Source organism: Equus caballus, chromosome 28 (assembly GCF_041296265.1).
Source record: "Equus caballus isolate H_3958 breed thoroughbred chromosome 28, TB-T2T, whole genome shotgun sequence".
NCBI classification, from domain to species: Eukaryota; Metazoa; Chordata; class Mammalia; order Perissodactyla; family Equidae; genus Equus; species Equus caballus.
Window position 1 is genome coordinate 29,927,871 of NC_091711.1, and position 211,907 is coordinate 30,139,777.

The 211,907-nt window shown below is 38.7% G+C and overlaps 3 protein-coding genes across 9 annotated transcripts; all 3 read left to right on the forward strand.

The window, feature by feature from the left end:
• Positions 1-280: 280 nt before the first annotated feature.
• On the forward strand, positions 281-44,961 carry SLC17A8 (solute carrier family 17 member 8). The gene is made up of 12 exons (XM_001496408.7): positions 281-899; positions 12,475-12,727; positions 19,806-19,924; positions 21,744-21,858; positions 23,485-23,572; positions 27,427-27,513; positions 27,870-28,009; positions 28,142-28,291; positions 29,415-29,547; positions 36,060-36,170; positions 40,889-41,016; positions 42,405-44,961. Exons 1-12 carry the CDS (start codon positions 772-774, stop codon positions 42,747-42,749), a joined length of 1,797 nt encoding a protein of 598 aa, XP_001496458.6. The 5' UTR covers positions 281-771; the 3' UTR covers positions 42,750-44,961.
• Positions 44,962-87,683: 42,722 nt separating this feature from the next.
• NR1H4 (nuclear receptor subfamily 1 group H member 4) lies at positions 87,684-160,280 on the forward strand. 6 transcript variants are annotated; one of them, XM_070254560.1, is made up of 13 exons: positions 87,684-87,796; positions 88,130-88,184; positions 88,928-89,196; positions 104,803-104,945; positions 105,603-105,737; positions 119,967-120,332; positions 134,731-134,883; positions 136,800-136,933; positions 138,330-138,428; positions 138,767-138,866; positions 142,007-142,153; positions 156,166-156,279; positions 159,100-160,280. In XM_070254560.1, exons 5-13 carry the CDS (start codon positions 105,659-105,661, stop codon positions 159,336-159,338), a joined length of 1,431 nt encoding a protein of 476 aa, XP_070110661.1. In that variant the 5' UTR covers positions 87,684-87,796; positions 88,130-88,184; positions 88,928-89,196; positions 104,803-104,945; positions 105,603-105,658; the 3' UTR covers positions 159,339-160,280. The 6 variants fall into 6 exon arrangements, with proteins under 6 accessions (XP_070110661.1, XP_070110660.1, XP_070110662.1 ...); XM_070254559.1 differs by having other exon boundaries at positions 87,699-87,778; XM_070254561.1 differs by having other exon boundaries at positions 87,699-87,796; positions 88,130-89,196; positions 134,731-134,871.
• A 4,552-nt stretch (positions 160,281-164,832) lies between these two features.
• On the forward strand, positions 164,833-201,289 carry GAS2L3 (growth arrest specific 2 like 3). Of its 2 annotated transcripts, none has more exons than XM_023631175.2 (9): positions 164,833-164,979; positions 176,066-176,113; positions 181,804-181,972; positions 183,119-183,234; positions 184,929-185,070; positions 190,042-190,105; positions 190,763-190,901; positions 194,692-194,799; positions 196,975-201,289. In XM_023631175.2, the coding sequence occupies exons 2-9, from the start codon at positions 176,090-176,092 to the stop codon at positions 198,307-198,309; spliced, it is 2,097 nt and encodes a 698-aa protein (XP_023486943.1). In that variant the 5' UTR covers positions 164,833-164,979; positions 176,066-176,089; the 3' UTR covers positions 198,310-201,289. The 2 variants fall into 2 exon arrangements, with proteins under 2 accessions (XP_023486943.1, XP_023486944.1); XM_023631176.2 differs by lacking the exon at positions 164,833-164,979 and adding an exon at positions 174,884-175,139.
• Positions 201,290-211,907: the final 10,618 nt, after the last annotated feature.

Genomic DNA, 211,907 nt, shown 5'->3' on the forward strand with positions numbered 1-211,907 from the left:
AATAAATGCCCTCCTAGAAGTTTGTGGTCTGGGTTTTGCATTTAGCTTTCTCTAGTGCAAGTGTTCTTCCAAGGACCACACCCATGCTAGTGTCTGGCTGAAAAAAATTGTTTCATGGCTCCCACGAGGGGCATAGGAGGCATAATGTGGTGGCTGAGAGCCTGTCTGCAGTGCCAGACCTCAGAAAAGCAGAAGACTTGTAAATGTTTCATACAGTTTACTGTGGGAGCCTGCTCTGGCTGAGAGCCCATTAATAAGCCCCAGCAGCTGAGGGGCAGGTATTGTGCCGGTTACTATAGCACCATCACCTTGGAAAAGATCACTCAGTGAAAGCCATAGCGGAGCAGAATGAGGCAGGAGGGGGATGTGGTCAGAAGCGGCAGGAGGGGCTGGAGATAGGCCGCAGATGCTGTCGCTGGTCTCCGGACACCTCGTGGGCTGGAGCCCACTTCAGCTTCTCCAGCTGCAGCCCCAGGGAGGGAGCGAGGCTGCGCTCAGACTGAGAGTGACTGCCTGAGACAGCACCACAGGCTGCTGCTGAGCTTGTAGCTTTTCAAGGGGCTGAATTCCCAGCCAGATACCTCTTGGCCTCTTTTTTGGCCGGGAGAGGGGAGTGGTCTCATCTTGGAAGATCTGGGCTGGGTTTCATCTCCTTTTTGATTTTAAGTAGTTATCTCCATGAGGACTGACTTTAAGGTGTTCATCAAGGAAAACAGAGTGGTCCCCACGCTGGAAATGAGAAAGGATGACAGTTTCTAAGACTGATTGTTAATGGCTCGGAGGTGGCCCCCATTCAAAATGCCTTTTAAAGCATTTGATACTTTCAAAGAAAAATTTTTGAAACCTGGAAAGGAAGGAGTGAAGAACGCTGTGGGAGATTCGTTGGGAATTTTGCGAAGGTAAAGTTTGAATGCAAACTTTAGGTTTATTTCTGAGTAGCTTCACGTTGCCAATGTTTGAGAGACTTTGCTGTTTTTAAAGCCACATTTTAAAAAGGAGCAGGTAGGTCAGATTAGATGGTTTCTGGAGCCCCTTCCAGCTCCAACAGACTGTGCCTGGAGGGAAAAAAAGATGCATCAGAAGTATAAGGTTGAATTAGGAAAATACCAAGACAAGCATTCTGCTTATACAGCAGGATTAGCGCTTACTGGAGATGGTGGTATTGCATATTGTGTGTTTGGCATTGAATTAGAAGAGATTTAAGGAGATAATATTTCATGTTAATTCAATAGTAGTGACAAAATCAGGAACCACTTTATATGGTAATGCTTTGAGCTAAAATAATTTTTAAGAATTTTTCACTATAGATAAAAATGAGACAGTTGTAAATTGTTTACCTTGTTATATAAACTATATAAAGTGGTTCCTTATTGTGTAGTTTTCAAAGAGAAGGATAGTTACACAACAGTTTGAAGAAGGTAACTGAAAAAATTAGTATTCTTTAAGCAGAAAATCTTACATGGTTACAGTGGGAAAATGGTACATACTATCTTTGAATTGAACGTTTTTGTCCAAACCAAAAGATCTTTTTTTTTAAAAGTAAAATATATTATTATTGGAAGGAGAATTTGCCTAAGTGAATGAATTAATGTGACATTTTAATCTGTGATTTTTTATAGGCATATTATATAGGTGAGTTAATGAGCGGTCCTTATGTGCAAGGTAAAATGAGTCCTTTAATCTCTCTGATGTACATAAATGTGAAAAATACCCTTGATAATATTTTTGTGTGTTTGAATGATTATTTCTAATCCTGATGAATGAAAATACCACCTGGCATCTTCTTTTAACTTTTCTATATTATCTTTTAAATTTAAGAGCTTTAGCTGTTAAAGGACTATTTCTAGGCACACGGAGAGTCATTCTATTTCTTTCTTGTGCTTTATAACACGGGGGCTCCTGTTAGTGTTAAAATTTCCATTGTGTCACTCTTGATGAGCTTTCAAAATAAGAGAACTGGGTTTGGCACCTTATTAATGTAGTAATCAAAAACAAAAAGGTTTCAAACAGACCTACACTGAGTTATCATGTATAGATGAAAACCTAGCTCAGTGACAGTAGGATAAACCAGCCAAACAGGAAATGATTATAATAACCTTTTCTTTTAAGAGTGTTTTATCCTTCTCGTGAGCACTCCCCAGGTAACATCTTATTATGGTGGTGTCATTTGATTAAAAATGCAAAAGGAAGGCACAATGGTTTAATTGGCATATGCAAACGATGACAAAGGAATCTGACAAAGTCAGAAATAAAAACCATGACTTCGGACTATAGTCACCATTATAATCACTTAACTCTGTGCCTTCGTTTTAAAATACTTGACAAAAGCGTACTTAGGAATTTTCTTTTCCAACTTTAAGTTTAACTGCTTTTTTGAAATTTGATTTTTTTCAATAGGAGTCTTATCCTAGGAGTTCTTTCTGCTGTGTGTGATTGGATGATCCACTTGAGGACCCTTTTATTTGTCAGATTGGTTTGCTTAGGGCTACAATAAAATTAATAATTTCCAAGTTGTGTGGCCTCAACCCAAAATTGAGCTATGTGTTTAGGAATCTGAACAGTTTCCTCAGAATTGCATCACGGAACAATAGAAAAACAGCCAGCACAGTGCTGGAGATAGAGAATGCCATAAATACATGCTAGATGTTATCATTGTCATCATAATTGTAGAATGGCTTTAGAAAAAGTAAAGCCAAATTCAAACCCCTTCTTTCAGTGATCCCTAGAGAGAAATTATTGGCAAAGGAAGGAAAAAAGGCATTAATCGACCAGTGTTCCAAGATGATCCTCAGCTCTCGTGGTCTTTGAGCAGAGCTGCAGAATTAGGGCTCCTCCAGTGAGACCAGCTCTACCACACACTTGGTGTGATCCTCAAGTCTGTAAGATAATTATCTATAAAATGCTTTGCTAAAAGCCAGACATATAATGGACATTCCCTCCCCTTGTTTGTTTTTCACATAAAACCAGTTGACAGAATCCAGTGTAAAAAAATATAGTAAAATCACAAAGACCTATTTTCTGTTTTGTAAGGGACAAGAACGCTGGGAAGTTAGAAACCTCGACGTTCTAACAAGCAGTGTAAATCATAGGTATCTAATAACGTTTGGAAACAAAGGCCATCATCTAAATGGAATTCTTGAAGTGTATTTTATTTATGGAGTGTTCCTCATGGTCAGGGGAGTGACAAATGCACAGGGAAGCATTTTAAATTCACACGTGGGGCTGATTACAGTCAGGCATTATGAGCCTTCCTGGAGAACAGTCACTGATAAAAAAAAAAAAAAAAACCTGAACAATTTAATCAGCTAAAGGTGCAATAGTATTTTAGAAGTGTAGGAAGAAAGATGCATTCACTTATAGTCCAACATCGGAACAGATGACATAGAAAGCATTAAATTTGGAAATTAATGTCCAGATTTATTCAACTTAAATGACAATGAGTGTCCTCTAATTGCTTATGTATAATAAAATAATAATGGCAAACAGTATGTTCCAGGCACTGTAAACTCATTTAATTCTATAAACAACCCTGTGGGGTGGAGACTATTATAATCACAATTTTACAGATGAGGAAGCTGAGGCACAGAGAGGTTAAGTAAGTTGCCCAAGGTCACATAGCTATAAGAGGCAGAGCTGGGTTTCAGACCAGATGTTCTATGCCCACCATTCTTAGTCATTACACTGTGCTACCTCTCTAAATGTTTTCCTCTTGAAATTTACCGACTCACGTAAGTGTAGAGAGTTACTTGGGCTGCAGTGTAACCAGCAGCCTCTGGACCTGATGGCAAGTATGGTCTTTTCTCCTAAACAGTTGTAGTATTGAAGACTTCCCCAGGAGAAACTGAGCAGGAGTCTGATCTCCTTATGGGTATTTGTATCTTCCCTTTAAAGAGGTGGAGTCAATCCCTCTGTTGCGTCCATCCTCAGCATTCAGCAGTGGTTTATTGAATGTATGTACCAGATGTGCTCTGTCTGCTCCCTCAACAAAGGCAGGTGTGTAAGAGCCGGCTCTAAGCCTGGTTCCAATTGCCACATCATTTGCTTTCTGCTTGCACAACCTCAGGCAACTTGGCTCCCGCCCTTGCAGCCAGGTGATTCTATTAAAACAAAGTCAGATCACGTCTCTCCCCTGCTCAGAACCTCCCCATGGTTTCCCATTTCACTCAGAGTTAAAGCCAGTGTCCTTTCAATGGCCTTCAAGGCCCTACACAATCTGTAGGACCTTGGAAGGTCTCTCTGACTTCTTTTCTGACGTTCTTTTCCTGCCTCTTCCTGTTCCAGCCACACTCTGCACTCTTACTGGAACTTTCCAGATCCACTCCTATGCCAGCTCTTGTGCCCTGAAAGCTTTCCTCCCAAATCGCCTGATGGCTCATTCCTTCACTTTCTTCAAGTCCCTTCTCAAAGGTGACCTTCCCAGGGAGGACTTTTCTGACCAGGCTATTTAGAGATAAATCTCACCTTTCCTCCTCCTCTCACCTACTGCCTGTCCTTCCCTGATTTATTTTGCTCCACCTCTCTCTTAGGTAGGGTTCCCTAAAGGTAGTGGCTAAGATAGGGATTTGGATAAGCCTAGGATGTGATTTATTGAAGGGGAGCTCTTCCTGAAAAAATTGGAAGGGAGGGAGTAAACCAGGATAGGAAAGGAGAAAATCAAGCAAGGATGTGATCTCAGGTAATGCACAGGGGCCACTTCACAGCGGGGAGGTTTGGGGGTATAAGCAGCACTGAGTTATTCCTTTGAGCAAAGGGGCCAGCCTTCCACGTCTCTGCATCAGTCAGTCATTGACCATGGGCTGCTCCAGCAGGGATGGAGGCTTATAATGGAGGCCACTTAGCAGTGGTCAGTTCTCCTAAGAGGCGAGCAGTTACAAGCTGTGAACAGCTCCAGAAATGTGCTGGCCTGAGAAAAAGGATCTGGGGAGTGCATTATAGTGTCTATAGCAGTCCACTCATTGCACCACTCAAATCTACTTGCTCTCACGTTAAGTTTATTCCATCCAGGTACAGATTCTCCAAGATTCTGGGGTCATAATTCTTTTTTTTTTTTTTTTTTTTTTTAAAGATTTTATTTTTTCCTTTTTCTCCCCAAAGCCCCCCGGTACATAGTTGTATATTCTTCGTTGTGGGTCCTTCTAGTTGTGGCATGTGGGACGCCGCCTCAGCGTGGTTTGATGAGCAGTGCCATGTCCGCGCCCAGGATTCGAACCAACGAAACACTGGGCCGCCTGCAGCGGAGCGCGCGAACTTAACCACTCGGCCACGGGGCCAGCCCCTGGGGTCATAATTCTTGAGGAACCTTCAGGAGAAGAGTTGATGGGATGCACTCTAGCTTCCACTGCTCCAGCGGGTCCCTCCTCTCCCCCTACTCTCAATCCCCCTCACATCTGTTGGGTTGCCTGGACTGATCCAGACCTTCATCCCCTGGTATGTTAACCTTACCCTGTTATGGTTCCTGTATTTGAGTTAAATTAGACAAGGCATTATGAGGAGATGTTCCAGTGGATCACCTGCATGCCAAACATATGTCTTCCTGCTCCCATGATGAAGCAAATGTACTAACCTGTCCTGAGGATCAGGACCAATTGATCTTTCCACTATGGTGACCCCTGGCCTTGCCTTTTGGTCTTGATATGAAGACCCAAAAATTACTGAGCAGCAGTTATAGCTGTATTTTAATAGGATTTCCATTGTATTCCCAAGTAGAAGAATTCTTCCTTGGGAATCAGGACTTCTAGACTGACAGAGCCTAAGTGGAAAAGATGACATGTTCCTCAAATGGGTTACTGGGAATGATGGTGAGTGAGGCCACTCCTGCTTCCACTCCTTGTTTCTCAGACAAGTGGTTAACATCAACCAGCCAAGTCCACCTGCCCACTGGCTGTTTAATGCCTCTTCCAAGTGGAGGCTGTCTGATGTGTGTTCATGTGCAACCTAAAGGTCTTACACTTTGTGTCCGCTTTCGTAGGTTCATCCGCATGTACGTCAGTTCCTGCGAGTCAGGTCCCTCAACTGCCATTCTGACTTTACTGCCCTTGTCTCTGATCTTTAAGTGCTGCCACTGGCCTCTGCTTCTCCAGGATTCTATCATTCCCATTGCTGCTAGGGAGCCTAGTTCTGGAACAGTGCCTCCCACTGTCAGATCTGACCTGCTCAATGGTGCTGGTGGCCCCGTCACCACTGCATTCCTCATTGTCTTCATAAAGGGAGTATCCCGCAGGCCTCCTGAGGAATTATAGTTAGCCTGTGGGTTTGCTGGTCATATATAGTAAACCCATTGTAGCATGTCCACTTCTTTGGACCTTTAATCTCTTTCTCTATAATCTGCCATGATAGTTCTGGCGTCTCTCTTAAAAAACAAAAACAGTTAAAAAGAGACTTACTTATTGAAGAGTACGATCAACATTGAAAATACATCATGAACTTTTATATTCCAAATAACAGAAATGAAAATTCTACCTAAAGGAAAAAAGTCAATCTACTTCTCACTAGTTCATCTATATGGTCCAATAAATTCAGTAGTCATTATAACAGACATTAAAAAATGAAATAAGCTTATAATTTAGGTTTATTGAACATTGAAGGAAAGGGGAGGGAGTGGACCTCTGGACTCAAGGAAGAGTACTCCTGTGGCCTTGGATATTCTCTCTTCAAAATGAATATGAATGGCAAGAGGAATGATGTTGCACACGCTTATTAAACCATGACCTGACTTCACCAGGTCCCCATCTTCGGGTTCTTATTTAAAGGAGAATTCAAACATGGTCAGATGGAAAGGTAGAAGTAACTGATAGTCCAATCCACTTCAAAGATGTGCTCTGCTCAATTACTGAACCACAAGAAACTCTCAAGTTATTAAAAAAAAGTCATAGTGGCCATAATCTCTGACAACTATGCAGTAATAATTAGAAATTAGTATACAATTATTTATTTATTTATTTATTTATTTATTTATTTTTTGAGGAAGATTAGCCCTGAGCTAACTCCTGCCAATCGTCCTCTTTTTGCTGAGGAAGCCTGGCCCTGAGCTAACATCCATGCCCATCTTCCTCTACTTTATACGTGGGATGCCTACCACAGCTTGGCCTGCCAAACGGTGCCATGTCCGCACCCGGGATCTGAACCAGTGAACCCAAGACCGCCAAGAAGCAGAATGTGTGCTCTTAACTGCTGCGCCACCGGGCCAGCCCCCAGTACACAATTATTTTAAAAAGAACCTAAAAGGTCATCAACCTCATCTTGGCATCTCTGCTTTGTCTAAGCCTTTGAAAGCCACTCTAGCAGCCCAATAGAACCATTTTATTGGCCTTTTTCAGGATGTTATATCCTGTGTCATGGGAGAATGCCCCTGTGTTAGTTTCCTAGGGCTGCTGTAACAAGGTACCACAAACTGAGTGGCTTGAATTTATTTATTCTCTCACAATTCTGGAGACCAGAAGTCCAAAAGCAAGGTGTTGGCAGAGCCATGCTCTCTCTGAAGGCTCTGAAGGAGGATTCATCTTCGCCTATTCCTCACTTCTGGTGGTTGCAGGTAACTCTTGGCATTCCTTGGCTTGTAGACACATCACTCTGGTCTCTGCCTCTGTTGCCACTTGGTCTTCTCCCCTGAGTTTCTGTGTCTGTGTTCAATTTCCACTCTTCTTATAGGTACACCAGTCATTGGATTAGAGTCCACTCTAATCCAGTATGACCTCATCTAAACTTGGTTACATCTGCAAAGATCCCATTTCCAAACAAGATCATAGGATTTGAACATTTCTTTTTAGGGGACACAATTCAACCTACAATCTTCATGTTGACAAACTCTTCCTTATTCAACTTTATTACCCCTCCACTTCCCTCAGATCCAGCACATTCGAGATCCATTCCCAGGCATACTTTCCTGCTTCCTGCTGGTAAATATTGGTCAGGTGCTGCTCCTCTGGTTGTAACCTCTCTCTTCCATCGGGAGGCCTAGTGTATGCCCAATCTGGTATTTGGTTCTGATTATTGGTCTGGTGGCCAGAAAGGGAGGTAGGAGCAGATCCTGAAGAGTGCCAGCATTTTCTTGCCAGTCACCTGCTCCATTTGAGGCTTTTGTATTGTTTTCAAGTAAGGGGAGAAGGGGCATCTATCTTCCAACAAGGGGAGTGCCACTTTGCAGGTCCAGAGGGTTCATCCAAGTCTCAGATTTCCTCTCATCCCAAGTTCTCAGGGTCCCATTTCTTATCAGGATCTCAGCTTTGATGTATGAGACCTGCTTAGGCTCAGAATTCCACTTTCTCTGGAGTTCTGCTATTCTTTAATCCAAAGCTTTTGTTTTGGAATAATTTTAGACTTACAGAAAAGTTGCAAAGATAGTACAGAGACTTTCCATATACTCCATACTCAGTTTCCTCTAATGTTAACATCTTACATTACCATGGTACACTTGTCAGAACTAAGATGTCAACATTGGTATATTACTAATTAAACTCCACACTCTATTAAAATTTCATTAGTTTTTCCACTAATGTCATTTTTCCTGTTCCAGGATCCAATCCAGGACACTACATTGCACCTACTCATCAAGACTCTTTAGTCACCTCTGATACATGACAGTTTCTCAGCCTTTTCTTGTTTTTCATGACTTGGACAGTTTTCAGGAATACTGGTTGGGTATTTTGTAGAAGGCCAGCCCTGGTGGTTCAGTGATTAAGATTCAGTGCTCTCACCACCATGGCCTGGGTTCGTTTTCCAGTCATTGAACCACACCACCCATACTGTGGTGACTGCATGTTGCTGTGATGCGGAAAGCTCTGCCACTGGTATTTCAAATACCAGCAGGGTCACTTGTGGTGGACAGGTTTCAGTGAAGCTTACACAATAAGACCGACAAGAAAGAAGGACCTAACCACCCACTTCCAAAAAAATTGGCCATGCAAACCCTATAAGTAGCAGCAGTGCCTTGTGTTATATAGTCCCGGAAGGTGAGAGGATGGTGTGAAAAGACCAGGCAGGGTTCTCCTCTGCTGTACACAGGGTCACTAGGATTGGAATCAACTCAATGGCACTAACACCAACAAATTTTGTAGAATTTTCCTCAGTTTGGGTTTGTCTGATATTTTTCTCATTATTCATTTAGGGTTGTGAGTTTTTAGGACGAATACCACGGAGGCAAACTGCTTTTCTCATCACATCACATCAGGGGGTACAACGCTATCAACGTGACTTATTACTTGTGATGCTAACCTTGACTGCTTGCTTAGGAAGTGTTTGCCAGGTTTCCATAATTTACATATTCTGTTCTTTGGAAGCAAGTCACTAAGTCCAGCCCACACTCCAAGGGGATTCTGCCATTTTTACAGTGACATCTTGTGCTTGATCTTCAGTTCTATCTGCCCTCCAACTGTGGGAGATGAGGATCTCTTTCAGTGGTGACAAGGAAGATGACTCTTGCACTTTTCTTTAAATTGGTAATTGATTACCTGAATCCTATCATTTTCTCTCTTCAGAGCATCAATGGCGTTTAATAACAGCCACTCAACTCCGTGGAGAAATTGCTCTCTCTCCCATACTTCCCAAATACCAGAGATGTTGCATGAACCAGCACATCCCCTTCTACCTGTATCCTGTTCCAGTTCACCACATGGGAAAGTCTTAGCTTTTGCACCGGGTGCCAGGAACTATCAACACTCCACCCACCATCAGTGTTGGAGTCCTCATTGCAAGCTAACTAGTGAGAAATCAAACTCCAAGATCTCCTTCTTAGGCTCTGCTTCCTAGAACTAATATCTTTTAAGGACTCCCCACCTCAGGGGTTCCACCCAAGGAGCAGGGCACAGGACTCCTCAGCTTTTAGACCCTTAGCCTTCTCTCTTCTCACCATCTCTTATCTTTTCCTAGTCTGGCAGTATGTTTTCTTATCCAGGGTTTATTTTGCTCTCTTTCTCCAACTTTCCCCAAATATCTTTACAGTAACCAAATCCTCTATTTACTTCTCAAAACTTATGCCAGAGCCATGAACTCAATACTTACAGAATGAATCAGGCCACATTGTATTTTTTGACAAAGGCACACTTTGTGTGTTAACACACAGAAACAGTCTCTACTTCCACAAAGAAATACACTGTATCATTCAAAGTTCTTAGTTGCAACAACAGAGGCCACTCTAGCTAAAGTGCAACGAAGTTTAGTAAAGCATGTTAGGAAGCCCAGACTGCTTAGGAGGATCAGATCCGGATGCTCTACCTCCAAGAAAAAGGCAGCAGAGAACATATTATATCATACCGCTACATGCATCATATCGTTTAATCATTAATCAATCCTATGAGATAACTATTATTGTTACCGAACCTGAAGTGAGTTCGCTCACCCTTTGCGCAGCAAGCCAATTTCTGACACCGGGTGTGGTGGAAGAAAGTAGGAATTTTATTTTTGCACAGCACTGAGCAAGGAGAGAGGGCAGCTAATGCTGAAATCCCAAACTCCCCGAAAAGCTAAAAGGAAGTGTTTTTATTTGGGGTTTTAGGTAGGGGAGGGGGAGCATATGGCATTGCTGGTCAGAGCTTTCCCACCAGCCTGTCTTTGGCCTTGAGACACTTACAGAGAGGAGGAAGCCTGTGACCTTGCTGGTCAGCAGCTTTCCCACCAGTCTGTATCTCTTTGTGGGGAGGAGATAATCCAGGTGCTTGTCCTTGACGTGTCTGTCTCCATGGAGGATAGTGGATTCTGGAGCCAGGAAGCCAGAGGCTAAGCAGGGAATGAGTGTTTTGGTTTTAAACTCATGTATGCTGGGTTTAATGTGGGGAAACTGATATCAGGGTCGATATCATTATCATTAGCCCCTTTTAGAAATGGCAATTGTTATGGACTGAATTGTGTTCTCTCCAAGTTCACCTGTTCAAGTCATAATCCTCAGTACCTCAGAATATGGCTATTTGGAGACAGGATCTTTAAAGAGGTAATTAAGTTAAAATAAGGTGATTAGGGTGTGCCCGAATCCAAATGACTGGTGTCTTCACAAGGAGAGGAAATTTGCACACTGAGATGCACAGATGGAAGATGCTGTGAAGACACGGGGAGAAGACTATCATCTACAAGCCCAGGAAAGAAGCCTCGGAAGAAACCAACCTTCCCCACACCATTGGACTTCTGGCCTCCAGAACTGTGAGAAAATAAGTTTCTGCTGTTTAAGCCACCCAGTCTGTGTGTTTTGTTATGGCAGCCCTGGCAAACTAGGACCAGGATATTGTGGCTTAGAGTGGTCAAGTAATTTAGCCAAAGTGATGAAGCTAACACATGGGGGAAACAGCATCAGTTTCTCTCGCTCCAGAGCCTATTCTCTGATTCTCCTCTATCGAGTGGTCCCATGGTGGCTGGGCAAGGGCTTCAAAGAAACAGATACAGAAGACAAAGTAACTCAGGACATGTTGAGACAGAACACAGCCTGGCTGCCAGGAAACACACATGAAAGTGAACCGGAAGACCTGGAGAGCCAGGAGAAAGGCTTCACATCTTGGCCCTACCCTCGACTGGCTGTGTGACCTTGGCCAATCCACTCTTGCTTTCTGAACTACAGTTATATTCTGTGTCAAATGGAAGCGTTAGATTTCCTATGTCTCACTGAGCTGTTCTAACCATCGAATAAGATCGTTGTATGCAAATGTGGGGAGAGGGAGGGGCAGAGGGAAGGAACTGAATTTACTTCATACAAATATTGGTGTAGTTGTTATATATCATCCCTGTTTTAGCTAATACTAATAATGCTGTTATAATAATGTGTCAATATTAAAGCATCAGTTTTCCATGGTATTCAAATTATATGTGTTCTGATGTCAGAAATTCATGGAGACTGCTGGGTCTGCACATTTTAAATAGTCCTATGGTCCAAATAACTCTTAGGCATCCATATAAATGGCAATAAATGACATCAATGTTCAGTCTAATGGAGTGGACTCATTAAATGTTTGCAAAGCTTAATGTAATAGAAATAGCTGGCATATATTGAGTTTTTACATGTGTCACATTCTATTCTAAATGAGCTGAATGTAGTAATTCAATATTACAATCCTAAGAACAACCCCAGGAAGAAGAAACTCTTATTATAATTTCTAGGTTACAGATGAAGAAACTGAAGCCCAGAGAGGTTAAGTAACTAGGCCAAAGTCACACAGTTAAGTAAGTGGAAGCCTAAACATTCAAACTAAGGCACCTGTCTTCTGGATTGGACACAGAAAATGGCAAGATAACACTACCTACCTCATGGGGTTGTTATGAGATTGAAATAACTTAATGCCTATAAAAGTATAAAACAATATCCAGAATATCAGTAATTTTAGCCGTTATAATTTATTTTAATAAGGATGTTGATGATAATCACAACTTTAAAAAATCCAGGCTGCATCCTACTTTCCCTCTTTCTTTCTTGCCACACTTTTTCTTTTTGCCTAGTATGCTTTTTTTTCTCTCTCTAATCCTTGCCTTTCTTCTCTGCCCATTCTTTTTCTCCTGTAGAAAAATTGATGGGACCAATGAGGAAGCAGATAATATTGAGCTGAATGAAGAAGGAAGGTCAGTGCAGAGGTCCAGGCAGAGCCCTCCACTCTGTGACTGCCACTGCTGTGGTGTCCCCAAGCGTTACATCATTGCCATCATGAGTGGGCTGGGATTCTGCATTTCCTTTGGGATTCGCTGCAATCTTGGAGTTGCCATCGTGGAAATGGTCAACAACAGCACTGTATATGTTGATGGAAAACCGGAAATTCAGGTCAGTGTCAGTCTAGGGTGGGAAGTCTTTTGGCCATAGCTGTGCAAATACTTTGTTATGTGAAACAAAGCACTGTGCCTCGTTCATTAATGTGACAAAAATGTAGAGTGGCTACCACATGCCAGGCGCTGTGCAAGGTGATGGGAATAGAAGGGTGCACAATACGGGCTGGACCTTTGTTTTCACAGAGATGTACAAGCAAGCAATTACAATTCAGGGTTGCAGGTGCTATGTTGGGGTGCCATGTATGTCAGAATGCTTGGGGCCATAGAGGAGGGGGCCTAGCCTGGACTTTGATATCATGAAAGAATTCCCAGAGAAAGTGATGGCTGGACCTGAAGGATGAGGAGGAATCTGATAAACAAAGAGGGTTTTGGTGGGGTGGAAAGAAGAGTGTTTGAAGAAAAAGGGAGACAGAGAGTGAGAAAGAGGGAGAGAGCATGGTGTGTTTAGAATTGAGTTCTTCATCTTTTCTGTGTCATGGACCCTTTGGCAGCCTGGTGAATTACAAACCTTTTGTCAAAATAATGTTTTAGATTTTTAAAATAAGATACATAGAATTATAAAGGAAATCAATTACATTAAAATACACATATAAAAATATTTAAAAATCAAATTTTTATAGGATTTGATTACATACAGAAACATATGGGCTTCTTTATGAACACATTAGTTGACAAAATCTAGCTATGGGTCTAAAAATTACCGTAATTTTGAAGTTTGAAGTATACACCATAGCTTGAGATAGTAGCAACAACTGTCATATGATATGAACATATTTATCACTTCTGCTAGTGATAGAGTCACAGGTACTGGTAATATTACTGTGGTTTGTTGCCTACATTCAGATTTACGGAAAATGCTAAATTTCAGTTAGCAGTTAGTGAAAATAAAGATGCTGATTTTTTCCAGCAAAGCTCACAGACCCAGAGAATTCCATGGACAGACCCCAGGTTGAGAACCCCTGGTAAGAGGGTAGAGTGCGAGGGTGAGCATTAGAAGGAGGCAGCAGTTGGGGCCGGCCCTGGGGCCGAGTGGTTGAGTTCACGCGCACTGCTTCGGTGGCCCAGGGTTTTGCCAGTTTGGATCCTGGGTGCGGACATGACACCGCTCGTCAAGCCATGCTGAGGCGGCATCCCACATGCCACAACTAGAAGGACCCACAACTAAAAATATACAACTGTGTACGGACGGGCTTTGGGGAGAAAAAGGAAAAACAAAATCTTTGAAAAAAAAAGAAGAAGGAGGCAGCAATGTAAAGGTCAGGTTGGGGAAAGCCTGGTAAACCGTGTGGGGAGTCAAGGATGGGCTTTAAGCAGAGAGGCTGTATGATCAAATCTGTGCTCCAGAACTATCACTGTCCAGCCAGTGATCGCCCAATGGATTGGGATTGAAGTGAGAGGAAGCAGCAGGCCCAGTTCAAGGGCTGTTGTCATCATAAGCAAACAAACTCCCATGTGACTTAAATAATACTATTTCCGTGAATCATTGGAGAGACAAAATCTGGTTTGTTTCTTAAATGGTAAGCCTAGAGAAGTATTGAGGTTATGAGAGAAGAAACAAAAGTGTATCCCCTATGGATAGCCAATAAAAACATGTTTCATTGAATTGAACACATACACTGAGATGACTCTGGAAATCTATCCATTTGTAGAGAGGCGTCTAATAGTTTTCTGGTCCCTACCCATACTGGAAGAAAGATTTAGATCAGAGTTCCCCAAACTGGTGCCTGGCAAGTCGCTGTTCTGTAGGCTGAGCTAAGAAGAAGGTATTGTGTAAAATGGGAGCCTTTCCTGTGCTGGGTCCTATAAGAACCCCAAAGACGGGGCTGTGGTATGCAGTATTTCCTGGACTTGATTGCAGAGCACTTCCTTTCACACCATTACCTGGGACACTTCCTGCCAAGCACTGGTTTGGGAAAATTTGATTTCAATCCATTTAAAAGAAGGTTTTAGTTGGCCTGCAGGCATTTTTTTTTTTTTTAGCTAGAGATGATTCTGCCAAGGAGAAGAGCACCATGGAGATTCTTCTAACTAATCTCTTTTTGATGCCAAGCTGAATCTGCTCTAAAAAGATATTCTGGTTGTTTATTTTTGGGAGGAGGAGGAAGGGCCGGAGAGGTGTGTGGGGGGCATGTCATACATTTTTTAAATAAAGAATGATGTATATTAGCGAGGTTTCAGATGGGTATCACATGCATTCTCCCAGCCTTTTGTGAGCAAGGCCAGCTAATTAAAATTTGTCTGCTGAGGCCCAGAGCAAAATGAGATGCTGGTTTGTATTTGTTTGTTGCCTGAAAAGACAGGCCTAGGTCAATAAAGTCTGCTTTGAGGCATATGGAAAAGACATTTTGATAAACCTAAGGAACAATGCGGTGTGTGCGCTCTAGTTTCTATGGTTTTGCCCTCTGGCATCTTCGAGAAACTGATTAAGATCTAAAATACACTTTACATCATTTTCTCTGGCCTCAAAAGTAGGAGTTTAGTAGCATTTCAGAAGCTCTAGCACAATTCCAATTTACAGCAGGCCATTTCTCATCCAAATAGAACAAATCTGAGATATACACTGGACGTGTTCAACCTGATGACAAAGATTCCACTAATTGTATTAAGAAAGGCTCTGAATGGCTGGTATTTTTGTTTGTTTGATTTTTCGTCTAATGGGATAAAAACTAGATATTTTGCACTGAGATTTTTTGAAGAAGAAGAAGATTAGCCCTGAGCTAACATCCGCCACCAATCCTCATCTTTTTGCTGAGGAAGATTGGCCTTGAGCTAACATCTGTGCCCATGTTCCCCTACTTTATATGTGGGACACCTGCTCCAACACAGCTTGATAAGTGGTGTGTAGGTCTGCCCCCAGGATCTGACCTGGTGAGCGCTTGGCTGCCAAAGCAGAGCCCACAAACTTAACTGCTACACCACCAGGTTGGCCCCATGCACTGCAATATTTTTAAATCCTCATTGTCAAATGAGGGAGAGAAGTAAGCAGTATGCATAGGTAGGTCTTGCAACTATGGGGCATATATTCTTCTAGTAAACTACTATGAAGGGTAGTTTTAGCTGATGTGTAAATAATCATTTTTCTTTTAATAGTTGTGAGTATTAAAACATGTGAAGCACTTAGAACAGTGTCTGGCTATGGTGAGCAATAAATGACTGAAGTTTGAGAAACTTTGTGATTATTTCCCATGACCCTCAGGAAAAGTCCCAACTCCTTCCCATGAATCATGAACCCTGTAGGGCTAGTAGGATGGGATTGGGAATTGGCCAGACCTAGTTTCAAACTCGACTCTGTTGTTTATTAGCTCTGGGACCTTGAGCAAGCTGCCCTTGTGTCCTGGTCAGGGTTTGCTGGCTGCAAAGAATAGAAACGCAGTGAAACCAGCTCCAGTTAAAAAGGGAATTATAGTAGGGCGGTAAGGGATCTCATGATAGTGAAGGGCAGAAAGCAGCTCCGCTGTGTATGTTTGTGCAGCCTGTGCCCCAGACAGGGCGACCCAGCCTGAGGTGGGACTGAGATCCAGGCTGGACTCCACCGTGGGGAGGAAAAGAGTCTCTATGTAATTCTTTCCAAGGCGTGAACAGAGGCCCTGTCAGGAAGCACCGATTGGAGCTGGACCTCAGGGGAACTAGGAAATTCTTAGCGAAGGTCTCCAGCTTGCTTGCTCTGCAGGGTCTCTGACCTGCTTCTCTCTGAGTCTGCTCCATTTTCCCGGGTCTCTCCATGGACTGGTTTCTTTCCTTTTCCATGGCTCCTCACTGCCTTCCAAAGCTGCAGTTCCTGGAGCCTTTGCCTTGCCAGGGAGCTGACTCACTCGGCCTTGACTCCAGTGGGACTTGTTTCACTTCAAGTGCCCAGTACCATCCAACTAGAATCTCTGGGTTCAGATTGCAGAGAGAGAGACAGAGACGGACAGAGACGGACAGAGGCAAAGACAGAGAGACAGAGCGAGCCTATGGCTTGACTCTCCCTATTCAGGTGTCCAGTCAGCCGTGATAGTCACCAGCGGAGAGTCCCATGGCGCTGGGACACGGGTGGGGAAATGCTCTTAGAAGGAAATGTGAGTAGGGAGGCAGGAACTGGCATTCCCAGCGATTCTTTGCTAACCCTTATTGTGAAATGGGACTGAAAGGACTGCTTTGCAGGTCAAATGAGGTAATTTGATACTAATAAAGTAACTATATTAGTTTCTTAGAGTTGCCATAGCAAATTACCACAAATGTGGTAGTTTAAAAAAACAGAAATTTATTCTCACACGGTTGTGGAGACCAGAAGAAGTCTGAAATCAAGGTATTAGCAGGGCCACAGTCCTCGGAGAATCCTTCCTTGCCTGTTCCAGCTTCTGGTGTCTCCAGGCATTGCTTGGCTTGTGGCTGCATAACTCCAACCTCAGCCTCCATCTTTACTTGGTTTTCTCCTCTTCTGTCTCAAATCTCCCTCTGCCTTTCGAAGGACACTTGTCATTGGATTTAGGGCCCAGATGGATAATCCAGGATGACTCGTCTCAAGATCTTTGACTTCATCACATCAGAAAAGACCTTTATCCCAAATAAGGCAGCATTGATAGGCTCCAGGGATTTAGGGTGTATATCTTTTGGGGGGCCATTTTTCAGCCTAACGCAGTACCTGACACAGTGCTTGGCTTATGTTAATGGTTCATTCATGGGGCCACTATGATGCTAATGGGACTCAAGTGATGACGAGAGTCAGTTCTCAGCAGGCCCAAGTGCTCTTCTTCATGGATCATTTCCTTCAGAGAAAGGGCAAAAGCACCATCCCCTCAGAGAGAAAGGCATGAAGAAGGGACCACGTGACTGACAATTAGCCACTGGATGAAGTGGACCCCTCTGCCCTGGATCCTTGATTCTGTGGGTCATTCTGTGACTTAAGGCAAAAAAGTCTAATCTCTGCTTCTTGGTGAGAAAGCCAAGTCTCTATAGGCAGTGGAAAGAATATTGTGTTTTGGGTCAGGCGGATGAGAAGTCTTGATCTCAGCTCTTCTTGCAACTTGTTGTATGACCTTGAGAAAGAAAGTTAATCTCTCTAAGCCTCAATTTCCTCATGTACAAAAAAAAAAGCTAATAATAATTACCTCTAGATGTTGTAAGGATTAAAGGAGGAAATATATGGAAAGGGCCTTAATGAAATCATGTTCCTCTTCTGCTCAAAGCTTCCAATGGTTTCCATCTCTCTTAGAGTAAAAGCCAAGGTCCTTAGGATGACTTAAAGGGCCCTTCACCATTTGAACCACTCACTTTAACTTCTATTCTGCTCTCCCTCACTCATTACCCTCCAGCTATACTGGCATCCTGCTGTTCCTCTAACACGCAAGATACATCCCTACCTCAGGGCCTTTGCACTTACTATTTTTCTGCCTGGAAAGCTCTCCTCTTAGATGATGACATGACTCACTCCCGTCCTTCCTTTAGGGCTTAACTCTAAAATCACCTCCTCAGTGAAGCCTGTCCTGACCATTCTATCTAAAATTGGGCCCCACCTCATCCTACGCAATATTTCCTGTCCCATTCTCTGCTTTCCTTTTTCTCCTCATCACTGACCACCCTCTAACACAGTATATGTTTGTGTATCATCTGTTGTCCCTTCTGGCATCTTCATGAAGACAGGAATTACTGTCGTTGTTCACTGCTGTATCCCCAGTGCCTAGAACAATACATGGCACATAATAGGCACAAAATTAAAATTTGGTGAGCTGATTTGAGTTAATGACTGTTAGCTCCTGTTTACTCATGAGCTTCAGTTTCCTAACCTGCAACATGGGAACTACAGTACAGAGTACAGGCCAACGTTCCCTGGACCATGATCCGCTGGAAGGCCTGAATTCGTATTTACACCACCTAGCACCTGATGTGGCATGCAGGAGGAACCAGGTGAATGTTGAATAAATGAGCAAATAAACATGTAACAGTTTGTGACTGGAAAATAAACCATGTTGACAGTTTATAAGATATAGCATGTTGACAGAGACTTTACTCCATAATAGGAAAGCCTTGCATTTTATATCAATGCTTTACATAGCCATTTCTTGGGCAAATATTTACTTGTCCTTTCCATGTGCTAGGCATTGATTTTAGGTACTGAGTCTATAAAGTCACACGGGTCATGGCTGCTAACTTAGAGTTGCTCGCTGTCCCGGGTTGGAAATGGACACGTGAACGGCTAGTTTGAGAGCAGCACAGTGTGGGTGCCAGGGCTGTAAGAACAGAGGTCTGTGGGACAAGTGCAGGAAAAAGTGTCACTTCAATTTGGGGGAGCTGGGGAGCTTCCTCAGAGGAAGGGACATTTGCCAGGAGTTGTGATTTTCTTTGCCTGGAGAAGAAACTGAGGAAAGGGACTCCAGCCCTAGAGAATCGTATTTTCAATGGCCTGAGTTATGGATCGGTATTTTGTTGCCCTTGTCATCATCTTAACACCACCAATGGCTGCTAACGTTTATCGAGTCTATACTATGTTCCGGGCGCTATCCTAACGTGTTAAACGCAAAATCCCTAAGCGGAGGAATCACCTTCCAGAAATATTCACGCCATTTTTCCCCACACATCCTATGGGTAGGTAGAATAGATTTATTATCCTCATTAAGAAATGAGAGAGTGAAGACTTATTCCCTTTGTGCTCACACTGAGTGGTTTCTGAATAAACTAACATGTTAAATAAGCTAGTAAAGCTATAACTTATTTTCTGTTTTCTTCACAAGTTGTTTTATTTTCTTCTTAGCACTGACCACTACACACACACACATGTATATACCATATATATATATATTCGGTTATATACATATTTTTATATGTATATTTTATTTGTTGTGTATATATATATATATATTTTTTAATTTATGCATAATCTCTTCTTTCTCTCACTAGAAGGCGAGCTCCACGAGAGCAGAGACCTTGTCCTGTTCACTGCTAGATCCCAAGCACACAACAGGCCCTCCTTAAATACTTGTTGAATAAAGGAAGAGACGAAGGACCTCGTGGGGTTATTATGTAGGATCATCAGTGAAAAACGGCAGTCAGGTGTTTTCTTACAAACATGACTGTATCTGATTTCTCATTTCCAGACAGCACAGTTTAACTGGGATCCAGAGACGGTGGGCCTTATCCACGGATCTTTCTTCTGGGGTTATATTGTGACACAAATCCCAGGTGGATTCATTTCAAACAAGTTTGCTGCTAACAGGTAAGATAAACTGATACAGCATGAGTGCTGCCCGGATCATCACATGGCTTTGTACTTTTACCAAATCTGCGTAGTTGGCATCCAATTTAGGAGTGTGGGATGAAAGACAGGAGCCATTCTGACAGATGTGATTCACAGATATTGATCCCAAACGATCCTGTTCTTAAGATTCTCCTTTTATTTACTTTTTTGTCCAATCTAATTTAACTTGTAACTCTTTAAGGGATTGTGTAGTAAAAAGAGCAACTGACTCTGAGTCGGGAGAAACGGTTCCTGGACCCTAAGTAACTCACTGGACGACCTCGACTGAGTCACTTTCCTGCCCTCTCTGGGCCTCAGTTTCCTTATTTGTGAAATGAAGCATTGGGTTAGATTGTGCTGAGTTCCCTTTGGCCGGTGACTTTCTGTGATCCTATGTGTTGTGTTAATATCACCCAGTACCATACAGGTTTTGTCATGTGAGTGGTAGGGACTTCCTTCTAGATTGCAAGATGTCTTTGACGCCCTTGAGATTCTATAGTAGGTGTTTGAGCAATTAAAAGTGTCAAGAACAGAAGGAGCTGCCTCAAGAAGCAGTGAGTTCTCTGTCACTAGAGGTATTCAACCAGAAAAGGATGGCCACGTAGAGGAGATGTAGAGTGTAAATGTACCAGAAAAGGAGTGTCCAAATAGCTCCAGGTCTCTTCCAATTCTATATCCTGTGTTCCTTTGCATATATGGAATTTGTGAAGTGTACATTTTATAAAGCAGTGTTTTTCAAACTCTAAACTACAGCTCATTAGATTCTTGTGAAATCAATATAATGATTTACTAATGAGCATTTTCTAAAGAAAGAGAGAGAGGAATAGAAGAGAATCAAATAGAATAGAAAATATCTTAGTTCATAGCACATTTAAGGGTAAATATTGGTTTGATTACACTTGTGTGTATAAGAATGTATTGGATTGCACTATAAAATATATTGTGTTCTATGGGTCAAGGTCAAAAAAGTTTGAAAGCAATTACCATAAAATCTAAATATGTATAAGCATGACTATATTTACTTATATCCTTGTCTAATTTGTGTCCTTTATTTATTGTTACTTACCTATTGTATTCTTTTTACACAGATGATAAAATATTGGCTCATATGGTCTCCAGGGTACTGCTTACACCTCTGCCCTAAAAAGAAATTACACATAATATGATTTTCTAGCATGTAAAAGGGCTGAAGCATCATCAACATGTATGAGAAAGGAAGAAAATGCTGCCTGCTCTCTTTTCCCAGGACACTCTGGTCCAAGCAGGCAGGAGAAGGCCAGTGGCACTGGGCAGAGAGTTGGGGGCTAAGACAGGTCCACAGCTTGTCTGATGCTTGACTGGTCCCAGGACACAGCGTGCTTCTCAGATAGACAGTATCCCTTTCTGGTAAAGTGAGAGCAGAGTTGGGAAGGAGGAGATACAACCCCAATGTGCAGAAGTCATGAGATAACAGAATTGGTCAGTTGGGTGGAAACAAGCAGAAGGGTGGGTCTCCAGCAAGCTCACCTCATGTTAGTCAATCTCCAGCTTCAGGACCTCATAGGCAGGCAGGACATCCCTGTACTTCCAAAAACCTGCCCACAATTGGTCCAGGGACTGGAGCTCAGGAATCAAAGCATCCCAACGGTCTAGCTTGGGACACACCAGACACTAACATAGCATCTGTTTCTCTGAATTTATTTCTATTAATTTCCACAGTGATCTTCCATGAACTGTTAGGTTCATTTCTGATGAAACGAGCTGAGATATCACATCCGTCAGCATGCCTGCCCAATAACACAGTGTTTTGGTCCCTCAGGGTCTTTGGAGCTGCCATCTTCTTAACATCGACTTTGAACATGTTCATTCCTTCTGCAGCCAGAGTGCATTACGGCTGTGTCATGTGCGTCAGAATTTTGCAAGGTCTAGTGGAGGTAGGAGATACTTTTCTTACGGTTTTCGATATTGCTGGAGACAACACGGTTTTTTAGAAAATTCGACTTCTGAAGAAAACCCCCTTCACTCAGTTTTCCTATCTTCCATCTTGTCCTTCTATCTCAGCTCTGGTTATGCTACAATTATGAATACCTTAATTAAAATGCTTGTGTGATTCCAAATTTACACACAATAAAGGATCATTTCATATAAGCACAGAATTTCAGATGAGCCAAGAATGATCTTAGACATAATCTAATCTGACACCTTTCATTTAAAAAATGATGAAACTGAAGCCCCAAACCTATAGTTCACATAGCAAGGGCTCTTTCTGCTAAAACAATGTAAATGGATGTATTAGTATATCTGTAAATTTCCTAGGTGTATTCTTACACAGAGATTTAACTCATTGAAGGGGGCAGCATGATATAGACTCAGAAGGTAAATATTTTGGACTTTGCTGGCCACATGGCCTCTGTTGCAACTACTCAACTCTGCCGTTGTAGTGGGAAGGCAGTCAGAGACAGTATGTAAACAAATGGATGTGGCTGTGCTCCCGTAAAACATTTTGAACACGGAAATTTGAATTTTATGTGACTTTTACATTCCAAGAAATATTCCTCTTCTTTGAAAATTTTTTCCTCACTTAAAAATATAAAAATCGTTCTTAGCTTAAGGGCTGTACAAAAATAGATGGTGGGCCAAATCAGGCCATAGTTTGCCAACCCCTGGTGTAGAGCCATGTTTCCCAAACTCAGTCATTCACCTCTAACCTTCAGCACTTTTGTCATATCCGGGTACAATTTCTACTATTATTTACCTATGGCTTTTCCCCAGATCAACTCACTTAAAAGCAAAAAACAAAAAAACTTCACCCTAAGCAATATCTTTGAAATCATGGGTTTGATGTGCTAGCTACATTTTTTCTAAAGCATATTAGAATACATATGTAACAATTAAAATTAAAAATCTATGTTGTTGTAGCACCTCAAATCCAACTCTAATCCCACTAAAGGGACATATATCACACTTCGGAAAAATACTGATGTGATAGAAAGAACATGCTATTAGCAGCCATGCGGACTATGGTCTAGTCACTCAATGGCTCTGAGGCTGAGGTTCTGTATCTTGAAATGAGAGGCTAGATCAGCTGATTGTGGAAGTCCCTTTCTACATTGATATTCTACAATAATATGAAATATAAAGACCCTCTTCCCTATTCCCTACCATGCTTACATTGGAACTGATATTTGAATCTCAGCATCTGTGCTGCAAGTCAAAACTGCTGACACATGCTATTTAGTATTATGATTTGAGCTTTTGTATTGTAGCCTGTCTTAAAGAAGCAGGATCTTTTTTTTTTTTTTTTTTGGTGTGGAAGATTTGCCCTGAGCTAACATCTGTGCCAGTCTTCCTCTGTTATGTATGTGCAGTGCCTCCACAGCATGGCTGATGAGTGGAGTAGGTCCACACCCGGGATCCAACCCCATGAACTTGGGCCACCATAGTGGAGCACATGGAACTTTGACAATTTGGCCACAGAACGGGCCCCAGCAGGATCCATGTTTTAAACACAAACAGAAACTAAAATCAAATCAGATCATCTATTTTCAACCCTTTACCAGGGTGTGACCTACCCAGCCTGCCATGGAATGTGGAGTAAGTGGGCACCACCTTTGGAGAGAAGTCGACTGGCCACAACCTCTTTTTGTGGTAAGTGTACTAGAAGCTTCAGTTAGGAATGCTTTTCGATTCAAGTAACTGAAAATCCTACTAAATAGACTCAATTTTTCCCCCGTAACAGAAGTTCAAAGATGAGTGCTTGCTGGAGTTGGTTCTGCTGCTCAATGATCCACCCAGGGTCTACACATGTTCTGACTTCCTACTCTGCTGTCCTTAGAGTGATAGCTTTTTACTCTCTTGCTTTTTCCTCATGTTCACAAGATGGCTGTCATAGCTCCAGTCATCAAGTTCACATTCAAGGCAGAAAGAAGTGGGGATAGGTATCCTACCCACATCTGTTCTTTTCATCAGGAAAGCAAAAGCTTTCCCAAAACCCTCTAGCAGCCTTCCACTTATGTTTCTTTGGCCCTAATTGTGTCATATGCTTTCCTAAGTGCAGAAGAGGTTAGGAAAGCAAGTGCCTAGGGTTTCCAGCATCTTTAGTAGAGAAAGGTAAGAAAGAAAGGATTGGAAGTGCTTGTTGGATCAGCCAACAAATGATATTTGCCAAGGTCAAAAGTGGAAGAGATAGAATCATCAAGTCCCCCACTCTTTTTTACAGATGGGGAAACTGAAACTAAAGTTTAATGTTTAGTTTCACTGAAATGAAACTAAAGTCCAATGACTTGCTCAAGATCAAAACTACTAAGTCATGGGCCTGAAGCTAGACCACCTAATTCTTGATTCAAATTTTCCTCTCTACACACTACCATGTACACATTGTCATAGAGACTTTTAATTAGTTTTTGCCATTATATTCCAGATAAAAACAAGATGGAGACCATCCATCTTAACTGAAAGTGAGCTAGCGGTGCCTAAGTAGTGATGCGACTTTAATTCCTGGGTCTCCAAACGTCACCTTGCTAAGTTTGCCTCACTCCAAGCTATTCTTATGGGACTGCCCCCTCTCTGTATCTCTGGGAGTAATCGGCATTCTGAAGAGTCTACCTAGGTAACAGTCAGCAATAGCATGGGCACGCGTACTGCTGCTGTCAGCACAGTTGTAAAATCTATCTTCAAATATTTTTTTATGGGGGATGGAGCCTAGGAAGACTAAAGTGCCTTAGGCCACAAAAGTCACAGTGGGGCCCAGACAGAGTTAGCATCGGCACTTAGGTCTGTCTGATTTTTCAAGCTGGCACGCCTTTCCTAAGAGAAGGTCACCTGTACTCCTTATTGGCTTCCTCTTTATTTCTGTGAATATTTTTATTTATTTCTTCCTCTCTCTTTCTCTTCACCTTCTTTAAGTACTACTGCTACTACTAGTAACAATAATAATGAAAACGAATCCCTGGGAATTTGGTGTGAAATATTCACCAGTGCGTCTATTTTGTGCCTAGTTTGGAATTGGATGCTCAGCTGAGATGTCTGTACATCTTTAGTTTTTCTTGTCCTCAGAAACCGTTTCTGTCCTCTTGTTTGCAGTTCAAGATCATCTCCACCCCAGTACTGACCTTATACCAACTCTAGAAGAATGTAAGATTCTGCCCCAGCTGACCTTGAGAATTGTCAGATCCTTGACCTTATTTTCTTTGGATGGTTTATTTATAAGCCCTTTCATTTTGATTTGCCAGCAAAACAAGAATGACTAGCAGCCACTCCCCATTCTTAGTATCTTTATAGCCCGAAAAGGGCTGATTTAAGAAATGGTTTGACTCTCAAGGAAAGTTACCTGATCAAGGTCACAGGGTTTATTACATTTCCCTGCTAAGGTGTGGCCTTGGTTTCAAAGATCAGCAAAGAGAAAATGTCATTAGAAGAATTGCCAGGCTTGGGTATTATCAGTGCTCACACTCAAAACGTATTGGAGTCAGAAGAGACTTTAGAAAACATCTAGTCACATCCATTGTTTTATAGTGGTGAAAACGGAGGCTCAGGGAGGAAAAAAAGATATAATTTCTCACAGCTAGTGAGGACAGAACTGGGGACTCTTTGCCACCCCCAATTCAGCTATTCACCCGCTCCAGGCTGTTTAACAAACATTGGAGGGCTTCCTCTGCCCTCATGGTAAGCACACAGGGGTCAGGGCGCAGTCTGTTCCCCGGGGCGACACCCATTGGGGGTGCACTCAGGAGCTGTGAGTGTGATGGGAGATTGTGTTCCAGCCATGTCTGGAAGGATGAGGGAGACTTTGTCTCATAGACAGGGAAGAAGAACGGTTTAGGTCAAGATGTGAAGTTTCCTCGACAAAAGAATGCTTCTTACTGCGAGGAATTATTGGGCACTGCTGAGGGGAGGAGGCAGGACTGAGTTATTAAATATTTAAAGATAAAGGCTTTGGATTCTTACAGACCTGGGTTCGTGTCACTCAAATCTGTGTGGCCTCAGGCAATTTACCTCCCCTACCCCAGCCTTGGTTTCCTCCTTCTGAAATGGGGATGATATTGGTACCGAAGTCATCGGGTTGTAAAGAAAGTTAAATAAGATCACGAGTCCAGAATATTCAGCATGGTATTCGGCGCATGGGAAGCACTCAATGCATCTTGGTTGTTGCTGCTTATTCCCTGACCCTCCCTGTCCTGGGCTTTTTTTTTTATCTCCTAAAGTGGAGCCACCCACACCTCACTCCCAGGGTATTTGGCCCTGGACAAAGACCACCTACTCTACACCGACAGTGGAGTCAGGCCTATAGCTCTTTCTAAAGGATATGCTCCAGAATGCTTGCCTTATAGGTTTGAGGAATTCTGAGGTAAGAAAAAAAATTGTGCTGTCATTCTGCATGTGACAGTAGTGGTAACAGTTGGCATTTGTATGGCACTAATTAGAGCTTACACAGTATCTTCACATGCAGAGTTTATTTGCTCCTCAAAACAACTCTGGGAGATAGAGATTTATTCCCTTCCTCTCTCTGAGGAGGATGATTCAGAGAGATTGAGAGGCTTCCTCAGGTGTCGTGATGTTCAGATTTGGGATTCCAGGTTGGGCCTTTCCTAGCCAGTCAGGCCCAGCTTGAAAAGATGGGGTTAATCTCCTTCTCTGGAAGATCCCCAAGCTCTCATTTCCTGAAGGTCCTCCTCAGCATTGGATTCTGGGATACAGAATTTCCTTTGCTGCTCACTTTTTCTGAAGCAAGGGTTTTTTCATTCACAACCCAGAGGGAATTTCAGATAGTCATGTTTTGATTCGGTTAATATTTGTTGGGAGTTCGCAGGGCTTGTGTTTCTCCAGCAGATTTCATGGAGCTGTAGCAGATAGTGGAGGCCAGGTCACTGCCTCTAGCCCTCATTATCTTGTCTAGACAAGATAAACATCCACAGGTAGGTAAGTATTTACAAGGTTAAGTATTTACAAAGTAAGAAATAAGCTTCAGAATGTACCCATTCAGGAGGTTGGTGGAGACAGAAGCCATCCTGGTCATCCTGCCATCCTGGAATTAAACTATTACCTGATTAAAAGAAAAAATGAAGACTAAAAAAGCATGATCCTTTTACTAGTTTGAAGCCCCTCACTTAAAGACCTGGGTGATACTCCTTCTGAACCATGAGCTCTGAAAGAATTCACTTGCTGTCTTTAGCACCCAATATTGTGCCTGGTTGAATTTTTCAGATTTCTCTTAGATTTTTCTCATGTTTTTATTCTATCCTCTCATGTAATTCCAAATTGCTGTGCCTGAGCGATCTTTATCTAATGCTCCCATGGCACCTGGATGAAGTTAAAGGACATCCTGGTGACCTTTCTCTTCTGGAAGCCCTGTGTTAAGGAATACTGGGTGTTTGCCTGTCCATTCTGCACAGAAGCATTCTGACTCCTGCTCAGTTTGATTCATCCTCGGCTGCATGAACTCTAAATGGGAGGAAAGGCCTTATGACCTTTGGTAAGTTTCCCTCAACCTTGTCTTGTTCTAGGTTCCTATGCGGGAGCAGTGATTGCCATGCCCCTGGCTGGGGTGTTGGTACAGTACATTGGATGGGCCTCTGTCTTCTACATTTATGGTGAGTGATTTGACTTTCTGAGTTCCCATGGTTGACTCGCAGAGATGGTATTTTACTGTATAATGGGGTTGGCTAAGAGTTTACCATATGAAAATAGATATTAATAAGACAAGTTTATCAGATAAATGGAATACTTGTCTACCTAGGATTCATTTAACGTTTATATTAAAGTAGAGTTTCTTAATGAGCAGAACATTAGCTTTCTTTAAATACCGGTTAATAACAACAAGGAAATGAACAAAACACTTTTCTCTTAGCTGAACATAGTGCCGTTTGAGAATATTTTGAAAACTGAAAAATTTAGAGATGGGAGAAAAGGAGACCATATCATCAAGTCTTTTGTTTTTTAACTGCAGGTATGTTTGGGATTATTTGGTACGTGTTTTGGCTGTTGCAGGCCTATGAGTGTCCTGGAGCTCACCCAACAATATCCCACGAGGAGAGGACCTACATAGAGACAAGTATAGGAGAAGGCGCCAACTTTGTTAGTCTGAGTGTAAGTACAGACGGATAGATGAAGACTTGCCTCTTCCTTGCGAGAATTTCTCTCAGTGATTGTGTTGTCCTCTTAAGAAAAATAACATATCAATTTATTCACTAAAAATCTCATGGTATTTTTACTCTCTAGAAATTTAATACACCGTGGAAAAGATTTTTCACATCATTGCCGGTTTATGCAATCATTGTGGCAAATTTTTGCAGAAGCTGGACCTTTTATTTGCTGTTAATAAGTCAGCCTGCTTATTTTGAAGAGGTCTTTGGATTTGCAATAAGTAAGGTAAATACATAGATGCTTCAAATGTTCTTGAACTTTAAATCTCTTGCTTCTACTGAGAAAATCTTTGCATGATACAGTAATTAAATTGCTGATCCTAATTCGTAACAGTTCTGTGACATCTAATACCCTGGAGATCAGACAATTTACACAGTCTGTGCATAGTATACATAGCTATTTAGTTTCTACTTAGAAAAGATCAGAGCTGTATTAAGCTGCTTTTAAAGATTTATGTTCTACCTGATGGCAAAGTGTTTTTGAAGCTAACCCAAGGGCTGCACGTCACGCAAGGATAAAAAGACAACAAGATTTGAGGGTGAGACTTTTTTCCCTCTTATAAATGACATAGTGAGTTTCAGTTAGAACCTTAAAGCTCATTTTACAGATGACCCTTCTCTCCATAATGGTGGTTGTACTAATAACGACCGTTGCTTCGTATGGTCGAGAAAGAACTTTTTTCAGTGTCCCCAGCCATTGTCATTAGGTTGTCTGTGTTTCGGGGAGAAAGGGTGTGGATGGTTCTCATTTTTTTATTCCGTTCTCTTGTGTAATTCCAAATTACTGTGCCTGAGCAAACTTGTCTAATCTCCCCACGGTACCTAGATGAAGTTAAAGGGCATCCTGGTGACATTTCTCTTGTGGAAGCCCTGTTTTAAGGTACACTGGGAGTTTGCCTGTCCAATCATGAAATAGTTAGGCCTCCTTCCTACAAGGGAAAGAACAGCAGCCTAGTAGAGGTAGATGTTTGCACAGGTCCTGTCGGAAGTCACCATGGACGAGCTAGTAGGGGCAAGTAACAGTGGCCGCCATCAATGAACACTCACTCTGTGGCAAGTGTAACCACCACGTGCCAGGCACTGTGTTGGTGCAGGGGCCTCTGTGATGAGTAAAAGTCATCTCTGTCCTCAAGGAGTTTCCAATCTGGTGGAGGAGACAGGTCACTACTTAAAATCATTCACTCATTCATTTTTCACTTATTACAAAATTCAGGCCTACCTGGGTCCTACATAATTAGGTTATTAAATTTGGTGGTGGGGGGGGTGGTAGAGGTGGTGGGGGCAGGGAATTAGGGATGTACCTCTCTCAGAAGTAGCTAAAAATATCCCCTTCTTTCTTTCCATTCTAGGTGGGCCTCTTGTCAGCAGTCCCACACATGGTTATGACCATCGTTGTTCCTATTGGAGGACAATTGGCTGATTATTTAAGAAGCAGAAAAATTCTGACCACAACTGCTGTCAGAAAAATCATGAACTGTGGAGGTACTGTGGACTTCATGGATGGCTAAACGGCTTGTATAAAATGAGATGAAATTGAACTTCAGAGCATAGTTTGGGGGTTATTTCTAATCACTGGAAGGGGTCTTAAAGGCCCCAAAGTCCATCCCCTGGCAGATACTGAGTGTCCATCACACCCCTGCCAAGTGGTCATCCACCTGTGCTTGTGTAACCTGAGATACGACATAGTTCATCAGTCGATACACACCCGCAACTGCAGAAATCCTTCTTTCATTTTCTCTTAAGGCAAAGCACCTGATTGATTTCCTGTTCTGTATATGTTTATTGTCTATCCTTCCCATACCTCCTTCCACACACATAATCTTTTGTTTGTGTAGTTTATTCTCTTATCTCCTTCTTCCCTTTCTACATATACACATGTTTTGGTAAGAAACAGAAAAGTATTTTCTTTGAATAGTTTTCTTTCCTCCCAAGATATGCTTGTGCATGGAGTGAACACACACACACACACCATCTTCTTTTCTGCTTTATTTAGTTCCTGCTTTATATTTTGGTTTTGCAAAGACAAAGCGGAAGTTTGGTAATTTTCCAGAAGAGGTAGATGAAAGTAATTGTGAACCCCCACAGCATTCATGACTGCTCATCTTTTTCAAACCCTTCACTTTCTCCATATTTGTTTTGTTTTACTTTTAAAATTAGCATTTACTGAATGCCTTCTGTGCCAGACACTAAGCTAAGATCTTTACACACATTATCTTATTTAACCCTCATAACCACATTGTGGAGCAAGTTCTATTATTAAACTCACTTTACGGTGAGGAGACTGGGGTATGATAAAGTGACTTGCTCAGAGGCAGATCCTGTGCAAGATCCCAGCTCTGTCTGAGCTCACTGCTAATGCTCGTGGTCACTGCTGCTACCTCTCCAGGGGACTGGGGGTCAGAGTAGGCAAGAGGGAGGCGGAGGACAGTGCCTTCTGTGGGGGAAAGATCGCAACTGGGAAATTAAGTTGAAAAGGCGGGCGTGGGTTGACTGTGACTCTCCATTACATGGGTCAGGGTCACTTAGAGTTGAAGACCATATGAAGGAACACAAGAGCAGGTGTGACCTGATCCCGCAGCATCTCATGAATAAAGTCTGATCAGGGAGATTGGGAATAATCTATCAGCATCTGGTCTCCCAGCGGGTTAACTGCTGGTCCAAATAGGGATGTTTGGGGCTGCCCTTGACTTGAACTTTTCTATAGAAGATGAGAGTTGGTTGGTACCGGGTTGCTCTCTAGAGGGCGAAGGGTGAAGCTCTGGGTCACTACATTCAGGATCCTCCCCAAGATAGATCATGTAGGCAGAAAAACAGCCCCTCAAAGATGTCTATGTTCTAATTCCCAGAACTTGTGAATGTGTTTCCTTACATGGCAAAAGGATCTTTGCAGATGTGATTAAATTAAGGATCTTGAGATGGGGAGATTATTTTGGATTATCTGGTCATATCCAATAAAATTACAAGGGTCCTTATAAGAAGAGGCAGGAGGGTCAGAGTCAGAGAATGAGATGTGATGGTAGAGGCAAGGGTCAGGAGTGATGCAGCCGCAAGCCAAGGAATGCAGGCAGACTCGAGAAGCTGAAAATGGCAGCTTTGCTGACACCCTTATTTTAGCTCTGTAGGACCCGTTTTGGACTTCTGATCTCCAGCACTGTACAATAATAAATTTGTGTTGTTTTAAGCCACTGAGTTTGTAGTAATTTATTACAGTAGCAATAAGAAACTAATACAGTAGCCAAAGTCTCATTCTTCTAATTATTAAATTCTTCTCCAGCTGCATAGCCCTCCACACCAAGCCCTCAATATATCTTTCTGTCTTTGACTTTGCTCACTCCCTTTCCCTTTACTGTGAGTTCTGCTCACTTTCACTTCTCATCCCAGTCCTCTCCACACGTCTCACCAGATTGGCTCAAGTCTTTCCTCTTGTGTTTTGTTAAGGCTACGTCAGCCTCCAGTGATTGCACCTTCCTATCCATACACTTGGTTGGCAACTCATCATGTACTACCTTATTATGGCTCTTGCAGAAGAGTGTTTCAGGCAGAGGGAATAGCATGTGCAATGGCCCTGAGGCAGGCATGCATGTGACATGTTAGAAAACAGTAGGAAGTAAAGTCAGAGTGGTTGGATCTTAGTGAATGAGGTGGGGAGAGGAACATGAGATGGAATCAGAATGCTCTACTGCGCCCAGATCGTGGGAGGCCTTGTAGACATAGGCAGAGCTGGGGTTTTGTTTGAAGTGTTTTAGGAAGCAAGTGGAGGGTTTAAAGCAGGGAAAGGGATGGAATGTAGAACACAAGAGTAAAGGAAGGGAGATGGAGAGAGACTCCAGCTAGGAGGCTACTTCAATTGTTCTGTCAGGAGAAGATAGCAGTTTGAACTAAAGTAGTGTCAACGGAGGTGGGGGGGGGGATGGGTTTCTAAGTTCTCTGAGCCTAACTTTCTTCTTCTTTAAAATCTGAATAAGAACATTTACCTCAGATGATTGTTACGAGGAATAAATGAAACAACATATAAATGCATCTAGCATAGGTCCGACCTGTAAAATCTTCTTAACATATGTTAGTACCTTTCTCTTCTCCTGTGTTCAAGACACTGACAAAACAGAAGTTTTTCAGAGGAGATATTCAATAAATATCTGCTGTTCAATTTTATTTCCCATGGCCAAAAATATGCAACTTCTAAACCTCTTGAAAGAAAATTCTGGATTTAAACTCCACTTGCACAACCTCTTCTAAAGCCAGATGCCTTGAAGACTCTGAACGTGTTTTGTAGGAATGTGTTGTTCATATTTAATTTTGCCCCAATCACCTCTGCCATTGTTTCTTGATAATTGGTAGTGTTGGTGTTTGGGTGGTGGTGGTGGTGGTAAGAACGCTCAAAGATTATTAAGTGCCAGTAAAGTGCCTGTTGAGAGTAAATCTCTTTTTTGGCAGAAAGTAGAATGCATGTATACAACCTCCCCAGCCTCTCTCCCATCTTTATTTTTTTATTTATTTATTTTTTTGAGGAATATTAGCCCTGAGCTAACTGCCGCCAATCCTCCTTTTTATGCTGAGGAAGGCTGGCCCTGAGCTAACATCCATGCCCGTCTTCCTCCACTTTATATGTGAGATGCCTACCTCAGCATGGCATGCCAAACGGTGTGATGTCCACACCCGGGATCAGAACCAGTGAACCCCGGGCTGCCGAAGTGGAACATGCACACCTAACCGCTGCGCCACCGGGCTGGCCCCTCTCCCATCTTTAATAGTAATTTAAAAAACCCTCTTCATATGCCTTTTCATGTCAGTTTATATTTTGACATAGCAGGACCAGTGAGCTCTATGTAGAAAATTAAAAAACAACAACAACACAGCAACATTTTGCTTATATACAGAGACGCTAGGCTAGAGATAAACACGTGAAGACAGGGTTTGGTGCCATCACTGAATAAGTCAGATTGATATGGATATAATGAAGCACTTGCATGATCTTCCAGAGAATTTTAGTTGGGTTCATGTTTTCTAAGAAGAAATATAGAGGACATTTCTCATCTGAGAAAGATCACACATTTCGTGGAGTCTGTCACCTCCTTTTCTTTCCATAGACAAGAGACATTGCTGCTAGAATCATGCAAAGCAAACTGATCGTCTTAAGACGTGATGTTCTATTCTAGTTCATTCTGAATCAGGGCACATTTCCAAGGTCTTCAAAGGCAGATGTCAAATCCTTGTACCTCCTTCTACAATACACATAAAGTGTGACTGAGTGAAAAATTCTAGTTTGGCTGAATTGGTTGCCTATGTGAACTTCAGATTGTTTTAACATGAAATGAAAATTTTTCTCAGGTCTTTAAATGCTAATTCTGTTTCTCTTGTCAGCTCTGAACAGGTTCACTTTCAAGGATCTCTTGATCACCCTGAAGTTCAAATTTTATCCTTCAGTTCTTGAAACATACAGTCATATCTCTTGCATTTTCATTGTGGATAGGAAGCATTTAGGCTCTCAATTGCTTTTTCTTACTTTGGAAATCTACTGAATATTTGGCAAAGATTTTTTTTTTCAGCAGATGAGCTGCTGTATCATTTGTAAGTCTTATTCTTCACCCAATGTCTTCATTCTAATTCTTTGGAGGAATTAATATTCTGGTACAACCTTTGTTGAGTGTGTTACGGTAAAAGAAGTTTCAGCCAGATGCCTTGGTGTTTCAGATAGGCCACTGTGAAACACAGAGTTAGTACATAAAACACTAGCAACTTTGTCCTATGTATAATTTACAATGTTGAAACAAAATTAACAAGTAGCCATGGGAGAAAGCCCACAATTTAAAGGGCACCACTACTTCCATACTTTCATTTGATCCTTTTTAGATAACCATCTAAAAAAGTTATTGATCCTTGCCCTGTTTCTATGATAATTTTGAGGAATTGGACTCAGAAAGGTAAGTAATTTACCATGGTCTACAAAAAGTGCTTTAGTTTGTATTTCAACCTAATTATCTTGATTCTGGGTCCCATTTTCTTTCTTTTGCATTAATTCGTTAAACATTGTTTATTGAGTGCTCACTACATGCGAGCCAGGCTCTGTGCTACTACACGGTACCTTCTTGGATAACACCACAGTTTTGTGGGGGAAGCAGAAACACAAATGAAAAATTATAAGGCAATAGTGAAAAGTTTTATAAAATGAAGAAGAAGCGGGAGGAGATGTCAGCTTCACTCGTAGGTGAGGGGCAGGGTTGTTGCGAAGCTTCCTAGAGGAAGTGACATTTGAACTGGAATTTAAAGGATTTTAAAGGATAGTAAGATTTCTCCAGAAAAGGAGAAATAAGTGGTGGGAGACGAGCATCCCAGGTGAAAGAGCAGCTTGTGAACATACATTAAGGCCACGAAACAGTGTTGTGATTGGGAAATAGCTAATAGATTTGTGTGATCGCAACAGAGGGCTTTCTATGGGCTAAGGGCAGTGAGCAGGGCGGCGAGGGCTGACAGAAGATGAAGGTGGAACAGCAGGAGAGACTTACTAAATAACTATGTACTAGTAATGTGGAACCCTTGACAGAAGATTTAAGCAAAGAAGCAACTGATCAGATTAGTGGTTTAGAAAGATAGTCATGTGAAGAATGGATCAGAGGAAGAAGAGATGGGAAGACCAATAAAGAAGCTATTGAAGTTGCCCAAGTGAGAGGTCATGGGGCCCAGGACCAAGACAGTGGCAGAGGAGGGGAAAGCAGAGGTCGGATTTGACAGGTGTTTCTGAGGTCTAACCCACAGATTCTTATGTGAAAACTGAGGAAGAGGCAGAAGTCCAAGGTGATCCCGAGATTTCTGTGTTGAACTTTGGGTTCCATTTGTTGAGCTGTGTCCATGTGCTGGTGATTGTGCTCAACACCTTATATACCTAATTTCATTTAATCTTGTGGTGCTATGAGGTTATATTATTAGCTCCATTTTTGGGCATGAGGAATCTAAGAGGTGAAGTTACTTGTGCAAGGTCACACAATTAGTGATTTTTGAGGTGGAATCTGGACCCAGGCCTATCTGACTCTAAAGTCTAGGTTCTAAGCACAGGTGAATAGGAGATTCACTTAGAGAAGACGACAGAGCATGGTGGTGGTGATGTGGCAGTTGTTTGCTTTGTTTGTTTAGCAGTAAAAAAAATAGGGAAATAGAGACTTGATCTGGGCGTGTTGTCTTTGAGGTAACTTTAGGACAATCGTGTGGAGATGTCTGAAATCAGCAGACATTTCCAGTATGAAGCATCATTTCATTGTCTTCCGCCTCCCAGGGTACATTATATACCTGGAAATCGTATTTAAATCATCTTTATTTCTGCTGTTGACCAAACTTGTGTGTGTGTGTGTGTGTTTTGATGAGAAAGAACATCTTCATAATTTCCTCATCCTTTTTTATTGTGCTAGATTCATTTGTTATGAACAGAAAGTACTTTTGTCCTGATGTGTTTTCTTTGCAAATATCTCTTGGCTTTTATAAAGAGGCCTGAGAGCTTGGTGAACTGCTGAAAGGAAAGGATTTTGCCTTATGTTTTATAAGCAGTAAGGCTCTGCTTTTTGTTTCAGGTATTCACTACAGCTTTCTGGTCACTTTTGGCAATAAATATTAGAATGCTGTCATTTTATTTTTCTGTGAGAGAGAACTTACGTAATCAAAGGAGAATAATTGACAGTTTTAGTATTTAGAAATGGCAGTGGGAACTACCCATGAAGTAGTGGATAATAGATATCCTTCATCCCAGAGGCATCATTGGGACCTGCTGGGAACATTCAGGCTTCAAGATGCACCAGGATAATGCTGGAAGGCTCACAGAACACCCAGGTAACATTAGCATAGTCATGTAGTCAAGAAACACTCAGGTAATGTAAACACTATACCAGGATGTATGTACTAAAAACTTAGGTCTGTGGAAATAGAAATAGATTCTTATTTGATAAATTCACAAACTTGAGCTGACCGACATGAAAATGACCTTTTTTTCCTGCTGTTTCCATTCACAGGTTTTGGCATGGAGGCAACCTTACTCCTGGTGGTTGGCTTTTCCCATACCAAAGGGGTGGCTATCTCCTTTCTGGTGCTTGCTGTAGGTTTTAGTGGCTTTGCTATTTCAGGTAAAGTGTCCTTTGGTTTTCCAAATCTTTTCAATAGATTCAGCAAGTCTTGGGAGGAAGGAAGGACAGGCTATAGTAGCACCTTCCTTTAGTAGCCAGGCCATTCCCAAGAAGCAGAGCCATTAGCTAGAGACTTTCATTGAGTGGCCATAACTTTGTTAAGATTATTGAGCACTGGGCTTAGGAGCCCAGTGAAGCTGGGATTGTCCCTACTTATCCATCTTGGAAAAGACACAAGGTGCAGGTGACCCCCCACCCCCCACCCCAAGGCATGGGCAGAGATCCAAACCTGTGTCCTGGGTGAAGTGGCACTTTCGTACTTCAGCACCAGGTCACCCTACCTAACAGAGGCTCTTGACATTCTCGATCCTCACCTCCTGTACAGAACTACTAGTATTAGCTCAAAAGTCAAATGATGTGGTCATTTGATAGAAAGTCATAGAATCCAAAGTTTTTAGAGTGGAAAACTTCTTTAGATTTTGTCTACTCCATGGCTTTCATTTTCCAAACAAGGACATGCAGGTCCAGAAAGGGAATGTGGCTTTCTGAATAGGGTAGAGCAAGAAGTAAGAATAATAATGACGATGGTGGGGTCGGCCCGGTGATGCAGCGGTTAAGTGTGCACATTCCGCTTTGGCAGCCCAGGGTCCACCAGTTCGGATCCCAGGTGCGGACATGGCACAGCTCATCAAGCCGTACTGTGGTAAGCATCCCACATATAAAGTAGAGGAAGATGGGCACAGATGTTAGCTCAGGGCCAGTCTTCCTCAGCAAAAAGAGGAGGAGGAGGATTGGTAGCAGATGTTAGCTCAGGGCTGATCATCCTCAAGAAAAAAAAAATGATTATGGTGAGAGCTAATGTTGATGAAGCCCAGACTCTGTGCCAGGGACTATTCAGAGCCCTCTATGTGTATAACCCGGGTAATTCTCACAGCGACCCTCGAGGGAATCAGTGGTATCAGTCTCCCATTTGACAGGAGCAGAAACCAGTCTGCTGTGTGTGAAAGGCCGGAGTGCTACCATATCATGTCTTATAAACTTCAGAAGCTCCTTATGCAAATCTGGATGAAAAAGTAAACTTCTATTGTTTTTCTACTTTTAAAGCATAATGTGATGCTAAAAACGATCACTTACAGAACATTTGACATATATTGCATCTATCTCATGACATTGTGAAGCAAGTAGTAATGCCATTATTTTACTGATTAAGAATCTAAAAACTCAGAAAAATTGGGCACTTTCTTTCTTTTTTTTTTCTAAAGATTGGCACCTGGGCTAACAACTGTTGCCAATCTTTTTTTTTTTCTGCTTTATCTCCCCACCCCCACCTCCCCCGTACATAGTTGTATATCTTAGTTGCAGGTCCTTCCAGTTGTGGGATATGGGACGCCGCCTCAACGTGGCCTGACAAGCGGTGCCATGTCTGCGCCCAGGATCCAAACCCTGGGCTGCCGCAGCGGAGCGTGCAAACTTAACCACTTGGCCACGGAGCCGGCCCCTGGGTGCTTTCTTAATGTCACACAATTGGTGGCAAAGGCAGAACTAAAGTGCAGCTCTGCTGGCTCCAAGCGTGCACTTTTTCCACCGTTCCGGGCTGTCTTAAAGATCAGAGTGGTAACGTCCCAGAGCAGAAAAATGTGGAATCTCTGGTCTAAACTACCAGCAAACAGGGACTTGATCTTATCAAAATCAATCAAACTGATGAATCATTAAATTAGGAAAAATATGTCTACTTTAAAAGTACCTTGGAACTAAGAACTTGCGTTTGGAGGTGCATAAACCTGGCTTTGAGACCCCTCTTTTTACTACCTACTATTCATAAAAGAAAAAATTCGCTTAGTTATAAATCCTCAAGCCTCAGTTTCCTCAACTAGAGATTGGAGAGATGGGACGGTAGCCTTGTAGGATTGTTGGAAGAGCTCAATGAACTGAGATAATTCATACATTCACTCACACTTCCCATGAGCCATGCACTGTTCTTGGCACAAGAGACACTACAGTGAAAAAAATCAAAGATTCTGTCCTTATAAAGTTTACATTCTAGTGGAAATAAAGCATTTGAAGCCCTTAGCCCAGTGCCAGATGCATAACAAAATTAATAAGTATTCACTTTTATTGTTCAATTATTCACTCTGGACCAGTGCTTTTCAAATTTTAATGTGTACACAAATCACCCCAGGATCTTGCAAAATGCTGATACTGATTGAGCAGGTCCAGAGTGGGGCCTGACACTCTGCATTTCCAACAAGCTTCCCAGTGATGCTGCTGCTGCTGCTCAGTTGTCCACATCTTGAGTAGCAAGGATAGAGCAATCACTACCTGCTTCCATTAGGATGTTGAAGAATACCTCCCTTTGATAGCTCTGTGACGCAAAAGAGATTCATATCCTGTCCCCAGAGATATGAAATGTTCAGGTTCATATTGCCTCCAGATTGCCAATTACACTGCAATCAGAAGAGGAGAAACCCAACACCCCAAATCACAGCAGCTGCCATTATTTTTTTAGCTCTTACTCCATGGTAGCCATTTTTAAGACATGATCTCATTTAATCCCTGTAGCAACCCTATGAGAAGGGTATTGTTATGTCCATTTTACCAGTGAGGAAACTGAGGTTTGGAAGGTGACTAAACTTACCCAGGTAAGTTAAGAGGCTGGGGTTGGAATAAAGCTTTGTCTAACCCAACAGTGACACTGTGGGAGGGACTGTGACCATGGGGGTGATAACTCCTCAGGATCTACTATCTGCCAGTTTTGCAAGGAGTTCATAGAGATAACTTCCTATTGTTCCAGGGAAGGCTGGCACGATTTAGGAACTGATTACAGAAAGAGGGCCAAGACAGGTGTGATTAGAAACATACAAGTGATGGGTGATGCCAGTTTTGAGAACTGTCCTGTGGAGAGAAGACAGACTCTCCCAGCTTGTATACAACTTTTTTTTGTGTGTGTCTGCTACCAAAAAAACTATTAATATCTCAGTTTCTCAATGATTTTTCCCCCTGAACATTAAGATTGTGCAGCTAGAAACCTACATGGCTTTTCTCACATTATCTTTAGCTGAACACAGATGCCTAGGTTTTGTATCAGAATATAATACTTGGCAATCATATTAATTGCTTCTTATCTCTGGGTTCTTTTCTAATAAAGTGTTTATCACATTCAAATCATCAGTAAGATTAATTAATCTTCCAGCTGTTTTATATTCTGATTGCCTGCCACTTTGATCTGAAAGAGAAGGTATGCTTATTACAAAACGGTTTTCTCAAAATTCTCTTTGAATGGAGGTAGGAAAAACAACCAGCCAATGTGCCAGGTTAAAAAAAAAATAATTTTTTAATCCTGTTTTTAGGTTCTTTGCACAGAATAGAGAATTAAAAAGCAAGGCAAAGGAAAACAAAAATATCAATAAACAAAGTCTACAACCCCCTGCTGTAATTTCATAGCTCAAATTAGTGATTAACTAAACAATTATTCTTCGGGTGCCTACTATGTGCCGGACACTTTGCCAATTCAGGGAAGGTGGTGGTAAAGAGGACAGATGGCTAACACCAGTAAAGAACATACATGTTAGTTTTCACCTCTATGTGCTGTGTAATTAACATACAGTATTTAACTTAATTCTTCCAACAATTTTATAAGAATGATTATCCCAGTTTCTAGAAGAAAAAAGCAGAGGTTCAGAAAATTTGCATCTTAATTAAGCTGCCAGGGGCAGGCCTGTCTGACTCTAAATTGGGCAATATGGGTAGAGTTGATTCCCAGTGCCTGAAGCCTCCTCTTTCGTAGTCTTGTTCTTTGCCTGACATCACTCCACCCCCTTCATTCCACTTACTCTTTTTTTCCTGATAAACAGATTAATAGTAAGGTGTTGACAACTTATTATTTTTTCACTCCCAGCAGCATTATCTTTTATGGAAGACCTCAAAGAGAGGGACATGCCTAGCCGCAGGGGCAGCAGCAGAAGCATATTCGTGGTGGGAGAAGAGATAGCAGAGTTTAGCTGCTTGCTAAGGGCTCTCGCGTACATTTTTCCCCTGAGTCTCGTCTCACAGCATCTTTATAAGTTGAGTAGTAATATTACCCCCATATTAGAGATGAGAGAACAAAGTCCTAAAAATTACTTAAGTGGTGGAAGTAAGATGTGAATCCAGATTTACAGACTTCAAATGAATCATGTATGTGAAAGTGTTTTGTAAATTACAGAGGATACTGCCAATGTCTGTGCAAATGTTTATTGTCAGAAAATCACCCTTTCCATTATTCCATGTGGCCACTAAATCTGGCTTACCTATGGTGTTTTTTTGGGAGTGAGTCAAGGGCTAGGAAGGAGGGTATTATGAGGCGGGGTTTGGTTCTAATCACACTATATGTGATTGTGTGATTGTTTGCTCTGAATAAAAGTGATCCAAGCTTTCTGCTTTCCAGTATTGCCCAAAACACCATTTATTTTGGAGGTCTGAACCTATAAGGCACAGATGCCATAATTCTCCCCATGGAAAGCCCATCTCAGACATTGCTAATCAATCAAAGCATGTTTTTCTGCTCTGTGCAGGTATAGCCTGACAATTCTCAATCCAGCCCTCATGGTAGAGGTATCCATTAATCAGATGCAAGAAGAAACGGCACAGATGGAGGAGAGTTGGGGGAAGCTAAGTATTTTCCTTAATGTGTTTGGAAGTCTGTTTTTGACTCTGATTTTAAGATTTTGGCTTCACTGTAGGTTTTAACGTCAACCACCTGGACATTGCCCCCCGCTATGCCAGCATTCTCATGGGCATTTCAAACGGAGTAGGAACCCTCTCTGGAATGGTCTGTCCCCTCATTGTTGGTGCAATGACAAAGCACAAGGTAATGGTCTCCTTGGGTCTGTGGGTCATGGTATCAGGGGACTGAAGTCCTGCACACACTTGAGATCTCAAGGCCCTGCCTCAGCCTGTAAACGTGTATGTCCTTAACCTTGGTTGAGTCATTTGAACTTATTTTTTTATTTTCTTTCTTCTTCTTTTAAAAAAAATAATTGTTAATTGATGGCAAGGGGGCTGATTGATGTTTCCTTCCATGTTTATTCAATTGGAAAATAAAAGATTGGTGTGTTGGGGAACCAACACCATAAAGACTGTTTAGAGACACAGAGAAGAAACTGAGGCTATCAACTCAGGATAAATAGATTACCCAAGATTGTTTTATAATTCTAAATAATTAAACTTTATAGTCCTTTTCCATCCATTGCTTAGCATGTTCCAGTATAAAAATATTAGTGCTGTTACACTTCCTTATTATGAAGAAAATAAACAAGACATTAATGACCCTTCCTGAGAACATACAAGGCTGTGGCACTCGGTCGTTACTGAACCTTTGTGTGTTTAGACGAGGCTGGGTGGTGGAGGAGGATCCCAACCATCCAGAGTTCCACCACAGACCACGTGATTTCTTAATCTCTGTCACTGAAAAGTTTTCAGAATGCTTCTTTCTGCAAATAAGAATTTTTTGGTATTACGGATTTTTTACCCAACTATTTTTTTTAGTTGGATTGCCTATTACAAATATGACTTCAGAAATTCTTCCAGCATCTTGGAGAAGAAAGTATAGGGTAATTTTTCTTATTTTTGGATAGAAAAGGAAGGTGGGATTTGGGGATTTTATAGGCAGAAGATCCACATTTTCCCTCTCTGTTCATGAGATGGTAGGATTGGTAACATGAATATTAAATCTCAGGTACTACTTCCCCTAACTTTAAACATAAATCCCCATTATTTTTTATACTGTATTTTGCACAGAAAATGTGATTATAAATAAGCTATTGACAGTCAAGAGTGAGCTTTTTTGTGGTTCAAATTGTTATGTAACCAACACAAGCAAGAAGGAGACCTCTGATATTTAAAATGGGGGGTTCCTAAAGCAGTTTTCATTTAACCTGCTATGTGAATGGACACCCCCTTTGTATATTTAGAAGAGCTGTGAAGTGGCGATGCACATATTTTACATGATGTTTATTTTGTAAGGTATTTTTATAAATTAAAAAATGCATATTCATTGTAGTCTTAACTTTCAGTTTTTAAACACTCAAATTGGATCCCGTTGGATCCTGGGCATGCTTCTGACACATGTCTTTCCAAGAGACACAGCATTGCCTTTGGGGTGACCAGGTGCTTTTGTCCCAGTGGAGGCCTCCGGAACATTCTGTTAATCTTTGTTTTTGGTGAAAATATTAATTGGTACTGTGTTTCTTTGTTCAGACCCGTGAGGAATGGCAGAATGTGTTCCTCATAGCTGCCCTAGTGCACTACAGTGGCGTGATCTTCTACGGGGTCTTTGCTTCTGGGGAGAAACAGGAGTGGGCTGATCCTGAGAACCTCTCTGAGGAGAAGTGTGGAATCATTGACCAAGATGAATTAGCTGAAGAGACAGAACTCAACCACGAGAGTTTTGCAAGTCCCAAAAAGAAGATGTCCTATGGAGCTACTACTCAGAATTGTGAAGTCCAGAAGAAGGAATGGAGGGGACAGAGAGGAGTGACCCTTGATGAGGAAGAGGTGATATCCTACCAGAATGAAGAAGGAAACTTCTCAGATACATCCTAATGTCTGAGGGGCACTTCTTTCTTCTCACCTTGGAACCAGAAAGTATCCATATCTATTGCCTTCCCCATGGCCAAGCTAGCTAGAGAGTCAAATATGGGGACAACTAGAGGTGGGGGAAGGGGAAGAAGAGATTTCATCAGCAAGAGGGAAAAGAGAACTATTTTCTTACAGTGATGCCTATGGGTATGGAGCTTGCTCTAATTTGACAAAATGGGTACAGATATAATTTTGTTTTGATTGGCGGCTGATTCTTCTCTCAAAGAACTGAACTTATTCAAAAAGGAATGACTAGAAGAATAAAAGAGACAATACCCAGCTTTTCAAAGAAAAATGGAAGGGAATGGAGATGTTTGTCCTGGAGGAGAGAAAACAATAGCTGCCATGCAGAGGAGGGTTTCCTTCCTAGTAGAGTCTACTGCTCATGAAGGGCCTGTGTTGTGACAGGTGCTTTATAAACATTCTCATTTAATCTCCACACCCCTGTTACATCCATTTCTTATGCCCATTTTACAACTAAGGAAACTAAAGCAACAAGAGATTGACTTGCCCGAGGTCATCCTGTCAGGGCCAGTGCTAAGACTGGTGGGGTCCAAAATAAGCGGCGGTTTTGGAGAAGAAGGTTTTATTTTACCTCAGGGTAGGGAAGACGTTTTTAATAATGAAAATTGAAAGTAGAGTGGGTTGTCTTGTGGACAATACCGTATTTTGACAGGCATGGGGGATGGGAAACATTTGAGTTGAAGTGGCAGAAAGCATTCAAACATGGTATGAGGGGCTGGATTCAAAGACCCTTAGGGGCCTCTATGATCTGAGAGTCAAATGATTCTGTGAATTCATAGTTTTAAAATAATAAGGGTCACAGGGGCCGGCCTGCTGGTACAGCGGTTAAGTTTGCAGTTCCGCTTCGCCGCCGCCCGGCGTTCGCCAGCTTGGATCTCGGGTGTGGACATGGCACCTCTTGGCAAAAGCCATGCTGTGGTAGGTGTCCCACGTATAAAGTAGAGGAAGATGGGCATGGATGTTAACTCAGGGCCAGTCTTCCTCAGCAAAAAGAGGAGGATTGGCAGTAGTTAGCTCAGGGCTAATCTTCCTCAAGAAAAAAAAAAATAATAATAAGGGTCACAGACTGTATAAGAGATTCAAATAAGTTTAAAAAAGAGAAAGACAGAAAGAGAAAGCTAAGCAAGCTAGCAAATTTCCAGGAATCTGATGGACAAAATAGCTGAGAAGTAAACAAGGGCTTGGCTGTTGAATGTTAATCCTTAATAATGTCAAGAATGTGGTTAAATAATGTCTCAAACTACTTATAAATCTTTAGGACACTTAGTAATTTAAGAAATCAGTTCATGTGTTTTATTAGGGAAAATTCTCCTGAAAGAGCCTTCTGTTAATAAAGAGTATGTATTAGCCATTTCTGCTGGTGACGTTAGGAAATTTGAACAAATCATACAAAATTATGTTTGAAGTATTCCTAATGACTGTATTTGGAACGATATTCAGGGAAACCACAATAATATAGCAGTAGTTATACAGAGAAATACTAGAATGAAAACATCTGGGACAACTAGACCCATAGTTAGTGTTGAAAAATTCATCTTCGATTGCATAAGGCAATAACATGGATACTCTCTAGATACATTTTAAAATTTAATGTTGGCATGTTTAAAATATTGGCATTTTAAAATCTAAGGTTGTTTGAAAGTAAAATTATTTTCCTGGTCATTGTTTTTGAAAATTTTATTTCTACTTTCAGAAGAAAAATATAATATTGCTGAAAGGAATTATAGATTTACTTGTAGTTTATTACTGTAAAGTGTTTTTAAAATAATTTCTCCCATATATACATATATGGTCCCTTATTGTACCAGCATAGCTGTAGTGTATTTTATAAAAAGAATTTTGAGAAAAAAAGAATTGCCTGACTCTCCATTAAATGATATTCTTTATGTCATTGCTATATAACTTATGTTATCATATATCTTTAAATTTCCTTAATGAGTGAATCCATATAAGTCCCTTAGAACAGTTCCTGGCATGTAGAAAGGGCTTAGTAAACATTAGCTATGTTTATTATCTTTCAACCTTTATCATCTTTCAACCTTTTGGAGAACTTTTCAGTTGAAAAGAAAGCATGCTATGTCATTTTCATGCATTAGTCAATTATTGTGAAAGTTGTGCTGTTTTCTAAGTAAAAAAAAAAGTGAGAAATTTATGGGAGCCAGTATTTTATTTTTTCTTGTGTTAATAAGTCAAATAACTATAAAAAATAAACTCATGATAATCCTTAAGGTAATATTGTAGATTGTGGCGCAAAGTTGTATTTACTCCATTGTTTAAAGTCAGAATCATATGCTGAAACTCCACATTTTGATAAATCAAAGCATTTAGGATGTCTGTAAATTGCCATTATAGTATTAAAAAGAAAAAATAGGGGGCCTGGCCTGTGGCTGAATGGTTAAGGTTCTGTGCTCCCCGCTTTGGCAGCCTGGGTTTGGGGGTTCAGATCCTGGTTGCGGACCTACTCCACTCATCATCTATGCTGTGGAGGCATCCCACATACAAAGTAGAGGAAGACTGGCATGAATGTTAGCTCAGGGCTAATCTTCCTCAAGCAAAAAAAAAAGAAAAGAAAAAGAGAGGAAGATTGGCAATGGATGTTACCTCAGAGCGAATCTTCCTTGCAAAAAAAGAAAAGAAAAGAAAAGAAAAGAAAAAAAGTAGAACCCTGGATCATGGTATTAAAAACTAGAAAACACTTTATTTTGTTGTGACAGGTTTTGCTCTGTGAAGGTTCCAGTGAACACATAATTACATTTGAACGCCAGGCAGGTGTATTTTGCAAGTCATTGTACATTTTGCTGCAAATATCCATTTGAAGATCAACTCTTGGAGGCAAACTGTGGATTCTAGCAGAAAGGGAAAGAGGCCTGAGGGTGCTGGATTCTTGAGACAAGAAAGGTTTGACTGGTTCTTTCCAAGGAATGAAAGTTTTGGAGACTCCTGAATATAACAAGAAAAAAAATAATTACTCAAGAAATAATGACACACTTATTATCCCTGCCTGGATGTTAAATTTAACAGGTGAAAATTGGAACCTACTATTTCTATTTCACACTGTCTCCTCCTAACCCCAACAAACCTGTTCTTCCTTCTCTGTTTCTTATTTCTGTTAATTACCACACCCTTTTGCTGGAGCTAGAAATCTTTTTATTTTATTTATTTATTTTTTTAAGTATTTGCCATTGGGTTTTCATTTGGAGCTAGAAATCTTGGAGCCATCTTTTACTTTTAAAAACAGTAGCCCTCTCTCTCTTCCCTGCCAAGTCCATTTAACTTTATTTTCAATCTGTGGCTCAATGTCTTATGTCAGTTTTGGAAAATTCTCAGCCATTATCTCCTACAATATCGCTCTTGCTCCTCCCCTTCTCTATGTTCTTTCTAGGAGTCGAGTTAAGTGGATGTTGGACTAGATCTCGGACCATCTCTTCTGTATTTTCCAGCCTTACCTCTTTCTGTGTCATTCTGGATATCTTCTTCTGATTTATTTTTAAGTTCTTTATTTCTCTCTTCAGCAAGGTCTAATCTGGTGAAAATCCATCCATTGTGTTCTTAATTTCAGTTATTGTATTTTAGAACTTTTGTTTTTTTTTCAATTCTGCTATGTCTTTTAAAAATATTTCCAGTTCTCTGCTGAAATTTTCAGTCTTATACTTTATTTCCTGGAACATAGTAAGCTAATTATTTTAATGTCTGGTCGGTGCCAGTATCTAAGACCATGTAATTCTGTTTCTATTTTCTGTTGGTTTTGCTGATTTTTGTTCATATTATCTTTTCTCAGTCTGTGCTTGGTTTTCTTTGATTGTGTCCCAAATTGCATTTGAGAAATTGTTTGTTGAAATGGTTTTAGGCTTAAAATAATGATTTTTTTCTCTCTCCAGAGAGGATTTTTGTTTGCTTCTTCCAGGACCCTGAAGGCATAAGCAATCTGGGATCTCTTTAACCCAATTGCAAGGTCTGAGATATTCTGGGTCACCCAGGTGATTTGAAGCTGGGCTACAGGCAGTGTGCAGGCTCTTTTGCTTTCAATTCCCCCTTATCCCTATGTACAGCACTTCCTGGTATCAACCCACAGTACCGTGCTTTCACCAGCATCCAACCTTTGTCTCTATACCAGGCCATCAAACTGCTCGGCTATCAAACACTGGCTTTGTTATAATTAACAAGTACTCCCAGGAGAAAAGTGGCCTCAAATGTCAGTCTCACTTCTCTGGATTTTCATCTTTTCCCAGATGGCCAGATGGTAGCCAAGTAATTTGTCACTGCCATGCTGGCTCTCAATGCTTTCGAGCAGACATTTAAAAGAAAAAAATTTGTTTGGCTTTTCTGGCATGAAGGTTGGTCTGAATTACCTAGTCTGCCATTAAAGGATGCTGAAATTCCTTTCAATTTTATCTTCACAAGTTCTCTAAAACTGATTTATTTCTCTAGAAATAGTGTGGTAATAAAGTAACCCCCAAATCTCAGTGGCTTAGTACAACAAATGCTTATTTCTCTCTTATGTTACTGGTCAAGTGTGGACTGAGTTGAGTAGAGTGGAGGCTTGTTCCTGACAGTCACTCAGGTGTCCAGGATTTATTTTTTCTTCACTCACAATTTGAAACATAACCTTTGATATCACCATGGAAGGAGGAGGGAGGAGGCACATTGGCTTTTCACTGCCTCACTTGGAAATGACATTTGTCATTTTTGCTCCTAGTCCATCGACCTACACTAGCCATATAACCCCAACCTAACTGCAGAGGTGGCTGGGGAATAAAGGGGAGCGCGTGGATTACTGAGTGAGCACTAATTACGTCTGCCACTCAGCTCTAGCCTAGGTTGAATGTCTTATGAACTCTTACTTGACATGTTGAAATCCTCTCCTAACTCCACATGCCATAAATGACACGACTGTGCTATGTGGCGTTCTGGGGGATCTGAACTAGGTTACAGGGAGCAAATCTCATATGGGAGGGAGCTTTGAGTCCCCTCCAGGAGATACCACAAAGATATCAATTCATTAGAGTAGCATAGATTCTGGCCTGATTCAGACTTCAGTTGATAACCACACGGACCAATTAGAAGGGCCAGGAGAGCTGAACCTTTCTTTAGATTTCATGTATTACTGCATCCCATACCTAATGCTAAGCCCTTTCCATAGACGATTTCACTTAATTCTCATGGCAACCCAGTGAGCAAGTTTCAACTATTTAGTCTCAAGTATTTATTAATAAATAAATGGTGCTTCAGAGCAGAATTTAAAATCAAGACTCTAATGGCCATATTTTAATTTTAATTCTTAATTAAAGCTTGATCTTATTTCTTAATTTTTAATCTGTTCTCCACTGCTTCTCTTGGCTGCAGTAATTCCAGACAATGGTGATTCTCAGAGTCAAGAGAATGTCCCAGTAATTTCAGTAATGTGTCAGCAGACTGATGGAATGTGCCCTGGTGGTTTAGTCCAGACACCAGCGCAAGGACAGCTGAAAAACCAGATTGGTGAGATCCCTCTTCTCACCAGCTGATGCACTGGAGTGAGAAGAACCAGGGCCCCTGTAGTTTCCCTATTTCCCTTGTTATACAGATAGGAAGATAGGAAGGCTGAACCCAATGCTTACTCTGTGTGTGTGTGTTGGGGAGTGGAGGGGTTTGCCAGAGGACTGAATTTCTCCTTGGTAAATATTTGTTGAATGAATGAATGAATGAATGAATGAACATTACTAAACAGGGAAATTAATTAAAAATTTGCATACTGAACACTAAAACCTTTCAGTCGCCTTCATGGGCTGAGCTTCCAAAATGCTGGCAGTCAGGCTCATGTCCCCTAGGCAAGATATTGGAGGATTCACAGGGTCAGAGGTGGGAACTTACTTACTAATAGAAAGGTTTACAGCCATTGACATTTGGTAGTTTCTCCATCAAAATAAGTGGATCCCTGCTCAGTCACTCCCTGTGGAGGCCACCTACCAAGCCTTGCCTGTGGGAATAGAAGTTCTGTTATTCATTCACTCTACAATTATTTAGTACCTATAATGAGCACCTCAATTATTGAGGACTTATAAAGGTCTAGGCATTAGGATAGAAAATAAGTGAGCAAAATAAGTCTCTGCTCTCATGGGGCTTACATTCCAGAAAGTGACGCAAAAAACAAGCAGGTTGATGAGTAAACCCAGTACATAGTATGTTGGAGGGTGATAAGTGCCGAGAAAACATAAAACGGGGTAAGGGGGATAGGGAGTATGAGGCTGGAGTTTTATGTTGAGTGTTCAGGGATAAAGTGAACTTTGAGCAGAGAACTGAAGGCAGTGACAGAGCAAGTCAGGAGCATATTTAGGTAAAGGATTCCAGGAATAGGAAAAAGCAAATACAAAGGCTGTGCGTGTGAACACCCTTGATATATTTAAAGAACACCAAGTCCCTTAAAGCAGTCAGGTTCTGGACCTATTTCGAAGGAAGATGGAACATTTACTGAGAGGTAGAAGATTGGGAAAGATCAAGATATGTAGGAGAAGGAATTAGAAGTTTTGGACACTTTTAATTTTGGAGTTTTACTTGCCTAATGAAATCTACAATATCAGGTGGGTGTGGAAGTATAGTCTGGGATTCCGGGCAGAGGTCAGAGCTGAAGCTGTACATCGGTGAGTCAGCATCACATCACACAGATGGTAGTTAAAGCCATGGGACTAGATGAGATCATCAAGATTTGAATATGATTGAGCCCCAGGGGGCTTTCTACTATAAAGATATTAGGAAGATGAGAAGAAATCAGCAGAAGAGACATTATCAGTTATGTCAAAGCTGCTTGTAGGTCAAGTAAGATGACAACTGAGAATGGACCATTGGATTTGGCAACATGAAGGTCACTGGTGACCTCGACAAGAACAGTTTCAATGTAGTAGTGATGACAAAACCCTGCATGGAGTGTGTTCAATAAAGAGTGGGCTTATTATTGTCTTCCTCTTACATACGAATAGACAGCCAAGGATTGCTGAGAGCTCAGGAGTTTCCAACACGAAAGACAGAGATCAACACAGACAGGAAGGAAAGTGCTTGGAGGAAACCAGAAAATGCAGAGAATAGAACAAACTTTAATCTAAAAAATAAGAGAAGATACTGCATACATAACTAAAATAGAATTCTATTTTTAGAAAAGGAATGAATATCCAGAGAAGCAGATTGGGCTAGATGGAGAGAATCTTGAGTCTGGGAAGTAAGTTAAGAGTCTATTATAATAATTTGGAAATGAGGGCTGAGGTCAGAATTGGAGCATGGAAATGGGGAAGAGGGGGTAGGTACAGAAAACTTAAACAAAATTTTTTTTTTCTAAAAAATGTAATATATGCTCCTTGTAGAAAAGTTTCAAAATGTAGAAAAACGTATTGAAGGAAATAAAAATTAGCCCAATATTAGAGAAACTTTAATTACTCTTAACATTCGGGCACACATGTCTCCAGTCTTCTCTCTACACATATGTAGTTTTGAACAATTTGGGATCATACTATACATACAGCATTATATCTTGCTTTTTTGCACTTAATCTTATATAATACATTCCCATCTCTTTAATTATTCTTTGAGAACATGATTCTAAAAAAAAATAACTGAGATAATTTACATATAGTAAAATGCACATATCTCAGGTTTACAGATCAATTGATGTTTACCTATGCATACATACACTTCATAACAACTCCCTAGTCGTAACCACTATTCTGATTTCTATTATTGTTGTTTAATTTTGCTTGTCTTGAACTTCATATAAATGGAATCATACAGAATCAACTCTTTTGAATCCTACTTATTTCCCTCAGTATACTATTTTAAAAATTCATCTATGTTATTGTGTTTGTCAGTAGTTCCTTTTTTATTGGTGTATAATGTTACATTGTGTGAACATACCAAAATGTGCTTATCCATTCTCCTATTGATGGCCATTTGGATTGTTTCCAACTTTTTTGGATTAGGGAAGGGGCTATTAAGAATAAAGCTGCAATAAGCATTCCTGTCCTTTTGTGGACGTGTGTTTTTATTTCTCTATAAGTAGAATTGCTGGGGCGTAGGGTAGGTAGATGTGTAACTTTGTAAGAAGCTGCCAAACCCTTTTCCACAGTGGTGTGTCATTTTACCTTCCCACCGTCTAGGAATATGAGTTCCCATTGCTCCACATTCTCACCCATGAGAACATGATTTTTTAAATGACTGAATGCTTTAATTTCATATTACATACCTAGACCAGTTATTAGATGTTTTAGGCAGTTTCTAAATTTTCGCTATTATAAATAATAGTTCTTGATTATGAATCCTTAACTTCATCTGTAAGAGATATTTTCAAGGGAAAATTAACCCAACTTTCCATTTCTGCATTGTTTATCGTTCAATAAGTAACTTGTTATTTAAATTTATTAGCAACAATTACAGACAATGCAAAACTGTGGCTGTCTGAAAAACAATTTCAAGATGGCTTTGAAATGCATTTCTTTAACAGTTACATTTGAAGTGGATAGACGAGTAAAATCCCGGGGCTTGAAAGCACTTCAAACACAGGAATAGCACAAGGTGATAGTATCTCTCTCTTTTCTCTCCCCTCCCCTCTCCTCTTGTCTTTCGCTCGCTCTCTCCTGTCAAACGATAAAACTAAAACAATTTGGTAAAAAGTTTGCTGCCTTTACTCAAGGGAAAACAGTCTACGGATTGGGGGAGTCCTGTGCCTCACCAGCAGAGGAGCTCTCTTCCCGAGGGACTTGGGCAAGAGGGAGTTTTGTAGAACATCAGAAGAGGCAACGTGGAAACAGGGCACGACTGGCTAGAAGGTCGGGGACTTCCTTATCAGTGTAGCCGGTCAGGTGAGTTGGCTAAAGCTGAGTTGGAGCACTGTGATGGGTGTATGTTAGGTTTCCTTGACAAATGTTTCCTCTAAGTGCAGGCTGACTTAGGTTGGGGTGGCCTCCATTTTGTGGGTCCTGATATACGAATTAACTGTATCACTCCACATAGACATATCCACTCATAAAGTCTGGATTCTAAAATAAAGCTTGAGTTAAGTCAAATAACTAAGACATACCACTAAGTTGAGAGACCTTCGACCCTTTCAGCCATTTGTATGGCAGCATTTGCAGAATCGTGGCAGACCGGATTGAGAGTAGCTGCCAGGTGGATCCACTTATTTCCTCTGCGACTTTCTCCAGTGGCGGTAGATGGAATCACCCTTCAGCCAGGGCTTGTGGCAGAGCAGAACTAACCTTCCTTATCAAAACTGGGTGAGGAGGCCGAGATTGTTTGGTGAAGCTCTAACTTTGCCACAAACTTCATACGGAGAGAATATCACAGGGAAGGAGGAGCGATTATAGTGGATCCTGAAGCTGGGTAAAGCCACTGTTGTTCTGGATAATGTTGAGGTGGGAGTAGCTACCCAAGTGCCTTGAGGTGAGACCTTCAGACTTCTCAATTTGGGGTCCATAGAACACCCCCAGAAAATGTGAACTAAATGATAAGTGTATGTGGTCACTTTTGCCTGGACAGAGGCTCTGTCTATACTCTTGTGCTTTGCTTTTGTCATATTCTCAAAGTTGTCCATGATCCAAAAGAGGCTAAGATTTGCCTAGAATGAGCTACAGATTGTGTGCTAAATTGAAGAAAACCGAATAATTATGCAGTAGCTACAGAGTCACTGCCTGAAATGCCCTTTGCGGAAGCCTGATTCTCTGGTTCAAGCATCTGGCCTTCTCATCTCCCCTTCTCCTTGTTTTCTTATCTAACTTCCTTAGTTTATTCTCTATCTTATTTCCTCTGTCTCCTTTCTTCATCTGGATTCTACTCTCTTCTTTCTTGTTCTTTTCCATACCTCCTTTCTTCTTCTTTCTCCGTTGTAATAGACTGACTGAGGGAGCTTGGCTTGGAGTGGTGGGGTAGCTAGATAGGCGAGAACTTCTCCAATTTATTTCTCTACTATCTTTTCCCACTGTTCCTGGTAGTGACTACAAGATCTTAGAATTAAACAGATAAACCCATTTTGAAAGTACTTGCATAGTTTCCTTTCAAGGCATGTAATATCTAACCATAATACGTAATAAAGCATGATAATGAACACCCCAGGAAGATAATGTTAACATCCTTGAGAAAGTAATGGAAAATACTATGAGATACTGTGAATAAATAGCCGCAAAGCCTGGTTAAATATTATCACTGAAAGAACCATTAAAAAAAATGCTATTTATATAACCAAAGTGAATCCCATTTCTCTGCAGATCAAATAATTATACACAGCAAGAGCATGCATCTTGGCTTTTACTAATTACAGAATTTTTTCACAAATTAGCTTTTTATATTTTAAGAGTGCAAATTGTTTTCAAGTTGTTTCCGACACTGCATGTTCAAAGATCATCCCTTCAATCTCTCACATTTTTGAGAATGATGTAAGCTTCTTTGATCATTTCAGCATAATGCAGAATTGAAACTCCACAGTTTAGAGTTCACAGACACTTCCTTTTTAATCTTCTTTTGGAACACATTTCATAATGAGTCCTGGTCTAAAACGTGATCCTGGTTTTCATCAGAATTTTTCTCATTCTATTTTTAGCTGAAATGGGGTAAAGAGTCAAATGACTTTTGGCTCTTTTTGTCTAGTGTTTGCGGTTTCACACGGTTTTAATATGCTAGAGGATAAGATTTCATTTTGAAGAGAAGTGTTTAAAGCCCTAGTGGTCCAACGTAGCCCTGTGAGCTGCACCCTCTGATGAAGGCCATCATATTTTTATCTTTTTTAGAAAGATCGAAGACGATGGTTTTTATGGATGGATTCATCCATGTATTTGGGATGAAATTGGTCTTTAAAAAGTAAAAATGTTATTCCACTCCTTATTTAAAACTCCAAAGATTTCTGTATTACTTGTCTATCACTATACAACAAACTGTCATTAAATTTTTATGTTTTTAAAACATAAAACTATTTATTGGCTCATAATTCTATGGGTCAGCAATTTGGGTTGGGCCCAGCCAGGTGGTTCTTCTGCTGGAGTCACTCTTGTGACTGCAGTCACGTTATGCTTAACTGGGTTTGGATGGTCTACATGGCCTCAGTGGCAGTTGGCACTAGCTGTTGACTGTGGTGGCCTGGTTCTGTTCCATGTGACCTCTCATCCTCCAGTTGGCTAGACTGGGCTTCTATGCATGGCGGACTCAGGGAAGCATTATAAGGAAGGGAGAGTGGAAGCTGCAGGGTCTCTTGAGGCCAAGTCTCAGGTGTCCTCAAATTTCACTTCTTCCACATTCTTTGGTTCCAGGGCCAGCCCCAGTTCAAGGAGAGGGAAAATAGACTTCACATCTTGATGGAGCCTTAAAGTCACACTGCTTAGGGACATCCAGATAGGGATATGAGAATAATAGTGGTCGTCTTTGCAAATAATCTAACATAGCTTCTCATTACAATTACAATAAAAAACAAATTTTTACCATGGGCTACAAGTCCCTACATCATGTGCCTTCCTTTTGAATCTTGTACTGTTACACTCTTCTCTTTGTTCGTTACCCTCTTTCTATCACTCAAACTCCCCCACTCGGTTGTTCTTTCTGTCTGAAGTGTTTCTTCCTCATATCTTGGCTCCTTCTCATCACTCAGGGCTCAGATAAATGTCACTTCCTCAGAATTTTTAAAAAACACTTTCCTGAGGTATTATTGACATGTAAAAAGTTGTACATATTTAATGTATACAACTTGATGAGTTTGGGGACAAGTATACAACCGTGAAACCATCACCATCATCAAGGCTATGGAAATGTCCTTCACCTCCCAACCTTATTATTATTATTATTAGTAGTAATATATGATAAGAACACTTAACATAAGATTTACCCTCTTAGCAAATTTTAAGTATACAACACAATATTGCTAACTCTACACTAGGCACTGTGCTGTATTACTACATCTCCAGAACTTGTTTATCTTGCATGACTGAAACTTTGTCCCTTTGACCATCATCTGCTCATTTCCTCCTTCCTCCCACCCCTTAGTAACCACCATTATACTCTCTGCTTCTATGAGTTTGACTATTTTAGATTCTGCGTATAAGAGAGAACCCTCAGAATGTTTAAAGTTGCCTCTTTGACTTTCTTAGCTGTACTTTATTTTATTACTATATATGCTTTTATCTATTTTATTTATCACTCTCTGAAATTACCTTATTTTTAAAAAAATATGCTTATTATTTATTTTCCAGCTGGAATATAAGTTCCATGAGAGCTAGGATTTGTCTGTCTTGTTTATTTTCATATGCACAGGGAGGAAAATATATTTTCTGTAAGGATTCTCACCCTAGGCTATACTTTAGAATCACCTGGAGGGTGTGGGGTAATGCCCAGGCTGCACTCCAGACAACTGGTCATGCCAAGGGATCCCAAAGAGCAGGTAAAGTTAAGGACCGGTGGCTTAGCCTGAAAACTTCATGGAAGAGCTGGAACAGGGCTGGGTCTTAAAGAGAAGGCGAGATTTAGAGAAGTGGTGGAAAGGAGATCTTCCTGTCAGAGTGGACATAGGAGGGACAAAGGAGAAAAGGAAAGGAAATGGGTGTTGCAGAATGAGCAATGCCAGGAATCAGCTTGTAAACCTGACTCAATAGCAGTTGGTATTTATTTATGGCTTTATTTTTTGAGATATAATTCACATACCATGAAGTTCACTCTTTTGAAGTGTACAATTCAGTGGCTTTTATTATACTCACAAGGTTGTGCAACGAATTTTCCAAGCTAGCTCTGATTTGAAATATTTTATTCTATTTTCCACATAAACAAACAAAGCATCTTTTAAAATTTCGGGATTCAAACTGCATTTCTAAAGCAGAAACAACACAAAAACCATAGTTAAATGGCAGATCTTTTTTTTTTTAAAGATTTTATTTTTCCTTCTTCACCCCAAAGCCCCCCAGTACATAGTTGTATATTTTTTTCAGTTGTGGGTCCTTCTATTTGTGGCATGTGGGACGCTGCCCCAGCATGGCTTGATGAGCAGTGCTAGGTCCATGCCTAGGATCTGAACCCTGGGCCTCCAAAATGGAGTACGCCAACTTAACCACTCCGCCATGGGGCTGGCCCCTGGCAGATCTTTTTATTTCTTCAAAAAATATATTCTCTGATATGGCAAATGCCTTGAGCACGCCACTTTAGATTCTTAAGTGGAGCACAGGAGTGATGAAAGTGGTATCTTATGATCGTTCTGTTAGAACAGATTGGAGATTAGAGACAAGAAAGAGAAAGTTGTAGGTACCCAGCCAGGCTTGTGCATTTATCCATGAGAAGTGAATAAGGGTCATGGTGATGGGGGCATAAAGCTAAGATGTGAGAGGCATTTGGAGGGAAGATGCAAGTCACAACCCATGATGATGAGTCAGCAGTCTCAGAGCTAGAAGAGAAGGGTGGCCTTACTCTCCTGGGTTAAATTATTCTGGGTAAGTGTTTATATTTATCAATTTCAGAAAATTAACAGTCACTTAGTGCTGTGTATTACCTGGGAGGAGGAGAGTGACAAGGCGGAGAGCAGAGAGAAAAACCCATTTTCCTGGCACCAGTTTCCAAAAGGCTAAATGCTTTATTTTTTGAGATATAATTCACATACCATGAAGTTCACTCTTTTGAAGTGTACAATTCAGTGGCTTTTATTATACTCACAAGGTTGTGCAACAAACATCACTGTCTAATCCAGAATATTTTTATCACCCCATAAAGAACCGTGTACTCACTAGTAGTCACTCCTTCTTCCCCCTCTCCCCATCTCTTGGCAACTAATCTACTTCCTGCCTCTATGGATTTGCCTGTTGTGAACATTTCATATAAATGGGATCATACAATATATGGCCTTTTGTGATTGGCTTTTTTCATTTAACATCATGTTTTCAATGTTTGTCTATGTTATAGCATGTGTCAGTACTTCATCTGTTTTATGGCTGAATAATATTCCATTATATGGATATACCACATTTTGTTTATCTATTCATCAGTTGATAGACATTTGGTTTGTTTCTACTTTTTGGCTATTATAGACAGTGCTTAACCCCCACACTTTTGGGATAACCTTTACTACTTTCATGAGCTTTTCTCAGTATGTCAAGGACACTACTAGAAACATCCCACTGGCTCACATGACTACCAGAATGATGCCATTAAAATGGAAGACCATCACATTCCTTTCCTCAGACCTTCCAATGGCTCCCTTCTCACTCACAGTAAAAATCCTGGGCACAAACTCTTAGGATTTTCTTTGATCTGTTCCCCCAACTGTGTCTCCTAGTTCTGTCCTTTGTCTCGGCTCCCCTGATCCTCAAATATACTGGGCCTGCTTCCTCCTCAGGACCTGTTCCCCTTGCTTACTTCCTTTTCTCCCAGGGATCTCAGTGGACCACTCTGTCACCTCCACCAGGTCTTTCCTCAAATATCACCTTCTCAGTGAGACCGTTACTGACCTCACTATTGAAAAGAACATCCCTGCATCTCCACTGTGCTTTGTATATCCCATCTCTCTTTCTGTTTTATGTTTTCCTTAGAACTTATTCTATCTCTATATTATATTTATCTTGCTTATTGTCTATCTTCATTAGAAGGCAGACTCCATGAGGGTAGGAATTTTTGAGTGTTTTTTCACTGCTGTATCCACAGCACCTAGAGTGGTGTCTGGCAGATAATAGGTGTTCATTAAATATACGTTGAATGAATGAATGACTATTTTTCAGATTGGGCTGCTCAGGCTATCTAAAACATCAGATTTCTTTGTCTTTGGCTGGAGGGGTAGCCATGCAGTATGAAAGTATGTCTAACTCATGCTAATTGGGAGTTCTATTGAGCATAAGTCTTTGACTATACTCATTAGTTTGGCTAATGTAAAAAATACAGAAATTATCACTTGATGCAACAATTTATTTGGTAGAAAATACTTCAGAAAGCTGGGTTTATGTGGGGGAGGTTGTGGGGAAATGGGGGTGCCTAGTGGTAAGAAGTTTGGGAACAACTACTCTAAACAGCTGTCTGAAAGGGTCTTGGTTAATGCAGTTGGTTAATTACTGAGAAATTCCGGGAAAAAAAAAGTTGCGTTCTAAACAAACGTTTATCAGCACATACCATTTGACTGGTCTTCTGTTCAAAGGTTCCTGTTGCAACTCATTTTGGCAGCACTTGTATAAAACTGAGGCAGCAGTAAGTGACAAAGGTTTTATTTATCTCCTGTTGTTATCTGTTGACTTTTAAAGGGCTCAGTAACGAACAGCAGCAGATTAGCTAACCATACATCAGACAAGCTGAAGCAACGTCTTGTGGGGCCCCTGGTTCCCACCAGCCCTCTTGGAACTCTCCAAGCTGGTGGGGGTCATAGGCCCCTACTGAGAGAGAACATCTCAAGGAACGCTTTCATTATGTGGCAGTGTGAACTGAGGCTCCAAAAGAGGAAGTAACATGTTCAAAGTCACGCTGTTAAATAAGAATCTGGCCAAAGTAAAATGAAAAGCCTAATCTGAGAAAGTTAACATTAATTATACTGATTGCACCAGACACTGTCTATTCGTTGCATCACTTCATCAGTCCTGCCACCTTGTGAGATAAGTATTATTTTTCCCATTTTTACGTTCAAGAGACTTGAGACTCACAAAGGCTGAGTAACTTGCCCAAGGTCCCAAGTAAACGGCAAAACTAGGATTCAAACCTAGTTATCTTTGACTATGAAAATCTTCGATCTCTTTCTCTGAAGTCTGATGTCTCCAAGTGGGAAAATTTCCTTCCCTAAAGGCTCATAATTCCCACCTCTTGACATTCACAAATAATAATGATGAGGAGCCTTCGAGTATATACCAGGCATTATTCTAGTTTCTGGGAATACATAAGTAAATAAAAGGAAGAGAAATTTCTTCCCTAATAGAAGAAGAAAGACAATGAGTATATTATAGAAACAATTCATATAGTTTTTAAAGAAGTGATAAGTGTGATGAGTAAAATAAGAGGGTATTTGCAGGGTAGGTGGATTGGAAGTATCTAAGAGTTTGGCAAGTTCAAATAGAGTGGTCAGGACAGCCTTCACTAAGATGGTAATACTTGAGCAAAGACTTGAAGGACATGAAGATGCAGATATCGGGGATGAAACATTTGAGGCAGAGAGATGAGCCAGTGCAAAAACCCATGCCATGTAGATTAGAAGAACAGTAAGAAGGTCAAGGTGACGAGAATGGTGAGAGTGAATGAAGAAAGAAGACAGTGGAGGAGATGCAGTCAGGTGAAATTGGAGCCAGACTGGCCTTTACTCTCAGTGAAATGGGGGAGTCTTTGTAAGGTTTTGGGCAGAAGAATGACAAGATCTGACTTACATACTAAAAAAGATCCCTCTGGCTGTTGTGTTGAGGAAAGCGAAGGGTGAGATCAGACGGAAGTCTACTTCAGTAATCTAAACAGAGATGATGACGGCCTAGACCAGAGTAGTAGCAACGGAGGTAGAGGGAAGCGGTTGGGCTCTGGATAAGATTTGCTGAGGGATTTGAGAGAAAGAGAGGAATCAAGGACGCCAGCAGCTTTCTTACTAGAGTCCCCACCAAATCCTCTGCCACAGGGGAATGGAGGGTTCAAGAACCTTCACAATGTGTGTCTGACACATGGCAAAATATTTTACAGTCTGACGAGAAACCAAGATACTGTAAACACATTCATCAAAATAATCACTCTATACAAGTTACAGTGTTTTGAATTCTCAGTAGCGAGAATTTAGAATGTACAGCCATTATCTCTCTGTTTTATCATGATCAGAGTCACTTAAGCTCTCTGAGCCTCAACTTCTTTTCCTATAAAATGGGGATTACTATTCTGCTGTCTCAATTGTGAGGCAATATGAACCCCTTGGAGTAGTGACTTTGTTTGGATTACTGCTGTACCCAGGCCTTTAGAATGGTGCCTGGCACATAGTAGGTGCTCAATAAATACTTTTTGGATAACTAAATGAAAGAGAATGTACTCAAAGACCTTTGGGAAAAATATATAAATCTACATTAGCTTTATAATTAGTGAACTAAGACAACTGCCAAGACAAGCAGCTTTTGGGGAGGCCTGAATTAACAAAATAATTACTTTGCTTTGACTCAGCCTGTCATTTCTAGTTGTTCGTATAATGGAATAATGAGGACATCCCCTCAGAGTTTCTAGCTTCTGGTGTTCATACACATTTTCATAAGCCAATAGCACCTGGACAACTTATGTAAGAACAGCTTTAATGAGCATCCTCTTTTTAATTAAGGACATCTGCTCTTTTTTATCAGTCTCATTAGAGTGTTTCTTTGCACCATGAATCTGATCACTGGTGAAGCTCATAATGAAAATAGAAAGCCAGAGGGAATTAAATTCTAATCTCAAGTCACTGAGTTAATACGTGAAAGCACTTAGAACAGTACCTGGTATAGTAAATGCTCCAGAAGCACTAGCCATTTTTATTGTTATCTGTAAATTCATCCATTTATTCCTTTGTCCTGCTTTCTCCCTCTCTTCCTTCCTTCCCATCCTCCTTTCTTCTTCCTTCTGTACTCTCTTCCTCCCTCCCTCCTTCCTTCCTTAGTCACTAATCTATTCATTCTATGACTGTTTCCTGACACCTGTTTTGTGGCAGATGCTGTGGTAGGTGTCGGGCATACGAAAAGGAATGAGACATTGCTTATGCTCATGAGATAGTCACATGAAGTCAATTAGAAAGCAATATGGAAATAGCATCTGTCCAACCCATCTTTTCCTGACATTATGTCAATGTAAGATAAGCGCCTGAGTGGATGTCCTTAAGTTCTCCGGACTTTTGAGGTTACCTTTTCTCTTCATGTGGGAATAAAACGGCTCAAGCCTCTGTCACATGTACTGTGGGAAATTCAGGGCCCTATCCTAAGCTTTCTGAGCATTCACGTTGGGCACTTCTTACTCCAGTTTCTTCCCAGCTCCTCATTTGTCATCTTGTCTACTACTTTCTCTGTGCTGGATCTGAATGAATTTACCACAAGCAACCCAAAGCACTATTAACTCAAGGTTGCTATGGATAAGAGATTTTCACTGGATGTTGTGTGTGGATAATGGGACATGAGGTGTGTAATTTAAGCACAGAGTAGGAACATATCTTTATGTACAACGTCAGACTTTAGTATTCCTTGAAATGTATCAGCCATTTCCTGCAATTCTCCCATTAGAAATGCTTCTCTTTAGACTTCGGCTTGTTGCTCTCTAAATGGGACTGTTTTACTCCCCATAATTTTCTGTTATAACCCCTCCTTCTGGACCTTCTAGACACTGGGGTTGCGGTAGTGGGTAAGTATGGAAACAGGAAGACCAGGAAGAAGGCTGTGGCAGAAATCCAGGCACCGATGACGGTGATTTGGACCATCACGAGGGGAAGTGGTGAGAACTGGGCAAATAGATTCAGTACTTTTTTGAAGGTAGAGTTGACAAGTTTGCTGATGGATTAGATACAGGGTTTTAGAGAAAGAAAGAAGATGAAGGTGGCTTCAAGATTTTTGGCTTGTGCAAGGAAGAATAGAATTAGTAAAAGTAACTCATGCTAAATGCAGAACAACTGGAAAATAAGAATGAAAAATATAATTACCCATAGTTCCTATTACCTAAAGATAATTATTGTTAATATTTTGGTGTGTTTTCATGTAGTCATTTTTTTTCTTGTTTGTTGATTGTTCTAGGCTTTTCCTGTGTGTGTGTATATATACTTAGGTATAAAAATATATATAAATACATATATGGAGTAATATATGCATATGCAAATGCAAATATATATACATATATGTTGCTTTAACTGTAAAGAATGCATTTATCCTTTAAAAAACGTAACGTAATGAAAATACTTCTGAGCTATTGATATCCAACATTTTTCTGTTCACAGCCAGCTTAATGCAGGCAAACTTCTCTGTAGCATTATTTTTTAATATTTTGAGTATTTCCTCATGTCATTAAATGGTTTTGGAAAACACTTTTAATAGATGCATAATATACCACAGTATAGCCGTAATATAATGTCTTTAGCCATTTCTCTATTGTGGACATTTAGCTACTCTCTATTTTTGTGCTATGAAAAATAATGCTGCAATCTTTGTACATAAATATTTGTATGTCTCTGTTGATTTCCTCCTGAGAAGCTGCTAAACATGAAATCAGCAGGTCAATATTTTTAAAGGCAAAAAAATGACTTCTTGATTATTGATCATTTCTCAGCATCATACCTAACACATCATGATGATAAGCTGAGAGTTTCAGGTCCCCAACAGCGAGTCATTTAAGCACTCACTTATTCAGTTTCTCACCAGGCTTTTAAAACCAGTGCCTACTTCTCTTCCAACTTTGATTAAACTGAAAAGGCTAACTATAATTAGTCTGTGTTAATGAGCATGAAAAGCACTTGAAAGTCATGTAGAAACTGGTGATTATGAAATCTTCTCATCCAACATAGCATGCTTTATTTCATAAGAGAAGAATTTCCTTTTCCACCAACCTTACGCCAGTCTGTTTCATTCGCTGCCTCCTGTTGGACAGAGCCTTGTCCTGGGCCCAATAGCATGTATTTCAAAAACTAAGAACCAAATCTAAAAATAATGAATGTTTTCCTAAACTTATGGCTTCTCCAACTGCCAACTAAGGATGTCACTTAGGATGATGGCAAATCACTGAATCCCAGTAAAACATTTGGAGGGCTCCAGGTGCACAGGCATGGAAAAGCATGAGAGCAGAGTTAGATGTCTGGCTATAAGGCAATCTTAGGCTTGCACAGTGACTCCTTGCTGTATGGCTTAGACTCTGATTTGGCTTTGCAGGGGTGTAGCAAGTGTGGCTCTGTTATTCACCTGTAATACAGTTAGGTTCATCTGTTACTGTTTGTATTCCATTTTGGGTCCCCCCTCTTTCCTGTCCCATGTATACACTCATCTTAGTTGACATTAACTGATTATTTATTTTTTGGCATATGAGACATTACCATGATTCCAAGAGTCAAGGCTATCCAAAATGTCTATTCAGAGAAGCGTCACTACCCACCTCATCCCTACTACCTCATCCTCCTTCCCCTATTCCTTCCATTTCATTCCCACTCGTTCCTTGCAGGTAACAATCTCATTAGTCTCTGGCTTATCCTTCTTGTATTTCTTTTGCACAAATGAGCAGAAAAACATATATTCTTTTATATACCCTTCTTTCTTACAGAAATGATAGCATACTATATACACTCTTTTGCACTTTACTTTTTTTTTTCAGCTGGCAATATATCCTGGAGATTACTCCCTATCAGCTCACAGAAATCTTCCTCATTCTTTTTTATAGCAGCATAATACTCTGTAGTGTAGGTATATCATAATCTAACCACCTGATCTCCTACATATGGGCATTTAGGTTGTTCAATATTTTGCCGTTTTAAACAATGATGCAATGAATGGATATGTATAGATAGCTGCTGAAGGTATATCTTCAAGGTAGATTTCAGAAGTGAGATTGCTGGTTCAAAAGGTAACTGCATATGTGGTTTTGTAACGTATTGCCAAATTTACTTCCAGAACAGTTCTACCAGTTTACATTCCCACAAGCATGTGTGAGGGTGCTTGTTTCCCCACAGTCTTGTCAACAGAAAATGTGGTCATAATTTTTAATTTTTATTAATCTGACATTTGAGCAATAGTACCTCACCAAGATTTGACAACTATCTCCTCAGCTCAGCAAGATTGCAAAGTGAGTTCTCTTTAGCTGCATCCTCCTCGCACTATGGCTTGGAAACTGCCTCCTGACAGTAATCTGGGCCAATCATAAATCTCACCTCATTTGTTTCATTTTTCTCAAGGATGATAATCCTAAATTCTGTTATACAATGTCTAGCAACCATCATTTCATATATTGCCCTGTTTCCTAATTTAAGGCAAGAACATAAATTCAGTTCCTATTCCTATTACTCCATCATGGGTGGAAATGGAAGCTGGTCCAACATTCATCTGATTAGATTTCCAGACAAGGGGAATAATCAAAGGTTATCAAAGCAATAGAAAAAAATTTCTAGAACCGAATAGACACATGTTCTTACATTGAAAGGTCCTGGAGAGTTACAAATAGAGTGAATGCAACAAAATCCACCTGGTGAAAATTCTTAACTGTAAAAAATAAATTAAAAAACTAGAAAAATTCTACAAAAGGAGGAAAAAGAAAAGGGAAGGGAAGCTTTCTCTACAAAGAAAGAGAAGCTGAGTATAACAGACTTCCAGCCTCGGCAGAATGCTACAAGACAGTGGACCAAATTTTCAGATGCCTGAAAGAATTTTATTTTTGAATCTAAAATTCTGTAACCAAGCAAATTAGATTATGAGTGATAATAAAATTTTAAGAGAATACTGCAAACAGCTTAATAGGAACAAATTTAAAAACAAAGTTGAAATGGATGATTGTTTTGGAAAATATAAATTACCAAAATTGCCTCAAGAAGATAGAGAAAAATTGAACAGACCAATATTCATAGAAGAAATTGAAAATTAACTTCAATATGTACCTATTAAAAGGCATCAGGCCCAGAAGTGTCTATAGGAGAGTTTTGTTGCATTTCAAAGAACAGATGAAAAAATATGGAAAGCTTTCTAACTCATTCAAAGAGGCTACTAGACCTTGTTACCAAAGCCAGACAAGGATAGTGGACCAGTGAAGGTCCAGTCAGGAGAGAGTAATCTTGCCAGTGATTGAAAAATGATAAAGCAATGGAAAGAACTGATAACTAGATGTAAATTTGTTACCCAGGAAACTGAAAGTATAGAAAGAGAATTCTAAGGTGTCACAAGTGTAGCAGCTGCAGAAAGCAGCTTCCACCCTAGGGCATGAAGGAATAGAGGTAACAAATGAGATTTATTAAAATAAAGAAGTTTGGAGGAGGGTCTCCATGAACTGAAACTCAGATCTCTGAAGAGAGGCTGCTGCCCTCCCTGTGCTGGTGTCTCTGAGTGGAGGATGTGGAGCATCCTGAGGCTGGTTCTGCAAGTGTTGTAAAAATGACAAACTGGGTTCAGCTGTTGCTATGGGAAGGCACTGCTGCTGCCTGGGTGAAGAAGCGTTGCCAGGATACTGCACACAGGAAGAGGAAGCAGAAAGGAAGATCATAGCAAGCTGTCAGGAAGGAGCAAATCTCTTCTTCCTCTTCTAGCCCTGCTGTCTCCTTGGTTAGTCAGAGACTAATGAGAAGCCAACTGGCAAAGCAGAAATGTGATTTGCAGGGTTCCAGCCCCAGTATCACAAATCAAAGTATAGAAAAATGGGCTTGGAGCTTAGAGACAATAACCTAACAACTGGCACAGAGACCTCACTCAAAAGAAAATTGATGCCCACTCCAATTATAAATGGATGAAAAAAAATCTAAATAAAGCATCAATATATTAAATCTAGCAATGTAGAACAAATACATCACAACTAAGTAGGGTTTATTCCAGGAATACAAGGACGCATCAACATTCAGAAAGTTATTTATTAACAGATGGAAGTAGATAGATACTGAAAAAGCATTTGATGAAATCCAATGCCTGTTTCTGATAAAAATCTCTTCGCAAAACTAGAGTTATAAAAAGAGTCATTATACTTAATGGTGAAAGATCAGAAAACTTTCCAGTAATGTCAGAAAACAAGACAAGCAGGCCTGTTATTACCGCTACTATGTGATATCATACTGGAGAGCTTAAAAATACAATTTAATGAGAAAGAGAAGGAAGTATAAATATTTGAGTGGAAGAGATAAAATTATCATTTTTAATAAAAATCTGATGTCCTATTTTTAAAAATCTAAGGAAAACAATGGAAAAACTAGTAAGACTAATATGAAAGTTTGGAAGATCATGACAGGATCATACAAGAAGTTAGAAACTAGAGCTTTTCTATATATCAATGGTGACCAATTAGAAAATATAAAATAAAACTTCTTCTTCATGTTGTCCTTGTCTGGTTTTGGTATCAGGGTAATGTTGGCCTCATAGAATGTGTTAGGAAGTGTTCCATCTTCTTCAGTTTTTCAGAATAGTTTGAGAAGGATAGGAACTAACTCTTCTTTGACCGTTCAGTAGAATTCACCAGAGCAGCCATCTGGTCCTGGCTTTTGTTTCTTGGGAGGTTTTTGATTACTGTTTCAGTCTCTGTACTTGTGATAGGCCTATTCAGATTCTCTATTTCTTCTTCATTCAGTTTTGGGAGGTTGTATGAGTCTAGAAATTCACCCATTTCTTCTAGGTTATCAAATTTGTGGGCATATAGGTTTTCATAGTATTCTCTCATAATCCTTTTAATTTCTGCAGTATCTGTTGTAATTTCTCCTCTTTCATTTCTAAGTTTATTTATTTGAGCCTTCTCTCTTTTTTTTCTTAGTGAGTCTAGCTAAGGGTTTGTCAATTTGGTTTATCTTCTCAAAGAACCAGCTCTTTCTTAGTTTCATTAATCCTCTCTACTGCTTTTTTAGTCTCTATTTCATTTATTTCTGCCCTGATTTTTATTATTTCCCTCCTTCTGATGACTTTGGACTTTGTCTGTTCTTCTTTTTCTAGCTCTGTTAGGTGCATTTTACGATTACTTATTTGAGATTTTTCTTGTTTGTTGAGGTGGTCCTGTATTGCTATGAATTTCCCTCTTATGACTGCTTTTGCTGCATTCCATAAGATCCCAATGACATTCTTCACAGAAATAGAACAAAAAGCCCAAAAATTCATATGGAACAACAAAAGACCCTGAATAGCCAAAGAAATCCTGAGAGAGAGAAAAAAAAAAAAAACAAAGCTGGAGGTATCACAATCCCTGACTTTAAAACATATGGCAAAGCTATAGTAATCAAAACAGTATGGGACTGGCACAAAAACAGACAAACAGTTGAATGGATCAGAATTGAAAGCCCAGAAATACAACCACACATCAATGGACAGTTAATCTTTGACAAAGAAGCCAAGAACATACAATGGAGAAAGGAAAGTGTCTTCAATAAATGGTGTTGGGAAAATTGGGCAGCCACATGCAAAAGAATGAAAGTAGACCATTATCTTTCACCATACACAAAAATTAACTCTAAATAGATTAATTTGAATGTAAGAACCAAAACTATAAAAACCCTAGAAGAAAATTTAGGCAGTACACTCTTTGACGTTGGTCTTAGCCACATCTTTTCGAATACCATGTCTACTAGGGTAAGGGAAACAAAAGAAAAAGTTAACAAATGGGACTACATCAGACTAAAACCTTCTGCAAAGCAAAGGAAACTACGAACAAAATGGAAAGACAACCCACTAACTGGGAAAAAATATTTGCAAGTCATTTAACAGACAAGAGGTTGATCTCCAAAGTATACAAAGAACTCACACAACTTAACAATACAAGAACAAAAAAACCCAATCAAAAAATGGGCAGAGGATATGAACAGACATTTTTCCAAGGAACATATATGGATGGCCAATAGACACATGAAAAGGTGCTCAATATCACTAATTATTAGGGAAATGCAAATCAAAACTACAATGAGATATTGTCTTACACCAGTCAGAATGGCTATAAATATCAAGACAAAAAGCAACAAATGTTGGAGAGGATACGGCAAAAAGGGAACACTTGTACACTGCTGGTGGGAATGCAAACTGGTGCAGCCACTGTGGAAAACACTATGGAGATTCCTCAACAAACTAAAAATGGAAATACCGTATGACCCAGCTATCCCACTATTGTGTATCTACCCAAACAACTTGATATTAACAATCCAAAGTAACATACGTACCCCTATGTTCACTGCAGCACTATTCACAATAGCCAAGACATGGAAACAATCCAAGTGCCCATTGTCCGACAATTGGATAAAGAAGATGTGGTATATAAATACAATGGAATACTACTCAGCCGTAAAAAAAGACAAAATCATCCCATTTGCAACAACATGGATGGATCTGGAGGATATTATTCTAAGCGAAGTAAGCCAGACTGAGAAAGACAAACACCATATGGTTTCACTCATATGTGGAATATAAACAAACACATGGACAAAGAAAACAGTTCAGTGATTACCAGGGAGACGGTCGTGGGGGGTGGGCACAGAGGGTGAAGGGGAGCACTTGTGTGGTGACAGACAAGAAATATAACTGAAATTTCACAATGATTTAAACTATTATGAACAATAAAAAACTCTTCTATTTATTTTAGCAATAAAACTAAAATGTGTATCAAAAAATCTAACAAGAATCATATAGAGCAATAAAAACCATAAAATCTGTAAGAATAAACCTAGAAATATCCAGGAAGAAATGTATGGAAAGTCCTTTTAAAGAACACAAAAGAAGTTTTGAACAAGCAGATCTGAATGGGAAGACTGACTTCCACAAAAATATCAATTCAATCCAATCTCCATAATGATACAGCTAGATTTTTTTGAAAGGCAACCTAATAAATTGATTCTAAAGTTCATCTGATTGAAAAAATTGGGATAGAATAAAAAAACATTTTAAGAAAGAAGAATATTGAGAGTCTTGCCTTAACAGATATCAGAACATTTTATAAGGCCATATTAATTAAAATAATGTGATACTCACGGAAATAGGTAAATTGATCAATGAAACAGAGGATAAGGTTTAGAAACAGAGGCATGCTTTTATGGAATTTAGTTTAGGGTAAAGTTGTCATTCCAATAGAATGTTGGAAAAGAGAGATTATTGGATATTAGTTTGAAAAAAATAAAGTTAGGTCATAATCTAATTCTGTCTCAGATTAATTCCATATATTTAACTAAGAAAGTATTAGGAAAAAATACAAGACAGCATATCTAAATCTTGAAAATGAGAATGACTTTCCTGAGTGTGACATAAACACAGAAGCCACAAAGAGAAAAAACAGACCTGACTGCATAAAAATGGAAATTCTTTGCCCAAAGAAAGACACCAGATATGAAGTTAAGAAATGTATGACTGCTTTGGAGACTGATTTTGCAACATAGTTAACAGATATTTAGCCTCAATAACCTTTTCCAATATTAAAAGGAATCTATAAATATATTTATTTAGAACTTTTAGTTATTTATCAAAAATATGCTATAAACCAGGCACCGCGTTGGCTCATTGCAGACATGATTAAGTCCTCACGACAAGAGGACTAATTGGAGTTGATATTATTATCCCCATCTGGCAGAAAAGAAACTGAGATTCGGAAAGTATGAGCAACTTGCTTAGTTTCTCAGTTTCTAAGTGGTGGGGCCAAAATTCAATACGAACTCTGTCTAACTTCAAAACTCTTTCCCATGGCCTTTCCTCTTCCTAGTGCTAAATTAGTTTACCTTGAACATTTGTAAAATTGCACTATCATCTCACACGAGTATTCCCTGACCTCATCTCTTATGCTATGGTCCAACAGAGCATTAGTCCCTTAAATCACCAACAGCACAATAAAAGAATAAATGCATTACATGGACAGTGAAATGTCAGTGAGTCTACAAATATTTATTCTAAGTAAAGGCAGACGGATAACCTTATCATGTTCATTCACAATTAAGAACTTGGCAAAAACAGTAGCTAGTAGAGAAATTTGAAGTTGGCCAGTTCACTAATTTGGTGTGTGATGTTGTCAAAATTATTCATCAGCCTAGCTTCATGCTGACAAGCAATTATTTCTCCAGGGCCAAGTGAATTTCATGACCCAAATCCATAGGAAACTCTTAAGCATGGGATTTGAAGATATTCCCCTTTACCTACCAATGAATGACTCTGAACTAATTCTTTATCAGGATAATGGGACAAAAAAAGGGAATGAAGTTCCTAGAATCTTAAAAAATCTTTCTTTAGACAGAAACCTGTGATTCCTCCTCTCCATCTTATCTTTGGCCAAATGTTTAACAGATTTGCAATTAAACAGCTAAATCGACAGTTTTCAGTTACATTGCTTTTAATGTATTTCGTGGTGGTGCTGCTAGATTATCACTACTGTTGCCTTTGTTATATGGGATTATTAACATCTCTTGGGCTAGTCCTTCTCACACCCTTTGGCAGATTCCTCCCTCCTCTGTCCTTTTAACACTGACATTTTCAGAACTCTGCTCAAGGCCTTCTCTGTTGGTCTCATCCATCCTTATGGCTCCAACATCTGGGGTTCTGCAGATGATATCTGTATTATTTAGCAAGACTTTGTCTGCAACTAGCCACTAATGGCCTAACAATTATGATACTTAGCTATCTCACAAAACAGGAAGTCTGGAGATAATCTGTCCCAGGGTTGGCTCAGGGGCTCAGAGATGTCCAGGCACCTAGGCTCTTTCTACCTTTCAGCTCTTGCATCTGCAGAGCCATCTCACCAGTTTCAGGATGGCAACTGAAGCTCCAAATCTCAGGTTCTCATGTAACACATTTAAAGTGGGAAGGAAGGGGGTTTTGAAGGCAGAAGAGAGCTTCTTGTGCTGCTCTGTTTTATTAGGGAGGCAAATCTTTCCTAGAAGTTCCCCCGTAGACTTCCCTTGCCTCAGAAATGAGTCATATATGCAACTTCAACCAGTGACAAAGAGAAATGGGGCTTCCACGGCTGACTTAACCAGTTTTCATTTGTCTCTTAAACTGGATACATCACTGCCTGGACAAAACTGGAGTTCTGTTAGCAAGGAAAATGGGACGAATGGTTGTTGGATGGTCAACCAGCAGTGTTAATCATAGCACTCAAAAATCAACATCTCCAACCCAGGTCTACTTTATGAAGTATTTGTGCAAACACCTACCAAATTTCTCAGACTCCTCAGATTCCATGCACTTATCATCTTCCCTGAGAGAACTCTGCCTAAACCGCTGGACTCTGCCCCACCACACACACAGACCTCCTCCTTCAGCTTTAATGAAGTGAATGGCATTGCTGTTCATTCAGCTGCCGAAATAGAAACCTAGGTGTATTCCTTAACATCAGGCAACCCTTAACCCTCGCGTTTAGTCAACAATAAATCCCTATCCAATGTATCTTCTAAATATGTCTCAAATCTTTGTACTTCTCTTTATCTCCCCTTCCACAGAAGCAAGGCAAATCACCAAGTGATTGATGTGCCAATGAATCAACTCATCATACAATATTTACAAAACTTACTGATTACAGTTTTAACATTTTTCATAGAGCTGTTTACAAGTTTTAATAAAAATTTTGAATTTTAGTCACTGATCGATGAGATGTTTTTTGGTTTTAAATGAACTCTCTTAGCCTAGGATTCCTAGAAAAGAGAGTATAAAGCAACATGTACATGCCAGTGATTATTGGAGAAGAGGATGCAATCCTGAAGATGCAAGAAAGAAGGAAAAAAGGAGCAAAGGAAGAGAAGGAGAGAAAGCAATACAAGTTGGTGTGTTGCCATGCTCAGGCACATGTCAAAAAAACATTGCTAGCTAACAAGGGACATCTCTTGAGTGGTCATGTGTTTTCACTGCTTCTCAGGACAACCCACTGTGGAAGAAGAATAAGGGTATGCGGTTTATCTGCAAACATGTTTCCATCTTCTGGCTCCTTGGTAAAAGCCTACCCTACAGGGCATTGAGTCTCCCTCACTTGGCAGTTGTATCACTCAGCCCTTTTGACCAAACACTGGCTGGGAAAACCAGAGGTTCCATGGGGTTCAGTCAGATTGGATCTGTGCACTGGATCTACTGCAGCTCCCACGTAGCTGGCACAGAAGAGACCATTCCTAAGCCCAGTCCTCACCCCAGGGGAAGCAGAGAAAATTGGGCATGTTAGGATATGAGGCGATGATGGCAGCAGCTGGGATGTGAGCCATCTCTGGGATTGCTCTAGCCTGGGAAGAAAGGAAAGTGGCCAAGGCTGGAGAGTATATGAGGATGAGCTGATCTGGCGTGGTACATAAACTAAGGCTCTTATGCTACATGAGAAATGGTTGAAAGGATCCTAGAAGTACTTAAAAAGTGATAAAAAAGAAAAAAGTACATAAGACAGAATTTTTTCAGCTACCGCTGATATTTTTTTGGATACTTTTGAGCGTCATTTCTACTTTTTCAAAATGTGATCACATTTTTTTCTTTCACAAACCTCTCAAATGTCATAAAAGCCATAATTTGGTATTCCCAGAATTAAAAAGTTTAAATTTAAATTTACCTCTCCATGTATTAAAGACTTATATTTGAAAAGCAAAACTTTAAATTATTGGAATAAAATATTGAAGAATATTTTTATGATTTCAGGTAGGAAAGAATTTCTTTCTTTCTTTTTTTTTAAGGCCCCCAGTACATAGTTGTATATTCCAATTGTGAATGTCTCTGGTTGTGCTGTGTGGGATGCCGCCACAGCATGGCTTGATGAGCAGTGCCATGTCCACATCTGGGATCCGAACCTGCAAAACCCTGGGTCACTGAAGCAGAGCACGCGAACTTAACCGCTTGGCCATGGGGCCAGCCCCAGAATTTCTTAATCAGAAGAGAAAAACACAATTCATAGAGAATAAGAATTGACATTAAAATGTTCAAATTCTGTACATTAAAATTAAGACAGCCCATAGACTGGGAGAAGGTATTTCTAATACATATAACCAGAAAGATTTAAGATCTTAAATATATAAAGAACAGCTACAAATCAACAAAAAATCCAGACAACTCAGTAGTAAAATGGGCAAAGAATATAAAGAGGCAAGTCATAGAATAGGAAAACTAAATGGCAAATAAACCTAGCCAGTAAGCCTAGAAATGCAAATTAAAATGAATTACCATTGCATACCCATCATATTGCCAAAAAAGTAAAAAACATGTTAATACATATGCTAGTGAAGCCCTAGAGAAATGAGAGTATAAATTGGCAGGGCAAGTTTGGAGAGCAATTCAGCAAAGTCTATTGACGTTGAAAGTGTGCATACACTACTGTTTCATTTCTAGGCACATATCCCGGAAAACATTTGAACTGTGCCTCTGGAGTTAGAAGTGAGAATGCTCATTACAGCATTGATTGAAATAGTGAAAAATTGAAAACCACCTTAATGTTCATTAATGGGAGAATGGATACACTGCTGAATAATTGCAAAATAGAATTAAAACAAATGAACCAGAGCCTAATGTTGAATGAAAAACGGTTGCTTAATAATATGCATAAATTTTAAGTGAACAAATACAACAAAATCTTAAGATTTCTTGAATATGATTGGTTAATGATTTCTTGGGGTTTAAAAAAAGATATTCTGTTTTTCTGTGTGGTTGAAAACTTCATATTAAAAACATTTATAAAAGAAAAAGAATCTGAAGGAAATCAAAATTGTAGGCTTAATGAAATTTAAATAGAAAATTTAAATTTAGCTTAGATGTAAACTAAAGTTAAATTCAGAGGCATGCAGTATTAATTGGAAATGGTTGAAAAAATCCCATTGCATATAAAATTCTAAAATTTTTATTCATAACCCAAAACAGCACAGATCTGTCGACTTGATAAGTCTGCAGAAGGATTCTACATGAAAAAGGAAAACAAAAAAGCAATAAAAAGGAAATGAGCAGGGCTTACTCTAATGGGTAATCTGATTAGAATGCCTGTCACAGTATTTATTGATCCTGCTGATGTTTGCCAATATCTGTGTAAAGAGGTATATTAGGCAGGATACGATTTTAATGGCTGTCACAAAGAACCATAATAAAAGTAGCTTAAACAAGTAAAAAGTCTATTTCTCTCTCACATTGTAGTCTGAGTGTAAGGACTGAAATAGCAACTCCACAGCAGCAGGGACCCGGACTTCCATCATGTTGCTCTGTCATTCTCAACATACACCCTTCCGTTATGGTCCAAGATGGCTGTTCCAGCTTTCACCATCATGTCCATATTTCATGCAATTGGAAGGAGGAACAAAGAAAGTAGAGGGCATGCTCTTCCTTGTAAGGACATGACTAGAAGTTGCTTACATCAATTCTGCTCATATTCCATGGCCATGCCTGGCAGCAAGGAGGCTGAGAAAGATAATCTTTATTCTGAGGGTCCATGTACCCAGCTAATACTCAGGAGTTCTAATTCTTAGCACATAAAGGGAGAATGGATATTAGGAAACAATTAGGAATTTCAGCTCAAGTGGCAAAAATCATTCTTTAATAACTGGTATGAAATTCTTCTTAAGGAGGGAAGTGCCTTCTTTAGGGAAGTATCTTTATGAGTCATTTGAGTGTGAAAATATAAGCTAGGCAAAGACTAAAAAGAAAAGGTAAAATAAGCAGAGTTTGGATGTCTGTCTGCATAGGTAAATGAAGGGATTTTGGGTTTTTTTTCCTACAAAGAAGAGAGAGGAAGGGGTACCAAGTTACTTGACAGAAGTCTGGACTCCTCAAACTTCTATCAAGTTTCCCACTCAAAGAAAGGCTCTGTGAGGCTGGGTTTTATGTGTGGGTGTGTGTAGAAATCCAGGAAGGGGATGAGTTTCGTGTGTGACAGGGAGACCGATTAAAAAAGCGAACAGTTCACGAATAGAATACGAGAATCACCCCTCAGCTTCCGCTGGCTTGTTGCCCTTGAACCCAATTTTGGAAGAGTCATTTCCCAAGAGTCTCCTGGGTGTTCATAGCAAATGAATCCCTGGCAGGCCTCTCTCGTGTCTTCCAGAATTCTAGGAACAACACAACCCAGGTGCTAGCTGCAGGCCTTGCTAAACTCAGTCTGATCTTGGGGGAGTCCACTCACCCCTCTCTGCTCAAGTCTCCCCCATCATTAAGAGAGAAAGTGCAATACCAAGACCCCACACTAGAATACTGTGGGAACTTAATAAGATTTGTTTGAGAATTTTGTGAGAATTTCGCAAAGAAGTCCAAACTCTTAAATGCTGGGCATGGCATTGAAAGTTCTCTAAAAATTGACTGCAGGATTCTAAAAAGTTATTATTTTGTGGCTTAAGCTAGAAAATTATGTTTAAATTATTACTAAAAAAATTCTTTGAATCTAAAATGGACTCAGCTAAATGATATTCATTCATTCCCTCATTCACTATGATAGGGGCTATGGAAGAATGCATAAAGCATTAGACATGGTTCTTGCCCTCATGTAGCTTTTCATTAATTGATTGGTTCATTCAGTGATTCAACATACATTTATTGAGACCTACTATCTGTCTGCCACTGGGGTAGGAACAGGGTATGAATGGGGAATGAGATATAGTGCTAGCCATCAAGGAATTTACTATGGGTGAGGCAGACGTGGAAATGAACAAGTACAAGACAGTGTGATGCCTGCTGTCGAAGAGGAAAGCTTAAGGTGCTGTGCCTTTTGATAGCAAATACACCACCTTTAAAGCCAGAGTCATTTGTGGGGTCTTTAAGATTAAAAAATTGCAGACTGGGAGAGCCCTCCCAGTGTTCAAAGCATCTGTGATTTCTCTGGTATTGTTTACAGAACAGAGCCTGAGAAAATCTTTCCTGCTAACAAGCCAGAATTTAGTTTATAATTAGACAAGAGGGCTCAACAACCAAGGGTGATGGAACACTGCCGAGAATCTGGGAGAGGACCAAGGGAAACAGTTTAAGATTAATTTAAATTTTGAGGTTTAAAAATGTCCATTTATTTTCCATGGAAACCAACCTCAACTGACATCAGTTACTGGGTAGTTATAGGTAGAATTATTTCTTGTATATTTGCCTGCTTTAACCCCAAGTAATGACTATTAAACACTTACTATGTGCCAGGTAGTGCTAGATACTTTGTATACATTATCTTATTTCATGTTTATAAACATCTTGTGTGGGAATTCTTAATCCCATTTTACAGATGGGGAAACTGAGGCTCAGAAAGCATAATTTGCCTCAGTTTATACTTCAAGTGAGGCAGAACTGACATTTAAACCCAGAGTGTGACATTCCAAGCCCTGTGCTCTTACTCCCTATGACGCAATATATCCCAGATTCTACCATTTTTACAATAATACTATTTTAGTGTCTATTTATCACCTACACTTTATACTGTCTTGACTACTTCCAGAAAACACATTTAATAAAATACATTGTAATAAACATATAATAGAAAAGCAGTTACAATAAAGATGAAAAGGAAATCAAAAGCCCTATGAGGCAAGGACAAGATAATCCCAGTAAACTCATCATTTTCCATAAGTGTTGTTGAATGAACAAATGAATGAATTAAACTAAAATCAGAGATTTTAAGGTTGGAAGTTTCCAGAAGGTAGAGTAAAAAGAGAAACATGATGAATTCTATGTCTAACATAAAAAAACGTAGAAACTTAGTGAAACAAGTTGTGTGGACTTGCATAACGGGTAACATGGGTAACATGGGTAACATGAATGATGGTATCATCTACTGCAGTATTTCAGAAGAAACAGAAGTGATCTTTATACAAAAGGCAGTCTTCTAATGGCCTTTAAAAAAAAGATGATAAATCCTTGTGACACATTTCTAGGAGGAGCTAAGCAAATATGCTCTAGGAAGGTCTCTTTCCATTTGCTAATAAGATGATTCTGGTTCTTAGTTGGGGAAAGCCCTCTGCCCAGAGAAGGGGTCCCTGTACAGGGAAGGAATGTGGTGTCAGAAGGCTGATGAGTCTGATTCAAATCCCACTACTTGGGCTTTCTAGCCCTTGGCCTTAGGCAGTCCCTTAGCTTCCTCAACTGTAAAGAAGGGAACAGGATCTACTTTGGGAAGTTTTTGTAAGTATTAGAGTAATTATATGCAAAACTGCAGGTCAGGACATAAGAAACGTGATGATCATTATCCAGTTTTCTTTGGTTCATCTATTTGCAGCCATGGAGGTCTAAATTAAGATTTACTTCAATTCTCTTCAGTTGTTTTTTGCTTTTATATGTATTTTTTCATTTTGTTCTGTTCGTGTGAAGTAGGTTTGGAGTTTACTAGATAACATGCTTCATGAAGACAGGAAATGCATCAGTCTTGTGCACTGTTGTACACCCAGAGACTGGCCCAGAGCAGAGGTTCAATTAATATGTATTAAATGAATGATTGAATGAATGCATGAGTGAATGAATGAATTAGGTGAAGTAGGGAGGGCTTGTGCATTCTTGTACCTTCTTCCTCATCACAGCATGCATCAAGGTTTCTGATTTGGAAATGTTAGAAGGGTGACTTACACCTGAGGATACAATGTAATATTACATTGTAATATATTCTTCTAACATCACATTGTACCTGAGGATGAGGTCTTCTGTTTTTGACGAAGCCCAGGGGTCTGAACCCTCCCCACACGCTCACTCGTCTGATTGATATTCGCAGGCTCTTTTTTCTGCTAATGCTGAAGATGTGTTTGATTTTCATTAATTCCCTCCTCCATCTTACTTCCTTTTACATTTCAGGAGGGAGAAGATGAACGCGGGGCATGATTATAACTTTAGACTTCAGGTGTGGCCGCTCTAGACACATTTCGCTCATTTTACCTTGTAGATAGTAGCTTTGCTTTTTCAATATACTGCACTAAGCAGTTAACCCCAGGGAAGTCCACATTTGCAGGTAGATGGTTTAGTATTATGCTAAAGAGGAATACTTTAACAAACCACCCATTAATAAAAAAACCCACAATTAGTTGTATTTGGTCATTGGTGATGGATTCACAAAGAAGATATTACCAAAGTAATCTATAGAGACTGGTGTTTACAACTGAATTTTTAAAATCGATTAAAAAATGTTAATAAACCAAGCATTTAGTACTCATAGATAGGGAATAATAAAATCAGAAAGGATGGGAGAAATTTCCAAGAATTTTTTTCAGAGGAAGACAATGAAAGGAGGTGGCACAGACAAAATTAAAGCCAGTAATTAAAACCCAGTGAGTAATGATCTTGCTTTCTTTATAAAATAATGCTGGGCCTTGCTCTGATGATAATCTGATTCTCTTTGATAAATACAGTAGCAGGGAGGGGCCACGTTTTGAAAATGGACTTTGTTAAAATAACAAAGCATTCATTCTTTTCAGCTCCATCCATGATATCTGATCCCTAGATCTGATACGGACATACTCCCTTCCTTTGCTTAGAGACAGGAAAGAGGGGGCTGGGCTGGCAATATCTTATGTCTGAAATAATTCATCATTCTACAGTGAGCCTTGTCTCCCCAAAGTGTCACCTTGTCTTGTATCCTCCCCAAATAATGGATGATGATGAATCTTTGTAGTAGGAGCATGAATTTATTTCTGAAACGTACGTTGGTATGGCTGTTCAGCCCACCTTTTGCCTATTGCCCCAGTCCTGCTTGTAAGACACTAAGCTGAAGGCTTGTACCCAAGGGCTAAAGTCTCATTGGCTGAGCTTGACGAGGGGAGAAAATTGCCTGATGTGGTAGAAGCAATGCTCTCAAAGGCCATCGGCGGCATGGTCCAGGGAGGAAGATTTCAGCCACAACGGCAAAGGTGCCGCCGAGGCATCGGGTGCAGGAGTGAGCAGGTTTAAATCTCAGGCCAGAAACTCAAGTGTATAAAAAATAATCCTATTTTCCACCCTGCCAAGCTGGCAAGAAAGTAAATCTTGGTCATTACTGAGACTCTGCTCTAGTGTTGTGTCAAGCTCTTACACATAGGCAAAGCTTCGCCAACCGTGGGACACCACTACAGTGCTCACCATCAGGCTGCCCACTGCCCCAGCCTGCAGGGGCCCTCCCTGCTGCTCAGTGGTTTCTGTACCTAAATCTTTGGCAAAGTTTGGAACCCCTAGGCCTAGAGCCCAAACTTTCGAGAAACCCCTTGGAGCCATTCCCTCAGAAATCCTCCCCACTACCCAAGGCAGAGTGGGGCGTGCCTGTGGTGGAGGTTCTCACCGCCTTCTTCCACTTTCCACTCTTGGGAATATCTTCCCTCTCAAGCACTAAATGCTACATGAACCCAAAGGCAAAATAAATAGTCAACTAGGACGCTAGCAATGCAGAGGCTCAGGCACACACACGCACACACACACACACACACACACACACACACACAGACTTTTAAAAGAACTTTTATTACAAAATAATTTTATTGATGAAAAGGAGAAATCTAAATTTAATTGGATTTCTTTTTACTGATGCTTTGGATTAGATTTCTGTTTTGATCTGTGTTCGGAGGACAGTGTGTTGGCACAAAATTTCTCTCCGTCAGGGTCTTTAAAATTCTTAATCTCACCCAGAAGGCATTTCTGTTCTCCTACTTGCAGGTTGCCAGTAAAATTTCTTTGAAGAGGGCTATCTTCCAGTAGCTTCTGCTTTCTTCTCAGTTGGATGTCTGTGAGTGTGTGGTGTTGGGGGGGGCGGGGGGAAGGAGGGGGCGGGGTCAAAGAAAAGGAAATACACAGGATCTATCTACCCGTATAGAGTGGTGGCTTTTTCAGAGGGAGACTGGAGGGCAGAGGACAGCACACACAAATGATCATTCCGTTAATATCCGGCTTCACTGGTTATGGCAAGAAGTTATAAACATGATAAACAGAAGCAAAAATTTGAAAACCGTTTGTATTTAGTCCTTTCTGGACCAAGGCAAGGAATTATAACTGCCAAGTTAAAGAGGGGTCTGTGGGATGCATGTTTATGGATGAAATGCCCATCTGTTTTTCTGCCAATTAATTTCAAACAACAGTGATATTTATTTCATTTATCTTAGTTGGAGAAAGAGCTCTTTCACATTAATTTTTAAACACACATCTTGGGTATGTAACAAAATGTTTAGTTATATTTTGTATTTTTCCTACTTAGAACAGAATGTTTTTCCTAAAATATGTCATTCTACTCTGCCATTTTTTTTTTTCTGGTGACGAAGATTGGCCCTGAGCTAACATCTGTTGCTGATCTTCCTCTTTTTACTTGAAGAAGATTGTCCCTGAGCTAACATCTGTGCTGATCCTGCTCTATTTTTTGTATGTGGGACACCACTTCAGCATGGCTTGATGAGCGGTGTAGGTCCATGCCAGGATTGGAACCACAAACCCTGGGAGCCAAAGTGGATCACTGGAACTTAACCACTATGCCACGGGCCGGCCCCTACCCTGCCTTTTAAATGGAGGATCAGGACATAATTTACCTCTTTCAGCAGCTCTTGAACACTCCTTCTCATCCAGGCTTTAATATTAACTATGATGTTGGGGGAAGTGCTTTGGTCTGTTGCGTTGCTACCACCCCTCACACTGCTCTTAAGGTTCTTTTCTGGTTTGCTGATGAGTGGGGAAACCAAGCACGACAACTACAGAGGATAGCTATGAAATAACAGCAAATAAAGCTCTGGACTGGGACCTACGCCCAGCTTTAGCGCAGGGCTTTGTGGCAGCCATTTTAGTCACATGATCAACTTTTATTGAGGAGGGGCCACTAAATAAATATTAGGTACAGTGTACTTGGCATCCTAAATTAAACTTTGCAAGACACTAAGATATAGATAATTTAATCCGCTTTTTACAGATGAGGAAGTAGACCCCAGAGCAGTTAAGGAACTTGCCCAATGCTGCCCAGTGTAGTCAGAAGTTTGAAGTTATGTAAGTTTTTCAAACTATGGGTCGCAATCTATTGGTGGGTAATGAAATCAATCCAGTGGACCAAGACCAGTGTTTTAAAAAAAATTAGAGTAAAATAAAATAGAAAATACCAGAATAGATGACACATAGAAAGCCTAAGCATTTTTTGGCAAACTTTTATTTCAGTTACACATATATGAAATGTAATATCGTTACACATACACGAATACCTGTACTGTGCTGGGGTGACATGAAATCCACTTATCACTGTGGATCACAGTCCAAAATATTTGAAAACCTGTGCTCTGCACAGCACTACTCCAGAGGGTGAGGTTGTTAGAAATGTGACTTCTGGGAATACGGCTGATACCAGAACTCCTTACAACCAAAACAGATGAGTTGAATGGTCTAATATTTATTCCAGAAATGTTAGAATTGATTATAAAATGGTGGACATAAAACTGCTGATGAAGTACTTTGGAAATTTACTTGAATCAAAGAGACCTTCAGGGATCATCCCAAGTAACCATCTGAATCACTTAAGACCTTTGTGGTTAATTAACACTGCCTATTTTACCCTAAAGGAGAATAGCTGCTATTTATTCAGAATTTTCTGTATGTTAGGTTCTGTTTTAAATGCTTTACACACAGGATCTCTTTTAATTTTTATAACACTTTATAGGGTTGCTATTATTATCCACAGCTTAAGATGAAGACACGGGGATACAGAAAAGATGACTGATTCGACCCCAGGTTGATTTCTGCATCCTCAGATCTGATTTAGAGAGAGGGATAGTGATACACTATCTTCTTCCCTCAGAATCTGTTCCCTCAGTGTTTAACAACTTCATTTTTTTCTGATGGAAAGATTTTCTCCGAATCTAATTTAAATTGTTCATGCTGCAGTTGAAGCCTTCCCCTCTTTGTCTCCTTTGTGGCAGCAGAGAACAGCTGGTCACCATCCCACTGACAATGATGCGTTGTCAAGTCGGGGACAGTAATTGTCCTCCTTCAGAAGCAACAATCTCAGCTCCTGAACCATTTTTCCTTGGCCTTATTTTCCCCCAACCCTTCAATTACTTCTTTGTTTCTTGTCTGGTCCTTTGAGGATGGCTCCACAGCTTAACTCCTTATCAGCCCAGGATGTGGGACAGGATGAGGATCAGCCACTTCTGGTTTCTGTTCCTCTGAATTTCCCTAAGATGGGCACCAATGGGCAGACTTCTAATCTGCATTTGGTCTCAGGGGGTCCTTACAGCCTCGCCTGGATTCCTCCTCCAGATCATAGCTTCCTGTGCGTCTACTCAAAACTGTAGAGGGCACACAGACCTCCAGTGACCTTCACCTCATTTTGTGTTAAAATTTGTCATGATCTCCTTACCTCTGCCCCGCTCCTTGGAATGCCCTTCCCCCACTCTCCAAATATCCTCACAACCTCCCCATCTTTAAAGGCTCTGCTCAAAGGCTCAGCTATTCCTGATGACCAGGAGGATGGAATCTCACTCACCTCTGACCAGCTGCATACCTTTCTGTTTCTCTCTAAGCTCTTTTGACTTTCTGCCTCAGAGTCTTTGTGCACATATCATATCATTCTTTTTAAAAAATTAATTTGCAGTTTAATTTTTAAAATAGGCAGTACATGCACATTGTATACAATCCAAAAGTCACACAAGGCACATACAGCAAACGTTTTTCCTAACACCTTGTCCCCCAGGGCAGGTAACCAGTGTTACCAGTTTCTTATATATCGTTCCAGACTTATCCTACATATCCAATTTGTGATTTTATGTATATGTATATATACATATATACATGTGTGTGTGCATATCCACAAATTGGATAACTACTATGCACATTTTCTGTACTTTCTTTTCGGTTAGTAGTTCAGCTTGGACACTATTCCATTACGAGTTCATAAAGAGCTTCCTCATCTTCTTTAAGGCTGTATAATATTACATTCCATGGATATACTCTAATTGATTTCACCAATCCCTACTGTTTTAAGAGTTTAGTTTTAAGAGCACAGGCTTTGGAACCAGGCTAACTTCATAGAATTCTGGCCCATCAGTTATTAGCTATATGACCTTGGGCAACTTGCTTAACTTTTCTTTGTCTCAGTTTTCTCATCTGTAAAATGAGAATTGCAATAGTATCTCCTTCCTAGGGATGTTGTGAGGATTAAATATGTTAATCAATGTAAAGTACTTAGAACAGTGCATGGCACAGAGTAAGCTCTCAATAAATGTTAGTTTTTGATTATGTTGTTTCCCAAGTTTTGCTATTGAATTCTATGTTGCACTGAATAACCTTGAACATAGGAGTGATATCCAAATATTTAACAACCCTTAACAACACAAGCACTGGCCAATTGGAATGAGGCTGGCCATAGCGTTGAGGCATGGTTCTGGAGTGCTGGAGGCCCCTGCAGGACCAGGCATTACCTCTTGAGTTGCCAGGTTGCAACAAAGTCTGGGGATTTGGGGAAGGGGGTTGGATGACAGAGTAGCCATAGGGTACTGGTTGAGCTCAGAGCAGCAGTATTTACCAATCAATAACCAAGAATTTCAATACTTTAACAATCAGTATAGCAGTTCTGGAGCACACCAGATGAATTTAGCTCTGTGTCAAACATTTCACACATCTGTGCATATATCCTTTAGCATAAATTCCTGGAAGTGGAGTTGCTGGGTAAAAGGTTATGCACACTTGCAATTTGTCCTCTTTAGAGGTTTTACCAAATTACATCCCCACCAGCAATACATGAAAGTGCTTGTTTCTTCACCCTTACTGGCACAATATATTAGTGAACTTCTTTTTATCTTTGCCTATCTGATAAGGTGAAAAATGATACCTCACCATGGTTTTAATTTGTATTTCTCTTATAATGATTGAGTTTGAATATCTTTTTTTATGTGTTTAACAGCCATTTTTACTTTTTCTGTCTTTTACTATGGTTCTTTTTATGATTGAGCTTGAACAGCGTCTTTTTGTCTGTTTAATGGTCATTTGTACTTACTTTTCTGTGTGCTAGCTTTTCATATGCTTTACCCATTTTTCTTTGTGTTTTTGATCCTTTTCTTATCGATTTGTAGGAGATCCTTATATATCATATGCCACTCAATCTTTTACTTACCTGTGGAGATTTATTGAGTACTTAGAGCAGGCATGGTGCTGTGCTTGGACTAGGGATGCAGAGGTTAAAACACCAACACCACACTACTTGCCTTCAAGGAGCTCACACACTAGTGAAGGAGACAGAGAAGGAAATAAGCATTGCAACAAAGAATAAAAAAATGCTTTGAGAGGTGTGAGCATGGGGTGCTTTGAGGGCCCAGAGGAGAGATAACATGCATGTGGATCATGTCTGATTAGGGAATTCTGCAAAGGGTGTACAAAACATTTGAGTAGTGGCTTAAAGTATGCTTGTTTTATGTGTAAAGACTGATGTTTCAAGTATCTGATTGACTCCTCTAATTCAGACTTATTTCTAAGGAGACCAGCATCATGATTTTTATCATATCTGATTCTGCTCCGTGGTCACGACCTATATGCAGCCCCTGAAACAAACAAAAGGGATAGTGTAGATACATCATCACCACCGCTGGAAAGCTCTTAAAATATACTTTCTTGATGATAAGTAGCTTTGTCTTCATTGAAGAGGGATGGCTCACCATTGAGCTATCAGTTAAATTTCCCAAACAGATCGGGGCCTTTCCAAATATGAAATGGTCCCTAAATGTGGTCTTTTGTTCCACCTATTAATAATCTTTTTAGCAACCTTTGGGTTTTAAATGCAGGTTGGACATAATATAGCACTCACACCCAGCACAGACCTTCATCTTTCTATTGTATCTTTTATTGAGAACCTGCTGTGAATATTTCACATCCAATTAACCCATATAGCAGCACATGGTATTAAATGGGTCGTCGTATTTTCAGACTATTTTTCACCAGAGTTGAATGCAGTTTGGACAATCCATTCCAGCTGGGGCTGGAACAATTGAACACAAGCCTTGGGCAGAACAAAAGTTCTAAACAGCTTTCCTTACGTGTTGTTCTAGTGCACAGCAGACTCTTGAAATGCTGTATGTCATAAACCCTCGAAGCAGCTCGTATTTTATCCACCAAGGTTGAGAGCCACTGCTTCAGCTCTCAGCAATGCCAAAGAAAAGAATTCCACTTTCCTGTCCGGAAGACTTTATGGTGTCTGAATTAACGACTGGACCAGCTACATAATTTATGGGGTTCAACGGAAAATGAAAATATAAGGATCTTTGTTGAAAAATTGAGAATTTCAAAAGAATGATATCAGAGCGTTAAATCCAACGTAGGGCCTTCTAAGTGAGGGACCCTGTGTGATTGAACAGATTAATGCTCATGAAGCAGCCCTGTTACTGGATTGCTGGAAACTACAATGGATCAGCACAACAAGGCTGATCTCTGCATCAGACTCCTGGGACCACAGCATGGAAGGAACCGTGGCTATCATCTGATTGAAATTCTCAGTTTACAGGTGGGGAAACTGAGGCTTACCGAGAATAAGTGAGTTGATTAAGTTCCAAAACATGGCTGGAGAGAGGCAGAGCTGGATCTATAACCACAGACATAATGTGACTAAAATATGTGAAGAGAGGTACAGATTCCTTGCCACATCCTGAAATTTATAGTTCCCCCTATTATGAAACTATGACTTATGTTACACTTTTTTTAGTAGCTAATTTTTCCCCCTGAGAATTCTATCACATTTCCATCAACATTTTTCCAGGTAAACAGGATGTATATTCTTCCTCTTTTTCCTTGGCTTCCTTCTTCACCAAGTTATGCCCAGAATCCAAGTCTCATGGTCCCCAGTTCAATGATCTTCTGACTGGCCAGTGGTTTTCAAATTTTCTAAACTGTGACCTTATAAGTTGTTATGTTGAAATCTACATCTCATTAACACACAAATATATAAGTGAAACAAAATCTCCATTAATGGGTACTTATCTTTCTACTTGCAATGCAAATATTTGCTATGCCATTTTTTCGAAATACTATTTCATTGAAAACAAACAAATGCTGGCCATGACCCACTCAATTGATTTTATGAGCCACTAATGAGTCATATCACACAGGTCAAAAAACACTGCTTGAATGCCCATGTTACTTCTCTACTGGGAGGGGTAGGTGAGGACTGCAAATATTCCACAGGAAAGTTCCTCTGGAAAAAAGAAGAACCATCAAGGCCCCCGTGTGCTGGCAAAGTGGCAAGAAATAGACAGATTTGGATCCTATGGGGGAACATAAGTTGGCACAGTATTTCTGAAAGCAGTTTGCTCAGATCACTGTAGAGTCTTAAAAATGTGTTCACTCTGACCCGGTGATTCAACCTCTAGAAAATCAGCCAAGGAATTACAATAGTTATAGCCAAAGATTTAGCTACAAAGGATGAGCACTGCAAGACCATTTATAATAGAGGAAAACTGGACACAAGTCAAAGGTTTAACAGTAGTGGATTGGTCAAATGAGGGCATATGTCTATGAATTGGAATAGTATACTGCCATTAAATTATGTTATATACGTGATTAAATATTAAGTAATATTGAAATATTTCTGGTACATTAAATGAGAAAAGCATCTTCAGAAAAGTATATATCATATGATACCTTTTTTTATGAAAAGAGAAGATATGGATGTATCAATTTTGCAGATATGGCCACAAAGCCTAAAATATTTACTTTTTAGCCCTTTAGAGAAAAAGTTTGCTGACTTCTGGTTTAAGCAGTGGAGAAAATGTTAATAATACAGGTTAAATTTAAGAGTGTGTCATGTTTGGAGCGTCACCTGTGAAGAGCACACACAAAAAAATTGAAGAAATGTTCTTCCAGTATACGAAAACTGTGCAGCCACGTCTTGCTTATGACGGGGACATGTTCTGAGAAATGCATTGTCAGGTGGTTTTCTCATTGTGCAAACATCATAGAGTGCACTTACACAAACCTAGATGGTATAGCGACTATACACCTACGCTATAAGGAGATAATCCTACAGGACCACTATCTTATATGTAGTCCATCATTGACTGAAATGTTATATGGTGCCTGACTATTTGATTCAGCAAAGAAACCGTTCATGTCACTGATGAATAAGTGGATTTCCAATGTATCCAGTTCCAATGTTGGAACTGAAAGAGGGTTCCATTTAAGGAAGATAACTTGTATGAGAGTATAACAGTATATCATATGTGTGATTTCTTGACAATAAACATATTGAGAAAAGAATTAGTGGACTGGAATGTAGTTCCATTTGTCAAATCATGATTGAACTGCAACCGTACATTGGGTACCAATATAAGAGTTCAGCAAAATTCAATGAAAGTATTTTGTGAGGATCAATTGGTTACCTGGAATTTACAACACACAAAAATTATATGGTTTATCATTATTTATAAAACGTGTATTACACATCTGTTATATCAGAAAAATTTTAAATAAGCATGTGAGTGTATGTGTGTGTGTGTATGTACCCCCTTCTCCAAGAGCTGGTTGTTGAACATTTCCCAGCATACCATTGCCCCAGATATCCTATCCCTATTTCTTTGTGCCTCCTCCATACTCTTAGTTGAAAAATGCTGGGCTTCTCTTTATTTCACAGGATTCTCCAAGCTACCTCCTGTCTCAGAGCCTTTGCTGCTGCCTTTCCTTATCCTGAAATGCTCCCTTTTTTCCTCCTCAATACCTTTAACTCCCGACACACCTGAGATCCTTCAGATCTAGTCTAGTTGGGGAAATATGATAGTTAGTGTGAAATGTCCAGAGAAAACAATAACAGCTAATTCTTATATAGCATTTCTGTGTATCAGACACTCTATATGTATCAGCCCTTTGCATATATTAATTCATTTAATCCTTACAATACCCCATGAAATAGGTAGTGGTTATATTTCCATTTCACAGATGAGGAAACTGAGACATAGAGATGTTAAGTGAAAGACTAAGGTCTAAGGTCACACAGCTCATAGGTAGTAGAGCTGGGATTCGAACCCAGATGATAGGCTCCAGAGTCCATGTCTTCAACCATCCCCTTCCACTGCTGCTGGAAAGAATGAAATCACAACATAGACTCTTGCCACCCAAGAAGAATTGGTCTGGAGGTCATGCAGGAGTCCCTTGGCCAGCCCAGAGCTGCAGATCATGGTGAGTTTCATCACAAAAACTCTTCAAATGGGCAAGGGAGAATTTACAAGTCTGGGCTCCCCCTCTTCCTAGTGATAAAGTGCGTGGGTGTGCCTTAGTATATTGGGAACCTACAGGGGTAGGGAGTGTGAGCCTGTAGGACCTACAGATGCTGTTTAATAAGAGAAGTATATGCATTCCTAACAGATTTGAGTGTTGGCCTTCCCCTAACTACAATGGGAAACATTGGCCTGTGTGCATAAGTGCACATAAGTGCAAACACACACACGCTTGTGTGTACCTAGGCATGCTACTTTCTCAGCTTACTCATTGATTCAGTTAACAAATAGTTATGCAATATCTTTTCTTTGAGAGGCACTAAGCCAAGACCAGTGATGGATACAAGGCAAGGCTGCTACCGTGCTTGTCCTCCAGAAATTTTGTTCCTGTAGAAGAGATAACTAGGTAACTATAATATACAAGGTGAGAGAAATTAAGGGACAATGAGAGAAATAAAGGATGAGATAACTTTGATGGGCAGAGTGGAGACAGATGAGGAATAGAATTGGCTTCAGGGATAACTCAGCATTTGTGATGGGCCTTGAAACCAGGTGGCTTAAAGGAAGGTGATTCAGGTAAAAGGAATAGCTTGCGCAAAGGCATGGAGGCTGGAGAGCTTGTCACAGGCGGGCAAAAAGTTGGGGCCTCTGAAGATTCAGAATGTGAGAAAATGCTAGAAAGATAGATTAGGGCTAGATTGTTGGGGGATCAAAGAGATTCTAAATGTCAGGCCATAGCATTTTGTTTATTTTTTAGGCACTAGGGACCCACTGGGGATTTTCGATTAATAGAGCATCTAGCAAGGTGCTGGGTATGTATTGTGGAGACAATCAATCAATATTTGCTCAATTGATAAAGGAAAGAAATAATAATGGCTAAAATTTATTGGGTGCTTGCTATATGCCAGACACTTTTCTAACCCCTTACACATTTTTAACTACTCATGTGATTCTCATCACAGCACATAAGATAGTTACTCTATCTTCATCTTACAGATGAGGAGACTAACTCGGAGAGGGTAAGTGTCTCGCCAAGGTTGTGACAAATGAGTAGGTGTCTGAAAAGAGCCCACGCTTCACAGTGCTATGCAATTTGGAAAATAGAAAAAGAAAAGGGGAGAAGAGAAAAGAGTTATGAGGTCAGTGTTGTTCTTCAAAAAGGAAGGTGTGGTAGGCCCAAATTAGCAGAGGAACAGGGTGAGTTGGAAATAAGAAACATTCTGAGGATAGAATCCATACGAATCTGTTATTATTGATATAGGAGGCATGGGGGACAGTAGGGTCGAGAAGGCTCAGAGGTTCTAACTTCAGTCCCTGGAAGGTGGTGGAACTATTAAAGGAGATTGGAGAAAGGGAGGGAAGATGACAGTTCAGTTTTAGACCATGTGAACAGAAATCTGGGTACTCAGAACCCTAAAAAGCAGCCTGAGAAGTGTTTTAAAAGGCGAGATTCAGGGGTCCTTGGCTTGTCACATTCCCTTCTCTGGGGCTCTGTGAGTTGTCCTGGGAATTTCGAGGCTCTCCCAAGGTTTCTTTCTATGTTTATATCATTTAGCAGGGAAAGGATTGTTAATGACTAATCTGTGTCCATGAGGCACGGAGCCAAGGAGGAGATGCTGCTGCTGGGCCAGAAGGCCGCCAGTGATTACCCACGGCTTTTGCTAGAACTCCCTCCTCCTCCTGGCCTCACTGTCTCCTGGACTCACCCCAATGCAAAATTGGATTCTGAGCATTTGTAGCAAATCGCTGTGATTTGGAGAGGAAGACTGGGCTCAGAATCCTCCCAGGGCCTTCAAAGTTCATCTCTGCCCTAAGACAATACAGGTGAGTACCTAAATCCCCTGGGAGTGCGGTATCTCTAGGTAATAGAGGGGAGATTGTCATTTAAAGTTTCTCTTTAGTATCAGAAAGTTTGGTGGATGAATGAATTCTAAGTTAGTAGAGTTTGAGGTAAAATCCTGAAAACTAAAAAGAAAAGAAAGAAACTTAAAAACAAACAGAAGCAGAAGTTAACGGGTCTAACCTTGCCTTACTGAAAACCAAGTTGCTTACCTTATTGAAAAATTATTTAGAACTATCTTTTTAACATTGTGGTTGCCCAGGAGAATCACAGGAGACAGTGAGTTTCAGAAATGTCTCTGTTCTGATTCCACAGAAATTTTGACTTGTATAATGTGCTATATTTTGGTGATTTTTCATATCTTGATGTGAGTTTGGGAATATTGCTAACGTCAGATGTCTTGGGATCTAGCAATAGGACAATTCTACACTTACTTGAAATGTAAGTGTTTCCTAGGAAAAGAGCAGGTTTAAAATTTTAGCTTTCTCTTCTGACTTTGGCTGCAAACTCTTCTATTGGTTTCCATTTCTCATATGAATATCAGATAGAAACATCTTAAAAAGATGGAAAATGTTGGGAAAAACTTTATTATCAAAATTGTCCAAGGTCCGAATCTACAGATAAGGCATCTCCTTGTCTGCTTACTGCCATAGTGAATTAGGCATCTATGAGGGGAGCCGGATCATTTTTCTTAATTGAGTTTTTATTTAGAAGGGAGGTGGGGTGCAAGTAACTCACGTAGGTTCTTTGAGAAACTCAGCTGAGCTTTAAAGAAATCTGATGTTGCCGCTGGTGCTGGCTTAGACTACCTCAGCAGTATCGACAAGAGGGATAGAGAAAGATGTTGGAGGAGGCATCACTGGTTTCTAGCTACAATTTTATAAAACGATAGACACCTTCATCTTGGAGTCCCCCCACCGCCACCCAAATTATGGACCTGTGCCATCTGCACCATGGACTTTTCTGTTTTGCTGAGCATGTTGCAATACGGCTGATGCAACTCAGAGTTAGTTGATAAAGTCCTGGCCGAGGATGACGCTCTCTTGTCCTGAGACACTTCCTCAGGATTTGCAGCATTGTCTTCCCTCACTCACCTTTGCTCTCTCCCCACAGTTAGACAGAGAAAGTCATGTAATCCTCGTCCTTCCTCTTATTTCCATCCCTCCAGAATCTGGCTAAATTATAATGGAACACCCAATAGTTGTGAGGTCCCGAGTACTTCATAAGGAAAAGAAGCGTGTGTGCGCTTGAGTGTGTGATGGAGCTAACTTTGATTGAATGTCTCCTAACATGTCACAGCTGTTACCTAAATTGCCTGCTTCCTTCTCACAATAACCCTGCTTAGAAGTTTTTCTTGTACTCATTTTACAGAGAAGGAAAATGAGGCTCAAAGAGAACAAGAAACCTGTCCACAGTTATATGGTTAGGAAGTACAGGACCTGAATATAAGGGCAGATATCTTTCTGACTCCAAAGTCCTTTCCTGCTACCCTGATATTGTTGGATGCTGGGAAAACTTGAAATCTAGAACGATAGGAGGGCTGGCAGACCAGCCGGCAAACATTTCGGCTTGATGGGGTGATTTGTTAAACCCCAGCACAATTGTGAATATTCCTAAAACCTCATGGGGCATTTTCTAATGATTGCACCTTGAGCAGGGGAAGTGCAAAATTTTCAGCGCCATTTGCTTTAATGCAGAGGTCAGCCTAGAAGAGTTGATTGAAGACTTTGGTTATCAGCATCTTAGTTAAAGGCACCATGAAACATCATAGTGCTATGATGAAGGATATCCCAGAGAAGCTCAGAACTGCTGTGGTTCACAGAGGCTGTAGGTTACGAATGCCATGAGAATGCATATCGCCATGTGGTGTATTTTCAAATGCTCACATTGTCATGTTGTCATTGTACATTTGTCATCAGGTGGGGGACTAAAGGAAAGAATGAAGGTGTGTGTTCTTTTCTTGATAGGGAGTGTTCTCCCTTCATTGTGCTCACGGTCTCATTTTCCTCAAATCTTAGCAACATAGATCATGAAAGGGCTAAAAGAAATAGGAACAATTTTCTTCTTTCCAGGTGTTTCTTTTTGCTCCTATATTTTCTACCAGTGGAGATGTAACTACAAGGTATCACTCTATGAGTGTCTTGATCATCCAGCTACACGGGGAGGAAAAAGTTGTCATTATACAAACATATCCACCCTCCTCTCTTCTCTCTCACCTTCCTCTAGACTCTGAATCTCAGGCCATGTTTGGCTTCAAGAGGCTGGGAATCTTTTGAGACTGTATTAAAAAATATGTGCATTTTACAAAGGATTTTTAGAGCAGTGAAACTAATCTGTATGATATTACAATGGCGGATACATGTCATTATGCATTTGAGAAAACCCATAGAATGCAAAACACCAACAGTGAACCCTGATGTAAACTATAGATTTTGAGTGATGATGTGTCAATGTGGGTTCATCAATTGTCACCGATGTACCACTCTAATGGATGTGGATACTGGGGGAGGAAGTGCATTTATAAGGACAGGGGTAAACTCTCTGTACTTTCCATTCAATTTGGCTGTGAACCTAAAACTGTTCTAAAAAGATAAAGTTTATGAACTAAAAAAAAAAACTGTGCATTTTATATGTTTTTTCTAGAGAGAGGTTGTAATTTGTCATCGAAACTAAAAAATGCTGCACAATTCTAAAAATGTTAAAACAACAACCCTATCTCCCAGAGAATCTAAATGTACCTGTTTACAGCATCCAACTCTGTAATTGGCAAAATGGAGGATGGGGAACGTTATCCTAGGGAATTGACATACCTCAATGCTTTCATCTCAAGAAAAGTTACAACATTATTACTAAGTCTCTTTATAACTAAAATGTCTTTTGACTTCCCCCAAACCTATTCTCCTCTACTTCCCTCTTTCCATATTAATACTTATAAAACCATCTCAATCTTTTCAACCACTGCCTAATATTTGATACTGTAGATTGAGCATAGTGTATTTAGCCATTCCACTCTTGGTGGTCATTTAGATGGTTTCTACCTTTTCACCATTGGAAGTAATGCTACAATGAACATCCTTGTGCACATCTACAATGATCTTCCAGGGAAGATACCTAAGAATTAGAATTGCATTTTATTTTAACATACACTGCTGAAGAGACCTCCAAAATGGCTCAAAGCTATGCCCTCACTCGCAGTGTATGAGAATACACACTTCCATACACTTATTCCAACTTTTAATATTATCAAACAAAAATTTTTGCACTCTGATAGGTGGAAATGGTATCTTGTTATATTAATTTGCATTTTTCTACTTATTAATTTGTTTCAGATGTTTTGTGTGTTTATTGGCCGCTTGTATTTCCCTCTTGGTGTATTTCCTCTTTATATCCTTTGCCAATTTCTCCCTTGGATTGTTTATCCTTTCTGTTTTTATTTATAGGAATTATTTATATATTGTTTGTACTAATTTTTTGGCTGCTATAAACAGTTTCTCCCAGTTTGTTTCATATATTTAGCTTTGTTTATGGTGTCTTGATTTCTGTCTTCTTGATTTAAATGTAGTCAAATTTATTCTTTTCCTATTTATTTCTTGTTTAATAAGTCTTTCTCAATCCCTAAATTCATAAAGATCATAAATGTATTTTCCTATATTTTCTCTTCATAATTTCATAATTTTTAGTCTTTAATCCACCTGAGACTTATTTTCAAGAATGATGCAAGATAGGAATCTTTGTTTTTTTCCTCCCAAAGGATTAGCCAATTTTCCTGACTCTATTTCTTGAATAGGCCATCCTTCTTCCACTGATTTGAGCTAAATCCACTAGCTATAGCATAGAGAACTATTTACATCTGCTCAGAACACAACGTGCTATTTTCCCTTCCTATAGCCATCCCCACTGCATGCCACTTGTCTAGTCTAATGCCTGTTCCTTCAAGATCAAATTCAAGAATCAGCCCTCCACCTTAAGGAAGATTCCCCTCATTTTCCTCCTCACTTCTCTGCTTAAAACCACCAATGACTTCCATTTAGAATAAAATCCAAACTCTTACCGTAGTCAACAGGCCATCTGAGAGCTGCCTACTCTCAGACCTCCCCTACAATCCTCCTGTCCTTACTCATCTCCAGCCTCACTGGCCTTTTGCTGTTCTTCCAGCACTCCAAACCCAGGCCCTTAGTGCTTGTTGGCCACTCTACCTGGACTTATTTCCCCTTTGCATGTCTTACTCCTTATCTTTCACATCTCAGCTTAAATGCCCACTCTTCAGAGAGCTCACCCTCTTCAAAATAGTGTCCAACCACATCACTCTGTCCCTTGTTTCCTTTATTTATTTATTTATTTATTTATTTGAGGAAGATTAGCCCTGAGCTAACTGCTGCCAATCCTCCTCCTTTTTTTCGCTGAGGAAAGCTGGTCCTGAGCTAACATCCGTGCCCATCTTCCTCTACTTTATATGTGGGATGCCTGCCACCACATGGCTTGCCAAGCGGTGCCATGTCTGCACCTGGGATCCAAACCCACGAACCCCGGGCTGCTGAAGCGGAACGTGCGCACTTAACTGCTGCGCCACCGGGCCGGCCCCTCCTTTATTTTCTTATTATCACCATTGGAAATTTCATTATTTGTTTATTTGCATATTATCCATCTTTCCCACTAGACTGTAAGCTCCATTGAGACAGGGATTTTTTTCCCCCTTGTCTCACCTATCACTCTATTTCCAAGACCTAGATCAAAGCCTGATACATAGTGGAGAACTAATGAATGTTGAGTGAATGAATGTCCTTGCTTGTGCTTACTGCTGTCATAGCAATCCCCACACTATTTTAATTGGGTTTTCTTTGCTGAACTTTTCCACTAAACTTCTTGAAGGAGCATGATTTTTTTTTCTTTATATGTCCAGTGCCTGACACAGAGTCAATAAACATACATTGACCAAATAAATGAGTGAATGAATTCGTTTGGCGTTGACATTGGAAGTTGAAATTAAGGCATCATTTTTAAAGAGTAAATATAATACTTTAAGAAAATGTTCACTTTCTTTAGACACCAGTAAGATGATAGCCAACATGCCATATTGATTATTTGGGGGATTGTATCAGTTATCTAACACTATGTAACAAGCCACCCCAAAACTTAATGCCTTAAAAAGATAATGATTTATTATTTCTTATAATCCATGGGTTGGCTAGTGGGTTCTTCTGCTGGTTTTACGTGGGCTCAGTTATGCAATTGATTTGAACTGGATCATCAACTAGGTCTCATTTCTCTGCCTGAGGCCTTGATGCTGGCTGTTGGCTGGGATATTTGGAATGCCCAAATCTCTTTCTCCAATGCTATTTCAGTCCTGCCTCTTCATCGCATGGTGGTCTCAAGACAGCATTCTAACAGAGAAAAGACAAATACTGCATGAATTCACTCATATGTGGAAAATAACAAATACATGGATAAAGAGAACAGATTAGTGGTTACAAGAGGGGAAGCTGGTTGGAGTGTGGGCGAAAGGGGTAAAGGGACGCAAATGTATAGTAATGGGCACAAATTAGACTACTGATGGTGAGCATGATGAAGTCTTTATTCAGAAATTGATAAATAATAATATAAACTCCAAATTACACAATGTTGTAAACCATTATGATCTCACTAAAATTACTGGGAGGGGAGGAGAGAGCATTCTAAATGGTGAAAACAGAAGTCATAAGATCACTTGAGACCTAACCTCAGAAGAAGAACAATTCTATTGGTCAAAGCAAATCATAATAACAGCTCATTCAAGGGATGAAGAAATAGACTTCACTTATCAATGGGATTGAAATGGCAAAGTCAGTTTTTGATTCAAAAACTCTCACTAAAGCAATTGCTTAAACACATCGTGGATTTCTAATAAGTATTTTTGGGACTCACTCCATGCCTGAAAACCTACATCCATGATTTTTTGCGACAGACATTTCTACTTTGGACATGTCAAGCTACCGTGGAATAATGCTGTGGGAAAAGGCCCTTGACATTCTTAGATGCTCTTTTACCTAGATGCTTGTGTCTACTAGGTACCTCCTTAAGTTTCTTGAGCCCTTAGCAAAGGATCTTACAGCCACATTCATGATTTGATATTTACTCTGGGGCCATTTCTTCCTTTGAGAGTCTTCTGCCAGATGGAGGGGCCCAAAATGCAAAACAGTCTTGTTTTTCAACCCAATGCATTCTGGATCCTTCATATTTACTCTAAATTCTGATTGCAAAATGAACAGCTCCTTCCTTAACTCATCTCTCTCTTCATGTACCTTTTTATGCACAGCTAAAACTAAAAACACCGACTGACACATTCACCATAGTACCTGGAAATCTCCTTAATTAGATCCATAAGTTTGTTAGGAAACTTTTTATCTTACTAGTTACCACAGGTGACAGTTTTGCCAATTCAAAACATGACCCATTCCTTTTCCAGCTTCCTATAGTAATTTCCTCACTGCTCTTCCAATTTCCACTAACAGTCTCCTCACGGCCCTTCCAGCCCCTCCCCACTTCCCAGTCCCAAAGCTAAGGCAGTATGTTTTAGCCTTTTTTTTTTTTTTTAACAGCATCCTCCTTTTAGGTACCAGTTTCTATATCAGTTATTTATTTCTTTGTAGCCAACTACCATGAAGCTTACTGACTTAAAAGAGTAATGATCCATTAATTTTTATATTTCTATGAGCCAGCTGAGTAGTTCCTCTGCTGGTTTTTCCTGGGCTCACTCACGTGGCTCATTCAGATGGAAGACCAATTGGAATGAAAGGTCCAAGATGGCCTTATTCATATGTCTGGAGTCTCAGTGTGGCTGGAAGATGGGACAATTGGGACACCTGGACTTCTCTCTCCATGAGGTTTTATATCTGGGGCATCTAAAAATAGTGTGGCATTTCAGGGCAGCATTCCTAGAGGGGGAAAAACAGAAGCTGCAAGGTCTCTTAAGGCCTGGCTCAGAAACCCCACAACATAACTTCTATCACATTCTATTAGTCAAGGAAGTCACCAGACCAGCTCAAAAAAAAAAAAAAAAAAAATTCAAGGGCTGGGGAAATAGACTTCGTCTATTGATGGGTAGTGGCAAACTCACATTGCAAAAGGTAGAATGGAAGATGTTATGGTGGTCATTTTTGCTAATAACAAATAATTTACATAAATAATAGTCATAAAATTTCAGAGGATCCAATGAACTATTTGAAAAAAAGATGACAGATCAGTCATGAAGAAAGCATAAACAAACAAATTCTTGATCATTTTGACTAAAGCATACAGTGGATAAAAAGATAAAACTTTCCTGACTATGAATAACGAACACTGAGAAGACTAAAAACTATTTCTAGTGGTTCTAAAGTAAGAGAAATTAGCAAAGAGAGATCTGGGAGGATTCTTGAAATTATTTCCTGAGGTGATCAATTCATGTATGAAATGGTTCCCATGGGGAGACATGCTTAAGAGATTTCCAGCAAGAAAGGATACAGTTTACTAATTAGGACTACATTGTGAGGAAGCAGCCTTAGCTGTCAGGTTTTGTATGTGATTAAAAAAAAATATTCTTCTTCAGCTCTTATGTGTATTGTTCTTGTGCATCTCTATTTATTAATGATCCTATGGCCCAAAAAGACAGATCCTAAAGTTGGTTATCTAATAAGATATATTATTCATTCATTCACTTATGTATTTAGTTAGTTTATTCATCCCCCCATTTATTCATTCAATCAATAGGTATTTATTGTATATGTAATATGTGCCCAGCAGTGTGCTAGGCCCTGTAGATCCAGTATAAGCTCTCCTGGAGCTGATGGTCCAATGGAGAACACAGACAACCAAATCATCACAAAAACAAAGGTAGAATTACAACTGTGATAAGCGCTACAAAGAAGAGGTACCCAGTACTATGAAAGTCCACTGGAGATTAGTGCTAGTCAAGGAGGTTGAGAAGCAGGGTTGGGACTACACTGAGACAAGTGAGACACTTAGGGTGCAAAATTTAGGGAGTACTCACTCTGAGTTCACAGCCCTAGAAGCCTCGACTCCAAGCGTTTCTTTTATATCTAGTTGGAAATAAAGGTCAGCTCCTGTTTGGGACCCATTGTGCAGCCTCCAGAGCACAGAAGCACAAAAAGCTGTAGAGCTCTGGTTAGCTGAAGTGTTTTTGGTGCATCACACCTGAAGGAAGTACCTTTAAATGGAGACTTTAGAAACAGCAAAAGAAGTCTGAGAAGAAACAAAATGATGCAACGGCAAACCCTGTACAGGCTTATTTCATTAATTTGTGCATATGAAATGGCTAATGTTGAATTCAAGCCTTAGGCAGAAGTGACCTTGCAGAACTTCCAACTCACCCTCAGTCTCAGCGGGAGAGCTGCATGAGAGAGAGTGCATGTAGAGTTAGATGTTTTTACATCCCCACTCTGCTTCTTACTAGTGGCGTGAGCTTGGAAATGTTGCTTAATCTCTTTGAGCCTCAGTTTTCTCATCTATACAGCGTGTATATTAATACCTACTTGGCCTATCATAGATTAAGTGATGTAACATAGCAAGGAGGCTGCCACATATAGGCATTCATAAAATAATAGTTATTATTTTAATCTCCCAAGAAAAGTAATAGTTACTATGATAATAACAAAGATGGTTCGGTTCTTATAGGGCACCGCAGTCAGAATAATGTGGTCATAATGGCCATATTGGTTTGAGGCCATGTTGCCTGGCCTGTGGTCAGTACTGGCCATGCATGGCCCTTCAAATCTCTCTGGACTTTGGGAAGGATCTATTTAAGTTAAATATGTATTTTTGCCTTGGAAATAATCACTTCAGTTTGAGTGCTTCTCGGAAGACCAAATGTCTGGAAAGACAAAACATTTTTTTCTCTGGAGTTCCTTTCTCTTTTCCTTAAGAATATTCTTCCAGCTTTTGGCTGAATTCAGGGCTTCCATTGGGCATGAAATGATTATGGCTAGAACAAGTTCACTTTTTTCCTGCCCTTTAAGAATGGATTACACAGATATCCAACAAAATGGATGCTTTACCATCAACAGCTGGGTTCATCTGAGAAAAACATCACCAAGGATGGTGTTTTTGGGCGTGAAGAGTTCATAAGGAACCAGCACGTGTAACCATTTTTGCCTTCATCTTCTGAGAGCTGAGATTCTTCTAAATCAGAGTCAAAGCTATTTAATTGGATCAGGGTCTTTCCAAGGTCTCCATTTGCAAATGGTTTACGTTAAATCAGAGAAGCTCCATACACCATGAACTTCCTGTGACACAGTATCTAAACAAGTAAAAAGTGATAACCAGAAAGTAGCAGTCTAAACGACCAGTCACTGTGTGTCTTATCACATTAAAAACAAACAGCGCATACCATTTCTGGAATTATTTCTGGGTCCTTAAATTAAGACTTAGGTTACAATATCATACAAATAAACATAAAGTAAAATAAACATTTTGTCTCTGCTTCCACCAATACCCAAGGTTTAAACTTGCTATCATCAGGCTTCTTCCTCTCCTTCTTTCTCCTTTATGTATGCTGTTCTCAAGCCCCTTCCTTTCCATCTCTACACATACAGTTACAGATACAGATATCTGAACAGCTCACTTCAGCAACAAATTTCCGGAATTTTTCTCCTTTTACTGCTTACCCTCCCCGTCCCACCTTCTCATTAAAGTAATCTTCTTGAGCACAGATTTCATTGTGCCACTCAAAATTTCTAATAGCATCTCATTGACAGTTACAATTCCCAGACATTTTATGGGAAGGAATTACTTTTTCTTCAAAGCCTTAAAAATGTTTATATGTGTGAGTTTAAGAGTGTGTAAGAAGGAAAGAATGCCTATATGAACTGGCTTATCTTTAAAGATGAGGAAGCTTTTCACATACGTATATAATTTCATTCAATCTTTTTCATTATGAAATATTTCCAACATGCAAAAAATTAAGTAATATAATCAACTCCCTTGTATTTACCTCCAGCTTAAGAAGGAGAGCATTACAGATGCTGTGAAAATTCCCTATGTACCCACTCAGTCACTCTGCACCACTATTCTGAACATGGGTTCCACACTTCCATTCATGTCTCTATAGGTCAGAGCAGGAGTCACAAGCTTTTATTTCTATAAAGGCCAAATAGTGAACATTTTAGGCTTTGCTGACCGTGTGGGCTGTGTCCCAACTACTTAACTCTGCCATTGTTGAGTGAAAATAGCCATAGACAATATGTAAACAAAAGGGCAAATACAGCCCTTGGCAGGCTGAATTTGGCCCCTGAGTCATAGTTTCCTGGAGGAGGAAAGAGAGGAAGATAAGGAGGAAGATAAATGACAGAAGAAGCCTCCATGGAGAGGTTGAGACCCACATGGGAAAAAAATCTATAAAACTGAGACATAAGAGCACATTTGAATAAATGGAGACATACCTTGTCCCTGAAAGGCAAAATTGAATATTACAAAGATGTAGATCTTCCGTAAATATATAGGTTTGCGGCCATCTCAACTCCCAAAGAAACTTTTTTTAAAGAATATGATACAAGATGTGATAGTTTATCATAGAGAACAAGTAAGTGAGAATATTTTAAGAAATTTTGAAAAAGAATGAACAATAATAGGAAAGGATGATATTGGTACAAGATGTAACTGTATTATCAATGGAAAGCTAAAGTGAGTCTGAAGCATAGAAACTTCATAGATCAACGTGGAAGGGAAAAAGTGTTCAATGAGCAATTCTGAGAAAAATTCACCCTGCACCATAAACTGAAAATAAAAGGCAATAAGAGGAAGCTTTAAAAGATCAAATATATTCAACTACATACAGTGCAAAATTTTCTGGGTAAAGATAATTAAGAGGCAAATGAAAATGTTTGCAGCAAATATAACAGAATGCTAATACATTCAAGATACAAAGAACTAAGTCAATGAAAAAGATGAACACTTCCATAGAAAAAAAGGTAAAGGCCATAAACAGGAAATGGAAAGAAACTATCACAGATAGACAATAAAAATGTGAAAAAATTTTTTCAATTTCACTAGTAATCAGAGAAATGCAATTTAATACAGCGAGATAGGATTTGTCACCTGGCAAATTAGAAAAGATTGTTTAAAGTAAGAGTAGGTAGTGCGAAAGAAGGTGGGGTGAGCAAGGCACTCTTATCCACTGCTGGTGGTAGTGTAAATTGAAAAAACAAAGGTAGGAAACGCAACTTGACATTTTTTAAATGCTTTTCTGTATTGTCTGAGTTTTCTGCAATGACCCTTTTATTTTAAAAGTACTTTTATTTAAAAAATGAATTCTGACAACTTTTCAGGGAAACAGTGCATGAAAGCAGGGAAATTTGTATGCAAATTCAGCTATTTTTCTTTATCTGCTCCAACGAATCCTTTGTGTACTCACACATACGTCAATTCATCCGAATAGAAATGAGGGCTTCCTCTTATCTGCGCTTTCATTACTAACTTCAGAGAATTCTTAGAATTCTGTCTGCGGTTTCTCAAAGTTCATTATTTAAACAGAGCCTTTAACTGTGTTTCTAAGGAGGTACTCTTCCTTTAGTGCATGTGGCAGTTGCTGCCAATGCTGGCTGCCAATCTGGCTGTGTCTGTTCCCCGACGATGCTTTCCTGCTTTCTCATCTGAAGGTTCTCTTGCACAATAGACCATTTTCTCTACTTGTGCTCTTTGGCACAGAGGAGAATGATCCACCCTATTTGTAGAGGAAGTCTCACTGGCAAGGTGTAGTTTTGATCAAATGGACACTAATAATAACTAATAAACTCAATCCAGGAAATTTTTTATTTAAACATTTAAAATCTTAAAGTCACTGGAAATTTTTTTAAAAATTCAAATTCGTATGCATATTTTAGTTGCAGAAAAGTATGATAGGACGATCAATAATAGACATTCAAGCATAAAAATATGCCTCATTAGGATAAAACTTTGCACTGAAGTGGAATGAAATACAAACTCAAAGAAGAACAGGAATGATAAAAAATATTTCCAAATGTTAAAGAACGTCTTCTTGTATTTCTTAGAAGGATGAAGGAGGATGTTAAGTTGCTGTGATATTTAAATTTAATTGAGTGTATTTAAAAGCAATGTAACAACATATAAAAATGTCAATTTTTACAATATGTCAGAAATTGCATTTTTTGAGACTATTTCATTTTTTAGTGAAAATATTTGGATGTGAACCCAAAAATCTGTTGAGGGAGCATATTGTTTTTTGAACTTTTTGTAGAGAGTAAATGAGCAAAACTATGCAAAGGTCACTAGTGTAGAGAATACCCATTGCTTATTCTCAACCTATAAATTGACTCTTTATAAAGAAGGGAGGATTTGAAGGGGAAAAAAAAAGTCTCCAGAGCTAACATCTGGGGTCTTCTGGGAGTTAGGCTTCCTATTGCAATCCTTTCCCCAACAAGGGAGTAAAGAGTATTAGAGAAAGGAATACACAGAAGTATCCTTAATTAAAAAAACAATGTATGTGGAAACACTTGCCAAATGCTTGGGATATAGTAGATGCTCATTAAATGACAAGTCAAGTAAGACGTTGTCAATCCCAGGGAGGAGCTGTTAAGAGGTAAAGAGGATCCTGCTGTTATGAGATGTTTATAATTAAGTGGATTTACACCCCCAAGGTAATCATTACATTTATTCATACTTTACCTATAATTTGCCTTGATTTTTTTGTGTCTTTTGTTATCTGTTTGCAGAGGGCTAGATAGTAAATGTTTTTGGCTTTGTGGCCCATGTAGTGTGTGTTGCAACTATTCAACTCTGCCAGTGTAGGGAGAAAGAAGCCATAGCTGTTCCATAAGCAAGTGGGTACGGCTGTGTGCCGACAAAACTTTATATGTGACCATTTAAATTTGAATTTCATATACTTTTCACATGTTATGAACTGCCCTTCTTTTGATTTTTTTCACACATTTGAAAATGTAAAACCGTTCTTAGCTTCAAGCCTGTACAAAAACAGGCAGTGGGCCAGCTTTGTCTGGCAGACGATAGTTTTCCAAACCCCAGTTTAAGGTATAGTGTTTACGGGCTCTCTTTGCTAAGAATAGGCATAGTATCTGGAAGGATACACAAGGAACCAGCCATTGTAATTGCATTTTGGTGAGAGAAATTGGTGACAGAGCAGGAAGGAAGACTTATTTTTCAGTGTATTGTTTGAATTGCTTACCATGAGCTTATGTTACGATTTTAAATATTAAAGAGTTTTTTTTTTCTTTAAGCCCCTTCAGGAATCATAAACCCAACAAACCTGATTTGAGCAGATTCTGCTACCTGTCTCCATTCTGGAGGGCTCTGTTGTTAGCTAATCAAGGACACCCACATAGTGGGTCTCCAGCTAAGGGTAACCCAAATAATATAGAATTAGGGGAATTGGATTTTCATTTGCGTGAGAGAGCGATAAATTATCCTTTGTGCCAACGGGAGAATGAAGTCCTTATCCTGTGCCATTTCTCCAAGAAGAGCATGTCAAAATGTCAGGGAATTTGGCCAAACTAAGCAGGAAAAACAATTAATAGAGATCATTTAACCGAGCCAACATTTCTTGAGGGCCTATTGTGTGCCAGGCACTTGAATTGAAGATGCCAAATTTATATGAACATATAGAGGAAAACACACTATCAGAATCCAAAATGAAGATGAATGTACCTGGAAAATATTAGAGAGCCATAATGTGCTACAGAAATATGAGGGAGCTTGATGACCGTGATTGAGGGTTAAAAAAGACAAGTATAAGAAAAAGTTAACACAGAGGGAAGCCTGAAGTAGGGGCCACAGAGCTGAAATCTGTTTTTTTAAGACCAGAGCAAATGGGTCTTAAATTACAGAGTATAAGTTTGGATTGAATATTAGGAAAAACTCCTGACTCTGCACATTGTGGGTTCCTGAAAATTATTATTATGGGAAACTGTGGAATTTCCTATTCCAAAGATAGGAGAAACTCTATCTAGAACCATAGGTGCCTGAATTTTAGAGGCCTTTTCAACTCATTTATGATATGATATACAGAAACAAATACAGAATTATTACACATAATTCATATACATTAATATGTACACATTGAATATTTACATATGCAATTCATATATACATATTGAAAGTTGAATTTCCCCTAGTCCTCAATTAGCTTGTGAATATGAATGAGGTCACATTAATAGCGACAACTCAACTTTTACTGGCGTATTCCTCAGGACCTCCAGCTTCCCTTAACAGCCTGTCCCCCACCCTAGTGTTTCAGGAGTGCCTTGGGGCTCTTCATATTTGTTCATAATAAAGTCTGTTCCTGCCACTTCTTTCACTACTTTTTGTGTCCATGGGCGAGAGCAGTGCCCAACCAGTGGTCACAGTTCCTCTGCTGGGCACTTCTCCAGGGTTATGGTGATACCTGGGGTGCTGCTGCTGTTTCACAATTGCCCCAGAAAGGCCCTGAGTCCTCTTAGGATCAAAGTTCCACTGTGATATGCGCAGTTGTTTGAAGGTGAGGGTGGAGTTGAAATAAGCTTTCTCCTACTCGTTGTCTTCTGTTGGAAGGGTCTACCTTATACTTCAATGTTTCCAGACATCATTTTTATTTCTAACCCTTTCCCTTCTCACTTCAGGGTATCAGAAAGGCCTCTTGGATCTGGTACAGGTTGGTCAAACACTGTACCACATTGAGAATGACACATTCCTCTAATGACTGAGGCTTTGCTTTGGGGTGAAGGTCATGGTTCTTCGCTCTCTCTGACTTTAGAGTGGGTTTTCTCCCAGCAAGCCCCTTGGCTTACTGGACAGTAGTCTTTGGTAGGGTCATGCTGTTGTTTTCCCACACAGACCCAGATATGTCTGCATTCCCACAGGGCACACAGTTTATATCCTTTCACAGGAGACTCTCTTTCTTGCTTCTTTGACCGCTCCCTCTCTGATGTCTTCTCATCAATTCAGATGAGGCCTGGTAATATGTCCATCTTTAAATATTGCCCTTGAAATTACATCCTCTTTCAGCTACTTTCCTATCTCTTGACAACTTTTCAAACCCAAACCATTTATTAGAGTATCCTGATCTTTGCCTTTATCAACAGCTTTCATGACAATATGTAATCATCTGTAGTTTTGTGTGATTATATTTTAGCATCTCTCTTCCTAATTAAGCTTGATATCATGGATCATGGATGCTTTTTTTTCTTTCATCATTTTATCTCCAGACCAGGTACAGAGCTTAGTGCAGAAGAAGTTCTCACTAAATGTTTGTTGAAAGCATGAACACATGAATGAATGCAGCAGACGTAGTCTAGCGGACTACTTTACCAGCAGGCAAATGTATGTGAAACTCACTTCTTCCTGAGCTAGAGCATTTTGCTAAGTGAAAAAGGAAGAAATACAGATGGAAATAGTAGAGAAGTTCTAATGAAATAAATATTTGTTCAGCAAAAACTGTATATTCTCCTCCTGAGTAGCAAATATAAGTAGTTATTTATTTGTAAACAAAATGATTTCTTGGTGGAAACAGGATAAAAAGGTTTGAAAATCATCTTTAGAAAACAGCCTTGGAGAAGAGGTTCTGATAGCACATCTTTTGATTACTTGACCTTTCAAATTACTTCTTCAAGGAGGAGAAGACATCCCAGAAGACAGGAAAGAGAGGAGGAAGGAAGAGAAGACGACCTAGAGATATAGCTAACGTGAACATTGCTTCTCCGGATTCTTGGATTCATTCTGGACATCTCCTCAGGATGAAACTTCAGGCATTTTGGTGAGATTTACTAACATTTTTCTTTTTTTACCAGAGCTTCTTTTTATCCCAGATAAATACATGACCATGGTAGACCATGAGAGTGAAAATGCAAGCCTCTGAAATTTTTCCCTAAAAGATAAAAATAAAGATCTTGGGGGAAAACTTCCTGAGTTTTTGATCTACTGACATCATGCCTATTCAACTCAAGAAAATTCCAGCAGGAAGTGGTCTTAAATCACTTTTGTGTCTTTGCAAAGACCTGTTCAACTTTAAATTAAAGTTTAAGATAATAAATCATGGATTCATCCTATTTTTAATCGAGGCCTTTATATTTGTTTATGTTTTTTCTATATGAAAAAGGAATGAAGACATAACCAAAATGTCACCATGTCTTGCTCAAATCTCCTAAGTGCTGAAATTTAAATGAAAAAAAGTGGTGTTTTCTTAGATAAATTAGAGAGTATCTCTTCTGAAAGCATGTATCTTGGACATTTGTAGTACAAAGGAGGGTAAAACTGATAAATATTGAAAACAGATACATACAGACAGGCTATGGCAAAATGTCTACAAAGGGAGCCATTTAAACTTATGTAAATTAGCTTTCTCTCTCCCACCCTCTCTCTCTCAACCATCCCCCACGCCCCCCAACTCTCTATTTATTTATTTCTCTTTCAGGGTTTTTTTTTGAAGACCACTATCACGAAGGCACGTTCTCAAATAGAAAAGTTTGGATGGGATCAAAAATGAATCTCATTGAACACTCCCACTTACCTGCTACAGATGAATTTTCTCTTTCTGACAACTTATTTGGTAAGTTGTCAAGTTCATTTGAATATAGGTAAAAAGAAACTGTAATTTGGAAATACGTGAGAAAAAAATCCTAGATCATGAGTCTAGGAGAGAGTCCATAAAATGTTCTGGTTCCTTCTAAGTACTCAGTAAACGTTAGCCACTATGCAAGGTTAGAGGTAGGTCAGACCTTGGATTCATTGAACCTAATGGTCTTCTTTTTTATAGATGAGGACTGCAAGACTCAGAGAGCTTTGTGACTTGTCCAAGGCCATGAGGCTAGATAATTAACAGAGCTGAGAGTAGAAATGGGTTCCTGCTGTAGGGCTAATTCTAATATTATTATAGCATGCACTAAAGTATGAAATGATGATTCTTGTGGTTTAATATTACACCTATTAAAGGCTGAAGTTACTTAGGTTACAGCTGTGCAGTAGGTCTCCTTTTTACCATCCTTCCAGTGCTGGGGGACATATGGCACTGCGTCAGGATTAGTCACTTAAGCTTGATTGAGGACAAATTGTACTACATTGTTTTCAGTAGATCTGTAACTAGATGATACCATAAAATGATATATTGCTCCACTTTATGCATTTATAAAAAAAACCTCACTATAATTTAGAGCATCAGCAAAGAGTCATCAGGGGCAATATTTTGGGTGGGGTAGGGAGGCTTTCTGCCACTCTTAAAATAATTCCCTTCTCCCTAATGGCCCTGCTGGGAGGCTTGGGTGCTCCCAGTTTTTCACTGTACATTAACATACAGCCCACGGTAGACTACGATAGTGAAAATACAAACACTTGAAATTCCACAAAATTCAATGTGTTAAGACATGATCCCCTATTTGGTTTCAGACATCCCTGGAGATATTAATTAGTAGCTTAGGCTATTCTCAACCAGTCCTTAGCACCTTAGTGAGTATGGTTTATCAGGTCATTTTTTGTATTACATGCCTATTTGCATGTCTACCTGACCTCATACAGTATAAGAGCATTTAAGGAAAGGAAACATATTTTATTAATGCTAGTATGCACTTGATAAGTAAGAATCAAGTAACAAATAATAGATGGGAAAGAGAAAATAGGTTTAGAGGAAAAAAGAGATGTTTATCAGTAACTCTCAGAGAGACCAAAGGCAGCAGTAATTATTTACGAAATGCCAGTTCTTGGACATACTTGCTGCATCTTTTCTTCCAGTTGGCTTTTCTTCATCCTGTGGATGCAGTCAAGGGCAGTAGGATGTCTACCTCCATGTCCAGACACTTGACCATTTACTTCTGGCCTACCCTGCTATGGGTCCTTAATATAATCTGTGTATAGATATTTTTCTAATTTTTTCTCTATGAATCAGCACTCACAGGATAATTCGGACTGTAGGTACATATCACAGACTAAGGAAAATTCCACTTAAGCTTATTTTTTCACATAAAAACTCCATTTTCTGCTCTGAAATTTTACGATTGTGTGTTAAGATCTCCAAGCAAGCACATCAGGTTGAAGGTTGATCTCAGCAGCCATGAGGTGAAAAAGATGTGAGTAATAGAGAAAAAGTTGTGAAGGTACTGTTAAGTTAGAGACATCTGAAAATGATTCCTAAGGATGCCCTGTAACTCCTGTTTTCAGTGTTGCTTTTCCCTCATCTCTCCTTTGCTGGATCACATTCTTATCCAATGTCTTAACACTTCATTTAAGGTTTCTTGAGTGAGGCATCTTAGTTTCTTCTAGAGAGGGCTGTGGACCCCTCACTCTTAAAAGCTTTGCTTAAGGTGAAGGGGAAGAATCTCCACCCTTATAAATGGTTGCCTTGAAAGGCAGAGTGTGAAGCAAGGACTTGTGCGCAGGCAGTTTATGCTAGAAGTGATCTCAGGGAGCAGAAGTGAAGGGTTGGGGTGGTGAGAGAGGGAAGGAGGGAAAATCAACATGAGATGAGTTACGAAGAACTCTGCTATGGGCAAAGAGAGCTTGATCCCAGTGGGAGTAGCATAGAGAATTGTCCGTTGAGGCACCAGGGACTAGGGCAGTTATCAACTGGCCTCTGACTCCCATTAGTTGAGGGTCGCCTCTGGGGGCACTAAGTCTCCTGCGCTTCTGGGCTGTGCTTTTGCTACTCCCAATGGAATCAGGCCAAGTGGCCTCCTATGGTACTGCAGAAGTCCTGGGCAGAAAGCAAAAAGATGTGAGGCATGCTCTTGAAATGAAAGGCTGTCAACATGAGGTGAGTCGGAGCTTGCTTATGATCATTTGCAACAGCTACAGCTGAAATGAGAGGTGGGCCCAAGGATGTGACTGTCACCAGAGGGATCTGCCACATGCTATAAATGTGATTTCTCCCCAACATCAATCAGAATATTCAAAGGAAGGCTAAGATTTGTTGGGGGGATGGTGCACATTTGTTCTATAGCTGTTTTCCTAAGCTGATCCTTGTAGAAAAGAAGGAAAGAAGCTTGGACAGAATGGAATTATAGAGACAGGGCTGGCGTCACCTCTATGAGGTCCTTTAATTTATTCTGGTGCCACACACGTCTGACAAATCCAGATGAGAATCTAGCTCATCGGAAACTCAGTCCACAAGCAGCACACAGAATGGAAGGACACGGTGACCTAACAGAGATAAATCTCCTTTCCTTTGGGAGATCCTGCAAGCCAGGAGACTTGGTCAAAGATTAATTTAGTGGCTTAAGAAAGGCTTTTCTGATGAATGAAGAAGGCAGGGTCTTTGTGCAATTAGTGCATAATAAAAGGTAATAATGACAAAGTCCACAGCTTCCCACTGTTTGACGTAGTGAATAGGGTAGGAGGTGGCATGTTAATGAAAATCTATGTATTCTTGTAGCAAACTGTGGTTTAAGAACTCAAAAAAAATCACAGAATTTAAAAAACTAAGTAAATAGAAAAGCATTCTTATAATAGCACAGAATAAGCATCAAAAGGTACAGTCTTATGCTCCCGTATTGAATATTCCCACTGGGTCCTGGTTCACTTAGCTCCACGATACTGGGAAAAGGCACTGAATGTGAGTGGAAATAAGCAATGAAATTGAAAGAAAGGAAGTCTCTGGGGCAATTGAGACTCTCTGAACTTCAGTTTTCTTCCCTATAAAATGGGGATAATAATAACACTCACTCCACAACTTGTAGGGAGGATTGAATGACTGTGTGGGAAAGTGTTCTGTAAACTTCAAGGCTTCATAAAACAGTATAATTAATCCAGGGTTTGAAATGTAGTTGTTATTACTTAAATTGTTAGCATGGTAAACATCACTCTACTCATTAGAGGGAGGAAGTTCTTTTTATCTTAACATTGTTGAGTGCAAAGAATTTTCAAGAAGCCAACAAAAACCCAACAGTATGGAAATAAATTTCTGGGTACCCTAAAGAAGGAAACACATATTCTATCTTATCTTGGCATTACAGCATTGCTAACAACAGCTATGGAATCCACATTTTTATATTACTTTTATTATTGTATCTAACAGGCTTTCCAAAGCCCCATTCTGAATGAGGCCCAGCAAGTGGCAGGAGGCATATCCCATATAATCCTACTCACTTTTATTCCATTTCCTTTAGCTATTTCTCATTACTTTATGCTTCTCTCAGCTATTTATGCCCGTTTTCTCTGGGTAGCTTTATTTTTATGAGAAGATACTCACTTTGGAGTCTGGTTCTTACTTACGTCTTTTTCTTAAATTAAAAGAGCCTTTCGTACATTACAGAATCAGCCAGATGTTTAAAAATACAATCAAAGGTTTGAAATGCAGTTTTGTGGACTATTTCTGACATTGGATTTCAGGTATTTTTCCATCTCGCTGAGTTTAACTCAAGTGAATGTAGTCCTGACTTGATGGGTGACTCAAAGCTGAAAGTTTCCAGTAGATAGAAAGATACCGTTGGCTCAGACAAAATGAAGCTTTGTTTTAGCATAATTTAAATATTTTCTCACTACTGTTTCTTACTCATATCTCTTCTGCAGATTTAAGCAGTCTCCAAGATTTTATTCTTTCATTATGACTTTGGTTTTTGCTCTCCCAGGAATCTCAGATCTGGTACTCTTGTTAATGGAGTTAAGAAATGGGAGATGGAAAAGAAATATTAAAAGATATTTAACTTTTAATTTAACAACAATTTAACTTTTAACAACCAACAAATTGGCCAGCTGGTGCGTGAATCCATTGCCGACCAGGCCTGGCTCTCAACTTTGCAGGCTAAGAAACAGCTGTCAGGGGTGCTGAGAATAACCAAGCTGAGAAAGTTTGACTATAACAATCAGATTGCAAATTTATATATTTACAACAATAAAAAGAATTGTGATAATAATACCAGCTACCATTTCTTGAGCGTTTTCTATATGTCAGTCATCATACTAAGTATATTTTGGATTTGTTAGCAGACTTCCTGTTTTCAGTCCCATCTCTGCCATTTACTGATATGTGGTCTTAGGCAAATTCCTTAACTTTTTGCAAGTTACTTGCCTTATTTAGTAAAGTTTTCAGAAGAATGCCTGGCACATCATAAATACTCTGTAACTATTTATCACTAATATTAATTCTCATAACATCCCTATATGGTAGATGCCATTACTATTCCCCTTTTACTGGTGAGAAAATGGAGATTTAAAGATGTTAAATAGTCTGCTTAAAGTTCCATAGATAGTAGTAAGGAGGCAACCAAAATATAATTGGGACAAGGAAACAGAATTGGCTGATTAAGGATCCAGGCTAAGAGAACATTCCTGTTCATCTTCTCAGTGGAGAAAGTCTTTCCAATGAGGTTGTATCACTGAGTCTGTTGGTCAAGTTTCGTCTCAAGGATAATTATCAGAAAAGCACTGTGAGTATTTGCTCTGGGACTTCCCTCTCTTCATGGCTTCATAGCTGATGCCCCCACTTGCCATGATTGGAGTATCATTCACATTACTCCCAAGTACCATCTACAACAGTGCTGTCCAATAGGATTTTCCGTGATGATGAAAATGTTCTACATCTACTTTGCCCAACACAGTAGCCACTATCCACATGTGGCTATTGAACACTTAAATTGTAACTAGTGTAACTGAGGAACTAATTCTATTTAATTTAAATTAATTTAAGCTTAAATAGCCATATATGGCTGGTTGCTACTGTTTCAGATAGTACAGGCCTGCAAGGAAAAAATGTATTTTTAGAAAAACAATAACATGAGGTAGTTGGTCATCACTGAGAGAGAAGCAAAGGGATTCAGTTAATCTTATTATGAGAATATTCTGTGTGAGTTTCACTCAGCAACAAAGTTTTCTTGGATCAGCTAAATTATCGTGCTCATTTCCTTTTTAGTATAGAAGTTTCAGAGGACAACAGAGAGGCCCATTTGTTTGACCAGTGAAAAACTCAGTGGAGAATTCTTGAAATATAAAATTCAGAGATAGTTTGTCCCGGTTCACATACTTTGGGTATCTCTTCCCCCTAAGATTCTCTTAAGGCAAGGATAGCTCTTGGGTTGTGAGGAGAGGAAAATGAGGTCAGAAGTAAACTGAGGATTGAAAACAGCTTTGCAAATGGTAACCCTTGAGTGAGCAATCCAAACTGAAATACACTCATGGGCCATCACCCTTTACCTCTTCCTGGCAATTAGGGCAGGTGTACTTAGCTTTTCAACCAGAGTTTTGAGTCAGAAGACCTTGGGTAGAGTCCTAGCTTTATCCCTTAATAACTGACCGACTTTAGACAAATCACTTAACTTCACTGAGTTGCACTTCTGACTCTGTAAAACAGGGTAGAAGGTAGTGGGAATCATAAATAATGCCTTCCTCAAAGGGTGCAAGTAAGGATCAAATGAGATGATGCATGTGGAAACACTAATAAAATTGTAAAGGCTGTAGCAACGTCTTAGCAATGATTATTATGTTTATATAGATCACTTTTGCCTTTTAAAACTGCTTTCATAGTTATTGTGTCATTTTATCTCCACCACAGGTCTATGAGGGAAGTAGGGCAGGAATTATTATCTACGTTTTACCATCTGTTGATGTAGACAAATGAGGCCCAGGGAAGCTGAGAGATGGCCTAAGGTTGTATAGTGCACCTGGATGCATTATGCCTGAGCTCAACTCTGGACACACTGATTCCTATTCTAAAGCCCTCTATTCCAAAAAATAACCACCAGTCACAAGCTTGGTATCCAAATTATGCTGTAGAAATTATTCATACTCAATAAGCAAGCTGCCCTACAATGTGAATCCAAAGCTGAATAATCATAACATCAACATAATGATGGTGGGTAGCCACCCACTTTGCTAAGCATTATTATAAATTTTATTCTGTTTAACCCTCATAATAACTCTGTGAGGCTGTGTGTTTATCAGCCCCATTTTACAGGTGAGGGAATTGAGGCAGAAAATGGTTCAGGAATTTGTCTGTGACCCACAGAGCTAGTGAGTGCCAAGGGAGCCTGGATGTATTCGTTTGCTAAGGTTGCTGTAATGAAGCACCACAGTCTGTGTGGCTTAAACAACAGAAATGTATTACCTCACCGTTCTGGAGGCTAGAAGTCCAAAATCAAAGTGTTAGCGGGGTTGGTTTCTTCTGAAGGCTGTGAGGGAAGGATCTCTTCCTGGCCTCTCTCCTTGGCATATAGATGACTGTCTTTTCCCTGTGTCTTTTCATATCTTCTTCTCTCTATGCATATCTGCCTCTGTATCCAAATTTCCCATTTGTATAAGGACACCAGTCAGATGGGATTAGGAACCAACCTAATGACCTCAGTTTAACTTGATTACCTCTGTAAAGACCTTGTCTCCAAATAATGTCACATGCTGGGGTACTTGGGGTTATAAATTCAACATACTAATTTGGGGGGACACGATTCCACGCATATCATTGGATATAAACCCAGATCAATTGGCCTCACACTGTTAAGCATTATGCTTTAATGCTTCCTGACATTAGCAAATTATACCATTCTGAAGCCTTTTGATAGGAAGAAATGTCAAGACTCACAGTGTGGCCCTTGACCCCCAAATCCACTTTTAGAGACACTGAACAGAAATCTACCCTCTAAAAGTTCTTCAATTGGAAAGTGCTCCCCAAAAATGTTTATCTAAGAGACTGGTTTCCAGCTTACTAGGCAATTTGGCATCAGGGACATTTCTCATAAACATTTACAAATATTCTTCTCCGTAATGAAGTTAATCAGTAAACCACACAACCTCTGGCCTCTGTCACTCCTTACCTAGTCTCCTTTTCAGTCGCTGTGAATAAGCTAAGAATGGTAACGCAGTTTCAGGAGTTCGAAAATCCAGTTCAAATTAGTCCTCGCCACAGCTGCACATCGTCAGGATTTGTCATGGAAATGATGAGCAGGAAGCCCGCTAAAGGTAGGACACTGTCACAGATGCTCTTGGTCAAGCTTCTGCAACTGGACTGAGGAAATGTGGGGGACTTTTGTTCGAGATTAGAGCAACAGATCTCGGTCAAAGATGGCTCAGTCAGAGCCAGAAGACTTGGGTGGGGTGATTTTCATAGGGTTCTAGGCAGGAGAGTATCTCATTGAGATGAAATCTAACTATATTTTCCCTACAATTCTTCATTGACTATTATGTAAAATTAGCGTCATTCTTTCAAAGTAAACACTAGGTAGTTCTAACTTCGATGCCTGTGGGCACTTGAAAAAACATTGTAAAGTACATTATTTAATACAGTGTTTTAAAAATGACAAATCTCAGATCCAAGAGGGTCATGAAATCTATTTTGTAGCTTGTAATTAGCATTAAAAACTAGAATAGAATAGAAATGTCAGAGCGCACCTCAAGAAGAAAGGATAAGTGTTATTTCATCAAATTCTGTTTTATTACTTATACATATGTATAAGTGTGTACAGGGATCATGATATAAGATGTATTTCAAACTATGGGTTGTGGTGAGAAAAATAAAAAGACACTGAGAAACATTAATTTACTAGTTTCACAGCAGATTTTTCCCTATGGTCTATAGAAAATCGGATGAGTAAAGAGCTCAGCTTTAGGCCTAGGCTATTTGTTTTCTCTGAAAAAGCAAAACATAGATTATAATTAAAACATAGACAATATAATATTGTCTCTTTTAATATTTTTCTCAAAACAGAATCTTACTTCTTAAATTTCCAGCTAAAAGAGAAACCAATAATTTCTATAACAATCACAATTCTGAACATATTTTTGATCGTTGACTTGACTGCATACTATTTTGTTTAAACGGGATGTTTGGAAGTGACTGGTGCGTTTAGAAATGGAAATTAGTTGGAAGGCTGGTGAAGCAAAGTTTCCATCATTTCAATATAACAAACATTTATTAAACATTTATACTGTATCAGGCTTTGTGCAAGGTCCTGGGAATGAACAAAAAGGAAATATAATATATTCCCCAGAGAGTTCACAGACTAACCACAACAATAACAAAAATGTCTTCAATGTTTATGCTGTGTCAAGCACTAGGCACTTTTTCTTAATTTATCTTTACTACAACCTCTCACTAGATACTATATTATTCCAGCTTTATAGAGAAAGGAACAGAGGTGTAAAGAAGTTCAATGTCTTTCCCAAGTTCACACACCCAGCGTGTTGCAGATGAGCTAAATCCAGATTTGTCCAAGCAGTAGGGCCCTTGTAATCAGCAAGTCATGCCACTTCAACTTCAGCATGGAAGATAAGCCTGTAAACAAACAGAAACGATTGTATGTGCTTCTAAGTGCCGCAGTAGAAGTGTGTACAGAGGGTAGGAGAGATTAATTCTACCTAAGGGCTCTGGAACAGACCTCCCAGAGGAGGAGATCAGCTGACAAGCCAGGGAGAGGCACCAACATCACAAAGGCCTGGCACCAGGAACAGCAAACAACTTCCCAAATGAAGCCATATCATCTAGTTAAGAGACAATGGACTAGGAAATAAGCAAAGGCACAGAGGCAATTTTTCCACTCGTGAAACATTTCAACAAACATTCATGAAACATTTATTATGGTCAGCATTGTGCCAGGGTGAAAAACTGGTAACCTGGACCCTTTATCAGGCTCATTAGAAACTGTCTGTGAGATCATGGGAAAGTGCCGTCCTTATGTCATGAACGTGAGTCTCCCATTTGGGGGCACAGTGGTTCTGATCACAAACTCCCTAGAGCTGGACTGTCTAATACTGTAGTCATTAGGCACATGTAGCTATCTAATTTTAAATTTTAATTATTTAAAATGAAAAATTCATTTCCTCATTATCACTAGCCACGTTTCAAATGCTCAATATCCCATGTGGTTAGTGGCTGTCGTATTGGTAGGTATAGAACACTTCCATCATCTCAGAAAGTTCCCTTAGATGGTACTCCTTGGAGAAACTATTAAATACTGGAGACTTTCTACCCAGATGTCTTTTGCCCTAGTTTGCAGGGGGTCTCAGACCCCTCTGGAATCCATTCAACTGTTCCCATTTAAGAACTCTTCTCTAAACTCTAATGGAGAACTTCCTGTCATAAAGGAATCCAAATTCTCCCACTTTTTGACAGATTGATTCCAGAAAACCACTCATAAATTAGAATTTTAATATATATACTTTCCCTTTAAATTGTATTGAAGTGGAAATAAATTTACCTTTTCAGAAAGCACATTCTAAAGTTGACCAACTTCTGCCCGCTCTACATCTTATGCTCTATCAGAAATTCCATATTTGTTTACGTGGTTTTATCCCACCCCTTGACATCCCTTCCCTGCCACTCCACCACTGCATGCCTACACAAACAGGAGAAAGGCTGGGACTTTTCTGTCTGTTCTTGTTCGCTGATGCATCCTCAGAGCCCAGCACGATGTCTGGCAAGCAGTAAGTGTTAAACATATATTTATAAGTGAAAGAACTATCCTATAACTTATGTCATCAAAACAGATTTATAGGTATTAATAATTATTAATTAACTGTCATTAGAATCAGGATTTTGCTAGATTCATTAGGAAACAAACATCTTCTTATGGCACTCAACTTATCAAAACTTTCTCAACAACTATATTTTATATTCAGAACTACTTTATGAGATAGGAAGGCTGGGTGTTAATCGCCCCGTTTTACAGAAGAAGTTGAAACAAAAAATGGTAAGCAGTTGTTCAAGGTCTCACAGTAAATTCACTGTGGAAGTTGTTCTAGTTCCACCATTTTGAAATATGTTGGCCTTGCTGGTTTTTTTTTTTTTTTTACTGTAAATTGCATGTATATTTATTGTCTCTGCTCTGTGGACATTTGGTAGAGACACTGAAATACTAGAAGTGGATGTGCTTTGGGAATAGAGGCAATATTCAATAGTATTGTGTACTGATCCCATATTCTTACCATATTTTGTTGTTTTCATGTAATAGAATCCATGTCTTTGTGAAGTCTTTTCATTTTAATTGAGATGATTCCAGAGATTGATATAATATTGATACCATAATTTGACTTGAGTTGGGACTCCATTGTGTCTCTTGATTATTAAAAGATTTGTTTTGTTGACATAGTGCTCAGAGATGTTGAATTGTCAAGTGAAGAGAAAACAATACACATTTTCTTGGAGTCTACAGAATCCAGATTCTGTAATTAATTGATTATCTTTCTTCAGGCAAGTTGCTTAACTTTACTGGGCCTGTAGGCAGAGAGGAAGTGGGGCTGGGCATGGAGATGGAGCGATAAGTGAAGATAAGATGGGTTAGAGAATAAAATCTAGGTTTAAGTGTACTTAAGCATTGAACTAATGCTTTTAATGCTTTTTAGTTCTTTTTAATCCTATTCACTCTAGAAATTTTAGTCATATTTAGTTGTTAAATACATTAGAATTTTGCTTATATTTTATCTTTTCTTTTTTCTGTAATAATTCCACATTTTTATATTCTTCCATTTTGTGGTCATAAGACAAAATACCATTGCCAAAAGTTTTTGTCTGTCAGATATTCTGACTCACTGCTGATTTTATATGGATAAGTCAGGCATGAAAGAGAGGAAATTGGTATTTACACAGATATTGTACACTTTGTGTCCTGTCAATCATTTCCTGGGTCAATGCCGAAGCATTCTTTTCAACAAAAGTTTAATATGCATGTACTCCACTTTGCCATTGTAGAAAGACCTTTAGTTCTAATGCCCAAAGACTATTAGTCTTATAGAGGTTTTAGATATGAAGAACCATAAGATCATCCAGCATGGACTCTTCCCTTTACAGATGAGTGAATCGAAGCCCAGGCAGGGTAGGAAAGTACCATGTAACTAGATTCAGGGTCAGGATGCCCAGGACCTAGAGTCAGGGATGACTTCCCAGAGAAGCTACACTTAAAGGAAATTTAGAGTTAAGTGGAGAAGAGTGAGATGAAGATTTCAGAGGGGACAGCTTCACTGAGGAAGTTTCCAGGTTCAGGAAGGAGCACGTGGGAAAGGCCTTGAGTCTGGAAGCAGCATGCCACATTAAAAGAATAGAGAAGTCAGAACGTGGAACATTCTAGAAAAGAAAGGGTAGGATCATGCAGAGCCTTGCAGGGCTTGTTATCAGCTACTTGCAAGCAGAGGCATTGAAGGGACTAACGAACTGAAGTACAAAGAGAGGAAGAGAAAGGTTTTACTTTGATGTTTTAAAGCATCATACATCTGAAATTATGCCAGAGAGAAGAGATTCAGCACATGCGCTTTGAAGTCAGACCCCTGAGTTCAAATCTCAACTAATTAGGTGCATCAGGATAAAGTGGCCTAACTTCTGTACACCTCACACTACTCATTTGTAAGCGGGGATAGTGATGTTACCTACCTCATAGGATTTTGTGAGAAAGAAGTGAGAACATACAAGTGTCTGACACGAGGAAGGACTCTATAATAAAGTTTTCTAACAATAATAGTAATAGTAATAGCATCAACCATCTTCTGAGTGCTGCAAAAGGCCTTCTACACGTATAGATGCATAGATCCACAAACCCCAACAACTCCAAATTCCAAAAACTCTGAAAACCAAACAGTTTTCTCTAAATCTTGGCACAAACTTCTTTGCTGGCAAAACCTGACCTGAATGGATGTGAGGATATCTATGGCCTTTATTTATTCTTCCTAGTGTGAATACTCATACATTCTACCGTAGAAAATATTGCTGTTTGATTCTGAGTTCTGTCCCCAACCATACTGGGAGAAACAGCACAGTATTCTGTTCTAAAATCCAAACAGTTCTGAATTCCAAAACACATGTGACCCCGAGAGTTCCAGATGAGGAAGTGGGGATCTGTATTGTCTCATTCAGTCTTCGGCGTAACTCTTGATACAGACACTTTCATCTCAAACTTGCTGCTGTAAAAGCAGATCCATCAGTAGTTTGCTCCACATTTCGCTGTTCGTGAGAGGTGGAATTGGAATTTTGGTCTAGGGTTGCCTGACTATGCTTTGAAGAATCAAACACATTTGTATATTCTTCTGTGTCTTATTTATGCCTACGAGATTTTTTAGCCTTTTGGATAATTTAACAATACCTGTTTTCTGAAGAGTCATAGTTTATGTTTCCAGGAAATAGAAGCATTTTCACAACCTGATAGTTATTATCTAGAGGTTTTATAGATAAGGGGCTCATTTCATAATAATGGTACAGGAATAATAATTGTTATTACTATTTTGATGGCAGCAATAATTTATCGAGCACTTCTTGTGTGCCAAATATTTAGCAAAGTGCTTGCATTTTGCATCCATTGTCTTGTTTAATCCTTACATCAACCTTATGAGGTAGGTGTTATACCCCCTTCTACGAGAGAAAACAGACTTAAAGATGTTAAGTAAATAGCCAGCATGCACACAGATAATAAGTAATTGAGCCGGGATTTTAACCCAGGTAGACTAATTCCATGCACTGCATTCTTTTTTTTTTTCCCTCATTTGTTTTATAATGGTTAAAATAACACATATTCATGGCAAAAATTGCAAAACAGTAAAAAGATTGTGCAATCTCCCACCCCAGAAAATAATGCAATAATTTCACTTCCCACAGTCACTTACATTCAGTTTCTTTTGTATTCTGCAGAAATTTGCCTCACACATATATACACACACACATGTATGTTTTTTTAACACTCACATAAATATACACATTATTCTATAACTTAATTTTTTCAAATAGCACCATATTGTAGAAACTTTTCCATGTGAGCACATGTAGATCTAAATCATTCCTTTTCATCTACATAGTATTTCAGTGTATGGCTGCAATATAATTTATTTAAGTAGATTCTTATTTATGAATATTTAAATTGTTTCCAACTTATGATTCTTACAAATTTTGCTGCAAATGAACGTCGTTACACAAAACATTTTTTGTTTTTTGCTTTTTGTTTTTTTTGAGGAAGATTAGCCCTGAGTTAACATCTGCTGCCAATGCTCCTCATTTTTGCCAAGGAAGACTGGTCCTGAGCTAACGTGTGTGCCCATCTTCCTCTACTTTATATGTGGGATGCCTGCCACAGCGTGACTTGACCAGTTGTGTGTAGGTCTGCACCCGGCTTCCGGACCAGTGAACCCCAGGCCACCAAAGTGGAACATACGAACTTAACTGCTGCGCCACTGGGCTGGTCCCTGCACAAAACATTTTTTACACAGATACAAGTGTACCTTTAAAATAAATTTTCTAGCAGTGGAATTGCTGGGTTAGAAGAGTATCTGAGTTTAAAATGTTGAAAGAGATTGACAAATTCCCCTCTGGGAAGGTTTGCTTTCCCAAGAGTGTGTATTGTCAAACTTTTAAAGCTTTATACATTTGAGGATGAAAACTGTGATATTTTCTATTGCAGTTCCAATTTAAATTTAATTATTGGCAAGGGTGAGCACATTTTTGTGTGTTTTTAAACACTTGTATTTGTATTTCTAAAAACTGTCCATTCATGTCCTTTATCCTTTCTTCCATGGAATGTTGAATGATTTCCATGTTGAATAGTTTTTTAACATTCTTTTTTGTTTTCCTTTTTTTTTTTTTTTTAGCATTCCTGTTTGTTTTCCTTTTTCACATGTTGAATTTTTTTATTGGTTTGCAAGAGCTATTCACATATTACCGATTTGAGTATTTGGTCTGTCTTCTTTGTTACAGATATTTTTCTGAGCTTTTAATTTAGTCATCTAATCCTTTACATGGGTTTTTTTTTTTTTGCTGTAAAAAAGTTGTTAATTTTTATATAGTTAACTATTTCAGTCTTTTCTTAAAGCCCACACTCCTAATCATGTGCTGCACTGCCTCTCTAATTTATGGAATAATGATGTTAATCCCAGTTTTGTTGTCACTTTTATTCAGGTGTCCTAGCAGAACCAGCGGAAGGTCCTCTGGGACAGAATCTAGAAGTGGAACCATACTCACAATACAACAGTGTTCAGTTTCCCCAAGTTCAACCACAGATTTCCTCGTCATCCTATTATTCCAACCTGGGCTTCTACCCCCAGCAGCCTGAAGAGTGGTACTCTCCTGGAATTTATGAACTCAGGCGAGTGCCAGCTGAAACGCTCTACCAGGAAGAGACTGAGGTAACAGAGATTCCTGTAACAAAGAAGGCTCGACTGGGTGCGTCAGCAGGGAGAATAAAAGGGGATGAGCTATGTGTTGTCTGTGGAGACAGAGCATCTGGATACCATTATAATGCACTGACTTGTGAGGGGTGCAAAGGTAAGCATCTCTTGGTTGGCAATTTTCTCCTTGTCATTGTTTTGCCATATTGATTGTTGAAATTCTTCATACTGAATCTCCCATTTTCCCAGATAACTTCCATTTTCATCTCCTCTGCTTCTACCTCTTTATAACTCCTCACCTTCATTGAGATGTCATAGATCTCTAGAAGAAGGCTGTTAGAGTATTGGGCTTGGATATCAGTAATCTTTTTCCTATTCCCAACTTCACACGTAGTTAAAAGAAATGTATGATTGTGGGTTTTATTTGTTTTCTTTAAAAGAGAAACTGTTAAACTCATCTCTTTTAAAATGAAGATCAAAGAGAATAAGACTTTATTCAATAAATATTTTAAAACACATTTTCATGTAGTTTGGTTAATTGAGAAAGAGAGCAGGAAAAACAGAAAGAAAAAAATCAGTAATACTATTCAACAAATATTTCACTTCACAGGAATGCAGATCTGTGAGAAATGCTGTGGGGGAATCAATGAAATTGCAATCCATGTAGAATGGATATAATATAACACGTGAAACATGAAAATGTCAGTATAAAATCCCATGTGATTATTCTCCCCTTGAGGACACAAACAATAAGTTTGTAAAATTCAGAAGCAAGGAAAAGAGTGGACTAGTTGATGTATCCATTTATTTTTGTGTTTGTTCATTCAACAAATATTTATGGGATGCCTAGCATGTGTTAGGCACTCTGTTAGCTTCTAGGAAATTGAAAGCTGATTAAGAACTGTCCCTTGAACAGAATTTGTTGGATGTTGTGCCAAATTGGGGCTCCCACATGCCAATGATTGCCATAAAAATAAACAGAGGACCGAGTCACATAAGAATGGCTCAAGGACATTCCAAAGTTTTGAAAGTTCAAATGATCAGATTGTGTAAAACTATACTAGTCACCATTTGAAAATCTGGTGTGATTTCACTAGAGTTTTTAAAAGTAAACTAATATTTATGCCCCAAATTTAAAAATTGAAACAGATCTATAAATAAAATGTAAAAGATCTCATTTACAGCCTTCAAAATATCCTTATCCTTTCTGTGGAGGGTCAAGATTGTATAGGTAAAAAGAACTTACCAATTCTTTGAAGGCATAGATTATGTCTTCTTTAGCTATATTACATATTCCTCCCCATGTCACCTAACATAGCACCTGGTATGTACTAAGTATGGAATAAATGTCTTGCGAATGACATAATGAAAATTCGTGTTCATTGCTGGTACTTAGTATATATAACTCTACTTTATAAAAAATGTGTTCAAAATTTTTTACAATACTTAATTCTTCCCCACCTCCAAATGTTGAAAGTAAATACTACACGTCAACCTCCATATTTGGTGGCATTTTTTTTTTTTTTTGAGCAGGCAGAGTTATGGAAATGGAAATGTGCTTATGTGACAGTAAAAAGTGAGTTTGAAATAAAGCAGGAAAGGACTGCTAATTGGTTAGAAAAATAAAATAGTTTCAAAATGACCAGCCTGAAAGTTGGATTAAAATAAAAATAAAAGTTCTACACGTAGGTTTGAGAAACCAACTGCTGACCTACCTACATAGGAAAAGGAGAGCTTTGTAGTAGTTCTAGTCAAAAAGTGGGTGGGTCTGTTACTCTGGAGGGCAAAATGGGGACCAAAAGATGAAGCTGACAGGATGGCATATTTGGGGCTTAATTCAAGAAGTAATTTTCTAACACTAGCAAGAAGTCTTCCAACAATGAGATTGACTTCCTGCCTCAGGTGATAATGAACTTCTCATTATTATAGGAATTCAAAAAGAGGTTACATGAACAGGCTTGAGTCCTCATACAGGAAATTTCTGCATTATATGGGAAATTGTATTAGTTGGATTCTGAGGTACTTCTTTAAATCTTCTGAATCTATAGTACCACAGTTTATAATGTTCTAATTGTTTCATGTCTGTGTGTCTTGTCTTCCTACGTAGTTTGTAAATTTCATAATTAAAAAATATCTATAGTTCATCTCACTCTTCGTATTGTTATGAATTGATGAAAGAGACTGTTAGACCAGGGTTTCTGAACCACAACACTGTTGACGTTTTGGGCCAGATAACTCTACTGTGGGGGCATGTGTCATATACATTGTGGGGTGTTTAGCAGCATCCCTGGTTTCTACCCTCTAGATGCCAGTAGTAACCCTCAGTTGTGACAATCAAAAATGTCTGAAGACATTGCTAAATGTCCTCTGGGCGGCAAAATCACCCCATTGAGAACCATTCTCAATGGATAGACTATTCAGTTAAAAGTACTGTTATAATATAGAGTTTCTTACACTTGAGTTATATGTGGAGATTTCTTGAAGGGAGCCATTTTTTGGCTATGTCTAACGTTGATTCAAATTGCTTTTATCAGCTTCCTTATGCTCTTTTTTTAAAACAAAACTACAAAACCAATAAAAATAATGTGCTGTTTAGATTATGTGGTTTTGTTGCTCAAAAAGTTATGAAAGCACAAGTTCTTTTGAGTTTGGTATGCCTATACCACATATCACATGAGGCCTCAGGTCCCCTCTGCTTTTCTCTGTTCAAACATTGGTCCACCCAAACCTTGGTTCATCTAGAGCTCCTTTTGGGCATCCCTAAACTGAGTATATCCCATGCATATTGAATTTACCTTTGTCATTTTCTCACAGCTCTTGACAAATAAATCACACATTTGCTGATAACGACATCATGGGCACACAAAAAAATGAGGACAGTTAGTTTTAATGGCAGTATAAGATGATCATGGAGATGATCCAGAGAATGCTATTATTAATTTTTAAGGACATCCATAAAATAAAAATGTAAAAATAAGTTTAATATGAGTAAAGGACTTAGAAAAAAGTCTGGTACATAGTCAAAACTCAGTAATGCCTATCATTATTATTGTTACAGTCTTAGAATCTATAAACATTGAGTATAGTAGCGATGTAATTATTTTCTGCTTATCTTGATAAATGTTGATGCCCAACCCATTATCAGTTGTTTGGCAAGACTTATTCTATTTGATGTTGTCTCAAGTTACCAACAGCCTCTCCAGCTTGTCTGTGTAGACCAGTGCTACTCAAAAGCATGTGCCTGCACCAGCAGTATCAGCATCACTTGGGAAGTTTTACGAAATGCAGATTTGAGGGCCCTGCCTCAGACCTACTGAATCAGAACTTCTGGAAACGGGGCCCAAGAACTTATGATTTAACAATCCCTCCTTGCCAAAGTTTGAGAATTACTGGTGTAAATCATACATAAATGCAGCTGGGGGGACCTACCTGGCCAAGCAGCTTGGTTGTGCATTGTGATTGTGAAATTCTCAAGGGTGGGGATGCTGCTCTCCATTAGGTCATCAAAAGGAAAATTCAATACATAAAATTTAGACTAGAAAGACACAATCTCTAATCTAAGTCATGTTTCCTGCTTGGAGAGAAATAGATAAGAAAACGTGTAGTTTATTCTGAAAATCTGGTTCAAAAGAAAAATCTCATTATGAATATTTTTGAACTGACAAATTTCAATGCCAATGACATGCCAATTCTTATGCAGGCATGCTACAAACATTTTCTTGGGTCCTTACAGCAGCTGTGGAAATTAGGTATTATTGTGCCTATGTTATAGGTGAGGAGTAAGCATATCATTTCAAAAAGAAGCTGAGATGTAGAGGCCAGTGCTAGTAGCTTATGTGATGTATTTTCCACACTTCAGTAGTAAACATTAATTTTCATACTTTATCCCCATTTTATAAACAAAGAAAGTGAAGCACAAGAAGTTGATCAACTTGCTCAAGGCTTCCCCGCTAATAAGGGGTGGAGTTTCAAATCTACAGCTTATAAATCTAACTCTAGAGCCCTTATTATTAACCGTTAGACTACGACGTCTTTTACAGCTGCCCACTAAATGATCATTCTATTCTTTGAGCTATTTGTTCAAGGCTAATATTAACTAATTCAGTGACAAAAGGAAGAAAATCAAGTGCTCCATTTAGGTATTAAGGTATTGGTATTGTCCAAGCTGAGGAAATAAACTTCTAAAGTCAATAACTTGGACTGGCTCACCTCCATACAGGTGAACGCGGTAGTGAAAATGTGTCCTCCTGAGAAGAATTTCCGGGTGTGGCAGGGTGAGTAGAGTGAGACCAGTGTGCTGAGGGAGGACAACCCTATGAGACACTGACTCTAAAGGCAGGCAGGGGAAGAGAAGCCCATAAAGGACACAGAATACAAGTCAGAGATGGGGGCTATGAGAAAGTGTGGGACAGGAGAGAAGAGGACAGAAAAGTGGTCAAAAGAGAACTGATCCTTGGGAGGGTTCAGGAAGGAAAAGCTGGGAGGAAGATACATCTTCAAGAGCAGAGAAAGGCAGAGCTTTTCCACTGATTTTGATTTGAGACTTTGGGGACTTTACTCCCATGGTGCCAGCAAAAGGACAAGAACGCAAGGGAGGAGATGAGATGGAGTCAGGCAGATTCCATGTTCTACGCCAGGGGATGGCAATGTTTTTCTGTAAAGAAACAATAAATATTTTAGATTTTGCACCAGGGTGGTCTCTGTTGCAATTACACAGCTCTGCAAATGCAGCCACGTAAAGAAGGGGCATAGTTGTGGCTTTACTTAGCCTACCAAAATAGGCAGGAAAATTAAAAAACAGGCAGTGAGCCGAATTTGGCCCATGGGTCTAGGTGTAGTTTGCTGACTCCTGTTCTAGACCAATGACTCTTGAAGGTCAGGATCGTAATTAACTGGAAGCTGTGCAGTGAGAGTGCACAATACTCAGGGTATGTGTGCAAGAGATGTAACCTTATTTTGTATAATTGGATTTAATTCCATTTCAAGCCCTGGTGGAAACTTTATTTCATTCAATTCAGGATTATTCTACTCACTGCACTCCCCCCCAAATTTTTTTTCTGGGGTTTTGTTTAAATTCCAGGATTATGTAGCATCGTGGAGAAATAGGGCACTAGGGGCGGGGGTCTGGTTCTCAGTGCAGTTAACATAGTCCGGCATCTGTTGGGAGTTGTACTCTCTGATCTTCAGTAACTAGTGGGAAGGGTCTCTGAGGCTCCATCCTGGTGTCCTGAGCACATGCCTCTTTCTTGTCCAACCCCACCTGCTTCTCTGCAGCTCAGGTGGGTGGGTTCCTGATGCTGCTCCAGTATCTGCACTGGAACTCCTGGATTCCCAGAGAAACACACAGCCATTTCATCTGCTCCTAGGTCATGCTGGGTGCAGGGAACCCCAAGGGCTTCCCTAGGCTTTCCCCAGGAAAGGGTGCAAGAATCTCTCTGTTCTAGGATTCCCGAGTGACATGGACTTTCTTTAATCTTTCAATGCACCCATCCTGGGACTCAGTCTGGGGATGGAGTGTGGGAAGGAAGAGCTCAGGACCTTCTTGGGTACTTAACGTGTCTTAGGAATTTTTATTTCATCTTTGATTGTCTGCCTTTCCCAACTTCGGGAAATTTTATTAGTGTCTTCCATCTTGGAGCTTAGGCTTTAGTGTCTGAAAAGCCAGTAATTAGCATTTTGTGCTTTTTATATGTTCTCTTGAGAAAATAAATGAAAGTCATCCTAGCTTAATGAATGGGGAGGAGATGCACAGAATGGGGTAGAGTACAAACAAAAAAACCAGTGCTCTGTGCCAGGCAGGCCTAACAACTTGGCCAACTTGGTGCCCCCATCCCACACCCCTTGGATATCTGCACTTACCGCGTGCAAAATGAATTTCACTCCATAGCTTTCCATCAAAGGAAGTGTGGACTTTGGGGTTTGACAGGCAGGCACCGAATCTAGGCTCTGCACTTCCTGCCTGAGTAAGCAAGTTACTTAACATATCAGTCGGAGGTAAGTGAAATAAAATGGAAACCAAAATTTCAAGCAGAAAGGAATTAATGCAGGAGAAGGTGGAAGGGCAGAGGAACAGGTTCTATGCTAAGTCTTCAAGAGGATGCTTGGAGTCACACTGCAGAACTGGCCTGCCAGGGCAGTTGTTACTCAAGAAGATGAGGAGTCAGAAGGATAACACAAGAACTGTTAGCTCCCTGAAGATGCCACCACAGCTGCCGTCTAGGGATCAGGAAGCTGCCTTTACTACAATTACTGACTCCAGAGCCATGGCTTGCCTGCTAAATATGCACCTACAAATGATGAACACCTTGTGTCTTGCCTTTCAATACCCTTAAAGCTAGAAACTAGAAACCAAGATGCTGCAATAGCAAAACTTGCCAGCAGAAACCACAGAAGCAATAAAAGCATAGCTCTTGTCTCACTTCTACTTTCCAAATATCTTACAAGGGCATCTGTTTGTCAGAGCATAAATCATATCCACAATGTTAGCTGCAAGGGAGTCTGGGAAAGGTTGTGTTCAAAGGTTATGTTTCCTGCCTTTACAGTAGAGGATGTACACAGAGAGTAGGAGGAAGTGCAGTGGATATCCAGCTAGCCGATCCTTAGTTGATGGAATAGCTAACTTCTCTGGTCTCCAATCTGCAAAATAGGGACAATATCTATTTCACAGGGTCTTTATGAGAATTAAGTTAGATTTTTATATGAAAATATCCTGGCAGCTCTCCTGACTTAGGACTTCACTGCAGATCTTTCATGAATGTGATACTTTAAACATACCCATACATACGCACATACACACACACACACGAGGAAATTTTTAGAAAGTTAAAAACAAAGATCATGGTGAAACTTCACGATTTCATTGGTCTCTATATCTGTTTCCATTAAAAATATTTTAATTTTTCTGAATGTTTTATTATTGTAGGCATTTATGGCATCAATGAGAGAAATTTTGATGTATTTTTTTAAAGTCAAAACTGCAGAACACAAGCATAATGCGGAGTGACAATGACTGCCATTCGCTTGGTGCAAGATTAAATCGAGAGCTTTTATTCCTCCTCTGTTATCAGTGAGCATATGGAAATATGCTAAGGTCTGAATGAATTTTATTCAAACTTCAAATCTCAACTAACAAAACTGCTCTGCATCTGACTGGATATTTCAAACTGCCACATTTCCAAATAGGTCAGCGTCAGTCACATCCATCTTCATGCCAGGAGAGTCTATGTCTATCAGTGAGAAAATGATAGAATTCTTAAAAGGCATTTTATGAGCAAGTGAGTGACTATTGTCCTTTTGAACATATTTTTACATAAAATAGTGAACCAGCATTAGACTTAGATCTGAAGTTTTAGAAAAAATTCCAGAATTATTGAAACTATTCTGGTGTATAAAATAGATGTGGAGTGTTTCCAGCAGGCCCTTTGTTTACGGGTCAGCGCTGAGGTGCCCTGACTCACACACAAACCTACTGAAATCCTATTTGATTTTGAGATCTGATTTTATAAAATTAAGTAATGGTCCTAACGAACTCTATCCATCAAATTATCTTAGAGAGTGATGCAAGTGGTGGAGGTTAAAGTATTTCACTGCCTTGGTAGCCTTTAGTAATAAGTGTTATAAAAATCGTGGGAGGGGTAGGACTCTGAAGGCAGACAACCAAGATTCCAGCCCCACCTGATTCTCTTCCTAGCTGTTTCAAGTTACTTAACACCTCTGGATTTCAGACTCCTCAACTATAAAATGAAGATGATAATAAAGATGAGGAGGAGGAGAGTGAGGTGATGATCATGGCAATGATAATGGTGATGACAGATAGATAACATACATCAAGTGATTATTATGTGCAGGCTCTATCTGGGGGTTTTGTGTGTACTAACATTTAATCTTCAGGACAACCCTTTGAGGTAGATATCTACGGGGTCTTGGGAGGAATAAATAAGGTGATGTTTGTAAAGTAACTAACAGAATACTTGTCCCACTTCAGTTATGTGGTTGAGCTGATGAATAAATTAAGCATTTTTACTTTTATAGGAAAGATTTTTTTAAATACACGTTTTTATTTTGTACTTATTTTTATTCCGGTTTTATTGAGATATAACTGACATACAGCACTGTATAAGTTTAAGATGTGCAGCATGATGACTTGACAGATGTATATGTTGAGAAATAATTACTATGATAAGTTTAGTTAATATCCATCACTTCATAGAGTTACAAAAATTTTTTTTTCTTGTGATGAGAACTTTTAGGATCTTCTCTCTTAGCAACTTTCAAATTTACTGTACAGAATTGTTAACTTTGGTCATCATGTTGTATATTACATCCCCAGTACTGATTTATCTTGTAACTGGAAGTTTGTACCTTTTGTATAAAAAGGATTTTAAAAACTATTAATCTGTAGCTTGTGCCAGTTAATTTATCAATACGATACCTTGCAATGTCTTACCTCTTGATCCTGCACCTTCTATTAATAAGTTAAGGCAAAAGAAAAAAAGACTCAGAGTTGCCTTTTAGGCAAATTCCCACAAAGGCGATTCCCAAACGACTCTAGATGCGAGAGTGGTCTCATTAAGCAGGCTATGTCTCTGAGGATGCTGTTTGTGTTTGTGCAGCCTGCTTTTAGCAGTCAGGAGGGAGGACAAGATGTGTGTCGGATAGAATGTTCTGGTCCTTGTCTTCTGGGCATTTCCTTCCTGGGCATTGCCCCCTCCCTCTGGCTTATATTCATTGCTTGAGACTGCATGCAAATACTACTGCTATCCATGGTTTAGCACAGGAGTTGGCAAACTTTTTGTGTAAAGGGCCAGATAGTCAACATTTTAAGCTTTGTGAGTATTAAGATCTCTGTCTGCCATTGTAGTTCAAAAGAAGACATGCATGTAAGTGAATGAGCTTGGCTGTGTTCCAATGAAATGTTATTTATGGACACTGAAATTTGAATGTCAGATAATTTTTACATATCACAAAATATTATTCTTCATTGGATTTTTTTTCAACCATTAAAAAGTGTAAATACCATTCTTATGTTGCAGGCCAGACAAAAGTGGGGAGGTGGCCAAATTTGCCCTGTAGGCCATATTTAGCCAACTCCTGGCTTAGCACAATGCTCCCTATCAATGCTCCCGGGCTGTTGGCATCTCCTTGTATCTGAATTTGGAGATTCTTTTCCATCTGTCTTGGGCAATGTTTATTCAAAATTTACTTTGTTTTCTAGCTGTCTGAGGTTCACTAACACTTTTGATACACTGATGGAGTTGTATTCTAACTCTTATAGACTATGCTATTCTAATTAATTTTTTTCTATTTCATGGTATTTTTGACAGAAGGGAGTATAGAAGTTTGATGAATGCCCTTTGACTACTAAGTTGTCTGTAGATTTGTCTACCCTGGAACGATGTTAGGCAACTTCAAAAAATAATTCAGTCAGTCTTTCTTAAATTTATTTAAGAAAAAAATCAATAGAGATTGTAGTTGGTAAAAGTGTTGGAAAAGTCAGGTAGACAATTTTTGTGTATGTGACTCTCCAAGAGATCAGGGGGAAAACGCCTTAAAATCAACTAGTAGCAGGAACTAAATAGTCAACAATCATTTTCATCAACTTCATCTCAAAAGTTTGATGGTTTGCTTTTTCAACAATAGTCTGAAACAGCTCCTACCAGATGATCACGAGTCTATTGTCAAATTCTGAAATTTCAGCAAGAAGCTCAAGGAAGATGTCTGAGATCCTAAAGAATAAGAATTGTGTGGTGGAGACCAAAGATTGCTTTTTAGCATTGTCAGACTTTCTCTCTAGTTTGTGCAAATTTTCAGCTTCCTTGGAGCAAGACAGAGGTAGAAAAGACAGCTGGGGTAAGGAAGGGAGAGTAGGATGCTTTTGAAGAAGTTTTGGAGATAGAGAAGAAACTGTGGAGCACTTAACATGTGTACGGCATTTGGGGAGATTACTGTCTAAAGATAATTTTTAAGAACGTAAGCTCCTTACTGGAAGGGCAACATGATGTAGTGGTTAAGAGCATAGAGTTTGGAACTGAACCTATCAGGGCTCAAATCTGAGCTCTACCATTTACTATCTGTAGGACCTTGAGCAATTTGCTTAATCTCTATGTAACTCAGTCTCCTTGTCTGTAAGAGCGAGGTAATCATAGAATCTATCTCATAGGACTGTTATGAATATTAAATGAATCACCATATGCAAAGTATTTAGAACAGTGCCTGATACAAAATAAGTCCTATAGAAGTGGGTGGGGTGTCCTTTGTATTGTACAATGTGCTGAGACAGACCTAAAGGCTGATTCTATTTAGGTCATATTGGATGTAAACATTACTAGTTGCTCAGCACTGTGTGTTTGTTGCTGTTTAAAAGGCATGAAGACCTTTAATTTTTAAACAATGAATATTTTATTGATTTCAAAGTAATGGATAGCCTACTGTCAGTCACTGGAGTCTGGTGTGTGCTTGTGCATGTGCATTTGTATGTGTGCATGTGTATGCCCGTGCACATGTATATGTGTATGAGTTATGAATAGGGTGCATATGTGGGTTCCATCTGTATAAAGAAGCAAGATGTGAGGCCAGCCCAGTGGTGTAGTGGTTAAGTTCAGCATGCCCTGCTTAGGCAGCTTGGGTTCTTGGCTTTGGATCTTGGGTGTGGACCTACATCACTCATCAGCCATGCTGTGGTTGTGACCCACATATAAAGTGGAGGAAGATTGGCACAGATGTTAGCTCAGGGCTGGTCTTCCTCAAGGAAAAAAAGAGGAAGATCGGCAACAGATGTTAGCTCAGGGCAAACCTTCCTCAGCCAAAAAAAAAAGAAGAAGAACAAGAAAAGAAAAAAAGACGTAGGATATGTGATATTCTGCATATTTGAGGGATCCATTTTACCCTCCTGTAGCTTTTTTCTGCCACCCCAGACACCCACCTAGTTCTACACATTCCTCAGATGGCAATACCAGCCCAGTCTACTCATCTTTTATTAACAGGGAGCCTCTATTCTTCAGTGAATTTCCTTTCCATTCATTTTCAAATGACTTTTCTGATATGGGCATTGTTGAATATGAACAAGACAGAGGCAGAGGTATGTGTATGGATATATTTGCATAAGTATAAATACAGTATATGTACCCATATTTAAGTGATAAAATGATAATATTGTGTTACCATCTCAGAATGAAAGCTAATTAATTCAGCTATTGAGATGATAATGATTTCTTTCTCAGTTAATACCAGAGTAAAATATCCTTCAGAACTGTCCTAGCACTGTTCCTTTGACTCATCTTAGAACAAGAAGTTTTATTTTTGTTAACTATTGAGCTATCAGTGTCTACAATGGTTTTAAGGGAATCATTCCTGGGAGGGGCTGAAGATAAGTGGGGAGATTGACTGAGGTAGGCTAAAGTGGTCATTGAGCTCAATGATTTGGTACCAGGAAAAAAATTCTTTTTCCCCTATAGTCTCTTTTTAAATGCATGCTTTGGTATTTGCACTCCCAATATCAACATTGATCTGAAGCACAAAGTCTTTTTTTAGACTTTGCGTGGTTGGATTTGACATTTAGGAAAATGGTAAGATCTTTCCTACTGAAAGTTACACCAGCTGACAAATTTACGAGCAAGTCTCTGACTTTTTTAACCTTGAAGTCTCTAACTTTTCCTACAGCTTCCACTTTCATATTTAGTTAGTTACAAAGTCTTGAACGTTCCTCCGTTTCCTCCTCCCTGTTCTCACCACCTTGCATCTAATTCACGCACTGATTACCTCTTAGCTGGTAACAGTCTCCTGCCCCTAGTCTCTATCGTCCCTGTTTCACCTTTCTTCACCTTGAACCAAGGATTCTTCCTGACATGCAAGTTAGGTCATACCCTCCCCTGCCAAAACCCTTTGATGGCTTCTCTCTTTCTACACAGTAAAGACTCAGCTCCTTTGCTTGGTGTTTAAAGGCATTTAACCGTATTCTGTCCCACTGCATGCCCTCACCATCTCCCACTAATTCTCTCCACGCTCTAACCTCCCATCAAGATGAATTATCCACTCGTCCTTGGAATTTCCATAACTCCCAGCCTTTGCTCAGTTCCCAGAATGTCCTTCCTCCTTCACAGTCTATGTTTCAAAATACTACCTGTTCTTCAAGGTCCAGCTTAAATGCTACTTCCTTCATGAATTCTTCTCTTATTTCCCTTACTCAGAATTAATCATGGCCATTCCCAGACTTTTTAACACCTTTCCTTCAACACACTTGACTTCTAGCTGTTGGGAAATTGTCATATTTTACTTACTTTACTAGGACAATTTTTTATTGCCTTCTGCTAGAAAAATTGTCATAACCAATGTGTAAATCTCCATGTCTATGATGGAAGTGCTGCCCCCTCTTAAATTTGGCACAACCTTCACAAGCATATAGTGTGGTCCTGAAATGATCACTTTTTCATCCACATTCCAAAAATTTATTACTTAATTAGCTGTCCTATCACTCTCTCTTGTGTTATGCTGGGAATTTACTTCTTTGTCTTCTGACTAAGCTGGAAGCTCTGAGGACTAGAAATGTCTTATTCATCTCGGTATTTCCCAGGTCAGAGAATGCAGCTTTCAGATAGTAGGCACCTAATAATAAGTTATTCTACTCTCTTGTGACCCAAGGGAGGCAATTATAGTTATAATATAGTGGTTAAGAGAATGGGCTTTGATGCATGACCACCTGTCTTTGAATCCTCCTAGTACACTTATTAACCATATGATCATGGCCGAGTTGCTTAGCCACTCAGTGTCTTTTTTTCTTCATCTATAATATGAGGACATAGAATATTATCTTCATCATAAAATCTATATGAAGATTGAATAATTAAATGCAGGTAAAGTGGTTAGAACAATAGCTAGTGAGCGCTTAGTAAATGTTAGATATTATTCCAACAGGCTGTTCAAATGGAAAAACACTTGCTGTCTCAATTTCAGCAGAAGCATGAAGACACTACATTCCAAAGTGAGCACATCTTGCAGTGGGCGGTGAAGAACTAATTAAATATTTCACTTGCTTTGAGGGTATGAAGTGGGCAGGAGTTGGAAGTTATAGAGCAGTCTTTAAAGATTTTGGAGCATGTGACTAGTGTGTTATGAATCTCACATCCTCATTGCAAAGGGGTAATTGTGTGGTGTGGGTGTCTGCCGCTGGGGGCCACCACTGAAAAGTATAGTACTGTTGTAAGAATTAGGAAAAGGTGTCCCTCTTTCCCAAGGTAAAATCTATATGCTAAGGCGGCTCTGTTGCTTGAGGCCCAATGAAGGGGCCTTAACAGCATTACTTGAGGAGACTGGTATGTACCCCCTGAAGCATAGGGAGATGAGAGACTTACATCTGACTTTTACCTGAGAAGTTGAAAGGGCAAGAGGAAGGGTGGCTGACTGCTTATGGATAAGTGGGAGAGGGTTCTTTGCCGCAAAGAATTTGCTGGACCAGAGAAAGCTGGCATGGGGTTATCTTAAGTCCATGCCAAAAGGGCCACATGGAGGGACCTTGGAGTCAAAAGGATGGAAGTGAATTTCCAAATTTCTAGATTTCTGAAGAAGATGATAGAAGCCATGGGCTAGAACAGAGATGTATTTGCCCTTATCAAGGAATTTCAGAGGAAAGTATCCCAAAGATAGGAGGAGTTCTCTAAAGAACCAACCCAAAGGAGAGTCAATTTCAGAAACTTGCTGGGTTTCTAGCCAGCTTCTAACAATACAGGCAAGTAAGTGCTTTGCTGTCACTTTTTCCCACCATCCTCTCCTTATTTCCCACTCCACAGTGACTCTGGAAGTGTCAGGAACTGTGGTTAGCCAGATGGAGGGGAAAGAGTAGAGGTGGAAAGTGGAGAAACGGAGAAGCAGAAAGGAACACAGTCCCATCCCTCCCCGACTCTAGATAGCTTAACTGTAGCAGGCACAGGGGAGATGTTTGCTTTTAAATCACAGTTGACATTTTTGTTATTACACCGAGCTGGGCCCATTAAGTACTGAATTGAAACCTTGAATGTGACCTCTCCCTGTCTGCCTGGTAAACAACTCATTTTCCAAGATTTAGCTCAACACCCACTTCTGTGTCTGACCTCTTTATCCAGAACTGACCATTCTCCCTTACTCTTCAGCCCCAGCACAGCCTAGGAACACTTGATTTCACTTGTTTGGTTGTTTGGATGGCTTTGCCTTCAACCAGCCTCTAAACTCTAAGAGAGAAGAGATGACTTATTTGCCTTTGTGTCACCAACACATAGAGCTCACTGGCACATAATTGCCTCCCAATAAAGATATAAGGAAAGTAATATATCTAAGCAACAAACTAAGATTTTTCCTAAGAGAGGCTATAATTCAAACATCTTTATTTTTGAGAGATAAATTAAAAACAGCAGCTTTTCTGGAAGATGTAGTGCAACTGACATACTTTGTCACCAGTATGCTCAAGGATTGCCTGGTGCTCTCCAGGGGTTCACGAGAAAATGCTCTGGCATCTCTCAATCTTTATGTGTTTTTCTGAGTAGAAGTTGTTAGGAGGCTTCTTACTCCTTTCTGTATTTCTTCCACAGGTTTCTTCAGGAGAAGCATTACCAAAAACGCCGTGTACAAGTGTAAAAACGGGGGCAACTGTGTGATGGACATGTACATGCGAAGGAAGTGCCAAGAGTGTCGACTAAGGAAATGCAAAGAGATGGGAATGTTGGCTGAATGTATGTATACAGGTATTCACATCAAGAAATTAAATTCCACTAAAAATCTCTTAAGGAGGCAGATGTCAGGTAACTCATATGATTAGAATGGTATTTCACATTTTAAAGAAGGGATTTACTAAGCCATCTAAGTTCTTGAAAAGGGTAATGAGACACTGAAATTGTCCAAACTGTCAGCTAAAGAGCATTTTATTCACCTGAAAGAAATGGCTGTGTTTTGTTGTTCATTGTTGCAATGAATAATATGTAGAGTGAAGTGGCATTAACATACAGTTAGATAATATGTTTTAATAATCTACAAAGAATGACAGTCTAAAAGTTTCCTCCAAATTTGATTTAATAGCCTTCTTATTTATTGTTTAATTAACATAAAAATTCACAGTTGTGGGAAAAATTAAGAATGCTTTATAAGGTATAACTGCCTCTGAATTATATAAATAGAGTTTTAAACCAAGTTATTTTATTAAGAATCTTTCTCTTAGTGCAACTTTGAACCAATTTGTGTAGGTTTACACCGGAAATTAACTACTCCGAGTTTTAATATAATTTGGTCCTTTGATCTGATAAAGAGACACTGTATTAACTGCTGGCTTTGTGAGGAATGGCAATCTCCATCAAACTTTGGAATGCATGCTAGTATATAACACAATTAATTTTTCATTCTACAGACCACTCAGATTATGAGATATGAGCTGTTCCTCCTCAAAACACAAATAGACAAACAAATGTCACCAAGGAGATGATACATTTAGGGAGGGAATGCCACATGAAATAAAAGCCTTTGGAAAGCGACTCCAGTTCTATTGTTCCCAAACTGCAGAAGCAACTGGGATGGACCCAAAGAAATAACGCGTGCAGGAGAGGGAAAAATAGGTCAGTGTAAATAATCCAGTTCTGGGTGGATGAAAGTTTATAGTGGCTGATCACAATCTCCTCTCAGCATATGTGAAACAAGAGACTACAGTAGAGGCGGCTGCTGGAATCCAATCTTGCAATGGAAACATTTACTTTGATCCTGGGTGGTTCATGTTGCGCATTACTTAAATATGAAATTGTTCCAACTGAGGACGTTTGTCATGACTCCATCTACAAGAGTCTATAATATTATTTATGAACACAGACTCATCCAGTAACAGATGCAGAGCTTTCATAGGATCTTATAAAATAAATTCCCTGGACAAAGAAATTGCTGGAACTTAGTTTCATTAACATTGAGAGAATAAGGAAGTTAAATGGAAATATGGAAGATTGTTCTACATTATTTGTATAGCTCTGTGTAAGTGTAAATTAGTGATGATATTGTAAGATGATTCAAAAGAAAATTTCAAAGTCCCCTTGAATTATTTTCATCTTTAACTATGTTCTCAATAATTTATACACTTCTGAAAATTAACAGGATTTTAGAATTTTCCCTAAACGATGTTGACATTTGTTTTACTCGACACGTTTACTTATGTGTTTAACGTGAATTGAATATACTTCTTATGGTACAGTTATGTAAACATGGATGAAAAATAATAATAATATTATGTTTTGAAACATTAGCTTTCACAGTCCCCTAGACCAGGAATAGAGACAGTGTCACTTACCTTTTTATTGACTGAATACCTTGCATTTGCACAATGGTTTGGTATTACAAATCCTTTGAATAAAGCTCATTTAAAAAAATGGCCTGATTATATTTAATCTACACAAAACTCTGTAAGATTGATATTCCCATTTTACAAATGAAGAAATTGAGACTCACGGAGGATAAATTTCTTGTTCAAGACCAAGTCTTGAAATGTCTGGAGCGCTAGAATTATCTCTGTGCCTAGGAGCTAACTGCATAGGAGATATTCTGACCTGACTACACAGCATCTGCCTTGTGACCACATACCCAACAGTACTTTCTGTGGTTGGTGAAGTCTCTGTGTTTATTTTTTCAGGCTTGTTAACTGAAATTCAGTGTAAATCTAAACGACTGAGAAAAAACGTGAAGCAGCATGCAGATCAGACCATTAATGAAGACAGCGAAGCACGTGACTTGCGACAAGTGACTTCGACAACTAAGTCATGCAGGGTAATAACATGCAGCAGTGTCCGCCAAAGTCAGCACCAGCTGAGCTTCGGGGCTTTTAGTGATCTGGCTGGGGGGCTTTCAAATTAGAGCCATCGCCATAAGCATAATTGTGCATTAAATGCTTCGGTGTAAAAATTCACATAATAGCAGTATACAAAGTAAAAAGTGAAAGATCTCCTCCCTGGCTCCATTCCACTCCTACAACCCAGAGGTTGCTATAGAAATACTTCAATGTATAAAACAGATTTTTCAAACTGAGTTTTGAGGGCCGTTTTTTCCCTATCTTTGAGAAGGGAGGCTCAAACTGGGAAGGATGTGGATTCAATTAAAGCTTGTGGATTAGTCCTTATCAATGGGTTAACAGGGTGAATACACATCTGTGGATCAACAGAGAAAAGCCCTTCCCACTGAGGTCACAAATTACTCAAGAGTTCCTTTGAGCAACACAGGACAAAATAGAGAAACAGTATCTTGTATGCTTAGCTAAACACATTGTGATAATGCACAAGACATGTGGAGGAATTTTAATTTGCCATTAGTTGAAAAACCAATAATCCATGATTGTTCAAGTCACAGCCTTATCAATATTATGCTACTGACAAAGAAAACTTCATCCACGTTTGGTTTTTCAAATAATTTTATGTGAGTATTAATTTGTCATATGGCTTCCTCAATAACAACTTGGTATAAGAAAGCAAAGAGTTGACACAACTATTCACACTCTTTAAAAGATGCTAGTAAGGGGAAAAGAGATGTTTGAGGTCTGAATTATCCAGATTGGTGACTCTCTACTTCAGGGGTCAGCAAATTCTTTTCCGTGAAGGGAAAAGAATTTCTTTATTTTAGGCTTTGGCCACATGGTCTCCATCACAATTACTCAACTCTGCCATTTTAGTGTGATAATACATAAACCAACAAGTATAATTGTGTTTCAATTGATTTACAAAACAAGGTGGATTTTGTCCATGGGCTACAGTTTTTCAACCACTGCTCTACATGAATATCCTTCAATGGATTCTCCACTTCATATGTGGGAACCTTTCCTTAGTTATAATTAAGCCTTGAACTTTTACTGAACTTCTCTATGAATGTGCTCAATAGGACTCATATCCAGACTATTATTAATTCCCAATAAATACATGAAAGGAATATTTTGTTATCCCTATTTTATAGATAGGAAAATGAGCACCTTGGGACAAATTTAGTGAAATGTGATATGGCTTGCCCAAAGACCCAGAGAAAGCAATTACACATTGCAATAGAGCACATAGTTCCTTCCATATTTAGGGCTTTTTTCAACAGTTTCTGCTAGTGGTTTACTCCAGATGAATGTACATATAGGAAAAATGCTTTATAACCACCCTCCTTCACACCTTTTATTTTTTTGCCAGTGTAGGAGAAAACTGAACTCACCCCAGATCAACAGAATCTTCTACATTATATTATGGACTCATATAGCAAACAGAGAATGCCTCAGGAAATAACAAATAAAATCGTACGTACAACATCTGAAAATACATGGGTTTAAAGTTAATATTTTCTGGAGCTTTTACTACTTTGGAGGTGGGATTTATCTATGAATATGTTAGTTTGAAATGATTAGAGCTGAAATTTAAGCTATACATTTAAATTTTTAGGAGCATTATTAAACAATTAAGAAGTGACAAGTCTCACATCTATCTTAGTAATGGTAATTTCTCTCCAGGGATCTGAGAAATATGAGCTACATTTTAAATTTTATTATCTAAATCTGGTTCCCTAGTCTAATGATTTTGTATTGAATTATCCTTTTATCTACTTATTAATCATTTGCTTTTTTTTCTTAAAATTTAGTTAAAAGAAGAATTCAGTGCAGAAGAAAATTTTCTCATTTTAACTGAAATGGCTACCAATCATGTACAGATTCTTGTAGAATTCACAAAAAAATTGCCAGGTATTTTTCCATGTAGTTACTTCTCTGCTACACTATGCAACATTCTTGTGACATTGAGAGAGGCAGGTTTGTTCATTGTAAAATGGGAATCATCTCACATCTAATTTAAATTAATATGTCTAACTATTATAAACATGAAATGTTAGATATTCAAGTTATTTATAATAATTCTTCCGAATTGATATACTAAGAAATTGAGGCTTTGCAAAGTTGTTATTCATCCATTTATTAATTTAATAAGCATTTGTTGATACTCACTCTACACTAACTACTTAGCTATTACGTTCAAGGAGAGTGATTAAAGGATACAATGAAAAAATATATATACAAAGTGTTGTTTGAACAGAGAGGAAGTAGTTGCTAATTGTATCTGAGAAAGATAGGGAGGTTTCAAAGAGAATCACATTTGAGTTGAGTCTAGAAGAAAAGTGAGTTTTCCAGGTGGTATGGAAGAGAAGGGACATTGCAAGTTGAGAGATCTGCTTGTGAAAATATAATGAAGCATGAACAAGAATAGGATTATTAGAGAAGAGAGAGAAAATTCAGTGTTGCTGTAGCAAAATGTCTGTGGCTTTTTAGTTAGACATATGCTAATTTGGTACCAGATTGATTAGGGCCTAACTAAGGAATTCAATCTTTGTCCCCTGGATAGTAAAGACTTTTTGGTGGCTTCTTCTTGTTTTGAGAAGGAAGTGATGAAATTTGTGTTATAGATATGCCTTTATCAGGTTTTTATAAAATGGATTTGAACAGGCAGGGACTGGAGGCAAGGATGATCAGTTACTTTGATACTGCACCAGTCCAGGCAAGAGGGCTTGAATTAAAGCAAGAGCAGTGGGAGAGGGAAGAAGAAACAAAATAAAGAGAGATTCAAAAATTCATGGGACTTGATGAACAAGCATTCATCAAATGTGGGATGAGGAAAGGGATTTATCTACAGTGATTCAGATGGTGCCAGTACAGAAACTGGAATGCAAGATTCTTAGCTTCCAGCCCCCAGTTCTTTCAGACACATCATCAATGTGATCTAAGCCAATAGGTTTAAGTTGTTTCAGTTCTTTAAAAATATACTAGTATATTAGAATTCCATGGTCTAGAAGAGTTTAATAAATACCTTGTATAGCAGCATAATACTGTAATATTAAATTACAGAAGGTAACTTCTGACATAGGATTTTAATTAGACATGTTAATTTGCCGTCTTTTGCCAGCATTATACTATTATTTTATTAAATGTGTCATGAATAGACATAAGCCTACATAAAACTCATAAAATGTGGGGAGAAATTTCTTATTGTCATTGAAACATTAGTATTCTCTCATTTCTCTATTAACAATGAAAGAGGAACTTAATTTGTTATATGCTAATTAAGCTGAAGGCAATCTTGATCAAAAACAAGATTACAAAAGAGTAAAAGCTGTGGGGGGAAGAATTGGGAAAGAGAGAATATGATGTTCTTGGTTGTTTGTATGAAAAGGTTTTTCAGTTCAAACGGTCAGTTGGTATTGAACCAAGAAATAATTGAAGACAAAAAAGAATAATAAGGTAGCTATCTGAAAGCAAAGGCAATATTGCACACATTTCCCCATTCCCATTGCCTAACTCAGTTCCCAAGAGAAAGAGTACAGTTAATGTCTGTTTAATGAGTAAAGCAGAAGGAAAAAATTAAAAATACAGAAGGAAATAAAAGGCAAAAAACCCTTGAGAAAGAAAAAAATTATTTTAGCAATAATTATAGAAATGATAACATTATTACAGATTGTAATAATAATGATATAATACCAATAATAAAAGGGTGTTTTGTGAAAGACCGAGTTGAGTAATTCCATCCTGCAGTTCATGGAATATAACCTGTGCCAGGCACTGTCCAGGGTGCTGGAGACCCCGCATGACTCCTGCCCTCAAAGGAGAGCTTAGATTTTCTAAGTGTTTCTTAACCCTTAGCATTACTCTCTTCTCTAAACTCCCATTGCTGTGTAATACTTTTCTAAGCCATTTAGACCCTGAAGGCATTAGTTTATCTCTAGTTGTGTTGTGTGTGAGTGTACACATGTGCAGGCGAGCTTGTGTTTGTTTCCCATTCATTCCTTCAGCCATTCAATCATTCGACAAATAGTTCTTGGATACCAATTCCCTGCCAGGCACTGGGGATACAAAAGTGAACAAAACTGGCAAAGTCTCTGCCCCCAAGAAGTTTCCACTCTAGTAGAATTTTCAGACAATTAACAAATAAGCAAATAAATTTATAATATTATATCAGGTAGTGGTAAGTTCTATGAATAAAAATAAAGCAGGTAGGAACTAGTGAGTGCTGGGGAGTACTATTTTAGGTAGAGTCACCTTGAAGCAGACACCTGCATACAGTGAGGAAGTGAGGCATGGGGATATCTGAGGAAGATAATTCATCCCTGAGGCAAAAGTAGGATTTTGTGTTCACAGCAGAGCCAGGGGTCAGTGTGGCTGGAGCACAATGAGTGAGGGGAAGGAGGAGGAAATGAGATCAAAGAGGCTTCTGGAGACTGTAGCATATACACTTGTATAAGGACTTTGGATTTTCCAGGTAGTGTTTTATTCTTTCCCATATTTCTCTGATTTTCCCCACCTTGCATGGTGCAGTGCTGAGTTCAGAGCAGATACTTCAACATGACTTTGATTGGTTTTCTTGGGAAATGCTACCCATTCTCCAGATTGACTAAAGATTCATGAGATGGTCAAATATTCCGTTAATTTTCTGGATACATGTAAAGATTTTTCTGGATGTGGATGTTTCCATGATGCAGAATTGACCATGTGACATGAGATGTGACTAAATTAGTGGCTCAAAGAGAATCTGCTTGCCTTTAATTTCTGAAAGTTGCTTCATCTGAATCAGCCTGTCTCTTCCATAATACACGTATTTGGTTTGGACTTGACATCCTCTTTTGTCCAACTTTTTCAACAAATCCTACTCAGCGAAGATAAAAGTCAGCTTTTATCTGGAGGAGTACGAGAGATACTTATTGACTCGACTACCCAATCTTAAAACAATTACAAATCACTTTATGGAAATTTTTTATCAATGGGGATGATATTAATGATGAAATACTGTTATACAGCATTCACTACCCTTTGATACTGATTTGATTATCATCTTCATCCAGGATTTCAGACATTGGACCATGAAGATCAGATTGCTTTGCTGAAAGGGTCTGCAGTTGAAGCTATGTTCCTCCGTTCTGCTGAGATTTTCAATAAGAAACTTCCAGCTGGACATGCTGATGTATTAGAAGAAAGAATTCGAAAGAGTGGTAAGTGATTTGGTTAGTGGCGAAAAGAATTTGTTTCCGCAAGTAAGAATTTGTATACCTCATAAAGGCAGGCCTCTTGTCTATCTTTTTCAAAGTTATATACCCATTGTGACTAGCATGGAGAATGCCTCTAAAGAGATATGTGTTAAATAGATGGAACTTTTAGAGGCTTAGTTCAAAAATCCTTGTTGTAATAGCAAAATACCGAAAATGCTCTTTTCACTGCACTAAGGTGAAGGCCACAGGAAGAATTTTTAAAAGACTGGAAAATTAGTCTGATTAAAAAACAAAGTGTAAAGGAGCTGGGATTGTTCGGCCCAGAGGAAGATTCATTTATTCAAAACTCCCAGGTACAAATGACTATGTATCAAACTATTATCTATCTCTATTGAAAGTAAAATAAAAAGAAATAATAATAGAAACATTTATACATCATTTACTTGGTTACAGACACTGTTCAGAATACATATATGATTTCATCAAATCCTTGCAAAAATCCTAGGAAGTAAATACTACTATTACTCCCAATTTAAAGATTTGGAAACTGAGATAGAGAGGAGTTAAATAACTTTCCCAGAGACAGACAGAAAGTCTGACTTCAGAAGCCATGTCTCTTAACCACTATGCTACACTGCCTCTCAAGAGACAAAATGAAATAACAGTATGAGTGACTCAGTTTAACTTATTACCGAGTAATACTGTGTCAGGGAGAGTCAAAAGATGTCAGAATGGATTACCAGGAACTCTGTGCAATTTATCTTAGCAGATACTTAAAATAGGATAAGTTCTCATTGTCCTGAGATTTTATATATGGGAAGTGGCTATGACTGAGATAAGATGACTTTTGAAGATTTTTTTCTTCCTAAAATGTTTTGGGAAGAAAAATATCCTTCTATGATTGGTTGGAACAAGTTTAAATAATCATAACACTGGTATTTTAGAATAGAGATTGGAAGGAATGTTTTCAGGCAGTTCTGCATCTGTCATATAAGTGAAATCATTTAAAAATTTAAAATTATTTTTTAAAAGCAACCTTCCAATAGTCATTATGTTTTCTCCTTTTAGTTAAAAACTGAAAGCATAATTAACATTGGTAGATTTAAAAAATATACTTTTTAAAAAGATGCGTTATTCTCATATATCCACTGACCATTAGTTTAACAACTATTGAAGTTTCTTCCCCTGGGAAACTTATAGTTGACTGGGAAGAGATGACCTGTGCAGAGATAGTTATAATAAAATGTGGAAGAGAAGAACTGGGAGAGAGCTGGCTTCCAGTTGGGAGGGCTCTGGAAAGGCTTCCTTGGCATTTGAACTGCACCTCGAGTGATATTTGATGTGATACTCAGGATAGGGTGCAGGAGAGAAGGACCAGCAGGAGCAAAGGACTGCGGCAAGAAAGCTCGACTTATGCACACAAAGAAGAGTGAATATTTGAGTTTGATTGGATTAATCGTTACATCAAAGAGAAATTTTTGAAAAGGCAGAACCAAATGGCTGAGCGCCTTGAATGTTGGGCTAAAGATTTTATTCTTTATTTCTTATGTAGTGGGGAGACCAAAGATTTTTGAACAGGGAAAGGAAAACATCAAATTGTGCTTTACAAATCTTCCAGAAATGTTAGGATAAGCCGGGATGGGAGACACCTGTTAGGATGGAAAAGTTTTCAAGGATGTGACCCCTGCTGCTAGAAGAAATGGAGAGGAAGGAAACGATCTGGGAAATATACCATTGCAGCTCTTCACCCTTTGAAAGACGTGTTGTTGAGAAATACGGATTCTGGTCTTGGACAGATTTGGTCACTTACCTGCTCTGGGCCTTAATTTATATTGTGTGTATGTGTGTCCAGGAGGCTGGGGGTAAGGGAGAAGGGTTGAATCGGGTAACCTCCAAGACACTATTCAGGTCTACAAGTCTTACTGTTTTTCTTCTCTTAACTAATTCAATTTTTCTAATTGGTGGTTTAGCCAGTCACTCAGCCAGTTACTTAAGTATCTCAATTTTAATTATTTTATTTTATTTTATGTTGTTGTTGTAAGAACATTTAACATGAGATCTATCCTCTTAAAAATTTTTAAGTATACCATACGGTATTGTTGACTACAGGTACAATATTGTACAGCAGATCTCTAAAACTTATTCATCTTGCTTAACTGAAACTTCATGCCATTGATCAGAAGGGGGAAAGAAGGAGTTACTAATCAATGGGCAAGTATCTTGATTTTAAAGTTGCAATTAGTAATTGACAGTTCAACTTAGGAAAGAGTTAAAGGATGCAAGCTGCTGAATTTTCACAGGTATGAATTTGTTAGTTCAGGATAGTGAATGTAAATTAGTGGTTCTCTCTCTATGCAAAAAATTGTTGTGGCTTCAGCCTGTAATGGGTGAAGTCTCTCCAGCTTAACTTGGTCAGTTATTTGGTTCTGGTTTCCATAGATTTTGACAGTACTGTGTTTAAGAAAAGCCATGAGTCAGATCTAATTTTTTTAAAACTAATAAAAAGGGATGATGACTCATATGACAAAATACTTTCAATTAAACGGATAGGTCTCTTTAACTATCAAAGGATCCTACTCTAGTTGATGCTTGTTGGGTTTAAACATTAAGTGACAGTGGTATTTAAGAATCCTGCTTGAATGTAGGCTCCATGACTTATTAGGTACATGTCCCATTTTTTAAAAAAGCTACCGAAATAGAACGCATAACTATTTAATCTCTTTGTAATCATGTCAAACTTTAATATTTGTCCTACAGTCTTGTCTGGATTTTGATATTAAAAACTCCATAGGCAGGGACTGCATCTTTTTGACTCAGTATTTTATTCCAGGGACCCAGCACATGCCTGGCTTGAAGTGGGTGTTCAACAAACATCTGTGAAGCGAATGAATGAATGGATGGATGGATGGATGGATGGATGGATGTTTGTCTGAAGCTATAAGTCTGGTCTATTTATTTACTTTTCAGATGGTTCTCCCCTTGAATATCAGAGTGACTGATATCCCAGACTGACAACTAACTAACAAAAAGTTCTCTCCAGACCTTGCCTATAGTAATTAATTTGGAGGACAGACATCCCTTTGCATTTGAGTGTAAGAAAAGGAAGAAAGACAGTTTGAGTAGGGAAGCTCTGTTGTGTTCTCTCTCCTCCTCCTCCTCAAAGATGAGTCATTTAAAATAGATTCAGGTGCCAGACAAAGAAAAAAAGGAGTTCAATTTCTGCCATATGAATTGAAATGTTTCGATAAGAGGACATCTGAAGGGAAATTATCCAGCAGCTGTTCTATCTCTCTCTCTCGCTCAGTTTTCTCTTTGCCTGGCTCCATCAATCTTCCGGGTTCTGAGCCAAGTCAGGTGCTGCCACTTCCATGATGACTACGGGGGCAGTCCCAGGTCTCTCCCCCAGCCTGGCTGAGGTGGAAGAAATCCCTTTTCACTCTGGTTAAGCTGAGAGAAAAAACAGATTTTCAAAAAAAAGAAAAAAAGTTTGTTAGAAAACTAAGAGGAAAATTGTAAATGTTTATATGGGTAATGTCTGGATCTCTTAATTATAGTGCCAAAAGCTAACAATTATTCAACATCTGCTCTGTGTTAGGCTCTATCCTAGGTTTTTGTGTGAACATGAGTTCTACAGGAAGCAAGACACCAAGATGGTGTTTGCAGGAGATTGAGGGAAATTCCTCTGAAGAATAAATGAGGAGGAAGCAGGTGTCAGGAAAGAGAGCCTTTACACCACTATGCTGATCTGACACCTGTGAAAGAGGGAAGGAAGGATTTGTAGGAAGAGCCTCAGACCACAGCACAGTTCTGAGAAAGTCTTATCTAGGCCAATAGGGAGGGACTAAGTCAAAGATGCCCATTGGAGGACTCTTCCATTGGGCAGGATTGGGCCAGCACTAATACACCTGCCATGCTTAGTCACTGGTTGGGAGAAGGCCAGTGCAAGCATGCTGCACCATTCACAGGAACCCACAGCAGGAGGCTATCAGTCAACTGTGCTTCCTATCTCTCATAAAGGGAGATGTGAGAGGGGCTCCTCCATGGCCAACATCATGCTTCACAAAATGTCTCATTTGTTCTTCATAATGCTTTGAGGTAAATATTATGAATCCTTCACCAGATGAAGACCCTGTTAATACCAATAACTTCCCCCTCCAAAATCTCAGTCCCAAGTATCCCTTCCCTCTGACATCTCCCTTTAATTTTCTGTCTAACACCCCTCTAGTGCCCTGGCTGCAATGATTCTTTGTTGCAAAACAATCTCCATTCATTGATCTTTCATTCACTAACCCTCCATCCATTGACTCTATTACCTTTCCCTCAGTGCTTGGCTTAAGGTTCATGGTTGGTCCATCAATATGATCACTTCCTTGGTTCGTTCACTGGATATCCTCAACTCCTTTGTCTTTCTGTCCCACCATCGCACTCACCTAAGAAAACCCCTTCTCTGATTGAGTAAACTCTCCGTCTACTCTGTGCTTTAACCTGAGAACTGAAACGATATGATTGGCCTGCTTTAAATTAATAACCACACACTTCAAATGAACCTGAGTACTGCCCACTTGTCCCACTTCCCTACTCAATTCACTCTTTTTTTTTTTGAGGAAGATTAGCCCTGAACTAACATCTTCTGCCAACCCCCCTCTTTTTGCTGAGGAAGACCGGCCCTGAGTTAACATCTGTGCCCATCTTCCTCTACTTTATATGTGGGACGCCTGCCACAGCATGGCTTGATAAGCAGTGGGTAGGTCTGCACCCAGGCTCTGAACCGGGGAACCCCAGGCCACGGAAGCAGAGTGTGTGAACTTAACTGCAGCACCACCAGGCAGGCCCCACTTTCTTACTCTTATGAGAAACCATTTCATATGTTCTTCTCTCTCTTCAAGCTTCCAACATCCTTCCCCTTCATTCTCAACTGATGATTTTGTTGAGAAAAAAAACAGATTTCAAGAACATACCATAGGAGCTGGGGTTCAAGGAAATGTAAACAAGCTTAAAGGAAGGTGGACTCCCCAACTTTAGACAATATGTCAATACAGGGATTATCACAAGAAACAAAGCTGGAGCCAAGTTCCTAGAATTAGATGCAACATAGAGCTCCCCAGAGTTTTCTGAGTCTGCAGCAGGTCTGAGCCTGTTGGGGTGAGTGGAGTGGTTCTAGCCATGAAGACACAAAAGCTTCAAGGTTAAAAGTCAGGCAGGTGTTTATACCCAGCCTCCCTTGAGTTCAAGCGCCCCATATTTCTGGAGCCTCTCTGAAACAAATAAACTACCTCCAGCAGGCAGAAGCAGATGCCCTGTTTCTCCTTTTATCAAATTAAGCACTTTACAAACACTTGTTTTTTGCCTAAAGCTCACCTCTATGATCAGTTAGAGAGATGACTAATATCCCCCAAACTCTAAGAATAGTTAAGCCTTTCTGACTCAAGCAATCATCTCAGAACATCTCCCCATATTTTTTAGATTGGTGGCTCACTGTCTCTCCTCCTCTCATTTCATGAGCCCCAAGTCTGCTTAGAATCCCGTTGTTTCCATTTGACTCTTCCAATATGGTTACCGTTTAGTAACAATAGGAGACCATTTCCATGAGGACCTCTATTTGTTCATCTGTTCACTCATTATTTTTCAACAAACTTTTATTGAGTACTGCTATGAACAAGGTACACTGGGGATACAAAGATGAATAAGATAAAGTCACAACCCTGAAAGACTTCATCTTTTAGGTGAAATAGATACGAAAAGAAATAATCACAATAGTGTCATATATAAATTAAGTTAAAGGTTTGGCTGGTGTAACAGACATCAAAATTAAAGGAGGCTTAAACAAGATAGAAGTTTATTTCTATCATTTAATGGTCTGAGCATAAGGAAATGATGATAAGGCAGCTTTATAGTGTTCCTCTGTTTCGTTGCTCATCCATCCAGAGTGTTGACTTCATCCATATGGGCTAAAATGGCTTCCTGTCATACGCACATTCCAGCCACTGGGGAGGGCAAAGAAGGAAACTAACAGCACACCCTCCCTATAAGGGAATGACCTAGAACTGATACATATGACTTCTACTCACCTTCCATTGGCAAGAACTTAACTTCCTCATTCAAGGCAGAATGAGGCAGTCCTAGATTTAAGGCAGCCATGTGCCCAGCTAAAAATGCTACTTTTACACTATAGAACAGTGGTCTAGACTGAGGAATTTCCCCCCCAGAGGATTTGGCAGTAACTGGAGACATGTTTGATTGTCACAAGTAGGGGAAGGGGCACTACTGGCATCTAGTAGGTAAAGCTCAGGGATGCTGCTAAACATTCTACAATGCACAGGACAGCCCCTCTACAACAAAGGATTATCTGGCCCAAAATGTCCATAGTACCAAGGTTGAGAAATTCCGCTCTAGAGAAAGGAGAGAATGGATGTTGCAGAAGAAATAACAGTGTCCTACATGTGATAATCCTACAGTAAATGTTTGTGAAAATGTACAGTAAAGTGGGCTTTATAGGACATCTTTCTATTCTATAAATATACATTGAATACTTGCTTTATGCCAGGAACTGTGTAGTTTTTGAGGTATAGCAATGAGAATAAACGATCTTTGTCCCCAAAGGACTCACAGACTAGTGGGCAAAATGTACAAGCAAATGATTCCAAATCAATGTGCAGTGTAGTAAGGACTATAAGGAAGGTATATGCAAAATGAAATTAGAGGATAAAGCAGTGGCTGCCTTCCTGCGTGATTCTATTTAGTGAGTCACAAAGACTTGAAAAGTTGACAATTGAATCAAGGAGGATGATTAGGAAGCATCAAGCCAAAAAAGTCTGAGAAAGGCATTCCAAGAGATATAACCATTATAATATAATAATATAGAAATTTCAAGTGTGAAGATATGGAGAAATGAGAGAGAATTCACGTATAGGACTCAAAAATACCTTGATATTGCTGGAAAATAATATTTATGAAGCTGAAAATATAGTAATTGCTAGATTATTAAGGACATTGAATGCCACAAAAGTAGTTTAATTTAGTTCATATATAATGGGGAATCTTTGTGATATTGAGCAGATGTGACATGACCATGGCAGTACTGTAGAAAGATCTTTTTAGCTACAATGTGAAGGAAGGGTTGGAGGGATTGTAAATAAATATGCATACCTGTAGTTCATCATAAGATAGTTTACCCAAATATCAACCACATATTGTGACAATAAAAACCATCCAAACTCACATGCTGCGTCGTATTTTATTATCCATAATGATACTTCCATTTATTAATATTTATGAATTTGCTTCTCCCAGTGGATTTTCAGAACATTGCCTCTTCCACACACCACATAAAAACTTGATCTTGCAAAATGACCTTTCAGAATAACTTTTTATTCTTATGCAAATATAACATATTCTTATTTCTATTGCACATTTAATTCCAGAGTAACACGTCTCAAAGTTACCCTGTTTAAACATATGGAACTCTTTAAAGAATATAATGTAAAATTTATTTTCTTGTTCTCCAAATTCGTGCTCTTTTGTTTGCTATTATTAAATTCTGATTATAGACACAAAGATGTTGTCTCCTGAGATACATTTACTTAATGAGGGTTCACTGTTTATGTTAATTGAGGCTTCAGAACACATATCTGACACAACCTGTGGTCGAGTTGTTTCTACATAATTCTAGTGCACCAATTTTTTTATTCCTAATGTAGTATTATGCAAACTAGGTTTTAAGGTGGAATTTGTAAATAAAAATAGGAATAATCATATGATACCATAAAATATGATAGAACTGAAATAGACTTGCTAACACTGAATGAGTTGACATTTTAACATTGTGGAAATTAGCAATAACTTCTCACAGACCAAAGCAACTTGTTCAGTGAAGTTCATTTCAAATGCAAATAACGTTTGAAGTTTACTTTTTTTTTTTTTTTGCCTTTTTTGATTCCCCATAACAGACACAAATGAACTATTCAATTCAGTAAGTGTTTGTCAGGATGACAATATGTTTTGTGATTTTGCAATGGTTTGCTTTTACATACATCATCTTGTTATACATGCAAGATCTTGTTAGTATTCCCAATGGACCCTAAAGGTAGATGCTATGCTCCTATTTTATATTTGGGAAAACAGGTTTAAGAGGTCATACAGTGAATCTGTAGATTACCAGGAGATGAACACAGGTATTCTACTCAAAGCCCAGCACTCTTTCTATATGTTGCACCTGTCACTTGCTAAGATCTAGTATTTGTCCAACTATCAGCTGGTAGGGAATATAAAGACCCAGTAAGACATAGTTCCTGCCCTTTGGTTGAGAGATAAAGTATAAGAAGCAGCTAGCCATTTGAAATTGATTTTAAGTAAATGATAAAATGAATAGAGACAATGAGGTCAGAGAAAGGACAGATTCTTACTTGAGTGATGAAGCTGTAGCTAGTTTATGGTAGTCTAGTAAAGTATACTATACATGGTATATACTGTATATGTGACTTCACGTGGTTTCAGCCTTGGCAACTTGTGCAAAATGAAAATGCTTATGAGAACTAAATTGTCTAAAGAAGCAAATATAAGCTGATTATCAGTTCAGATACTGTCTTTGAAAGAAAGGTTGAAAACATAAAGAAACAAATGACAAAATATATATAAGAAAAGTTAATGCTTAAGTGAAAGTTTAGAATTCTTACCACCTCTCATTTTGCTTTTCAAAATGATCACGTGATAATTTTGGCATGGAAAAATTTGGGGGTCAAATTATAAGAAGAAAGCTTTTTCAAAATAAGAAGAAATATTAAAGTAATACAAGTCAAAATTTCCATTGCCTCTCAGCTATATTCCTCAAGTGTTTTTATATTGTCCAGTGTTGAACATTATGTACTTATTTATGTATCTTCCTCTTCTATTAATCTGTTAGCCACTTGGGGATTACTCCCAGGACTATTATAGTGCCTGGCACAGACTAGGTGTATAAAAACTTGGTGGATTTTCTTGAGACGAATCTAGGACTTGACAGTCCAAACTCTGGCAACTCCTAAGTGCCACTGAGATCTAATTTGGCCAAATAACTTTCAGCCACTAGAACTAATGGAAAGTTTGTTATTTATTAATTATTTTAAATTAAATATTTTATATTGAAAGTGGTTATTTTTTGAATTTCTAATTCAATGGCAGCTTTGTACTCAAGGCCAGCAGTATGGCACAACTGACTCACCGAGTAGAGTTTAGCAGTTGAAATAGAGGCCAAGGTCCGATCTCTTAGCACTACAAGAATGTTTCCATTGTGTTAATGTTGTCTCTTGGCCCCATTGCATCTCACAACTACGTCACAAGGAACTAGCAAAATATAATATTGGCTAATTTAACAAACATTTGTTAATCTCCTACGTGTCTCCAGCAGGATGCTATTTCCTAAAGATGCAGAGATAAATGAGAAATATCTATAGAGCACCCTTTTTTGGCCAGGCAGCATGCCAAACACTGAGAATACTGCAGCTGGTCCTGCTCTCATATAATTTGTATAGTGTTTCAGACTTTAAGGAGATGGAGAGATACGAATTGTGATAGGTGCAATAGAAGAGAACATAGAGAAGGGAGGAACTCATTCTACCTTATTTTGACAGGGAAAGCTCCACAGAGAAAGCAAAATTTGAACTTGGCTTTAAAACATGGGTGAGGTGTCCTAGGCTAACAAGGATCTTGCCTTATATTTCAGGCAAAAAAGCATGAAGACGTAAAAATGTATCTTAACTTGTTAGATGAGCTGTCAGGACGCTCTTGGCTGGTGGTATCAAAACCCAGCTCAATATGGCCTAAAAATGTAAGGAAATGTGTTAGCTCAAATGAGAAACAGAGAAAGGGCAGCAGCAGAATTGGTTAAGTCAGGCTCAACGCACCATCAGAAACACAGGTGTTTTTCCTCTTTCTGCTCTGCTATCCTTGGTATACTGGCTTTATCTTCAGGCTGGTTCTCCTCCTGGTCTTCTAATGGCCACAGCAGTTCCAGGCATCACATCCAGGTGCAACAATGGCCAAAAAACAAAGAGATGTTCTCTTCCTGAGTATAGAAATCTTTCTCAGGAGTTTCCCAGTAGACTCCCCTTCTTTTCATGGGCCAGAATTTACCACTGTCACTGATTATGCCAATCTCTGACAAGGGAAATGAAACCAGTAGTAGCTGGACCTTGGGCTGGAGTGGGATCTGCCTCTGCCATAGTACATGGCCATGGGGCAGGGGTGGGGGAGGTAGATATGTTGCATAGACAATGACTTGAAACAGCTTCAGGAACTAAGAAGAGTTGGAGACATTAGTTCAGAGGGAAACTTGGTATGGAGAGTGTTTAGTTTGAAAGGACAGCAGAAGCAGAAATAGCTGTGCATGCCATGTCAGGGGCTTATACCTTAACTCTATGCTATGGAGTGGTGTCATTTCTAGGAAAATGTCTAATTATATAGTTTTGAGCAAATAGCATCATTTTAAACAAGATTATTGGTCAATCTTGAGATTGTCAATTATAATAAATCATTTAGAGTTATTTAAAACACCAAGAAATGTGTCTCGTATAATATTCACACTTGATTATAATCCATGTACGGACACACACATACCCACAAATAAACCTCTCCTTTATTTTTGTTCCCAATTAAAACTAGGTAGTTAATTAGCAAATAAAAGACTTTTACATTTAAAACAACTTAAAACACCATAATAGTGTTAGTTCTTTGAAATGGTTATTCTCTCAAAGAATATTTCTGATCATTGAACAATTAATTAATCACAGACCTCTTTTTTTTTTTTAAAGGAAAACAAATAATAAGCAGAGGAGCAGAAACATTGGTTCTTTACAACTTCACACGTTTCCATGGTAGTCTTCATGGTTAAGTTAGAAAATAGCTCCCCCTTGTGACCAAAAATTAGCTAATTGGGTATAAGAGCAAAAATGAAGCAAGTCTCTAGAAAAGAGGAAGCAGGAAAAGAGGAAGACAGCCCCCTAGGGATGACGTTATTGTTACGTTTCTTAAGCTAGAAATTATTGGTTCATAAACACTTAAAATATCTCTTTGTTTATGTTGGAGTGGTTAATCTGATTATTGATTCTAATTCCACAAATAGTTTTATATTTGATCTATCTCGTAGGAAAATTATTTTTTTTTTAAAAAAAACTCATCTATTATTTGTATTCTACATTTTCTCTATATTCACTGTTGACCTTTATGAGATGCACAAGATGAACAATTGTAATAAACATTTTTAGCTGCTTTCTCCCCCAAATTATCAACTACAATTGGACAGTTAATGGAAGTAACATTTTTGAGGAGTGAGTCGGGCTTTAGAAAGACAAATAAAATAGGAAGGTAGGGAGTCAAAGATCATTTCTAAAACTTGAATATTTTCAAATCAGCTGCTTTTAATATTATCCCCCAAATCCTCATATACTATTAAAAATAATGACACAGTCATGAACTATTATTTTAGGTAACCACAACTGATGGGTATAGTCCCCGTATGCTGAAGAAAGCCTAAGGACTGCCAGTTTTTGAAGGTGAAAGAACAACTTTACCAAGAAAATACAGATGTTAGTTTAGCTTTAATACACAGAAAAATACTGAGGCAAATCACTGATCAGCCAATTTGTATTCATCCCTAGGAAACTCAGATTGTAACACAAAATAAAAACAACAGCATACCTCTGCAAACATAAAAGGACACGAAGTTAATCTAACTACGATTAAGATGAACGGAGACTAGGATGAACTGATGTGTTGATCCAGTTCTCCTGAATAACAGTCATAAAGGTTGTGATTATTTGTTCTAACAGTATTGCAGGCTTACTATGGGGCCAGGCGTTGTGCTAAGCACTCTTATATTATCTCATAGAATACTATTGTTACAATTCACATTTCACGAATGAGGAAACTGAGGCTCCAAATGTTTCAGTAATGTGCCCAAGATCAAGTCATAGGTCAGACTGTAAACTCAGAGCATGACCTCTTAACCGTGATGTTTGCTGGAATCCAGGTCTGGTATTCCCAGGCTCACATATTCTGACCCTCTGCAGTTTAACATGTGTCTAGTTTGGTCCTGGGTATTCAGTTTAATCTGTAATAACTGGATAGTGGGCAATCTTCCACATGATGTAATAATCCCCAAGTTGCTTAACAAAGACACTGTTGTTAAGAAAGCCCACTGGGGCAGATTGAAGAATCAAAAGTCAAGGGGGTGAAAAGTGTGGTATTTTGAGAAAGAGAGAAAGGCCAAAGATTCAGTTTGGGAAGATTCTTTAGATTCCTCTAAAGGTGAATATTTAGACTTTCTGATTCTGTGAAGAGCAATATTAGGTGATAGTTGTACTTTTTAGCATCTGGGATCCAATTTTATTCTGGTGTTGTTTGACCAAAACTCTGTGGCTCCAGGTCTGATTTAGGCCCAATAGAGCAGTCTATTTGAGTGTGGACCAATCCTGGGAAACTCATCCTCATCTTAATTCATCCCTTAAGTCACATCACAGTCTTATTTTTTTTTTTTTCTGTCCACAATTTCCCAGTTAAAGTTCTTCTGGAGTGGGGCCATGCACAGAACAGGCACCAAAGTAATATTTGTTGAATGAGTGGAGGAAGCAACACAAAGGAATCAAATTATGAAGAGGAGTAAGCTATATAAAGGAGAAGGAGGATATTCCACGTGGAGAGAACAATGTATACAAAATCCAGGCAATGTGAATTGTTTAGGGAACTGCAAGAGGCTGAACATGGCCAGAGTAAAGGCCATGTGATAGAAAGGTGGTGCAGTTTAGTCATAGCTAAGAGGCAGACTCTGAGCCTGCCAGTTTTGGTTTGGATTCTGGTTCCACCTCTCACCAGCTGTGTGTCTTTGTGCACGTTATATAACCCGCTATACCAACCTCATGGGCATTAGAAAGGTTAAATGAGTTATATATAAGAAGTACTTGGAACAGTGCCTAATGCATAATGAGTATTCTATAAACGTGAACTCCTACTAGTATTATCATGTGGGCGAGTATATATAATCCAAGTGGTGGGATAGGCAGGTAACAGGTCTCGGAGTTTCCTACGTACAAAGGAAGAATATTTATACCAAAAGTCATGGAGAGTTTTTGAAGGTTTGTAAGAAGTGGGGAGACAGGGTGTGATTTGAATTTTAGAAAGGTGATTACAGGATGGATTGAGGGGGACCAAACTGAAGACAGGAAGACTAGAGAGGAGGTAATTGCAGTAGTCCAGATGAGAAGAAATAAGGACTTAAACTAAGTCAATGCCAGGTGCAGTGGAGTGGAGAGGGAGTCCTAAGGGAGAGTTGGCAGGTCAGGTGACAGGACTTACACATGACTGAGTTAGAGGGAGGCTGATCCTCAGTTGTCAGGCAGGGGCGGGGTGTGTGAGGATACTAATCACTGAGAACGGGAACTCCAGGAAAGGGGTGGATTTGGAGGAAAACAGGAAGTTTAGTTCTGTACACGGTGTCTTTGATTTTGGACATATTGAGTTTGAAGAAAACAGCCAATTACCAATGCCTGATAGGCAATGGATAAACAGGTTTGGTTCTTTGGAGAGATCAGAACCCTGATGAGAACCCTAGCCAATGTATTAAGTGAAGCCATTTATACTTCTGGACTGAAGAATAATTTGTTGGTCGTTTAAGGTGCTATCTATGCTTTGATTATAGATAATATTAAAAGGATTAACTACACCTCATCCAGAAACAGATGAAGTTCAGAGATTCTTTTGGCAATTCAAGAACATTATCATTTATTGTCACACAGTAGTAACAGAAACAAAGGCACTGCTGAAATCAGACATTCAAATCATTGATTCGGTTTTGTTTTGAGGATTTTGTTAACTGAATTTCTTTGCAATGCCCTGCCTTCAGTTGGGACATATACTATACTGTCATTATTTGAATGTGTGCATGTGGGTATAAATATTAACATGTGTGTGTATATATAATGTGTTTGTATTTCAGTCATTTCAAAAATTTTACTATGCCTCTGCAATTTTTCAACTTCCCCCCATAGGTATCTCTGACGAATACATAACACCTATGTTTAGTTTTTATAAAAGTGTGGCAGAATTGAAAATGACTCAAGAAGAGTATGCTCTGCTTACAGCAATTGTTATCCTCTCTCCAGGTAATTTCATAGTTACATTTTTGTTTTTAAGACATTTGTTCATTTTTTCCCAAGTACAGTGGTAATAATATTTATTTAAAAAATCTGGAAAACACAGAAACACAAAGAAAAAGTAAAATGGCCTATAATCCCACCACTCAAATTGAACCCTTGTTAACATTCCAGTGTCGTTCTTCTCAGCTTTTTTCTAAACATCACACTCCTTCATTCAATAACTGCATTTTGAACACCTGCTATGCACTAAATATGGCCCTAGACATTGGCGGATATGGCAGTAAAGAAACAGGCAGGACACAGCTACATGGAGCCTACATTCTAGTAAGATGAGAAAGACAATAAATGAAGAAACAAACACAAATAATTTTCAGGAGGTGGTAATGCTGCAAAAAATATAAAGATGAGGATACAAGGAAAGGAAGTGGCAGCAGAATGCTATTTTTTTTTTTAAAGATTTTATTTTTTCCTTTTTCTCTCCAAAGCCCCCCGGTACATAGTTGTATATTCTTTGTTGTGGGCCCTCTAGTTGTGGCATGTGGGACGCTGCCTCAGCGTGGTTTGATGAGCAGTGCCATGTCCACGTCCAGGATTCGAACCAACGAAACACTGGGCCGCCCGCAGCGGATCGCGCGCTTAACCACTCCGCCACGGGGCCAGCCCCCAGAATGCTACTTTAATTAGTGGTCAGGGAAGGCTTTTCGGAAGGGTTGATATTTGAGCATGGACCTAAATGAAATTACATACTTTTGAACATAATAGAGAACATATTCTTTTTTTTTTAAGTTTACCTTTCTTCAGAAGTCTTTTCCCATGTCATTAAAACATTATATTGGTAAAAGTTTGTTGTAATGCAGCCACCATATTCCGTTGTATTGATGTACAATAATTTACTTAATTTTTATCTTGTGTTTGGATAGTCGGGGCATTTCCAAATTTTTTGTTGTTGTTTTAAACGACGTTGAAATGAATACCTCTGCTAGGGGTTCCTGGACCCAATTTTAATGCGTGTGTGGAGGCTTCCCCACAACAACAAGCGGTTCTTGGTTGCCAGCGGGCTGTCTGAGAATTCAGCTCAATTCTAACACTGTCTACCTGGGGATAGAAGCAGATTCCACAGGTAAAGGGCTCAGTCTCACAAGACTGCCCTCCACTTCAGACACCCGCTGCAAGCCCAGATTGTTACCTGTGCTTTGGACAGACTGGCTACAAACTGGAGGTTCCCACTACTCCCTCCTTGGGTTTGATTAATTTCCTGGAATGGCTCACAGAGCTCAAGAAAACCCATTTACTCACTAGATTACCCACTTATTACAAAGGATATTAAAGGATACAAATCTACAGCTAGATGAAGAGATACACTATAGGGCGATGTCCTGAACAGAGGAACTTCTGTCCTCCTGGAGCTTGGGGCCCAGCACAGTGGAACGTGGAAGCATTCTGGTCCCCCAACATGGAATCTCTGAAAAAGAAAGGGCAATGAACTGTCCTTTTGGGGTTTTATGGAGGTGTCATTACGTAGTCATGATTGACTAAGTCATTCGCCATTGGCAACTGATTCAACCTCAAACTCCCCTCCCTCCCCCATCCCCTGAAATCATGGGGTGGGACTGAAAGTTCCAAACCTCTGATCACAAGGCTGGCTTTCCTGGCAATCAGTCCCCACCCTTGGATGGGGTCCAAAAGTCACCTTCATTAACATAAACAGGACACCTTTAACACTCTCAACACAGGAAATTGCAAAGGTTTTGAAAGCTAGAGCCAGGGACTGTGGAGGAAGACCATATATACATGAGAAATATATTTTGGTCATCTGAATGAAGCCAGCCCTAGTGGTCTAGTGGTTAAGATTCAGTGTTCTCGCTGAGGTGGCCCAGGGTTTGTTTCCTGGTCAGGGAACCACATCACTTGTCTGTTGGTTGTCATACGATGGTGGCTGCATATTGCAGTGATGCTGAAAGCTCTGCCACCAGTATCTCAACTACGAGCAAGATCACTCACGGTAGACATGTTTCAGCAGGGCTTCCAGACTAAGACAGATTAGGAAGAAGGACCTGGTCACCTACTTCTGAAAAAACTGGCCATGAACACCCTGTGAATAGCAGTGGAGCATTGTCTGATATAGCATTGGAAAGTGACAGGATGGTGCAAAAAGGCAGGGCAGGGTTCAGCTCTGATGCACACAGGGTCACTAAGAGTTGGAATTGTCTTGATGGCACTCACTACATCTGAATGACCAAGTATATATTTCCTATAAATCATAATATTACAACTTCTATACATAAAATTTGTCTATATTTTTGGATTACTTTAATTATTTGGGAATAAGTGATGCCACGTTCATGATTTATAAAGCATAATTACAATGTTAGCATTAAACCACTTTTCATACATGATATTGTGGCAGAAGCTGGCTGTTACTTTGTCTTATCATAAAAAACTATAATTAAGAAAAAGAAAAACTTTTTGGCAGTACTTACTAAAATTACACATGTATGTATCCTATGACCCAGCAATTCTGCTCCTTGGAATATACCTACCAGAAATGATGCTTATATCTACCCTGTGGGTTACCTTTGGGGGCAGTGATTGGAAGGAGAATTTAGGGAGGCTTCTGGGAGGCGCAAATGTTCTACATCTTGATCTAGTGATTACATGAGTATATATGTATGTGTGTAAAAATTCATCAAGTTGAACACTTAAATTGTGCATTTTAAGTGTACATTTGTAAGTTATATTTCAAAAAAGTTAACATTGCTATAATTACGCCAAACTAAAACTTTCCATTTTTTAAATTTTGTCATTTTATTTAAAACTTCAAAACAGACAGACAATATATAAAGGATAGAGAAGCAGTAGAGAAGCTTCAGGAGCCACTGCTTGATGTGTTACAAAAGTTGTGCAAGATCCATCAGCCTGAAAACCCTCAACATTTCGCCTGTCTCCTGGGTCGCCTGACTGAACTGCGGACATTCAACCATCACCATGCAGAGATGCTGATGTCATGGAGAGTGAATGACCACAAATTCACCCCACTCCTCTGTGAAATCTGGGATGTGCAGTGATGAGCATCATAGGGGAAGGGTCTAACCTGTTATTTTCCTCATAACACAAATCTGATGTATAACTTTCCTTTACTTCATTTGCACTTTGTTTCACACAAGAATTTTGATGAATATTTATGTAGTAATTATATAACATCCACGATTGTAAATATGGGGCTAGATAAAATTACTTTCTCTACATTGTATTTTGCAAGGCTTCAGGGAATCATTCATTCTAATTGGCATGCCCTGTTTGCCTAATTAAATTTATCATTATTTCAAGTCTATCTGTTGAAATAGGGAAAATCTCATTTTGCTCTTCATTTTACTTTATTGCATATATTTTATTAGAGTTGTGTTCAACTTTGGCAATAAACCGAACATAATGGCAACAGGGTTTTCTTTGGGAACAAAATTTGAAAAATATACAAACTCTTATTTCTTTAAATGATGAGTGACATCCTATTGAGCCCCAGGGGGTAATTTACAAAAAGATAAACTCTCACAACATGAATGGTGCTTTTCTCATCTTTGGAGAAGCCCTGGTGAATAGCCGTTTATTTGTAATAGCCCTCTGATCATTTCATTTTCTTTGAAGTTCAAAGAGAATAGTGTACAGAAAAGTTAATGATTCTCACATAAAATATCCCCTCAAACAATCCCTTTTCATAATTAGGGTCTTGAGGCAGCATTTACAAATTCACAGCATGCAGATAACTCCAGTGATAGGACATTCCCTTTGCTCTCTTAGAAGGGCTCACTATTGGCTTCAGTGCATATAATTAATCATTTTTTTGTTTGTTTTGTTTTGCTTTTGGAAAACACTCCTACAGCTGTGTGCACAGCTGTTATATACTTCCCCCAAAGCAGGAATTAGTTCATTTCCTTCCTTCATTGTTATACTGTTGCATTCTTCTCCCCATTATCCTTTGCTGAATACAATAAAATACCTTCTATAAGTAATGGACTTCTATCTCCCTTTTTCCTGAAGTCAGCAAAAATGGAGCTTGCTTAGCAGACAAACGGTTTTTTGTATTAAAATTCTAGGGCAACCTTGAAGTCCTAAAAATAGCTAGTCAGAGGAAAAGGGAGTGAGTTGGGGCTAGCATGAGTTGGGTCCCATTTGCTACAACAACAAACACGAGTCCCCACCAAGTACAAGATTCTTTTGCTAAACTCCATGAAAGATACAAAGATGATTAAGACACTAACTGCCTGGAAGGTCTTACAAAGAAGAGGAGAGGAAAGTTCTATCGGCTCACCTGGGAAAGTCTCAGGGAGGAGGTGGCATTTCCCTTGGGCTGGAAGGATCGCCAGGACTTCCGTGGGCCACAGTAAGAGGGACAGGGATTCAAGGTGAAAGAGGTGACAGGAGCAAAAGGAGGAATGGTGGCGGGAGTTGTGCAGATGTTAAAAGACCACAGATAATCTCAGGCAGAGACATAGGGTGCACAGTCCCTTTCTAAGCCTTAGTTTCACAGTTGTAAAATGAAGATATCAGCTCCTACATGGAAAAGGATTTAGCTGATGAATGAAGAGGAAGTTGCAGGCCCACCAGGGGAGAGGGCTGGTGAGGAAAGGACATGTAAGACAGAGGAGTAAAGTTCTGAATGTCTGAAGGAGGAGATTCAGTTTGGGGAACTGAGTGTGGTTTGGTGTCTCCAGATCACAAGGCATCTGTGGAGAAAGTGGGGGAAAATGAGCTGGAACTGATGGGGCCCTGTAGAAAGCACTAGGAGTTAATCTCGTAGGTCTGGATTTATTCAACTGGTTAAGACCCTGTAACAGCAAATAATAATGTTTCTCATGTGGAAAATTCATTGTGATAAAATGAGAAATATATATTCAGTCTTTATCCCCATTCCTGACACAGAGCTTCTAAAATGAAATTTCCTGAGTGAGAGCAACATCTTTTGCTATTCATAATAAGCCCCTTTCAACCATACCTGAGTTTATGCTAATAAGGTAGGCCCCTAAATGCTTCAGGATGGGAGATGGTTGCCAAAGGAACCAACCATATGATTAAAGGGTTGGAACTTTCAGCCCTATTCCCAGACCTCTGAGAAAAGGAGAGAACCTCAGAGATTGAAGTCTACCACCAATGGCTAATTATGACTTAATCAATCATGCCTATGTAATGGAACTTCCATAAAAAGCCCTAAAGGACAGGTTTGGAGAACCTCTGGGTTGGTTAACACATTGAGGTGCTGGGAGGATGGTGTGCCGGAAAGAGCACGGAAGCTCCATGCCCTCCTCCACCACCCCACTACCCCATACCTTACCCTATGCCTCTTCCATTTGATTGTTCCTTAGTTGTATCCTTTATGATAAACTGGTAACAGTAAATTGTTTTCCTGAATTCTGTGAACCATACTAGCAAATTATTGAACCTGAGGAGGGGGTCATCTGCAAAGGTTTTATTTCCAAATAAGGGCATATTCTGATTCCAGGTGGACATGAATTTTGAGGGGGTCACTATTCAGCCCACTACGTAGATACAACAGTTTAGTATTAGTCACAACTGTTGTAATAAAATTTTGTATCACCGACTTACTTATACATAATGTTTGTTGGTGTAAATTGGTAATATCCCTTTAAGATATATATTACTATTGTTTTTAATGTCGTTGGCTCTCCCTAGATTATGTGCGGAATGAGTAGTTTAATTAATTGTGAAAGAATCAAGATCTCTATTGTTCCAAAATTTCATCCAGTACTTCACAAAAGGCACAATCCATAGACTGACACTCACTAATGTCAAAGCATTAAAAACAACAGCAGCAACCACAAAATGCAGAGCAAAACAAATAATAAACCAATAAAAAGCAAAAATAAAATCTCCAACAACTACGGCATGTTTTAAGCATAGAGCATCCTCATAAGGCTGTGAAAAAGTCAAATCATACTTCATTATCCAAAGGTTATATGATTATAAGAGAACCTTCTGTACTCTGTATAGATGTTTAGTCAGATGAATGATTATTCCTAATGTAATAACTTTTAAAATTTAGATTTCCAAGCATGGTGCTTTCTTAAAGTGAGGCACATCTTCACAATTCTGGAAAAGTGAGAACTAATAGAATTTGTTATCTGGTAGAAGCAGACTATTGAGGCTTGCTCTGCATGTTACAAGCATGCCAATTTCAAGTCGAGCAAGAGCCTCTAATATATGGTTATTAACCTAACCACCAATTAGAAAATCTACACATGAAAGTAGATTGCAGCTCATTAGATGGAACCCTCAATTACTAATTGCAGTGTTAAAATCAAGGTAAGACGGTAGGTGCACTTAGGGAGTGGGGTGCTAACTGGGAATCAACATAAAAGTGAGGCTGAGAAAGCAACAAGGACAACTTTTTTCTTTTTTATACAGAAGGGAAAAGCAACAAGAATCAAAGAATCTAGGAGAGAACGCTTACCCAATCCCACATTTAACCATTGAAGAATATGGGCTTAGAAGAGAAGTGATCTGCACAGATTTCCTGACGAGGCTCACTTGCCACCACATTGTATTATATCTTTATAAGGTAGAGGAGTTACCAAGACAAACCAAATAGACAATGAGAATAAAAAGAAAGCAACCGTAAAGTACCCTGCAGCTAAAGTATCAGTAAATGGCTTAGAAATATTAAGTGGGGTGTATGTGCGTGTATGAGAGACAGAGAAAATGTTTGTGTACATACCTCATATAGCATAGCTTCAATTTTTAGTAAGTGGTATTCGAATGTTTAGGCACACAGTATACAAGTTAGAAAAAAATAAAAGAACTGTTAACTAATGACCATCAAACATGATCTGTATAACCAATTTACTTATTCTGAAGGCTCTGTAGAAAAGTGTACATACATATTTTGATAGCTTCAGATTTAACTTTCCAACTATCTTCTGAAGACCTCTACCTGCACATTCCTCTCACACTTTGAACTGAACACACCCCAAACCAAAATGCATTCTTCTTCCCCCACAGTTGTTTTCCCTGTATTCCTTAGATCGGCATCACTGTCACATGATAACCAAGTCCAGATAAGTCAGCCTTTTAGGTATTTCAGGACACCTCTTCCTCACCGTCCCTGCTGAGCTCGTTTAGGTAATTGTCATCTTTTAATTTTTAGAATTGCTGCCAGTCTTATTCCTTCCTTCAAAAATGCTTGAAAACACAAATCTATTCATACCACTCCCTTTTTATAATCAACCCCAATTGCCTGCAAGAAAGAATCAAAATTTCTTAGCACCTACCAGGCCTTTCATCTGGGCCTGCTCCTCCAGGGTGGTCCATGTCCTGATCCCCAACCTTTAGTTATAAGAACTACTACTCCTAGAACATTCCAGGCGCTCTCACATCTCTGGAACATTGTTGCTCTCTCTGCCTGGAAAGCACTCCTTAGTCCCGATTATCCTGTCTCTTGGCAGATTCCTACTCATCCTTCAAAATTCAGCTCCTTTCAGACCTCTGACCATCGCCCTCGGAGACTGTTAGGTGTTCCCTCTCTCACAGACTCCCCCAGACTGCCCTTGAGCCTTTACCATGTTGCTTAGCACTTTGAAGGCAGGGACTGTCTCATTCATTTTAGTCTCTTCAGCAAGCAAAGTATCTCCTCATTGTTTTTGATGAGTGAATGAATGAATAAACGCTAGAGAGAGACCATTTTTCTAGTTCAATCCCCGCACAGATAGGGAACTGAGGCTCAGGGAGGCGACACTAACAGAACTAACAGGAGGGGAGGAGCCTGGGCCTCTTGGCTTAGAGCCACTGAGTCGTGTCGTCCCCCACCCCCCACACCGCCCCCCCCCCCCCCCCCCGGCTATTGTCAAGCCACGTTTACAGTGATCATAGACCCATCTACGTATTGTTACATCCAAGACCAGTCTGTTTTCCCTCAACTCTTAGAGCTAGTAAGCATCCCTCATTGTGTTGAGGTTAATTCCCCACCACCCCCTCCCCTTCCTGTGTTTCCTGAAGGAAGAGCCAACTCCTCTTTTCGCTTTCAGCTGTGGCCTGGCGCTACAGGATTCCTCTCCCTCCCTCACTCCAGCCCCTCGCGGGAGGAGGGGGCTCTCTCTGAAAGGTTTCAGCTTCAGACTCCCATTGTGGCTGGGTGACAGTTTGTCTCCGGCAACAGTGGCGCTCCCAGTCCAGTCAGATCTCCAGTGGATCTAGGGTTGGAAGGGGTTCTTCACAGATCAGGATAAAACTCAGGGCAGGCCCTTGAACTCTACCCCGCAACATTCCAGACGCTTACAGGCGAGGTCGATTCGCCTCTCCTGCCTATCGGGACAAATAGGAAGGGCTATTGCTGTCGCTGACGGGCCCGATGGGAGGATTTGCTCTGTGACCAAGCCTCTTCACCTTTCAGGGAAATAAGCGGCTTGGCCGCCAGAGTTGTGAGAGGCCGGGCGCTGGAAGGCGCGCGCCCCGGGGTGACAAGAGGCGCGCGCAGGCCGCGTGCTCCCCGGGCGGCTCGGGGGCGGGGCCTCCAGCCACGCCCTCTCTCCGCCTTCTGATTGGTCCCTTCGAAACAGGCGGCGGCGAACCGCGGCAGACTGTGAGGCTGAGGCGGCGGCGGCGGCGGCGGCGGCGGTTGGTCAGGGGCGTGTCGGCACGGCACAGATTGAGCCGAGATGTCGCCCCGTAGGAAGAAGTGACCCTCACGCGCCAGGGCGGGTGAGTACTTCCCTGTTTGCCTTCTCTTTTCCTCGCGAACTTTTACTCGCCTTCTCGGGGCTGCCGGGCCTCAGCCTGGGGGCTGCTCGCGCGGAGTCGAAGAGGTGGTTTAGTTGGGCCCCGAGCTGTGGATTCCAAGACGCTCGGCCATTGGCCCGCTGCGGGAGTCGCGTGCTCTGATTGGTCCCTGGGGCCGTCAAGGTGAAGTTATGCCTGCCTTTCACCTGCCCACCGCGGTGCCTTGTGAGGGGCAACAGGTGTGCCGGGGCGGGGGGCGGCGGGCGGCGGGTGCAGGCCCGTTAGGCTGGGGAAGAGATCTGGAGCTGCTGCCACTCTGCTTTAGAATCTGAAGAGGGATCAGAGCCTGAAGCTAGTGGAGAGTTTCCAGGGACACCTTATCCCCAAGCGCCTAGCACGTATGGGGTCACTTGATTGCTCCACATCATCCTCGGGGAGAATTGATGAACTTAGTGACCTTGGAAAGAGAACGTTATTTTGTCCTTTGGCAGAGTTTCAGTCTCTTTCCTATTCTTTCCTCAGTTTTGGAGGGGCTGCGTTGGGGGAGGCTTGCAAAAAAAAAAAAAAAATAAAAGGAAGGCTTGTAGGTCGCGCTGGAAATCAGAAGAAAGCTTTGGAGGGCGTGCTTCCCCATTCAGTCACCCCTGGTTCCTAACTGAATTTTCAAACCCAGGGATTGAATTTTATGGGTTTAGTATTCTTTGTGGTCCGCGTGGTGGAGTAGCTGGTCGAGTCGTTAGGTGAAGAGATGGTTTTTTGCAGACTCAGTCTAGGTCAGAGTATGGGTTTGCTTCGCTTGTGTGAAGAGCCCTAATAACCACTCTCTCAGAAGGTAAGCTGTCTGTGAACTGCTATCTGATCATCTTCCTTGGCATTTAAGTGATTAGGAGTTGGCATTTTCATCACCTCAGATTCCCTTTGGGAAGAAATTGGAATGGATTTGAATGAAAAAGTGGAAACTCTAGGGATAATCTTCCTGTATAGATCCTGATTCACGTCTGTGTGACTCATCTGTTTCAAAACCTCATTAAAAACCAACAGACTTTGAATAGTAGATGTCTCTGCTATTTTGACATTATTGAAATGAAAGTAGTATTCTTTTTAGTGTAGCATTGTTGCTGAGCGTGTGTGCTCTGAAATCAGACTTTACTATGTGTTTGACCTTAGGCAAGTTATTTAATCTTTCTAACTCTAAATTTCCGAATCCATAAAATAAGATTAATAATAGTTCCTACCTTTTTGATGCGAGAGTTTTTGTGAAGATTAAATGAAATAATCCATATAAGTAGTTTAGTACAGTGCCTGACACATAGCTATTGTTATTTCTGTGCTGTTTAATTTGGATTAAAAGTTTCAAGCTATCCCCAAAGGGCAAAGAGGAGCAGAAGGGGAAGGCAGTGCCATAGGTAGTGGTAGTTTTCATTCATTGATTAAGTTAATACATGTAAAGCACTTAAAATAGTATCTGGCACATACTAAGCACTTGTTACTGTTTATCAAACACATTATTATCTAGAATGTGCCAGGCACCATGTTCTAGGTGCTTTACTTATATTATTGTTAAGTCTGTTACTAATCCTGCAATGTAGTTGGTGTCGTCTCCATGTTATGGATGAAGAAACTGAAGCTCAGAGAAAGGAAATAATCTATCGAGATCCTCTTGGAATTCATTCCAGAGTGTCTCATTCCAACATCCAGCCTCTTTTTTGTATCACACCACCCTTGCATTTATATTCCCAGCATTAAGCAACTTCTCTGTTCAGAGTTGTTTGGATAGCCCTGGTTAATTTCTGCCATGGGCATGGGTTTATTTTGAATACTTCATTAATTAAAAAATAATGAAAAACAACTTGTGATGGTATGTCAAAGTGTGTGATAAGAGAATAGTGTCAACAATATACGTGGTGTTACTAAAAAACTAAATGAGTACAGTGATGTTTGGAGAATTGGTCAGTTCAGAATCAATGTTTCCTAATTTATTAACCTATTAGGTTTTTGCTTATTCACTGTATTTTTACTAAGCAGCACTCTTCTATTTTCCCCCCCTGTAAATCTTAATTTAAGTTTTGAGATAAGAGAAGAAAGTTCAGGTATTTCAGTAATTTTTTTTCAAGCCAAGTGTTGATGAAGAAAGTAAGGGATTAAGTTTACTATGTATTGTTACATTTTACTCTTTTACAGTAACATGCCTGTGGATGAATGTCTGTGTGTATTTCACTTTCTTCTTGTTACTTGTTGCTTTCTATCCTTTGACATCAAATATACCTTTACATACCTAATGAACTATCTGCTGTACATAGAATTTGAGAGAATAGGAAACTTGAGTCTGTCAGGTAGTTGTCCCACTTTGATTTCCCTATTTTTAATTGAAATGTAACTGCCATAGAAAAATGCCTAAGAAGTAACATTTACAAGATACAGGCAATAATTTTAATTGTATTTCTTTAGTGTTTCTCCTAAAAACTCAAAAAGTTTTCTCAAGTTACTACATTGTTACAGAGTATGTTGTTTTAACAGAAAGTTACCATGTATTTTATAAATGAATTACTAATTTCCAAAAAGCGTGTGTAATAAAATATAGCAGATACATTAAGTGTAGTTTCTTAGTTTCTGCTGAAAGTGTCAGGAATTTACAGTATTATGACCATTAGTCACATGCTGGATATTGCTGACATGCTGACTGATAGAGATTTCTGCCTACTATCATACAACATAACATAAACTTGTCTGTAAGAAAGTATAATGTTAGCTGTGGTGAAGGGCTCACTTTATATAGAGTTTTAAACATAATGACTTTTGTTTTCCCTTGATGGATGACTTGTTAATATTTTTGATTCCAAAAATAAAATTGTTGAAAAACTTGTGTAACTTTGTTCAGAAGTTTTTTTTTTTTAACACACAATTTAAAAGACATTGTGATCCCAGTGACGTAATCTATATTCTGTCCTGCAGATTTCTTTTGGTTGCATAACATATAATAGACATTTTTTCATATCAGTAGATATTACTCTATCTTGTTCTTTCAAGTGGCTGAATGAATCCACTGTATGAATGTCTCATGAGTTATTTGAGCAGTTTCCTGTTAATGGACGCTTAATGTTTTTACAGTTCTTTATATTAGTACTTGTGTGTGTGTGTATGTTTTCCACAAAGTCTTTTAGTCTATATATATAAAGGCAAACTTATTTTAAGTTCTTTAAAAAAAATTTTGTATCCCACAAAATTTTATGACAATTCTATCTAATATAAAATTAAGTTATTCAGGTTGAACCTCTGGCAAACATTGCAAGAAGAAAATTTCAGATAAAAAAGCAGAGACTCCCAACAAATGAACAGTCTCTATATTTTGCAAATAACATGTGATGTTTTATTAAACTGTTAAAATCTTATTTCTTTCTCTTAAAAGTCTTCATCTGCTTCAGAAGCTGCCTTTTCCTTAAATGAATATACCACAGATTTGTTTCTTTATTGTTTCATATTCCTTTAGTAAAAAATGCAACGTTTATTGTATTTAGGAGTAATTCCACTACCAATTTTAGCACTCATTTCTACATAGAATTAGAAGAAATGGAGAATGTTATCCCCTTAAGGATCTTATTTTAAAAAGTATAAAATAGAAGCATATATTGCTGTATAACCTAACTTGGGGAGGGGGTTCAGAGAGGCTTTTTAGAGGAACTGAATCTGAGGGATAGGTAGGAGTGAGCCTGGAAGAGAGGAGGAAGAAGAGTGTTTCACATAGATGGATCTGCCTGTGCAAAGAGCCGGAGATGAGAGAGCATGGTGCTTGAAGGGTCTAAAAGAAGTTCAGTACGGCTGCAGAGTACAGGTCAAGAGGTGAGCTAGAAGGGACCCATAAGGCTTTGTTAAGGAGTTTGGGCTTTATCCTGAAGGCAGTCGAGAGCCATTAAGGGTATTAAGCAGAGTAGTAACGTGTCCTCAGATGGAGTTTGTGAAGGATAGCTCTGGCTGCAGTACATGGAGAACAGGTTGGAGGCTTGCAAGGCTGGAGAAGGGGTGACTGGTTGGAGGCTGTTTGAGTAAACCTGGACAAGGATGATGGTGGCTTGACCTAGAATGTTGGCCATAGTTATTGAAAAGAAAATTCAGAGGTAGAAGCAACAAGATATGGTCATTGATTCTTTTGGCTGTGGTAAAGTAGGGACCTGGGAGGAGGTGGAGGTGTAAGAGAGGGGGGAATCGAGGATGACCTGGTGACTTGGTGAATATTGGTGCCATTCCCTGTGCTAGTAAACACAGGAAGCCTTTGTAAATATTTAAATGAGTGAGTGAATGAATGAAGGATCTGAGATATACAAAGGCAGAGCCATTTGATGACAATGATGATAGCAAACACACAGCGCTCAATGGGTTTTGCCTATAAATTTTGCTGCTTTTTTTTTTAGCATGCTATATACAGCTGGTGCCCTTTTCTCATTACTTCAACATGTTGGGCTTGCTACATCTTCTGATCGTGTTTTGGATATGTATTACTTTCTCTAGGTCAAATGTCTTGACCTTCTGGGCAAATCTTCCTTTCTTCACTTAAGATGTGTATTAGTTTCTTATTACTGCTAGAACAAATAACTGCAAACATAGTGGCTTAAAACAACAAAAATTTATTATTGTACAGTTCAGGAGGTCAAAAATCTAAAATGAGCTGAAAAAAAAAAAAGATATCAGTTGGGCTGTGTTCCTTCTAGAGGTTCCAGAGGAGAGTCCATTTCTTTCCCTTTTCCACCTTCTACAAGGGCACCTGCATTTCTTGGCTCCTTCCTCCATCTTCAAAGTCAGCAGCATAACCCCTCACATCCCTCTCCCTGTGCCTCTTCCGTCATGACATCTCTTTCTCTCTCTCTCTGCTTCTGTTCTCACATCACCTTCTCTGACTCTGACCTTTCTGCATCTCTCTTGTAAGGACTCTTGTCCTTACATTGGGCCCACCAGGATAATCTCCCATTTCAAGGTCCTTGATTTATTCAATCTGTAAGGTCCATTTTGCCCACGAAGGTAGTATATTCACAGGTTCTGGGAATTAGGACATAGACATCTTTGGGGACCATTATTTTATCTACCACAAATGGAGTTTATTTAAGATGTAATAAAAATGTACTTGTCTACTGGGACAGTCATATGAATTCCTGGGTAGCACATTGCCCCCAGAATCCTTGCCCCTTGGCACAGCTACTCTGTCCTGTTCCTTTGGATCCTCTGCCTACACATCAGTCTTGGTTACTTATTTCTTAGTGATTCCTCTGGTATATCAGGCAGCTCTCTTGACCTGCTGGTGCCTTGACTAGTAACCACTCTACATATTTCACCTTGGACATGTTGAGTGAGAAGCAAAATCATTTATCAATTCAGGTCACCTAATAAATAAAACAAATAATAACTAATAAATAATACCAAAAAGGTCTTCTGTAAGACACTTGTCTACTATGTGGCTGCTTCCAAGCTTTGCTGTCACATTTCTTCTACAGCAGAAACCCTGTGGAGAAGGGAGACAACCCAGTTTTTCCTAGAGATTTTCACATTTCTCTCACCAAAAGTATTTCCTGAACTTTAGGCTTGAGACTTCTATCAACACTGTTTCCAACAGCAGTCCAGGAACTTTTGCTATACTTAACCAAGCAGTGTACTACAGAATTAACTCAAAATGGTTAAAGCACTGTAAAGGCAAGTGATTGAGAGAAATGTTATGTGAATTCAGGAGCTAAAGATATAATCAGAATTAATTCAGGCCAATTAGAAGGGGCTACTGGGAGGAGGTAATCAAGTTATAAACCTGGATTAGTTGAGATGATGAGGAATCTCTTCAACTATTCCTTCTCTATCTCCGTTGCTGACTCCTCTTATGTCTAAATGTTGGATTTTCACAGAACATCTTCTTAGGCCCTTATCAGTGCTTTCTCCACTTCTTTCTCAGATGATCTCATTCTTTCCAGTGGCTTTACCTCCCAAGCATTTGTTGACAATTTCTTTCTCCTTCTGAGCTTTGTTCTTAGCTCTAGATTGGTATTTCCAACTGCCAGCCTGATATTTCCACTTGAATATCTTTAAAGGTTTCTTAAATTAAACATGAGCAAAATGCAGCACTTTTGACCTATCTATGCTGTGTTCCCAGCTTCAATCTGTTCAGACTCCATCATCCTCACCTCAGTAAATGCTCTGTTTGCTTGGTTGCTCAAGCCAGAAACCTAGGAGTCGTTCTTGACACTTCATTCTGCCCTTACATCCCTCTCCTTCACCCCTCCATCTCTAGCCATTATCAAGTCTTGATTCTAACTCCAAGATAGATATCAAATCCATCCACTTCTCTCCACTGGAAACATTGTCAGCATTCTAGCGCAATCACTGTCGTTTGTCACTGAACTACTGCTGTGGATTCTGAACTCTCCCCTTCCAGGCTACCTTCCATCTCATTTCCTATGTGCTCTGTTTCTTTCCTGTCACTGTTTCTACCCCTCTGTTTCTCCTCCTCTCATTGTTTCCTGTGGTTCTTTTCCCCACTTCTCTATTCATCCCTCTTTCTTTTTCCTCCCCCCTTTCTCTGTTAAATCCATCATTATTTCATTCCCATCTTTCTCTTTCCCAATTAGAGTATGTCTCTCCCTTCGTTAAAACTTTTCCCACTGTACTTAGAATAAAAAATCCAATTTCGGGGCCGGCCTAGTGGCGCCGCAGTTAAGTGCGCATGTTCGGTCGGCTTCAGCAGCCCAGGGTTCGCCGGTTCGGATCCCAGGTGCGGACATGGCACTGCTTGGCAAGCCATGGTGTGGTAGGCGTCCCACATATAAAGTAGAGGGAGATGGGCACGGATGTTAGCTCAGGTCCAGTCTTCCTCAGCAAAAAGAGGAGGATTGACAGCAGTTAGCTCAGGGCTAATCTTCCTAAAAAAAAAAAAAAAAAATCCAGTTTCCTCACTGTGGCCTTGTTTGATGGGTCTACTGCCTACCTTTTCAACCCTGTCCTAAGCCACACATTCTCCATGCTTCAGCCATACAGGCTTCTTTCAGTTCTTGGAATGCACCAAACTCTTTCTCTGTTCATAGTCTTTGCAAAAATTATTCTCTATGCAAAGAACTTTTCCTCCTCCTCTCTCCCTGGCTAATTCCTACCATTCTTCAAAATTGTATTTTTCCTTCAACAAAACCATTTCTAATCACTCAATCTAAGTCTAAAGTAGACCTGTGCTCTTTCTCTCTCTGTTCTTTCCTTCAAAGCAATTATCGTGATTTAACGTTGTGTGTTCATTCATGTATTCGCTACGTACAAAGTGAATGTATTCGCTTCATAAGGGCAGTCACAGGTCTGTTATGTTCATCGCCGTGTCTTTTGCCTCTGCTGCCTAGTTCAATAAAGGGTGTGAGCAAATACTTGTTGAATAATTGAATGAGTGTACAGCACATGAAAAAGCATATAGCCTGAACAGCTGTATAGCAACAGAATAGAGTGAAACCGATAGGGGGGACAATGAGGAGACAGGCTGAATGGGAGCAGAGGGCCTATGTTAGCTAAACTCCTAAAGACTTTTCTTCTAGCAAGAGAGTTGTAAGTCACAAATTTATACTTGAGTATCTTCCCAGTTATGACGTGGATATTTTAAAGCTTTATTTTCACTTATAACCATGTTTATTTTTATGTTAGTAAATGCTTTCCAAATTATGTTTAATGATTTCTGAGTATTATTATCCTTGTTTTCTTACCTTTTTAATTTGATAAATTATATTAAATGAACTATAATTATGTCTCATCCTAGTATTAATCATAACAACTCATTTGTTAAGTGCTAGCTATGTGTCAGGCACTTTATTTGCATCGTCTCATTTAATCTTTACAACAACCATACGAGGCAAGTAGTGGTCTTCCATTTTATAGGTGAGAACACTGAAGCTCAGAGAAGTTAATGATCCCAAGGTCATATAGCCAGTGTATGCTAGAGCTGGAATTCAAACTAGGTGTGTCTGCTACTTTCTACTAACACAGTGGTGTCTTTATGGTGAGTTATTTTAGTACACATAAAAAAATATGAAATGTGTTTGGTATGGATGTAGCATTTCTATTTTCTCTATTCAGTAATTAGGAAATACTTAGCTCAAAATTTTAAAACTGAGAAAGTTTTTTGAACAACTCAGAGAGGATATCTTCTTCAACTATTTTTCTAAATAAAGCATTAAAAAATGATGAAATGCTTTTTGACATACAGAAGGGCATGCAGACTAGCGTATTAACATCTGTGTTCTTACCACCTATCTTGAACTAAAGTCTTCCTGGTACAGTTGAAAGTCCCCTGTGCATCCCTCCCAATCTCATCTTCCTCCCTCTCCTTAGCAGTAACCACTGCCCTGACTTGGGCATTTATCATAGCCCTGCAGCTTGTGTATCTTGGCAGTCATCTAGTGGCTGAGTGCTGAATGTGTGTGTGGTACAGTGGTGGTTCATGTTATTATTTTTCTGAAGAAACTTACCCTATTTTTTAACTTTTTTTTCCAATTCTTTTCCAAATTGGCCCTTGTTTGTACCAGGACTGAGTCATGCCACCTTGTGCCCTCCCCACCATATCTTATGTGAGGGTGAGGAATAAAAATGTACCCAGCCTCAGAGCCTACAGCTATGGGACAAAGGATCAGTTCAGCAGTTGACTTTTTTTTCCATTATCATCTGAAGTCAAATTGCCCTGAAGAGCCTTACCATAAATCACCTTGAGGATCTCATGACGGAAACTGCATTAGGCCCAAAATCTGTTCAAGTTTCGGGTGGATGAGCACATTTTATGTTTCTAACTTTTTCCCAGGTTTAGTGTAGAATTCTTCACCATGATCTCTGTGTAAGCTCCTTGTCTTGTGAAAGATTTTCATCAGGTTTAGAGTATAGTTTGGACTTGGTTACATGAGAGGTCCTTCTTTGCCCAAATCTAAGGGAAAAAAGACATCCTCAAGTTGGCAAATAATTGAAGTAATCTCCAAAAAGAGAGAAAGACAAAAACAAAAACAAGATAAAGTCAATAAATTGCTAATTAAGATGCAGCTCCAAGCATGAAGAGTTGTAGATTCAGTATAATTGGTTATGTGAAAAAAATAGAGACTGAGACTTTTAGGAAAGATAGAAAAGAGGAAAATAGATAATAAAATGAGTGAGATGCAAGAATTGTGATTGTGATGCAGATTGGGAATGGGGCTAACTATGGAAAAGAAGCTAATCTTGGGATTAAATGCCTGAGACACAAAAATGGTTTAGAAAGAGAATGGTGAATGACTAGAAAATATCAATAACTGGCTCTTAGTATCTGGGACATAATGAGTACCCATGAATTAATTGATGAGTCACTGATACAATATCATCAGTTTATGAAAGTTTTCCAATAAAAGCATATATTTGTGTACATGATAGTTTTTCATATATGAGGATACATTTTAACTTGAGTGCCATTTATTAAGTAATTTCTTTTTAAAGGGAATACAGATGGTTATATTTTTGTCATCTTAAAAGTAGTGCTTTCCATTCCACAAGAAGAGTGATGTGGAAAAAAAATATATATAAAAGTCTTTTCTGCTCATGTTCAATGACCGAAGGTTGTGCACAAATCCTTCTTTTCTTTTATAGAACGAATTTTGTTGAATTTTCCATAAAAAGTGCAACTACTAAACATTCTTGTGATAGCTTCTTTGTGAAAGTGTCACTGTTCTTGCTTTGCACACGCCTTATAATTTAGGCCTTCTTTTGTTTTGGGTTGGCAGTTCCAACTGTTCAAGCTCTTGTCTGATTATGTGGGACTCCTTATTTTAATGAGAGCAGCTTCTTTGCTGCATTTTTTAAAAATGGTCTCGGAAGCTTCTTACTGTGGATCTTTGTTGGGGACAAAGGATTATTTATGCTAAAGGAAAATGTATTCCCCACTGAATTAGCTCGTGGGAAGCACAACAAGCTCGTTAGTAATGCGCAATTGTACTTTGGCCTTTTGCTATGGTAGAGAGAAGGAAAAATGATATCAAAAAGGACATTCTGCTATCCTTTGCCTTCCTGCAAAGAAAATATGGTGCGATATTAGACTTTTCAGTTAGGTTTAGCTCAAGTTCACCTTTGGTCCCAGAAGAAATGTTCCTGTAAGGAAGGTGGTATGTGTAGCGGGCACCGTGCATGAGGTATGTTTGGTGTAACTTAGAGGAGAAAATAACTTTTCCTTGGAAATGGATAGCATTATAGCCTTATAAACCATTTTATATTTTCTCTTATAATGTTTTAATGGTGGTTTACAATAAAAAATAGACTCATATATTATGCTGCAATAAGCAATCAAAAATCCTAGGTTTTATAGTCTATGTTATTCTGAGTGCTTTTAAACTCTTCACTTCTTTTTCCTCTGAAAATACATTAAAGAATTGTATTAACCTAGCTTAATTAAAGTTGTATTTTTTTTCTTACAGATTTCAAGAATAGTACTTTGGAGTTAAAATTGCTATTTGTTTTTTTGTCTTTAGCATCTCACAGAGAAAACTTAAGAAAAATTATTATAGAAAGGCATTGAATATTGTTTCATAGTTAAAATTGATGTTTATCTTTATTACTTTGTTGTCTGGCAGAAGAAGCTTATGGTTAAGCTTATGAATTTACATAGAATTTAGATGAATTTATATGATTTCTTTGTAAAGATTAGATGAGAGATACTTCACTTTCAATATCAGTTGTGATATTTCTGTTTGCATTATGTTTACATTATGTTTACAGGGGAAAATTCTGGGAGACTTTCACATGAGCTAAGTTTCACTGTTAATTTTATTTTACTAGCCAGATGCTTCAAGAATTACTTTGATATTAATGCGAGAAATGACATATTAAAATGTGTTTCATGTTTTCCTCTTTCAAATGAGCACTTTATAAAGTAAGAAGCTTACTTTATAAAGTAAGAAGCTCGGAGTGATTATTGAATTCTCCTATAGTCAAGCTATTCCAACTAGAAGAAAAAGTTTTGGGTTTTCAGTCAAATAGGAGAGTAAGCAGATTCCTTTGAGAGTTTGGGGTATAGGAAAGCTACCATTGTCTACATATTAATGTTTTGTTCTATTTTCAGAAAAGCGATTTCATTTCTATATAGATGACCATGCAGCCTGCAATTCAAGTAAGTGTTTTTCTTGGAAGAATGTATAATTAGGCTATGAGATTAATATGCTAAAATTATAATGTAATTAAAGACTAAAATTATCACAAAATGTTTTTATTGCATTAATTTTTTTAGGCATCAAATTTTAATAACAGGAATACTGTATTTGGACTTTCTAGTTCTGAAAAGATTTTAATTTTAAACTTTCATTTATACTGAATATTTGTAAGAATCAAAAATACCTTAGGGTTGGTGGGTCTATCTTACTTATATTACCCTGGGAAAAGAATTGGAATATTTCATAGTTTTTCTCTCATTACAACTTAGTATGCATTTGTAGTTTAAAGAGCTTTCAATGAAAACAAATATAATTTTTTATTTTAGATAATTTTTCATGTGCCCTGTAATGCCTGTAATAACAAGGCATTAAAACTTAAAATTTAGGGGCCGGCCCTGTGGCCAAGTGGTTAAGTTTGTGTGCTCTGGTTTGGATCCTGGGCATGGACATGGCACCACTTGTCAGGCCATGGTGAGGCGGCGTCCCACATAGCACAACCAGAGGCACTCACAACTAGAATATACAACTATATAGTAGGAGGCTTTGGGAAGAAGAGAAGAAAAAAAAAAGAGAAGATTGGCAACAGTTGTTGGCTCAGGAGCCAATCTTTAAAAATAAAAAAGGGAAAAAAAACCCTTAAAATTTAAAGAGTGGGTTTTTTTGTTTATTTTTTGATAAGGGGAGGCAAGATGGAGATAATGAGACAAACCAGAAAACCAGAATAATTTTACTTTTGAATGATTTCCAGAGTTGGTATTTGTTATATTATTTTTATATATTTTTAAGTTCTCTTTCTTTTGATAAAAATAGAACATGATTGAATTTTTCTTTCTTTTTTTTGCTGAAGAAGATTCTCCCTGAGCTAACATCTGTTGCCAATCTTCCTCTTTTTGTTTGAGGAAGATTTGCCCTGAGCTAACATCTGTGTCAGTCTTCTTCTATTTTGTATGTAGGTCACCACCACAGCATGGCCACCAAGTGGTATAGGTCTGCACCTGGGAACTGAACCCGGGCAGCCGAAGCAGAGCATGCTGAACTTAACCACTAGGCCATGGAGCCAGCCAAGAACATGACTGAATTTTAATTTACAGATAAAAATCACATTGAACGTCTCTCTAGAAAGGTGGAAGCAGCTGATAATAAGATTTGCCTTGGAAAGTGAGAACTTTAGAGAAAACCAAATTTCATTTCTGATTCTAGTTCTGCCACTCTGATTGTGAGATTTTTGGCAAGTTATTTTCCCTCTCTGAGTCTCTGCTTCCTTACCTCTAGGGTGAGGATGGTAGCACTTATTTTTCAGGATAGTTGTGGGGAATCAGAGATAACATGAGCAAAGTGCCTACTGGAAAGTATGTTGCATAGCAGGCACTTCAGAAATTTGGTTGTAAAGCTGGAGATTATACCTGTGCCGTGAAAGTCTTTTTTTTAATTAAGAAGGAAGGCTTATTAAGATAGCAGTGGTGGTCGCCTAGAGAAGAGAATTTATCAAATGGTTAAGAACAACTCTGAATGTGATTCTGCTTGTACTCCCTCTTATGCTGTGCAGCTGTATCCTTCCACTCTGCTAATAAAGAGTTCCATTGTACTGTTTTCCTTCTGGGACTTGAGAGTCCATGGCAGTCTCCCAAAAGATCTTATTATTCCCCTTTAGGTCCTCTCAAGTCCACACTGAGTATGCTCAGAACTCCTTTATTATTGAAAACCATTTTTTATCTGATTACTTCTATTTGTCCTCTTTTTATCTGAGTCAGAAATGTCATTAGTTTCATGGTGATTATATTTTCTTGATTCCTTATGGAGTGCTTTTTATTATTGCCGCAACGACCATGCTTTTCTCATCTCTACCCTAATGGCCATTAATATTTTCTTAACTTGGTGACTTTTTTCACAGTTTTGTCTTATAGTTCCATGAAACCTTCCCTGATCTAGATTCCACAGATCCGTCTTTATTGATTCTTCTCCAAGAGCATCCTTGACATCTCTCATGGAAGTTTTTGCTTCTCTCCCTGGTGAATGTGAGAACTTTCTAGGATTTTCAGCCCTTTCTCTGCTGAGTATATTAGACAGTTACTTAGTTATTTGTAAGTGCCTTGCAGAGAGGAGACATCCAGTAGATAGCTCTTATCAGTTGTTTTTTATTAATTTAGTACATTAAGATCTTCTTTGCCCTTTTTTTTTAAATGTCCTTTATTCTTATTAGTAAATAAACATACAGTCTAAAAATCACTGAGTAATAGTTCCTGATCTCTTTCAGGTCATAGTCCCCTTTGAGAATCTGACAAAAGCTATGAACTCTCTCTCTGAGAAAAGGCCCATTTGTACGTGGGCATAAAATTTTACCCAAATCTGAGTTAAGTTTATATACCTACTCAAGTTCCTCTATAGACTGCCTATGGATTAAGAATCTCTGCAGTACGACAGCTTTCAGCATGTTTGAGAACAGCCTTTGAACATGCAGTTTTTGTCATTAACATCTAACTTTTAGCAACATTAATGTGCCACTGACTAGCCCAGGTTATTATAGGCTTCTGCTTGCAATAACAGGAAAATCCAAGTACTCTTCTAACACGGCAAGAAATTAGAATGACTTTTGTTAATATTAGCTTCTTCATTTTCACACATGAGTTTTTCAAAATCACCCTCCTAACTAATGCACATCTTCCCTTGACAAACATTTGCATCTGCTCTGCCCTTTTCCATCTCAGCCAAATGGTTAAAGGACAAATAACATTTTATTGACTGTGAAATACCATTGATGGTAAGATGCATCTGGATTTTTTTTTTAAGATTTTATTTTATTTTTTCCTTTTTCTGCCCAAAGCCCCCCGGAACATAGTTGTATATTCTTCATTGTGGGTCCTTCTAGTTGTGGCATGTGGGATGCTGCCTCAGCGTGGTTTGATGAGCAGCACCATGTCCGCACCCAGGATTCGAACCAACGAAACACTGGGCCTCCTGCAGCGGAGCGCGCGAACTTAACCACTCAGCCACGGGGCCAGCCCCAAGATGCATCTGGATTTTGATGCTACAAAGAGTTGTTTGCTAATATCTATTCCTCAGTTATTCGACAGATATTTTGGACTGAATACCATGTGCTAGGTCTTATACTGAGTCCGGGGATTACAAAGAGAAATAAGAAATGCTTATGAAAGGAAGATTTAGATAGTAAATCTTATAGTAAATCTTTGCTATACTCCCTTTGAAATAATTTGAAGAGAATTCAGGGAAATAACATGTTGTCTTTTTCCTAAAATTTTATAGGATCCTCATATATTTAGGAGTTGATTGCCCAATCTCTACCCTCAGTTCCTCAAATAATGTCCCTCAAATAACTTATGTTTCTCTGTCTTTGAGTATTTTTGTTGAGTTTTGCTACTCCTGCTTGCCTCTTGTGGTATATATTCATTTTATTTCTTTGCTTTTGGGATTTTTTTTTTAAATGTTTGTTTCTCATTGTAGGTGATTGGAAGCAACTATGTCCTTTTTTTTTTTTTTCCTCCAAAGTTTATCTGGATTAACAATGGTGTTGTTATGGCTTTTGATTTGGTGTGGTAAGACTTTCCTCAAGTAAACCTCTGTGAGTTTAACATAGTTTAGGGGGAAGATTATCTGTATTTAAAAACCAAGAAAGGACTAGATTCACTTGATATTACCTATACTTATATCTCTTTTTTTCTCAGCTTTTTAAAATTTTATTTTAAAGCAATCACAAACCTGCAAAGTAGCTGTTAAGTGTAGAACCGAGATACTTGTTTGCTGAACCATTTGAGAGTAGTTGCCAATCTAATGCCCCATTACCTCCAAATACTGCAATATGTGTGTGTTGCAAACAAGGACATCCTCCTATACAACCACAATGAAATAATCAGAATCTGGATATTAACATTGGTGCGGTCCAGAATCACGTGTTCTATGTAGTTGTCATGTCCTCTAGTGTTTATCAGACTACAACAGTGTCTCAGTCTTTGCCTTCTTTAGTGACCTTGATACTTTTGAGTATTACAGATAAATTCCTTTGTAGATGTCCTCAATTTGGATTTACCTGACGTTTTCTCATGATTAGATTCAGGTTACGTGTCTTTGGCAGGAAAATCACAGAGGGATGTCGTGTTTTCTCATTGTGTCCTAGCAGGTGGTGTGTGATTTTGATTTGCCCTATTATTGATGGTGTTCACCTTTGTCACTTGGTTAAGTTGCTGTCTGTCAAGTTTCTTTACTATAAAATTACTCTTTTCTCTTTGTAATAAGTATTTTGTGGGGAAGTACTTTGAAATTGTATAAACATCTCATTCCTCATCAATAATCTTTTTTATTCACTTATTTATATCTATAAGGACTGACTCATAGTTGTCCCTTTTATTCAGTGTGTTATAATCCATTTATATCATTATTTTGAAGCTCAAATTGCCCTTGATTTAGTCAGTAGAAGTCCCTTTAGGTTGACTTCTATGTCCTTTGGCATATCCCCATCATTCTTTGAGCACGTCTTTGCTTTTTTGGTAAAAGTTGTTCTAGTCCTACACCATAGAATTCATTCTAGTTTTCTCTCATTTCATAGTTGTACCTCTCTTGTTTGTCAATGAGAAACCTGGCTCGCATTTTATAAATCCCCATGTATGTAAGCAGTCTCCCATTGTTGCTGCCGCCCCCTCCCTGAGTTGATGCCCTGCTCAGCTCACTTGGGCTCTGACACTCTGCACTGAGTTGTTCCCCCGTTGTCCCCAGTGGGCACCCTCCTTATCGTATTCATGGTCTGACATTGTCACAGGGCTGTCCCCATGTGTGGATGCCCTCTCACCTCAGTCAAGCTCTGACCCTCCATTTCAAGCAACCCTCCTGGGAGAACCCCCTTGTCGCTTCACTTAGGCTCTAATACCCCTTCCTGAATTGAGAATTGCTACAGTCTTTTCTGTAAATAAACTTATGTTAAATTATATCTAATCGTATTTCAAAATCTTGCAATTGTTACTTTGATAGTATGTTTATGCAATTTTTGTTTTAAATCAAGGATTGGCAGTAAATATCTTTGGCTTGGGAGTCAACAGGCAAAATCAAGGCTGTTATGTAGGTACTTACGTAACAACCATTTTAAAATGTAAAAACCATTCTTAGCTTGTGGGCCATGCAAAATCATGTGACAGATCAGGTTACTTAGAATTTTTTTTTAGGTAACACTGTTATTGTGATTTGAAGTTTACAGAATGCCGTTTATACATTCATTCATTTATCCATTATTCAACAAATGTTGCTAGGCTCTGTGCGAGATGCTACAAAGATGTGTCTTGTAAGGCAGGTGTCATTAGCCATTTTACAGCCAAGATGCTGAGACTCTGGTCAAGTAACTTGTTAAACTTACTCAGTTAACAAGTGAAAGAAAAATATTATTTGTTGACTTTTATCTTCTTGGTTTGTTAGTAGAATCTGTCCATTAATTAGAGATTCACTTACATTTACCACAGTATTGAATACTGAAAATGTCTCAATTATCTAGATAATAGTTTGCCTCTAGTTTATTAACTTTCTGTGAGCTGCTGCATTTTTGTTTATGTGTGTATTATATATGTCTATAATTCATCATCTAAATATAGATGTGGATTATGCTGACTTTTAATAAGGTTGCATCCATTCAGTTGGTTGGTGTTTTCTCTAGGTGTGGTTTGGAGAAGACTTACCTCTAAGTCCACGGAGTCCTCTGACCCCCAGGCATGGGCCAGGTTTGGCTGATGTTTGTCAGTATGATGAGTGGATAGCTGTGAGGCATGAAGCTACCCTGTTGCCCATGCAAGAAGATCTGTCAATCTGGTTATCAGGTTTATTAGGTAAGGCTTGAAAAGATACTCAAAATTGTATTCTCTTATTCAGTAAATATTTACTGAGAATTTTGCTCTTTGCCAAGGAGTGATTGTTCTAGAGGCCGGGGATGCTCTATTGAATAAAATATTCCATGTCCTTCTTCTCACCAAGCTTACATTCTAGTTGGGGAGATATTCCAATTCACCCCAACCTTTAGGGCTTGAATAGTAAGGAAGTTTGATGCTTAATGGAAGAGGTCAGTAGTAAACTTTGAATAATGAACTTGTTCATGTTAATGTAAAAATATTTTTTTAAAATGTATATAGCTCTAATTTGGGGTCCATATTTTACTGATTTTTTCTCCCTTAATCTTGTATAAGGCATGAGATTCTGAGGGGAATATACACTGTAGTTAAAATGATAACTATTTTTGAGGCATTGAGAGGCAGAGGCTTATGAAACCCGGGAGGAAATGTCAGTTTGGCAAATGTTTGGCATCATATTTGTTTACTCAGAGAATATGAGTGCTTTGAACTTTCTCCCAAGAAAAAATTCTCTTTTGAATACAGAATTACATGTCACATTCCAAGGTTTTCGTGAAAAGGAGTGTATAAAGCTCATCTATGGCCTTCCCATGATAATCAAAAACACACTAAGCACTTGCTCTAATTATCTCATATCAATTTGATGATTTGGATAATTTTTTAAAAATTTATTATGTAATAATAATGCTTCTAAACAAGGAATTTTAGAGGTGAAAAGTTGGTATTACCTGTGTGTTTATGTTATTATCTTTAATTTTTAAATTGCAGCAAAGTCCATCTTATAGAGAATCTTTCTCTTGTGCGAGCAGTATTAATGTGCGGTGAATCAAAACTTAATAGTGAATATTGAAATGTAAAACAGTTTGATCTTTTTTAAATGAGATAAAATAGATCTCATTTTATTTTTTCTGCACTTCTACATCACAGATATTTTTATTTTAGTTGTCTTATATTTAGTTTGACATTATCTCCTATTTTAACTGTACCTTCTAAGAGTGAATACTTGGAGTTTGACATGATATTTGTCTAGTGTTTCGACTATAATCTGATTACATTTAATTAAATTTTTACCATATTGTTTGAATTTACTGTTTCTAGAAGAACTTTAACATTGAAATATATTTTTAGGTATTGAAGTTAAGGCAGAAAGATTATTGGAAGAACTTGATAATGGAGTACTATTATGCCAGCTGATTAATGTTCTTCAAAACATGGTGAAAACATGCAACTCTGAAGAACCAGTGGTAAGAAAATGTTTGGCAGTTGTGATTTTATACCTTGGTACATATTAATTTGTTTGAGTACATTTCTTATCATCTGTACAAGGTTGTAAACTTCTACTCCAACTATCTATAAGACCTTGGATAATTTACTTAATCTTTTTGAGCATCTGGAAAAATATTCTCACTTGTAAAATGGAGATATTAACACTTACCTTGTAGGATTTATTTGTGAGGATTCAGCAAAATTAAATGAGATAATATATAGATGCTGTTTAGCTTAGTGCCTCGTGCATAGTCGATATCCAGTGGCTAGCTCTTGTTGAGAATCGTGTTAGTACATTCCATATATGATTCTTGTGAGAGTTAAATGACAGAAGAGCTTTTGGTGGTTCCTGGCATACAGTTAGGAGCCATCATCATCATCATCATCATCTTTATATTCTCCATATACTGTCTAGGTGGTAAATTCTGTAAATATTGATTGAATGAATAGTATTCCTTTTTAGACAGTTTTCCTCCATTGACCCTCAAGTCATGATTTGAAGTAGATAAGATTTCCTCTCTTTTCATCCACGTCGGTGTTTTCACTCTTGGGATCTGGGGTCTGTGAGTGTAGGGTCTGGACACTCACATAGTGTTGGTGGAAATATAAGGTGGTATCATCTTTCTAGGGGACAGTGGGTGATTAACTGTGTGGTACCTAAAGAGAGCGGAATATCATCCATTCGTTAGAAATGACTACCTTAATCTGTTATTTTTTACCCTAAAAGATGCCTACCACCTATCATTAAATGTGCTTGCACACATACATGCACAAATCAGATCATAGAATAGCATGTTTATGTAACATTCTATAGGTACAATTGATACTGTCTTTGTATTTGGCTTTTTTTTTCCAGTGATCATATATTCTGTATACAATTAGAAAAACTTACAAGGCTATTTTAATTCTGGAAAATAATAGCAAGGGGAAGGTTATATAAGGAACTGATAATAGTGGTTGTCTCTAGGGAGAGAGGAACTGAGTGGGAGAGGTGGGAGAAAGACTTATACCCTACTGTGCCTATTGCATTTTAAAAAATCATATACATGTATTGCTTATTCAAGTTAAAATTTAAAACAAACCTAAAAATGCCTCAGCCTCAGCAAGATTATCTAAATACTCTTGGTCCAGATAGTCAAAAAATTAGGATTCTGTAAAACTTAGACCATCAATTTTCAAAGAATTTGAATTAAGACTGGGCCACTACTTCCTTATTTGATAGTCGCTTCAAGAAACTCAGAACCATATTTATGAAGCTGCCAGTAAGGAAGTAAGCAAAAATGAGTGTGTCTGTTAAACTTTGACATAGCAATAATTTTGTGTTTGTATTGAACTGTATGTGGAGAGACATACTATAGAGATATGCTTGGGAATTATTAGACTGTCATTGTTTATGTTAATTAAGATTCTTATGTCATTTTAAAAATAAAGAGGTTATAGATGCATGGTCCTACTGCTAATTTTGACCAGATTGTTTTTCTAGGAATTATTTTCTGAAATATACTTAAAGGAAAGTAAAATAAGGTAATTTTTGAAGATACCTTTTCTCCCTACTGCTGCATACTTTTAAGTTACATTCAATGCACTGAACACTTATTTAGTCCATAATATTACAATGTATTTCTCATGGAAATATCCTTGATGCATTTTGGAAATTATTCGTCTTTTCCAGAATTTTCCAATGAGAAAAGTGCCCTGTAAGAAAGATGCTGCCTCAGGTTCATTCTTTGCTAGAGATAATACTGCAAACTTCCTTCACTGGTGTAGACACATTGGGGTTGATGAAACTTACCTCTTTGAATCTGAAGGTTTAGGTAAGTATATTTGTTATCGCTGTTCTGTTTAATGTTTATTTGGGTATTTTTCTATGCCTTACTTCTTTGTCTTTCCAAATAAGGACTCAAATGCTATATCCCATTTTCCTAGGAAAATTTATACTTTAAATATTTGTGAAACAATTGGAGAATCAGATTGCAAATCAAATATATTAAGCTTTTCTTTTATGGTTGAAGATCTTATACATCTTGAATATCTTAGAAATATTTTACTTCCTAAATGAGTTGGCTGTAGGAAGGTTCTGGACTAATGCTTTACTAATTAATGTTTTCATCAAGAATTACTCTACCAAGTCTAAATTACTAGTAATTTCTCTTTAACTAGATAATTATAGAAATAACAGAAGGCCAAAGAATATAAGCTCATGGTATTTAAATTTACCTTGTGAACATCAGCTGCCAACTTGATTATCTACATGGATTAATGTTTTTGACAATTCATTTTAAGAAGTCGGGCTCTACTGAAGAATTATTGACATATTTTCTCATTTCGTTTAAGTCAACAGAAGCATCTGTGCAGTGACTAATATGGAAGTTATCTAAGTTTTAGACTATATATATATTTCCTCATGTGTATACATATATATAGAGAGAGACACACACAGAATTTATAATGTTTTGATAGGAGTAGTAGCATACCAAGGGCAGAGGTTGTGGGAGTAGTGGTGTGCCTTGGTAGAGAGAAGTATTTTATCACTGACATTGTTTATAATTGCTGCCTCAGGGTGATAATAAAAAAGCACACCAACTTTTAGGTGGTTTTATTATTGTTTTAAAATTCTCTACTGACTATGCACACCCTTGTTGCCTACACATGGGGTAGGCTGTTCCCACTGCTACCTGTTTGGTATGCCTCTGGATATTCCTATCTCGTAAATTGTAATCGATTACTCTTTTACGACGCCCCCCACCAAGTTGAACTCTACTTTAATCTAGATGTGTGATCATTGTTGACAGTGTGGTTGATTTAATGACGTATTTAGCTTCTCCTGATCAAAGAAAAGAGGAAATGCTTTGAATTCTCTAGTTTCCAGTTTACTGTTTCTGAAAGCATATAAGGTTGTTGTACATTTCTCATTCCCAGTAGAAGACATCTTTTGACTGTCCTGAAGGTCAGTATAGGACTAATAAAGCACTGCCAATAACATTAATTCATTCTAGGCATTGAACTATAAGCTAGTGTTTTTACTTTCTAAAAGTCTCAGAGATGAACCTCTTAATTTTTTACATTTTGCTAGGAACTCAAAACAACTTAAATAAACAAATACACTATTTTAAGGCATTTCTCAGTGTTTAGAGAAACAAATTTAATAAAGATTTCAGGATTAATTGCTTTTGGAATGACTTTTAAAGACAAATGTAGGCCTTTTTATTGCTTTGGCAGAGTAAACTTTATGCTTGAGGTATATAATAGATGCTATCCATAAATCAAAGAACAGCTGTTATTTCCATTGTAGGGGGAGTCAGTGTACTCATAATTCCTCATGCATGCCATTATTATATTAGAGTTCAGAAGTTTCCTAGAGTGTTTAACTCTTAAAGATAGGAGCAGAAAGGTAGATGATCCACAACTACCACATTGGTGCATTTAGCAAGAATTCTGATGATCTGGGGTTTTTTGTTTTGCTTTTTTTTTTTAATTTTTAAGGATCTCTGAACTATTAGGCTTAGTAGCATTTGGTTTCCTTAAAAATTTTTTTAAAAAGCTTTAAAAATTGTGGTAAAATATATAGAACAAAATTACCATCTTAACCATTTTTAAGCATATTAGATTTCATTAATAGCACTTAAAAAACAGCTATACTTCATGTGATGTAAACTTCATCATTGCAAAATGTACACTTTAGAGACTTTTAGTATATTCACTGTGTTGTGCAACTATCACCACTAATTTCAGAACATTTGCATCACTTTCAAAAGAAAGCCTATGCCTTTTAGCAGTTGGTCCTGATTACTCCCTACCTCTATCCTCTGGCAACCACTAATCTACTTTCTTTCTCTATGGATTTTCATATTCCGGACATTTCGTGTAAATAGAACCATACAGTATGTGGCTGTTGCATCTGGCTTCTTTCAATTTGCATAATAGTTCATTTATGTTGTAGCATGTAACATTACTATGTTACTTTTTATGGCTGAATGATAGTCCATGTATGGCTGTACCACATTTTTAAAATCCATTATAAGCTCATGGACATTTTGATTGTTTTTACTTTTTGGTTATTATGAATAATGCAGCTATGAACATTTGTGTACAAGTTTTTGAGTGAACGTATGTTTTTAGTTCTCTCAGGGATATATCTAGGAGTGGAGTCATTGGGTCGTATGGTAATTCTTTGTTTATCTTTTTGAGGAACTACCAAACTGTTTTCATAGTGGCCGCACCATTTACATTTCCACCAGCAATGCACAAGGGTTCCAGTTTTTTCACGTCTTTGCCAATGCTTGTTATTGTTCTTTTTTAAAATTTAAATTATAACCATCCTAGTGGGTATGAATTGGTATCTCATTGTGGTTTTGATTTGCATTTCCCTAATGGCTAATGCTGTTGAGGATCTTTTCATGGGCTTATTGAAGATTTGTATATTTTCTTTGGAGAAATATCTATTCAAATCTTTTACTTGTTTTTTTGGGTGTAATTTGTCCTTTTTTGTTGACTTGTAAGAGTTCTTTATTTATTCTGGAGACTAGGCTTTGTCGGATATATGATTTGCAGATATTTTCTCCTAGTCTTTCGGTTGCCTTTTTACTTTCTCAATAGTGTCCTTTGATACTAAAAGTTTTTAATTTTGATGAAGTTCAATTTGTCTTTTCTTTGATCAAGTGTGCTTTTGGTGGCATATCTAAAAAACCATTGCCTAATCCAGGGTCACACAGTTTCACCTGTGTTTCCTTCTAAGAGTTTTATAGTTTTAGCTCTTACATTTAGGTCTTTGATCCATTTTGAGTTGTTTTTTATATATGATGTGAAGTAGGGGTCCAAATTCATTCTTTTGCATGTAGATATCCAGTTGTCCTAGCTCCACTTATTGAAAAGAGTTTTCTTTCCACTATTGAGTGGTCTTGGCACCCTTGTTGAAAATCGATTGAACATAAACATATGGGTTTATTTCTGGATGTTCAGTTCCATTCCAGTGGTCTGTATGCCTATCCTTATGCCAGTAACACACTGTCTTGATTACTGTAGCTTTGAAATAAGTTTTGAAATTGCAAAGTCTGAGTCTTCCACTTTGTTCTTCTTTTTCAAGATTGTTTTGGCTATTCTATTTCTCTTGCTATTCCATATGAATTTTATCATTAGCTTGTCCATTTCTGGAAAAAAAGGCTATTGGAATTTTGACAGACGTTGCACTGAATCTGTAGATCAGTTTGTAAAGTATTACCATCTTAAGACTATTATGTCTTCCAGTCCATTAACACAAGATGTCTTTGCAGTTATTTATATCTTTAATTTTTTCAACAGTGTTTTATAGTTTTCAATGTACAAGTGTTACACTTCTTTGGTTAAATTTATTCTTAAGTACTTTATTTTTGTTGAAGCTATTGTAAATGAAATTGTTTTCTTAATTACAGTTTCAGATTGTTTATTGCTAGTGTATAAAGTATAATGATTTTTGTATATTGCTCTTGTATCCTGGAACTTTGCTGAACTTGCTTATTAATTCTAATAGTTTTTTGTAGATTTTTTAGAGTTTTCTATACAGAGGACCATGTCATCTGTGAATAGACATAGTTTTCCTTCTTCCTTTCCAATCTGGATGCCTTTTATTAATTTTTCTTGCCTAAATGCCCTGTCTAGAACCTCCCTTACAATGTTGATAGAAGTGGTGAGAGTGGCCATCCTTGTCTTTTCTCTGGTCTTAGGAGGAAGACTTTCAATCTTTCACCATTAAGAATGATGTTGGCTGTGGGTTTTTCATAGATTTCCATTTTCAGATTTATAAACTTCCCTTCTGTTTCCAGTTTGTTGAGTCTTTTTTTTTTTTGAGGACTATTAGCCCTGAGCTAACATCTGCCACCAATCCTCCTCTTTTTGCTGAGGAAGATTGGCTCTGAGCTAACATCCGTGTCCATCTTCCTCTACTTTGTATGTGGGATGCCTGCCGAAGCATGGCTTGATAAGCCATGTGTAGGTCAGCACCTGGGATCCGAACTGGCGAACCCTGGGCCACCAAAGCGGAATGTGTGAACTTAATTGCTATGCTACCAGGCTGCCCCATGTTGAATCTTGTTTTTTTTTTTTTTTGGTGAAAATGTTTTTGATTTTGTCAAATGCTTTTTCTGTGTCTACTGAGATAATTGTGTTTCTTTTCCTTTATTCTGTTAATATGGTGTATTATATTGATTGATTTTTGTGTGTTGAACCAACCTTGCATTCTTGGGGTAAATCCCACTTGCTACTGGATTCAGTTCACCAGTATTTCGTTGAGGATTTTTACATCTATTCATAAAGGATAGTGGTCTTTAGTTTTCTTATGATGTCTTTATGTAGCTTTGGTATCAGGATAACACTGGCCTCATTGAATGAGTTAGGAAGTGCTCCGTCCTCATATTTTTGAAAGACTTTGAGAAGGCTGTTAACATATAGTCCTATGCTAAAGATAGTTTAGAATAAAATTGATGTGCTACATCTCTTCAAATTGTATCTCCTATGGAGAGATCTGAAAAATAAATAATTTAATGTTACTAATCCCTTAGCTTTTTCGACTTAAAATGCTATATGAATAAGGGTCCATGGTAAGTTTTCTTCCTCTTCTTCTTAGCCAGTTTTTTTTTTTTTTTAATTTATGGAAGATGAGAATATGTAGAGAAAATCAAAGTGTCTTTTCTAAGTCTCCAAACAAGTAAACTTATTTTCTTCATCATTCTTTTCTTTTACTTCTTCCATACCAGAATATATTTCCCTATTTAATTCTGCTCCTTACAATATTTGATCTTATTTTTTCACAGTTTTACATAAAGATCCAAGACAGGTGTATCTTTGTCTTCTTGAAATTGGTCGAATTGTGTCAAGGTGTGTATTTCATGATATTTCAGAATTTCAATGTCATAAACGTTTTTTAAGGTACTTTATGTAGCTAGAACACTATTTTCTTTAAGTAAAAGAAAATAATTTTTTTATTGAAATAAAGTAACTTAATTTCCTATTTTTTCTTTCTTTTTGTTTCTTTGTTAACTTTGTTCTCTTTGTGTGACCTATGTCATGTGTCAACATCTGCTTGCCTTTTTTTTATATTAAACTGTAAAAGTGGTTACTTAAGTTTTTTAGATTAAGAATAGAGTAAGAGCATGTAGTCTTTTAGCAGTTCAAAGTTAGGCAAGTCCTCCAGACTCAAAGAGGATCTGATGAGAAGGCTGAGCCTTGTTGTCCTCCATACCTAGCTGAGCCCTATCTGAGCTGATTTTGAAGGTGCCTTTCAGGATCTCTGAAATATTAAATATTGGGAGCATCCAGTAACCCAAATAGATGCTATGATGTGAAGATTATAATCTGAATTTTTGGCAATCTGTGGGAAATTTAAAAGGATTTCCAGATGTCTCAGTGAAACAATTGGTAGAAGAGAGTCATACAAGACTTCTTTTAAAGATAGCATATAATCTATTGTGACATGCAGGGAAGTGCTTGGGTCAGACTTAGCTTGATTGATGAGATCTCCTAATTGGTTTTCAGATATGGGGTTGAACCACCAGTATTAGTGAAACTTGAGAAAGAAATTGAGCTAGAAGAGACCTTACTCAATACTTCTGGGCCTGAAGAGTCCATCAGCATTCCAAAATCATGCTGTCAGCATGAAGAGCTGCATGAAGCTGTAAGTAATTGCCACACTTTCTTTCTGACTATGATGCATCAAAGTCTCATAGTTTGCCACAGGTGATACTATGTTTAAAAGAAAATGTTTCCTATTCAGAATATACACTAGTACTAATTTCCACTCCCTTGTGAGTTCAGGGCACTATATGTTAAAAGTGATTTTTTGTTGCTTGTGTATGATGAAGAATGGATGTGTAGTTGAGGAGCAGTTGGGCAAATAGGCTGGAACCCATCATGAACAGTACTATTGGCCACAAGAATTCATTGTTTTTTTTTTTTTTCCTTTAACATGGTAGTGTTATAAACTGGTTTGCAAATTGTAAGAATCACTCTCATGGTCATGTAGAGATTATATTGGTTTCATTGTAGAAATCCAGGCATAAGATGATCAGAACCTGAACTCGAGCAGTAGTAGTGAGGATGAAGCAAAAGGAACAAATATAAGACATATTTAGGACTTAGAATTGACAGGAATACTATTTTTTTTTTTTTTTTTAAAGATTTTACTTTCCCTTTTCTCCCCAAAGTTCCCTGGTACATAGTTGTGTATTTTTAGTTGTGGGTCCCTCTAGTTGTGGCATGTGGGGTGCCACCTCAGTGTGGCCTGATGAGCGGTGCCATGTCTGCGCCCAGGATTTGAACCAGCGAAACCCTGGGCCGCTGAAGCGGAGTGAGAGAACTTAACCACTCGGCCACGGGGCCGGCCCTGAGGAATACTATTTCTGATAGGGAGGGAAGAAATCTAGAATGATTCCCAAGGTTTCTAAGTAAGTAGTTGGAGACTATAGGACGAGGAAAAGTTGTGAGGGCAAATTGATGGAGTTTTTCTGAATATTCTCCCTGATGGATATATGCGGACTTGTTAGATGATGGGTCTCAACTGGAAAGTCTTCTTAACTTTACCTGTTCATCCCTATGTAGAAGTTAATAAAATTTGTAGTTGCTTAGGCTGTATGTCTTCTGCAATGACTACAACAGTATATTAAGTGATGGAGGTGAACTTTTCTGCTTAGACTGTTCTTAGAATTCCTGGTCTTTTTTGGGTAGTAGTATTTTATGAAAGTGCTTAATGTACAAAATTATTTAAGAAATAATCAAGTCATTACTAATAAACATTAGAAAGTGTTGCTTTGTTTGTTTTGTTTAATGTTAATAAAAGTCTATAGTAAAACATTTGGATAGCCCTGTAAGACAGATTAAGAAAATGTCAGCCTGAACAACTCTTTATCAGGCCAAAATGTATTTACCTACATTCTATTATTGACATCCATGATGACTGAATATCAATATGTGATGCAGCAATAATGTAGTAGGTAAAAAGTAAAACTTATTTTAAATCTCATATAACCTAAAACAATGATTAAATAAAAAGAAAAACGTTGCGAAAATATTTTTTATTAAATAAGAAATACAATGTGTTAATTTCCCTATTATATAAAGACCATATGCAGTTAGATAAGAAAGACATTTCCAGTAGTTAAATAAGAAGGACTGTTAGTCACACAGGAAGAACATATGATGTTGAAACTTGCTCGTAATTAAGGAAATCAGATATACAATTCACCCCATTAGCAAAATTTTTTAAAAATATGGAACCTAGTGCTGGAAAGTTCTGGTAAAACTATACTTAGGGATTACTATTGGCAATGGAAAATGATGTAAGCTGTTGAAAAACAAATTGACAAATAGATCTCAAGAGCCACAAAAATGTTCCTCTTTCATTTTTATTGTAATTGAAGAGAAAAAATAGTGAATGAAAGTGTTTATTGTACAGTAATTTATAATGTGAAAATGTGGAATATATAAATCTCAAATAGGGCAGTGGCAGGTAAATTAGGATTCATTATCTGAACAGAATAATCATTTTATGTGATCATTATGAAGACTGGAGCAATGAGAAAAATGTTTATTTTGTGAAAAACACGTGTATATAGACAAAATGTATAGGAAGAAGGAGAATGAAAATAATCGATAGTAGGGTAGTGCCTTTGCAGATGATTTTAATTTCTTTGGCTGTTTCCTGTAGTGTTATAATGTTGATTATGCAATAGATAAAACGGGAAGAAAACAGTTCTTACTCACAGCTCTTAGATCTTTTACGCTCACACCCTTATTTATATTGTGGGTTAGTGCTGATTTGTACTGCTGAAAATAAGTGAAATTTGGATATTTAAATAAAGAAAATAAGTGACTTCTCATGTCTGCATTCTTCTATGAAAACTAAAAAGGCACACATTTTTCTCAATATATATGTGCTATGTGAATACATTCAAGGTCCACCTATACCTATGTGATCTACAGAGATCTTGGGGTCATGTTTAAAATAAGGGACAATTATTATCTGATTCATTATTTAAAGTGCTGTTAAGAAGTATACAACTGCAGTTCCGTGTACTTACGAAACGTTTATGCATAGAATGCAGTGATTGAAATAAATACCTCCTTTCAAATTACTTTGGTTAACTAATGTGTAAATGTTTCTAATAACTGTAAACTCTTTGCCCAAGTTCAGTTTATTTTTAGCCATTTTATGCATGTGGTGTATATGTATATGTGTGCATATGAATATGTGTGCAGGTGTTCATATATATTCAGGCTATGAACAAGACAAACTTGATTGTTTAGCTTATGAAAAGCAGTTCTATTTATGATCATGTTATTTTGTAAAATGAATGATGTAGGGAGATAAATTCTGGATCTTTCAGGCCCTGGTAAATCTGTGTGTCCATTCATTTTGAGTAGATAATGAAGACAGTCGTAATTTCTGTTAGTGATCAGCTAAATTGGGCATATCTAAAGAGACTTTCTTTAACATCATGCCCAAGTTCAATGAAATGAATTTGTTTAGATATATTCTGTGTGACAAGTAACTGAGAAAAATATTCATGGCCTTGCTTTTTCAAAAAGGTAATTTTAGGAAAATAAAATTTTTCCACAATGGTTGATATGTGATTCTCTTTTTCAATCAAACATATCTAAACAAATATCTTCATTTAATCAATGTATTTTAATTTCCTTGTCTTCAATGTAGGATTCCTGAATTTCTCTTTACGTGTACTCCAGTTTTTGCCACTTTTTGGATATTCACTGCAATTAGAAATTTTGTAAACTCCTTGAGGGATAGAAGTAAGGATTTCTCCCTGACTCTCGTCTCCTTAGCAGGCTGTTGAAACAAAGCGAGCACTTTAGAAAAAGGCCTCTTGAATTGAATTTTTTACAATTTTACCTAATCTTGGGTGAATAGATATAAATATGTCTCTGCTTGTTTTAACAGTATCTTTAGAACAAATCTAGATACTCCCCTACAGTATTAGTTTAGCACAGTGTTAAGAGACAAGTAAGAATTCCTCTTTAAGCTTTACCTGACGGGCCTATCTTTGATTTGACACAGACAGATTATTCCAGACCTTAAAACAAATCAAACATGATAATGAACTCGTATGTTTCCTGTGACTTAGTGAATGCATTTTGAATTGACTTCACTGTGGTACTCACCAGCAAACCTTCTCCGGTGGTCAGGGAGTACTCTCCGAGCCTGACCGAGCTGGGCCAGAGAGAGAGAGAGACTGACTCAAGACTTCATCGCTGCTAGTTTTTATTAGATTAGCTAATGTCTAATCTCAATATGTCACCAAATAAAGGAGAAGAGATAATAAGTAGCTGAACAATCTTTAAATTTTTATCTTTAAGTTTAACTTTCCCAGCTGTGAAATAACCTTGCATTTTAACATTAAACAAAATACTTTTTGTCACAAGCACTAAATTTTGGTATTTGTTTTTAATCTTAGGTTAAACATATTGCTGAAGACCCTCCTTGTAGTTGTTCTCATCGATTTTCTATTGAGTACTTATCTGAAGGACGGTACCGACTAGGAGATAAAATACTCTTTATAAGAGTAAGTCCACCATTTACGTCCTATTTACATACAGATCTTGTTTTGAAATTGGATTTATTGCTTTACCAACCTCGTTTTGCTCCCCTTTTACTTTTTAAAAAAATTGGAATAGAGGGTGTTATTTATGGAAGAATTGCATTGTACAGGAAAGTTATGGCATACTTGCTTTCATGAGTATATAATGGGTTTAGATAAACACCTTTAACACAGCAAACAAGTAACTACAGGATGGTTAAGACTGTTTAGACATTGAATATAATTGGAGGAAAAAAGTCTTTGTGTACCTCAGGTAACATACCGTTTTTCAAATTTTCTAAAAAGGACTAATTCTCCGTCATAAGAAGGAGAAAAAACCAAAACAATATATCTAATAAGATTAAATATCAGTAATAAGAAAAAGAAATAGAAACATTGCCATTTATAGTAATATATACTTTGAGTCTTAAGAGTAAAACCTTTTGTCACTGACGCAGCATCAGTATATATACCACATGCTGATATACATGTTCATTTCCTTTCTTTGTCCCATCTGCAGTCTGCAATTGTTTGTCCCCTTTGCTGATAGGAGGATTGGAGTTTCACCTGCTCAATATTTTGTCCACTTCTGATACAAGAGCTGTTTTATTCTCAATTTAGGAATATAATATGGAAGTATTTAAAAATATAATTTCACCATCCATATTTTCTTTTATTTCTTATATTATTATTACCTCCCCTCACCCTACCCAACTCACACAGAAACACCAGTGTGCACTTTCTATCTTTTAATTAGCTTGCTTTTTAAGGCAATATGATAATAGGGATCGTGCACAGAGCATGGGCTTTAGAGTTAAAATTCGCAGGGCAATCTCATATAATTGTGCAGATCTGCCTGCTGAATGGAGGGGGGCCTGAAATCCAGCTTGAGCTGTGCTGGTGACCTGGATGTACCTTATCTGCATAAAAGCAGTGTTTGAGGTGGGGCGGCCTGGTGTGTGAGGCCAGGCCAAGCGATGTGACTGGGGACAATTTCCTTAATCTCTCAGAGCCACAATTTTCTCATTTGCATAGAAGAACTAAGAGTAAATTATATCAAAGTTTTTGAAAGAAAAAATTGATATAATACATATGAAAGTAATTTATTAAGTTGTAAAGTATGTTTTAGTTTTATCTTTCTTCTATAATTACTTTTTTCTTTATGATGAGACGTATCTGTAAGTCCCTATTTCTCCCTCTCCCCCTCCTTCCCTCTCTCTGCTCTTTTCTTCCTTTGATACTCAATTAAAAAAAATTTTTTTAATGTGTAAAATTTGACAAGTTTAAAAAACTTTTTTAGAGTTTTATGGAGGTATGATTGAGCAAGTAAAAATTGTATATATTTAAGGTTACAACATGGTGTTTTGATATATGTACTCATTTTGAAATGATTAGTATAATCAAACTAACATATCCATCACCTCACATAAGTACCGTTTTTTCTTGTTTGTGTGTGTATGCTGAGAACTCTTGAGATCTCCTCTCTTAGGAAACTTGAAGTATACAATACGTTATTGTTAACTATAGTCACCATGCTGTACATTAGATCCTCAGAACTTATAGAACTTACTCATCTTATAACTGAAAGTTTGTATACTTTGATCAATATCTCCCCTTTTCACCCACCCTGCAGCCTCTGGTAACCACCATTCTACTTTCTGTTATAATGAATTGGACTTCTTTTTAGATTCCACATTAAATGAGATCGTGCTCATTTTTTTTATTGAAGTGTAATTGACATACAATATCCTATTATTTTCAGGTGTACATTATAGTGATTTGATATTTATATACATTATGAAATTATCACCACAATAAGTCTAGTCACCATTCAAAGTTATTACAATATCAAATTCTTTACTGAACAATATTGCCATTGCAATTTTGTCTCTTAGCAATTTGGATTTTTAAGATGCAAGATATGTTTAACCATCTTCCTTACAAATTGGAGGACTTTGTATTATTAGTTGCATGATTCAATATGAATTATTAATTAATAATAAAAGAAAGAGACTGTCAATTTATAATGAAGCTGTTGGCAAATTAAAAATGTGTTGAATTTAATAGATCACAGACATCACAAATTGTGAGTGCTAATGAACTGTAACTGTGAACCTTACAGTTTTACAGCTTTATTTTTTACTTTCTTTTGGGGAAAAGATGCTTCATGGAAAACATGTCATGGTCCGTGTTGGTGGAGGCTGGGATACCCTTCAAGGATTTTTGCTTAAATATGATCCCTGTCGAATATTACAGTTTGCTACACTAGAACAAAAAATTCTAGCATTTCAAAAAGGAATTTCTAATGAAAGTGTACCTGATTCGTCTGCCAGAACACTTCAGCCTCCTGAAATGAATCCTTTGTCAGCAGTTAGCATGATTCAGAAACAAAAATCAAAACCTGGCCCACCAATTGGTGTTCCAAGGAGCAAAGAAAAGCAGGTACGTCCACCAGGTGGGTTACTGCCAGCATCTTCCCTGAAAGGAAGTAATCTGGGCTCTGTGTCAGTCCGTTCTAAATTGCCAAATTCCCCAGCAGCGTCTTCTCATCTCAAACTCAAGTCTTCAAAAGGCATAACAAAGAAACCAGAGGCTCCTTCAAACAGTGTATCATCTTCACTTGCTTCTTTAAATCCAGTAGATAAAAGCGCTGCTCCACCAGCTTTATCAAGAACTGCACCTTGTGTTTCTGAGTCATCGAGAAAATGTATCTCATCATTGAATACTCCTAAGGTCAAGTTTATTCCAGCCCAGAAGTCAAGAGATGTGCCTAAGTCTACACTTTTGCCAAATAAGTCTTCTGGAAAAACAGAACCAAAGCATTTGAAGCACAATCATGCATCTTCCAGGGATAATGCAGTATCTCACTCAGCTGCACATTTAAATTTATCATCAAAGTGTCCGAAGCTGCCTAAAGCAAATATACACATAAGGCCTAAACCTTCTCCTTCTTCCCAGTCCCCTGCAAAAATGACAAAATCCAGTTCTAAAACCATAACCACAGGTCTAGGAACGCGGTCTCAGCCATCTGATGGAACCTCACAAGCAGGGGCAACGCCAGCACAGAAACTTAAGTCAGCCTTGAATTTAAACCAGCCACTTTCTGTATCCTCAGTTGCTCTTGCAAAAGCTGCACATGAATCAAAAGATAAAAATATGGTTTCAGTTGCTAAAAAGCAGCCTCAGAATAAAAGTACATCCCAGAAGACAGGACCCAGCTCCTCAAAGTCCCCTGGCCGTACCCCACTGTCCATCGTGAGTCTTCCTCAGTCTTCTGCCAAAACACAAACTGTACCAAAGTCAGCACAGACTGCCACTAAGAGCCAGTGTTCAGCTACAGGGCCTCCAAAAAGTGGCAAAGCCCCAGCTTCAACCAGGAAACCACCCTCATCTAGTAAGGAAGCAGTTAGTGGAGATAAAAAACCTACTGCAAAGAAAAAGGAAGACGATGACCATTATTTTGTTATGACTGGAAGTAAGAAACCTAGAAAATAAACACAAATGGGTCATTTTAAGAAAACAGAGGAGAAAAGAAGAGAGTAAAGCTGTTAGCTTCACATCTTAAAAGTTTCTCCTATTTGCGTTTGTCCAAATAGGTTCAGACATTAAGTATAATAAGATGTGGGTAGAGGTTGGGGTGAGGAAAGGCTTCATCAGAATTCATATGTCTGAATTCACCAGAAGGTACCCTTTTGAGGCAGACAGTTGTAAAATCACCACAAGTTCTTATTAATAATAGACATTTATATGATTTTCAATCCATAGTATCTTTGTTATTGTCTGCCCTTTAAGGGAAATGTAGGGTCAAATAACACTGCTAGAGTTATAACTGGTTGCTATATTTTTGAATATGTATTAAATGTGCAGGTTATATACCTGCTAATAGCAACAGTGGTGCTCTTAATATTAGTTATTGCATTGTAGTAAAAAAGCAACGGTTTGGCACTTCTCTTACAAAAGGCACTTAATTTAATTTCCTGATCGGGATTGCCTGATTAAACAATACTGTAAACACTAATGACTGGCGCGGATTAGCTTGGCATTACTGCAGGTTTCGTAGGATGCGTGCTAAATTTTTTTAAGCTTTCTAAATAGGAAGAAACTGATTTTTTAACTGGCTTATATTAACATTGGTAATATTTTGTTACCTATATTTTTGGTAAAACAAATTAAGGTATTGAAATATAAACTGAAATTTCGGAAAAATACAAGGCTTTTTATATGTTATTTATAAGAACTTATACCTTATATTTTAAATGGATGTTGTGCAATGTGAAAGGGGAAACTGATTTAGTAGTGTTTAGCATATTCAAAATATATTTCAATATTGTAATTTCCAAGTGCAGATATGAATTTTTACATTAAAATATGTTTTTACATCAGAACTGTGTTTTAACAATCTTAAGATTATATTAAAGAATCTTAGAGTGGTGCTATATAAAAGTTCTATCATGTGATTGTTATTTTTCTTTAGATAGCACAACAATACCGGTTTTAATTAGACTCTTCCGATTATGTTAATTTTCTTTCACAAATTCATGCTGCGTTCAGTTTTCCAATGGCAAGTGGACAGTTTATATGCAGAGTTTTCTGCTCTGTAGACGATTCGCCAAGGATCATATCCAGATCATGTAATGACTGCATAGATGCCATTGACCTAAGATGATATTTGTAAATAATGTGTTTTTTAAGAGATTGTGACTATTTAAAAAAACATTAATGTACTTTTAGAAGTTTTAGGGGTGTGTTTAATAACTTTACAGCATTATCAATTATCACAGGTTATTATATTCAATATTGAGGTTTGTGTTTTTCTATTTTAAACTAAAATGTGTTTTCTAAAGAAAAATACAGAATGGTTTACACAAACATGCACTCATAGAATAAGCATCTTAAGCTGACTACTAATGTTCTATAGGTTCTAAAACAAGAAAACTGTATAAAACAGTGATATTTTGTCTGAGGAATACAATTAAAATCAAAGATATATACAGGCTAGTTTTGGGAATAATTGATGCTTCTTAAAAGAGACAGTCACCAAATATTTGGTTTAGTTCTACTATTGATCTGGGCATTGAGAGAGAGAATATTTTCATCTCTGGAAGGTGAAGTCAATGTTCAAGAAGTTCTAGAAGCTTTACGTTTTTAGTGATCAGAAATATTTAATTTTTAATGGATCTTTCAAAGAGGCAGAATTTTACCTTCAAGAAAGAATTTATTCCCTTGTAAGACCAAACAATACTTCTGTATCAGTAACTTCTAGAGCATAAAAAAAAATTAAATGATATTATAGTCAACCTATGAATCCAAGTAGATTTTATAATATGTAAATAGTAACTTTTGTGTTGAGAATAATCAGGAATAAAAGTATCCCACAGGCATGTGGCATCAGTTCCAAGAATTATTTTTTTGAAAAATTGGAAGTTAATTTATCAATAGCCATATTCTTCATTTTTTTTGTCTTTTTTTTTTTTTTTTTGAGGAAGATTAGCCCTGAGCTAACATCTGCTGCCAATCCTCCTCTTTTTGCTGAGGAAGACTGGCCCTGAGCTAACATCTATGCCCATCTTCCTCTACTTTATATGTGGGATGCCTACCACAGCATGGCATGCCAAGTGGTGCCGTGTCCACACCCGGGATTTGAACCGGCAAACCCGGGGCCGCCAAGAAGCGGAATGTGTGAACTTAACCACTGCGCCACCGGGCAGGCCTCGCCTATTCTTCATTAATGGGGAGTTTCTCCAATTATATTCATGTTGAGGATTTTTATTTACATATAGCTTACCCTTCGAAAATAAAGGTTTTTTAAAATAAACAAGGGCTCAGAGACACTTTCTTCAAACAAACATATTTTGAAATACTCTTTAAGGGCTAGTGTTTCTAATTGTGTTCACAATTTTTAAAATACATTGTTGAAATTGGAAAGAAGTTTTCCATTTTTTCTTAATAATAGAGCAAGATTTTTTTGTATTTAATATTTAATAAAATTATTAAGCTCAAGTTACTGAAGTACCTTTCAATGTGTACTTTCAAAAAAGAATGGAATAAGTTTTTATTTTTTTTTTTGCTATAATTTGTTAGTGTGACTAATATATCAAATTAATCTTCAGAGGAAAATGAAATGCTGAGTATTTTAAATTGCTGGAACTAAGTAGATGTTTAAGGTTTATATCTTCAAAATGTCTTGATAAATTAGATGACCTAACTTTCTTCTCCACACTGAGTTTACAGTTCTTAATAGATAAGGGAAATTTTTTGAGAGAAAAATACTGTTTCTTCTGTAATCTATCTGATTTAAAAATCTATTCCTTCTTTAAAAGGCTTCAGTAACAGGTTATTATGATGCATTCTTACATACAGGTTCATATATTGACTCGATTTGAATCCAAATTTGTGTATATTCTTTTCTTGTGCCATCAGTATTTGTATCAGATTGTAACTTTTATTTTCTCAAGTATTAAAATTTAAACATATATACCAAGTTCTCAATTTGCTTTTTTGTGTGTTCTAAATACATTCTGATCGCTTGGTTCATGTGATACGTTGCATATATGAAGCATTCATAAATTGAGAGTAGTTTTAATTTTATTGTTATTAAAAATGCTCTTTTTACATTTGTAGAATTTATGTCATTGCTTGTAGGAGTTAAGGTTTTGCCATTAAGTAGCAGTATTTCCCCAAGTTGCTGTATCTGCTAGGAGTTTGTCTCAGTAAGGCTAGACTCATATTTAATAATTTCTGAGATAAGAGAAATAATTTGTCAGTTAGTAAAGCAGAATTCTATAGATCATATAAATATTGTGTTCACAGAAGGCTGCTGATAGTAGGAATTTCCAATTCCTGTAATTGTGTTTTAATTTCACACTTTGATAGAGTGAGTATATTCTTGAAATACCCATTTTTTCCTATATTCATGATCAGAGAAATTATAAAAAGCAGTTAATTTAATATGTATTTCCTGTGATGTTTCCAAAATGAAAAAAGGGAAACACCACTTGACAAAATTCTTATATTTTCCTAACCATTTGTGAATGTAAAATGTTTACACTTAAATTCATTTTATGAAATTTTGGGTAATGTTAGGAGAATATTAATGAAATCTTTGCCAGTAAATCTGAAAATATAAAGATGTATTATTGAATTTAAATGGTTTTCCTATGAATATATTGCTTCGATCTTATAAAAAAATACAATAAGATTTGATCTTGAAGAAATATATATGCAAAGATTGGGCTATAAGATATTAATCAAATCATCATTAATATTGGTATAACCATAAAATAGAATACCATACAGCCATTAAAAATGCTGTAGACGTTGATTTATCTTAAAAGAAGTATGTGCGGTGATGAAGTGGTTTGTTTTGAGAGACTGCAGTCATAAGACATTATATGTAATATTTCTTAATTTCCTGCATTCAGCCAAGAACAGCACAATGCTTATTACCTGTTATGTGGGCACATGGTATGTGTTACCTATTATAATTAACCTCCTGTGGCTAGTCTTTTAGGGTTTCATATAATACCTTTTATTTAATATGACCAACTTTCTTAAATTACTATTGGTAGTTATTTCACAAATTGTCATAGTGGAGTGAACAAATATAATAAATAGAACACATTAATGTTGGGTATGACTGTTGAGGACCCCTAGTGGTCAAATGTAGCAGTGTTGAAACACTTTTTTGTCGACTGAAATCACCATTTACTAAAATCTGAATTATGGGAGATGGAAAGAGGAATACAATAGTCATCACGTTCAAGAACCCTGGGTTTATATAGTACTTTGCAATTCAAGAAAAACTATTACATTTACCTCCAAACTTCTGAACAATTCCATGAGGTAGTGTTATCTCCACTAGAATGTAATTACCATAGGGACAAGAGTGGCATCTATTTTGTTTACCACTGTTTCCAAAGCCTAAACCAACACCTGGCACATGGTAGACATTCAGTAAATATTTGTTAATAAATAAATGAATAAACTCTCTTTGTAGATGAGGAAACTAAGGCTCACAAATATTGACAATAAATATGAAAATACCTACTAGGATTGATTAATTGAATTTTATTTAAAGGATAGATATTTTTACCTATTCATGCTTTTCCACAAACTTGATTTGCTCTTTATGATAATGCAATAAATAAATAGGTCCTAAGTGGCATCTTTTAAAAAATCCACTGGAATATCACATCCTGGTTTTTATTTCTTCTGAGAAAAATTTTCTTGATTTGTTTTTGAATTACCCTTTATTTTAAATATTGTAGACTTGAATAGATTTAGAGATTAGTGTATTATTATGTTTATAGTTGGATATTTATAAAGCACTTAACTGTATTCAAAGCATTCTTGGAATAATGAATTATTGCATTTAATCCTCAGGATGCTGTGATGAAGTAGGAATTCTCTGTAAATATTTGCTGGATAAATGAATGAGAGAAAAATAAGTTAAATCTAGCACAAAATACTTGTATTAGGAATTAAAATCAGTTTCCTGACAGTGCAATGGAAATAGATATTGGTAAAAGATACTACTGTAGGTGGCCCTAGAACCTCCATTTTAAAAAACAGTTAAAAATATGTGTTTGTTCTCTGAGTAAGCAGGTTTCATACACTTCTTCCAAAAGGAATAAATTTCTCTCACACAGTCCTGAAAATATGATACAAAGTTGTGTCATGTAGATCCCTTCAGTAATTCATTGCACCATTCTAGGTGTTCAGGAATCCAATAAATAGCTGTGGAGGAGGCCAAACTGGTGTATTTTGGAAGAGGAGTGGAACATGACATTTAAAATTTTAATCCCAAGCACTGAGGTAAAATGAAGGGAAGTGCCTTTAAGCAGCAATTTGCAGTAAGTTCCATTTACCTTAAGTATCAGCAAAAGCAATTTTTCAAGTTCATAAAGTCCCAAGTCTTCTTACAGCTTAAAAAAAAATGACGCTGCTGAGAATTATAGCCTTTGAAATAAATGAAACTCAAAGGGCAAGCTAAGAAGGGAGACTAATTCAGAGTCTTCAGAGGAAATACTAGCAGGAGATGAGAGGTGCTAGTCTTTTGACTTACCCATTCCTTCCCCACATTCCAACCCTTCACCTCCCTCACGGTTATCCTTCATGTCTTAAACATCACTTACTTAGAAACTTCCAGACCCTCCAAACTTGGATTGGATGCCTCCAGTGCACTTTCTTCCCAACTTACCTTTCACTGATCATTGCGTTGCCCCTGATACTAATTTCCCATCTACTAAATCCCTCACCAAACGTAGGATGGGAACTCCATATCTCACTTGTTCACAACTGCATCTCCTGCACTTAATACCTAAATGTGTGTGGACGAAAGGAAGCGGGGAAGGAAATATCCTTTTACTGATGGAAATAAGCACCAGTATGTGTAAAGTGATCCTCTAGTTTAATATTGTTCATCCACCTGTGAAAGGAGTTTTTCCTGAGAAAATGTCGTGGTGAGTTTGAAGAAGCCTGTAAACATGACCTGCTTATTTTTGGAGAAGAGAGGAGAGGAGGGCAATAATAAGAGAGGCCTTGAAGTTACGGATTTCTTTTGTTACATTAACACAGCAAAGAATGCTGCACAAAAGACAAATGTTAGAAACTTCTCAACTTACTATCCAAGTTTTTGTTTTAAAATATTTATTTTCGGGGTTGTGAGAGGCTACTCAGAGCACGACATACAGACTTAGATCAGCGGTGGTCCCGCTGCCACCTAATTCAATGCTCACATTGCACAGATACGGAAACTCGGGCCAGGGAGTTTGTTGACAGAGCCCGTTAGCTGCAGAATTAAAAGCAAACTCTGGGTAGCAGAGTGAAGTCAGAATGGTAGAGGTATTTATCCCAAGGGCCTTTGTGAATCATCACGGTTGCTTCACTGGGTCCTAAAAGCAATGAGTCCTGCTTAGTAGATTCCTCGTATTACTTGAGTTTGTGATTGGTTCTAAAGCAATCAACTCGACCACAACACAGTGAAACACCAATTCATTCATTTGCACATCTAGCACACAATTTTTCTGAGTGCCTGCTCTGTGCCAGACGCTAAGCTGTGTGCTACTGATATAGTGATGAGACCGGTCACTGTTCTCCAGGACGTTACAATCTTCATTCAAGTGGGTTTAAAAAAAGTGTGATGTTCTTTTTGACTGTAGCCCACTCAGTTCTTTCTTTGTGATCTATTTTACCCATGGGATAAAATACCTTGATGAGAAGAGCTTGTCTTTTTTCATACTGCTTCAGATCAGGAGCCCATACAAGAAAATGAAAACCTAGTATTTGTGTCTCAAGTACAAGAGTCAAATACCACCAGTTGTTACTCAGAGTATAGAGTAGTAAGAATCAAGTGCTAAGTGAGAGATTGGAAACAGAAAGGAATCTGACTTTCTCAGGGTAAGCCATTACTTAAAATCAAGAAACATCTGCAATACAAGGATGCTTCTCTAACTGTATAGAATATTTCCTGTGACACCGGGGATTGATTCCCTCTGCCCCCTCCACTAAGCTCCACCTTGGTTTTAACAAGTGTGTCACAGCACAGAGATGGGATCTCAAAGCAGCTGCATGTGGTAAGGCTGGTGTCCCTCCAGCCACCTCATTTATGTCAGAGGAGCCCAGCTTAGAGCAGACGCTCCCTTAGAGCATTGCCTTGTCCTGCTGCCCCAGCAGATGAGAGAGGAAACTTGTCATGTAAAATGCATCGCTATGAATCACAGAGCAATACCTTCTGGGCCTTTGCAGCATCTTCTTGTCTGGCCTGTAGCCCCAACGGACCCATAGGTGTCCTGGGAAGTCCTGGAGTGTTAGGTCAGCTCTTTTGGTTACAAGAAACAGATTCACTTTGGTTTTCTCTAGTACTGTATCATAGATACAGAGAACCAAAAGGATAATCGGATCTGGCAGCAACCCAGAAATATCTGTACAGTGAACTGTACAGTGAAAGTGGAATTAGAGTCATTAAAAAGCCTAAGGAGCTCTAAAGACAGGTAATCTCATATCCCTCTGCGGCCTTAGCTCCCACCCCTTCACTCTGTGCTCTGCCATGAACATAATCTAGCCAGCCTGCAAGTTTCTATTCCTCTTTGCATGTTTTCTTGGATGTTCTCTGACAAAAAAAACCCTCTACCTGATACCATCTGCCAATTCAAGGTCTCAGGACAGCATCTGATTGGCTTAGTTAATGACCATCATTCTTTTTTGGGCGGTTTTTTGCTGCAGGCCACTGCGTAGGTCACTAGTCAAGCAATGAATTGGCTGCCCTTAGAGCATATACCCATCCCTCTTGATCAAGCAGCATAGTGAACAGATAGATCACACGGTCTAGAGTGTGGCTACCTTGATATAGGAGTAGCTTGGTTCATTTATCTTAGCAGAAGCTGCAGCCAGGCAGTTGTCCTTAAAAGGCTGAGCAGGACTGATCTGTTTAGTAGTCATGGAAAACAAGTCCAGAATTTGGTTGAATTTGGAGGTCTCTTGCATCAAGGAGCCATCAATTTCCAGCATTGACCTTTTCTTTTAAGGTCATTGAGGCCAACATAACTCAGATATGTCTCTTGGATCCTCCCGAATCCAAATATACACTTTTGATGGCTGAAATGCTCAAATACATGGATGCTACTGAGGATAAGTATCAATTATGTCCGAATTGGCAAGGCTACATCCTGGAGACTCACCAGTTTTCCCTGAATTGGCCCACTGTGGGATCTTCCAAAGCCCATGTCTGAGTGGGAGATAAAACGTTCTAGAACCTCACTTCTCAATTTCTAGAGAAGCCATTCCAAACCTTGTACTACAGTGCTAGAACAAACTATTGATTTAATCGGTTTTTTGAAACTATCAGTCAAACCAATGCTTGGGAATCATGTAAATAAAACAACAGATTGGTTGACTTTTTATGTTGGTGGTTTTGGTGTTTTGTAGACACAGTTTGAGATGCCCAGAGTTTATCAGCCACAATCATTCCTACCCTTGAAATTCTGTCCCAATATGACTTTCAACGACTCCTTGAAAGTATTCAAGGGCTTTTACCTATCCTGAATCTTTGGTTGTTTTTTCTTCCCAAGACATTTCTATTAGATGAAATGGCAAAACTGTATAAAGGTAAATTAAGATTGACTTTTACTTAATAACACTAGCTTTGAAGCTGGTAGAGATGTTAAATATATTCATTGCTTACCATGCCTGTTTGCCTCCTAGGATGGCAGAAATTTGCTATTCCTTATAATTCTTCCTTGTTGTTTAAATCCTTCCCCCGCAAAAAAGCTATCAGTAGATTTCACCACAATATTTAGAGCTTCTTTCTAAAACCTGAATGGGTCTGAGATCACACTTAAATAGAACTCATTTTGTGCCAGACGCTGTTGTCACTGCTTTACAGATAGTAACTCATTTAATTTTTACAACTCAATAAGGTAGATTCTATTATTCCCATTTTACAGATGAGAAAACTGAGGCACTGAGATGTTTCTTCCATTCCTCTGCTTGTTAAAGAAGCTCTGACACTAAATCATCTCGGACAAATACTTGATCATCAGCCCTTTAGTTGTTTCCAGAAGTGATTCACTGGGTAGAAAAATGTGGTGGTATTGCCTGTCACAAATGTCTCACAGTTAAGTGTGTTGGACACATATCCAGTGTGCCAACTGGTCTGTGGTATACTGGTCTGCAGAGGCGTCACACAGCTATTGGCCTCCCCTAGAGCCAAGACCAGCCAACCACACCCTCTCTTGCATCTTCAATTTCTCGCTTTTCCAAGCTTTCCCCCTTAATCCTATCAGCATGCTCAAGTCTCTGATTACACTCTCTCTCTTCTTTTCCTCCTCTTTCTCTTATCCCCAAGTGGCCACTGTGTGTTGGTCAGGATGAGCTAAGCTTTGCTGCAGAAACAATAAGACACTCTTGTGGCTTATAGCAACCAAGGTTACTTCTCACTCTTACTAGATATCCATCAAGGTCATCTGAGCCTCTGCCCATCATAGCTGCTCAGGGACCCAGGCTGAGGAAAGCTCCATCTTGACAAATACTTCAGCAATTACTGTGGCAGGGAGAAGGATTTGGGAATAGCCAGCCCCTCCTTTTGGAAACTCCTCCCTTCAATGCAATTCTAATTTTTCACGTGATTCTTTGATCCTTCTCTCTTCACTCCTGTTTTCTGACTTGTGTTCCTTCTCTGCCCTTTCCTTGTAGCTACTCCCTAAGGTCTATTCATTGGCCCTCTTCTAACAAATGTTTTCTCTCTTGGCATTTTTTTCTGCACTATGGTTTCTAGCACCATTTCCATGTGAGTGATTTCCAGGTCTTTATTTTCAGCCTTATTTCCCTGAGCCCCAGTTCCACTGTCAGCAACCATCAGCCTTCTCCCATTACTACCTCAAAATCTCTTATTTAAAAAGGAGCTTTCCGTCTCTATCAAATCTAGTCTTCCTCTTGACTCCTCTATTTCTGTTGACATCTCTTCCTCTCCCCACATTGAAACTTTCAAATTACTTTAGAATGTGTCTCAAATCCATCCCCCTCCCTCTGCCACTGCCCAAATTCATGGCCTTCTCACCTCTCTCCTGAAGACAATAGCCTCTCAATAGCTCTTTGACCACACTTTCAGCTTCTTTCCATAGCTCAAGGCTGCACGATGTACAACTCTAGGGAGCATCATTCACTATGTATTCTAGGTGAATGTATTCTCTTACTAGCTCACATAAATGAGAATTGAGGAGGGTACATCCTACTGCTTCAGGCATAGCTGAATGCAGGGTTGAGCTGAGATCCTTGAGACTCCTTCCCTCTTTTTCCATCCCAGGAAGCTGAAACCACAGCAGGCCTGTCTGACAGGAGCTGGAGCCAAGGAGGAGATGCAACTGCTGCCAGAGATGCTGTCCAAGGCAGCAAGAGTGGAGGAGAAATATTCTGGCTTCTTCCTTTCCCTGTCCTCTAATGGCTTACTGGTGCCTTCCGTTGGCTGACCCCAGAGTCTGGGAAATGCAACCTTATAGGACTTAGAGGAGAGCAGGGGAAGGGAAAAGGGTGGGTCTGAGAGCAAACAGGCAAATCTTACTAGCACAAGTAACTCACTTAAAGTCATACAACAGTAAGTGGTGGATCCTGTCTTGACTGTCGCTGAATCTCTGAATCCTGTCACCCCAAGCTGCACTGGCACAAAAGAGCATTCCAGCTGGAGCATCTGTGTGAGCAAAGGTACAGGTGGGAAATTCTGGAACATGTGTGGAAATAGAGCTGCAGTGTAAGGGGCTTGCAGAGAAGCAGTGGGGAATAGGATCCATGCAGTGTAAAGCCTGAAGGCCTGGCTCAAGAATTTAGCCTTTGTTCCAGAAGCAAAAAGGAAGGTATGGAAGGAAAAGAAAGAGTTAAGGTAATTTATTTACAGCTATAAAAATGTCAGAAATGCCTTGATTCTCTTCAAACAAAATCAAGATACAAAGTGAAATAATTCTCAAGGATAAAGATTGCAAATATAGTAAAGAGTTGCTTTTTCCTAATTTTTTTATGGTTGCAATCTTTGATACCAATTAACAGAAATTAGAAATGAACATTCATTCATTCAAGCAAGGAGATACTATGAGCTGGGCACTGTGTTGGGGTTTTAGAGTGTGCCAACACAAATAATTTGTTGGGCTTTTCTAATGTTTTCCTTTTCTTTTGAAGTAGCAGGAGAGCATCCTATGTAATGACCTTTAGTCTGAAGAGAGATCTCTGGTGTCCAGAAAGTATATAAAATGGTTGTTCACTTTGTACTCACTTTGTAGTTTTAAATCTCAAGCTTATATGCTCTGGCTGGCTTTATTTGAAGTTAAGTGACTTGTCTCCACTTGCAAATGTTATTGATGGAATGTACACAAAATAAGTGTCAGCTAAGAAGGAAAGTGCCTTTGGCTGAGGGCTCTAAACTGGGAGATTTTGCATCTTTCATTGGATGAGACTGAGTTAGTTATTATGCCCCTTGATACTTCTGTTTCTTTAATCACAAACCGAGATACTTGCCATCGAATAATAAGTGACATCATCAACAACATGGATGCACCAACTAGATGCTTGACTGTGAGCCATACAACACTAGGCATGTCACAAAGGGGACACTCTATATTGTATAAACAGTTCCTGAAGATGTCTAGCTTTATAATTTTTAATCAATAGGCAGTGAGTCAAGAAATATGAACCCCTAGGTGTTTGGAAAATTTGCTCCAACTTCCCTTCCATGACCTAACACTTGTAATTCATTCATTCCTTCATTCAACACTTATGAGTACTTGCTATCTTCTATGAATTCAACAAAGATTTATTAATTGCCTACATGTACTCAGCTTTGGGTAATGGTAGGCAAAATAGGTATGGGTTGACTCCTCATGGAGCTTGCAGTCTAATGGAAGTAATGTCTATGCCCATGGTTTGACACAGATTGTGCTGTCAAAAAGCTCACTCTTTCAAAGGGATGATAAACTTATAAGCATAAGTGCAAACACAGTGTGATGAGTATATGAAGGTGTTCATTGGGAGTGAGTGGTGATCTCTCCAAGTGGCCAAGGAAGGCTTCTCTAAGAAGCTAATGCAGTAGCTAGGACTTGAAAGAACCAGATGTTCCAGATATTTGGGGAAACATGTTTTCAGTAGAAAGAGTGGCAGGATGCTGAGGTATGGAAATGGGAAATATCATTCACAGTTTGGAATGCAGACCTCTGAGGGCATGGGAACAGGTGGACAAAGCTAGGTCATGTGGGGCCTTGTGAACCATGTTTTGGAGCTTGGATTTTATTGTGAGGTATATGGAAGCAGTTGATGGACGTGAAACAATGGAATGACGTGACTGGGTTTGCCTTTTAGGAAAACCATCTACCAGCATTGTGACTCCAGGAGCTACTAAAGAGACAGGATTGATGCAACTTGGCCACTCCATGGATTCAGGTGTGTGTGTATGGGGGTGTGTGTGTGTGTGTGAGGGAGAGAGAGAGAGAGAGAGAGAGAGAGCGATAGAGAGAGGAAGGAGTCCATGAGGCTCCTAGGCTTCTGGCTTTTTGCAGCAGCCTCTATTCAATCCCTAGACTCCAGACTTTTCATGCTAAACACAGTCTGTAGGTGAAAACCAGACCTATCTTCCTTGAACAGAGGTTTCTCCACAGTGCTTCCTTGCTCCAAAACTTTGACTCAGTGTTTCATACTCCAGAAACATGAATTTTTGAACTTCCTTCCAAGGCCCTTTGTTGGGTCTGCTCCATGGTTCCAACTCTAAATTCCTCTACTCACCTGGACACTTCTCTTTTCACCGTTACACAAATATTCCATTCTCTTCCACCTCAGTGCCCTTTGTCTTCCCTGTAGTTATCTTCAGTGCACCATCCTCTGAAGCTGGCTTAAGCTTCATCTCCTTCATGCAGCCTCCTCTAACCACCTCATGCCTAACTGATCTGCTGTAGCTTGGAGCTAAGCATGTAACACCAGAATATAAACTTCATGAGGGCAGGGAGTTTTGTCTATTTGTTCACTGTTCTATTCCCCCACTTGGAACAGTGCTTGGAACATGGTGGGGACTTGATAAACATTTGTTGGATGAATGAATGACTATTCGGTCCTCCACAAATATTTAAGAAAGAAAATATTATCAAGAAATAGAACACAATGCGTTTGATCATTCATTAAGTCAAGAAGCATGTACTGAGTGATTGCATTGTGACAAGCATTGTGGTGGTTTCTGGATATTCAAAAAATGATTGGACCTGGAGTCCATCCTCAAGGAGTTCACCGTGAGATCAAAATCATTATCCTACAGAAGCAAAATCCAGGGAATATTTACATTTTAACACAGCCCAAAATCAGTAGGGAACGGTAAAAACATTAGATTTTTGTTAAAAAGAGAACAAGAACTTCACGTCGCTTAGATTTCAACATTTTCAAAGTCTGATAATGCCAAACTTTGGTGAAGATATGAAGCAACAGCAACCCTCAACCGTGGCTAGTGGGGAGAAAAATTAGTACAATCACTTTGGAAGGCAATTTTCCAGTTATCTAGTAAAGGTGAAGATGTGTGTACACGACAGTCCCGCAATTCTCCTTTTACATAGGAAAACTCTCAGACGTGTGCA

Coding starts and splice junctions, on each gene's coding strand:
- SLC17A8 (XM_001496408.7), top strand. CDS start 772: ATGGCTCGGAGGTGGCCCCCATTCAAAATGCCTTTTAAAGCATTTGAT. Junction 900..12,474: donor TCGTTGGGAATTTTGCGAAG/GTAAAGTTTGAA, acceptor TTTCTCCTGTAG/AAAAATTGATGGGACCAATG. Junction 27,514..27,869: donor CTCTGTCTTCTACATTTATG/GTGAGTGATTTG, acceptor TTTTAACTGCAG/GTATGTTTGGGATTATTTGG.
- GAS2L3 (XM_023631175.2), top strand. CDS start 176,090: ATGACCATGCAGCCTGCAATTCAA. Junction 185,071..190,041: donor CTTTGAATCTGAAGGTTTAG/GTAAGTATATTT, acceptor ATTTTTTCACAG/TTTTACATAAAGATCCAAGA. Junction 194,800..196,974: donor ATAAAATACTCTTTATAAGA/GTAAGTCCACCA, acceptor TTTGGGGAAAAG/ATGCTTCATGGAAAACATGT.
- NR1H4 (XM_003364282.5), top strand. CDS start 112,954: ATGGTAACGCAGTTTCAGGAGTTCGAAAATCCAGTTCAAATTAGTCCT. Junction 138,867..142,006: donor ATTCACAAAAAAATTGCCAG/GTATTTTTCCAT, acceptor ATCTTCATCCAG/GATTTCAGACATTGGACCAT. Junction 142,154..156,165: donor AGAAAGAATTCGAAAGAGTG/GTAAGTGATTTG, acceptor TTCCCCCCATAG/GTATCTCTGACGAATACATA.